Source organism: Plectropomus leopardus, chromosome 22 (genome assembly GCF_008729295.1).
Source record: "Plectropomus leopardus isolate mb chromosome 22, YSFRI_Pleo_2.0, whole genome shotgun sequence".
NCBI classification, from domain to species: domain Eukaryota; kingdom Metazoa; phylum Chordata; class Actinopteri; order Perciformes; family Serranidae; genus Plectropomus; species Plectropomus leopardus.
The window spans coordinates 16,375,390-16,663,747 of NC_056484.1; the positions used below are offsets into that span (position 1 = coordinate 16,375,390).

A 288,358-nucleotide genomic window follows, 5' to 3' on the forward strand; every position below is an offset into this window, starting at 1 on the left:
TATGCTATTATCCTTTAATATCTCAATGCACAGGTAAAGATGTTCAGACAAAGCCGTTATAAGCTTAATGGCATAATAGCCTTTTATCAGTTGCGATGGACTGTGATAGATGGACAAATTTAACAAATAGAATGCTGTAAAATGTTGACATCAGCTACAGGAAACAGTTATTCAGATGTCTTAAAACATCTATACAGAGTCAGTCATGTTGCTGTTGTTGTGCAGATCCATGTCAAGTCTGGTAATTATTTCCTTTCTCCAAAATGTGGGAGCTTTTTTCGACAAAAAGTTTGAAATTCTCCACAAAGAAGAATGTTTCTGTGAGATATCCACAGATGATCATACATGTATGTATATATATATATATATATATATATCATGTCATATTTTTCACCCTTAACTTATGTAACATTTCCTCAGTCTGAGCCAAATCTATACAGAAGGCTTCACAGCTCTGAGCCTGTTACATATACTGCACTGGGAATAACTATGAGCCAGTACATAAATGTTTACTTGCTGGGAATAAAAAATCCATAATACATTTTAAGTATCTGGCCATGTATAGAAAAGCATCTTGATTTGTACCCGTGTGTGTGAGTGTGTGTGTGTGTGTGTGTGTGTGTGAGAGAGAGAGAGAGAGAGAGTGTGTGTCACAGCGTGCAATATACCCCAAATAACTTGGCTGAGAATGTGGGGGCAGCGCCACTTGGATTTGTATGGTAATGCTTTTGGCCCCCAGCCAGAGTGGACCCTGCAGTTGAGTTATTCCACAAGAACACACACACACACACACACACACACACACACACACACACAGACACACACACACACACACACACACACACCACGCCTTCACAGTGGGAAAATAGGGATGCCCTTTACTCTTTTGGATGGAAAAAGAAATATGTTTCAATTAGCAGCTCAGTCCAAATACACCACTGTAAACAGTGTGTGTGTGTGTGTGTGTGTGTGTGTGTGTGTGTGTGTGCGTGTGTGTGTGTGCGTGTGTGCGTGTAGAAGGGGGTGGGGGGCGCTTGTGAATAGGCCCATAGAGTTGCTAACCACAGGCTGGCCATTACACCTAGTTACAGTCACCGCTGGATCGACAAGGAGACAGACAGTCTGCAACACTGACAGAACTCCACTGTGTGTGTGTGTATGTGTGTGCATGTATGTGTATGTGTGTGTGTCTTATATCAGGTAGGGGATCCCCTGAGTTGCCCCCGTCAGTACCACATGGTTAATAGAAAACGTAAACTCTCCCGAACAGAGAACAAGGCGTGGAGAGAGGGAAAGGCGAGCTTTTCTCTTCCAGCAGAAAGAGTCCTCTGTAACCTGGAGCTCAAGCCCGTCTCCCCGTCTGTCTCTCTCCCTGTCTGAGACGCTGTCAGTGATGAAAGAGGTATTCACATGATTTATGGAAGAAAAAGTACCAGTACAACACTTTAATAATGACAATACTTGGCCTGTATTTACAATGTTACTCAAATGGTAGTATAGAAAGTACTCATTATGCAGTTACAAGGGCCTCTGTCACTCTTATACAATTATATTTTACAAATTGCAAAGTGAAAACATTGAGTCTATTGGGTCATAACAGCATTTACAAGTAGGGCTGAGTATCAAATAAAACAATTACAATAACAGTACCAATAACAGTACACTTAAAGTGAAGCTGAAAGCTTTTTTTTCTGCTTAATCATCATGTCAATGAACAAAGTGTTTTCACACACTTTTCGTACATTTTCCTACAAAAAGCAATGAGTTAAACTTTGTACATGAACTGCCAACTCTGTCAAACTTCAATACAACACGGACTGTATAGGCTGGAGCCATAGTGGGCCAATCGCATGTCGTTTTAAATCAAAGTATGCTTGCAGTGATCGAATGATCGATCTGAGTACAAAAATGAGTGAATGCAGGTATGATTTGACTGGGGGGGGGTTTTGATACAACTCAGTTCTGGGTCATTTCAATTGATATCTCTAAGGTATTGTGTACTAATACCCAGCCTTATTAAAGAAATGATTAGACAGTAAATCCACCTTTTTTCATGCAGTTTGAGAATGCTGAAGTGGCTGTGGAGCACATCAGTGAATGAAAATACTCTGATTGGCTGTTCAGCTCGGCGCGTGAGAAGAGAAACTAAAGGGAGGAAGTAAACAAACAGCTAAAGTTAGGGTAGGCAGGTCAAAACAAACTTTTTATATAACGCAAGATTATTTTTCTTTCACCACTGAGCTCTTAACAAAACATTTCCTGTTTTGTGTCGTTCACTGGTGCACAGTAAATATGCTTTGTTCTTTAAATATTGTGTTGTGTTGTTAATGTGCTAACTGGCTAATAAGCGTCAGGGCGGCCTTTTGGTTTTCTGTTTTGAAAGACCGTTAGAGACAACTGCCATCTGCTGGTGTGGAGGGGTATCTCCTCTCACGCAGGCGCAGAACATACATGCCAATTGGCCGTTGGTTTGGTGTGTTCACATGCAAGATTTTGAAATAAAGAGATGTGAGGCGTCACAGCTCGGGGCTGTCTTCGCTGCTAGTTCTGTGATGTCAGTTTGGTGTGTCTGAGCCTTTAGCGTGGATGCAATGTCACATTAAAGTTGGAAACAGGTATCGACAGAGGCATCAGTTTGAGGATCTGGTGTCTTTTGTGTATTTTTGTTGACTTCAGACAATGAATCATGCCAAAAAGGGATCCATGGTTGTGAACATAGAAAGTGCAAAGTAGCTATAGGAAAAAAAAATGGGAAAAAGCTAAAATTAAACTAAATGTTTTAACCACGAGCACAAAGTATAATATGTGACTCAATGTAGAGATGTAGTAGCATAAAATCAAGTACTTACATGCAGTTCTTACATAAATGTACTGAATGATCTCTCCACCCTGTCTCTCTCTTTTCTTTCTCTGTAAGACTGGCTGTGTCTTTTCCTGTGTTTACACATTGTGCTATTATTCCATCTTAGCCTTCAGTCTGTCTCACTTTCTGTCTCCGTATCTGTTGATACACAATATTGCTATTCTCTCTCCCCTGTTTTTTACAGCTCTCTCTCTCTCTCTCTCTGTCTTTCCTCCTCTATTTATACACAGTGTTACTGTTCCCTCTCTTGGCTCTTTTAAGACTCTCTCACTCTTGGACACAGCCTTAAATGGAAAGTCTATACATGCTGCCTGTTTGTGAAGGCCAAAGAACTCCGTTCAACAGCTGAGCATTTATAATGGTTTGTTTATGTTTGAAAGGGCTTTCCACAGTAACCCACTGTCATGTGTGGAGCGGTTTGAACGGTAGGCAACAGTAGCAGAGGAGTAGGCACACGCACACACAGACGCACACTGCTGTGCTCGAGAGACTCGGCGATATGGATTTAATTAGTCTTATTATTCTAATCATAGGCTGTACATGACAGGCCGTGCCACCGGGAGGGGAGGAGGCAGCAGAGAAGGAGGAGGGAGAGCAATGAGGAGGGAAAAGGGAGGGCAAGGTGGAAAAGATTGTTTTTGCAAATGATTGCGAAGATAGTGGGGTTATTATTGGTTGTTTTGAAGCCTGGAAATTCTACTGAAGTGCTATCCTTCCAGGAAAACTGAATATATGTACTAAATTGATCACTTACTGACTGAAGTTCTGCATCAGGGATACTCAACTTGCTTTGCCTGAGGGCCACTTTTGCAAAATGACAGATGGCCAGGGGCCAGTCACAGCAGCACCGTAAACGTTTCTGGGTTGTTAGAACATTTCTAAGATTTTAGGTCATTTCTTGGATTTTAGGACATTTCTCAGATTTTAAGACATTTTTAAGATTTTAGGCTGTATCTACGATTTTAGGATATTTCTTGAATTTTAAGATCGTTCTCAGATTTTAGGACCATTCTCGGATTTTAGGACGTTTCTAGGATTTAAGGACTTTAGAGGCTTAGCTAGGACCTCTATCAGGGGATGCGGGGGATCCTCCATTGGCACTTTTTGATAAACAAGCTTTATTTTAATGTTGTCTTATTCACTTTGGCACCTTATGCATATGAAATGTACAAAAACTATTCACAATTTTTATTGTGAATTAGAAAATGGTTGTGGGGGGCTGTGCCGCACCCTATCGAGGGCCAGATTTTGCCCATGGGCCGTGAGTTAAGTATCCCCGCTCTACATCCTTTTTTTGTTTGATTATTGTTAAGAGAGTTATTGGTTGTGATTGGGTTTTCTGTTTGCATGCACGTGTGCATGAGTTTGTGTTCTGGCCACACATGCCTGCGTTCAAAACTCGAGATTTTTGATTGACAGGTGTCAAGCCTCTTTGCACCTGTCTTTGGCATCACTAATGGAGCTGTGAACACAGGAGGTGGAGTAAGTGCGTGTGCATGCACTTCAGCCCCCTCCCAAGGGGGGGGGGGGGGGGGGGGGGGGGGCAGCTTGATGAAGTAGTCCTCCCTACACACACACACACACACACACACACACACACTCACACATGGGTGGAGGTGGATGGTGTATGGGGGAGGTGGGGGCACCTCCTCCCTGCTTGTTAATTGCCCCTACTCCATAACCCGCTGAGCCGCCACGGGGGAGGAGGAGGGTGGGGAGAGAAAGAGTAGAGGGGGGGAAGGGCAGCAGCATGTCTGCCATCTGCTCTGACTCCTGACCCCCCCACCCCCAACACATGCACTCCACCCCTCTCTCCTCTGCTGTACATCCATCCTCTCCCGCCTTTTTTAGAGTCCACGGAGGATTGTTTCCTTTATTCCACTGTGAAAAGAGATCCTTAAGTGTGTGTGTGTGTGTGTGTGTGTCCGCTGCCACACCCTTCAGTGAACAAGTGCCCGCCCCCTAATTATACTGCACACACACTTTACAACCACAAAAGATGCACACGTGCCTGTATGGTTATCAGAAAAAAACACATACAAATGCACAAAAAAGTCACTTGCACAGTACTTAAAGCAACTCACATGTAGGGCTGAAACGATTCCTCAGTTATTCATCAATTCGATTACTAAAATGCGTCGAGGCAAAATTTTCTGACTCGATGCTTCGTTTAAGCCACTTCCGCTTTTGATGCCGACATCCGCGCAAATTGTGGAATGCAAAATGGAGACGGAGACCGACGGAGACGAGCGACAGGGAGAGCAAAGAAAACGACGTAAACTGTCGAAAGTGTGGGACCATTATAAACTAAATCGGGCGAAAAACACAGTACAATGCGTGCACTGCAAAACAGAATTAGCTTTCCATAATAGCACTTCTTCAATGCTACAGCACCTGAACCGAAAGCACCTGCCGTACGCATCAAGTTTGCCGAGCGGATCCAACAGGTAGGTCTAATGTTAATGTCACGTTCACAAAAGTATTTAATTTAGATCAGTGATTGCTAGTATAGATTACGGCACGTAAAGAACATACACGTAGCTAAATAATGGCTGATTAACTTAAATAATTGTAGTGGCCACATAGGGAGGCATTATGTGAAAAAGTGTATTAGTGAAGTGTTGTTAGAAGATTACACAGAAAATAAAATGCTAGTTACTTTACGCTTCATTCACGTTATTATTATGATTGTGCCACATAGCATACACTCTCTCTCTTTCTGTCTCACACACACACACACACCAGAGGTTGTCAGACCTGGTCATTGTCTGTTATTTATTTGTTTAGGTATATTATATTAACGACAATATATTGGGTTTATTAATGTTATTTGTATTGCAGAGAGTAGGGTCATCAGTTGTAGATCACACCATAATATGTACATTAACCATTAATTTAGGCCTAGTAATCAATGAATAAATAACAAAATTAATTATACTCTACTACTTTTTTTTTCCAGTAAATCGCAGAGTGGTACTTTGGACAGCTTCGTACAGAGGGCTCCATCATGTTCAACTGCGCAAGCTGCAGAGTTCACAGACAGCATTCTGAACATGATTGTCACAGACATGCGCCCACTGTCCATGGTGGAGGATGAAGGATTCCAGAAGATGATCTCCGCTTTCAATCCAAACTATGCGCTTCCTTCAAGAACCTATTTCATGAAAATGATGGAGAAAAAGTACGAGGACATTAAAGGCAAGTTAAAAAACATGCTAAAAGAGACTGACAGCATCGCTCTCACAGCCGACATCTGGACAAGCGTTGCTACAGAAGCATATCTGGGTGTGACGTGCCACTTTCTTGGGGAGGACTGGGGAATGGAGTCCCACAGCCTGACAACAATGCCCCTTGAAGAGAGACACACAGCGGCAAATATTGCAGAGTGGATTGAGGATGTGATTGCAAAATTTGACATTCCACCAGAGAAAATCAAAGCTGTTGTCCATGACAACGGTGCTAATGTTGTAGCAGCAGCTAAGATTTTGGCAGAAAAACATGGATGGGCATCAGTGCGATGTGCAGGACACACGCTGAACTTGGTGGTGCAGGGCGCTCTGAAGAAAAACCAGGCTATCTCTAAGTGTGTAGCTGCTGCAAGATGCCTTTGAAACACTTTAAGAAGAGCGAGCTAGCATGCAGCAAACTAAAGGATAAGCAGCAGCAAATGGGCACACCATTACACATGCTGGTGCAAGATGTAAGTACTCGCTGGAACAGTACTTTCCACATGTGATGAAGTAGTCCTCCCTGACACACACACACACACACACACACACACACACTCACACATGGGTGGAGGTGGATGGTGTATGGGGGAGGTGGGGGCACCTCCTCCCTGCTTGTTAATTGCCCCTACTCCATAACCCGCTGAGCCGCCACGGGGGAGGAGGAGGGTGGGGAGAGAAAGAGTAGAGGGGGGAAGGGCAGCAGCAATGTCTGCCATCTGCTCTGACTCCTGACCCCCCCACCCCCAACCACATGCACTCCACCCCTCTCTCTCTGCTGTACATCCATCTCTCCCGCCTTTTTTAGAGTCCACGGAGGATTGTTTCCTTTATTCCACTGTGAAAAGAGATCCTTATGTGTGTGTGTGTGTGTGTGTGTGTCCGCTGCCACCTTCAGTGAACAAGTGCCCCGCCCCCTAATTATACTCACACACTTTACAACCACAAAAGATGCACACGTGCCTGTATGGTTATCAGAAAAAAACACATACAATGCACAAAAAAGTCACTTGCACAGTACTTAAAGCACTCACATGCTACTTACACAGCTTGACTGTAGAGCCATATGTGTGTGTGTGTGTGTGTGTGTGTGTGTGTGTGCGTGTGCGTGTGTGTGGGGGGGTGACTCATGTACACAGACGCGCACGTGCAAACACACGCTCGTCCTTTGAATCAGGACATTCTGTGAATTAAAGGGTGGAAAAATCACCGTCACCGCAAAATACACAGTGGGAAAGGAGAGCAAGACAGAGAGAGAGAGAGAGCGAGAGAGAGGGGTGGACAAGACAGAGAGAGATGTAGGTGGAAAGAAAGAGAAAACAGTGAGGGAGAGAAAGAAAGCAGGAAAGATAAAGGGAGGGTGAGGCACGGAGGCACAGGATGCTCACAGAGAGTGCTAACAAGTGTCTGGCTCTTTGTGTTTTGATGTATTGTTCCGGTAGCAGAAGGAGACAGGCTGTCATGGCTCGTGACTGACAACTAGATGAATTGTGGGTAAGCCTTAAAATAGGTTGCACCAGCTGTGTGAGTGTGCATATAAGTGTGTGTGCACATGTATGTTCCATTACAGAGCAGCTATTCATCCATTATTGACATGCAGTTGTCACTATGGCTTGGCTGGAAAATGCTGAATTATATATCACATACAGAAGAGAGTGGAATTTATACAATCCTTTATAAACCATTAATAAAGAGAGATGAATATATGTCACAGGTTAATCCTAAAGGGACTCGGTTAATTTGAGGGTGAAATCTCTTACGGCTGTAGTCACTGTTAAAAGAAAATGACATGTCTTTGCTTATGATGTCCCCAAGAAGGACATGACAAGTCAGGGAAATTTATTGCTAGCATTACTCCACTATCACTGAGTTCCCGAAAAACATTTTTCAGGTGCAGTACATACTGCACCTGTCCTTACAGAGTTTGTACTGTTGCACATAGTGATTTAACCCTTTGCAAGCTAGGAAAATTGGCTTGATTTTTTTCAAAAACATGGGAAGAAGGTAATGTGCAACAAAAGGAGAAAAGGGAGAAATTAGCAAAAAAACAAACTTATAAAATCAACATCATTTTAAATACATAATTAAGATAATAATAATTATATAGTTTTTCCCTAGCTTTTCTCTTTTTTGGTGGAAAGAGACTCTCACCTCCATATTTGATGAACTGACCGGTTTAAAAATGTCGATGTTAGCTCTACAGGAAACAAAGATAAATGGAAACATTGTTTTCTCATTTGTGGAACATTTCCTACCAAGTTGCCCATTACCTTTTTCCCATGTTTTAGAAACAAACAGCAGTTACTTATTTAATTTTTAATGCTGTTACTTAAAATTGTAAAAATTGTTTTCTCTTGAAAACTCCATGTGGACAAATTTGGAACAATATTTGAGTGCTTTTTGAGCAGAGATAGAAGAATATTTGTGTCTGAGATGACTAGAGTAAAAGAAATTCTTACAGTCATGTCGGAAAAGGGGCAAAGAATAGCACGTCCATTGAGGTGTGCTGATGAATACCTGTGACTTCTGCAGAATCATTTGTCCCAGGAATAAATGCCAAGTGTAACTTTTCCCACTAAAGCCACATGGAAAGCTCTACATTTTCACTATGACCAAACACATACATACATTGTGAGGAGGGAAAATGTTTCCACTGAGTTAATCAAAAGCACCAAAATGGAAAACGATAGAAAGAAAACAGCAACGCGAGGCACAGCTGATGTACAACATGTTTAGCTTTACTGAAAATGCCACCTCAGCATCTCTGAAGGTGTTGGAGTGTGACCTCGGCTATCCCTCCTCCAAAACCTCCACCTCTCCAAAACGGCAATTACCAACAGTCCATCAGTGCTGTGGCATTAATAGGCTAGCCCCGTGCCCCCCCATGGGTATTGTCGTATAATTACAGGGCATTCACCCTCAGGGCCACTCTGATGTCCACGCCGAGAGCTTTCCCCAAGTGGGACATCACAAAATGCACTGAGAGGATTTCCACCATCTGAAATCAGGTTTGTTTCATCTGAACACAGCTGTCAGTTGCATCACATGTAGGCCAGGAGACTTCACAGTAACAGAGAATGACTCAAATGCAGGCAGAAATATCACAGGATTCACACATGCATACATCACGATGTACGGGTTGTAGCTGTTTGCTCCCTGAGGACATATGCCTTGGAAAGGTCTGAGGGCCAACGGGGCTGAATCTGGCCCCTAAGGTGACAATAATAATAAAGGTTAGAGGGGGAAGTGGTGGGGGGATCTAACCATCATGATTACAGCGGAACTGAATTCCCACAGGGGCCCTATATGTGAGGGGATGCAGGCTGGAATATAGGCCAACCATATGGATATGCTGTGATGATGAAAGACATCACTGTGGAGGTGCACAATGTGCATCCCTCAAGCTAAACAATGCTGTGGTTCTCCCCTTTTTTTTCATTATTCACTACATAAAGGCCAATGAGTTCATCTGCCATTCCACCACTGCTGCACTGTAACCGGAGAGCGCGGTGGCTTCCAGGGCGCTCTGCCAGTACCGTATTGTATATCTCCATATACTGCGAGGACTGGAATTTTGGACGCAGCCCAAGCTGAGTCACAGGCATCAGTTTCCTATAAGAGAGCATCTGCAGGAACATAAATGTTTAGAGAACCTTAAAGGAGAGGTTCAGTACTCACATGCTGACATGTGAAAGAGTTATTGGTCGCTGTAATCATTGCTCCTGCTTGTACTGGCTGTGGAGGAATTAAGCCATTACAAAGAAGAAATATTGTACAGAAAAAGATTTTGACTTGTCAGATAATTTATTTGTCTAATTCAGGCAGCCTTATATCAGCTTCCACTGAATTTCCAATTCTGTCAGAAATGGATTTTTACAGCAACCAAAACACATGAGAAAGACTGAAAATGTAAAGATAAGTATGTGGTTAAAAAACAAACAAAATAAACAGTTTTACTTTTTTTTTTTATCTAAAGAGTGCAAAAGAATCAAATACCTATTTATTTATGTGTGCTTAAAATATCAGATAACAATATGCCATTCTATGTCTGTTTTTCGCATTTTATGTATATCATAAATAAACATTTTTTGTTTTTTTTATAATTCTTTTTTATTTATTATTTTGTGGGAACAAGTTATTCTTTTGTGCCCACAATTTATCAACTTGTGAGAATAAGTTAAGAATAAGTTATTATTTTATGTGTTAGTTATTTTGTTTTGGTAATAAGTTATTGTCTTGTGGTAATAACTTATCATACTGTGAGAACAAGTTATCATCTTGTTTTGTCCAGGTGTGATACATTTCCTCGTTCCCTCAGCCACATTTTAAATGTAGGAGCCTTTTCAGATTTTCAGGATTGCAGCAGTTGCTCGCTGGTTTATGATGTTGACAAGGAGATAGCGTGAGCCTCATAACTAGTCTTCATGCTACTTGGCTCCAAAGTCTCAAACATAATAAACATTTTTTGATGAGGATGTCTTGAATTTTGAAGAATGTTGACTCAGGTATGTACTGAATTGATTCTTTTTTTAGTTGAAAAATAAACTTGTCAGTGCCCTTGCAATGTAATGGATACACAGTAATATCTTGTTACATCAGTCAGCTTATATGCTGATGCTGATAGATCTGTGATGAGCTCAAATCAGCCATTAATAGCGACAAGGCTGTTTATCAGTTGGGCTCTAATGGGAATGTATAGCATTAGTAGGGGAAAAAATCATTAAAAACATACTTTTGAAAATTTATTTTATTTGTCAATCTGTTTCCACAGAAATAAAAAACCAGCAGTCAATGGCTATATTAGGCTACGTGATACACATGAAAAAAAATCCCATATGGAGATTTAAGTGCATCTTTGGCATCGCCTGAGAGTTTGAGAGCAGCAGTATATCAGTGTGATATACTCAGTGGTTTAAAAGCCAGCCTCACATAGCTGGCCAGTATCTGAGCCATATGTGAATACCAGCACTGAATTCCTGCATGTGTTGCGATGTATAGTAGGCGGTGTGTGTGTGTGTGTGTGTGTGTTTTTTCCCGTCTCGCCCAAATTCTTCCCCATTGATTTCTTTTCCACAATGATCTCTTTTCTCTCAGTCTGATTCTTCTTTGCTTCTCACTTAATTTTTCTTCTTTCCTACCGTCATCTTTCTTTTTCTCCCTCCGGTAGTTAACCAATATCTCTTCCTCTCCCTTTTTTTTACCCTTCTTTGTCAATTACTCAGTATTATCCATTTCCCCACCCTCATCACACACACACACACACACACACACACACACACTCATCTTTCTTTGATGGTATCCTTGTATCTTGCGTAAAATATGACTGTAGTCTGGTGCAGTGGGCCTGTACCAACAAAAGCCATTGTGCATGGGGGGGCTGGCAGATCCCTCTGATGCCATGCCAGTTGCTGTGCCAAGTGTGCGTGCGCGCACACACATACACACACACACTCACACACACACCAGTGATTATCAAGCAAAGCCTGACAAGTGGGGAGCTTATAGAACTGCAGGAAAAGGTTTGGCACTCATCCACCCACAGGCCCCTTACCCCCACCCCCACCCTCTCTGCTTAGCACACAGTGGGGGGTCATCACACACACACACACACACACACACAGGCATACACTCCATCCACCCCCTGCAGAAAAAACAGCTTCTGTATTGTGTTTCCGTGTTATTCTTCTGTTTCAGCCAATCCCAGCTCTTGCAGCGAAGACAGACGCTCTGTGATTCGGCTGAGCTTTCACTCTAACAAAGACATCTCCATCAAAAGTGTTTGAGGGCTGACACACAAAAAGACACGCAACACGCTCCCATCATGTTGAATCACATGACTGTGTTCTTTGGTTCATTTCATAATCAAAACACAATGAGATATTTCATCTTGAAGCCACTGAGGATGGCAATTAAAGGGTTAATTACAAAAAACTTTTGCTTTTGTGGGGTTTTTTTTTCTTTTTTAAAATATGAGTAAACCAGCCCATGAAGCAATACTGTGACATCTTTTGAAATTCGGCCATTTGTGTTCTTGTAGAGAGTTAGATACCAACTTCATCTCAAAATGCTAAATATGGAGCTACAATCATTACAGCTGGATAGCTTAGCTTAGCATAAAGACTGGAAGCAGTTCTAAAACTCTTCACCAAATTATTTGTTTGTACCCAAACTTAAGTGAAAAATGACATGTTTGATTTTGTGTTGGAGTTCTGCTGATTGTTTGGCAAAAATTGTTATCTTCACTGAGCCAGGCTAGCTGTTTCTCCCACCTCAAGACTTTGTGTTAAGCTAAGCCAATCAACAACTAGCTGTAGCTTCATATTTAAAGTTAAAAAAATATATAAAATTGAAATAATGGATTTTCAAAGGTTAGAGCATATGAAAGAATAAAAAAAAAAAGAACAATGCAATTTGCAGTGCACCAAATATTGTTGTATTGTTAAATCTTCTGACATGACAATGGAGCCTAGGAGCTAAATTAACCCTATGTGTTCACAACCATGGGAATATGCCAAAATATTACATGGACATATATACCCACAACAGTCATGGAACTTGCAAGTTTTTATGAGCCTTTTCACCATTTCAAAGTACAACCGCCCACATCCTAAACTGTGGGGCTTAAAGTAATTTGATCATTACAGCATTCCTGATTCATTGGCCTGATGCATTCATCATCATCATCATCATCATCATCAACCTCCTAATCACAAAACGTTCATAAAGCCCACTGCACTAGCCCTGCTGTTACTAGCAAAGCTTTTACTACCTGTTCTGCAATTATCATTACCCTGTTGATCCACCAAAATGACTTTGGCCTGCTTATGATCCCACTGATCTCACATTACCGATTTGAATAAATTCAACAAATTTGATGTAATTTTGTCATTTTACCAGTTTCCTCCTTGTTGCCGAGAGTACACCAATTCAGACTGCAATGACATTAGCTCACGTGCACAAAACTTACACATCTCAGGCATGACTGCATCCCTTATCTCCATGTATTCAGAATCTGTTAGTAGTAGTATCTACCAATCACATTTGGACAGCAGGTAACCGGTCTGTGTGGAGAGGCGGAAAGCTTTGGCCAAAATGCATTCTTGGAACCACCTATGTCTGATTTATTCTTTTTATTAGGTTTCTAAAAATGTGTATGTATGCATATGTAGACATATAGAGACGAACCAAAATGAGCAGCCCACAGAAGAGGAGTCTCGGTTGAATCTGCTGGCTACACTGGATCATCATGAAACATTGGCCCTTGTCCCCAGAGGCTTTATCTGCGATTGCTGAGTGACCTGAGTGATTGATGTCTCTCTCTGTCTCTGTCTCTGTCTCTGTCTCTCTCTCTCTGTCTCTGTCTCTCTCTCTCTCTCTGTCTCTCTGTCTCTCTCTCTCTCTCTCTTCTTTTAAAATCTTATATAAAATGCATAAAAACAGGTCAATAGGAACGTCAATGGGAAATAAACACACGACTGGACATAAAACATTGAGTCATACACAGAATGTTTTTTATGATTTGAGAGGGACAAAGGAGGTACCGGATCTACACAAATAGGTACTGGAACAAAAGTACTAAAAAATCACGATGCTTTGGATCTTTTTCCCTGGTGGTATCAATCTTCTCATCAAGTAAAAAAAGTTACTAAAAACTCTCCATGGTCAAACTGTCAAACTATTCCTTTCAGGTGTTTCTTATGACTGCTAACCAAAATGACAGAATTTCTAGCACTGCTGAATAAACTTTTGAGTCCCTTGTCAGCCGTATTTTGCATTTGGCCTCTCTTCCTGCAACAATGTTTGTGCAGATTGTGCCTCACTTTATCATTGTTTTAGTGTCTTTATAGTACTGTGCACACCTGCCCATGTCTCACACACACAAACACACACACACACACACAGAGGAGTGTGGAATCGCCACAGCTGACCAACCAGCACGTGGCTTGACCCCAGTCATTGAAATGTCAAGGGTCACAGGTTGCCTTCCAACAGATGGACTCTCTGAGAGAGAGTGTGTGTGTGTGTGTGTGTGTGTGTGTGTGTGTGTGTGTGTGTGTGTGTGTGTGTGTGTGTGTGTGTGCGTGTGTGTGTGTGCGTGTGGGTGTGTGTCGGGGGTTGGTTAGGGCTGATTGTTGGTGTGTACTCGCATGGCTTTAATGTGGCAACAAACACAACCTAGAGGAGGGGCAGGAGTTGGGAGCAAGCCTGGCGTGTGCCGGGGTCACGACAGGTCAGAGGTCAACTTAGCTGACAAAGGCCAGTGAGTCCACTGAGGTCACTCGCCCAGGGCTTCTTTTGGCTTTTTGCAGCGTTTTATTGCTGCGCTACCAGTGACATGGCATTCACGGCTCGATCCCTGATGATTTGACCCGAGTCCCGTTGAAAATGAGCGAGGTGACTGCTAATTAAAAGGCAGGGAGTAAATCTAAAGGTTGGGTGATTATGTGGGGTGGGCTCGGGCAGCATCTATTCTTTCATACCTTCCTGGAATTTCAATGGGTTATACGGTATACGACAGTGTCAGTGTGCACAATACATTCAGGAGATGTCGACAAAAGGTAATATTTTCACATCCATTTTCCTTATTACACAGTGAACTACAACCATACACCTTCTGAATTCACGTTCTCTCTTTTACCAAAACTAAGACTTCTGCGTCGCATCAAGGGTTTTTATTCTCAGCACCAATGTTAACAGGTTAGAGCAGTCACACTGATAGTATGAGCAGCGCTACTCGGGTGCAGAACGGAGTCTGGACGATGTCTTTCTGCATGACGCGTGCGGTTTTCTGGTAAACAGTGAGAACGGTCTTTTGATCATTACATTGAGTCCACACCAGCTTTTACTACAATTCCAATGTCTTTATCTGACACAGACATGAGGAAATACAAATGTATCTTTTTTGCTCTATCTTTCCTGTTTCTGTTTCAAAATTAAAAGCCCTCTGACAACCTTTCTGGCGACAAAATCCCTTCAGTTGTTGGCACAATGCATTCTATTGTTAAATACTTTTAGGACCAAGTTGTTGACAATGCGGTACCTTACACAGCTTCATAAATGAGTTTAGTATGTGCTTTTAATTGTGGAAATACAATAGTTATTGACAGCAGGCAGCTCCGCAGCAGCACCGCAACAAAAAACGCTGTCAATGTAAACACACACTGCTCACACATGCAGTGTGGCCCAGGCGTAACCTCCAGGGCACCAGATTCGTACTGCATACAGCTTCATTATAGCCTCTCCACTATAAGTTAATAGAAAGATGAGGGTCCATATTTTTTTACGCCATTTAAAATGGGATTTCTTAATACCCTGGTATAACGTGATACTGCACGTGCCTAATGTGGGGATAGATATCCACTCACTTTAAATTTACAGGGAGTCAGGGGATGGAAAGAATCACCACCACTGCCGCAAAATATTTCCCTCCAGTGTAAACACTGAGCAGAGAGAGAGAGAGAGAGAAAGAAAGAGAGAGAGAGAGAGTTGCCAGTGTGAGAGAGAAAGGGAGGGATTTGGAGAGGGGTGACAGAGAGATAGGAGCCCATGGAAAAGGCCTTGTTTGCCAGCTGAGAGAGGCATGAGATCATTGCCCCGTGCTACTCTGCGCCATTATCCCCCTAAACCCTCCACTCCTCCTCTCTGCCTCCTATTACCCCCCCATCACCACACACACACACACACACTTACACACTCATCTGACTGTTCTGTTTATTGATGACTCAAGCTTGCCGTTTTCTTTCCGGATACACAGTCAACACTGGAGCTCTGGCACCTCGGGGCCTAATGGACTGATCTCGACTGTTTACAGCTGTGCCCTTTCTAGAATGACTCACAAAAGGAACAAAGAGGCCTCTGTGTGCGGGAGAGCTTTTCCTATTCTCGTCAACAGGACCTACCGACGCGCACTGCACCTTTTCTTCAAGAGTCTCCCCTCCTTTGACAAGCTTGTCGTCTTCTCGCCGCGCTCCCTGTCTGCTCGTCCTCTGAGTCTCACAGTCCCCGTCTTTCATGCTTTCATCTACGGGACAGTCTTTACTTTGTCATGTGTCACCATTCAGGCTCACCTCTTACCTTCTTCCTCCTCTCTTTAGAGCTATGCTTTCCTTCACTTTTTATACATCCTCTTGTGCTCTTCACCTGATGGTAATTCTTGCGTCACAATTCTCTTTGGCAAGTTCAAACGAGATGTATATAAATGTCCATTATATTTTCATTTAAAGACATATTTTCCATCTATTTAAGTGCTGGAGTGAAAAAAAAGAATGGAATATCAAAAACTACAGAATGAAACACAAACCTGAGTGAATGCCCTGGACGAACCCTGCTGACCCGCTTTGGAGTCCCCTGACAGTGACCCGGTTATGCTTTGCTGTGGACGAGCTGGACGTCACTCACCCTGATTTTATTATTATTGTTATTATTATTACTGTAGTAGTAGTAGTAGTAGTAGTAGTATGCTTCTCTTACCTCCCACTCCGCCCCTTTTTTAATTAATTTTATTTTTTTCCTTTCTCCCTTTTTTTTCTCTCCACCATACCAATGACTGGTTTCGAATGTGGGCACATGCTTATGTACTAACATACACACATATACACACATACACAACGCACATACACCAACACCAAATCAGTGTTCTGTCTTTTCACTTGGCTTAAATAATGAATTTTTTTGGAAGGAAAAACTAAATAAATAAATAAATTATGCCAGAGTGACAGTGATTTTTTTGTCCCATCCCCCTCATCCATTTTCTTTGATTCCACCCTTGAACCTTTCACCTTTGTCCCAGTTCCCGGGCTCTCCTCCCTATGTGTGCGTATGTGTTTCCGGATATGTGTCTTTCCATGCATACCTGAGGGCATGAGTGCCTCTGTATGTGAACACTTGCCTGTTTGACATCAGCTTTCCACTCTCCGCGGCTCTAAAGGCCCTGTGTTTGTTTGTTTAGCGCAAAGCCCCGGCGCGAGCGCTGCGTCGGCGCTCACCGATTAGCCCGCCCGGGGAACAACACCCCATCGGAATGTCTGGAATTATACACAACAAGGATTAGCTCATCCCTGTCTGTTGTCTCTGGCCTCCGTGTTTGTCATTCTTTCACCGCATGGGCTTAGAGACATGGATGGACGGACGGCTAGAGACAAAGAAAAAAGCTTGGTCGTGTTTACCTGAAGGCCTTCAGCTAATGCTAGTCTGAAAAGTGCTTCTGTTTTTTTGTTCTTATGTCAGTTCTTGTTTTGAGGGAAAAGTCCAGTAAAAACAGCTGCTGGCACCGTACCTGGCATTTTTATCCCTGTGGATAAGCGGCCATGCTTAGACAGCATGACATCATGTTCAGATCATTCCAGCAAATCACAACAGAGTTTGATTTTAAACAATGCAGCTTCAAGATTTAAAAGAGTTTCTATTCTTTAAATTTAATTCCCAGATTCATTCATATGACAGTAGACAGATCAGCTTCACCTTCTCTTTTTACAAAAAGAAACATGGCCAGTACTCCCTCACACATGGTAGCTGGATGGACTTGCATTTGTATGACGCCTGTTTTAGTCTTAAGACAACTCAAAGCACTTTTACACTACAAAGCCACATTCAGCCATTCACACACTGGTGGTCAAACAAGATGCCACCTGCTCACCTAAACATTCAAACGCACTCACAAGCACTTTGGGCTTCAGTATATCGTCCATTTCAACATGCTGACTGGAGGAGCCAGGGATCGAACTGCCAATGTTTTGATTAGTAGACAACGCGATATAGATAGATGGATGGATGGATGGATGGATAGATAGATACATTTGGATATATGAATAGATATAGATGAATACATATAGCTATATATATATTGATAGATATAGATCGAACCTTTATTAATCATTAGGGAAATTACTTCATAAGGCTGCTGCTCTCATTATCAAACACAACACAACAAAAGGAGACATCTAAACATAAAACATACACATCTACATCTCATTAAACATTAAAACTATACGTAATGTATAAAAATTTTTAAAAAAAACTGTCTTTCCCTGTCAACTTGGCTTCTATGTATGTAGGAGATTCGGCCCATGGACCGGATCGGGCACCAGGAGGGGCTGGAGCTCCGCATGGTCATAATGTATGTTATTATTTTGATATTGTTATTATTTATTTTATGCATAGATAAGTCTTCTTATCTATGCATTAATTGGATTGTTTTCCACTGATCTTCATGTTGTTATTTTTTTTTTTTTTGGCATTTTTCTGAACTATCGTTCTTTTTCCTTTTTTTTAAAATTTTTTTTGTGTTGTTGTTTATTTTCACCATAAGTTGAGTGGAGGTCCATTGTGGCTTCCTGACCTCTCCTAACACTGTTTTTATTTTTCCACTAACTGGGTTTTATACAGTTTTATGTATGTGCAAATTAAAAATGAAATAAATATAAAAACAATAGGTAAATGCATTTTGAATATAAGGATGAAATTTTCACTTGTTCCTTATAGGGAAAAGCCTCACTTTCCTCTGCATATTGTTGGAATCAGTATTCCCAATAGGCATAAAACCCACAACTTAACCTATTAAATCCCCAAGTTTATCCAAAGGCATTCTAGGAAATAGAGGAAACCACTAATTGAAGTAAAACCAGACCAAGAAAGATGAAGGAAAATGGGTTCATCAGATAAAAGTTAATGACAAAACAATAAAGCAACGTTAAACAACACAGGCTGGTGATACATCACAGGTTGAGTTTTATCTTCAGCATCATTGTTTGCTGCCTTTGAGCCTCTTTATCGTTCGGAGATTTCCTTTAAGGTTTGATGCTAAGGTGAACTTTAGATGTAACTATTCAGTAGAAGCTCAGCCTCAGTTAATTGCTGACATTTAAAGCTTCTTAACCACCTGTCAGACAATTCTTCTCTAGTGTCTTCAACTTTTCAAACTCTTAATTAGTCATTAGCATGACTATTTATGTCTCACTGATATGCACTATGAGCAGAAACCATCTCTGTCATGTGTTGCTGATTCCTCTCATGTCAAGTCTTGGTGAACATTGCCATCTTGTGGCCACAATAGAACAACATGCAGGGACTGATAGCCTTATGGGACTGAAAAATAAGTCTCTGTCCTTGGCTCACTATCTGTGAGCTCTCAAACAACTCACAGGCAGCACATTACAATATAATAACATCGAAAGTATATCATTTATTTGTCTTTCACATTATGAAAGGTCCTGGTTTAAAATATTTTGCAGCAACAACACATTTTTTTGATGTTTGTGAGTTAATGCCACACAGTGTATTTAAATTTCCTCCAACAAACTTCAAGGGTCGAGTTTCTAGTGTGCACAATATTTTTTTTTGATTTGGTAGTCTCTAATGAGTAATTGATTGGTTTAAGACACATCCATAGTATGTCTCCTATAAGCACATCTAAAAAACATCAACAAAATAATGCCAAGCTGAGTCTTTGTGAGGCAAACTATTTACACTTAGTTTTAGAAAACCTGCTTTCAGACAGTCAGTATTTTCAGTCAGAGCGGCAGATAAATAAATTTCAACCTATGTCAGAGAATGGCTCAAAAATATGGCTCAGGACAAACCAATCACGTGACCACTGATCTTAAACTTTGTATGGAACCAAATGTTTTCAGAGATATGCTTTTTTATTTTTTGCAAATTTCATATGTAATGTACTGTTTGTGAATTTGAAAAAAATAATTTTAACTCACTCTTGCTCAACAGTTGTGTAAATAAACGTATCAAGTACACTACACTAAACTAATTTTTTTAAAAAAACAGAACTGGAAATTAAGACTGCTAATGTTGATAGAAACATGATCAATATATATCTTTACAGCAGCCAGACTTTGATCCTACACAGTGGTGTAACAAAGTGGCATCGGGCCCCAAGGAATGATGGTCAACGCGGTCCGTCCCATTGCAATCAGACACAGCATAACATAAGAAGCAAATGAAAGAAGTGACAGCACACAGCTTTTTAACAACCAGAAACAGCGAATGCTGAATTTTCTGAATGGAATTAATCAGAAAACACACTGCCTTGCTGCAGAGTGGGAGTCACGGCAGCAAGACCAAGACAGTGACAGGCTAGCCTACAAAATCTGGTGTCAGAGCACTACAACAGATGAAGACATAATGGTGACGGCGCACCTCAACACAGATGAAGACATATTGGTGACGGCGCACCTTAACACAGATGAAAATATGGGTGACAGCACATCATAAAACAGGCGAAATTGGTGACAACGCACACCACAACACATATGAAATAGGCCTCATCAACAGAACACAAACATGTAGGTTAGGGATGCACCATATTCATCAGTATCAGCAGAATTTGGCTTTAAATTGAAATATCAGAATCACCCAACATGTTGAATTCTGCAAATACCACAAACCGATATTCTTGATGATCACTAAAATTAGGTGGGAAAAAAGTGGATGTATCGGTATCCATTATTGGACAAACAAATTTTTATATATCGGCATATAGGATATCAGCAAAAAATCCAACATCCTGCATCCCTAGTGTAGGCTGATTTAAGTAAATCAAATAATAAATAAGTTCAACTTACAACTTTGTCGCACTCTCCAGGCAAAGTTGTCTCTGAAACCCTTCAGATTTAGTTGGCAGGGACAAGCATTCTCAATCCATATCATGGCAAGTCCAGATAAAAAACGTTTGTCCCATTGAGGTCCTGCGGAAAGATTAATAAGCATAAGTTTGGAAAACAGTTGTTCGGTAGATACTTAAGTCACTGGAGTTATCATAAGCAGTACAATAGTACAGACTTCCCCATAGCTTGCAGATGCAGTTGTCTACAATCAATAACTTGATTAGACATAATATAACATTTGACAATAGAATCTACCTTCTCAAGAGGATGTCCTCTGTTCCTTGGATACTCATACAGACATGCAAGGTAGTTGTAGCAAATGTCCTCTTGCAGCTTCTTCTCACCACCTCCAGCAGTGTTGGATGAAACTGGTGCTACCTTTAGCAGGTGTCTTTATTGGCTTTTGTTCAATGGAACAACATGTACTATCTTGTCTTGCTTCTTTTTCAAAGAATTTACTAATTTTTTGGAAGCTTTGCTTTTTCCTGCATGCCTGTTGACTGTCACTCTCACTGCAACACCTGAAAAGAAAAGAGCCTTCATTACTGGTTTTTGGGACAGCTGTGCCTTTTCTACAACGGCAGGTTAAGCAGTCTGCAGCCACAAGAGGGCAGAGATCCACAGAGGTGTGCATTGTACTTGCCAAGTTTCAATGTGTGCAAGGGGACTCAGGCCAGGGATTATATATAGTGAAAAGTAAACAACAGCACAACGATGCAATAATATCACAGATGACCAACACATTCTCACTCCCAACTTATCATATTGTCACCTTAGAATTATAAGGCTCTATCTTACATTTTTGTCAAAATTGAGTTGTTCATATATTCCTATTCTGTGACAACTTGTTAACATTATATGAGTTTTATCAAAATATATGTGCTTTTTATGTGCTAACTTTCTATTTAGAAAAAAAATCATATTGTTTTTGCTATTTGGAATGGAAAAACTTTGAAGCTCAATATATCAAAAGAAGACAGAATCTTATCATTCAAATGTGGCAAAAATACTAAACCTTATTCAGTTGTCCTCAGCGTCAAACCATGAGGCTCTAATTACACAACTGCATCACTTTTGGACGTTCAGGGACAGCATGTTAATTTGTGCTTGTTATATGCATTGTACCTTTTCCAAATAAAGTTTAGTATTCACAGTTTCTAATCTGTAAATGCATAAAGTTTCTTTTCAAATTAAACTCAGAACATAGGTAAAAACTTACGTCCTTACGTTTAGGAAAAAAAAAACATGTGCTTAGTTTAAATATATAACTTGAAATAAGTAGGTTTGTTAGGCTACTAAACTAATGCAGGTTACACGTCACGACATACCTTACTAGCATAGCATGCTACACATGCTAGCACACTGCATTGTTATAAAAAAGTTAACTCCATTTCCATGGCGCGAGAATACTTTGCAGCTGAAATCAAACAGGATGTTGTTCCACCAGGAGGTGCACGCCATGTCTGCTTAAATGCTAAATGGTAACTAACTCACTTTTTCACTTTTTTTTCGGGGGGAGACTGTGGAGGAGGTGGAGGCCTACAAATATCTGGGTATGTTGATAAACAACAGACTGGACTGGAAATCTAACACTGACGCTCTGTACATGAAGGGGATGAGCAGACTCTACTTCCTCAGGAAGCTACGATCCTTCAACGTGTGCAGCAGGATGTTGGAGATCTTCTGTTGTCTCCAGAGCCGTCTTCTTCGCTGCTGTTTGTTGGGGTAGCAGCATCAGAGCCAGTGACACCAACAGACTTAATAAAATCATTAAGAAAGCTGGCTCTGTGGTGGGTTTCAGGCTGGAGATCGTGGAGACTGTGGTGGAGAGGAGGACACTTAAAAAAAACTGCTCGCCATCATGAACAATGCTGAGCAGCCCTCCACCGCGCACTGGACCGACAGCGGAGCACCTTCTCCAACAGACTGATTCAGCTTCGCTGTCGAAAGGACAGATACAGGAAATCTTTCCTGCCACAAGCCATTCATCTGTACAATAACTCACCTCTGTCTGCGCTTTAAACTCTGATCTTAGCTCCATGTCACTCTACACTGCTGACGTTATTTTTATTTATTCAGATACTGTTCCGCACTTTACACATGTTTATATGTATGTATAGTCTCATAGTTTTTTAGTTTTCTTAAGCGTATTCCTTTATATTCTATTAATAATGTGTGCTCTTTATTCTCTTGTTGTTACTGCATGGCGCTGCTACACCCCAAGTTTTGAGATCAATTAAGTATATCTATCTATCTGTCTATATTTTTCACACAGGTTTTACCTGTATTAAGGTGTGTGGAGCCTTTCTGTTTTTTGGCAGTAATTCCTGCTTTAATCTCACTATATTTGCCTTCATAATAAAAAGAAGTTATGCGCAGTTATTGCCAGAATATAATATCAAGGTCATATATTACAAATGTCACACTTAAGGGAGCATTCAGGCCTTATGTCCTATACACACACACCACAGCTGGTAATCCATTGTGTGTCCAGTAGTTAACCCAATGGCAAATAAAATTAGGGTTGCTGCTCCACAGTTTACCATAACAGAACCTCAGGTAAATGCTACAACTGTAGTCATTAATAAAAAATAAAATAAACGTTTGTAAAAAGGAAAAAAACAAAAACAAACTGGCCTACAGATGGCACTGTTTACCATGTCTTTAAAACAGCATACATCCTTTTACCATTTCTGAAAATTAATAATAATTCAACTTTTCTAGAATTATGAGAATAATATTCTGAGATAGTGTGTAGTATAAGGGAAATCATTACTTGAATTTTCATAAAAATTATGGCAAATAGCAAATTATGAAAAGTTCCACAATCAAACAACTTCACCTGTCTTCTCACGTATTTTGCACGAGAAGACAGGTGAAGTTTGTAATGTTTTTTTTATTCCAAATATTTTTTTTATTTTTTTTTTTACTTTGAAGTCTGATGTCACTTCAAGAGCCAGACAGGAGCAAGACAGGACTAGCACAGGACTGGAAGTCAACTGACTGATGTTATTGTGGTCATGTTACCTGATGCATGATGTTCATCATCATATGTAAGCACAGATAAGATATCAGATTAAAGGTTTCAGCAATCAGGTCTCTATTTAAAAACCATTTAGACCCGTAGTGAAGCTGAAGGAACCCACACACACACACACACACACACACACACACACAACACCAACATTGTTCTTTCCTGATAACCTATAAAGAAACAGTTTGTCTTTTATCAAAGGTTTCATCAAAGATCTCACACAGGTGTGGTCTCACTGATGCAGAACCACCCACCTTTGGTTTTGCCAAGAACACACAATCATGTCTTTTGACTGAACTGTCTGAAACAGTTCTTTTGGAATGTGTTTTCCCCATAATCTTTCATCGGTTGTGCCTATGCAAAATTTTGTCTTTGCTGATATTTCATGTGAAGCAGGAAGCACAATTCTAGCAATGTGATGGAAGAAAACATCCTGTAAAACATTCTAATGATGAATTAATATATATGATAAACTTTCCAAAAAAATACACTTAAAAATTTAGAATAATGACAAACTTTGTCATGTTTTTTATGGCTTTTTACAGCTTGTGGTTATGAAATACATACAGTTTTCTATTTAAAAATGTTTATGTGGTGCTTATTTGATCTATCTGATTCCATTTTTTTTACACTGAGTGGACTGTATTATAATTTGCCCACTTAAGTCAATAAAAAAGTAAAGGATTAGGGTTTCTCCACCAGTTTTTGCCTGAGAATGTGGGGAAAACAGCATTTAGACCTTCAACAAAAAGAATTACAATTTAGTGAAGATATATTAAATAAATAAATGTTTGAACATTTAGAGGTCTTGTCGTTGGTATCTAGTCAAACTTTTCTGATAGTGGTAAGGGAAGCATTTGGGAAAGATGACGTCAGTATTTCTTAATTCTTGGCAACACAAACCTTTTACTGAGATGGAGCCATACTCAGGTACATTCGATCTGAAACTATGAGGATAAAGTGCTGTTTCTGATACCAATACCAGTAGTACTTAAATTGATGTTTATAATGTGAACAAGTGGCTTGCAGTATAGCCATACTTTTCATACTGCTGCAGGAGTGTGAGCTCTATGCCAGGGACACATACACTCAGTGACAAGACTTAAGGCCTTTGCATACTGAGTCTGTGTTTCACATTCAAATCTGAAAATAAATACGACCTCATGTTTTGGCAATCATGTTTGCACAGTGACTTCGAATCTTTGATCTGTCATTAACTTTGTCTAAACAGATTGTATTTTCTGCATTCTTTGCATATATTAAAAGCCCCTCTAGAGTTGTTTCACCGAGAATCAGTGTAAATCAGGAAATATGCGTTTTGTTTTGTTTTTTGTCTCATATTGTGAATTTTCTGGGTTAAAGCACCACCTGATACCTGCTGTGGATTTTCTGCTTTGTCATCATGAATTATATACTGACAATAATTACCTGACCGTCAAACGGAATTATTTCTCAACATGACTGAATCATCATGAGTAGTGACACACCACTTTAAGGATAGGTGAAGGTCTGCCGTGTTTTCCCTGAACACACATGCACATGTTTTATGGTTTTAGAAGACTAAATTCTCTTCCACTATGAGGAAACCGTCATTGTGTACGCAGGTTATGGGAAAAGGCAAGACGAGCATACTTTGCTTTGTGTCTCTGTCCTGTGGTTAAGGGTAAAAATAGATACTGCCTCTCACTTTCTCTCTGTCGGAAATTGTGGTGATGAACGTTGTGTCATTTCAAAGAGGGCATTATCATCTTATGTTGTTTTATTGACTCACCTTGTTTTACATGTGTGATTACTCAAAACAATCTAACAAGGAAATGTTAGCAAGCATACCCGGACCAAATGACTGACCCATTTAGAGTTTTACAGTAACAAGTTCCTCATATGTGAAATCCTGATCACAGGCTGGATTGTGCACGCCTGCAGGCCTCCTGAGTAAGTGATTGCACAGAGAGGCCTCTGTTCTCTTCCTGGTAGAATATATTTGTCCTGTTTTGAGCAACTTCATTTGCCTATGTTAACCAAGTGGAAGTCATTCCGGTACAAAGAAATGTGTAGTACAGTAAATTGATAAGGGAAGAGACTGGGACAGGTGGGGAGAGATGTGAGTGTCTTTGTCTGGAGAGGAAGCTTTCTGTCATTCCAGGTAACCATGGGAAATCAAGCTAAGTAGCACTGGACTAGAATCATCAGGAGCAAATAATGACATAAAATGTCTGATCAGTACTCCTAATATAAGGCTGATTGAAAATTGACATTGAATTATACAAGGTATCGTGGCTCTATATGCTGCTCAGGACTCACTCTGTCAGTCCACCACTTTGGCTCACACTGAAATACCATTACATGAAACTGAGTAGATATTCAAAGTCCCAAGAGGATAAATCCTAATAACATTGGTGACTTATCTCTATTTTTTCATCCAAAGTTTTAAAGTTTAAGTCTGTCCATTACTTTAGTTAATGACCAAATAGCTGCAAAAGTAATGATGTTCACATGCTACTTTATAACTATATGACTATATACAATACAGATGCTAATTTTAATGCCTAGTGGGGTTCATACAGTGGGTTTACAAGAATTTTTTGGCTAACAGCAGCTGCAGCTGGAAACTAGGTTGATGACAGCATTGGGAGTGAATTAAAACCATTAAACTGCAGATTATAAAACCAGAGCAATGAGCGGAAAAAGGATAAAACACCCTAACACTGAGGGAAACTGCAGAAATGGGTAATAATCAAACTTGGGTTCATCAGTATGAGCTACTATGTTTACATTGACCATAATCATTTCACGCACTGGTACTGAAAAATATTGACAGCAGCCACTTGTATTACATGTTTGTAACTACAGTTCAATTTAATATGTCATGCTCATCTTTAATAAAGGTCAGTGTGGGGCTTATGAACTCCTTGCCAGCAGAATGTAAGAATGTACGAATTAAGGAAGCGGAGTGTCACTTAAGGGAAACACCACAAACAGCAACTGGCTTGTCTGAACAAGTATGCAAACAAAGTGATGTGGGAGTCTCAGTGAAAAGTCACTTCTTGGAAACGGTTATGTTTAAATACCAGTGGACACCTGCTGCTTAGTGGAGTCGGTGAGAGGTATGTGCGAGGCGCGGACAAAATGAAAGGAACGCCTTGCAATACAGTTTGACACAATAGCGATAAATACCAGTTTGGTAAAGTTTCAATTGCTATGTGTCAGAGGTGGTGAGTAAACGCTGTTCCATGTGATGTCTGTTATTGTAGCATTTCTCGTTGTCATATTATGTAATGTTGTGACTGATGTGCCACATTTAAGATTGTGAATACTGTTTGTTTCAAATAAATGTGACCAAAAGTTTGGTTCATGCTTAGCCAAAAATTCATTAGTTAAAAAAACATTATTGAAAAACTGTTATTATAAAATCAGCAGTTTTCTTTTTTATTTTGCTTTTTTTAAAAATAGAAAATATATATTTAAATTAGGACAGGAACGGACTGTTTAGCTGCAAGCTGAATTAATATTTCATGTTAAAAAATGACAATACAACAAATATGGTAACTTTTACCCAAACAGAATACATAAACAGCAGCCAATAACAAGCATACTAACCAACAATATACAGTAACATACATAACATTTGAAATATCCATCCCAACATTGTACCCTGCATTCAACAGAGAACTCACTAGGTATGTGTAACAACTTGACAGTTTTATAATGCACATTACAAATAATGCTTTTGACAGGATCACCGTCATTTTGTCAGTCGGAGATTAAGGTGACCCTCTCAGTGTTCCCACACTGAGGAGAATCCGGTATGAGGACCCCTCCGTGGAGAGCAGGTGGAGTTTGTAATACAGGAGCCACACAGTCAAAAGCAGGATCTGTCAGAACAAAGAATAAGGTTCAGCCTTCAGATACACGAAAATTCAAATGCTATCAAAAGGAATTTGATAATCTAACCTTTTTGCTTTTCGGAGATACAGCCTCCATTTCTTGTTTGTTTCCTCCTCTGATACACTAAAATAGAACACAAGGAGGGTTCCCATGAGGAAATAGATCATCATAATAACAAATTCAGTGGCTGGTTTTCATTCAAATGAGTTGTGCAATTTGCATTACCCAAAACATCCATGCTACGTGTAATTTTATGTTACGGTAAACCATCCATTCACACAGGAAGTCTTACTGTAAGTCCATAACAGCTGAGGCTGTGCACATTGCAAACAAAACTAGTTCAATGAAGTCTACTAAGAAATGTACTGCTACGAATGAAAACATAATCAGCTTGTTTGCAAGCATTCCATGCACAGCAGTCACGTGTGTTGCTATTTTAACAGGATGTGTGACAGCTTTTATTTATTATTAAAATTAGAACGCTATTAATTGTGGTTAATTCCCTCCAGCAAAGTCTGCAGCATTGACACCTTAAACAGGAGTGTGCAGACTCATCAGGATTGCACAACAAGAGAGTCGGAAGGTTGACACTGGAACCAAGCCTAAATCAATTTCAGTATAAGTGGATACAAAGGAAGATGTCAACACAGAAGACAATACTGCAGGCCTGAGCTTGTAATTTTTTACCTACCAGTTAACAGTACATGGAGCACCAGAGTGATTATTATGATGCCAGCGAGGCAAACACCAGCTGGTACAATGACCAAGGTCAAGTCAAACGAGGCTTGGCTGGAGATGACAGGTCTGACGGGCAATGATTGATCTGGGAAGAAAATGCACAGTATATACAGACTGTTAGGCACATGGTACTCAGTTTATACTGTATGTGGCTTTTTAAGGACCAGACTGACAGTTTGGGATTAAGCGTGTGTATTTTTTTGTAGAATATTAGAAAAAAAGATTGATAATACCACTACTGTGTCTGTCTATAAATATGGTTGAAAGTACACTGGTGATAAAATTTCCAGTCTTTGTGCCAAGCTACTGGTTCCAGCTTCATACTGAAGAGACAAACATTCAAGTGGTATTGATGTTCTTAGAAGTCTCCCACCATGAAAGCAATTACTTTCCATTTTTTTAAAGTACTCCTACAAATGAATGTCTCTTGAGGATAAGACTATGATTCTCTGTTTGTCAGACTTTTGAACAATGATACAAGCAGTACACTCCCTACAGTTAGTCAGTCTTTCAAAATTCCCAATTATGCAGAAAGAAATTCGATCTCAAATGCACCAAAGGCGTGTCCTCCACTCTCCTGAGAGCTATCATGTTTATACATCATGATTTTATCTATAACTACACACAGAATTAAAGAGGAGTACATGGTGCTGCTTACAAAGAGCCTTTTATTTTTCAAGATTGATGCCAAAAAAACGCTAAAAGCAATTTTCAGACACACATACGATTGTGATTAGCCTGTTTGAGATGGTGTAACAGTAAACATAAGGTCTATTACTGCTTCATACCATGATTGGGTTGTTTTTTAAGAGAGTAGTGGAAAACATTTGTACTTCAAACCGATGCCTCAGGTTATAAATATTTTAAGAGAAAGAAAGAGAAAAGAAATAGTTGGGGTAGATCACACAGGACTGGACCAAAAAACAACCAGAAGATAAGAAGGAATGAATCTCTAGTTCTTAAGTAGAAATGAAACTATACTCACGGCATTGTTCAAAACAGTGAATGACTGTGACAGCATATTTCACATCGAGCCTCTTCACCTATCCAAATACAAAACGTATTCAAAGTCAACGTCTACATGTGATGGAACATGCCGTTTACCTCAAAGGACCTATAATCTGCACAAACATACCTGGACACAAGAGTTGCATAGTTCCCCTGTCAGGTTTAAACCAGCAGCTTTATGTTTTTCCTGAGAAAGAGAAAAAGGAGACAAACAAAATTACAACCTTTAGGAGCATACCTGAGCAGGTGTTATGATAGTTGTCATGGTTTCTGTTTTGCTTGTGTTGTTGCTTTTATGTGGCATCACTCTTGCTGCCGTTGAGTCGTAATACAGGAGAAAGATGATTGCTTGATGAAGCATGAGAGTTTAAAGTCAGAGTGCAAGCAAGCATAAAAGAGCGGTTTGCTGGAATTACTGCATGTTGGCCATTGATTGAAGGTGTAATTACATTTAATTGCTTTGTTGCTTACAAATAGTGGCCTGATGCTTCAACACATCAAAGAAGGTGTTTTGCTTTCAGGCATTCAAAAAAGAGATAGTGGGGCGTCAGTGGCTGAGTGGATAAAGCAGATGCCCCATGAATAAAGGCAGTGTCCTTGCTGCAGCAGCCTTGGGTTCAACTCCTGCTCAAGGGCTGTTGCTGTATGTTGTCCCCATTTTCTCTCCCTCTTTCATGCTACTTATCTGTCCTATCTAATAAAGGCTAAAATGCCAAAAAAATAACCTTTAGAAAAAAAAGAGAGATCGCAAAACAGAGATTCACAAGAAGCTGTGGAGGCATGTTGGGACTTCTTCAATTTACCGACGCAGATGCTATCTTTAAGCGCACAATGGGTCACTGCAAAGTTTGATAAGAAAATGTGTTGAATCATGTGCTTTGTCTAATACCTACCACATGCATGGTGTGTGTTTCGTTGATCTGGCACATGGTAGACCGGTCAGACTTCACACAAAGCTCCACAGAAAACGTTGCAGTGATCTGGGACAACATCTTCACATCATCTTGACCTTGTTGTCTCGTCACAGCCAGCTCCCACACTGGAAGTTGTTGCACAGCTATCATTATAACAACCAGTTCTACGCCAAATTACATCTCTTATCTTGATTATAATCAAAATGTGGTTGTAAGGTAGATTTATTGCCACTGACACGCTGATGTGACAAAAAGTGGTACCTTGGAATCTGTAATCAGCAAAAGGACACCTGGTCCAGGATTGGAAACCTGCAGTGAACTAAAGAAGATAATACAATTACATTTTGTAGTGCTTTTTACCCAACTGTTTTATAAAGCTCATAAACAAAACCCCTTAAATCTAAGAAATGAATGTAATGAATTTGCATCAGAAAACAAACAATTCCATGTCCAGATAAAGTAGCTCCAATGAAGTGTTTGACCACTGCTGTAAAACAATGCACAAAGCATTAAGGAAATGCAGATAACAATCGCAGCAGTACTTCTGCTTTGAGGTTAGGTTACCACTTAACTTTCACTGCTGCATTGACCTAGAAAGGACAGGTTTATTTTTTTTTTATCGTAGTTACCACTGAACAGTAAAAGCATGACAATGCCCTATGGTATGTCCTTTTATAGAAATGAAATGGTGAAGCAGAAAAAATGATTACCAGTAACCTAAGCTAACTGGATCCTGGCGATAGCTTCCTATTGACACCACAGTCAATTGTCTTAGCTAACCACAAAGACTGGAAACCAGGGGAAACAGCTAGCCACACTGTCCAAAGGTAGTAAAATCTAACTAACAGCACCTCTTTAGCTGAAACTCAAGGGAGTTGTTGTCCAGCCGAGAAATAGTCTGGCACCAAAACCTCTGTAAAATAGCAACGTGTTGTTTTACACTCGTTTTTGTTTGATTAAAACAAGTTCATTTGTGACCTTTAGAGGTGCAGGTAGTTGGATTTTGTTAATCTGTTGGCCTATGTTCTTTTAAATGTCCAAGACAAATTTCTCCATCCAATATTTGACAGGCCTCCAGAAATGGCACCAGGCTATGAAGCCAATTTAACATAGTGGCCAAAAATAACGTGATGCCATGGAGTCCAAAATGTATTAAAATTACTTTTACCCGTCGTAAAGTTGCATTGTGAAGGAGACATCTGTAAATTAGTGGATGCATTTTCCTGAGTGTCACAAACCCTGCAAAAGAACTTGTTTCAATTTCAGGATTTAAGTTAGCGGAGGGCTAAACTGGAAGGCCGCCGAAAGTCTCTAGTGTACTTGCCCTATGGGTCACAAGGTTCCAACACTGTATCCAGTTTTCTTTATACATCCATGCTATTTGAGCTGAGCTAAGCCAACCAGTTGCTAGCTGTAGCTTCACATTTAACGTACAGACATAAGAGTGGTATCAATCTCCTCATCTAACACTCAGCAAGACTGTAAATAAGTGTATCTCCCAACATGATGAACTATTCTTTAAACACAGTTCTAGTATGCTAGCCTTCATAAAAACAGTTGTACACTTGCCACAGCTGATGGTAAGGAAATTTTGGACAAGATGACAGCACAGTCAAAGAGCACTGTAGGCTATTGTACCAAAAATAACATGACTGATGTCGGGCCTGTTGTTTCTCTACAGTGAAACTACCAAAGAACTAACGGGGAAAGGTGATCCTTACCTTCATGCACAGTTGAGGTTGTGGATCCACTCTGGTAAATGTTATCTGAAAAACAAAGATTGATGAAATACTTATGTATAAAATTGCAATCTTCATATACAGAGCAGTGTTGAAACTACTAAAGTGGATACTGTAAGTATTTAGTTTAAATCAGGCTGACTAAAAGGCTACTCATGTTTTGTTTAGGTTTAGACTTAACATTTTTTTTAAGGTCAGCTGGATCCAGCTGTCAGAGGAAAGACACTCTGCGTCACTGGCTATTTTTACACTAACAGAGAATTTCCTTCTCAAGTGACATGGCCGCAGGTTTTATCCAATGATATTCATTGATGAAAATAAAACCTCAGTTTCAATCAAGGACTCATAGGTGTGCAGCTTCTTCCTTTATTCTGGTACTGGCACTGTTTGCATTAAGTGTTTGGATAAGGTTTTTACAGGTTTAAGTCAGTATTTATATCAGCTTAAAATGTGAGGTTTGCATAAATGCAAGCATGCATTTATGCAAACCTCCCTTTTTAGCTTCTTACTCTAAGCCATTTCCAAAGAAACTGCTTTAAGATGCCTGACTAAGTACATTATTACTCAGTTTACTGTAATTTGTAAACACTTCTCTGACATCATGTGCATAATAAGGTCAAGTGTTACTGGCAAAAAAAAAAAAACAACAACCTGCTGTTGTTATTTCCTTTCCGTACAAAGTGTGCAGTGACGTCAGCAGAATGATTTTATACTTTGCTTATAACATGCACACCAACTTCAAGTGATTAGTGCCAATAACAAGCAGCCACAAACCTCAAAAGGTAAACACAACTGGGATTTCAACATGTTGTAGACTTGTACCTTTTCTCTGCTCACGTTTTGTGAGGCATGAGGCAGATCCACACAGGCGCCGTCCTCTCTTTTCTGACACAACGCAACCACAGCAGTCACCGGACAGTCGGGCTCCCATGAAAGTGTCTCCTCCAGAGGGTCAAAGTTAATTCCAAACCACAGCTCCTCCAGACCTGTAGGCAGGAGGGTAGATAAGGTATCAGTTCTATGGTGCTACAGCACACACTTGAGTTTACTATGGAATTTTGTGACTAAAATTAATTGAGTGACTCACGATCTTTGAAGGGGCAGGTTTGGACTCTGCGGGCATCCATCACAGCTGACCACCCCTGTAAGGAGTTCATTGGCAAAGGGTCAATCCATTTCCCTGGAAGTCATTATTCATTGAAACAAATTATCAGTGCTTTAAGGAATGTTGGTTGAAACCTTACCTCGATGCAGAGGCAGGGCAAAGGTCGCGAGTACGAGAAAGTAACACTCTTTACGGGTTCCGCCTTCTTTATCTGGAAGATAAACAAAGATTTATGAAATTCATTATCTTTCTTGGAAATGTGTGCGAGTTTGGGTTTGGGTTTGAAAGTTCCTTGGGGATTCCTGTGTTAATTTGCCACATTTTTCTCCATGCCGAGCCTGACACAAGCAGGTTTCCAACTGAGCTTTCCACTAAGACTGTACTTTCATGAAGTGGTGAATTGTATCAGTTATGCATCAGAGGACAGCATTGCATTATGCCACATTTCCACCACATGGTACGGCTCAGTTCTACTCAACTTGACTCGCAACAGATATATAGTATACTTGGTTTACTGAAGCTGCTACAAAAAGTTGTGGATGGTTTGGTTCTGGTTGGTTTAGTTGAGGTTTCAATCAAGCTGAGCTTATCTGTCTATCATTTTTTTTAGTAGTTGCAACTTAAAAATAACGAGTTTAATTAAATTATTCTCTTTAAGATTTAGCAGCTTCAGTAAACCAAGTATACTATATATCTGTTGCGAGTCAATCATATTTGTATATTCTGAAACATGTTAAAAAAACAGAACATGCAGATCTCCTAACTTCATCCTCTTTGTCATGATCAAGTTAAGTTACACAGACTTGGTTTACTGAAGTTGCTAACACTTAGAAAGAACAAGGTAACATCACTTGTCATTTTGAAGTTGCAAAACTTCACAAAATTAAGTAAATACAGCAAAATTCTTTCTTTCTTTAAAAGGCAAGTAGAAAATGTCCTGTTACAGGTCAAAATAATCTGAAAAATTTGTTCTCAATCATATTATATGGATCACATGATCAGTTTTCTTTTATCTTCGTTATCAACGTGTTGTTAAAGCAGAATAAACTACAACACATCTTCTTTGTAATGTCCATGTTGTTTCCAAATTATCTATTTCATGAACAGAGCAAAGTTAGGAGAATGACCATCCGAGGAGCAGATGAATGTGATATTGGCCTTAACTGGCAGAGATCTCGACTCAAGCCTGATTAATTCGTGCCACTTTCATTAATTCAGTGCCATTGCTGCACTTCGTTCTGACACATTTGGGATTCATAGACACTTGTACGTTCGACAGACTGACCTGGTACATACCGGGCAATAATAAGAGTTGTTCAAAAGACTTATTCATTCCTTTTCGCCCATCACTAAATAGGACCTGGCACCAAAATTGATGCCAGTCAAGCAGAACCATGCAGAGGAAATAACACATTAGTCACATTCACCTTTGCTATTAAAAATCTGCAGATTATTAAAGTAGGTGAGTCAATAAGTGAGTAGATTTAACTTTACTGACTCACTCACTAGTAAGCAGGAAAAATGTGATAGTTGACAAAGGGCACACTGACAACCCAAAATTATTTGTAGCATTGGTAACAGGACTTATGTTTAAAAAAGATGCATCATTTCAAAGAAATCAGCCTACTTTAAGATAATGATGAAAAGTTGATATTCATTATTTGGCAACACACATGGTGATTATGATTTTCAGTAGCTAATACATAGACGGACTAACCAGAGTATAGGCTCCAGTGCCAACGCAGATGAAATCCTTACGGCATAGACGGAGGTGGTAGTCATGATCTTCCAGCATTTCTGACACACTAACATTCAGCTCCTTCCTCTCTGGGTGTACATCATATGATAGCCTCCCCGCTGAACAAGACAAAGGTCAGTGTTAGTGAGAGATTCATCTAAATCATAGGGGGCCTACATTATGTTTTTGAATGTTGAGGGCACGAGAGCAGCTGCAAGATAAATCTGAGGGAGATCATACCAGAAAATTTTGTTTATGTTTCTGGCTTTTCTCAAATCTGTGGTTTTTTTCCTTATTTAACACCGATTGTGGTCCTCCTTTGGCTTCTAAAATGTCTTCAAATAAAACAATCCCAGAGGAGAAAGTGACTTTTTGATAAATAGTTTCAAGCTTACTGACAACCTCCAAGAGTTAAAGACATAACTAGTTTTTGCTTGTTTAAAGGCTAAAAGAGCAAATATGTTGGAGACCACTAGTTTATAATACTGTGTTAGATACAAAAATGCATGGCCTAATTCAGTTTTAAAAAGAGGTACTTACTGATGCATTCTGGGACATGTCTTCGCAGATCTTCACTAATGCACGCTGTGGAGAAATGTTACTATGTTAAAACTACATAGCCAGGGGGGAAATATCAGCACAACAAATATGACGTTATCCCTGTGTGTGTAGTTATTACATAATATCCAACTGCTTCTCCAAATAAATCATTTACCTCCATCTTGACTAAACTGTGAAGCAAATTCACCTTATGTAACCTGTTCCTGTCAAAAACAAGGAAATACTTGGGAGGCTTAATTATGTAAACAGCACGTGTCCTCACCTGGAGCGTCATAGGTGCCTGTCCAAGTGACGCCGCAGTAGCTTGGCACGGTTTTCACTGTCACTTGCACATGTTGGCTCAGAGAAATGTCAGTGCAATCATTCTCAACTTCCACCTTAAGGAAAAGGGCAAATAAACACACATAATGTCACGGTACAAAAAAAACATCACCTGGTGTTCTTGTTTAGACCCATATCAGCTTACAAAAAAGTGGATTATGTGCTTTGTAAACTCTCTGTGTCAAATGAGCAACTGTTCTAATCCGGGTGATTTGAGAATTTGTAATCCGTCTTTTTTTTTTAACCCAAATACCTGAATAAATGTTGGCATTGTAGCATCCTGCAAACCATGTTACATTTGTAGGTTTCACATGTGTTAAATTTTCTGTTTTTACTTTTATTTTTATGTTGTGTTACTGTTTGGTTGGGTTACGGCATGAAAAACATTTGGTTATGATGAGGACAAGATCATATTTTGGCTTAAAATACTCAGTTAACGTCTCACAATCACTTTGGGGATGTATCAGCATCCATTTGTTAGTGCCACATAAACCTTTGGAAATGTCATGACGTGTTCTTTCAAAACATGGCTCATCTCAGGCAGCGATCATGTTTTTGTACAATCAGGGAAAGCAAGGATGTGTCTGTGAAAAACACCAAGGTTCGATGGCTTAAACACAGCTGGAGACTGCTGCAAAGAGTCAGTAAAAACACCTACAATCGGTGGCTCAAACACTGATGGGAACCTGCAGGTAATGTGTATTTTTTGAGAAATGGGATTTCAGATCATTGGCAATTGGAGTTTTGGGCTGTTGGAACAATGGCATGGCACCAAGCTCACACCATCCACTATTACCACCTCTTTCTGATGAGAAACTCTGATACATGTCCACAGAAAGGTTACATTTTGTACATTTTTGTACACATCATGTTATCATTTTCTTCTGGCGACTTGCCTGCATTATTTTTTTGTTTGTCTTCACTTGGAAAAAAATCTTTCATGGGCACTTAAAAATTTTAATTATGAAATCAAACTTGCAGAGGAAATATCTTGATGAATCTGCTGTTTTGGCAACACAATTTCATGCCTTAAACTTTCCTATATGCCTGCTAACAATACTAACAAGACATGAAAATGTACTCGAAGAGAAAAGTTACTCTTGTATCACATAAATTATACCACATAGCCCAAAACACTTAACTGATGCCCGTGGTGCTGTGAACAGTACCTGCAGTCCAGACATTCTTTCTCTCGATGCTCTTGAGAAGCTGAAGATTTGGCAGTTGGACATCATCCCTGCGGAGGCGGTGCAGATGGACACACCATGGATGGACTCTGGGGAGAAAAATTAATCAGAGTCACAGCTGTCAAACAGTAACAGTTAGCCAGCCAGTTAACCATTTAGAAGAGGCATTTCACAGTGCGTCAGTATGACCTCAGCAGTTATACAGGAAGAACAGTATGTACGTATCATGTTGTTTTGGCAGAGTAGACTAAAGACTCAGGATAAGAGGGATTTCCCCGCTCCTGCTCGGGCGGTGAGGAAATCCAGATAGGTGATATCAGTGTGCTGGGCAAGTGTACTTGCATCTACCAGCATGTGAGTTTTAACCTTATCAAATCAAGTCTGGGCAAAATCAGGAAGAGAAAACGTCAACTGGCTTACCCATGATGCAAAAGCAGAAGTTTGATAATGGAAAGCAGCTATAAATGAGACTTCCTTCACTGTTAATCTGCACTTTCATCAACACGTTTAAATGTGTCATCCATAATCACCACCTCTAACCACGACTAGTCCCACGTTGGCTTGACTACACGCAAAGAATAGCATTTTAAACTTCCTCATTAAGACAATGTTCAATGGGATGAACCACAACTTCTGTAGGTCTGAAGGTCAGCTCTAGGGAATACACACTAATCTTAAAAAAACAATGACTGTAAGGACAGCAGGCAGCATGTTACCAGAACCCAGGTCTGGTAACCTACAAACTACACCAACCGGCTGCTCCAAACATAAGACCTCCCATATAAATAACAATTGCCCCAGTACAGCCATGAAGAATCATGAGTCGCTTGTTCTGTTTTAGACATCACCATAAAGATAAAACTGCTGCACAGAACAGCGACCAGTGAAGGACTGTTAGATTATATATCTGCCCATGAAGTCCGCCTGGTGATATTTTTTCCCACGATGGCCAAAGCATGACCTTAATCTACCTCTAATCATAGCCTATTTTCGAGCAACGGGCTTTTGGCATTTGCAATGGTGTTTGGTGTTGCTATACTGTGCTGTTGGACAAATTTCCTTTGGAAGCATTTTGGGACCATTGCAGTTTGAGAACAATGAGTCATACAATGAGTGTAAAATTGGGCTGTGCGGAAGTTTCTTCAATTTCTTTGCTTGCTTTTAACATATTTTAAGATATGCTGATTACTAATGACTGAATATAAGAATGGACGGCACATCTGTACTTCTTCCCATTGTTCAAAAATGAAGCAAAAATATCCCGCATACAGCCGCCAACATCTTGCTCTGGTGACGTACTTTGGAGCCAGAGTCTGCACAGTAGTGATCTCTACGGTACCAAATCCCCGCACATATATTCGTCCAACCAATTTTGAGCGGCACCATTACTCACAAGCACACCCATTGGTGCACAAAGCTGTCAATCATGACCGCCTTTATCAAATAACTACTTAAACCAAACTTATTAGAAAAACAAACACTTGAACAAACAGCAGCATGATAACAACTACTTAAAATGACAGACACCAACTTTTGTAAAAATGTATTTGTTCTGTAAATTGAGTCTTTATATTGGCCCATGTCCCAGCCACTAAAATGACGGGGACAGGGTTTCTGACCTAAACCCACAGTCAGCCAACAAGGGCCAAGCCAACAAAATGTTTTGGCTCCACTTTTGGGGAGCTGTTGTGTCATCCATCGTTTGGTCCTGGTCAAGCGGGGGGCTGTTCTAAGTTTAAGAGTTAAACAAAAGTGTTTAGTGAATGTTGTGTGCATTTCAAGTCGTTTCAAGTCGTCAACAATTGTTATTTACGACATCTATTGCGAGTCGGTTTGTCCTGGAAGAGGGATCCCTCCTCAGTCCCTCTTCCTGAGGTTTCTACCATTTTTTCCTTGTTACAATTTTTTGGGGGGGGGGTTTCCTGAGGCGATGTGAGGGTCTAAGGGCAGAGGGATGCCATATGCTGTAAAGCCCTCTGAGGCAAACTGTGTTTTGTGATAATGGGCTTTATAAATAAAATTGACTTGACATGTATACATACCAGTTAGCTGTAATGCAGCTTTGATTCTGAGGTGCAGCGAGCACTTCTGCCTCCCCTCGCAGCTCATGACTGTGGAGAGGCTGATGTTGCGGAACACGGAGGAGGGTTTGAGATCTTCAGCGGGGCTCTGACACGGAAGAGGAAACCAATCTACACAGGACAGGCCAAGAGAAAAATCAGATCTTTCAGGGCACATACTGACACACATACTTGAGAGAAAAACACTGATGCAATCACCTTGTTTTGTCACATAGCAGTTGCACCATAGTCATACCAAAATGACACTGGGTGTGTAGGCCTTAATGGAAAAATGATTGCATGTCATGTGCTTTTTCTTCCGCTATTGTTTATTGAGGAACAACACTCCAGTATTTTCTCCATCACTATCATCCATCACCATCCTGCACAGTCCTGTGATTCCTCTTTAGCACTTTTTCAAACCACAAGTTGTTTAATTTAACGCCCAGACACCTGTCAGAGGTGCACTGTATGAAAAGGTTAGAATATATCAGACATTTATTTTCATCATTCATTTAAAAGTTCCCCATATGTTATGATCGATGAGCTACTTCGCTTTCAGATCTTCCAAATAGGTGTGTGTTTATTTAAACTTTGGAACCTTGAGCAAATGGGTAAGAAAAAATGCAATGAGCAACTTTGTAAGAAATGTTCAACAAATTGAGAGAAATTAGTATATTTCAAAAATAACTCAACTAAAAGTTAAGGGATAAAAAGAAAAAAGGGGAACACTATGTTTATAATCATCATAGCATAATGTAATTGGTATAATTATATTATGATAAATACAATTTTTAAGTATTTTTTCCAGATAATTTCTTTGTTCTTTTGTTTTCCTGTCTTTTATTTGTTTACTTACACCAATTTTCAGGTAAATTTCTTCTACTTTTTTCTACTGATTTCTTGATCATTTTTGGGTAATTTCTTCTGTTGCTCATTGCCTTTATCCCATGTTTTAGAATGAAATCGAGCCAATTTGCTCAGGTTTCAAAGGGTTAACACGACAGGAGGTTTAAGTACCAACTCTTAACTCCACAGTTAATAAGATATTAAATGCTGCTTAATTGTGTCGTGCAAGTCCATACTCACTGTCTGGCTTGGTCTTGCATTTAAGGCCCTGCAAGGAGAGAGAGAAAAAAGAGAAAATGACTCTTAACAAAGAGAGTAAAGGTAGATGTTCTGCAGAAAAGGGGGATTCCCAAGCTTTTTACATCCTTATTGCTCATTCAGGTAAAACTCAACTCAACTAATCAGTTATTGCACTGTCTTGTTGTAGCTTTAATTTTGCAATTTGCAACCAAAGTCTGTGAAATTGTATATTGATTTAACTTGCAGGCAACATTCACACAATGATGTAAACATGAAACAGTGTGCATCATAAAGGTCATAAATTACAATTTGCCTGGGCTCACTACCAAAATTTTGCAAAGAAATACATCCTGGTTCATTCATCACCCAAGAGATATTCCCCATAGAAACTATTCCATCTCAAATTCATACTTTCTCTACCTGCAGCCAGCGATGACTGACCGTATATGACACATCACTTATCACTAAATGCTCCTGAGTTTTTCTAAATATGGTAAAAAAAAAATCCTCAATTGTTCTTTACTTCAAATGATGTCTTTGGGAGCTATCGCTCTGAGCTCTCTGTCATTCTGTTATTAGACCAACAGTATCTCATTCCAAGATATGAGGTCATTTACATGATCTCATAGACAATGACGATGTTTTGAAAGTCAACACGACTTGACATCAGATGTTTTTGCTTCCAGGTTTTTCCAAATATGGTAAAAAAAATTTAAAAAAAACTCCTCCCTTCTGGGCTTTAACTGATACATCTTTAGGGGGTATCAGTCTGAACAATTTATAATTGTGATATACAACCAGTACCCCATGACAGTAAATGAGGTCATGACTTCTTAGGTAATGATGATGTTTTGCAGGGCAACATGACTCAAATTTGAGTCAGATCTTGAAGAAAGTGTTAAGTTTTTTTGGGGCAGTGTTGTGGGGGGGGGGGGAAAATTCTTTTTTTTTTTTTTTTTTTTGTGTCTCGAAAATAAAGTCTTAATGTCTAGAGTAGAACCTTAGTAGTCTATTAGTGCCGCACAGATGAAGAAAATACACCAGATCAATGATCAACCACTATATGACAACTTATTTATCATTGAATGCTCCTAGTTTTTTTCTAAATATGATGAAAAAAATCATTTTCTTTATTTTAAGTGATATGTCTTTAGAAAGTATCGCTCTGAGCTCTCTGTAATTACATTTTTAGACCAGACATCACCTCATTCACCATTCATTCAAAGATATGAGATCTTTAACATGACCTCATAGACAATGACAATGTTTAGAAAGTCACACAGCTCATATTGAAGTCATTACTTGAAGAAAATTCTGGGATATTGGGGGGCGTTGACAGCTGCTACATTAAGAGCTTAGTTATATATAGTTATATAATATACCTGTAGAAACTTGCAGGAAAGGAACTTAATTGTATGGAAGACCTTTAAGAAAAAATAGTAGGAACATTTTTTTTTCTCTATGAGAAAAAAGTTATAATGTCAAGTATATGAAGTAGAACTTTCAGTATTAGTGTCAGGCAGAAGAAATGAATTAATAGAGGAAGATGTTTTTCTATATTTCAAGAAAAAAAGCAGAAATAATTGAGACTAAAATCAAAATGTTGAGAATAAATTTCAAACACCATTTTGAGAATAAAGTCAAAATGTCAAAACTAAACTGGACAATTCAAGTTGTAAGTCTAACTTCTGAGAATACATCAAATTTCTAGCATTAGCGCATTTGACTGCCTCAACAAAATGTCCTGAGCAGATGAATTTGTCAACTTGTACTTCAGAATCAGCTATGTAACACAAAAATTATTTCTCTTTTAGCGCATAAACATAGCATGGTAAAAAGTATTTGAACTTTGAAGACAGTGTGCCGAAAATTGCAGGAGGAGAAACAACACAAACTGTAATAGTAGGTAACAGACAGATGTAATGGTATCGACTGTGACCTCTACATGCAATAGGAAGATATGTTGTTAACACAAGACACAATTTGGTGGACCAGAGGAGTTAACTTTATTCTTGACACTTCAATTTTATTCTCAAAAAGAGAATTAATTAAGTAATTAACTAAGTCACAAATACTGTCTGGGAAAACAATACTACAGCCTTCAACTACTAGATACCAGCCTCCTTATCATGCATGCTTGCAATAAAATATGCACTCTCACTATTGCATGAGGGATCCTTATTAAAATGTTTCACTGAGTCACACGGGTGAGTCACACTGGAAGTTTTGTTTGTCAGGAACTGGCTTTTAAGGCAGCGCACAGAGAGCTGCCATTCTAATTAAACTGATCATGATTAGAGAGCCTTCTAGGAAATCTATACTCAGGGTTTATTTTTAAAGCCCTGACACCTGAAACTGTTTAGAAAGGCTATTAATAGGAGTGGTAGTGGTACTAACTACAGTCTACGGTCGATATAGGTGCTTTCACCAGCTGGGAACAATACAACAAGCAGTAGTAAAAAGCTGTTAATATTAGGAGACATCTATATGTAGTAGCTCAGAGGAAATCTGTTAGCAAGTTGGTATCTCTTTTGGTGTTAATGTTTCCTGAAGGTTACCTGAGAACACCTGGTGCCGCATTTTTCTATCCTCTCCAGTCCTGTGCTTTCTCCTGCAGCTCCACTCAGACCTGACCAGCAAGGAAACATCAGCAAGGGGACCCACAGGATCATTTTCACCAGCCAGCACTGAGACTTCTTCTACTGCTCTGCTTCTGCTGTAATCTGTTACTTCTTATCTGTTTCTTCCTTGTATTCCTCCTTTTCTTCTTTTTTTTTTTTCCAGCCCGGAGCTGAGTGGTGGTGGGGTCAGATGAGTCTTGGCCTGGTATGCATGTATTTGGATGTTGAGCAGGCTTTCCCGTTTACGATGATATACTGTGCTGGGTGTGCTGGGGCAGATCCAAGCACACTGAGTGAAATGCACAACTGGTGGAAACAGTGATTTAAATATTCCTGGGGGGAGGCGGGGCCTATTAGTGGTGAGACACAAATATCAGAGCCCTTTTCCTCTTCAGTAACATTTCCAATAAAGTTTTAAGTGTCACACTGCACATCCTTATACTGTCCTTATTTCATGCTTAGAACTGGCATTGATGGCACATTTTAAAAATTCCTATTTTACTGAATGAGTGGATGAAATTTTCTTATTGTGTCATTATGCCCAGCTTGCATGGGCTTAGGACACCATAAAATCGAACAAGGTATGACCAGACTCTATCATACATAATTTCAAACAACCCAGAAAATAGAGAAAAGTAATCAAGTATCCTTTTCAATCCATTTATCATTTTGTGAACAGAATTCATCAATTACGCACAGACATTTACTGAAAAATCTCCTGATTAAATAATCTGTCCTAACCCTTTTTACATAAAACTGCCAAACTAAAAGTCATCAAAATTCAACAGCCATTCCAGTTTTTGCTCATCTGAGCACATGTCAGAATTTAGTCAAGCTATTTCATCGGACATTAAAGGGATAGTTCAGATATTTTGAGGTGAGGTTGTATGGAGTGCTTATCCATAGTCACTGTGTTATTGTTATTATATATATTGTATTGTTTTGAAGATAGCGATATAACGGCTTTATTTTCCTGTTAGAACGGGCAGTCTGACAGCAAGATAAAGCAGTGAAAATAAGTATAATATAGTGTACCCTTAAATTGATATTGGTTGTTTTGGGTCAAACTTTTTTTAGGTGGTTAAAAAAATATTTTGTTGCTGACCACTCCAAAGCAGTAAACTGCTGAGCTTTCATGTCGGACTTAAACCTGCTTCTCCAAACTTGGAGCGTGCCAACCAACATTTAGTAAAAGTAAAAGTAAGTTCCCATACAACAACACTTCAAAAAAATCTGAGCTATCCCTTTAACTCTCTTAAGTAGCAGTTTGTCATGTATAGAAGAAATGTCCACTTCAAACCCATCACACAGCTCACACAATCTGTTTTACTGAATATTTTTAATTTGTCCAACGGCCAAAAGAAGAAAAACAGCTCTCAGCTGTGCAACAAAAAATCTTTAAACGAAATGATTAAGAGCCAAACTTCTGTTTGATAAGCCCTTAATCTTGTTTTTTTACAAAAATGTTTTTAGAATTTTTTTCTTCAAATTTCAGTGACAGCCTATTTTACAACACATATTATTCCCTGTAAATATAGAGCATATCCACCTAATTAAAGCTCTTTTGCCCATGGGGAACTGTGCAACTTACTCTACATAACCTTCTCATTCATTTTGCCCTCTGACATTTTGATTGGTCACTTCTATAATCGCATCATTTCACATTTTGCATTGCACTTCGTTCTGTTTGACTGACATAGTAATGAACCGTAATTAAGTGGAAACAGTACTGAATGCCTGCAATTATCACTCCCACACACACACACACACACACACATGCACGCAGCAGGTAGTTTACTGGAAATGAGCAAAATTTTCCTTTTGTTTCCATTTCTACTGTAAAATCCTATTTCAGATCACACCTGTGCATCTTACCTCTGACAGAAAACATTTTACATTTACTGTAAATTACTGTGAAAACTGGTCAATCAGTCCCGTCAAAGAGGATGACCACTGAGATGTGTGCACTGAACCTCGATACAAACTTGTGTTGTGTTCACCTCGAACAACCAAGGTTCTGAGTGTTATGTGCAAAATCATGGTTGAATTTTGAGACTAAGAATAAAATTTGGAAAAGTGTTTTGGGTATTTAATGGTTCATGTGACAGTCATGTTTCTGAAGAACAAAAACACTTTCACCAAAAGCATCAGTTATCCATGATAGTGTCGACTGACATTTAACTCCCTCACAAAGACTTCCTCTTGGCATGCTGCAACTTCGATTTTAGGCTGAATTTCTCATTGGGAAGAGGAGGAGGGGATGGTGGATGATGTGACACCTAGGCAAGACGACTGCCAAGCAGCAGACAAAAGCAAACCACTTTCTGAGATCAACAAAAGCTGGTATTTAATAACAACGCTTCAGGACATGTTAAGCCACGTAGTAGCCACAGAAGGTCTTTCATGTTTTTTTTTGGGTTTTTTTTACAACCGTTCAGGACACGTCCAGCCGTATGTGTAGCGTCAAATGCCATGTTTTTAACGATAGTTAAGAAGATAGTTCAGAAGACACCGAGCCGAGTTTATCGACAAAAGCTTGTTCAGGACATGTCAAGCCATGTTTGTAGTGACAAAATCAACAGCTCTGGATGCATCATGCCATTTTGTAGCAACAAAAGCGGCTGCTTTTAGTGACTGTTCAGGACATGTAAAGCCATGTTTGTAGCAACAAAAGCAGGTGTTTTTAGTGATAATTCAGGACATGTTAGGCTGTGGTTTTTTTCTTCCCAACAACAGTTAAGGATAAAACCAGCCATATGCGGAGCGGCAAAAGCAGGTGCTATGTCTATTAAGAGTACATGTCTAACCCTGTTTGTAGCGACCTAAATGATCATCTTAAGCCAAAACATGATCTTTTCCCAACCACACGTCGACTACAGCATCGTCACATCGTAAGAATTAAAATTGAAAGATAAAGAAACATAAACTTTTAACATATCCAGGTCATATTAAACAAACAAATAACATATCTGTGGTGTGTGGAAATGTAAAATGCTGCATTTAATATGGTAATTGGTTTGGGGAGGACTGTTATAGACCGTAGAATTTGTTGTAAGTTATATGCAATTTTTAAAAAAGCATCATCATTTCTTTAACTCGAAATAACTGATTTTCAGGCTACTAGGGAGCAAGCTCTTATGACCTTTTGATTCAATATGATGAACTTGTTAGCAAACATTTCCTTATTTATACATCCAGCAAATACAGATTAGCAACATTAGCTAATCTGGAATGGAAAAGTCGAATATTTACACAAGCTTCCTACCGATTTCTAAGGGAAATATCTGGCTTTTTAGTTGGTAAATGCTCCACTCTGTTCATCAGACAGTCGCTACCTGTGTCTGTCTGTTGTTTACTGAAGAACAAGTAGCTTACAGTGGATTTTCAAAGCTTTTATGCTAAAAACGGACTCTGATTTTGGCCAAAATCAACATGATTAAAGCATTCCCATTTATAGAAATTTGTAATTGCAAAAGAAATAATTATAGCAGCTTTAAATTATCCAGCATCTTCATTATAGAAACATAAATTAATATTAATCTTTTTATACAGCACATTCAACTATTTCTTCTTCACTCTTCGTATTATAATTGTAGTATTTTCCTCTAGTACCAAGTTACAGAAACAGACAGCACAGAGTGCAGAAACAGCACTAAAGCACAAACAAATTTTGCACCACGACAGTTTCCATTACTTACAGTCATTCATAAGAACAGCTTGTACCAGGGGCAGAATATGCTGTTATGGAGAGGAGTTGCCACAAAGCGACTAAAAGGAATGTCTTGAGGCAACATGTGAACTCCCAGCCACTCTACTGCCGGGAATGACACAGACAAGAAATTACCCAAACGTAGTTTCTAAGCACTTCCAAGGTAATCTCGGGTAATTTGATGGCAGATAACCACTGGTGCACATAATTTGCGTCAACTCAGATAGAAAGAGGCACAATAAATAAAAGTCTGGTGTAACGTGTCAACAGCGTCCCTGCAGTACAGCAGCAAGAGAAACAGCTTCACTTGTGTTTTACCGTCAGCCTGTGCAATTCTTTTAAGTGCAGTGTTGTGCAACAACATCAAAGCAAGACCATAAAAGAGTTCAGGCAAGGGGAGCTGATAATTGCCAGGCTCAGCTTCAGTACAAACAAAGGCAAAGTGATTGTCTGGTGTTCATGGCCTTCAAAACAGAGTTTTACCTTTTCACAACTTTTCATTTTAAGTATACACTGTCTAAAAAAAAAAACAACACAGAGACTTGTTGTATCACACTTATAATTATACCAATATCAGGGGTTAAATTAGGCTGGGGCTCAACCTCTGCACTCGCCTATGTTTTCACAGAGTCACCTTATTTTCTGTCAGTGGGTGTCCTTAAAAGCTAGCAGTTATGCACCTTAACACTGGTTGCCAGCTGCCGTCAAACAGAAAAAAAGAGGTACAGTTGTCATGAATGTTGAAATTAGATATAGAGACCAAAACTGTTTTTTGTGCCAGGCTATGAATATGTTTATTTCCGCTGTAAAGTCTGGCATTTTAACATGGGGGTCAAATGGGAATGACTCACTTTTGGAGACAGCCTCAAGTGGAATTTCAGGAACTGAAGTTTTGGGCATTTCCATGTAGGCTTAATTTTTTTAGCACCAAAGATTACTGCTTGCACCCAACATGTGTCTGGCCAGAATCAAATCAATTATAATATATAGATAAAAATACACACACACTATCAGGCATGGGTCAATAAAGAAGCAAACAATAGCATATTTACTAGTTTGCATCTGGCTATTAGTCTAGCTGGAGGCTCATTTGAGTTTCCTAATGACGTAAATATAGAGTTCCAGTTTGAGAATACGTCAGAAACAAAAAAATACATACTTGTTGTACCTAACAATAGCAGTGATTATCCAGCTATGTTATCATTGCCATGCCAAACCCATAGAGGAGACAAACACTTAACACCTGTCTGTCTACTCTAAAACCAATTACAGAGCTATAAATAGACACAAACAACCGGTGCAAATAAAGAAGCGAACAATCAGTTATTAACTGGTTTGCACCTGGCCCTCAGCCCAGCTCGGCATCCTCAGTCAAATCGCTGGTGAGGTCAAATAATATTGATATGAGGAAGACCTGAAGCATGGATAAATTAAAAAACTACTGATTGATGAAATACTAATTTACTGTAGTATATATTTTTGCTATTTGACAGACAAACACTTTAATATAGTTTTTAGAATTTTCAGAATAAACACTGTAAAAAAAATCCTGTGGTACCCTGCACAGATGTTGGGTTATTATCAGTAGGTTAAACATGTTGTATTGTGTAATGGCTCTATCTACTGGGATTCAGTGTGTATTACAATACAGTTTCCTCACAGTCATGTACACTGACTGTGTGTCCATGGGTAATAATTAAATTATAAATATAAGTCATTCATCAGCTATTAAGAATTGTTTTCTATTTATAGTGAGCCATCAGTCTGCAGTCTTAACTTTTGGTAATTCATTCATTAAAAGGAGTTATTGTTTTATGGCCTGGTAAGTCATTAAGGCTGCTGGGTTTTCCACTGGAATAATCTATGATGTTTGCAGCTGTAAATGTTAATAACTTGTTCATAAATAGATTAAGTAATATAAATATTATTAAATAGATTAGTAATATTAATAGCAATAACAACAACAAAACATATACTACATCCAAGACTACTACTAACAATAAATATTATTACTACTATTTTGTATTGTTATTATTTTTATGTATATAGAAGAAGAAGAAGAAGAAGATTTTTTAATTACTTATTTCCGTCGTACCAACTACAAATTAAAATGTTTCATTGTACCAAAAATATCCCTCTTGGCTGCTTGTTTATGAATTAAACCCTTTCTTTCGATTGGTTATATACTTATAGTCCTCAAACAGGATGTGCTGCGCGTAATTACGCGCGGGTCAAGTAACGTACTGTATATCTTCAATTACAGAACGTCCTTGCAGTACCACAAAATATTCACACTGGTGAGTTTTCTAGACTGGTGAGATATTCAACAGATTTACAGAGTATAGGCAACAAGATACGCCATCTGGTCTCTCCCTTAACTCCACCAAAAGGAACTTTTTCAAGGGAAAAAACTCCTTTTCCATTTGATCATCCTGTCATAGCAGCCTATGCAATCGTCTTGTAAACGTTCATTCATTGTGATTACTTAATCATTTGAGTTTAGGATAATGCACAATACAAAGGCAGGGTATCTATAGCCTGTATAAGGGCTATGGGCCTGATTTACCCTTAACCTGCTGTCAGCCGCTGTAAGCTGCTCACCCCACACTGTAAGAATTATCAATCTTTGCTCACCCTGCACTGCAAAAAATATCAGTCACCAAGCTGTTCAGCCCACTCAGTACTGATGTTTGTTTTTGACTGGATTGAAATTTGCTATTTCAAAAATACATATATACACTTGTTTCCAGTGACGTGGTTCACAGTCCTCAAAATAGAGCTATCTTACAATAATGACTTATAGCTCCTCCTATTACAGTTGAAAAATTGTTAAAAATCAAAATTGAGCCTGCCAAAAGCACTTTCTTCTGTAACTGTATGACAGAAACTCTATATAAAATACTCTACAGATCCTACATAATACCTATTATTCTTAGTAAAAATGAACAACCATCTCCTCTCTTTGTATTAAATGTAAGACAAATATTGCGACATAACTTCACAATTTTTGGAAATGCCCCAAGATCTTTAAGTTCTGGAGCAATAGGCTATTGCACAGGAATTGAGCACATTTTTTACACTGAAAATAACCAAAGATGCAGGTCTCTTCATACTGTGCCATCTAAAACACTGTCCCTGAGTAAATGTAGCTTCACACTATGTGACAAATTCCTACTCCTTGCTAGGAGATGTATTTTAAAGCAGTGGATAAACAACAAACCTCCCTCAATCACACAGTGGCACCATGAAACTTGCACAACGTCTTAACCCTTAGAGAGACTAATAGCATGAGTGAAGGGGGATGAAGGTCTGTTTGAGAGAATACCTTTCTTATTGTATCCCTATTTTTCTATATAGATGTCGGGGGGATTTGTTTTCCCTTTTCCCTATTTTAATTATTGTCAAATTTTATTATCATCATTATTATTATTATTATCAATATCAGAATCAGAAAGTCGTGAAAGTCATGACAGAAAATTGTCTTGGATGTCGCTCGTACAACAAACAACACCATAAAAGACTAAAAAAAAAAAAAAAAAAAAAAAAAAACGCACAATACCTAAAAGTGAGATAAAGATCCTTTGCAAATAATTTAAACAGGATTAAACATCTAAATGTGCAAAGTGATAAAGTGCATAGGATAGAGTTCATTTTGAATCATTGTTTGTTTAAAATGTTTATGGCAGTGGGGATAAAAGAGTTGGCGACCTGATGGTAAAAGCTAAATAATAAATAATAATAATTGTTATTATAATGTTATTATAATGTTGTATAATATTACAGTGTTGTAAAATTGTTTTTAATCTTAGATATATTTGAGGATGTGGAAAGCACTGTGCTGTAAAAATAAAATTGCCATGGGGTTGCAAAACATGATTTATGGCACAACATAGGGTATTTTCTGTTATTTTACGCTTTTAAAATGTATTTTATATGTGGCTGTGAACCTGACGACCATGCACGGGCTTAGCATTTTTTGCAGTGTGCATCCACGGTTACATCACATGACCCGTTAATCTTCAGTGTATTTCCGCGTTCACGACGGCCGAGCTGTTATCAATGACTCTCCATGGGTGTGCAGGCTCTTACCTTAATGCATCATAGCTGTTTTCATCCTCCTCTCCTCCGGCTACGGCTGTTGTCTCCGCTCTGAATGAATGAAGCTGTAACCATCTGAGGTCCTCCTCTTCCTCTTCCTCTTCCTCCTCCGCCTCTCGTTCTCCATCGAGCCTGTCGTCGACCAGCGCGGCCGAGCTGGGGGGGAATCCGGGGAAAGGGAGCCGCGGTGCCGCGCACCGGCCGACGGACGCCCCGCCGCGACGCGCCACCAACATGCTCACCCGGGTCAAGTCCGCAGTGGCCGGGTTCATGGGTGGAATTATGGCCGGGGGCAGCTCCGGCGGAGGAGGCAACACTGGCTCCGAGCTGCCGCTGAAATTCCCATATATGAGACCCGAGTTCCTCGGACTGTCCCCGGATGAGATCGAGTGCTCCGCGGACCACATAGCCCGGCCCATCCTCATCCTGAAGGAAACAAGGAGATTACCGTGGGCCACCGGATACGCTGAGTAAGTAAACCGACGGCAGCTGCACTTGAAGCAGCTCCTGATGTCCCTCAGGTATCATTTAATCTAAATTATCCGCCTTAAGCCTTATGGAGGCCCAGATGCTTGCAGGTGTCCATCACAACACTTAACACATTTAAACAGGCAGACTTGCACAGCTATAGATCCCAGACTGACTGGGGGCAAACCTGCACCTGTTGTGACCCACATCCACACCCAGCATGCTTGTGCAGCATCCTTTTGCCCTTTGTGTCAAACTCAAATTGCATGCTGTTAGAAATGGATGACAGCATTCAGAGAGTCCAAGCTGGTTTTCACGTGCAAGAGGATGATGCACCCTCTACTGTACCAGCAGCATCTGGGTATTAAGTCTATAACTGTGCTCTATTTATGGCTTACTGTATGTCATGGTGTGATTGCATGTTGATAACCTCTAAGTGCACTGTAGCAAACCGTTTCAAAAAGATGCACCCTCATATTCTGGCTTGGCTTTCCTGAGAATGCTGATTGCTGTCTAATACACTCGAGTGAAGAGTTCCTGTCATTGCTGCCTCTGTCAGCATCCACATAGTACAGCAGAGAACCAGTGCTCTTGTAATTATGTCACAATTTACAGTGGCTAAATAATAGCTAACCAGATGGGTGTGTTATTACTACACATGTTAACTGGACATTCGTAAGTATCTCTGTTGACTTAATGAATTGGCAGGTAGGTGGATGTAGCCGGGGATGCCAGCATAAAAGATGGGAGCTCCTGGTTTGCGCCTGACAAATGACGTGAAGGGGAGACCGGGTATGGTTGTACCAACAGGAGGGTTGTAACAGGGATGACCTATGAGTCACATAATACATATAATGTAGAATCAACTCCCTTCTGAACTTGCATGTGAAATTTCACAGCTGTGTGAAGAAGTATGCATATTTTATAGCCAGCAAGTTTTTTTTGTTTTTTTTTTGCTGATGCTGTTGTTTGTTTCTTTGGTAAAATAAAGCATTTAAAGCATTTAATTTTTGCTCATTTCAAACTACCGTGCTGCTTCAGATAGCTAAATAATGGGTGACTGCGGTGGGGATGGTTGCCAAGCAAAAAAACATAAAATTAAAGTGAAATATTGCAATTTTAAAAAAGTGAAAATCCTATAGATTTACAGAAATTTTCATGAGAGGTTTTGGTGCAAAACTGTAATTTTAGCAATTTTTTTTCTTTTTTTGTCCAGAATTATTACAATCAAACATATTTAATAAACTGAAAAAGCAGTGGCTGCTGAATAAAAAACATAAAATTAAATTTAAATATTTTAATTCCAATAAAATGCAAAACTATACATTTACAGTCATTAACATTATAAGTTTTGCAGCTAAACACTGTTATTTTACAGATTTTCTATTCCTTCTAAAAGGGTGATGTCATTTAAAGTTTTAAAGAGAAATACAAGGTACAGGTAGGTAGATTTATTTGTAATTTTTCTTAAATGTGGTTTGAGAAATGAAATTAAAGCTGACCCTAAATCCTGCTACAATACTGTCATTTTAAAGATTTTTTTCCTGAATTATTACAATCTAACATCTTCAATTGAAAAACAGTCAGGTGAAGGTGGCAACAGTGGCTGCAAAATAAAACTGTAAAATTACAGTGATATATTGTAATTCAAATAAAATGCATAAACAATAAATTTACAGACATTTTCATTATAGATTTTGTGGAAAGACACTGTAATTTTACAGACTTTTCCTGCAATATTATGATTAAATTCCTTAACTGATTCCTTTTTTTTTTTCAGCCATGAGAGATGCTGAGAAAAACGTCAAGATGCACTTGTACATGTCCTTGTAGTGGGCGATACAGCCTTATACAGCCTTAACCTTGAGTGACCAGATCTTCTAGCATATAGCCACAGTGTTCTCATTAAGCATGTGTGCAAGGTAATCTTGATGCTTATCAGCAAGGGCAGTACTCTGTGCATCAAAGATGCAGCTGCAGACTGTCGGCTTTGTTTGACGCACTGTTGTCACAAGTGACCTCACCACAACTGTATTTAGGTGCCACTCGGGGAAGTACAAGTTATAGTTAGTACAACTTATAAAGACACTGAGACTGTGAGCCTTCATCACAGGAATTTCCACAACAGTCCTAAACTCTGCAGCAGATGAGGTGAGGCAGGGAAAGAGAGTAAGGTCTGTACCCAAAATATGCTCTATCTTCTGTGTGACATTGTGCAGAATTGTGCAAATTCAGTCGTATTGTCATGACTTACCCCAGTAGTGTGCCAGGTTATAACAATTGAATTCCTCCTATTCCACGTTAATAAATTAATTCAGTGATACAGTTGGTGGAAAAACTGCTTTTTGTATTAGTCAAATAAGGTTGCTATATGTCAAAATTTGCTCTAGCAAAAAATTCAAGCCTTAAATTCAAGAGTTAAAGGAGCTAAGACAAAAAGTATTACAGCCTTACCCGGTCTGCCCTGTTAATCATGGTAACTTGAGGAAGCTCAGATCCGCAGCATCACAGGCAGCTGACACAGTGACAAAAAATACTCATATGTAGTGTCAGGGCAGTGCACAAGACATACGATGTAACTACTGCAATATACAGCATGCTTAGATTGTAAATGTTGTTGCATTTGTTTATTACTGAGGAGAAAGATTTCTCTTTCACTAGAGTACATATTATTTGATTAACTGTTCCCTGCTGTGTCTGTTCCCACCTTTGGTTAATATATCACAATAAAGTCCTAGATGAAAATCTGTCTCTCCACCCTGATAATAGTAATGTGCGTGGTTTTCACAATAAATTACACAGACTCTTGAGTAATTATCAGTGAATAAACAAGGAACTAAGCACTAATTAATCAATAGTTATCACATAGCTCCCAAATGACACAAAGGAGATAAAGTTAACAGCAGGGTGCCACTAGATACTAGAAGTGAAGCATTGTCTGAGAGTTTTCTCTAGATATAAGTGAATCTACTGCTTTCCTGAAGAAGAACAGATTACACTTGAAGCTATTACTAAAATATTAAAATATCCATTCCCTCCATCTCTATGCTCCCACTATGTTATAGTGAAATAATACTCAAACTGTTTGTCAATCTGTTCCTTTGCCAAATCTTCCTTTCGTTTCCTTTCTTAATCTCTTTTTAGCACACACACACACACACACACACACAAGCACGCACTGATACTCAGCAGGCATGAAGTGTCTCTTTGGGACCGGTGTGTTTAATGAGTTCAGCTCGTACCAGCATTTATCTGTAATTAAAGCCTCCTGTGTTGTCATTACAGCAGCCATTTTGGCTCTCACCTCTCCTACCTCTCGTACTCTACTCCTTTCTGCTAACAACAACAACACCACCAACAACAACAAAAACAAAAAACAGAACAGAACAGAAATCAAATTACTCTACCAAGTTTCTTTTCTTCTTTGGAATAAAGGTAATTCCAAGACAGCTTTAATTTATTTAGTCAAATCTTTTCTTTTAGGGCTCATAATTGACCATTCACTAATCTCCATCTAGAAATGCAACTGTCCAGTCATAACTTAGCTCCCTTTGTTGAATTGTTGTGCATGGTAAGAGCAATAGTTGGTATTGAGAATGTGAGGGTACATCACGCCATAGGGGACATGTGAGGTGCACGCTCTGTTATCTCAGTAACCAAAGTAGATGCACTCAGTCCAAAAACAATTAAGATCATAATGTCCTAATACATAAGTGGAAGCAGTGCCTCAGGGTCTGTAATCTTTGGGCTGCCAAGTCACATGAATGTTGTTTATTGTGATTTGTTAGTACTGATACCGTTGCTTGACCACAGTAGCAGGCGCAGATAATTCCACACAAGACAGAGCTCTCATCCAAAAACACTGCATGACTAGCAGCTAGCTAACTGGCTCACAACCTTTTAGCACGATATCATGTATGTAGCCATCATGTGCTTAATTGTCTCCTTTAAAAAGGGTTCTTGTTCCAAAATTAGTCAAGAGGGGTCATTATAATTCAGTACAAAATTGCGTTTCCAGCAAAGTCACAGAGCGAACGTTAGGTTAATTACCCAGCCACAGCTGATAACATCTACTAGTAAACTTAACAGTAATTTTACAAGGTTTAGACACGGTGGTAAAATACACTCAAGATGTCAAGAAAGGTATCCCTTATAAGAGTACACCTAAATTGAAGTTTCTCTCTTTTACTGAACAAAGACTAGCTTAATTGTCTTGTTAACTCATTGGGAATCACACTTCTTTCAAACTCGACAGAAACAAAATAAAACTCACCAAAACCGTGACTGGTTAGTCTTTTAAGTCATTTAGTTAGTTAGTCCACTGTTCCAATAATTACAAAATCTGGTTTCGCAGAAATAAACCCATAATTCACAGTTAGATTTGATGTGTTGTTTTGCACTGCTGTTTACAGTCCTTTAATGTTATCCCCACCACTGACAGTCACCATGTTTCTCAGCTCGGCTGCATGTTACACCAGACTGACCACTGGTGGCGCGTGAAGCTCCACACACTATACATCCTCAATTCAGCCTCTTCTTCAGTATGAGCTTAATTGAGAGATAAGCATCTGTATTTTTTTTGACAGTAATGAAAATCATGCTGTTAGGATTTCTAAATATCCCAGTATACCGTAATACCACCCAAGCCTATCTGCCAGCAGTATTTAGTTCTGTTAGCAAAATGAATGGTCGGGGGTTAGAAATGAGTAGGTGTTTTTGTCAATCTCTTGTCTAAAATTAAGGACTAATTATTATTTAAAAAGATGTATTTTGAGTGGTTATCTATGTGTGCTGTTACCCACTGTCTCTTAAGAACCACATAGTGAAGACGAACCCGTCCATTCATTCAAACACCCATTGTGCTGTTGTATTTTCTTATCTCTGATATTCAGGTGTTAGTGCATCCTGACCAAAACCCTCCAGGAAAAGTACTAAATTTGGACTTTTTAAGACTGTTTTAAGTTTTTAACTCGTAGCTCTTTTGCTGTTTTTGTTCCTTTGATGTTCCAAGTTAAACAGAGGCAAAGCTGTGAACCATTGTGCTTCAGCAAATAATTATCCCATCCTTGGGGCCAATGTCTGGCCCAGAATCTGTTGCCGAGGGTAGAGAAACAAAGAGGGCATTAGATGTCTGACAAAGGAGGGGAAAATTAGGTTTTGTTTCTAATGGGAGGAAAGCTAATTGTTCCGAATGGAACAAAAATTTGATTGGCAGGGAACTGAAATGACTGTCATTCATTCTGCAAATAGTGAAACGAGGACAAATTAGATGCAAGGGCACTTTCAATCACACACACAATGGCACCAGCTGCACCTACCATGACAGAGTAACAGACAATCCATTATTGATTTGACCCATTAAATGCATTGGGCTACAATGCATTTAATGAATCCAATCAATAGTAAAGGACAAAGACTTCGTTTTTTAGGTTAGAAAGTTCATATAAACAGGTATTTTTTTCATGAAAATAATGTAAAACCAGCAGGACATGATCACACACACAGGTCATCACATTACTGCGTTTGTTGACAGCAGATTCGATGAAGCAGACAAAGACTTTCCGGACTTTTGTGTATCATGTGCTCAATAGTAGTCAATGCGTCTGAGTGTTTTATGACTGTAATAACTCAGAGGGCATTTTCTACTGTAATTATGGGTGCAGCAGTAATATATCAGGTTTGAAAGCAGAGCTGTGTAATCACACTGAAGAAAACCCCTCTGGACATGATGGCTTTTGTGCCATGCATGCATGGTGAATGACACAATATAACCAAAGCAGCACCAGTTTTAGCTCAGGCACACCCTCGATACCGCAAAGCTTACATGGCAACCAGTTCCATTTATAACACATTACGCTTTATGGAAGTTGTAAGCACAGTTATAACAAATACTGCCTCAAACATGGTAGTGTTGGGTGCAGTTTCTTGCCTGTTTCTGTCATATCCAAAGGAGATATTAAATGTAGGGTACTATAGTATTTCCACTGTTCCTACAACCCCAGCAGAAGCTAATGAGCCTTGTTCAAGCAAAACATTTAATTGTCTGAATGTAGTTTAAAAAGACTCAGAATCTGCATCTGATAAGACGATGATGCTCTATACATTTTAAAGAAAGCTCCTTGGTTATTGGGTTTACACTAAAGCAAAATGAGGAGGAGTCTATTCATTGGGTATCCTCCCATTTAACCAGTGCATACGCCACAGTGGAAATAGACAGCTGCACAAGGCTTTCAAGACAGTAGGTCTCTTTGTCTCTCTCTGAAATTTGAAAATAATTGATTTGCTTTAATGGGCACTAGCAAGGCAAATATATCGAATGTTGAAAAAAAAAATGGACCAGCAAAAGTCAAACATTAATTGTACATATGCTTATGTACATAAATATTCACATATCTACTCATATCAATATATGCACAAGCTGTCACTTGTGCTAAATATCCCTGGGCGTGTTTTGCTGTTTCTCTGTGAGCCTGTCTTTATCGTTCTCCTTCTATCTAAGGTTAACAAGCATTTGAGGCAGAGAACCAGACATTGATGCCGCCTCGCAGAAAACATCCAGTCTGTGTCTATAAATAGGCATGCCAATTTCTCAACTCTCACACACATTCACAACACCCTCCACAGATGTCTGTCAGACTTGCCAGTCTCATTGGAGCTGTCTCCACAATCTTTATTTTTTCGCCATTTATTGGTGGCCCACTTACATTTCATCATTACCTATTATTCAGCAGGTTCAGTGACCTTTGAGGTGGCCAATAAAGAAATTGGTGCTGTGATCCAAGTGTTTATGTTAACTCGGAAGAAGCTATATGCAAAAATTTTCATACTGAGTTGCTGCAAGTTAAAACTGGATCATATGCTTTAAAATGTAAATAAATAAATCAAGTGTTAAGACCAAATTAACCTCTCATTGTTTATTAATTTAATTAATAATAATTTAGTAATATAATAAAATTATTTTAATGATAAATAAAAGTCACTAAAATGGAACATGAAATAAGAGCCTGTGAAAAACCCAAATGTTAAATAACAGCATGTTGAGAAAAAAAAAGATGGGAGCTATGTGTTTGTGGCACAAGCAGCTTTCCATGTAAAAAATACGTGAATTGGTTTCAGCTTCACTTATCTTATCTACACCACACAACCAACAAAAATCGGTTACTCAAAAACCCAAACTCGTAACGACCGCAAAACTGCTAACTTTATGCATTATAGTTGCACAGTTGTTTGGACTAAGGGCAGAAACAAGGACTGAAAGCCACAGTGTGTTTGTTGGAAATAGGTAGAGAGTGACTGAGAGAGGGGGAGATAAGGTGGAAGGTTGACAATTGCACCCAATGTTTCTGTAAGTCATTAGTAATTATTAACCCATGACATTTTCTCATAATGATACCGGAGCCTGCCCCACAGGCTATGGGTATATAATAGGCTGATAATAAGATGAACGATAGATTTATGCACATAATTGGGGTTGGTAAATCATTCCTAATTAGATTCTTTTTGGCCACAGTGTGTTTTTGGGGGGGGGGTTCTTTCCCTTTTTTTTTGGATATCATATATACTGGGATGCATGTTGGCCTCCACAAATTTTCTGAATGAATTAATATTCTGCGGGCTGGAAAGCATTGGCGGGCTGTATGCTAGCGGCTCTGATGTTTAGCAGGCATAATGGTAACAAGCTCAGCATCTTATCTGTTCTGTTGTGTGTTAGCATGCTAACATTTGATTATTAGCATTGAACACAAAGTCCAGGTTTTACTTTGAACCAACCAGAAAATATAACAGATTCAGTATTTGTCAGTCAGAACTCTTTTAATGGCAGTTTAGAGAAGACTGTGTATTGATCCATTTTTGAAAGAATGAAAGAAAATGGCAGTTAACCAAATAGATAACGTATGATAAATCTAAATAATTCATATGAAAATGTTGGGTATTTGACAAGGGTGTGGGTTATGTTTTTGGAGGGACTAAGAATCATGACTTCAGTATATTTAAAATCTTGGCACGGCCCTGCTTATATACACTATGTATTTCACCTAGCTTCTTGTACTGTTTGTGACAACTACACAAAAGAGAAGCAAACAAAAAAGTAATTTTAAAAATTGTTGTCAAATGCAGAAGGTTGCAAAAGTAGGAAGTAAGACATATTACTTTTATGCAAACCACACAGTGATTGTGTGGCTGTCCTTAATGATTACTGGGTTACATCTGTCTTTGGTACCGTCTCTCTCTGTGGTCTGCCTGGTTACATAAGGGACAAATACAGATGAATTAGGTAACACATGCTACTCTGAGCATGAATGTATAGTCGCACACAAACAAAGACCTCTAACTCTCCCAGAGGCGACTGTCCTGATGCATCAGGACACTCCTGGCAGAGCAGGACCACAAACAAGCTCTCCTGTTTGATCTTCATCAGGAACATGTCACACACAAAGCCAGCTGCTTCATTCGGTGTGCGGAGAGAAACCTCCGGCTGTGTCTCTGACTAATTGTTGTGATCCTGCAGTGAGCCATAATAACCATGAAAGACTACAGGACCGTTTCATCCAACAAAAAGCATCTGATGTCTGCTTTCATTCAACCGCTTGTTCCAGACCACAGCTGTCAGACTGCAAAATCACAGCAAGTGGTGCATCTGTTGCTTTTAGCAAAATTTATCTGGAAAAAAAAATGAATGAAGAAATATGTTGGCAAATGGATTTTTATGTAATAGGACCTACCTGAACGGCTGCGGGCAAGCTAACAGTCGGAAATATGAGTCAGCCTGTATGTTTCATCTTTCTGTTTCAGGGTGATTAATGCTGGTAAAAGTGCACTGAATGAGGACCAGGCCTGCTGCGAAGTGGTCGTAGCAAGAAGGAGGCCAATGAGCTACTGCCCTCCGTCCACGCCCAGCAAGACCCCCACAGCCAAGAGACGCAACTCCCTGCCAAACGGAGAGGGCCTGGGGCTCCGTATGGAGCACAGTAAGCTGGGAGAGGTAAGAAAACACAAATACACTCCCCATTTCATAGTTAGGCTATACTGTGTTCATACATGATGCATTTATGAACAGTTTTGCTCATGACTAAACCAAGTAAACTAGTGTAAAGTTAGTTAACTCAGCCATAGCTGACAATGTAACTGTAAAAGCAACATTTATCCACCGTGCAACCATCCATCATTTAAAAAAAACCATCAAATTTAAAGGGTAATTTCAATATTATTTAACCTGGACCCTATCCTCTTATGCTGCAGCTGCAATGGCAAAACAGGCAGAAATGTAAATCCTATGCGCAATTGTGCAACATCAATTTACATCCATTAAATGTGGTCATTTTTTTCCACTGACAATCACAACATTACAGAAAGGATCCTACAAAGATATGAAATGTTTTTTCCTCATCTTTAGCTGATCTTTTTGTTATTGTGACCAATGCTCGCTCAAGGTCTCATTTTGAAATCTCACAGACTTTTTTGCCACATTGTCAAAATCAGCTTAATAGTCAGCCTTGACACTGAAAATCTTTTAGATCACACTGTCTATACTCCAACACAGCAAACTCTTCCTGGCACTCCTCTCTCCAACACTCACTACTGTTTCCACCGTTGTTTTTCCTGTCCGTGTCTTTTCTGTAATGCTGTCAAAGCCCTCCAATAACAATCTGATCCTGTCAGTGTCAAAAACAGGCACTCTGAAAAAATGTAACTTGACTTTGCACAATTGCCTGTAGGGATTACACTGCAGCTTGTTTTGCTGCTGCCATATGCAGTGTTTCTCTCAGTACTGGACCAGCTTCAAAATATGTTGTCTCCATTAGTCACTTAGACACAAAAAATATGGGAAAATAGGGTCCAGATTGAAAAAGCACCAAAGCTTCTCTTGAAGTAGAAAAAAATGTTTCAAGACAAAATCATCTTGGGTGAGAGCGGGTTTTGATTAAATCTCAGGGCTGGGTGTGTAGGATATAAAAACGAAGTTAATTGCCATTTCAGTCATAAAAGTGATGAAATTAATTGTTTTTACTTAAATTTATATTTGATTTCTACACTTTTTTCATGTAAATCATTATTCATCGACACCTCCGCAAATTGGCCAGTAGTCACAAAAACTTTAAGAACTGTTATCTTTAAAGGAGGGAATTAAGGGAATTATCATTCATTTCACTAGGGAGTTTGTTCAAAAATCCCCAAAGTTTGCTTTGCAGAGTCATTTGTTTCCAGGGTTACACTCTGTGCAACCCGTGGGAAAGCTTGCAAAGCAGAATAATTTGCTAACTTAAAATGTCCTGAATCATAACTGTGAATATATTAAAACAAGTCCTGGAACAGTTTTTAGTGGGCAGAATATCCAACTGACAAAAACCCATTTGACAAAAAACCGCATACTCAGGGTCATGTAATCCCAGCAGAGTTTGAGATGGCACAGACATGACAGAGTTGTGTTTCTGCCTACAGAGAGGAATGAAGAGAAAGGGATGTTTGACCTCCCAAACACCATTAAACAGGATGAGTCATGATGTTTTCTCCTGGGTCTCTCTGCCCACAGATAATTCACACACATTACAGTGCTGCATCCGCAGCATTAGACACTTTATGTTTGATTTTTTTTTTATCAACTATCAAATGATTTTAAAAAAAACATACATGATTTTAGCTTAAGTATGTTATAATGAGCTGGTGGAGGATTTTTACATACTTAGATTATTTAGATAATTTGTAGTATTCAAATACTTTCATCCTTGCTTATGCTACTTTACAAACAGATTATACTTAAAATTGAAAAAGGCTCTCGGATCATTTTTGATATGGATTCCCATCAGTTTGATCTTTAATCCTATGTTTTTTCCAAGGTGACTGTAGGAGCCAAATTCCTCATTTTTGAAGGGTAAATGTTGTATCTTTATTGCCCCCTTAGACATTCAGTTCATTAACTTCTTTGTACCTTTGGCTCAGTAAATTAAAATATCTCATTTCTGAATCCAATGTGTAGCCTTGCTCTGGGCTTTTTTTCTCATTTTTCCCCTTTTCCACTCCTATATGAGTGCAGAGCACACATCGGCCCCAGGGAGAGCAATAACATTCTGTTTTTGGCCGCACCTCATTGTTAGTTAATCAGTTAATCACATCAAACTAATAGCTAGCTGTGTTTCCCATCAATGCCCTGTTTTAATTGGAAAACAGTGCATCATGGCCAAGGACTTCTTTTTTTTTTAGTTACAGTAACTGTGGGAGAAATGTTACAATATTGAGTCATTTTTTGCATCACACTGCTGGTCTTGCCTGAATGATAAAGTTATTCTACTGAAAACCAATTCTGACATCTAATAGAATGACTCCTTCTCCTTGTAAATACAGTGAAATTTGGCCCCAACAGGTCACAGGAACCAAATTCGTCATTATAGCAACATTTCTTTAGTTATTATGGAATTTTTTTTTTGGAAATTATTTTGAAAAATAAGTCACATCTGAGTGCAGTTTAAGTTTAGACAGATGTTTCTGGATAGCCACATTTTCCTGTAGAATGTTAAAAAGTCTGGAGTTAATTGCCATATAAATGGCATACTCATATAGACTTCATATGTAAAGCAGTGATGCATATTAAAAGTCACTGTTTAACTGAAAACCCACCGGTGAAACTCTGAACTGAGATTAGAGAAAGACAGACAGTGGGTGGGACACTCATTAGTGGGTGTGAAGATGTGCATTTTTGAGCTAAAAAAACCAACTACAATCCCTTTCTTATTTTTATCATGATTGTGTGGTTGAATATAATGGTTAAATTCAGCTGTTAATTCGCTGTGTCACTGTATGCTGTTGCCACTTGATATGAAATCAATATGATACTAGAAAAGTGCACTCAGAGTGCAGAGCTCCGCCCGGCGGCCGGCTACTCAAGCTGATTGCGGCCACTCAGGACAAGACACGGCCACAGATGTTTGATCCATGTCGTTCGTAACTGGACTTTTAACAGTATTAGCTTTGTCTGTACTCTACAGGACAACATGGTGGGAAATAACAACAGCAAACAACTAAAATCATCCAAGATGGAAACAATTTAACTATGTTGCTTTCTTATTTACTTCCGGTGAAAGCACTAATATCAAGGAAAAATGAACAGGTCAACAAAATTTCTGAGTCTACAAAATCAAGCGGGCAAAACACTCTGCTTCTGAAACGCACCCAGTGTGGTATGATACCGTGTAGAGGACGGACTGGCCGAAACGCAAAAGCAGCGGCACAACTTCAGTGGAATACAACTTATCAGGTATGGAATTAATCTGCAGATGCTTTGGTTCAAAATGAGACCAAACTTTACATTAATGTGGCCTGCAACAGACAGTTTTTTCCACCACTGTGAATCATCGAAACCGCCAGAGGTCGTCCTAAATGTGCACACTAAATATTAGTCTGATTGGTCCAGTAGTTTGTGCGATGAGCCGCAGGCAGACACACTTACATGCGACCGCTGATCCCCTCTAGGCGGAGATAATAAATGACATTTATGTTTGTGTCTGCAGGACAGTGAAGGGCTGGTGTTTCACTACTGGGCCTTGTTTGATGGCCACGCTGGTTCAGGTGCGGCAGTCGTCGCCTCCCGCCTACTGCAGCACCACATTGCCTGCCAGCTTCAGGCCGTCATTGAGATTCTACGCAACCTATCCTCCTTACCCCCAACTGTCATGGGTGAGGAGCCAGACAACAACCCCTACCTCCAGGGAAACACCCCAGGCCCTCACCGAGCCCTGACCCGAGCCGCTTCTCTGCGCGGGGCCGCGGGTGCGCCAGGTTCCCCATGCAACACCCCGCCTCCACCACGCTTCTTCACTGAGAAGAAGATCCAGCATGAGAGCCTGGTGATAGGAGCCATAGAGAACGCCTTCAAAGAGATGGTGAGAGGAGGGTGCAAGGTCACGATAAACCACTTCACTCATCCTGATCAGTCCTGAAAGTGTTCACGCACATCAGAAGCAACTCTGCCATGACTGATGACATTTTAGGAATTTGGCTGAGAGTTTTATGTAGAGAAATATATGATGAGGTTGCACAAAAAGTGTTCCATTATCTTCTTGCAAGCATCAGTAATCTGTCCTCTCTGTTACAGACCTGCCTACTGGCAATCATCCCATTATCAGCATCTTCAGCACCTTCACTACTTTCACCTCCGTTCCAAGTTCAACACTTTAAAAATACAATGTTCAAAGTTATTCTGGCTCCTTTGACATTTTTACATTATAGCAGGGAAAGCACAGATGCAATAACTAACTCAGGCTGCATTCTTATTACATGAACAAGTTTCAGGGTCCTCATATTGCACATTTTGACTCACTGAAACGGCTTAAAGTTAATGTAACTGCACCATTAATGTCATTATCAGTTATACCAGTGCTTTGCCTACACTGACAAGTCGGCATGTCTGCAGTGAAAAAAGTCCATTGTCTTAGCAGCAAAACAGCCTGCAGTGTAATGTTAATGGGTAAAAGCGTTTGTTTTTAACCACTTTAAGACTCAGATTTTTAATTGTCTGACAACACAATGTAAAGGATCCCTATAGAGATAGGCTTTTTATTAAAGTAAGATTCTTTTTGTTTAACCAGAAACAGCCCCAAAATCGCTATCGCCAAACACAGCACACTGCATTTAAATAAACAGGAATGTTATCATCAGAAAACACACTTCATTAAAGGTTGACAGGAGAAAAAATCCCCAAAACCTATTTGCTTCATCTGTCCATTGTTTCAACAATCACCAGTTCTGACTTAATTGAAATAAACCCTCATTTCACCCTGTTATATGTGAAAATATGCTGGCTCTATACAAGCTAAAATCACTGTTTATGTAAATGCAGTCTGGTGGGTTTGGCGATAGTGATTTTGGGGCTTTTACTGATTAAACAAAAGGATCTCACTCTGAGTGAACCCTTTGAACCCTAAGCAAATTGTCTTGATTTGTTTCGAAACTATTGGGAAAAAAGAAAGATGGCAAGAAATTGATAGATTCTGAAAATTATTTTTACAAATGCTAGAAAAAAAAATGTCCAAAAATACATTTATAATTATCATAATTATATATTTAAAATTAAAGTATAACTTTTTAGGTAGTTCCCTTGTTCTTTTTCTTTTAATACTTTATTTTTATTTTTTGTTTAGGTTATTTCTTGTACTTTTTGCACATTTTTTGGTCGTCTCTTCTAAAGTTGCCTTTTAACCTTGTTTTTGAAAGAAATCAAGCCAATTTGCTCAGGTTTCAAAAGGTTAAAAAGGTCTATCTCTGCAGGGTATCACATTTCACAGTTAGCAGAGGACTAAAATGCTGAACACTGTGTCGGCAGGTTTAACAAAAAAAAAAAAAGCAAGGTTAAATGAAATACAGCTGATACAAGAAGACACAAAAAACTGTACAGTGGGAGCAGCCTGAGGTAAAACGAAGTGCATTTTTCAAATGACTGCCTGTAATGATTTAGCAAATGCTTTGTGATTTACCAGTCTGTAGTTGGAATATTCATTTACACTAATTTAGAGGTGAAGTAATTGCAATTTCTAAAATTATTAGGACAAAGTCATTTATGTCAACTCCATTACTCCTCTATGTCATGCTTATTTAGCGTTTTTGAGTTACCAGTCTGTGCGTCCATCCGTCCCATTCTCATGAACACAAATTCTTCAAATTTGGCAAAAACATCCACTTGGACTCAGTAAGGAACTAATCTGATTTTGGTGGACAAATGTCAAGGTCGTTTTGACCTAGTATCTGTCATTCTCGTGCATGCAAGTAAAGCAGGCCTTGAGGAAATTTTCCTAAAATTTGGCATAAACATCCAACTCAATTTTGCTTTTCAAGTTTGAAAACAAAAATGGGTTAGGCACATACACACTTGGTAAAGATTGGGATTAAGGAAGAAGTTGTTGTTAGGTTTGTCATTCATAACAAAATGGACAGTTGACTCATGAAATAAATTCATGAGCATAAATGTGTTTCACTGTAGCTGACAGTCAATAGATGGTTAATTTGGAGATTATCTGTTGAGTTGGCCTTTGTAGTTTTTTAAGTGGTTAGTTCAGGATATTTACACATTGAGATACATCTTGTCATACTCGATCATTTGCTATGTTAGAGTATTAGACATTGTTTTTTTCATCTATTTAGTTTAGTTAATATGTTTACGTATTTAAAAAACAACTAAATTGTACATGAGCAACAGAAATGTGACGGAAAGATGCAAAAAAAAAACCTTGTGAACTTGATCAAGGCACTCTCCAGTATATACCGTCATTGATTAGTTAATAAATAAAATATTACAAAGATGGGAGGGACTAAAAGACAAAGATAAGGTGCACACAATAGCAGACATCCATATATACAAGTACTCAATGTGAAAAACAAGTAAAACCTCAGTTATTCGTTGGTATTTTACACAGGTAATCCTTAAGTATGACTGTGGGGAGAACACTTCGATATCCTGAAGCCAACCCACAATATTTTCACTGCACTCATAATTCCTCAAATGTATTTAATTTTAATTAATTACCTTGCTATTTACATGGGAAACAAGTGGAATCACCTTATCGTGTTTCCCTTTTTTTTCCTAATTTAAAAGAAAATATTAACACTGGAGTGCATGACCTGTCAAACTGTAGATTTTTTCATTAGCAGCAAGCACACTGCCAGTGTGTATGCAGTAAATATTTGCATGAATACTAAGCAGATATGGAAATGAAGTCACTGAAGGGGCCAACTCATGCAAATAAGGACAGATAAACAAAAGCTGGTATCAACAGCTTAATTTGTTTTTGCCGTCATAATGTGGTGTATGCTGTTGACACTGTCCTGAGGGCAAAAAGGCACATACTCACCAGCACATACACTTTACAAAGATGCTGACGAAGATTATATTGCGACCACAACCTTTAGCGTCTCTGTTTACTGTTTATTTAGACATCTGGCTGACTCAGAGAGCTGCTTATGAAATGATGGCTCCTGGCTAAATGCCATTCAACTGCACAGATTTGACTGTGAATTTCTGTTGCTCTAGATCAAAAGCATCTGACTAATATGTCTCAAGTAATTTGCTTTTAATTAAAGCTATTCAGCTTCAGCTTTTTATTATCGAAGAAAGAGGTATAAGGCAATCTGTTGTTTTTTTTTTATTTTACCAAATGTGTCCTAGACGTTTTAGTTCATAAGGAGTTCTGCTGCCAGAGAAAAGATTATTTTATGTTGTGAAACTTTAATTTCTTTGAAATTGTTTTGTGAGGAGATATCTGTAGAAGCCAAGGTCTACACAGTATTACCACTAGATGGCAATGGATTACAGTCTACACTGCTTAAGCTGGACCCTGCAGTGGTGAGATTAAAAAGATCAGTGAAAACTCCTCTCAGATCAACCCCCCACCGCCCTTTCCCTGAGTGGAAAAAAAAGAAGCTCTCTTACTCTTGATTTGACTTTCTTTTCAGGAGATTATCGCTGCATCAGTTAAAGCTGTGGCCTTTGTAGAAAGGAGTCCACCTGTGGGAGAAAAAAAACGGCTCATTAGAGTGCTCTGTCTGCTGGGTTTCTGCAAAACGGGAATGCAGAAAAATGATTATATTCCTGCTGTCAAAGGGGGGTCAAAAGGTAACATAATAAGCATTATGAAATTGCAGGGGAAAATAACACTCAATCTTGACATGTTAAGGCAAAACACAACCCCTCTCACTGATCAGTCTACATTAGTTATGCATGACAAGTTGTTTGCTGACGCACGGTCAGCAGTCAGGTTAAACCGATCGATAGTCTGCAAAGTTGCCCACACATCATCTGTTGCTCTAAAAGGTTGATCAGACTTTCTCGCCACTTGCTCTCTTTCTGATTGTTTCTCTCCATCTCACTCTCTCTTACAGTCATATTTGTGAATATTATTAAATAAAATAAGGCAGAGGTTGTGTAATTAAACTTTCCTCCTGCATGTGTAGGCTGTTTGCAGCGTGGACTCTTACCGTCTCATGTGGGTGGATGTGGGAGGTTTTTATTTTTTCTATTGTGCTATTTAAGTGTTGTTTCATTAAAGATTGACAACTGTCTCCTGCTTTCCCAGGATGCCCAGATTGAGAGGGAGAAGCAAGTCTACAACATCACAGGAGGGTGCACGGCTCTCACTGTGGTTTACCTGCTAGGAAAACTTTACGTGGGGAATGCAGGTGACAGCAGGTGCGTATGCTTATCTTCTAGAATAATAATAGATTTTATTTGTCATGCAATTTACATTTGGAACAAATCTCAAAGTGCTACAAGGTGAAGGCAGCAGCATATAAAAAAAACATCAAAACAACCAGCATAAAAGCATTTTTAAAAGTCATTTTGAAAAATATATGAGCTTAAAACAAATACAGCAACCAGCAAGAAGTTACTTAAAGTCATAAGTTCTGCTAAATTAAAGACTGTAAAGCAAGCAATGGTAATTACATCACAGTACCCCCAAAAGACATATGATGTCAGTGCATTGCAAGGCTATTCTTGCCGTTTTGGAAGCCGTCCTGGCCAACCTCAGCAGGAAGTTGGCTGACAGAGGTATGTAGTCACCTGATCACCTGGGCCTGCCATGCTATGGAAACTGGTCCCCGTACACGCTGTCTCTCACTTCTTACAGCTCACTTTCTTCAGCACCTCCACATATTGCTGCCATGGCTAACATTGCTGTACACCCCATTTGTGTTAGTATGAATAAATTATGTTTCACTTAAAGGTATATTATGCATAAATTGTTGGCTATGGTTTGTAAACACATCATTTGAACTTGGTCCCTCCTCCCTACGCTGCTTGTGTTAGAAATGCTACATGCTGAAATGAAAAAGGCAATAGTTTAGCAAGCTGAGGTCATCGCTGACAGAGACAGAGCATGTATATAACTATTCCAAATTTGTGTGCATCTACAGGGCTATCATTATCAGAAACAATGAGATCATTCCCATGTCGACAGAGTTTACACCAGAATCTGAACGACAGCGACTCCAGTTCCTGGTAAGACAACGCTGGTCTTTTTTTTGTTAACATAGAAACAGTGTTTATGTATCTTTTCTTGAAAGGATTGTGATGTATGACACTTTTTGGTGTAGTCTTTATTCTCAAGTTTGATCTGAATTTTCCTCCTAACAAACATATGTAATAGGGTTAGTCACACAAAGCCATGTCAGTTTATATGTGGTCAAACAGAGCGCTTATTGCTAGCCACAATTTCTCACTGTGTTCACACAATAAGCAACACAATCAACAAGGCATCCATCAAGTCAATCACTTTTCTATGAAGCTGTGCAAAATCAACCAATGCGAGGACACTCAACAAGCTCGTCAGCTGAGAATAGCTGGCTGTGACTGACCTTTTTGTAGTCAGCGGCGAATCAAGCAGAGACGCTTCCATGTTTCCTTTTGATTTCATGAATAAATCTCAATGTTCGTATAAACTCCTTTAGTGCCTCTTTAGTTGGAAGCAAAGGAAAGTTCACTGCAAAATACTTCTTGTATATATAAATATATAAACAGATATATGGACACCCATTTCTGCAATTAAAAGACAAAAAAAGATGACAATGTGGCCTTGTGGTGAAAAAAGGTCCTGTGGAAATTCTCAAAATAATATTCTAACTCACAATAATGACTTAGTATCACAAAATAATAAAAAACTCCCTCTTTCTTTTAAGACGCTCAGTATTTAGAGATGCTAAATCATTGTTTTGAGATACTCAGTCGTTATTTTGAGTAACTACGTCATTATTTAGAGATACTTAGTATTTCAAAATACTGATTTGGTTTCTCGAAATAATGAGCCAATAACTCAAAGTACTCACGTAATACCTTAAAATAATGACTAAGTCATTATTTTGAAATACTAAGTCATTCTTTTAAGTTACTAAGTCATAACTTAGAGATATTAAGTCATTTTGAGATACCATGCCATTATGTCCTAGTGACTAACTAATCTCAAGATACTTAGTCATTATTTTGAGATACTGAGTCAATATTTCAAGAAAACTAAGCAACTAATTTAAAATACTAAGTCATTATTTTGGATACTCATAATTTTAAGAACTTAAGTCATTATTTTGACTTACAAAATCATTATTTCGAGATTTGAAGTCACTCTGAGGAGCTAAGTCATCATTTCAAAAATGTTTCTCATTATAATGACTGACGAGTTCTTTTTTTTGTCATCAAATTGACAGAAATGGGTTTCCAAACTGATATCTATGTACATTATCATCTATTAACAAAGAAGAGGGCACAAAGAACAAAAGAGCAGAGCCTGACCAGACCGTTGTCACAGCAAGCCTATATTTACTGTTTTATCAGCATATACTGTAATAACAAGAGACAGCAGCACAGAAATACCAGGTGGATGTGAGTCTGTTTACAAATTGTGTTTTCTTTACAGTTTGACAACTTTTTTTTCAACTGTAGAATGTCCTGCTCAAAAGGGTTCTTTAATAACCAAACTTACAAGTTGCAATTATTTTTAATATGGCATAAAACAAAGGAAGGGATGGGCTCTACCTCTCAATCATCAATTCAAGCCTTCAACACTTTTCTGCACCTGTCAATCACAACAGCCTCGGCCAGTATGCCATTATCATATTATCAGCCTCAAAACTCCAGCGTGCGCCAGGCGCCAGAGCGAAGTGACAAAAAAACCCTTAGTGATGGAAGATGACTTTCATTTGATCTGCCACATATTTAGCTGCTTGACTGACTTGAAGACCATCATTGTGTCCTCCAGGGTTTTATGCAGCCTCACCTGTTAGGAAATGAGTTCACGCACCTGGAATTTCCCCGGAGAGTTCAGAGGAAGGAGGTGGGCAAAAGGATGCTCTACAGAGATTTCACCATGAATGGATGGTGAGTCTTTCTCTCTGTTCTTTATTATCTCTTTTGCACACTATTTTCACTGAGCAGACAAAGCACTGAGGGATGGCAGGTCCTGGCATGCGCATAATGTGTGCTTCAGATAAATGACCTGTCTTATCGTGAATGTCAAATTATGATGTGGAATGAAAATGTTGCGGGATGGCGGCCGGCCCTCTCCAGCTGCATCCACCTTAAAAGGAACAATAATCTGAAAAAGAATTCCTCAGTTGCTGTTGTGCTGCAGTCTATGTCTGTTACTCCCTCTCCTTCCTTTACCACTGGCTTCACTCTTCTATGCAGCGAGAGCTGAAGAGACCAGCAGAGAGCTAATGAGGGAGCAGGCTAACTTGATATGATATAATGATATAGCAGAGATGGCCCTGTATGTGCAGTGTTCTGCGGGCTAGCGAGGCACCATGCTGTTTGACTCTGGCTTCAGTGGAAGCCGGTAATGAGATGTGCTTTTACTGCTACTCCCGCTCTCACTCACACTCACTCACTGATGCATGGAGCCACATACAGTACTGTGTGTGTTATGATGTATATTTCACCATAACACCAACCCTCAGGAGCAGAAATGTGCCAGCCAGGATGTGCTTCTGTGTGTGGGTTACTGTTATGTTTTTCTTCACATCCAAGCAAGGAAGTAGTTTGGAGTCCCTTTTTTTTTTTGTCCATACTGTATCTCGGAAGGACTGGGTATTGTTATGCCTCTGCGCCTAAGATAGGCCAGAGGCATTATGTTTACTGGTTGTCAGTTCATCCATCCGTCTGTCCGTCTGTGCCATTGTCATGAACATGATATCTCCAGAACACCTTGAAGGAATTTCTTTAAAATCGGCACGAACGTCCACTTCCATTCAACGATGAATTGATTAGATTTTGTTGGTCAAAGGTCATGGTCATTGTGACCTCGCAGCCCTCTCATTCATGTAAATATGATATCTCACTAACACCTTGAAGGAGTTTCTTAAAATTTGGCACAAACGTCCACTTGGAATCAACAATAAACTGATTAAATGTTGGTGGTCAATGGCCAGTGTGACCTCATCTGTCTCATTCTGGTGACTTCAATATCTCAAGAAGACCTTGAGGGATTTGCCTAAAATTTGACACCAATGTCCACTTCAACATAATGATGAACTAACTTGATTGTGGCGGTCAAAGGTCAAGGTCACAATGACCTTGCACCTGTCTCATTCTGATTAGAATTTCTGGTCAAAGTTTATACACTAACTATGACAAAACTTCACAAAAATGTCTAATAGGATAAAATTATGAACTGATGATATGTTATATCCAAAAGATCAAAGCTCAGCTTCAGTGTGATATCATTATGTTGGCAAAAACTTTTCTGACCATTATTCAACGTCATAACTCTGAATTGGTGACACTAAACTTGGGTGTCCACCTTGAAGCTGGTTGTATAGATGTTCTGTGCTGCCAGGGGGAAGTTGTGTCTGAAGCATCCATGTTTTCACAGACAAGGATGTAAACTGTAAGTGCAACTTGGCTGGTGCGCGGAGGCATACAATCGTGAGGCAGTAATTCTAGTCGGAAATGTTTTAATCAGCCTGGGTCACAAACCAAGGCAGCTGGAGGAAAAATTTGAAGGATTTGAGAAATCCAGGAGATGTATAATGACTCTGCTTTTGGCTACTGTGGCTTGTTACAGCAAGCAGCCTCTCAAAACGGCCAAACTGCTCATCAAAATTCCTCAGAGCCCAAGGTGATGTCTTTAAATTGCTTGTTTTGTTTAGCAAACACAAAAGATTTTTTAGATACAAAACAGAAAACCTCAGATTCGAGGAGCAGGAAACAGTGAATGGATGGCATTTATGCTGAAGCACTAAATGTGTGTGGCTCTAAATTGCAAAGGCAATACTGAAAATGAGCATTCTCATTTGGCAGCCTTTGATAAAACAGTGGGAGGAGAAATTAGTGCAGTGTGTGACTCACTGTTGACGAGCAGCGATCCAACACAAAGGCACAAAGGCCAGAGTTGTTGCATTTGGGCTGGGAAATCTCGCTTTCGAGATAGACAAATGGGCAGAAAGAGAGACGGACTGACAGACGGAGCAAACCCTGGTCAGACGTGAAGCCGTTTGAAGTTGTTGATATTCTCCACTGACTGGCGACGCCAAGTCTAATCTAGCTAGTTTAAGTACATTCGCGTCAGCTGCGGAGTCTTTCAGTCTGACATCAAAGCTCCGATTCTAAGTGTGTTTTCAGATCTCCTGCTTCCATTTGTGCACTTCTGAACTCATTTCTGTGTTGTTTGCTCGTGTGTTCTCAGATCCCCTCCCCCTCGCTTGCTCCCGCTAAATTTTTCAGCAGTGAAAAAACACTTGTTATTGCACTCTGGAGAGACGCTGCAATGAGACACTGAGTCAAAACCTACGAGAAGGATGGCGGTGGCTCTGTTTCCCACCTACAGTGTGTTCATTAACAAGGGCTGAGCGAGGGCAAGAACAAATGGTGGGGAGAAGGAATATTTCTTTGATGCAAAACTGACAGAAAAAAAAGGCCTTAAAGGATCATAGGCTTCTAACATTAAAGGAATATTACACCATGTTTCCACATCAAGATCAGTTTGTTCATAATGGATAGTACCACTGAGCCTGTGGAAATAGTTTTAAAATGTCTAAAATAAATGTAAACCCTAATGATGTAATTAGGAATATTTTAGCTTGGGGACAACAGAAAACCTGCATCACCCAGTGAGGTGTGGAGTTTGGCTGAATCCAAATGTCTGGACGCCATTGTTCTAGCAGACTCACAGACTTTACGTCCGCATTCCCGAAAAGCCTGCGAGTCTGCAAGAACGATGGAGTGCTGAGGGCTGCTCAAATCCACAATTCATTCAGTCTACAAAGGGCCTCATGCGGACTTTCTGCAGACTTCCTGGGAGTCTGCTCGGGGTGCAGACTTCAAAAGATTTCACTGATTTAATTACCCACAATTCAATGACATGTGACTAAAAAACAAAAAAAACCTGTTATGAAAGTGTAAGACAGTTATGTATTAAAACATTACTTCAATCATTTATGCCAAAAATAATATTGAATCACATAATAATACAGAAATATGCAGAAGTATAGGCTATAGGGGTAATCAAAATGCATTTTATTATTACAGCCTACACTATAAAAGCTGGGCAGTGTACGCCAAATATATAGCTAAGAAAAATGGCCAAAAAACAACAAAATTCCAATTTATTTAGTCATAGTCAGTCCTTATTTACAAACATCTCTGTATTTGTATGAGTTTAACCTATATGTTGTATAGAAATGTATGAAGATACTTTTGCTCAGTGACAAAAGAAAAAATCCATATGCATAGAATTTATTTTCTATCATGTTGTCTGTTGGGACAGATAAGTTTACACTATTCATCATCCTCGCTATGCATGAGGAACACGACAGCTGTGATAACTGTGTACTGTCGCTCAAACGTTATAACAGCAAAAAGTGAAACACACACTTGGCCTGTCTATCAGCAGCTTGCAGTCTTGCATCACAGTACGTACGGCGAAGGCCAAGAGGGCTCAGGCCACAGGTCCAGAGGGTGGACATTTGAATTCAGCCTTTGAAAGATGTGGGCAGTGACCTCACAGAAAGAGCCAGAGAAAGAGATGCTATAAAGCTGCATTACTGTAGCTGTATTTGTTGAAAGTTGTCCCATGCTAGGGACTATTGCTCCTTTCTAGACAACTCAGATCACAAAAATTTCCAACCTCCCACTAGTAAGAGTAAAAAGGAAAGCCACTTAAAGTCAGAGTCCTTACCTGTAAACTCGGGGCACATCCATCTCCCCCGACTTCACGAAGAAGCAGGTGTCTGACATCACACTACAATGGCAGCACCCATCTACATGTGTATTCAGTATCTGTAGGCAAGGGGACGAGATTTCAGTATCAGAGGTTTTAGTAGCATTTATCGCTAATGTTTGAACAGCAGGCAAACAGTCCATGTGAAGAGTAAAACGCATTAGCCAAAAAGCAATCTCAAAACCCACTGGCTATCGTTTGATGACGAGTTTTATTCGTGTTCATTCTTATTTTATTTTTCCTTTTCCTTTCCTCAAATGTCGGATGGCTGCACCGGATCAGCCCTAAAATGTAAGCCCTCGCATCTAGAGGCTTTATCATCATCAGATCAATAGCCAGTCGGTTCAGAAAGTGGTAAACCCCGAACTAAAATACATTTTTTCATATAGTCAACTCAAATCTGTTCTGCATGTAAAGTGATGTTAAAAGTTGTGTTTGCAATGTTATTACGTAGCTGATTACGGTAATCAGTCTCCATAAGTTATCCGCTCAGCACAAAAGTTATTTGTTAAAAAGCTTTCTTTCTTCCTCAAACACAGGGCGTACAAGACCATTGAGGATGAAGATCTCAAGTTTCCACTCATATATGGGGAAGGGAAAAAGGTAAGAGTGTGTGTGTGCGCACGTGTAGTCCAAATTCTGTGCATCTGCTCAGGAATTCAGAATCGCAAAGAAAATCACTCTAACATTGTCAATCTGACACACACACACACACACACACACACACACACACACACACACACACACACACACACACACACACACACACACACACTGCCTGCCTGCCACCCGGAGAGTGGGTGAGCACTTGGTCTCTGATGTGCGAGTACCACACTGTGCGTATGTGTGTGCAGCGTACACCCTCACTAGAAGAGAGAGGAGACGGTCCATCTGTTTCACTCCAGCAGCTACATCTAACACACACACCGACACACACACACACACACACACACACACACACGGACATTCAGACAGACACACAGCAGTCTGGAGATGACAGTCGTCTCTCTGAGAAGTGAAGTTAATCCCCACTGGGACGGCAGGGGAGGAGATGAGAAGAAGAAAAGCAAAAATGAAAACACTCCACCAAATAAATTGCACAAAACGCTTCAAATTTTCAGTCGTGTCAGTTTGTTTTATATTATTTTGGGTTTGATGCAAAGAGGGACGTAACGAGAGTCTCCATCAGAAAGGAAAACAGCATCTGGTGACTACACAGCGTTGTCTGATGAATCGCTTTTGAATTCAAAGAACAGGCAAAATGGGTTTTCACACAGAGATAAAAGAGAGGAAAAATATTGAAAAAGATTTAGATAATTAAAAGAATAGAAACAGAAAGGAATAGAAAACTTTTTTCAGCGCACTTAATGTCATTTTACTGACTTCTGACCACTTTCACATGTTGAGATATTTGTTTGTTTAATGCAGCTCTGAATATATTTACATTTATACACCAAAATGCAAAACTGTATTGCAACAGACTGCACAGTGAGCAATTATCAGCTCCACCGCCCACATATGTTGTAAATTCAGACTGGGAAGAGGTGACAGGGTGAAACACTGCCGTCGTGGGAACTGTCAGTCAATATGGGAACATCCATATGTTCGTTAACAGCTGACTGACAAACACCAGAATTCTGACAGAATGATTTGTAAAATAAATAAATAGATACATAAAAACAGGTAAGAAACAAAAGCTAAACCAGTGTGTGTTTTACAGGCACGAGTGTTGGCCACCATCGGAGTGACCGAGGGCTTGGCGACCATGACCTCAAAGTTCACGACTCCAACATTTACATCAAACCATTCCTTTCCTGTTGCCCAGAGGTAAGAGCCAAAACTGCATACAGCCTGCTGGACACAAATTCAGTCACCAATGACTTAAAAGTGAAGTCCAACCATACTTTTTTTTCTGTGCTACATCATAAATATCTTCTGTGTTTAGAAACTTTTTTTGTTTTAATTTTTTTGTGTTACATCTATATATCCATACCACACACACACGCACGCACACACACAAAACAAAATGTTCTTGCTCTTTTTATTTATGCATCTATTTTTTTATCCAATGGATTTCTGTTGATTTGAATATCATTATTGATTTTTTTTTTCTTTCTTGTATTTATTTATTTATTTATATCGTCATTTAATTGTATCTTAGGCTTTAGAAATATTGTTTTACAAACATTCATGCCAATAAGGCAAATTGAATTGAAATTGAAAAGTGAAAGGGAAGAAATAATATATATATATATATATATATATATATATATTATTTCACAGTCATCCAGTGGTTTTACATTACATTTCTATGTAGAAAAAGTAAAGTTTATTTTCGTACAGCAAATGAAATTTTGCATAAAGCAGTAACAGGAGCTGCAACTATTAGTCAACTAATCAATTAGTCAATCTACAGGAAAATAATGGGCAATTATTTTGATAAGAATTAATTGGTTAATTTTTTCTGCAAAACTGTCAGAAAAATGCAGTTTTCAGCCTCTCAAACATGGGGATTTCCTGCTTTTCTCTGTTTTGCATATTCTATTAAACTAAATATATTTGGGGTTGCACTGAAAAGAAACCATTTATCACCATGGTCTCTGAGAATCTGGTTGGACTGTTTTTTTTTAACGATTTTCTGACATTTTATAGATACAACTATCAATCAATGAATCTAGAAAATAACTGGGGGCTCGGTGGATAATGAAAAACAGGTTACTTGCAGCCTTAGCGGTTGCACGCAGCAGACTGAGTCACACAACAGCCTGCTACACAACACAAGACACACACTGCAAACAACAAACCGCAATGATGTTAATGTCTCCTTAACTAGAACACAAATATGAACACACGTTTCGTCCACCGCCTTATCTTACTAAACAAAGCAACAAACAAAGCAACAAACAAAGCGCACTGCTAACGCCGGTTTGGAGCTAAATGGCTAATTAGCTCAGCTTCATGTCGTAAAACAGCATGTAAACATACCTGCTGGTGTCACTTTGGTCCGCTGAGATGCTGGGATGGTATTTACTGGTGTAAACCACTAAAACAGTCACGCTGTCTGCACATATATGTAGCTACAACGCGACTTTGTTTACTTTTGTCTTTAGGACTTGCGGCGTAACACTCCGCGAGCCTGACAGCTGCTGTCAATCAAACTGACACCGACCCGCCTCCGCTGCCAGCTGAGGAGAAAAGGAGCATGACACATATTTTTTTCAGTTAAAGGTTCAGTGTTGTGTTAAGTCAGTTTTATTTATAAAGCCCATTATCACAAAACACAGTTTGCCTCAGATGTTGTATGCTGTAAAGCCTTTTAAGAGCGGCAGAGGAAGATGAGGGATTCCTTTTCCAGGATTGTTAGATGTTCAGTGGATGTCATAAATAATAATTGGATTACAATTATGACAAAAAGGAAAGACAAAGAGAGGGGGGGAGCTTGGAAATGTTGAGTACCCCAAAGTTTTCTGTTATTAATGTATAGTATGGGTCCCAAACATTAAGAATCCTCTAACCAGGGGATTTTGCAATCTGCAGTCGTCACTGCTCAACACCACTACGTTCCCCTACATTTTACACATTGAATAATAAACACTGTAAACAGTACACTTCATGATGGAATTTTTCACTACAAAATGCAGTTTTGGGTTTTTTTCTGTCTAGTGCACACACACAAGTACATGGGTGCACAGGTGACTTGTTTCAGCCCTGCCAATGGCTTCACACTACACCAGCGATCTTCGGGTGGTTGTAACACACCAAGAAACATAGAAGTGTGCCAACAAAAGCTGCAAAGAAGACCATTGTGGCAGCAGGTTAAAAGTGCAAAAACATGTGATTCCAGTCCTTGTAACTTTGGCAGAACATAATGAACTTGTCCTTTCTCTGGTGCTCGTGCCAGCCTAGAGCACATAAAGAAACGCAGTAAATACCAGCTTATGTCTGTGGTTAGCTTGTGTTTCATTTGGTCAGGCAAGACTTTCCAAACATGAGGATTTGTGGGCCAACATGTCAGCATCTATCTTCCTGAACCCATTAACCCTCAGACTGGGTTTGTTTCCTGTGGCTGGTACAGTTACAATCTCAGCGAACAAACAATCAGATCAGATGTTTTCCTTCCTCTTTTCCTGCATTCGTTCTAGTTCCTTACCTTCTTTTGTCTCAAGAAAGTCACATGACATATCCTGCGTCTTTCCCCATCATGTCTGAGCTGCAGTCACAGTTGCATGTCTGATCGAGGTCCTCTGCTGCAGGAGAACTCGGGCTCACCTGTCTGACTGTCTGACTCTGGTTTCAAAGCTCTTTCATCTCCTGATGTAGTTTGTCTTACAGAGTTTTGCATTTCCCCTCCCAGAGCTCTCTGCTTGATCTTTAATTCATTAATAACCGAGTTCACACCAGGTTCACATCGAAGGCTGAACTACTCTCAGCACTCTGTGTCTCTGTCTGTGTCTCAGTCTTTTTTTTTTTTGCTCACAAACACGACTCTCGCCCCTCACCAGCGTCTCTCAAGTACTTTCTCAAGATGCTCTCATTGAATGAAAACTGCATTGAATTCATTAAGAGGTGAGGCTGTGAGGGCAAGGTCAGTATGGATTTCAATAGGGTTGAGGAACTCAAGCTGCTAAGTGCGCCTGATCTTGCCAGCCTCATAAAGGAATCTTTCATCTTGAGTATAATGTCTGGTGTAAGCTCTGATTTCATTGTCTCTGACCTGACAACCAACTATATTTGATGCTACCAGTGCAGTTGTTGTCAGGAGAGAAAATCAAGAGCCTTTTCATAGCAGATACGAGGTACCATTGTTGCTCTGTGCTGTAGTGCACTTATGTCTTCATCTGTGTGACATTTCTTCATGTAAATTAAAAATAAATGCACCAATTGCAAGATCCCAAGCCAACACATCAGAGTCAAGCTTTGCTTTATGTCTACTTTTGCTTCTATTTTGAAGACAATGGGCCAAATTTTGTGTTTAAACCATGCCAATAGTGCAAAGGTTTAACGCACAAATCCAGTATTCATAAAGACTATAATTTGTTCATACTCTGTGAACAAATTTAAAACTGCCTGAGACTGTAAGTGAGCACAAATGATGAAAGCTTGCCTAGTTTTGAAAATATTTAAATGTATACCTTTTAACTCATTGCATAGCATTTTAAAACCAAATTCACTGAAAAAGGCTTTAATAGAGAATATATCTAATTGTTAATTTACTAAAACATTGGCCAAATGTATAAATAACTATGAAATGGATGCTCTTTCACTCTCATCATTTATGGCCATGATTAAAATATTCAACTGTAAAAACTGAGTGTCCCAGTCAAAGCTTACAGTGGAGTATATGAGAATGTAAGTATAACTGTTTTTCTACGTCGGGCCGCCACTCCCATCAATTTTAAGTGCCGTGAATTGCACATATCAGTATGTAGTCAGTGTTATTTGGTAGCCTATTAACTGGCATCCAGGGAATAGAAGATTCTGATTGATCTCTAAGCAGGTGTTGAAAGATATAGCAGCCTGGGCCTTCAGTAGAGAGACCAAAATCACATTGACGAGAATAACGAACAGCTTATCAGCATGTCAGCGTAGAAACAACTTCACCGCTTCCTCCATGATGCATCTTTAGGCAAAAGTGTTTCCTTATTCGAAGAAATGGGGGCTTGGCAGTATGCTGATTGCAAAAGCGGGCACATGCCTGCCAGTTTAGAGTGCTTCTGATTTATTGACATATGGTGGTTAGGGTTAGGGTTATGGGAACATGGTGGTGGGAACAAAATTGGCTGTTGCGCAAGTGTCATGAATCTGACAGTAATTTTGCACGTGCACTTATTTTGCGTGCAAACACTTATATGCATGTCTCTTGCCTGTGGACCCCTCTATGTGTGTAGATTTAGTCAAAGACCAGCAGCGTTGGCAAATTCCTTTTCAACTTTACTTGATGACTGCTACACGCCTTAAATAGCAGTTCACTTCTGTGTTTTTCACACCTGAAGTGAACTGGAATTGTGAGCCAAACTTGAGACCTAGGCATAAATCTGTGTACTGTGCCGGGGTACGGTACGCAGAGTTCACACTGATCAAACCAGCTGGACTTTGTGGTCAAGTGTGCCCAGATCCAGGCTTATTTCCTTCATGTGAAAAGCTTGTTAAGTCTTTACATCTAATTTTGTGGCTGCTTCAGTTTTTGAGTGTTTTAAATAAAACCCCTTATGTTTTGTGTTTTGGCCTGCAGGTAAAAGTATATAACCTGGCACAGTATGAGCATGGGGCCGATGATGTTCTTGTTATGGGAACCGACGGCCTCTGGGACGTCCTCTCCAACCAGGAAGTAGCCGAAGCCGTCACCACATTCCTAGCCAACTGTGACCCTGATGACCTACACAGGTTTGTTGCTTGTTTTTTCTTTTTCAATATGAATTTCTTTTTCTTTAACCCCAGGTTTGTTGCTTTAATTTTATAAACCTGAAGATGGCTCTCTCCAGTTCTCCTGCAAATGTCACATATTGTCATCTCTATAATTAAACTTTTTAAGAAGCATTGTTTTCCTCTCAAAAATAAATTACGCCCTCAGCCAAGTACCAGTTCCTCTTATGATTTTCACACTTTTTAATGTAATGATAAATCTGCGAATAAAGTCAAAAATAGAAATTCTCACCAGTGCAGAGGAGGTCTAATATCTTTTTATCTTGTAAAGTGTATAGATGTTATTTTGAGGCAAAATGGAGAATGATTCAGTTTTTCACACCCAAAAATGAATAGGTGGCTTCATGTTGCACCCAGCAAAAAATCACTGTATAAGAGTTCAGTGAAAGCGACATACACACCATGATTTCCACTGTTGTCCAGGTACACGATGGCAGCACAAGACCTGGTGATGCGAGCGCGTGGCGTGCTAAGGGACAGAGGCTGGAGGATCACCAACGAGCGTCTTGGCTCCGGAGATGACATCTCAGCCTTCATCATACCGCTGATGTACGGCAACCGTCAGCCCTGAGGACAGAGAAGCTGCAGTTCAAGGACCTGAAGGGCTCGTAGGCTCTTAATCCAACAGGACTGATTTGAACTAAGAATCCCCGTTCAGTTTTCCTCTGTGCCGTTTGCACAATTTTTTTCTTTCTTTTTTTCTTTCTTTCTTTCTTTTTTCTAGACCAAGGATATACTAACGTTTGGATATATATATAGTTTTGTTGGTGTTTCACATCTCTGCAGGAGTTCAGAATTGGCCACATTTGGCTGCTCGGGGAGAAAAAGACAGTCATGTGTCTCCCGAATCAAAATTGCCAAAAATTTATTTGATCTGTTTCAAGTAAAAGTGATGGAGGAAAAATTGTGGCTGCACCTGAACTTCTGCAGAGATGGGAAAACTGAAAAAGACGAATGCTCTTCCAAAGCGAAGAAAAGACCTCTTTTCTTTCTGTTCTTACCTCTCTTGCAGTGCTGTACATGGCCCCTCTTCTTCCTTCTCTTTTAGTCCTTCCCTTTTCTCCAAAACTGTACAGTCAACTTGTTTATAAAGAAAAAAAAACTCCTTTGTTTCGTGACCATGGACCGAGCTGAGGGGTCAACTGCGCTTTTCCGTTTTGCCACAGTGTGGCTTCAAAGGAATCACTTGCTGAAGAACCGCTTCCAGATTGAGACTGATTGCAGCAATGAGATTTTGGGCTCGCAGCCGTGTTGCTGTTCCCATTCTAAGCATCTTGTTGTCATTTCGTAAGAGCCCATGAAGCCAGAAATGTTTTGTCACGTAGAAAGTTGGGTGATTGTTGGTTATCATGTTTCTGAGAATGTGGACGCAGAGGAAAAGAGACAAAGGACCTGACGTTGAGCACCTCAAAGTAGCAAGGCAAATCAGCAATCACTTTTAATGCAGAAGACATTTTGACGTGTCACAGTGGGAAAGGCACAGGTGTGAATAATGAATTCAATAATGGCTGAATTCACTCACTGGAACACTTGAATAGAACATCTTAAATGTATTAATGCTGTAATCCACTGCAAGTCTGAAGTTGATAATTCAGAGTCAGTATTCCCACCTTCCCAATATAATTGCGTCTTAGCGCATCTGCTCGGGAAAACACAGACAACCGCAGCAAACTGGTGTTTGAATGGCGAGTCTCGTAGTTTCACAGGCATCAACGAAATACCTACAATTACAGAATTTCACGGAGAGAAAGGGCTTAAAAAATAAGTTGACTGTTGCTGAGCGTTATAGTGTGAACCACCACAGCCATCAGCATAAAGACGCATATCAACTAAATAGAAATGGAAATGGCAGCTACAACATTGTTTCACAAAACAAACACTACATAAAACACTACATAAAGTAAAATGACTGATGAAAAGGTCATTCTGCTCGCTTCTTTGTGTGCGACACCATGTTGCTGTGACACCAGGTGTGTTTATGTCGGCAAACTCGGCTGTTCCATTGGACTTTGCAGCGTTAGTAACACCCGTGCTTTTCCTACTATGACAAGCCTTAATGTCTGCTTTGAGAAAGCCCCATTAGAGGTAATGAATATGGTGTATTGACTTGCCTGGATGTTGCATGAAATGACATAGGTCAACCTATTTCAGTTCATAAAACATCCATGCTTCAACATTTAGGGAAATGCTTTTTTGCATTTTGGTTGGGACTTAGATGAGAAGGTCGATATCACGCTCATATCAGTATTAGGAAATAAAATTAACAAAACAATATAATTGTAATCAGTTACCTGTTACTGAGAAAAGAAGTATATTAAAATATTTAAATTACAGTTAATACTCAAAATGTTGGTGATTAAGAAGGGGTTACAGCCGGATATATTCTATTCGGTAAAATTGCTTTTCATCTTTTGAACATACCGGGGTTTTTTTATGTCCACTTTAGAAGCTTTGTTAGAAAAGTACTTACAAAATAAGTCAATTAAATCAGTTGCACCTAAGTAATTAAAATAGATACATTACTTGTTCATTTTTGAACATGTAACTAGTTATCTGTAATCTATTACAATTCAAAAGTAACCGTCCCAACACTGAGCATCCGGGGGCCTTTAACGTAGCTTAGCTTAGCCTAGCTAACAGCTAAAAGCAGGGGGAAATGGCTAGCATGGCTCTCTCCAAGGTAAGTTCTCAAAAACCTCAAAATTAACAACTTTCAGGGCTGGAAATATACCAAACATTGTTTATGTTTATATGAATTAAACATGTTTGCTTGTTAGCTTTACAGGTGCTATTTTGGACAGAGCCAGGCTAGCTGTTTCCTGCTGCTTCCTGTGTTTACGCTAAACTTATGGTTTTCTAGCTGTAGCTTTGAATTTAAGGTATTGTTACAAAAGTGAGAGTGGTATAAATGACTGTGCTAAGCTGTTTGCATGACCACCGAAATGAAATGAATATTTCAGTAGGCCTATTCGCTCTGTCTCACACAAATTGTCCTGTTTAAACAGTCTTACCTAAGAAATTATTCTCCCACAGATTTGCACTGATTTTCAAAAATGCAGTACAAAGCATGTCCTGTTTAAAAATTACTGGAAAATTTCAGCAACCCTTTAATATTCTTGTCTAACTCTCGGCAAGAAAGCCAGTAAGCTTGTTTTCCCGAAATGTCAATCAATTCCTTTGAAGTAAATATTTTATACAAGCTGAACTGCACACTGAGAAACTTGGGATTTGTGGAAATTAGGTTTTTCAAGAAACCTCTTTCACACTTAACTAAATGCTTCAGCTTTTAAAAAAGTGATAACCTCATAACGCTCGCACTTTAAGCTGACCTGCATCATTTACCACGCAGCCATGATACATGAAATGATGAGGACGTAAATATTCCCTGCAACAGGGAGGATTGAATTAAATTCATGCTTGTAATTTAAAAAGAAACCATGAAATACAATCAAAGTCAATCTGAAGAAACTGAAAGTTTTTCTTTAACATGTTTTGCATGTTTCATGAGCTTTAGATGCTTGATACGGATCATTTTTGTCTTCAGAGGGACAATGTACTGAGTTTGGATGTAGTGATTTACTGTGTGTAGGTGCATGCAGTGACATATTGTAGGCCTGGGAATATGAGCGACGGTGCAATGGTTTATACTGCTGTTTGTTTTTATATGGACTGAATTTGTATTTCTGTAACGTATCAGCGCGTTAGTGATAATGTTATTTGTTTGTAAATGTGCATAGATTATGCATAGGCCATATTTCTGGGTTTGTTCCTTTAAAGTTATTAGCATCCCATATATTTAGCATAAAGGCTAAGGGTTTATAATTCATTGTGAAGGAAAGGAAACTAGTTTTTGAAAAGTTTCATTCCAATCTGGGAAAGCTGACTGCAAAACTTAAAACAAACTGCATGTTTCAACGGTTAAGTCCCTGATGGACAAAATAAACACTGATAGAGTAAGTTTTATGATTTTATTTCCTCAATAGTGGATATGTAGAGTTTTGAAGTAGCGCTGGTTTTTTTAGGCTTGACTGCAAACTGAGAATATTTCTCCTTATTTCACAAAAACGGTGCGTACAGGTGATTGACTGAATCCAAAGAGGTTTAAAAAGAAACTGAGCAGTGCCAGGATGAGGAAGCCATCATTGAAGGAATAGTTCAACATTTTGGGACAAGCACTTCCTCTGGTGAAGTGTATTTCCCCAAAAATGTCAAACTTTGTTTTATGTTGCATGATATGTGCCATTGTGTAGCATGGTCTATTTATCATCGTAGCTTTGACTTTTTTGCAGTTGACAATTATTGACATTCCTCCGAGCAGCAGTAATTTACATTTGCCTGAAGTTCATATGGTGCATTTTCCCTCTTGTACATTCCATGCAAAAAAACATTTAAATATTTAAATTACATATTCTGCATTGCAATCTGTCATAATTACTTGTTGTTGCATCTGTGATTCAATCAAATAAGTATTTTGCCAGTTACCAAGTTCTTTTAAAACCTCTGTTTCATTTACTGAATGTCTGTTTTTATTTTATTTTACTCTCATAAGACAAATTTTCCTGCCACCACTGAAGCATTGTCTTAGCATGTGCCTCAGTTCAACATTGAGGTTTCAATGAACCATCTGACAGAGAGAGTGAATGTTTTGAATTGCAAACATGTTAAGACAATGTATGATTGGGGCGTTGTGTTGAATGTTCATCCTTATACCTGTCATTAAGCCTTTTTGTCATAGATGAATGTCAAAAAAAATGAATATATGATTTATTTTTCTCATCCTACTGTGCCACCCAACTGCTGCACATCAACTCAGGTTCAATTACCATGTGTAGTTAAGGTGGACAAGCTGTTAAGAGTGGTTTCTAAAGGCGGGGAGTCCCCCAGGGCAGTTTATTAGTTCCACTACATTTGTAAATACGTTTGAGAGGAAGCTCAAAGACTTGAAAGTTTATGGAGTCCCTTCTGCCCGACTGTAGGTTTCCTGTTTTTGAAGTTGCTGTATTGTGAAAGTAGTCACTGCTGTTGTTTTTTTCTGCCTTCAAACTATGGGGTTCATGATGGGAAAAATGAGAGCTGGGAGGGTTTTTTTCCTGTAGCAAAAAGGAAGTTTGAAGGCCAGTGGGGGAATACTTTTTAAGTGACTATTGTGCTACCCTCAACCTCTCCATTTGTGAATGTGAAATGTACATTTTGTATAACTAAAAGATAACTTATGAAGTCAAAAAGAAATATTTTTAATGTTTTCTTGTGCAACTCTGAATTCGGGGGGGCTATGTTTACCTTCAGTGTTCCTTTTCCAGAAATGAAAAAAGGAAAATAAATGTTAAAAATAAATGTGAAAAATGTGTCATTAAAACAGGAAAAATTGAATGTAATGTAAAGCACCCCCTTTCTGCTTGCGGTCCAAATCAGTTCACCAGATCAAATCTATCTGAAGCAGCCACAAACAAAACAGAAGTGCAGAAGAGCTAATCAATGTTGTTGCTGTTTCTGTTCCCTGGGTTCTCATTGTGGGAAAGCGAAAACTAACAAACAGGGTCAACGGGCCTCCAAAAGACTAGTTGGACTTTGTGAGCGGACAGCAGAGGGATTCATTAGTGGAACTACAGAGTGCTCACTGAAACTCAAAACATTTCACAGGACACACACTGACAGAACAGGGTCAATTCATACAGTATAATGTGGACTCACTGAATGCGCACAATACTACAGACGCAATTCTTAATGATGATGATGAGGTTAACCCGGGTAAAAGGCATTATTCCTCAATTTGATTTCCTGTATTGTATCTGCATTAATAACAGGAGAAATGCAGAGAGAAAGAGATGAATGTCCCCACTAGTTTGTATGGTACTAACTGGTGAAACCTAAATCATTTGGTATATTTACTACTAAAGTTTGAACACATTTGTTCAGAGCCTTTTCCCAAAACCATGTGTCTCCAAAGGAACCGCACAAAAGTGACTGTAGTGAAACAATAAAGGTCCTCCCCAATTTATTTTCTTTAGAAAAAATTGCTACATCTTCCTCACATTATATCACAGTAATATAACAGTACGGATTAGCATAAATCAGTTTGCCATAATAAGTTAAAGTGCACAAGTAATTTAAGATAGTGCACAGTGATTAAATAATTTTCTCATAGCCCTCAAATATAGTTATAGCAGTTGGATTAACAAAAATCCTTTCTAACAAAATTATCACATGATTTCATTTTGGACTAAGAGCTGTCAGTTTCACTTTATTGGATACACTTGTTTGTTTTTGTTATTTGTTATTATCATTTTTCTACTTCCTGTTAACATGCAAGTGAAGGTGTAAGCTCTCTTGAGGGGTCACTTTCAATCACTAAAGAGACTCTTTTATTTTCCTAACCAATACTATCCCTTCAGAAAAGAAATATTTAATTTTTATTTTTTTTTAAGTATTCCTTATAGTAGCCAGATAGTACAATAGTGGTGGGATTAGCCAAAATCACAACACACATAACAAAATCATGCATCCTTTTACAGAATACTCACATCATTTATTTTATTTTCTACCAGAACTTACTACTGTCAAGTTATTAGTCACTTGTTTTTGTTTTGTTTTTTGCATTTGTTTGTTGCTACTTCCTGTTAAGATGTGTAACAAAGTAAAGGTTCTAACTCTCTTGAGAAGTAACTTTCAATCTCTAAAGAACCTCCATTACTCTCCCAAATCAATCCCCTTGCTTCAGAAAGAATTTTATATCTACACTCCCTACCACTAATAATTTTCATACAGTCCCTAAATGTGTCCTCATGGTCCTCAATTAACACAACAGTGGGATTAGCAAAATTTAAGACACAAAATAATGCACATTTTTTTCACTGAATAACCACACCATTATTTTACAAACAGTAACTGCCTTTGTCAATTTATTTTTGTTTTTACTGATTATGTAACTTCCAGTTAAGACACGTAACATCCAGTCTCTGAAATATCTACTTTACTCTCCCAAATAAATTACATTACCCTCCCTTTATAAAATGAATAAATAAAATTAACCAAAATACACTTTTCCCCCCTAATAAGTTTTGTACAGTCCCTAAAGTTGTCCTAAGTCCCATCACCTATGTTATGTAGGCCCAAAAAATAAATTCAAAGGCATATTATTGTAGTTAAATAGGACGTTAACTATCTAAATTTCAAAAAAAGAGTGTCTAGATTTTTTAAAAATGTTTCTTGACTTCTGGATACATCTGATGAATCGACGTTTAATAAATTAGGTAGAGTTGAAGCAAATAAACACACACGCATGTGATACATACCATCAAAATCACTTTATTTCAAAATGTAACAATTTAATCACTTTATTGTATGTGACACCAGAGTTTATCGTTACACCAACTTCATTTTAACACATCTGTTCGTATCTACTGACAATTTACAACAGCTTAACAGGGTATGTGAATATGTTCAGATCACGATCCTCTCAGTTGATTCTGTTTACAAACAACACGGTGAGCTCCGTCAGTCACGTTGATCCGGTTCTCTCCGTCGTTAAGTCACCAGCGCCGGCAAGGCAGTAGATTGCGCAGTCATCTCCACAAGGGGTAATATGACAACCCGACCAACAGCACAAACTACTACCTCAACCAGCGCGTGGCCTCTTTGCCTTTTCTTTTGTCCTCTTCGCTCCACTCTGAATCGGGAGTCTCCTCTCGCTCGGTGTCGCTGTGCGTAAAAGCGCACGGGGAAAAAATGGCGTGCGCGCAAAACGTGGCCGCAATGAAGCGACACAAAAACCCCACCCAAAGAAAGAAGGGGAGAAAAAACACACACCTCCTGCACCTTTTCCCGTATCTACTGCACCCGCTGCTCTCCTTAGATGACCTCGGTGAAAATAACACGCGGCAGGTGAGGGCGGCGGGGCTCTCCGTGGATTCCCTGAGCGGCACAGACGACATGCATCGCATCGTCAGACCACAAAAACATATCGTGGTGTAATAAATGTTTTGAAATAATGACATTAATGTTTAGTCGGCATAACATGCGTGAGCTAAACGAAAAAAATATGATCGGTATAATTCATCAAATCGTAACATTACGCGCGTAAAAACCACCATATACCCTACACACTACAAATGATAAATTTGGACTGGGAAAATAATCCCTTTTAAAACATTATTATTAAAGGTCTTTTGTCTGCATAACGAAGCACACAATATTGCACGTAGACACTCAAAAAGTCACAATTAACTCTCTTTTCAGTAGGTATAAATGTTACCGTGGTTTCGCTGGATGTGAGAAAACGCAGGATTCCCACACCGTCTGTCTCCACACACAGTCCCTCACCTTGCAGCTGAACTGCAGCAGACTGTTTTATAATCTATTGTTGTCTGTTTCTGCCTCTGCGTCGTCAAAGTTGACCCGCTCTCAAACTCCGCTCCGTACAAAACACAAAAACGTGCACAAATCCACACCGGCGCCGACTCACGATTTCCCTTTTTGCCATTTTTTTCTCCCCGCAAATGCCGCATGTCAGGTAGGTGTGGAAAATGAGTGGATTTGGCGGAGCGGCGTGGATAAAATTCGCGGGGAACGTCAGGACGGGTGTAGGCACGACCGGAGATCAGAGAAAGCGAAGAGGTCTCACTCTGATGAGTTTTCTGAACACCGACAGATAAGTGAGAAAGTGTCAGAGTGCGCCATCAGCTGGTTGCATTCCAGAAAAGCAGCTTCGTTTCTACACAGGGAGGTTTTTAGGAGCCAGCTGTTAGATGTTTTGCAGTTGCAGCATCAGACGAGATCTCCATGTGATACAAATCGATGAAGCAGCAAATCAATGCAAGCGATGCATTAAACCCCTCCCACATATCCATTTAAAGGGAAACACTACCTAAATTAAAAAAAAATCAATATTTTATTTTAATGGAAAATTCAGCTAATAACTGTGAACATGAGCTACTCTTTCTCAATGCCAGAAACCAGAGAAGTGAGTTTCAAACTTGTGATGTCATAAAGTATAAAGTCTGGAGCTGCCCATAGACAACAAATAGGAAAATATTGTAGTGCTGTCCATTTTGAAACATAAAATGTACCCATAAACCTAAGAACATTATCTAAGATGCTCTCAGTGTCATCTAAAACATCTTCAAACATTCACTGTCTATAGAGCTGCTCCAGGGATTTGGTAGAGAGTTGTTTATGTTTCTAATATTATTGGACTGTATTCTATCATTGGAATAACATATATGCTTTTTTAAAGTAGTTTCCTTGAAATATCATCAGTAATTTATACTTTATAAGTTTAGACTTATATCTAGACTCTTTTTCACACATGTAAATTGAATGGAATTTCTTATGTCTTTCTTTTTCTTTTTTGTTATTCATATGTTTTTAATTACTGTTGTATTTTTCAAACGTGTGAAATAAAGACATCAGTCAGTCAATAGTGATCATTAGCTTTTGATGTCAAACCAGAGAAAACTTTATTTTAACACAATGGCACTGATGTTTTTCTGAAACAGAGGACGGGACGATAGCTGGTGAACGTTTAGGCTACTGTATGTGTCATTCAAAACAGAAAATAAAGAAAGTGTGTGTGTGTGTGTGTGTGTGTATTTAAACACAGCATTAATATCATTATCATTAACATGTGTCTTTTGTATTGCAAGTGCTGCCACACAATTCCCTCCAACAACAAATACTTCAGCAGAACCCTTTTTTCTCTTTCTCACAATTTCCAAAGGTTTTAGTTAAAGATCTGAGACTTTTCCGTGCACTCAATAGATATAACATTTCTCTCACCTTTTAGTCACAGCGTTATTGAAATCCATGTTAGTGAGCCCTTTTCCAAGATAATCCATCCACCTGACAGATGTGGCAAATGAAGATTATGTTTTAACAGACTGCACATTTTGGAGTGACCTTTGATTCTGACCATGTCACACATGTGTCGTAATGATGGTGTTCAATCAGCATCTTGATACGTCACACCTGTCAGGTGGATGGATCATCTTGGAAGACAAGAAGTGCTCACTAACAAAAATTTTAGTTTGTGCACAAAATTGTCAAAACTATTATGTGCATAAAATGTTTTAACGTAAACTTGTTAAAAACAGTGTTGCATTTAAATTTGTGCTCAGAGAAAATTGTGTTGCAGCTCTTGAAACACAAACAATGTTAACAAATGATGACGCTAAATATAATAGTATCACAGGCTGACGACATAAACATGTATAGTAATTGATCACTTTCTCTGACGGACAGTGAGCTGGTTTCGTGTTTCTGGTCGAGAGTGATCCGCTGTTGTGCACACAGGCGGTCCCTCTCCTCCTCCCTCTGATTGGCTGTCAGGCTGAGCCGCTTCTCCGGGGAACCTCCCAGCTGTGAGCGTGCAGAGAACCCGTCGGAACCCGGAGAGAACACCGTGTTCCTCTGCTCGCTGATCCGCCTGCAGCTGCAGCACACACACCGGAGGAGCAGAGAGTGGAAAATAAAATGGAAGGGTGATATTTTAGATCAAAAACTTAAGTTATGATTCAGATTATTTTTTATAGGGAAATTTACAGCAATAATTCTTATTGCTGTGATCAAGATCTGTAGCCTGTGTGTTTTTGATGATGAATTAAGAAGAAACAGACTGAAAAAGAAAGAAAGTGTTTACAGCATTGTTACTGTGAAAAAATTTTTTTTTTTTAAATACTGATCAGGGACTGTACTTTATTTATCAGAGATGATATGTAGCTGGGATGTGCCTTTTTTTTTTTTTCTTTTTTGGTGTTTTTGTTGTTTTGCTGTTTGGGGTTTTTTACATTTATTTTTTTGACCCTCCTCAAAGTTACAAATATTTTACCCTGACAGCCCTAAACTGACTGGGGGAAAATGCATAGCCCTCCCTTTACCATAATTAAACTTTTTTTAAAAAATAATCACACCAAATGTAGGTAGGCTATTAGAGCAATGCAAGCAAATAGCATACAAAAATAGTTTTTTTAAGCAAAAGGCAAATCCTTCTTAAAATGACGTGTGTCGGAAATTTGAAAATTCATTAATTCTATTTAAATGGTGTAATTTTCACAATTTTTTAAAAGAAAACAGCTTTTCGTGGGATTTTGGGTTCAGAGGGTGTTTGAATACAAAATACAGCAATTTGCAGGTCCTACAGCTTATGCCAAATCAAATGTAATAGCTTTTAAGACTTTTTTAATGCCACGGGATAAAGTCCAATTTTACAATAACAAAAAAAACAACATTTTTTGCATGGAGTTGAAAACAAATTTCCAAAATATTAACTGTAACATGAAACATTACATTTCTGGTCCAGCAAAAAAGTTGGCTCTGATTAGATTTGGGAAATACCTAACATTTATCGGTATTTTATTACTGATTTTGTGTGTCTCATTCTGTATGTGGGATTATTTCACTGTTTTAATACCCATTGTGAGGAGTTAAAGAAGATGGATTCGATAAATTTAAAAAAATAAAAAAATAGATGTTACCAATTATTTTGAGATTTTACAATGCAACAAAGTCCATCCAATCCGATTTTCTCCTGAAAACAAACAAGTGCACTGTTGATTATTTATGATATACACAGTACAACACATCAGGCACAGCGGTGGAAGTCCAGCAACGACACGAGACACACACACCACATCACAGACCGCGGCAAGAAAACCAGAGCAGGACTCGCAGGAAGCTTTACACAACTTTATTGAAGATTGTGTATAAATACACATGCACATTTCAAATGTAAACCCAAGTGAACTCAAGTGCAGCCAAACCTGGAAACCCCCGTTATGTTGTCATGCAAGGATGTCTGGATTATTTTTACAAAAAAAGTCCCAAAACAACAGAACCATCCTTTCTTAAAAATATTCCCTCCCTGACAAGAGCACAGGCAAGACTTTTGCAAACTAGTGTGTACGTGTGGACTGGAGCCACATTTCCCCCCCGACATTTCACGTCTTGCCGAGGTTTTAAATATATTGTCTGTTTATTATTAAATGCTTACATATAAATAAATAAACTTTATCAAATGTGCACTCACAGAGTGAACTCTTATGTACAGTATTGTATAAGCCTATAGTAGCAATCACATCTCACTCAGTCAGGATTTTGGGGGGGTGAGTCGCCCGAAAAGCAAGGCAGCGCCGGGGCGGTGAAGCCCGCTGAAGTCAAAGCACAGAGACGCTCATAAAGGCATGGTACACATCTAATATTCTGAGGCAACAACAGGTACGCTAATGCTGTTTACAATGGAAGAACAGGTAGAAAAAGAAAACACTCCACCATGGAGAATAGTTTTTATCATGAGTTACGTCGATGGAGGAATATCCTGCAACAATCTGCCACAAAATATTTTCACTGTATCATGATCCCAAAAGCTGATTGGCCTTTTAGGCAGACTCACCCCGCAGTTTTCACCTCCCGCCCCATCCTCAAAGCTCAGGACCACAAAGAAGCATTATTTCCCCTCTCTGGAAAGGACGCATTCAGCAGTACCCAAGAATTCATACAGCTAATATCAAAGGCGCATAACCCATTATGATCACATTCAACCAAACCAAGAAAGGGAGAAAAGAAAAGAGGGATCTGGCCCGAGAAAGAATCAAAAAGGCATCAGCCACATACATCTGGTCAGTTCCATGTAACGTACATTCTGGCCCTCTTGTGGGGTTAAAAAAAACATTTTAAATGACGTGGCTTGGGATGTAACGAGCAGACAGACATTTGTGGTGTATGAAAGTGTGGGGGGGAGGGGGTTGCGAGAGTGGCGATGTGCAAAGAAAAGGCAACCAGTTTGAGATTAAGAGTTAAGGCCGAGGTGATCCGAACAAGAGATGATCCATCTGATGTCAGCCAAAATCACCGATGTTCTTAATCTCGCAGCGCCTCGAATGTGAAGAGGAGAGAGAGAGCAGAGCCGTGGTAAAGCTTTAAACACCGTCTATGAATAACTTAAAGGGATAGTTTTGAGTTTTTGAAGTGTAGTTGTATGAGGTATTTTTCCATAGTCAGTGTATTACAAACAGTAGGTGTCAGCTGGAACGCCCATAGTTTGGAGAAGCAGGCCGGAAATCGACATGACAGCTAAGCAATGCACTGCTGTGAATGGAGGCCAGCAAAAAAAAAGGTGTTTTAGCCAAGTAAGAGAAAAATCAAGATAAGTTTAGGCGATATTTCGAGTATTTTCACTGCTTTACCTTTACGTCAAACGGCCTGTTTCAATGTGAAAGCAGTTAACAGCTTCAGTCCCCCATCTACACTCTCGTCAAAGTCAACCAGACTCCACTGACAAAACCAGTCATTTTAGTTTTCTGAACACGGGAGCTGCTGTTCTACAGCTGTTTCGATCAGTTAGTTTGTGTCATTGTGTGACTTTAGTGAACCCGAATTTACCTTTTCGAAAGTCACGCAATAACACATACAAACGATCTGACCAGCAGCTCCTGCGTTCAGCAATGTTAAATTACTGAGCGATATTACGGCTTCAATTTCCCATTTCAAATCACTGTCAGACAAAAATGTGAAGCAGTGAAAATACTCTCAGTATAGTGCACACTTAAACTGACACTGATTTCTTTCTGTGGGGCTGTTTTTGGGTGGCCAGTAGAGATTTCCCTGGTATGTTATCTATCTTAGAATTATTGCAGTTTTACATAATTGTTATTCAGTCAGAAAGACCCTTAAAAGAATGAAAACAGAACGGTTAGTAATGGTTAGTGTCAACTCTCATATCACAGTATACCTTAAAATCAGTATATCGCTACAAACCTAATGGCTAAAGTACATTTTATTGCTGAGCCCTCCACAGCAGAACATTACTCAACTTCCAGGTCAAACTCCAGCCTGCTTCTCCAAACTGAGGGCGTTTCGACTGACATCTGTTTGTAATATACTAATTAACCCCTAAAAACCCACTTAAAAAATCTGAACTATCCCTTTAAAGAGGGAGAGCTGAAGAAGAGATTGGTGGTGCAGGATCGGAGTCCAGCTTACTTTTAAACACATATTTGCTGCACATTATGTTAAGACAAAGTGAAACACCTTTTACTGATTCATTTTTGCAGAGAAAATGTGCAAACTTACAAGTTAGCTTGATAACGTCTCAATCCGCCTTTATTTTAGGGTTTAAGAAATATAAACGAGACCAGAGATAGACAGCAAAAGCAGGACCTTTAAGGTTCATGCTAATACACTGATTCTTTGCCTAAAAATGCAAGATTGCAGCAGCAGCAGCAAAGCGAAGACAGTTAGGCTGTTTGACACTTTATAATAACTATGAGCGTCGCTCTCTGCGTTAGACTGTACACGCGTCTGACCACTGGCGTACTAAAGGCAGCTTCCTAAGCTTTTTATGAGAGAAAACCTTCTGAGACGTCATTATTCAACAATTGCAGTATGTCTGGCAATAACACATAAAAAAAGTGGATGGTTGGTGATTGTGCAAGTTCAAAAATGTTTCAGCGCATCATGAAAACCCGATATAATTCAGTGTTTAAAATATTTACATGGTTTAAATGATAATAAAACGATATGCCAACTTGCTCTCAAAAATATATAAAAAAAACAACAAAGGAACACGAAAAGCAAGAGGGCGGTTAAGAGCGCGACACCGATGTACTGTGAAGCGTCTGAATCCGTCCCCAGTGTCGTTCAGTGAGCAAATCCTAAACGGATGGACGTGGCGACACACACTTTACACACACACACACGCACACACACACACACAGTGATCCAACCACAGAGGAGGGCCCTGATTTCCTAGAGTTGCGTACCCCGGCAGCTCCCTGGCTGAACAGTCGTCACCCCCCGCAGTGGCTCAGCCTGTCACAGGGCCGAGTCCGAGCCGCTGGGTGATACCGGTGGCGCCCGCTGCCATGCTGTTTGTCCATATGGCTTTGGATGGAAAGATCCTAGTCTCTCTCTCCATTTATTTCTGTCTGCCTCAGTTGGTTTTCATGGTGACGTCCCGATTGGGCGCCTGCTCCTCCTCCTCCTCCTCCTCCTCTTCATCCTCTTCTTCCTCCTCCTCCTCCTCTTCCTGCTCATTGTCGTTCTTCCTGCGCCGGTTCTCGTTCAGGTCCTCCTCGTCGCTCTGAGCGGCGGCGGAGGCAGAGGCACCTGCGGCAGATGAGGCGCCCTGAGCCGAGGAAGCGGGCTTTCTCTCCTGCCTCTCCTCGCCTTCGTTCTCCTCGTCTTCTCCTTCCTCCTCCTCCTCTTCATCGTCCTCCTCTTCCTCACGGTCGAGAGCGAAGTAGCCGGTGCCTTTCACCGTGTCCTGGCGCTGGTAGAAGAGCACGTAGCCGGCTTTAGACTGAAAGAAAGACGACAGTGAACAAAGTTACTCAGCGGCAGGGAACATCTCTCTGCTGTGGCTTTGTTTTCATGTTGAATTTCCTTTTTAACTTGCGTCAACACTTTTTAACATTAGAACTTCTAATAACATGACTATGCAATTTTTAAATCCTTTGATAATGAGGCAACAGGATGCTGCGTTAATTACAGCCTACTCCAAGGACTTTGTGCTTGTGGACATTTTTTTTTTCTCAAGACAAACCTACTGTAGGAGCAACTCCTGGGTTAAATTTGTTAAACAAAAGGTAACAAAACTGTCTGTCCAGGAGAAGGTTAAAGGATTAGTCTGGTGGTGATGCTCTATATTCCAATAAAAGATCATACAGAAGTGTATTACTGTGTCGTAAAGCTCCATTACTGTCAGTGCGCCACACTGTTGCCCTGTGTAACATCCTCCTTCATTAACACGAACACACACTGTAGTTTATTCCGAGTCTATCACACATACACCGTCATGTTGCTGTGCAGCAGCAAATGTGTATTATTGCATCACTGGAAAAAGTCATCAATATGTGCATTATTGCCTCCTGATCAAGGACTAAAAACTACATTTTCCATGTGTTTATGGGGGAAAAAATTAATGAAAGAATATATTCATCAATTGTTTTAGAAGATTTCCATCTTTAAGCGACAGACAGGCTGGGGAGGTCAGAAAGTATTAAGAGACAAACATACACATTGCTTGCTTTGGTATTTTCATTCCAAGGTTATTATAGTTAAATAAAACTACACTAAAACATTTTAGCTAGCTAAAACACTGTGTATGACAGAAAAACACCATACCTACTACTGTAATTAAAGGTGAACTAAAACTAAACATTTTGAAATAATAAAAATTAAACTGAAACAAAAAAAAACACTCTAGGAAATAACTGACACTAAACTGAATTGAAACAAAAAAAATAAAAATTAAATAAAAACACGAGAAAAACACAAAACTAAATAACTTTTTTTTATAAGGACAAAAAATATATGATCTGTCTTACACTTTAAATTCCCCTAAACTTTTTATTTGGCAAAATGGCACTATGACTGACAAACTACTATTAGTCATTTCCAGAAAACAGACACCTCCTTGTGGAAATGACCTAATTATTAACACACACTTTTTCATGCCAACAACACTACCATGATTCATGTACAGTAGTGTTACACCAGCACCTTAATCAGCCAGTGGAAATTAATGATCAGACTATTTACAATTATCTAAATGATAAACAACTGAACATAAATTACACAAATGTGAGCATCACTTATATTTATTCATACACACATTCTGCAGGTTTTATTCAAAATCATTTTCCTCAATTGTTTTATGGACTCTTAACACATTTTCCAAACAGCAGAAGGTGTCTGTTACTAACAAGTGGGCCTGCAGACAAATTTGTTTCTTTTTAGTTACCATATCTGGTGTTGTTTTTGTTTAGGCTGTTGTGTTTTTAATGTCATGGTGCAAAAAATGTTTTTGTTGTAAGTGTGGAGACATTATCTGTGCAGCATTGAGTCCAAGACAAATTTCCCCTGCAGGGAAAATAAAGTGTATCGTGTAGTATCGCATCGCATCGCATCGTATCGTACCGTACCGTACCGTACCGTACCATATCGTATTGTATGTCAATGTCAACTTGGCAATTAACACATTGGAAAAGAAGATTGCACCAAAGAATTTTCCAAGTAAGTTAAGAGAGAATATCAGTAGAAAACTGCTCTTTCAAATGAAACAAACTGTTTTGGTGCATTTTGTGTTCAGTTCAATGTTAAATTTGTTCAGTAAAATGATGTTGTAAATATTTTTTTTCTTTAATTCAACAAACAATGTGTTATTTTGGCATTACACTGAAAGCAGCTGAAAGGCAGAACTGAGTGCACTTTATTATCTGTTTGTTGCAAGTAATCCTGTCATTGTGCTGCAAGATGCCATTGGATATTTTTGTCATCTTGTGCAGCCCCACGTAAAAGTCATTAAGAGTATCGGCTATGTGAACCTGACAAACTAATCTACTGAGCTATACATCTCTTGATACTGCCAGCAGGTAGTGATGTATAAAAGCCTTTACAAACAGTCTTCCCACTGTCAACAAATTATAATGAGACTTCATATTATTTGAGTGTGGCCTCTCTTGTTTGAATCACTGAGTTGTTTATATGCGCCAATTACTGTATATCAAGAACTGACCGAGAGCAGTAACAGCAACAAAATACACAAAAAAAGAGTCCTCAGGTCCTTGTTAGTGCTCTTTTGGGAGCATCAGCACAGTTGGCTGTCTTTGAGAAATCAGTGATATAATATTTAATCCCAATTAGTAAGTAAAACAGCCTGCGATGACTGTACAGCAGGACTGTTGGCCTGGCGTTTCCAAACGGGGACACTCACCACTATTTGATCTTCGTTGGCAGGAGACACACTGCTGTCATCAAAGTTGTACCACTTCCCGTCGTCTTTGTTCTTGGCGTAAGCCGTATCTGAGCGAGACGAGATAAAAGGACAAGGATATAGTATTATACAGGTTTACACGTGTTTCACTCTGTACTCACTATGTGTTGTATTATGTAACACTTCGATGAGTGTACAGTGTCTGTCATGTCCTTAAGAGTTCCTGCATTTTCGATTCCAAAATTCATTTTAGTAAAGTTTGGCCACTATGTCTTAATACGTTTCTTGGCATGTTGTTACAGTGAGCTTTAGACTTAAGGGCCTTCCACACCAACACCATAACTTTAATAATAACTATGAAGGTAATGATGAGAGCATCTGCAATGATGAACGATAATGCTTTGTAAACTGCGCTCTGTGTCAGCAGCTCAGGAAAATGGATATCGGTGACCTGTTACTGCCGTGATGAAGAGAAACGAATCTAAAAGGATATGGATTAGTGAAATTCTTCCTCGGCGAGAGGAGTTAGGAGAATGTAACACTCGGTAACAAGAGTTGTTGTCTTTTGAAGACAAATTTTATCTATAATTTTATATGATTCCACATTAACTTGATGGTATCTTGGTGATCGCCCAAAAGGACATCACTAAGAACAAAAACTTCAGAGATCCCGTGGCAGCAGCAAGTCACTGATAAAATAGCATTTTATAATGCAGCCTAATAATAAGTTATAAGAGCGCTTAATTAGTTGTATTATATACCAAAATAGGCATGTGATTAGAGCAGACCATCTAAAAAGTGTTGATAAATGCTACTGATTAGCTTTCAGGTTGGCTACAGTTAGATAATAAAGATATTCTTTCAACATTATTTTGTAGAAAAAAATCCCTGAAATTAAGCTGATTTATGGCAAAATGTCACCTGCCATGTTGAATGTGACGTGCCTGTAAATACTGATGGATTCTGGTTGGCTGTTTCTATCATCAAATCGCTCTGACAGTGATCGCAACGACATTTTTCTCACTGTTGTTGTGGTGATAGCTGTGACGTGGACTCTACCATCCACTTGACTTTGAAGAACAATATTCAGAACATCATTATAGTAACTGTAATTGTTCTGCGTACGGCTTTTTACATAAAGCAGTCGTGACTGACGATTACATCAATCTCGTTAGGTTTCAGGCATATGAAATACTATATTTGCACAGTATGTTTCTTTGTTATTTTGTAAAGTGCTGGTGCATAAAAGAACAATTTGCTATCATAAAAAGGACGACGGTGAACTCTTCTTAGTGGCATGTGCGATGAATCTTACAGTGGCCTCCACCCATCCCGCCATAGTGGTTGGACACAGCAATGAGGTCATAGCGACAGGGCCCAGCGTTGGGGTTGATCAGGAACTCCGACATGTCCAGGTCTCTGCAGGAAACACATCACATAGTGGACTGTAAGCCGTCATGTGTTACTCCAAAATATACACAGGCAGAAATCCTTTAAATGGAGCTTATTTTAGTAAAGAGAAACCATGAGATGTGTTTGTAATTACACCCTTAATGTGCAGGAGTGTATATTCACCCATATGTTTATGCTGTGGTTCTGTATATAATATATGAGGATGAAGTAAAAACAATAGAGAAATCGCTGAAAATGCAGTGCTCTGCTGCAGTGATTTATTGCCTTTTCTCTCCCTCTCTGGTTGTGTGTGTGTGGTGTGTGTACCTGAGTGGAAAATCAACAAGCGAGTCCAGTTTATCCCTCATGTAACGGCTGTAAGAGAAGCGTTTCAGATGGACCACCAGCACCGGTGGCAGAGACCACAGGTCCAGCTTCTTAGTGGCCTGTTGGTGCTGCTTGCAGTTTGGACAGTACCTGCGAGACAGGACTTTATGTTAGCGAATGAAGTCGACCTTGCACATTTCAGCATTCGGCTGAAAGGTGGTTTCACCTGCTGTTCGTAACTTGTGAATATGCGGCGTTTCTCACCATGGGTCCTCTGCTCCCAGTTTTTCCTTTGTGGTAAAAAGTTCGATGCAATCCTTCAGCTTGAAGAAAGCTTTCTTCTGAGGCTTGTACTCCATGCTCTCATGCTTGTCAAAGTCCTGTTCTCGGTCACACAAACACACACACACACACACACACACACACACACACACACACACATACAGCTGTTAGAAAAACACGTCTCATTGCACTGTTGTGTCTCACTGGACATGGATTACATCAGTCCCAAAATAGAACAAAAAAAACAGAATACTTCAAAGTGGCCTTAAAGTAAGTTTTTTTGCGCTCGCAATACCTTTCCACAAGTTAAAAAAATGAACTAATAAAGGCCACAGTAATACAGTCTCTTAATTTATTCAAATTAAAACCACTTTTACAGGACAGGTTTGTTACATGGATAGAGAGCAAATATTTAGTTACAAAAAAGATGTGATCAAAATCTAAGAAACATCATCATCTTAGCAACAAACAGCTTGTTTATTGCATCTTGTGAGGAGCAACATGGAGGTTTAACACATTTTTTTCCAGAATGCAGTGGCTGCTGCAGCCGTCAAATCTGTAACCTTTTGATTACAAAACAGTCGTGCTTGTTACCAGGACTTCCTGCTGCTCCTGTCTGGGTCACATTGCCATATTTTGTAACAGGATGGCAGACCGCATTTGTTCTCGACCGCATGGTAGGCATACTAAAAGGTGCACCAGCTGCTCCGGCTGCATTAAAATTGTTAAAGTTGGATGTCTTTATTAGAGAGCATCTTTACCTCCACGACGGTCTCGTCAAAGTACTTCTTCTTCACCTCTGGTTCCCAGTCCAAAGAAAGATAAGAGCGGTCTGTCAAAACAACAACAAAAAAAAATGGACAGAATTTAGGTACAAAAATCAAATGAGTCACCTTAAAACTTACTATCACCATCAGTCAGTCTGTTATTTCATCCATGCATCAACAGGTTCATTTATCTTTCCTCCCAAACAGGATTCTCCATTCATTCCCGGCTTCACCCGGCTTCCTACCGCTGAGTCGGAGGTGTCCCTCGTCAAAGCGGATCTGCCTGGTGTCCTCCTTGATGAGCGAGAAGTCCGTTTTTCCCATGTTATTGAACTGGAATGTAAAAAGTCTCTTTCTGTTGTGCCCGGCCGTCTGCTGGCCTTTAGTGGAGTTCTGTGGACCGACAACACCGTTCTCCAGCTCGTTGTCGCCGCCCACAGAGTCCTCCGACTGGCTGTTGTCGTTCTCAGAGGGCAACTCCTGATCCTGACTGGACTCGTCGTCCTGCTCGTCAGTCTCCATCTCGCCTGCGGAAGGATGGAAATGGTTTTAAAGCACCTTGGCTGCTTCTACAGAATAATGACTTGAACTAGCAAATGGTATTAGGGACGTCATGATCTGGATCAATGTATCAAATGGTAAAGGTCAATGGACTCACATTTGTATAGCACCTTTCTAGTCTTCCAACCACTTAAAGTGCTTTTATTCTACATGCCACACTCCATTCACATACAAATAAATGCACTGGTGGCCGAAGCTACCCGAGAAGATGTACTTTGTCATCCAATATCCACTTCAGCATGCAGACTGGAGGAGCCAAGGAGCGAACCGCCAATCTTTGGATTAATGGACGACCTGCTTTACCTGCTGAGCCACAGCGGTCTTTAATCAAAGATCCAATTTCATCTAAACAAATTGCGACCACTGGTCCATGCCGCTGTCTTTGAGATACACCTTTATTTGGAAATCCCCACGGCATGCCTGAGCCACCATCAAACAGCAATACTTCCAGTCAAACAAAAGCAAGCAGCCAAGAGAGAGACGTTCAGTATATTTAGAGGAAATATTTCACATTTCAGAGAAAAGGCTGGTCAACAGACAAAGCACATCCCATATGCAACATGAGATTAAATAAACACAACAAACCAGGTCGGTCAGCTTACTCTGCTAATTTGTTGCTCTCCCTATGGTAACGTTTACTGCTATGTTTGAACAATGTTAGGCTGAAAAAAACCTGCATGCATGCTGAAATTTAACTGTGACGTTCTGTCGGGGGATGCAGTGACTTTAACCCGTGTTGAGTGAGGCAAAGTCGAAATGATTCATGTGATTTGTTAAGCTATGAGAAGAGAAAAAGTTGGCTAGCCACCAATTCATGATAATGAGCGAAAACACAACGGTTTTGTCTGTGAACCTTGACCGGTATTATTGAGCTGAATTTGACACTTTTGTTAATTTCACAGTTCAGCTGTGTTTTGTGGCTGGTGGTCGAGTCAATTTAAAGTCAACTTTACTGTACATTATCTATATTTAAACCTCAATAAAAAATATTTTATTATTATTAAAATAAACTTTACTGTACTTAAGTGTTTATGAATGAAGTCTTAAAAAGGGATCCTCAGAGTAATGGCAGGAGGGCCGCCAAACTACTGCTTGATAAGGTTTTTTTTTTCTCCAAAATTCAAAAAAGTCTGAAAATACACATGACCATGATTTGAATTTATTTTGTCTTTTGCAATAACTTATCTTAGTGAAAGTTGAGTTTCCTCAATCACCTATCTGAAAAGCAAATACAGGTCAAGACTGCAGCCTGACGCTGATATGGCCCTCTGCCTGACAAACTCCACCGGCCTGTTTTAATATGCAATATAATTTTATATAATATATGTAATAAGGGGTCCCAGCGCTGTCGCTCTTTCAGCTAAGGGGTCCCCTGGTTTGCAACTATCAACAATTTATCAAAATATAAAACAGAAAGGGGTGGCAGCTTCATCTGTAATCTACTGTGTTAAATGGGTATGAAATTGTCTTATATCAACTGCAGCCCCTGAATTAAATCAAATTAAAACAGACATTGTGATATCGACAAATATCATACCATTGTCCGAAGAATCAATATCTAATATTGTGATGAAAGAAGTGATTTACAGCCCTAAATGCTATGTGTAAAAGGTCAAAACTACTACAGATTAAGTCTCTGCTTGTCACGTGTCTTGAGTGTGTGGGCGTGTGTGCACTCACTTGGCGACCCCTCCTCCAGCAGTCCATTAGTGGCGTTACCATTGACAGTGTGTTGTTTGGATGGCTGTGTCTCCTCACAGTCCTCTTCATCCTCCTCTACTGATGATCGCACAAACCGGCTGCAAACACAATAAAAATTACAGCGACTTTTGATTTTTAAAAATGACTAGACTTTCTTTTGCTTTTTTTTAACAAGTCAAATGACTTCTACAGTTCTTTTAATTGGTCGTCTTGGTTGTCGGCCAAAGTGGCTTGTAGATAAGGCAGATTTATCAGCTGCCGCCAAAGGTGACAAGCATCGGGCTAGAATCAATCATCAACAATGGCTGTTTGATCAAACACAGAGACAAATGAGCGTACCACAGGCGCAGGAGCAGCATGTTGTAGAGTTTGTCTTCACTGAGGGTTCTGGGGACGGCGAGGAGGAAGGGCTGTCCGAACAGCGGCGTGCTGGTGTGGTTGTAGCCTGACTGTTTGTACTTCTCCCTCAGGTGCACTGGGATCACTACATGGTCTGTGTCCTCCACCCTGTTCACCGCCAGCTCAAATCTGCAGAGGGACGTGAGGTTAGTTTTGAAGTTACACTGAATGTGCCACTGTTAGCAGCTAAAGAGATAAAAGTGAAATCCTCCGCCCTGCGTATTTATGCCTTTGGCAGATAATGTGATTTAGATTGGTGGACAGCCAACGATTCTATGCTTTAAATCTCTAAAGTCACAAACACTGCCAGTAATCAAGTCAAAACAGGCAATAAATTTGACCTTGAAGGTTTTCCATTGCCAATCAGAAATGAAGCTGTTTGATAAGACACACTAAAAGCTAAATTTGTGAAACTGCATCATGTGTTGGGCTGAACTCCATATTGTTATGTGGTAAACACAGGCCAGAAACTTGAAGGAAAACTCATTTTTCAACCTAGACCCTATTTTCCGATAACATTTAAAAATATATATATATATATATATTCATTTATTTTTTTGTCTAAGTGGCTTGAAATTGCTCCAGTATTGAGGTGCTACAATGCAGCCAGCAGCAGTGAAACAGCCTGCAATGTATCAACACGGGGCAGGTGTGCCCCGTCAATAGACGTCCAATAAAAGTGCTTGATTTTGCCACTAACAGGCTCAGATTACTATTATGACTGTCTTGCAACATTACACAAAATCAATCATTTTTGGATACCTTTTGCTTGTGTGGGTCTGTTTTACGTCCAAGTCCTGTAAACTGGAAGTCTCTTTCTGAAATCTCAAAGGAGGCGACGAGTAAGAGTCGCAGAGGAGTTTCAGTAATAGTTTGTTGTGTTAGAGTACATAAAGCATATTATTACTCTTACCTCAAATATATTTAATGTCATGGCGGAATATTGAGTTTTGTTTCGGGGTTTTTTAAAGATAATTTTTTTGGCCATTTTTATCTTGATTGATAGGAGAGCTGTGATACAATGGAAAGGTGTGAGAGAAAGGAGGGATGACACACAGCAAAGGGCTGCAGGTTGGAATCTAACGCAAGCTTTCAGAACAAGATTTCGTTTTTTCATTTTCTATTCTCCCTTTTATATGTTTTTAGCGAGACTTGGACACAAAGTACACCTTAACAGACAAAAGGTAAGGAGAAATGTTGAAATAAACCCTTAATTAACCCAGCTCTGAACATATACTGATTCTATAAACACTAAAATGACTGTTTATTTAAATGAAGACTGGTGGAATTGGCAATGGCGATTTTGGGGCTGTTACTGATTAAACAAAATGGATGTTACTCTTCCACAAAAACTAAGATCTCTGTCGGATCCATTCCATGATGTTGACACTTAAAATAATAATCTGAGGGGTCAAAAACAAGCACTTTTAATAGATGTATATTGATGGGGGCTGTTTGCTCTCTCTTAATACCGGACCTTTTTCAAAAACTGTTGTTCCCATGAGTCACTAAGACACACACACAAAAAAAACATGTAAACAGGGTCCAGGTTGAAAAATACTGCCGTATTGAAAATTTTACCATTAAATTTAATGAGAATTTAGTTGATTCCATTTCAAACTTTAGGTAACAAAGTTTGGCTGTCAGCCAAGTTCAACACTCACACATAGATATCATCTCTCTCCATGATGCTGCTGAGGTTCTCGTTAGTGGCGAAGATCCGATGGAAACGGTGGTTATAGATGTCAGTTACAATCATCTGGGGGAAACAAAAAAGCAGTCAGAAGATTCTTGGAAACGTAAGCTGATTAAACTTACGCATGAACCAAATCCTAATGGTATTTATTGCGCCGGTATCGCAGATGTTTGGACAGATGAAGAGGAAAAGGTTACAGCATTTTTCTCCACTAGATGCCTCAGCTGGGTGGTCAGGGACAATTTCAAAGGGAGCAGACTATTTTGGTCTGTGCTGTCTGAGGAGATGTCAGCATCGTTACTGGCCAGAGCGGAGCTGACTGTGATGTTTATACCTTCTCAGCAGGCACCCCAGACAGGTTGGAGAGGGAGGTACACAGGTCGGAGATGTAGCCAACCTTTGGCACCGTCAGCTTGTACTGAAATGGAAACACACGGCATGAAATCATAAAGTCAGGGTACTACACATGGTGCGTTCTGGTGCTTTCCCGGCCTTGGCGAGTTACCTGCGTGGGTTTGGCCAGAGGGTCCAGTCTGACCAGATAGACCTCCAGTGTCCGCTCCTTCTTCATGGGCAGGGGCAGGGTCAAGTAGCAGAAAGGATCGAAGGTCACAGAGACCTTGGAGCACACGGGACACACCAGGGTGGACTTAAAAAGTCCATGGAAGATGTCGACAATGATGGAGTCGTTTCTCTTAATGTGGTTCTCCCACGCCTCCTCCGCCACCACCTGAGATAAACAGCACAACATAAACTAGCTGTAACAAGTCTGTGAAATTTGCATCTAATTTCTTGGATTAAGCATCTTAACTATCTTTCCTTTGGTGTTCTCCTCCCATGTTTTTAATCTTTATTTTTTTTAATTGTTATTATTTATTTATTGTTTGCTATTTTTTGCTTTAATTACTTTTTGGGGTTTGAGGTGTGTGGGTGTGACATTAATATAAGGTGGTGTTTTGTTTTTCTGTTCTACTACACCACAAAGAGGGTTGGAAGGGGGAAAAAACAAAAAAAACACTTTAATTGTACTTTGTATTTGATATTTGGACAATACTGTCTGTAAAATCTAAAAATGTGCAACATAAATCTCAATAACCATGATTGCTTATTCTCCGCCCATGAATAACTGCTACACACATTGTTTTTAACACGTTTGGTCAGCTACATGCATATTAAGATCTGGAGACTATTTAACACATTTCAGAGCCATCGTTATCTCACCTTATCAGGTCTGCCGTTCGCGTCCTTTAGCTGAATATAGGGCTTCTTCCTGATGCGGTTCAAGTCTTCGTGAAGGCCGTCCAAGAGAAAGGCCAGCAGCTCATGGGAGTCCTGCTGTTGGTAGCCGGAGAACTGTGGAGCAAAGCGGCCCACCTGGGTCTGGAGGACGGGAAAAACATGGAGAAAAAAATGACATGAAGAAAGGCACAAAAAAAATAGAAAAATAAGGATATTTTTTGTCCAATATCAAAAATAGATCAAAAGAAATGAGATTAAAAAAAATGATTTTAAACTTTCCTGTCCATTGATTTTAGTGACTTTTTAATGGTGACTCATTATGTTTTTCTTTGTTTCCTTACTGTGAGTGACACAATGATGTTATTTTAATGAACCTTCATTCCCCCCCCCAAAAAAGTGTGAATATTGTTCTGTTTTGGTAGTAAACCAAAATGCAAACTGCTTTGAGAATGTTAATATATTTTCTACTGTAGTTTTCCCAGGTATTCACCTTGAAAGGCCTTGGGGTGACGTAGCTGTATTTGCCCGACCACAGCTGCTTGATAAGCTCGGCGTAGGCTCTGGCAATCTCCCCCTTCATGCCCAGCGGGTTGTCCTCGTTTAGCTCGTCTGTGTACTTGTCTTTGAGGAAGTACTCCGTCAGTGGAGGAATATTGCTTAAACACTGAGGGGGCGCAAAAGCAGGAGAGGACAAGAAACAGCAGAGGAGGGATTTAAGCTCTTCACAAGATCTGCATTTTAAACTTCCATGCTGAAAAATAGTCATAATATACACAAACCCAGATTGGTAACAAATTAAAAGTGTCATCGTTTGGGCCACTGCAAGCCTTAAGAATAGCTTAAATACTTCTTGACGTATATAAGTTAACAGTGATTCTTCAAGACTCTATGAATAAACTTTTATGTAGACTTGAAAAGAATTAGATTAACTTTCCGAGACTGTGTGGAGTCCCCTGAAGGCATGCCCTTACCTGCACAGCAGAGTTCATGAAGCAGGTGTTGCCCAGGTTGGAGAGTCCACAGAGGCCCGAGCGCTCGCTCTGCCTGCTCTGGTCTGAGTAGTCATAGCTGTTGCTGTAGGGGTGGTAGGACGATAGACTATAGCTTGAATTCTTCACACTGTGCAATAAACACACAAAAGCACAAACAGGCAGGTTATATATGGTTGGACAGCATTTGCCAAACTGCTGGAAGCACAGAAAAGGTCACAGACATCCTATTGTACACATTGAAGTAATACTGCTACATCAGGTATATGCCATTTTTTTTATCAAGATAAAGCTGTTCATACATTCAAAAAAACATTCAAAATACCTGTAGGCAAACATAAAGCTTCACTTTCCACTATTTCCTGTTCAACCAAAGACCAAACTACAATCCAAACCTATGACCCCAACAAAAACGCTCTAAGCCTTCCTAGACAATCAGAGAGAGCTTAAAGCTAGGTCTCCCGATTGCAGCAATCAGCAGACCTCTGGGAGGGCTGCAGGGCATTGTCGGTCGTTTCTGGCTCCCACTGGTCAAGAGAAACAGCTGTGATGGCGGTGGAGGCACTGGCCTCGCAGTTCAGCACACGGTGGTCCACCCTCCTGCTGTCCAGCTCCACCGCCTCAGGCCTCAGGCACCACCAGCAACACAGGAGCATGACATCTCAGCCCCGCCCCGGCCCATGCCGGCCCGCATGTCCGCCCGAAACTGAACCACCGGCAGCCTGGATGGGGTTCCGATGGGGTTCGGTTCGGATCCGGCTCATGCAAAGCCTGGATTTTAGAGGCCCCGAAAGGAAAGTCCAGCTCCAGTCTCCACTTCCTAGTCCTGATGTTATCTCAGCTCAACCCAGTGCAGCTCCAGTAGCTGTTTGGATATCGTCCGAGCCAAGTTTAGGCCTAAATTTGACTTCTGAGTCCAGCAGAGGCCACAGAATGCATGAACACACAAAAACAAACACTCTTCCTCTTTCTTTGAGCTAACTATGCAGCTCCCCTCCTCTCTTCTCCCCCCTTCTTCTTTTTCGAGCTCGACCGCCTGTCATCTTGTTATCCTCTCTGCCTCAGATACCTTCCCCGTCCTGTGCTGTCCTGTCCTGTCCTCTGGTCTTCTGCTCCTCCCTCTGGCCTGCCTGCTGCTCTCTGCCGCTCTACGGCTACCAGCAGATATTTATAGCAGCATCAGCAGCAGCAAGGATGCTCAAGACTACTGCTACCGAAGCTAGAGGTGCACAGAGAGAGAGAGAGAGAGAGGGAGAGCGCAAGAGTGAGAGAGAGAGAGAGAGAGAGAGGGAGAGGGAGAGAGAGAAGGAGGGGGAGGGGCAGGGGGAGGGGGGTTGACAGAAGAGAAATGAGATGGGGATGGAGGGAGCAGCTGATCCACTGCATCCAGCTGAGGCTGCAGTATTCACAGGCCTGACTCTCTTAGCATCTCTCTACCCCTCTCTCTCCAATGCACATAAACACACATTACCACACTGATGCCGACACACCATTTATCCCCTTTTCTTACACTCTTGCACACATTATATCTCGTCTCGGCACACTAACACACAAACAGTGCTCTCATTCCCTCCCCTCTAGCTGTTAAATAACACCCCATGACATTGTTAGCACCCTTCAAACACACACTTTGACACTCCCTCTTTCCTCCTCTTCAAAATGCCATGGCTGTCTGTATGAGAGCTTTTAAAAGGGGAAGGGTCTAAATAAATGAACTGAGAAAAAAACTGGCTGGTTTCATCACAGGGGCTGGTGTGTGTGTGTGTGTGTGTGTGTGTGTGTGCGTGTGTGTGTGTGTGTGTGTGCGCGTGTGCGCGCGCGTGTGTGTGTGTGTGTGTGTGCGGGCGATGAGGGGAACAGGAGCAGTTGAAATGTATTCTGAAGGTCACTTAGACTGCAGAACGTGTGCATCGCAATGAGCTCAGGGGAGAGAAGAGGTAAAGAGACCCAGAGACTCGGAGGAGAGAGGGGGAGAGAAAGTGGCTGCCATAATCAGGGGACACCGCCTCGTAAGACGGTGACACTCACTGCTGTTACAGAGCGTTGCTACTAAGGCTAAACCCGACCAGGGCCAAAACCGCAAAATCAAAAAGACAAGTGTTACATAATGCTGGAACACTTCATATGAAAAAAAAATAAGAGGACCCATGCATAATTCAGAGGAAACGACAGCTTTGGCACTACAGTGAATCAGGGACAGGAGAGCTGCTGGGACTGAAGATCCAATTTCCCCGAGTCACCCACTCTGTGCATTTCCACAATTCAACAGCAGAAAGATGCTATCAAACAATATGATGCATAGCTGTGAAATGAAAATGTGTAACTATGCTACCAAATCAAAATACAAATATAATGAACTTTACAATACTTCTTTTCACCTAGTGAGCAGCAGAAGGACAGACTAGTCTCACTTCAACGCCCTCCTTCTTATCAATATCGATTTTCCAGAGTGGCCAAACTTGTGGCAATTTTTTCTGCATTCCAACAGTATCAAATAGAATAAAATGCAGTGTTTTTATCTAAGACGCACGCGCACACACGCGCGCGCACACACACACACACACAGACACACTCCAGCATGCAGTAAATCACACACAGAAGGTGGAAGGAGGGGACAGTAAAGTCTACTAAAAGACAGCAGAGGCGAAAGCTCCGCCCACAGTCGAGCAGTGCTCTCTAGCAGAGGGCTGACGGAGCCTCTGGGTCCCAGCGCTTTAGCGACAAACCTTTATCTAGGCTACAGTGATGTTTTCCAGAAATGGGAATTAAAGCAAAGTACTTGAGCTGCATGATTAAGCATACTGTGATTTTTTTCTAAATTATTAATAATATCTTTGTTTTCTTGGTATTGTATATAAACCTCTATGGCACTGAGTTAGATACCTATGGAAGCCCATTTACGCCAGTGTGAGGAAAAAAAAATCTTTTTAGTCATTATAATGAGAAACTTTCTCAAAATAATGACTTAGGATCTCTAAATGATGAGAAACTTAACAAGATAGTCAGTATCTAAAAATGGCAAGAAACTTTTTCAAAGTGATGAGTTAATATCTCTAATATAGTTACTACTTTTTTTTTCACCACACTGGCAGAAACTGTCTGCCATACATACCAAAATGATTAAGGGAGCCCAAAATTGAAAAGTGAGCATTAATGACTGATAAATATGCATCATTCACACAGAGACAAGCATGAAGATGGAGATAAGGGCAATAAAATCTTATGGAGGTCATCTTTGAAAATGATCAAAACAGGAAATGATCTAAAGACATTAAGGATTTACGAACAAAAGATATATTGGTTTTAAAGATTACAAACAGTTGTAGAGACTCTGTGTCCATCGCAGGCTTGCAGATATTTTAGCATTAAAAAATTGTAGTAACATACACACTAAGAGTTAGGGCTGCACAATCTATCATGTTTTTACTAGTCATTGCAATGTCAAGCTGCGTGATAAACACATTGCGTAAGACTTCAATATTGCACTTTGAAAATAGTAATGTATTAAATTACTGCCTATAGGTGATATTTTGTCTGATATGCACCAAACTATTGGGCAATGTCTGATGGCCAGAATCTGCACGTATGCTAGTAAGGTTTATTTGACTAGTGCTGCCACACTGCTCTGCATGGTCTAAGAACAAAAGCATGACAAAGATGAGCAAAAGAAAGCCATCTGGCCATGTTTTGGATTCAGGGGAGATGACGTGCCACTAGCACAGGTATGGCAGTTGTCTCAGTAAAGCACTGAGTACCTTTTATTATCTGTTTATTTAGCAAATGTGATGTCCTTATCCTGATATTCAGCTACGTTATCGCATATTTTCCTCATATTGTGTGGTTCTAATAAATGTAAGGCCGCGTTAAGACCAACAACTGCACAGGACAGGACACTGACAGGAAGCGCTGCATAATCAAACCCAGATCAAAAAAGTGTGTCGAGCGATTTTGGGAAAATCAGGATAAGCTGGAAGGCAATCCGAAATATAAGAAAAAATATGAGGAAGAAGTAATTATAAAGCCTTTTTGACAGCAACTAAATCATTAAAAGAGCCGACGTGTTTTGACCACTGTAGCTCTTTGTCAGAAACATGTTGGCTTTTTTAACTTTTTAAATATTTCCTTCATTGTTGATATATTTTTCTTATATTTTGGATTGCCTTCTTATTTGTAATGCAAGATACAGGACTGTTTTGATCCAATTTAAGTAATACATCTGTGAGTCTGAGGGCTTATCAAATGCCAGCTGAGGTGCACAAAACAGGTATTACAACTTTAAAATGTTATCATGGCAGCAGTTATTTTATCATTGCAGCAGGCGTTAGGTAAACGGTAGAAATACATCATTCTGGCAACATGGTTATCTACCAGGAATGTACACTTGCACATATGTGATTTGCCACTATGACACCCTACAGAAAAATATTGTGTTGAACCAGGTCAAGTTTATTTTTGGACCCTGCATTTCTTTTGCCAGTGGCCTCTGCGTTAGCAAATGAGGGGGGACGGCGTCTTTATCTCCCACAGCTTAAGTCTGTCTGAATGCTGCCAGAGAAGAAGACAGCTGGGAAATCTCACAGAGACCAAATTTTAAAAATATAGCCATAAGGAAAGTAGAAAAAAGGGATCAAACTTAGGAAAATTATTCTAAATTTGAATTTGAAAACAATTTAGTTTGTTAAAAATAGATCATATTATCTAGATATACCTTGGTGTTAAATCAAATCATAATTATTAAGTACTGAGCATGTCTCTAGCGGCTTCAGCCCAAATGCATTGCTAATCTTTCATTATTTGAATATTATTTTTATGTTGTACAAGACAGGAAGGGTGAAATCAAGAGCACTTAATGGGTATAATAACGATCACATTAACTATAATCATGCAGCTCTAGCCAAAGCTATCAATCAGTAAGGTAGGAAAATCAGATGCAAAACCTCAACTGGCATAATTAAATGCTGAGTAAGGCAGCCAGAGGCACCAGCGGGCCATTTCTAGAAAGCACTGCTGTCACTGTAGAAAATTCTTTAAAAAGATCAATCCCTCGTAAGCCCACTCCCTGCTATCAGCTTTTACAGCTGAATCTGCATCATCAAGAGATAGCTTTAAGCACCAAACCACAGCCAGAGATAGACCTGTACAAAACTTCATACTGGGATACAGTTAACTGATCCTTCATTGAGTGACTTAGGAGAGCAGAGCTGAGGAAAAAGTCCAAATAGGTCAAAGTTATGTCAAGTCATATAATTTCTGGAGAAATTTCTGCAAGAAGCCAATTTAATCCGAAATTTTCCAGAGAAGGTAAATGTGAAGGTTTGTGCTGAGCAACGCTCCAGACTCCATCTCTGTCTGCTGGCATCCAAACCCATCCCTCAACTATTCAACCCCACTACTAAGCCTTACTTCCTGCTGTTGAAGCTGCTGTTATGATTGTTTGTGAGAGATGAAGGCGAGATCTTTGGCAAAGCAGAGAGATTGGAAGCACCAGATGACCTTCAAAAGATAAAGAATAGATCATGAGTTAGAGGAGAGGAAAAATAAAGGGCTGTTCCAGAAAGGTGTGTGAGTGTCAATAAAATAAAAACTGAAATGATTTTTTTTTTTAAAGACAGGAGGGGTATGTGAGCAACAAAAGGTCAAGCAAAAGAGGGATAGGGAGAAATTTTTGAAGATGATGAGGTGTTGTCGTGACATAGCAGGGGAAACTTAAAAAAATAAAAAGGGTTACACAACTAAATTTTGCAATTTCCAAAGACGAAGCAATTGAAAGGTGCTTCAGACAGTTTCCCAGACAACAAAGTCTCTGGTGTTTTGTCACATTATATTACTTTTTGCCTTCAACTTACCAAGTAAAAAAAAAGTACTCAGCACTTCAATAACACACCGCCTATGTGTGTAATCTTTTGGTAAAGTGTTTGGATACAGTGTGAAAAATTGCATTCTACCTCTGTGGTGACATTTTCTTTCAGTCAACAAAGAAATATAAGCCAGGTGAAGTGCCGTTCACTCACTTGGGTGCCGTGGAGCCTCGGGGCCAAGTGCCATCCTCATTCTTCTGCTCTATTACGAGAACCTGTAGGAGACGACAGACCAAAATAGGGCTCCGTCTGTTTCCACTTGTTTTAAGACAACAAACATTTCAGTATTTGCATCCTATACTGAAACTAAAGATATCTTCTGTACGCTAAGCAGTAAAAAAAAATAGTGTTCAGTTGCATTTATCTTGAGATGTATATTAGAGCTGCAGCAATTAATCAATTTGTTGCCAAACGTTAAATAGGTCGACAACTCACTTTTTAAAGAAAAATGTGAATATTTTCTGGTCTCTTAACTCCTCCATGACAGTAAACTGAGTGTCTTTTGGTTATGAACAGAACAAGACATTCGAAGATGTCATCTTCAGCTGAGCTGGAAAAAACTGAAGATTATTTTACAATTTTCTTTCACTTAATAGACAACAACTAATGAATAATTGAGAAAGTAATTGACAGATTAATAAACAATTAAAATAATAGCTACAGCCCTAATGTATATTACTGCGTTCCCACACATTTTCAGACACAAAATAGTAAAACTTTCCCATTACTTTTCAAGAATGTTAAATTAAAAATAAAAAAATGTCTTGCCTCACTTCCCTGCGTTTTTCATACATATTTTAACATATTGTATGTAAGCTTCATTCAAACGTAATTTCAGATAATGACATAATACGAAGGGAAGATGGAATAAATCTTGGTTGTTTATAACTATGTGTTTTAGCTGGATGAAGGATCTTAAGTTATCAGAGAAACAAACTGAGTAAAAGTTAGCAGTAGCTTGGTGACACCCCATGATGCGCCGAACAGCATTGAAGAAACATTGACTTTTAACATGAAGCTGCTTTATTCAGTGTTTTTACCAATATAAATGAACGAGGTCCATTTGATTTGGAGAGGAGGAGACCTCTGAGGATAATCTGGCCCCCTGGTGAAAACCTCCTCTATGTCTGGAGCTTAAGTTAACGGAGAAAAAAGGTGAGCACACTTTAGCAGGAGCTGGGCTCGCAGTCCCTCTGCGACGAGCCAAACGGCGTCAGAGCAACACTGATGTGTAGCTGCTTTATTCAGTATTCTCAAGAGTATAATCACCTGGTCCATTCATTTTGGACAGGAGGAGGTCTCTGCGGATAATTCAGCTCCCAGTAAAAACCTCCTAAACAATGACAACTGGATTCCTAACTGGGAGAAATTATTGCAGTGAGGGTATTTCTCTGTCTATTGTCATTGATTTGAGTGAGAGAAAAAGTACCTATTGTACATTTAACTAAAATAAATGAGTTTAGATTTCACCAAATTGTCAGTATCAACACTGTATTTTCCAAGATTAAAAAAGACATTATGACACAACATCATGACTTTTAAGTACAAAAGCAGTACACATTTTTAATAATCAGACTCAATGGAACAGATCTGTCACTAAATCAACAACCCATTGCTGCCTTTTTCTAAATGGGAAAGACAGGGAGCCGGATGGAACTCATCCACTGTTTCACATAGTGGGATTTGTCCAAGGCTCGACAATCCTCTGGAACAGCTGCTAGTGAACGGATGGCCCCACGATCCGAAGCCTGCTGGCTCATTGCAGCCAGGTGTCTAAATTAATCTTGGCTTGTATAAAGACTGTGGCGGCTCCAGTTGAATGGCAGGTGGATGCCAGGACGTGCGTGCACAGTTTAAGAGGCTTACAAAGAAAGGTTGAGCGCTTTGCGTGGCAGGCGCCAAACAGATGTTGTGGGTTTCGGGGGCTGTAACCATCTCATTATAAGATGGTCTTCCTACATTGTGTTAACATAACTTCAGCTTAGTCAGGCAATGATATCAATAACATTTGCTCTTCCTTATCACCGTAGATTTTATTGCATATGTTGCTTTAAGCACCTTGTGTCAAGGTTTTTCACTGCCTGAAATACTTGTTTATGTTAAGTGTTTACCCAGAGGAGAAACTGTGACACAGTGGGAGCGGTGACGAAAAGGAACAAACAAGAGCGCCATGTAAAGAGACACTTGTCACAGTCCCACCTAAAGCGTTTAAATTGTGTCATTAAGAAAATGGAACCTACTGAGCACAAAAAAGAAAGTTAATCAGAAAGGTGGCACTGACATCAGTTAAGCCTCTTTCACAAACATTTCAGAGTAAATTACTGCAGGGTTACTACAGCTTCAGACAAGTGAGATTTAAGACTTTTCGCAATTTTTTAATGCCGCTCAGAATGAAATCTAAGCCAATTCTTACTTTTTTTTTGGCTGAATTAAAAAGTTATACAGTTTACTAAAACTTTCTAGAGTGTAATGCTTGTTAAAAAGCTTGTTAATTCATCCTTTAACTGGATATGAGTCATGTATGAGTTTTGTTGGTTCCTCTGCATAACGTTTATGTGAGCAGTAATCTGTAAATTATTTGAGCGGGAGATATTACCAATTATTTTGAGTTTTACACTGTATTGTCAAAAAAAATACTTATATTATCCCTCTTCCTATTTCTTAGCAATATCAAGACTTTTGAAAGATTGATTTAAGACATTTTATTTCCAATTAAGGCTTTATTTTTAGATTGATGAACTAAATTCCTTTTCAGACTTTTTAAAGATCCCCAGGAACCCTGTATTGGGAAAACCTTCACATGCCATTGTGATTGTCACCATTCACGCATGCAATACCTTCAGGAACAGTTCTGTCTAGCGCCTTTTCACACGCGATTACAGCGGCTAAAAAAGATGTGGTAAGGGACAGTCCAGCAGATGGCAGTAATGCAACACTAATTAATGGCAAACATCATAAAACTAAACAGAAAAAATAGACGATGGAGCAACTGGATAATATTTTATCTTAGAAACTGCTTATACTAACAACCTGCACTTTAAGTATGAAAGGGGCTTAAGATCGCCCTCTGCAGGTGACGATAACCTGCTGAATAGAGATTCAACCAAAGCAGAAAAATAAGGGTTTTCTGACGGTGCACCTTGCTGTAAGCTATCTAAAACGGGGGACTGAAACTAGAGTGCATTTCACTGTGCCCAGGAATAATACCTATCTAAATTGCAGGCCACATTTGGACAGCTTTATTGTCATGTACAATTTCTTTTCTTTCCTTTTTTTTGGCCAACTCCAAGAAAAGAACCCTGCAGAGCCTTTCAAACTGTTTTCACATTGTGACATTTTCAGATACAAGTAGAAAAGTCCCTACCTGTCCTTGGTAGAGGCCGGCATCTTGAATGGTGCTGTCGGGTTTGTTGAGAGGCTCAAAGGTGTTGCTCATGTACCTGTTCCACAGCCTGGTCTCCTTCTCATCAGGGATGCTGAACAGCTTCCTCATCTCCTTCTCAATCATATCTGCAACAAAGCAAGAATATGATCAAAAAAGGAAAACAAAAAGACTGTTTACCTGCACTGAATTGCAGAATGGAAAGAGAAAAAACTCTGTTGCTACTGTTTAACAACAAAAGGAGGAACTCTTTTTTTCATTTCTTTTTAGTCTAATAATATGGTTATTAGTGGTGAAAAGTGATGTGACAATTCTCCTAATCCAAGGTTGAGACCTTGAGCTACACATTTCTGACCAGCTGATAACCAAAATGTTCCTACCAGGGTTTTTAATACCTGCACCCACCTGACCCATTATAAGAGCTAACCTGCACCACCCAACCTGCATCAACCACCTGAAGCTGACCCGACTCACAAACCACCAACTTTACACATTATATTAGTACAAATTTTAGGAGCCAACGACTGAGTGCTAGTGCACTGTTAGTGTCGCTGAGTGTGGCAGAGAGAGGAGAAGAGAAGGTGAAAGGTGGACTACTGCACGCATTGTTAATAATTATATATTAATAATTTAATTGGAACGTGGCTTTGTCACTTCGTGACTAGCCTGCCCAAACGTCTGTTATTTTCTGATAAGCCTTCCCAAGTCCACTTGACCCGCAGGCCCAGTGGAACCAGCAACTTATGATTCGACTCGCATCGGGAGATCTGCAATGTTAGATTTATTAACAGCAGTCCTGAGAGCTCCCCCTCGTAACAAAATGAGAGGCAGGTCACCCCGGTAGCAAGTTATACAAGTGGAGGCCAAGGCACCAAGATGGAAAGGTGACAAAGAGACCATGAATGTTTGTGTGGTTTTTGTCCTGGTTTCAGAGCCATTACACTACAAAACACAATAAGCAAAACGGCAGCTCGCCACATTAATTACATTTTTGTCTGTGGGTAGGTGTGATCATTTGATTCAGGCGGGAAGAAATTTTTAATAATGTACGTCAACATGTCAGAAAAGTCACAGGACCCTATTTCGATATGAACAAATGCATGTATTTGTGACAGACCGCCACAATTTAAACATCTGCCGCCACGTACTGCTTTTACATTTTTTGATCTAAACTGTTCATTAGGAACACTGCTGAAAAATATATCCCATTTGGTTATTCACTGCACCACACTCTTGGAGTGCACACCTTTCTCTAGACACAGACAGAGCAGCAGAAAATTACGTGAGTGAAAGTGAAACTTCACTTTTCATTGTGCTCGACCTTAGTCTAAGTCTGCACTCACTCGCAGCAGCTGCTCCTCTCATCCATCGATCTGATCAGCTCTGATCAGACTGACGCATCAATTATCCACCTCACAACTCAAACTCCTCAAACTGCCCAGTGTGCCTGAGCATGGCTAAGTTCAGACCTTCTCTGCACTTCGTAAACAAAATCACGATAGTTGCTAATTCATGTTTAGAAAGTAGGCTAAAAAAATTAACACGGATGAAGGCAAAGCAGTGGAAATCCAACTTCAAAATGAGATCTGACTGAATGCCAAGTCAACTTATGTCTGAGCAGCAATGTAAGTAGACAGTTACTCCAGAGGGACTTGGGCCTACCTATGGTGTCAGCTTTACTGAAGCGTCTGGTGATCACATTGTCCATGTTGCTGTCTTCACAGAGCTTCAGCTCCGTCAGGTACACCTCCACCTTGCAGTGCTTCACAAACATACCCTGCTCCACCACCTGAAAAATAAACACAGTGAAATTAATGACTGTCCAAACAACGTGAAAGAAAGCAGGACTCGACATATCCATTACTTATGTGCAGAAGTCAACATTAAATGCTACGTACTGGGGGTGGGAATCACCAGAGGCCCCATGACACATTATCACGTTACTTAAGCCATACTACAATAATACTGCGATTTTAAAAGTGCTGCGCATATGCTGAGCATTGCAATAATATTTATTGAGATAGATATTTATTAGGATTATTACCCATTTTCAACTACTAATTATGCCCCAGCATCTGTTTTAACTAATAAGATAATGTTTTCATTCTGTTTGTCTCACTTGAGTCATTTTTACTGCAGTAAATTGTATCTAGTGCACGGAAAAAAGCCATTGATTTACTATTCTAGTAGGCTACCAAAATTTTAATTTGTATTTTTTTCATAAATAATTAATATATTTTAAAAAATCAATACTAAGCATCTATGCATCGAAATGATATTATATATATCATAATACTATGCTGTATCAATTTTTCCCTCCACCACTACTACATATTGGTATAAAGAATTTGAAGAAATTTAACACATGCATTGACATTGACACTATAAAAAGTGGCTCTAATGAGAAAGATGTATTATAAACTAGTACTCCACAGGATAGTTCCAAGTATTTTCAACTGTTTAAATATTGTGTGCTGTATCTGGACTACATTAGCTGACTGCAGCAAGCAAAAGTGTGGGTCTTGAAAACGGTATGAGCCAACAGGACACAGAACAGATCTCTGCTGTCACTATATCAGATGAAAATACAGCCTCCTGCTAATCCTGATACAACATGAGCAACATAAGTCAATACAACATGGAACACCGGACATGAGCTGGTTATCTTTTCATTGGAATTAGTAAGCTTGCCATCATATCAGCTCATGCGCACCAAAAGTACACCTCTTATGTTACCGCTCTCTAGTTATTTGCTATCCTAAACTGTGAAAAGTGTCCGGTAAATTTGAGGCTGTACTAGCTTCCGCTTCTCATGGTTAAAGTAGAGTCTGCTGGCCTGGTTGTCACTCATCTGATAGGAGCAGAGTCAGAGTGCCTAAATTAGCAGCACCTCGTGGAAACAGCTGAGGGGTCCCAGCCTATTTATTTCACCACTGAGCCCCTTTTAACGCACGCGCGCACACACACACACACACACAGAAACCAACTTCATAAATGTCCCTGAGAACTGCAGCCGCTGCACGCGCACACACACACACACACACACACACCCCCACACACACACACACACACACACACACACACACGGCTCACATTCTGCCTCTACCCCTCCCCTAATCATACCCGGATACCCAGGTAGGCCCATCCTACCCCCCAGCACAACACCCATGTGTTTGTAAACTCGGCGCAAAAGCCCAACTCATCGCCAAACTCTGGCAGAATGTCTCAAATCAGAGCTGAGCCAAAACCATTTACCCCACCCACCCCCCCCCTCCCATACTGGTTATGCCTCTCACACTCCTCTCAGAAGCTGCTTCTCTCAGTGTGACCTCAGCCGGCATTCCTCCACTTCAAAAAGCAAGGACACGCAGGAACACTCCGCTGGTGTTGGCATGTCACACCAGAATGGGGACAACGGAAGGAAACGTAGCGCCAAACCTGTGACTACAATCCTCCTAAATCCTTTTTTAAACGCTCGTGTTCCCCCAGCGCCTCAGCATGACAACCCCAGAAAAAAAGCAAAAAGAAGAGGAAAACTGATAATGAACCTCCTGCATGTTGTGTCTCGCAGATCGCTCCATGTTGCTTTTCACTCATCCAGAACGTTGCCTGAAAATAGAAACCTCACAGCTACCCGATACGTCCCACGACATACATGGCAAAATGGGAGGGTCGATGAAAGGGGGGGAGAACGGGAGAGAGAATGATAGAGATGAAGGGGGGAGAGGAACCTCTTGTAGCAGCCATGATGCCATGACTAGCGAGATTTGAAGCTGGGATTCGATACTGTGGGTCCTGTTATGTTGTAGCCGTTGTAGCCGCCATCATCAAGTATTTCACTGACTAATCAACTGTAACCATACATACAGCCACTCAGTGGTTTGTGTTACTCTATTTAAATGTGTGTGAAGGCACTTATTTACTGTAAAACAAACTGCAGTTTGCAACAGAAATGAATGAAAAGCTCAAGTAAATGAATGAAAAACACCATTAGTGTTGCTTCCTTTTCATAATATCCAGACGATCAGTGTGATCTTAACTTGTTTTCAGATCATGTGCACAGTTTTTGTACAGTCATTAAAGTCAACAAATGAATACAAAATACAGCATTTCGTATTGTCCCATACAAGCCACAATATTTCAGTCCAAAGAAAATTTTGTGACTGTTTTTTTTACTATTCATTTTTGTTAAAAATGTATCATGTGCAGCAATGATGCACATCAATAATATCATAAAGTTCTCCAGTATCATTTGGCTATGTCTTTTACTATTCTATGCTGTCTATAAAACTCAAACTCAATAAAACTCACTTCTATAGCACCTGTGCTGCACTCCTAATATCTTGATCTCAAATAATCATCATAGCTCAGTTTCAGCGCAACAAAAGACAAACTTTACACTGTAGCTTCTAACCATGACAATTAAATTGCAACACCGACACCACCTTTGCTGTTATTTTCCTCTACTGGTCCTGTTTTTAATGCAGTGAGCAGAACATTTTCAAACCATGAAATCCATTCTTAATCTTATACGCTTAAAACCCTTACCTTGCGTGCAATTGGCTCCTGACTCTCTGTCAATCCATACCAACTGACAAGCTTATTCCAGCCCTCTGTGGGGACCAGGATGTAGTCAAGCTCATCGATGAGGTGCTCCTTGATGGCCAGCACATCCCCATCTAGAGGTGAGGAGGGAGTGAGAGAAAGGTTGAGAAACAAAGCAAGCAGACAGAGGGGGGGAAATCACATTGTTGGACAGTTACTCTACACTGACTGACTGTCTCACACAACATAAAACACACAAAGAAAAAAGGTATGTCGGAGAGCTTTCTATGAACCCCCTCAAAAAGGCTACTCTATGGTGTCTGTCAACAATGTTGCTTTTGTTACCTTTTCCTCTGGACTCTTTGTTAGTACTTCCAGAACGATAAAGCTATGTTGAGCAGGGGACTGCTGTGTACAACACAGTATTTGCAAAATATTTTTAACTGTGATTCAATGTCTACGGAGGTGAAGCATCATCATGTGTCTTACCTCTGAGAAGACCAGAGTTATCAACTGGTCCTGGGTAGACATTCTGGTCTCCCATCTGGTATTTGTCCCAACTGTCAAATCCCACATATTTCTTCCACTGTTTAAACCAGTGACTGTCCACAAGGTACCTGCAAAAAGGGGAAGCAGCATTGTAAGTGCAGCAATGTAAAGTGTTTAAGGGTTACGCAAGAAGCTACACGCTTTAGTGATTTACTTTACACGTTACGTAGTGACAATAGAAAACTGACAGGTGAGGGCTACCTTGCTCTCAACTAACCAGACTTTGGGAGGCTAACTTAACACAGATTGATAGTTGTAACAGTAGCACTGTTGACGCCGACTTGAGTTCAGGTTGCTGCATGCCTGGCCAGCTGGCTCTGTGATTTTTGACAGGTGCTTCTTTTCCGACTCCGCCCTGCCGAAGCCGACGGATGAACCCACTGACTGGCAAACCACTCAGTACTCCGGTGGATTAGCCAATTAGCTATTAGCCTGCTAACCAGATCAGATAAACGACATACAGCCTCACTGGGATGATGTCATTGGAAAAATAGCGAGACGGTGAATTGGAAGCAGCGAATAGCACCACCAGAATACGATTTTTATTGTTAAAATATATGTCTGGTCTGTCGCTCTTCATTGGCAGTCTGGTAGCTAGCGTTAGCTCGAGCACCGTTAGCCTAAAACACATGAAGCTGACAGGCTCCCGTTAGCTAGCTCGAAGCTAACTGTCAACACGGCCCGTCACCGCGGCTTTCTTATCCTTCATGGCGTTGACAGCCTCGGCAGAGCCGGCCGACGGCCACGCGGTATCTTTGAAAAGGTTTCAGCTCAAGTCTTACCAAGTGTCTCCCTTTCTTAGCTGTGTTTTCAGCAGTGCCGCGACCTCTCCTCTCTGGGTATCCAGATCAGCCGCTCCTCCTTCCGCCATCTTTCCTCAGACATCACCCGCTGCATGGTGGGAAAGTGCGGGGCGTCACCGAGGCACGTGGAGAGTGACGCTGCGGTCTCAGCCAATCAGCAGCTCGCCGACAGTACAGCAGAAGCATGACACCCAGTGGTAAAATTATTCTAGAAAAATTGTCCAAAACTGCTCCATCATTGTGGCTTCATCATGTTCAAGAAGCTGTGTCACTCTAAAAAGCAGTCTTCATCAACTGAACTCTTCTTTTACCAGCCAGAGGCATTTTTTTTATCATTTGATATCGTTAACCCTTTGAAACCTGAGCAACGTGGCTTGATTACTTAAAAAACTTAACAAGAAAAATTATCGAGAAAATAATGAAAAGTTTTAAGAAAATAACCTAAAATTCGCATTAAAAAGTAAAAGAACAAAAGCAGGAAATTAACATTTAAAAATACTTATATATATATTTGTATCTGTAGCCTAATTTTAAACATACAATCATACATATAGATTTCTTGATATTTTTTCTTATTGTTATTTGACCATCTTCCATTGCTCCTCTCTCTCCCTCTCTCTTTCTCTCCCTCTCACTCTCTGTCTCTCTTTTAAAAAGGCTTGGTCATATTTTTGTCACCTTTTGTAGATTTTTTTTTCAGTTTGCAGGACATTTCATGCTAAGATCCTGGTTGTCTTTTTCACCATGTTTTAAAAAGAAATCAAACCAATTCGCTCACATTTTTAAGGCTTAAATACTTGTGACTGAATAAAGCACAAGAAAACTGATGATGATCCAAGTTTCAAAGGGTTAACATACTGTGGGAGTTCAGTTTATAATGCAGAGGGTGAAACAACTCTAGGCAGAGTCTATTATAAATATCTTTCGTCAGTGGGCCCACTTGGAGTTTATTTATATATGTCTAATTATTAAATTATATTATATTATATTCAATAATAAATGGTGAAAAATAAAACTTTAAATCCTGAATCTTGTCCTATCCCAATACCCTGACATCATCAGGGTTTTCCCCTCAGACTTTAATACAGCATTACACCGGCAAAACTTGAAATTTTGCATGTTTATTTAAAAACATACTTACAAGATTTACGTTTCTTTGTACAGTCATATTATGTTACAGTACAAAATATGAAACTACTTTGCCTATGTCATGTTAGTCCTACTGCTACTCCCACTGCTAGAGTATTATAATTCTGACTGACATTATGTCCTTTCATTGCAGTCTATTCATGCGAAACACAACATTTTATTTCAACTCTTGTAAAAACAAAAGGGAAGCTTTTCCCAATCAGTTATGATAATACAATATATGATACAAATATGGCTATGTAGCCATGACGTGATGTCAGATCCACAAAAACGCTTCAAAGAAATTTACATATAGCACTAACAAACCTGATCCAGTTCTAATTTTGCTGTCTTAGTCTCACATTTTGACAAACTTTATCCTTAGTATGCAAACTAAATCATTTATTTTTAAACTTTTGGTGGAACAGCCTGGATGAGCTGAACATGCCTCGAACAACAAGGCGGGCTCGTAAATTTCATCTGACCTTGAATCGTTTCATTTACATCATCTGTGAAATGCAGAGCCGGACAATATATGCCGATGTATTAATAGATTTCCGTTTGAGTAAATAACTTTTGTCCCTGAAAAAAATGCCCCTGCCCCCTCTAAAACTTCTAAGTAATCCAATAACTGACTTTCAATTTTCTTCTTCTTTTATCACATTACTAGAATTTACAGGCGCTGCCAAAACCAACACACTGCAGGCCCATTATCTCCTGAGTCCTCCATATCTGTTATGCATTAAAGTAGATGATGGTGTGACACTTTATTGTGACTTTTCCCTGCAGTGATCTTTGAGATGGAGGCAAAGGTGCAGCAAGTGAAGGATGGAACCAAAACCCACACGTCTTTCCCACACACATCACCACTGGGGCCTCATAAGTTGGAGTCAGTCTCTGAGACGGGATAGTAGCCATTCCTAGCCATGGTGGCCTCTCCCTCTGGAGAAAAGATGGCCAGTAACTTCTCCTGCTCCCTCTTTGTTTTGGGTAAAGTGTCACATGGTGTGATGAGCAACTGAATGCGCTGTAGAAAGATAAACCAGTGTTAGTAGCGTCCAGTCTTGACCATCTTTATGAAAAGAATTCCACAGTGGGATATATACAAACAAAAAACATATTCCAAGATTTCTAGATTTAATAAATCTGATTACAGCACCTACCTTATTTTTATTTAGGACTTCAAGGGACAGTTCGCCCCAAATTAAAAATACATATTTTTCCTCCTTTAGCTGTAGCGCTTTTTATCAATCCAGATTGTTTCAGTGTGAGTTGCCAAGAGTCTGCCTTCTCCCCAATATAATGGAATTAGATGATACTTGGCCTGTGGTGCTCGAAGTGTCAAAAAAACAAAAAAAAAAACATTCGAAAAACTCATCAGTAATGTCTCTTTCCAGAAATCATGAGCCTATTACTCAAGATAATGCACAGACCTTGTTATGAGCAGTTTCACGTAGGAACTATTTTCTTGTTGAACTACAGCCACCATCTGTATCACTGCGCAGAGGGATTCTACTCGTTGTGCTCGTGACAGCGTGAGATGTAAACATTAATGTCGTCCTCCTCACCTGAGCTCTAACATTAATTAGCTCAGTGGTGCTACGTGAGCTGGCAGTAGATGCACACTTCCTTCTGTGCTGTGATACGATGGGTGTAATTTGATAAAAAAAAGACAATAGTTCCTACATGAAACTGGAAACTGGAAAGAGACATTGTCACTGAGTTTTTCAAACGTAAATTTTTTGGTGCAGCACCACAAGCCGAGTGCCATCTAGTTCCATTATGTTGGAGAGAAGGAAGACATCCTTACAGCCGAGATCTTCAACACTCTGCAACTCACACCAAAACAATTTAGACAGATAAACACGTAACAGGTAAGAGAAAAAGTATGCATTTCTGATTTGGGGGTGATTTGTCCCTTTAAAACAGCTCTATACTCTACAGGGATCAAACGTACCTCTCTGAGCGTCCCTTGGGTGGTGCTGATCTTGTACACCATCCAAAGCGGGATACAGACCATGGAGGAGAGAGCGAGCAGCCAGCCAATGACATATCCCCACCACGGGTACACGTACTCATTGTTATACTTTAAAGGAGTATATTTGATGAGAGAGAAGGCAAAGGTACCCTGAGGAGACAATTAGACAAGGATTACTGTTGGTGAGGAACGAACAGCTGATTTGATTTCTGTGAGAGGAGAGGAGGCCTCAGTTGCCGTCAGCCTTTGTCGTTTTTGGAAAGTCTTGATACTACTTAATTAGTTTGTTGATACTCACAATACATGTGGCTGGGGTGAGGAACAACCAACAGTACTTGATGTAAGGTCCTGGGCGGTAGCCAATCATGTCTTCAATGTTATCATAAAAGCGATCCGCACCTGCAAAAACACAGTAAAGACATTTCTATCCATGTTGTGCCTTTAAACTTTAACCTGAATGCCTGCAGATAATTAGGATAAATACTTCAGAGTATGTTCATCTTTAAAAAAAAAATCACAGAAAAACTCTTATGACACACATATCTCCATATTTCATGTTTGAAGTAAGCTTACCATAGACCCATGCGATGCAGACAGTCTCAAAAATGGACATGAAGAGAAGGCACATGCCACTGGCTGCATAGTAATCAAAGAGCTGGAAAACATACATGCCTCCCTACAAAAAGAGAGAAATATAAAGCAAAATAACACACCTGCTATAGTACAATCAACTTGTTTGAAGACAAAACATTTAGGAAATCAATTAAAGGGTAACTTTGGTATATTTTCAACCTGGACCCTATTTTCCAAACTTTTTGTGTCCAAGGGCACAAAAATCTTTTGAAACTGACCCAGCACTGCACTGTAGCAAGTAGAATATTAATGGGGACATTGTGCACCGTCAATTTACGCCAAATAAAAGTGCTTGTTTTTATCACTGACAGGCTCAGACAGACAACTTATGGTGGGCATTCCTGCAGAGATAGACCTTTCTGTGTAACGTTCTTTTTGTTTTACCAGAAACAGTAATCATTTTATCATCATAAAACACACTTCTTTCAAAGTCAACAGACGCAAACTAAAACTCACAAAAAAACATCTTGGTTCATCTTTCCACTGTTTCAACAATTACCGACTCTGGTGTGGTCGAAACAAACCCTTTAATTACTCAGTTAGATGTGCAAATATGTCAGTGATAGCAATTTTGAGCCTGTTTCTGGCTTAACAATTAGGATTTTGCTCTTTAACAAAAAGGTCTATCTCTGTAGAGGTCCTTTATAAACTGCCAGACACTTAGAAGAACAATCTGATCAGTGCAAAAAGTGGTGATCGGTGATTTAGACACAAAGACATTGGGAAAAGTGTCCAGGTTGGAAGACACCAAACTTAGCCTTTATCCCCTTGAAACCTGAGCAAATTGTTAAAATCTCTTTCAAAGACATAGCAGGAAAGTAATGAGCAACGTCACAAGAAATGACCCAAAATTGACAAGGAACTGGTAAAAAGGTACAAAGAAAATTAATAAAAATATGGTTTAAAAGAATAAGGAAATGGCTTGAAATGTGCTAAAATTGCAAATGTAATTAATATTTATTTTCTTTTCCAAATTTCCTACAAATTTCTTACAATTTGCAGGACATCTCTCGACAAGGTGCTTGTTGCCTTTTTACCCATGTTTTCAAATGAAATCAAACCGGTTCTAGCTCAGGTTTCAAAGCTTTAATTGCTTGTGAAGGGTGTATGAACATAACACAAAAAACTGATGTGGATCCAGGTTAAGCACTGAAAAGATTTCAGACATTGAAAGTACCCATATTATACCAAAACTGTTATTACCCTTAAACAACTTATGTTTGCGGATGTTTGTGTGCATGCATCTCTGTGTGTGGTCCCAGTATGTGACCCCCTACCTCCATCAGCATGATGAGGCCCATCAAGAAGGAGATTAAGACCACAGCCAACAGGAAGAGCTCCCTGCGGTTTTTACGTCTGAACACAGTGGGGTACATGTCGACTATCGCCGTCACAAGGCTCTCGACACACACAAACTGATAGGGAGGAGGGCAGAGGAGTGAGGAAAAGATGGGGAGAGAGGTGAGCACAGAATAATAAATGAAACTCTTTTTGTTTGTCAGCTATAATAAAGCCCTACTGGCTCTTTAAAACAAACTTGATGAGATTTTTGACACTTCCGAGCCACCAGTGGTGGAGAAGGCATTCGGATCGTAACTTAATGGATCTTTTCTTAAGGGGACAAAGAAAACAGAAACTTGAGGTTCCTACCTGGCTGTCAAGCCCCAGAAACACAATCATGATGAAGAAGAGGGCGGCCCACAGAGGAGAGAAAGGCATCATGCTCACAGCTCGGGGGTAAGCTATGAAGGCCAGCCCAGGACCTACAGGTACAAGTAAAACAACGTAAACCTAACCAATAAAATGGATGTATATTTCCTTTTTTTTTTTTTTTTTCAAGCTGTAAATATTGTTGATGAAAGCCTCACCAGATTCTGCCACTTCTGAGATGGGAACATTCTGTTCGAAGGACATGAAACCCAGGATGGAGAAGATCGCAAAGCCCGCCACAAAACTGGTGCCACTGTTCAGAAAGCACAATGCCAGGCAATCTCTGCAACAGACAGACACAGAAATGGAGCACATGCACTGTAAGAGATTCATTTTACCATAATTTCTCTGTATCATTGAGCTTCCGATTCACAGAATCACATTATTTATGCCAAATCGTGAGGTACATGTGAGGGACGGGTCGTTATTTATGAGAGGAGGTGGTGCAAAACGGGGGATGTGCTTCAAATATTATTTTTAAGAACTAGTGAGGGAGTTATGTTTTTGGATTTGGCTTCATTAAACTTTAAATGGTTGTATTTTTAAATATCCTCAGAACCTCACAACCTGCATGTGGCCCCAGTCACTCAGGGAGGCTCAAGGAAAGTATTTTAGCTCTGGAAAGGGTCATGATATCTTAAAAAAAAAATAAAAAATAAAAAAAACAACTACAAAGTTAGACCCCAGCAACCCCTTCCTCTGACAAGTTAAGTGCAGTCCTTAAATGATGACATCATGTCATAGTCCAATTAGGATTTTAGTTTCAAAATGAGACATTTTCCAGATTGCACCATGTAAACATGTATTCCCAAAGTAGCTCCTGTATATTTAAGCATGTAATTAAGAATGCATATACATTGTTTACATACCTGTAACAGTTATTGTTGTATTTGTTGTAACTCCCCAGAGCAGTCAGCGACCCTAAACAGATGGCGTAGGAGAAAAAGATCTGGGTTCCTGCGTCCATCCACACCTTGCACAGAGGACACATTTAAAGAATTAAAAATAATAAACCACTTAATCTAAAATAAAACATAATTACCAATAGCCACACACATAGGCCACATAGCCAGTACTTAGGTTGATGTATATACACAAACGTGACATGCTGTGCTTAGATAACCCACTGGAATTCACGTGCTGAGTGTTAGCATCATAATCATTGACACATGTCACAGCACAATAGTAAACTGTCTGTTGCTGACCTTGTTAGTGTCAACACTGATTAACAAACCAAGCTTCCATAAATACATGAGTCATAGCTGTTGATTTCTTTGAAGGGGTGCAGGGGGATTGTCCCTCTCAATATTTAGAACACCTGCATTTGTGCCTCCCAGTGAAAACACAGAGGAGTCACAGAGGACTTTTATGTCCATGGATTGCCAGAAAGCCACTCATAGTCGCAACAATGCTTTTTGGTAAAGTAGGTGGTGGTATGCAACCTCTGAAGCAATGGTTACAATCTGCCGTTAAACTGAAACATAGCGCCTTCAGTTATAATGCCTTTTATAGCAGATGTGTACCTAAAACATTTTTAGACTTTTAAAAACTTGTGGCCATTCTAGGAAAGAAGGTGAAGGAACTATGCACGGGCAAAACAGTAAATGCCATGACATGTCCATCATAAATTCATGCAGAAAAGTCACCAGAATGCATGTATTTGTATTTTTTGCGAAAATTTCAGCCCTGAAACTGCCATCATCAAATCCACGAGACTCCATTTAAATGAGCAGTGATTTTATCATTGTAAAACACACTTCATTCAAAGTCGACAGAAACAAAACAAAACTCACAAGAACCATCTTGGTTCATCTTGCCACTATTCAATTATGACTTACTCTGGTTTGGTTGAAATAAACCCCAATTTTACCTGGTTAGATGTGAAAATATGCTAACTTTATACACCCTAAAACTATTGTTTATTTAAATGGAGTCTGGTGTGTCTGGCAAAGGCAATATCGTGGCTATTTAAACAAAAAGGATTTTGCTATTAAAAAAGGTCTATCTCTGTAGGGATCTTTTCTGTACTATTGTCAGACACTTATAATAACAATACGAGCCTGTCGGTGGCAAAAACAAGCACTTTCAGCGGGTGTTGATTGGTGGTGTTCAGTTGCCCGCTGGTATTACATTTCAGCTCGCCTTGCTGAACACTGGACCAATTCCAAAAAATGTCACTTAGAACCCTTAGAACTTAAAACAATGGAAAATAGGATCCAGGCTGGAAAAAGGCCAAAGATACCAGTTAAATCTGAATTATGCAACTTTTAGTTAATTGTTGATTGAGTCACACCAAGTTGTTAAGTACTGATGTTTTGGGTTGGTGCTACGGTCTGACCATCGACCAAACCTGTCAGTATTTGACGACATGGGAAAGAGACTCAACAATCAACTAAAAGTTCCAATATGTTGCTTTAACAACAGGTTAGACACATGAAATGTTTTAAATCAAGTAAGGGACTTTGCAGAGCTCTTGCTCTTGTGCCTTGGTTTGTTTGAGTCAAGCAGAGTCTGTTAAAACTCTCTGGTCCTCTCAGTGAGGTGGAGAGCCTGGTTAGCTGACTATCCGTGGCTCAGTCCTGGTAGAGCTCGTGTTTATGGTCCCAGTGGTGTCCTGACCCTGCATTTAGTCCCTGCGGGGCCTGCCTCTTTCATGGAGAGCAGATGGACCCAGCAGAAACTGGCTTTCCCAGCAGAGAACCATGGGATACCTGCACCTGGTCCGCCCCTCGCCCACAGGGATCACTTTTGTATAATGGTGATGGATGTGGATCGGTTTTGTGTGACATGGTTGTACCTGTGGGTCTGCAAGTCGTCCCAGGTCTGGATAAAGGTAGAACTGGATGCCAATCCCGGCTCCGGGCAGGGTGAGCCCCCTGATCAACAGCACGATCAGCATCACATAGGGGAAGGTCGCCGTGAAGTAGACCACCTATATGGACACACACATATACAGCGATATTACATAAACAAACAAACAAGAGAAACATGCCCAACAGAGAAAATAAACACCAGATGTCATCTTTAAACTGCCCCAGAACTGTCTTTGGTAGAACAAAAAAATACATAAATAAAAAAGGTCAGCGGGTCACCCACCTTTCCTGTGGATTTCACCCCCTTCCAGATGCAGAAGTAGCACATGACCCAGGCGATGAATAGACACAGGGCCAGGTCCCAGTTCAGTGAGCCCATGTGGTCAAGGCCTGGGGAAATCCTCAGCGCTCTCCTCCTGCAGAGACGGGGAGAAAAACACAGAGACAATACGTCCTTGTCATTAACACAACAGTAATATATCAGCAAGAAGAGGTTAGACGGTGTGAAAACTCACTCCCAGAACTCTATGACAGGAGAGGTGGCGTTTAGGTTGAGCGTTTGGTCGATTGAGGTGTTTCTCCTCTGAAACTCCACGCAGTTTTCTGGAGGAGAAAAGAAAGACAAATGTAGAAATTCTTATACATATCAGAGGAACTACGGATGTATTTTGAGGTGTATTTGTTACCTGTGTTCCATGTGTTGTTGCAGGACGACCACGGCAGGTCCCAGGAGAAAGAGAAGGAGAGGTAGAAAATCCCCCAGGCCAGAACAATGATGTAGTAGAAGTTCAACAGAGTCACTATCACCTGGGTGCCATAACCAAGACCTGCAGAATAATCAATAAAAAAAAAAAATTAGTTATACTTAGAATTAAGATAATTTTTAAATATAAGCAGCGCTGGACCTAGCAAATTTGACACCCCAGTCCCCAGGCGAGCCCCCACCCACCAAAAATATTGTATTATTATTAGTAGTAGTATCTTTTATATAATTCATATACTTGTATTCATGACTAAGAAGAATAAGCGCTTATGAGAAATCAACAATAATAATAAAATAGCAATAAAAAATATGCACCAAATGTGGAAATTTGCAGATTTCGTCTTTTTCCCCTTTTTTGTACAGCAGCCTGGATGGCTTTTGCTTTTTCATTTCTCTTACTCTCCACAGACACTCCACTACACTGAACCCGTCTGTACTTTGGACTTAACCCTTTGAAACCAGTGAGTTTTGACCATCAGTTTTCTTGTGCTGCGTTCAGATGCTTTTTCAGGAGCTATTTGACAATTTGACACCTGAGCAAATAGGTTGGATTTCTTTTTTCGAAAAAACATGGGGGAAAGAAAGTGAACAACTGGGCAAAAACTGTCCCACACATTGAAATAAATGAGTAAAAGGTGACAAGAAAAAGCCCTGAAAAATATTTTTAAAGGACGTCAAAAAAAAAAGAAAAAAGAAAAATTGTCCAGAATCTATAGTCTCTTATATGTTTATTTTCTTGTTCTCCATTTTGAGGCAATTTCTTGTAACTTTTTACTCATTCCTTTCTTTTTGGGCCATGTCTTGTTATGCTGCTCACTGCCTTTTTCACGTTTTTGCAATAAATCAAACCATTTGACATTTGATCTTCATATCACGTTTCCCCTTAGTTTGACTTTTTCTTTTAATGGCACCCTACATTGCATGTAGACATGTATGTACATTGTCTGAATATCCAAAAAATATGCGAAAATCAGTTAATTTTCTTCCTCCCCTACCAATTTCCATCTTTACTGCCAACTTTCAACTTTTGCCAGATGCCATATGTCTTTCCAGGATCCCACAAGGCAGACTTCCTACCTACCTTCAAACAACGGACTGATTTTTCTCCAGCAGGTAATGCCTCCCTCGCTGGTGTACTGGCCCAGGGCCGTCTCCAGGAAGAAGACGGGGACGCCACAGGTGAACAGGAAGATCAGGTAGGGGATGAGAAACGCACCTGAGTTGAGAAAGAGCAAAGGATTCAGCGGAGTAAGAACTTTTTGTTGGTGTTATTGTAGTTTAGAAGCCGTGTTATAATGCAGAAAAATACCAAAAATGGTTGTCCAAGCATAGTTTCTGTCACTGGTGTTAAGTAGCATTCATCTTTTTATTGTTTTGAAGAGAGCAGGAAGGCAAACACCATGTCTTCAATCTATTGTAAGGCCAATGAATAGGCAGAGATGCATTCATTCTTTTTGGTGGAAATCAGAACATCTAGAGGACATGGGAGCTAAAATCTTAACATAAACCAGAGCCTTCTAGCACCGCTGTGCCCAAATACAGGCTGCAGCCCCAACAGTTACAGTCAATCTGCTAAAATATGGACTCCAAATCCCGCAGAAAGACACATATTAAACCGTGCATGTAAGATTACATAATAATGATGCAAGTCACTCCCTCTCTCCTCTCCTTTTAAGCATCTCTTACGTTCTTGGATAACCTATTACATTACCTTTGACATGCTTGTCTGCCTTCAGTTTAAAATACTGCTACTGTTGGCACCAAATCACCTTCAAATAATTTGGATTTCAGCCAGATTAACCTGGTTTAAACACATTTTGACTAAGTCAGAGACGTGTAGATGATGTAATATTTCATGGACAAGAATTAGTAATTCAACTGTCACACCTGTACATATTCTGAACGGATCTAAAGTTTAATAACGAGCACCAGAAAGGGTGAAATACAGCAAGACATGGAAAAAAGTTACGAAAAATGTATTTTATGCTCTTCGAGCCGAGCAACTGCCGCTCTCTTTCGGCATTTTGTGTTGACGTCCCGTCGGGTGGCCGAGGATGTTTGGCGTGCTCAGATTTCCGCCTCTCCGCAGGGACAGCTGCTGTGAGCGAGGAGCAACAACAGCTGCCTGACCCCGCGCGGCCCTGAACCCTGACCCCGCCACCCCATGGAGGGAGAAAGAGGAGCGTCCAATTTAGCACCTACACAAGCATGCCCAAAAGGAAATAGGGCTAAAATATAATCTGTGGTTTGATTTCATTAATTGTTCATCCTGGTTTTTACTTCTTTTCACCTGAGCTTAAGTGAGTCTCAGGTTGAATTTTGCTTCTGAGACAAAGACTCAGGTGTTCTGTGATGTGTGGATTTTTCATGTGATTTTAACATCAGGTTAATTGTTAAAGCCTGAGCCTGACACACCAGTAATCTGTGTCTACTGCTGTTACAAATCTTAATCTTAGGGTTAGGGTTAGGTTTTCGGTGTACCTTCTGTCATTGTGAGAAGGTTGACCCTCAAACAGGAGAGCAAAGGAACAGACCTCCATCCCTCTGAGCTAATCATCCACTCACCTCCTCCGTTCTTGTAGCAGAGGTACGGGAAGCGCCACATGTTCCCCAGGCCGATGATGGAGCCGGCGACAGACAGAATAAACTCCATCTTGTTGCTCCACTGGCCCCGCTCCTCCATCTTCTCCTCTGAGGGAGGCATCAGATCCTTGGCTTGGCCAGCACCATTGGGAAGGCCCACTTTGTCTCCTATGAAACAGAACAGAGAAAAGAGGAGGATTGCAGAAGGTTATAGTGTTGTCTGAACTGGAGATGTTTACCCTGCCCCCAATAAGGGTAAATATGCCCTGAAGCAAGGCAGCAAAGACATCAATCATCTCCAGCTGCAGAGCGGGCGATAATGTGGTTTTGGAATGCACCTTTAAGATCTGAATGTGTGTGTCTAAAGGTATCGGACACTTAAATTTTACAGATTTTAAGACCTTTTTAAAGATACATTTTAACCAAATTTAAGACTGATTGTTTGACAAAAAATATTCTTCTTATTCAAGCATTTTAGGTAACTAAAAACAATACGGCACCGTGCAGAGGTAGGTTTTATTCTGAAATACGGTTATGAGAGTGAATGAAATAAATCTACATTTGGGCAAAAAAGGTGAAGTGGAAGTATAAAGTAAAGTGGAAAAAGGTTCCAGTATTAGGTTCAGTTATATGTTTAAAGGTTTGTAACTGGAGAAATTTGGACTTACACATAGAAGAGCTTGAGTCATTTGAAAATAATAATAAATTCAAAGATGGACTTCTGAAATTAGATAAAATGTTTGTGGTAAGTAAGATCTTACAAATTCAAATTAAAGACTATATTAGGATTTTTTTATTTTTTTTTATTTTTTATTTTTTTATTAATTTAAGAGTTATATTAATCAAAGAAAAGAAGAATGAAGAAGAAAGAACTTTACTTGAAAACACACCTTAATTAACCCTAAACTAACCCTAGCCCCAGAAAAAGATCATTTTGAGCTTTGGATACATTATAAGTGAAGTGTTTAATGTTATTTATTTTTTATTTTGCATCTTAGATCCTTGAGAAACGCTCTTTCAATCTGCTCTTAACACAAATATATTGCGAATTTACCATAAGGCTGAATTAAACTGAAATGAACTGAACGCATTTCTTATACCTACCAGAATGACCTTAAATCAATGTAAATTGCATTGAAAATCTCCAGATAACCAATTTTCAAAATGACAAACATTCATAGCTCACCTTTCATCGCAGCGTGACTTGATCTTCTTTGTGTCTTGAGGCTGCAGCAGTCTCTGGAGGTTTATCTGTAAATGCTCAGGTTTTAGGATTTTAACAGGACAGGACAGGAAAGAAGGGGGCGGGGGGTTAGTAATGTTAAACTTAGGCCAGCCTCTCTTTCTTTCTTTTCCTCCGTCTCGCCCCTCTCAGAGCAAAGTGCATCACCTGCCTTGACTCCACGCTTAAAATAAGGTGCAACAGAAGAGTCCAAAAGAGATGACACCTGAGCTGTCAGCGTCTGCTGCGGAGGACCACCTCTGCTGGAGAAACTGCAAAATAAACATATTTAAATTAGGAATTAAAATAATATACATTGTTGTCCCACTGTACACTTTCAGGAAAAAAGAGCACATGAATCATGAAAAAAAATTACATTTGCATTATGCTGATTTTACACAGCAGTGTGGCTTCCCGGCTGATGGATAAAAGGAGAGAAGCTATAAAAAGAGAAAAAACAAACACTATATAAGCAGCGCTACAGGATGCTCAAGAGTGATGCTTATATGGTGACCATTCAAGTGGTAAATAATAAATAATGTTAGGCTAAATACGTTTTTATGCATTACATTAACGCACACTGGACCGTATTTCTTTACATGCACACTGTTAATGACCTTATTTATTTAGACTGTATAACTTCACGGACACCTTTTGTACATACATTTTGTGTTCTTTGTATTCTGTTTTTTCATTTTATATTTCTGAATTGCGTCTATATTTTTATCTCTTATACCATTTAAATTCCATATTTTTTTATTCTTCCTTTATGTTAATTGTTTTGCGCCAAAACGCCAAGTCAAATTCCTTGTAAATGTAAATGTACTTGGCAATAAAACCAGATTCTGATTCTGATTCTCAAACAATGAGCAATGGAGATGTAATTGCATGAGGAGGCAGGGCAGATGTTATGCAATCAATTATGTACCAGTGCAGTTAATTTGGTTGATGGTCTCGCAGACCCTCGTGATCACATACCTTACTAACCCTTCCAGTCAGCACAGTGACAGAGGTGAGTGACTCAGATGGAGGCAAAAGCAGCCGAGGTCAGTTTGCACCGGATTTGACTCGGCTGAGTTAGAAATGACGGCACCCAAAAGCCCCCCCACCCACAATCCCTCTCCTCCTCTATTTCTATACAAACGTGTTTCTACGTATTTTAAATGTTAATTTGTAAATCCTACAAAATTGTAACTTTTTCCCCCCACATGGAAAATCAGAGTGCATGTTGAAAAATCAGGCATCAAAATGATAAATCTGAAAATCAGGGGGGGGGGGGGAGGATAAGATAATCTCTAAATCAATTTGTTTTACACAAAGTACATGTTTTACAGTGCTTATAACTAAAGGGAAAACAACAAACGTAACACAGAATTCTACATGCAAATCTTCATACCACAGCTTCACGACATGCCAACACATCTCAACTCTAATTGAGCTTAATGAGTAACACAGGAAATCCAATGAAGATTAACTCACAGCTTGACATCGACCTGTCAATGCTTGAAGTTGCTGTTGAGCCCTCAGAATCTGACCCACCAATTATCCTGAAATTTTAGCTTTTGTGTTGTTCTCCGAGTAAACGACAAACAAGCTCTGGTAACATACCCCCAGAAAAAAGAATTTTAAAAAGTATTCAGACAACAAAAATTAAATAAACTTAAATTAAAAAAATATATTTAAAAAAATCAAATTAAATGTTGCAGAAAAATGTCATATAGCCAAGGTAGTTGTTAAAATGTGTAAAAAAAATAAAAATAATTTTATATATATATATATATATATATATATATATATAATAAAAAAAGATGAAAAAAATAAATAAATAAAAAAGAATCAGTTCACAAAAAAATAATCCTTAAAAAAAATGTCTTGATCTGTTTCACAGATGGGTTTTTTTCTTTCATAAAATCACCACATAAAAACAATACTCGCTTGCGTCTTAGGGCTTCCGTACAAAACAGACCACTTAAAAAACAACAGCAACAAAAACATTTGTGAACACCAATTAAAAAAAACAACAAAAAACATTACAATTATTAATCATTTGACTAGGAATAGTTTATTAAAGGTGAGAAAACAAAACAAAAAAAGCCACAATCCATTTGTTTAATTGCTTAAAAGTATGTACATTATAAATAATTCCACTACATTACAACCATTTGTGTTTCCTAGTCTGGAGTCCTACATATTGAGATGTTACTGACGGGCCAGACGGAGGGCAGAGGGCAGAGGTTCAGGACGTCCAGTTTAACACGACTGGGGATACATTTGTTTATTTGCCTGTTTGCACTGAACACAACAGCTGGAGTAAGTTTGGTGTTTGACCTGTAAGTAAGTGTACCAATGACGTGTTATTGTTCAGAGGAGGACCAGGAAGTAGCTGGTGGATGTTTCTAGACCTAAAACTGCTGTAGGAGGACTAAGTCTTGTGTGTGTACTAACAACCCTTTTAACAGCCACACTATGACGGGAGGACTCTTTCCTGCTCTGTCTTCTGGGTGAAGTTCTCTCCTTCTTGTGCTCTATAATCCAGGCAGTTACAGAAATGCCCCTGGTTCGTCCCTCTTCTTCCGCGCTCGTTCATAAAGGGCTGCTCTTTCCCTCTGATACAGTCTTACAGGTTGAGAGGTGGAAACGCTAACCTGGACACTAGCTTTTGTGTTATTCAAACTCAGTCCTAGACTGTGTTTAAGCGCTAACTGCCCTGCTGAGGCTCTTGCTGCTGCTGCTGCTGCTGCTGGTGTGAAGCTGCTGGGTTTAGATGAGAGGCAGAGGACGTGTGAGACCACGATGCCACAACGGATGCTGCAGGCAGACTCTGCACGCTGCACATCGACGTCGACAGCACTACCACGCTCTCCTCTGCCACCTCCTCCACGGTCATCCCTGCTCCGTCGCCGCCGCCGCTTCCACCGCTCATCCCGGCAGCCTTCCGGGAGCAGTCCACGCAGATGTAGTCCTCATTCTCGGCCATTTCGCACGAAACGCCCACACACACCTGGTGGAACCACTCATCGCAGCCGCCATCACACTGCACCCAGTCCACCTGGAAATAAGCACAGGCACACACAGGCAAACAAATGGTGACATGTGACAAAAGATAAAGGACAACACCAGGAAACATCGTGCCAATAATTGAAAAAAAAAAAAAAAACACGTGGCAGTTACAAAACAAAATTCAAGAAAAACATGATTTGTGTGTAATTTTTAACAGCACACGTTAAAGATACAAGTCAGTCATTGTTTGATTGATGTAATGTACTAGAGCAAAGAGCCAAAACATGATGTGTTTGTTTTTCACAGCACTAAGGAGTCAGCCAATTTCCTGTAGAATAAAAAAAAAAAATGGGCCGCTCGTGCACAATCAATGACAAAAATCCTTCTCCAACACCCTTTGCTTCTCTTCATCCTCATTTCCTCCTCTGATTGTTGTTACAGATTTAATAAAGCAAAACAAAGACTCTAAATCAAAGCAACTTATTTAAGCATCAATGCCCATTTTGTGAGAAGAGACAGCTGAAAAAATACACAATCTCCATCTTAATAACACCAGATGGCTTTTAATTAAGCCAACTTCAGGTGCAACTTTAGAGCAGCACCTTCATAATTTCATCACATCACAGAAGAGCGAGCCTACCATTTCCTCGGCTCTGATTGGCTGCCCTGTGGACACACAGGTGAAGGAAACTGGCAACTGGTTAACTCTGCGGACAGTCTTGGTCTGCAGTGCTGTCTCCGAAAATGACCGCTGCGGTGTTAATACGTTATGTGTAACTCTCTTTAAGGTGTTCCAGTGCTGTTATCAGCTGTTGATATTCAATAAAGTTCCATGATGTTCATTTCAAAAAGTGTTTGTTATTAACTTGGCAAAAAAACCCAAAATATCCTGTGTCATCCACAGAGAGAGAGACACCTGGCTGTTTAAACTTTGCATGAAAAATATCTATTGACCAGAATTCAGTGCCTCTTTCAGCGCAGTGCGGCGGGGACGTTACTAAAGAGGGTTGAGAAGAATCTAACTGACAAGGTCAACATCGTGGTCGGCGAACAGCACGGCGAGGTCCAAGAAAAAGCTTCAGTTTAACACGGCATCATGTCTGTTTCCATTAGGTCAGTCCGCACTGGAGGGGATTTTAAAATGCAGAATGAATTTGGCTTTTAAATTCTACATTTGCTCTATTTTATGGTGTAATTTTTATTCTTGCGGCGCCCTGGAAGAGCTGCTGCTACTCTGATAGCGGCTAATGAGGATCCAAATAAATAAAGGAAGAAATACGTTATTATTGAGCCTTGATAAAATCCTCATTACGCCAAAGGATCATTGATAATGGCACTGCTAGCAGGACCGATATTCACAACTTCACAGACATTTTTATGACAGAAAAGATACAGAACGTGGAAACAGGAGTGGGAAACACATCAGTTATACACGATGTATTGTGGCTTGTTCCATGAGGGATTTATCAAATAACCGTATCTCATACATCGACATAAAAGTTTCACCTATATTTAAGCCACCGCCGTGAGATCTGCTTAGGTGTTTCAGCTTTCTCCCTCTCGCAGACACAAAAAGCTCACAGTGAATAAGTCCTAAATTTGAATGGCTCTGCTTTAAATGGTTTCACTTTCAGCTAACTGCCAACCGCCTCGAGATCATGTCAAAAACATCAACACTTCCAGCGCAAGAAGAGCAAGGTGCTTCCGAATAAAAGCACAGTATTTTATTTTACTTAGTTACAACAGTACTTTGTTTGATGTTATTGTAACAGTACTTAAACATTATTTTAATAGTACTTTAACCTTATCATAACAGTACTTTATTGAACTTTATTATAACAGTAAACTGTTTAATGTTATTATATAAGTACTAGTAATTTATTTAACGTTATTGTAACAGTACTTAGTTTAAAGATATTCTAACAGTATTTATTTCACTTTATTATTATTATTATTATTTATTATTTTACATGCAAAAAGTAGAAAAATTGTCTTTGGTTTGCATGTGCAAATTCTGGTTTCCGCGTCTCAAAGGTAAAGAATTTTGTTCGGGCAAGTAAAGAAATTATTTATTTCTTACCCTGTTATATATTACTGTACTAAACGCAGGTAATATCCCTTCTGGTATTTACATCTTATTATTACAATAAAAGCTGTGTATGAACACCTGATCTTTTTTCAGCGTGCACACAGAACCTACAGCTAGCAGACCACAGGGGCAAATTTAGTGAATTTGACAGAAAAACAATGGCTGAGTGCACCTTTAATCAAGGAAATAATTGGAGAATTATTCAAAAAATGTAAATAATCAACTGCAGTTCTTGACTAAATGAGACATAAGGGAGTGCAACATTTTACAATGTGATTTTAATAATGTGGCAAAAATGTTAATATTAGATGTGCTGAGATAATTATCATATGAATTTTGGCAAATACCTGGCGTATAATGTTCAAAAAAAATTGAAAACATACAGAACTTTGAGTTTTTAAAAGGTGCACAGTCACATGGTTGCCTTTGACCTCTGTTAAATGCTAATCTGTAGCTGTGTTTATCATTCATCTACGATATCCCCCTTGTGCCTCTTTGACTGCAACACCACCTCCTGACAACACAATCTCAGTCTACTGCAGTGAAACCCATATTTACGGGAAAAGACATATTTCATAATCAAATCACAATATTCAGGAAAAAATATTTTTGACAGGTACTGAAAGAGGCCAAAGACAATGTCCTCACCTTATCTTTACAGGGTCTCTGGCAGTTCTTGGCTGCACACACAGCATTCTCGTCGTTGGAGTCCTCAGCCCCGGACCAGTCGTACTTGGAGGGAATGTCGAGGATCTTCTTCTCCTTCCTCTTCTCCAGTCCCTCCCTGATGGCCTCTGCCTTGGCCGCTGCCTTCTCCTTCCTCTTCCTCTCCTTCTCCTCCTTGGCTAACCGTTTGGCGAGCTGCTTCATCTCCCGGTTCTTTTCCAGGTTGAGTTTGAGTTTCTTCTTCTTGGGTTTGCCCCCAAGACCCAGCTCCAGTCCCACCCTTTTCAGCTCTTTGGACTTGGCTGGTCGCATTTCGCCCATTGTCGAAGCTCCTCCTGCGGCGGCGGCAGCGGCCATCAGCATGTGGTGGTGCTCGGCTCTTTCTAACTTCCGTTTCCTCTTCTTCTCCGAATCCTTCAGCTTGAGCTTCAGAGGCTTCTCCATCAGCGAGTCGTCAGGCTGTGGAAAAGGAAGGTGAAAAGAGAAATTCAATTTGTGCTTCTGCACTTATTTGACCTGCATCTATGCATCAATTAACAAAACTCAGAACCAACACAAGCCATTGATTCAAACCCAATTTTTGGTCTTTGCCACGGGTTCCAGCTGCGCAATCCGGTTGCATAATGGACGACCTCCCTACCTCCATGACCTGCAGGAATCTCTCCTCAGAGGGGGGATGCGTGGCCTGCAGGATCCTCCAGATGTGCTGGGTCTCATCCAGGGACACCTCCAGCAAGTCTCCCAGCATCATCAGCTCCTCCAGCTGGGCCTTAGCCTGCGGGGACAACTCGAGCACTGGCGGCTCCAGGCTGCGAGGGACTAGCGGGGTCTTCCTGGGCTGCTTTCTGGGCGTGCCCAGGTCTGAAAGGTAAACATCTTGACTATAAGATGATGAAGGCACACATACATCACTGGAATCTCTCAGTCCACAAAGTCCTCAAAATAATAGCTGTCCTTGAATCAGGGTTCCCATACATTTTAACCAAAGGATTTTCAAGACTTTTTTACAACTTTTTCAAAATATTTTACACCATTTCCATGACTTTGTTTAAGTAGTTTAAAGATCCTGTAAATGAGTTGTCAGTGCATTTATATTTATGTTTGGATTATAATTTGACAGGTTTGTATGCATTTGTTTGTGGTTAAAACAACCGTTTGTTTTATAGACATGTCTACTAATTTTTTTGTGACCTTGCCTGAAGCTGAGCATTGAGGTTACCGTAATAAATAAGTGTTGATTGCTGTCACTTTCCTGTTTCTCTCCAAAAGTTTGTAATTTTCATTCTATTTTTTAGGGCATATTTGGTTACAATGACATACAGAATATTTGTATGTTTATGTATATATATATACAGTATACATGCATATTTGTGTGAATGTGTGTGCATATGCATTTCATTTCTATTTATTTTTGTATTCAAGAGTTAACTTTTTTAAGTAAGGAAGCATATGTAGATTTATTAGTAATGAAAAATGGAGAGGGGGTGGGATCAGATAACATTTACATTTCTTCCTACTCCTTTTCGAACATTGGATTTGACTGTTTCTTTTTTTTCAGTTTCATTCTTTTTTTTATGCACTATTCTTTGCTGGTTTGTACATTTATGGTCTTAGGGAAAAAAAGAGGAAAAGAAAAACTTGTCTGAAATAAATATTTCAATAAAAACCAATCAATCAAAAATGTGACATCACATTTCTTAAGCTTGGTAATGACTGTCTGTTCTGTATGATAGCGCAGTGTTAGATTTCAAAAAAGTCAAACAAAGAACGGATTTTGTGTAGCGTGTTTTGGGATTTTTATGAGGATATTTTAAAAAAAAGGAGAAGATAAGTAAATTCATAACTTTTCCTAATATTTCTGTTAATTCCAAATCATTTCCAGGGCTGGAAAACACTTTTTTAAATGTTATAACTTTACTAGGAATTTCATGACCGTGTTAACCCTGTTGAATCATCTGTGCAAAAAAAACAAAAACAGGGGATGATGGTTTGGCAGAGTCAAGTAATCTTAAATGTGGCCTCACTTTGCACACAGGACTTGGAGGCTGAGGAGTAGGCATGTTCGGCGCAGAAAGAGGGCGTAGCAGTCGGCCACATGTGACTGACCACCTCCTCTGACTTCACAGGAATCTCCTCGTCACAGAACAGGTACGGCTTCACCTCGCCTGGATCCTGCAACGAAGCAGACACCAACAGGGAAGAAATTTAAAAAATAAATCCTGCTTGCTTACAGGCAGCTTGAACAGCATCATTTGCCTCTCGTACCTTCATGTCATAACCATAAGTCTCCCTGATGTCCTCGTCTGAGTCGGTCTCCTCGTCATCGTAGTCCACGGACTGGCGAGGTGAGGCGGCTCTGCTGAAACCGGACTGCTGAAAAGTCTGGATGTGGCCCTGATGAAGAACAGAAACATGCAAGGTTGCATTTATTTGTCATTTTACAACACACTGAAATATAAGCTGTAGTCCCTTCATGCTACACACACATAAACATGTCAGCAAACACAGCGGAAACAGCGATATAGTGTTTAGTATAGTGATCACAGATGTCCAAATCAAATTCATCACTTTAAGCGGATGACTATTTAGAAAGTTCTTTTTTTTCTTAATTGCTCATGCAGATCTAATTCACTTTTGTATAATTTAACATGAATACAAAGTTACAAAACTGACAGCTTTGCTATTTATAGAATTTCACAGCGTTTCAAAATAATATTGTTTAATTTTGGTAGTATTTTCCACCTGTGCATTTGTTTTCCGTCTCCATCACTAGCAGCCGTGACTGTTTCTAATTGTTCAAATAGACTACACAAAGTATGGTGAGGATTTCACTGACTTTTGATTTTTGTCAGTTTGTCAAAAGATTTGATGAAATTACATTTTTCATAGTGAGAAAGTGACCTTCTTTGTTCCCGTCACGTTTCAATGCGCATGCAACACCAGCCTCAAGTAGGCAGTTTGAAGAGGATGGGTTACCGTGAGGCAAAGAAAGCGTGAAAAAAGAAACAAATTACTGTAGTTTTACATTTTTTCCAGATATTATATATATAAGACCTAAGATAAACACTGTAAGCAGACTATTAAGCAGCTAATCAATGTAAGCGTGATCATTCTAAACACTTTCCACTGTCTTGAAATTATGATAAAATAAAATAAAAACTATAATTTTGTGAGGTCATGGTGACACCACACCAAATTTTAATCAGTATGTTGTTCAACCTTTTTGCACATTTGTGCCAAATTGAGAAAATTCCCTGAAGGCGTTCTTGAGATATTGCTTTCACAAGAATAAGACTGATAAGGCCACGGTGACCCTGATCTTTGACTGCCAAAATCAAACCAGCTCTTTCTGGATACAAAGTGAATGTTTGTGCCAAATTTGATGCAAATTTCTCAAGGCGCTCTTGAGATACTGCAAGAACAGGATGAATGGACGGACATATAGACTGAAAACATGATGCCTTTTGGCCAAGGCTGTTTGCCAGCATGGAGGCATAAAAATTTGCATTCAGTGTCACTAATGTTTCTCATATTTACTGGGATCCAAAATATTTTCATAATCTGAGCATATAGTCCTTTTAAAATTTAACTTCTTCACTGAATTAAACAAAACATAAGTTTTTCTAGTCCCACAATGCCTCACATTCAGTTTGAGGTTAACCAAAACCATATATGCATCTTCTCTTTAAAAGAAAAAAATTTAAACAGCTTGATGCTAAATAAAATAGCGAAATGCTTAGCCTCACACATTAAAAAAGCAGAATTAAATAAAATAAGATAAAAGTAAGATAAAATGCTTTATTAGATCTATGAGAAATTTGACTGGCATCTTTCATCTGTAATTACCCCCATTTCTTCACATTTTAGCCTCACAGTCTTTGGGTGTATTTCATGTTTGCACATTAGTGCCCACTGCTGGTGCATTCCATACTTACATCCAAAACCCCTAAAGAAACCACCACAACAGCTACAACCTGCACCTCCAAACAGGATTCCTAGAGTCTCTCTTTTTGCATTGTGATTACAATAATGTAAAATCAATTAAAATGAAATTCTACAGTACCTGCAGGTCAGGGTTGGCAGCAGCTTTTTGCAGCTCAGCGTTGATGATCTTCTCAGTTTTCTCCCGAGCAGCCTGCTCCACCATGCGCTGGCTCAGCACAGACAGCTTTGCCAGAGCTGAGGACAGCTCCTCCGTGGCCAGAGCTTGACGCGCTCTGTCCTGGTGTGACAGTTAAGACCAGCGTAAGAATGCGTGTTTGGTTGAGATCAAAAGCAAATTGTGGAAATGAAGTGTTCAAAATAGAGTAAAGTATTAGTTGTACATGAGAAGTTAAAAGCAGTGTTGTCATTTTTATGCATACCTGCCAGCTCATTGCCCTCTCTGTCAAACACTGGAGGGCTTCTCCTTCTGGAAGGCGCACCGGCAGCTTCTGCAGTGACACCAACAGCGACAGGATGGTCTCTAACCTCGGCCTCCTCGACCGCTGACACAGAGGACACAGGAATTTGGAGTCTTTGCTATTGCTCTGCCAACCCACTCCCAGCTTCTTCTGAGATCCCGTCTTAGGCAGAGGCACACACGCTCCGTGGAACCAGTCCTTACAAAGCTCGCACTGCAACATGAAGCCGCTGGCCGTCTTTCGACACAGGCAGAATTTGACCTCCTCGATGCGGTCGGCCATGGCCATCTTGGCTAAATTGGCAGCGCGGAGTGAGTGGATGGCCTCTACTTCTTTCTGCTCTTTGGCTTTGAAGGCTGCTACAACGATGGAAGGGTCTCGTACTTCTTCGAGGCCCTCCTCAAGGTCGCTCAGGGCGTCTGGGTCAAAGCCTCCTCGCTCCTTCTCCATGAGCTCCTTGACGCGTTTCCTCTTGCTTTTGCTGTTGCCGTAGACCCCGATGTCCACACGAGGACTGAGGACCTGACAAAATATGCACACAGGAAAATAAGAGCTCACCAAACCTTGACGTTACAGAAGAAAATGTGATCTTGAGACACCTCAGCGCCTGCACTTCATTCATTTGCCTTTAAGTCAAGCAAACGCACAATATACGCTGTTTCAACTGAATATTTTAAATTATACATCAACTTTTCTCACGGTGACCCACCTGGAGCAGTGTGTACGTGGAGTTCTTCTTGAGGAAGGTGCGAGCGGTCCTCTCCCTCCAGGCTCGAGCTGCAGCCACCTGAGACTCCACCTGGGCCAGCGGATCAAGCCGAACAGGAATGGAGCGACCCCTGGCAAGCAGGCTCTCCAGCTGCTCCAGGTAAGCATAGCTACTGCCACTCTGTGTGAGGTGGACACACAGGAGGAGAGAGGTTAGTGACATTTTAAATGGTGCCCTCATTCAGAGCAAGAAGACCCCGACTAAAGCTGCATTTACACTGCCTGTTCAAGGCGGTAATATCATGCCATCATGCCATTCTGTATATAATGTCCGACTGCGGAAAGGGGGGACAGGGTGGTAGTAACAGCCCTGAAATGAGGTCTGTGTCAAGCGCAAAGCCGGAAAGACGTGACCATGAGTGTGACATTTTGACGTGTTTACGCATGTGACCCCAACAGCAGATTTAAAAAGCAGCAGTTAGCACAATGGTTAATTCAAAGGACGAGATCAGCTGCCGTACTCAGAGAAGGTAAATGATCGTGATTGACGTGTTATGCCTTTGTTATTGTTAAGAAAGTGTTGCCAATGCATATGTTTTATGTGACACACGTGTGTCACACGTCATGCCCAACATGCCTCATTTGATCGTGATACTGTTGTTGGTTGGTTCTGTGTAAAAGTGCAGGGGCGGTATAAAGGGGGGACTTCGTTGCAGCCCTGTAGTGTGATCTCTGTGTAAAAGCAGCTTATGGCTCAATAAAAGACCCACACGAGGACACATGGCTTTAGATATGGATAAATAAACTTCTAAATGACACAGTGTACACATAGACAGTACCTGAATGGCTTCCACCTTGGACGTCCACTCCTTGGCCTTCTGTAGGGCCTCTCGGAGGGCCAGGATATTAGGAAGGTACGCTGGGATGTTCCTAGCTTCCAGCACGATGCTCTCCAAGGTCACCATACTGTGTCGAGGCCTGGGGTTTTTAAATGACAGACCGATGTGACATGATCCAGCATGACTAAAGGCTTTTTAAACATTTTTTCAAAGTAGCAGCAGTTGAGGTGCAAACATCCACATGAAATATTTGCAAATGTGTATGATTTGCAGCTTTACCTGGCCTGCAGGCAGGCGCGGGCCTTATCCTCCCATCTCTCTGAGACTGTCAGGATCTCTTGCAGCTCGGCCATGGCCTTCTCCACGGCATGGTGGGGAGCCAGGCCCACCCCTGAGTCTATCAACCTCTTCATCAGCTCCAGGGTTACGCGGTGAGGCTCGGCCAAGGTGACACGCACCTGAGATAAGGACGGCACAAGTTACATGAGGACACAATTACAACAACTCCTGACAAATTTCACATACAGGTCGTGGGTGAGAGCCCCACCTCATCAAGCCAGCGGGCCTGCTGGAGCTCCTGTTTCAGTCGAGGCAGCTCTGGCAGCTCCACATCCAGACCGCTGCCCAGGTCCAGTAGTGCCTGAAGCTTGGAGGAATCTGGCATCTCGTCCGACAGTGCCACCTGAGCTCGCTCGTGGAAGTCCTCCACATTCTCCAGTAACTCCTAGAGACACGGGAGGTGACAGGCACATTGGGAGTCAAGGAACCGCAAACAAGTCAAGTTGCACTTAAAATTTACGTCCATGTTTGACAAACGCGGATACTTCACACTCGTCTTCAACTCAGCAGCACTGAAGATCTATAAAATCAGCACAGTTTCAAAGCGGACACCCAAGATGAGTGTCACCACTTCAGTGTCTGACAAAATGTCTCCAGTAGACATGAAAATATGTAAAATATCATCACTTCATTATCTTATTCTGTAAGACATTTGTGTAAAATTTTGCGAATGAATTATGGCCCAGAACATGTTTTGAGAGGTCACAGTGACTTTTGACCACCAAAATCTAATAATTCTATCCTTGAGTCCAAGTGGTCCTTCGTGCCAAAATTGAAAAAAATCATACGGTGTTCTTGAGATACCACTGTCACAAGAATAAGTCAGATGAGGTCACAGTGACCTTGACCTTTGACCACCAAAATCTAATAAATTCATTATTGAATCCAAGAGGATGTTTGTGCCAAATTCAAATATATCCATTCAGGGTGTTTTTTATTTTTGAGAATGGGGCGGAAGGATGAAAAGATGGACTGACAGGCAACCCAAAATCATATTGCCTCTAGCCATGGCTGTCTCCGGTGTGGGGGCATGAAGAATACGGTGTGAACTGTATCTCATGGGTAAGCAGATATAGCAGGAACTCACTTTGACTTGCCGGGCCTGGCTGATGATGCATGGCAGCCTATAAAGCTGATCTACGAAGGCCTTGAGCTCATCCACTGTCAGTTTGGTGCGATTACGACTGCTCTCAGAGCGCAGACGGCTGCTGCAGACACACATGGGAAAAAGTGTGACAGTTAAATTTGACTTTGAACCTGAGCAGATACAGCGCTGATTTAAAAAGAAAAAAAAAAAAGTTAGCTTGTCAGTAAAATGCTTTTTTGTGGGGTTACATTAAAGCTTATTCTATTCATGTCCACTGACCTGTGCCTCTGTTTGCGGCTGAGCAGCAGCTGAGCAACAGAGGAGCAGGTCTCCGCCTCTTTAACCATCTCCCTCAGGCGACGGAACAAAGCTTTCTCAGGATACTTCCTGTCCTCTGCATCCTCCAGCAAAACCTTGAGCTCAATCAGATCTGTGAGACACACAAAACAATCATGCAATGGCCCAAAGAGATGAACAACATGTGCATATCTTATAGTATTTAAGAACAAAAACCTTTCTTGTTCTTCTGGTCAGCAGCCAAGGCTTCTGTGACCCTCTTTGCCCACGTGTCATAAGACTGAGCTCGTGTCTTCACCCCGTACAACATGGCTGGAAACTCTTCCAGATCATAGCGATACCTGAAACGTATCATGCAGATATCTACTTCAGAATATGGTGCAAGTGTACAAGTAAATGTTGAGACTGTGACAAATTAGATTTCTTGCCCATGAGTTTTACATATTTGTTTTGTTAGACTTTATTTGTTTTGTCCATAAAACAAATTTTCTCTAACCGGAGACACTTGTTGCCGAGAGGACAGTCGCAGAGATCTGCTGCATGGTTGAGACAAACCAGTCGTTCAGGGCTGCAGGGACAAGTCAGTGCGGACAGGAAACAAGTGGTCTTGCACTTGTGACACTGGCGCTCATCGTCAGGTAGAAGTTCAAAGACCTCTTGCTCTGAGGACAGCACCCCCTGCGGATGAGGAGAGAGAACTGATGATGCAATCTCTTAACACACTGTGAAACACAAAGCTTTCAATTTGAGGCTGTTGTATTAAACAGGGTTCCCACACCTTCTTAAACGTCTAACTGAGGGACTTTTCAGGCCAAATTCCCCTAAATTCAAGAACCCAATAAGGCATAGTTTAAGACATTTTTTTGTTATTTTTGTTATTTATTGTTAATTTGCAAGGTGATATCCTGTGTGCATCAATCCATACTGATTTCCTGCTATCTTAAACAGGCCAATCTTAGTGAATGTATTTAGTGAACCACAAGTCCTGGAATCCCCATTTTCCATGCGTAGCTGAGGTTTCGCTTTTCGTTTGTTTATGACCATTTAACCAGCATCATTCGACTTCAATCATTCATGCATGCATGTGACAATCACACTTTTAAGCAGCAGATTACACATGAAACAATAAGGCAACTGCGGAAGACACATATGAAGACAGCGAAAGGTAGCCTATTGACCTCTGTTACATAAACCTCAATTTGCTGAAAGTCCAAGTGGACATTTGTGCCAAATTTGAAAAAAATACTTCAAGGTTTTTTCTAAATATCATGTTCACAAGAACTAGATAGACAAGGTCAGTGGCCTTGACTTTTGACCTATAGCCACTAAAATCTACTCAGTCAACCTTTGAGTGTAAGAGGACGTTTGTGCCAAATATGAAGAAATTCCTGCACTGCTTTCTAAAGATATCACATTCACGAGAATGGGACAGACGGACAACCCAAAAACATAATGCCTCCTTCCACAGTTATCTCCGGCGCTGAGGCATAAAAACACAGAATAGAAGTAAAAAGGATTTCAATTTCCATTCTCACACAAAAATACACCAATTCAAGGCCATTCAATGACCTAGTCTATTTATGTCTTTTTTCCAAAACTTCTAAGGCCAGATTTTTTTCCCTAAAATTCACAAACTTTCCAGGACTTCAAGGACCCATGAGAATCCTGACTGACCTACAGATAAGGCAAAGGTTCTAAGACAGATGACCCTTAACCTCCCCCACTTTCAACATGCATAAAAAAAGACATTACTTTTTCTTGGACAGCCTGTCTGAGTTTTGTCTCCTCCTCCATCATTTCTCCCATTTCCTTAAAGACAGCAGCAGCCAGCTCCACGTCCAGACTCTCTGGATCAGCAGCCATCTTGCACAACAGCTCCTCATGGGAGAAGACGCAGTAGCGGTGGAGGCGGCGGTAATGGGCCACACACTGACGCCCCATAGGTAACTATGGAACGAAATGTGTGAAAGATAAATATGCACATTCGAAGGTAAAAACCTTTTTTTTCAAAAGGAAGAAGTATGTGCTTTGCCCTCACCCAGTCAGCGGTGCAGAAGTTTACGGCCTCTGCAAAGTTGTAGCCCTGGTTGAAGCCGCTGTGATAGGCTCTGGGGAAGGTCACCACAAACTCCCCCGCACACTGATTTGTCCTGTACACCTGAGGACGGGATATGTGCACAATTTTTTATGTGATTAAAAGCCAACACGGACCACATGATCAATATCTAATCAGATCTGACATCAACTAAACGGAACATCGAGGAACAGACTACATACAGGGACACCGTGCTCCATGAGGACGTTGGGATTCATGATGGTGACCAGTTGATGGAGGAGGTCGGGTTGGGAGTCAAACAGTTCCGGAGCCAACTTCTTCATCACGGCCTCCAGCTGCTCTGCTGCGGAGGCCGGCACTCCATACCAAGTCTTCGGTTCACCCCTGAAGAACAGAGAATAAATTAACATTAAAGATACCAATGCTCTTTTACAGGGCGGCACACAGGTTTAACAGAATAAGGCTAGTTTTTCTGTGAGCATGAATAATTCAATCTTGTTACTTTTTCCAGTATTTACTTTTAATAACGTCATTTATGTTTCCAACAACGTGCAAATGTCAGAATTGTAGTTAAGTCTCACCAGTGCAGGAAGTTGATGGAGTAACTCCAGTGGTCCTCGATGTGCCAGCAGAATGAGGAGAAACACATGCCCACATAAAGCCAGGGCACCTTCATACCCGAGATGTCCACGTTGATGTGGGTGAGCACTGACTGCTCCAGCACTGGCATGTTATTCAGGTTCCAGCCCGAGTTGGCATATTCCTAACAGGAGAGGAAACAAAGTGCTTTCTTTCACTTAAGGGCAGTTGGTATGTTTTTACTTAATGTGGCACCACAAAATAAGAGAAAAGCATTTAAGCGATCTATTAGATGGAAGTCTGATGAACAAAATGATTTAAGGAATGTCTCTGAGACACACGGGAGTCTCCATCAGAAGTTGGCACAGATAGGACATTTTATAAACTATCATCATCAGCAGAACTGAGCTCAGATGTTGATCAATGTCTGCGTAGCCTCTACCTGTAACATGGGGACGTACATCACCGACCAGAGCTGGCGAGGGGAGGGTTGTGTTAAACGCTGAACGCAGCATAAAACTCTATTTTATCAAAGCAAGTGCTCAAGTACTACTTGCCTAATTAGCCTATAAAACAAAATATGTCATCCTTATGCAAAATAAAGAGCCTCACATCTGAGCTTCACATATTCATATATATCAGTTTTCGGATGACTTAGCCTCAGATGGTCTCCTCCACATGATTAAATGGTCCAATAATATTCATTGTCAATTTTTTTTCCCAGCAAATTCATATCACACAATAAAGTAATTTTCCTCAAAATTTAGAAGGACTTCTTAATTTGTAAGGGACGCAGTCATCGTGTTTTATTCTTTCTGTGCAAACAGTCCAAATGATCTTTCTCCTGATGTGTATTTACACAGTTTTGACACCTTCTTCTGAAAAACGGATGTGTATTCTGGGCCGTTTAATTGCATTTACAGGTCAGAGTATGGGGCCGCTCCAACTTTAACAGCACCTAGTTTGATCACGGAGTTGCGGGTGACGGTTAGCTTTAGGCAAAAACATCAGCACTGCCTCTTGATGACCTAAAGAGCACAGGATGATTTGACCCTGCTTGGCTGATCATGCTTCACTGCAGTAAAGTTAGCCTTCAGCCGCACCTCTGTGGCTGCTGTATAATAAAGTCACAGTAGGTAAAACGTGTTGTTAAGACATGTTAAAAACTTTGCCCATAAAGTAACGTCTGAAAGGTTATTTAAATGCCCTTGCATGGTCAGCTGGCTGAGAGTAACTTTACTGGCCCTGGTGTACGTGCTGGTGTGTGTGGAGGAGCTGAGCCCCACCCTCAGTGAAACACCAACACAAAAATATTGAGCATGAAAATGATACCAAATGAATAATGAAGAAATAATGGCAGGTAAAACCTTGATTTTTGTGAATTGCACGCACATTTTTGGCAATTTCCACTATATTTTGCAGGTTAAAACTGATTCCATGTTTATTATCAAATCCTGCAACTCCATCTGTGTTTTTCGCTTTGTCAGAATTATAGAGCAATAATACAGCTCTGCTAGAAAATATAAGTACATATTTAGGGATGCGAAATAATATTGGGACGACAGCGGTGTAGGTCGATATTGGCTTTAAAATGAAATACTGGAATCAGCCAACATGCTGATTTCTGCCGATGTCACCAACCACTTTTTTTTTTTTTTTTTTGACAAAGTGAACATGTAAAAAACATCAAACCTAACTTGAAGTATTTTCTTGTTTTGCACAATGAAAGAAAATTACATATATTAAAAAGCATTGCATTTTATGCATTCATCTTCTAGTGTGCCATCATGATAAGAGTTTGCGTAAGATGATGTTAATTCCAGTACAGAAGGCGGGGAAAAAGTGGATATATCAAAAAATCGGCCGAATGAGTAGCATATCGGATATTGTGCATCCTTTATCATATTCTGAGAAAAGATGTGAAAAAATAAACATGAGATGAAATGTACACAATTTGTCTCACCTCCTCATCTCCCAGTAGCCTCCTTTTACCGTCCCTTACAGGAAAGCCACTGCCCACATCCTTGGAGCTGATGTCGGCGCCGTACTCCACGATGACATCCTCCTCGATGCTGCTGACCAGGCGCCAGAACTCTTTCTCCACCAGCTCTGTGGGGACCATCTGTGGGCACAAGGTGGAGATAATTCAATCGCCCTGCCTTCTCTTAACAAGGAAAAAAGCCTGTGAGTTAACACATTTAACATTGAACTGTTGAAGCAGAAAGTGAGACAGCCAGATAACAGAAGGACACCCGTGTAACAATACACAGAATTCACTGAGTGGATTTTACATACGTGAACGGGCATGTTGAAATAGTCAGACTTGAAGTGGTCGGCCATTTCTCCAAAGCTCTGGAGGCTGTACTCCCTCACGGCCTGCTCGAACCCAAAGGCCTCTCTGGGCTTACTGCACTCCTGTGAGGAAACACATTTACATCATATGCATTATGCATGAGAGGATAAAATTTGTAATGTACAGATGAGAACATTAATCACTTCGGTTATTTGTTAGGTGAACATAATCCTTTAGCGGTACAACATCATTCATTTTGGACTGAATGTTTGTTTTTGCATATGCGTTTGCACACGTGAGGATCTGAAAGTGATGGATGTAATATATTTAACGCTTTGAAACCTGGACATCACTTTTTTTGTGCTGCTTTCAGATGACTTTCAGAAGTATTTTGACCTTTGAACCCAGAGCAAATTGGTTCGGGCTCTTTCAAAAACATGCAAAAAAGGCAAAAAGGAAATTTGTGAAAAAAATGTTCCACAAATTGCAAGAAATTAGATTTAGAAACAATATATACATATTTGAAAAAAGGGGGGAAAGGTCTAGGGAAAAAGATTTTTAAAAAATAAATAAATAAAAACATGGGAAAATTATTCTGGCTATATCTATTACTCTTATTACATATTTTAAATTATGTTACACAAAATTATTATAATTTTTTGAAACCTTTTTCTCTTTTCCCACTAACTTAAAGTTAAGTAATCTAAACTAATTTTAATGTACTTTTTTTTTTTTTTTTTTTTTTTTTACTAAATTCTTGTTAACTTTTGGGGTAATTTCAGTTTCTCACTGCCTTCTTCTCATGTTTTTGAAAGGAATAGGTTTCAAAAGTTTTGTCTTTTTTTAAGGATTGTAATTGGACAGACGGCAGCATTCAAGCCTTACCTCGGCAACACACTTAGGGCAGCGCCAGTCCCCCTTGGGCACGTCCTGCAGAGGCGGGATCAGGCAGAAGGTGTGGTAGCTGTCGTCACAGCCATCACACAGCAGGAGTCGGTCCTCCTCATCGCCCCGTCCACACACCAGGCAGAGGTAGAGGTCAATCTGAGGGATCAGTGCCACAGAACAAGCAGGGATGGTCACGCCAATAGTTTCCCGAGACAGAACAAACAGTTGAACTAGTACTCACAAAGTTGACCTCCAGGGTCTCCTTGCGTGGTCTCATTTTGATGGCGAAGGCCTGAGCTTTGAGGTGACGCTGCTTCTTGTTGAATGCATCATCTGAAAGGACAAAGGCAGCAGTGTGAAAATAGAAACACTCACAGCAATGCTGCAAATTTATTGCTCAATGTCTGCTACAAAAACAAAAAAAAAAACAAAAAAAAAAACACGTCAACTGAAAATAATCCTTACCAGCTGAAACAATCTCCAAACCGACCATCTTGGGACTTGTACCAAAGATCTTAAGGCCTTTTGGCTCCTTGTTTTCCCTCTAGAGAAAAACAACAACAGCAGCCTATGAAACAGAGCGATCCTGCTAAAAAGCCAAATGTTAGACGGCCTCTGGGGAGTATTTCCTTCACAGATGAGAAAAGGGGAGGGAGATGGATCCTCAAAGTAAAGGAGTGAATGTTAAAGGAATAAAAAAAAAACTGTTTAAAAATTACTCAAATCAAACACGTGACATAAAAAGGACACATTTATGGTCTCACAGTAATGTTTTAAAAATGTTCATTCAACAAATGTTGAAAAATGAACCCTCTAGCACCTGGATCGACATCACTTTTTTTTGATGCATTCAGGCACCTTTCACAAGCATTTCACCTCTGAAACCTGAGAAAATTTGTTTGATTTCTTTTGAAAACGTCAGGGGAAAGGCAATGGGCAACTTCACAGTAAAAGTCCTGCAAATTGGAAAAAAAAAAAAAAGAAGGAAAAGTTGGCCTGAAAATTAGCTGGAGATGGGGGTTATTACACGTTATAAAAAACTGGGGACATTTGTCAAGAAAACTATGTTTATAAGTCTATGTTAATTTATTTTTACAAAACTATATTATTATTATTTTTTGTAGTAGTAGAAGAGGTGATTGTAGTAGTAATAATATAGTACTAGTAGTATTTTTTCTTTTTTCTGTCTTTATTTATTTATTTACTTTTTTTTTTATTTTTAGCTCATTTTCAGGCGATTTTCTAGGAATTTTTTTTCGGGATTATTCTGGGACCATTTCCAAGTTGCTTATTGCCTTGTCACATACTTTTGAAAGGATTCAAGCCAATTTGCCCATATTTCAAATAATTAAAAAATGCTTATTACACTTTTGAGATAAACTTGGCCCAAAAATAAAATCCTAGTCAGTCTCACAACTACAAATGACACATTTTTTCACAATACGTCATTGTAGTTGTAATTTATTCCATTTACCTCAGACTTCAGGCGCCTGGAGCGTCTCTCAGGCAGAATCCGCTCTTTGGTCTGCAGCGCATCGCCCTCCCCATCTTTCTCCTTCTCCTCCTCCTCATCTTGCTCCTCTTCTTCCACTGCCTCCTCACCAACTCCCTCGTCCACCTCTTCCCCGTCATCTCCCTCTTCGTATAGCCGCTGAATGCCCTGACAGGACAAAACAAGTGAAGTGAACACAAATTAGGCAGTGCTTCCCACAGACTCAGAGTCTATGTGTGACAATAGCTGATGACGGATTGGTCAGAAAACTTTTTTAGTTTTTTTTTGTGTGTGTGTGAGTGTGTGTGTCCCCTCTCTGAATGTAGATGTTGTTGTGTGGCTATGAGCGCGGCGTAAAAGATACTCTTCATGAGATGTTTTTCCTCGGCAGCACCTTGTGTAGTTTGAGTCGCACAATGGAGAATTGATCTGTCCATCACTCAGCTCAATCAGAGATAATCAGATCAGATTGATAGATCAAATCAGAGGAGCAACTGCAGAGGAGGAGTGTGAAAGCACACTTTTAGACCATTGCCTTGGACCCCAAGGTTGCATAAATTTCTAAAAGAATTTAGCAAGTTTCATCTAATGTAGGACGGAAAAACGGACTCTGAAATGAGAGCCCTGTTGTTCTAAGAAACAGGATGTTGTATTTCTGTAAGCATTATTCAACAGTTAAGTTTCACTTTCACTGTGCCTGATGTTCTGCTGCTCCTTTTGTGCCAAGAGTATGCTTTGTGCTCCAAGAGTGTGGTGCTCTAAATAACCAAATATACATATGTTCCAACAGCTCTCCTAATCCACGGTCCAACTTTAAAAATAGAACATCAATATGTAGTGGAAAATGCTGATATTGAGGCGGGCCGCCATAAATAAATAAATGTGTGAGAAATCCTGGTTTGGGAAGATTTAAAATCTGCCTGTTCCAAGCTTTGAAGGAACAGGGGTATTATTAATGTGACATACAGCCCACAGTTGTTGCCAACATGTCTGATTTTGTCAGACCAGCTTTGGTTGTTGAGCCACAGTATGAAGCGATCCAACACTGACATTTGGGAGACACTGGGAACAGCCAAGAAACATTTTCCCCAGTGTGGAATAAAAAGTAAAGTAACAAATTAATAACAACATCCACTCACAAGATGTCCACTTACTCCAACTTAGACAGTTGCTGTACAATATATCTAAAACAATGTATTTTATATATTTCATGTGCCGTGGTGCAAAATGGATAAATTCCTAACAAATTCAGGTTAACAACAACAGTGTGTTTACATGTTGATTCGTGTCAGGGGCTTGGTTTTCTCATTTGTGCGGCTGCTTGGTCAAACTGCGTTATCTATGTTAAATGAGTCGCACTCACTGTCAGCGTGGCCCCAGACTGGAAGAGTTCGTATGGATAAAGGATCCTCTCGTAGTGGGAGCGCAGCAGTGAGCCGGTGCCTTTCCCAGGTGGAAAGCCCATCCGACTGGCCACTTTGGACCACCTCTTCTCTTTACACACCATCTCAAAGCCGCCCTCTGACGACACAATCTGAAGCACAAAGGAATCCAACATGAGCATTTTTACCCGCAGGAAAGGACAAAATCAACACTAAACTGCCAAATGCAAATTAAGAAATTTAAGTAATCTTGCTAAAAATCAATGTTATATAATCAATAATAAAAACAACAGCGCATAAAAGAATATTCAAACTGATGTAGTTTTACCTTGCTTAGCTGATAGAGGTCCAAAACTTTTCTCTCCACATGAGGGAATCGGGTCTTGGATCCCTGTAGCTCCCAGAACTTTGCAATTTGATCCAGAAAGTTGAGCCTAACCCGAGTGAGGGCCTGCACAGACAGGAGAGAGGATGCTAAATGAAGGGGTCCCATTTTCTGCTGTTATAAACACCTCAGGCAAAATTATGTTTAAATGGCTGCACTCTGATACACAACCATACAGTGAAACTGTATAACTCCCATATTAGAGCTGTCCTGATTTACATATGTTAAACGATACAAAAAGGAGAAGAGGGCTTAAAAAAAACCCACAAACATCCAAATCTCAACAGGTAGAAAACAGAAAACATATTGCAGGTGGAGACAGTCTGAATAGTCTGCTGCTATCTAAGGAGTATATCGTAGGGGTCAACAATAATTGTCCTGGCCAATTATTGGGGCCGATATTTGGCATTTTGCCAGTTATCTGGATTGGCATTTTATGTTATTGATTGCAGATAAAATAAATTAATGCAAAAGTGGGGAAAAAGTGTCATCGTGGGAGGAACTTTTACTTTGTGAAGCCTCAGGGAGCTATTTTATTTAATCATTTTATTATTTAATTTTAACTTGACTTTATAAAAAGTTACCGGGAACTTGCTGATTATGATGATGAATATTTCAGTTGTAATTAAACATTTGTTATTTGTGGTGGAGTTTGTTATATTCCAAATTCTAAATACTGACAGAAAGATTTTCATTTTTATTGTAAATTCATATTGGTTCCAAATATCGGTTATCGGTCTCATTAAAGATTAATAATCGGTATTGGCCCTGAAAAACCAACATCGGTCGACCCCTAGTATGTAGCATTGATGAGTTCATTAATGACAATCTTCAAAAGGAATAATTCACCCAAAAAATGGCTTATTTGTATATTGATTAATCATGTTGCATTACCTTGAACATGTGAAGTAAACTTCACACATCGTCAAACATATGGATTTATTGATTGGGGACAACATTTAACAAAGCAAAACTGTTTAAAACATCTGTTTACAAACTCTCGCACAACTCGTGCAGTATAATCCAAGTCTCATTTATCCAGTTGTGTGCTCAATACTTCTCAAACACAAGAAGACAACTTAGTATTGGAGCCTGGCTTTACAGAGAACATAAATAAGTTTCACTGAATACTTTCAGTTCAGTTTTAAATAATAAAGTTTTAGTGAAAATGTATGTGCTTAAGAAAAAATGAGCATTAAAAGTGGATTTATGAGACTTGAATTATGCTGCATGAGTTGTGTAAGAGTTTGTGAACAGATATATTTTTGCTCTTGTTAAGCGTGGAGTTTTCTTCAAAAATTGAAGGTAATACGGCATGACTAACTGGTTTGCAATAGGTCATATTGCAGGTGGAGTCTTCCTTTAAACAGAGAAATGTTTATGGACAGTATCTTTGTTTCTCCCAGGTGTGGCGATATACATTTACAATGAGAATAATTTCCAGAGGACATACATGCAAAGTAATGCCTGAGACACACCTTCACTCAGGATTACTGCTTTGATCGCTGATGCATCTCCTTGGCAAACTCACCTCAAGCTCATTCAGCCTTTGTACGCGAGGAGTGAAGCGGAAGTTGCGTACATCGCAGGCAAACGGAGGTTGCCAGTCCTGATAGACAAGAAAAGAATACCTTGTCACAAAACATCAACAATGAGGAAATGTATAGCAGCAATACTATAACTTTAAATAAATTAGTGTTTTTCAAGAAAAAAAAACCAAAAAAACAAAAGCAGTTTTTTTAAGTTATGACTGTTCACAATATTACCACAGTCTTTACATCTCAGTTTTGACTATTTTTTACAGGAATGCCATTGTTAAGCTATCATAATAAGTATATAATTCTTCCAATTTTGAGAAGGTATTGAGCATAACTTGCCACAAAGACACAACCCAACATTTAATAGTCCTATTAAAAAATTAAACGCACTGGAATGGTTATTTGTGTAACTATGTATAATAACATAACTGTGTGTTTACGATCTGACAGGAGGGCCAGGCCTGCATGTGGCCCAATGTCGCATCTTTGCAGCTAACAATCACTGGACTGAACTTCTTGTAACCGGAACTGTTGAATTTATTTTGTCTTTCCAAAACTTTTCTGAACAGTAAATAAAACCCAGTGTCAAAGAAGTGCAAAATATGTGCGGTGGAAAGCAAAGAAATTAAGCCTTATTTGACCTCTATTAGAGTAATGGCAACTAGTAATGTCGTTGCCTATCGCAAAATTTACGCAGGCCTTAGTAAACCACTACCACCTCCGTAGGAGCATAAGCAAATCATTGCAAACATCAATACAATATTTTTGCAGTGTTTAGTATTATAAGTTAGTTTACCTCGGGGGGTCGGATCTTGCAGATGCCCGTTTTCTCTGCAATGGGTCGGATCTTGTTGATAAATCCTAAAGGATCCGAGAAATCCTCCCAACTCGGCTCAAAAACAGGACACTCAGGAGGGGGGACGAACTCAGCAAATGCAGACATGTTGGTGCCAGTGAAACAGTCTTTAAAAATTATTTTTTATTTTAAAAATGCACCGAATTGAGCTCAACAGTCCATGGTTATTTCCAATAATTCTCGTCTTGGGGAACTTCCTCCGTGTCCATCATGATCCTTCAAATCTCCTAAATCACGAATACCTCCAGTGACAGGGCATCCCAGCCGCGATGGCGAATCATAATCTGGTTTGCACAAATACAACAACCGCTGATGATCAATGTTTTCCCATCGTCCGTAAACAGAGGGCCAGGCCAGGCCGGGGAGTCTCCACCACCACTCCCCTACCTGGGACGGAGGGCAGGGTTAGTCCGAAACGCCATCATTCCTACAACTTCACAAAATAAACTCTACAGGCAAGACTTTGGATTATCGCAGAATTTGAAAAGAAGTTTGTAAATACAAAACACCCCGGCCTGAACGATATGATGTTGACTGCAATGTTATGTTACGCAAGCTAACGTTGCTATCTATGTACCTGGGTAATGCATGATTTCTTCGTGATGATGCATTTCCAACAAAGTTATCCACGGTTGGCTAGCTCCTGCGGCTAGCTGGTAATGTTCATTAGCTAACGTAATCGCGCTCGCTCGCCGGGCTTCATTCAATACATTCTCGACTTTACGTCCACTTCTTCGAGCACCTGATAGCTAAGTACCAGGACCACAACAAGGAGGCGGCTAGTGGTAGCAAGTGTACATTGTTTACTGGTGTCGAGCAACCCCCATTCATTGAGGCATTTGAGGCTATGGTAAACTAGCATACGGCTAATTTGGTTGGCTAAAATCAGCTTAGCTACCGCTGCTCATTGCGCAGCTAACATTAGCTGAGAAAGTCGGTTGACAAACACAGTCCGCCATGGCTCCACTAGGTTCATTGGAATCACGTAGAAAATGCGCTATAAAACTTTTGCTTTGTTTTACCGGGTGTCCTTTCCGTATGATTTAACGTCGTCCGTATGTTTTGTGTCCGCATTAGCCAATGTGCTAGCTACAGCTAGCTAGGTTGGGATAGCTGTTGTGATACCTTCAAGAACACTCGTTTTTTTTATTACTTCCGAGTTCGCAGCAAGAAAACTCTTAAGTTTCTTCTGCTCGTACGATATGGTAGGAATATTAGCATACTTTTTTTTCAATGGTGTGACTAGACAACTCAAGGCACCCATTCAACCATGGAAAATTACCTTCCTTTTACATTTCTAGAGACAGTTTTTAAAACATATTTGACAACAACTTAAAAATTGAAAACTGCAATTTCAAATTGGCAAAAACGATTAGATTCTTTACACATTTCAGTTTAATTTATTTTTATTTAGATTTTGTTTATCTACTCTACATTTTATTTATCATGTAATTTAACTTATGTATTGACTAACTGATTAATCAATGGATTGGTTATGTCAATAAAGTTTGAGGAATTTGAAAAAACAAACAAACAAAAATCATTAATTCATGCAAATCATATAGCTTTATCATATAACTAATTAAGGAAACCCCCTGTGTGTGTTCATAATTGTGTCTATTTTCTTTTATTTCGTTGTTGTCTCTCTAATCTCTCCCTACCAGTGTCATTGTTTCCATTGGTACATTTTTGTATTACTACACAATGTACCGTTGTTGTTTTCTTTAAAAAGGACCATCCATTACTCCCTGCTGTTATGTGCTGTTATGTCACTTATAATAGTCGTAGTTGTAATATTTCCTATGGCACCTAAAGGCAGCATTATTTCTACAGGGGTTTGCTGCAACGACAAAAAAATGGCAAAAATCTGCAAAATGCGTTTATGTTGCGTTTATTGCTCAAATTAAAATGTATTCATAAAAACCATTTTTGAAACAATAATGGGCGATTTAGCCATTGCTAATGTTTAAAAAAAACCGTTTCAATCATACAATACCATTCACCCACTCTCTCCACATCCGCCCCTGACGAAAAGCCGTCGATATTGCAGCAGGGCCGTTTCAAGGATTTAAAGACACCGGGGGGGGGGGGGACACCTCCCCTGCTGGTTTTTACAGCCTCTTTTAAAATGTACTTTTGCAGATTAATTATGTTTTGTAATTGATAGTTGTTAGGGAAATTGTAAAAAGGCCCCAGGGATGACAGATTTCTGTTGGTCAGCCAATTGGATTTTGGATCATTGCAGAAAATAACCTCTGTGGTAAACAACCATGTATGATACTAACTCTTTTTGTTCAGATAATCTTCACAAATAAACACAACTTAAAGGCTTTTTGAGGCCTAAATATAGTCACCAGAAGTAAAAAGCTAATGTTAGGCTATAAACTAAATTTCCCTCCGGGGATCAATAAAGTCGTCTAAGTCTAAGTCTAAGTCTAAACGAACTACACTATAGTCCCATGGCTACTGCTACGAGGCTGTAAAGCCATCTTCGGCGCAGTTCAACTTGATGATATACTGTAGTTTTATTTAGCCACTTGTTAGCAACCGTCTTTTTTAAGAATCATAAAAGCTTCAAAGTTTGCAAGTGGGGTATTCACTGACGTATTTTATGTTGTAAAACAAAACATGAAAATCTATTTTGCTTGTGTTAATCACAGACCTTATTTCAGACATCTAACCAAAAACCCATTAAAAAAACCCACTGACTTTGAGATGAGGGAACCAGAGCTGCTGAAATGCTAATTAATTTCCAGGTTTTAGGACTCATTACTGGGGTTCTCTGCTGAGTACAGAGTCCTTTACAAATGCTATTATTAAAAATGTATTAACTAGAGCTGGAAAAATAGTTAAATGTCTGTTAACAGTGGTTGAATGTAACATAGTACAAATATGAATGGAGTGACATATTATTAGATCTGGAGCTTTTTTTTTTAATTATTAGGCCTGTACTTATTTTGTAAAAAAATATACATAGCCTATATATTCAGACCTGAGGCTATTAATAAAACATTCGGGGCTGAAGCCTTGGATGCCCTGTCCCTAAAAATCCCACTGAATTGCAGTTTGTCCAAAAAAAGTGAGGCTGAGAACAGTGTTTTCCATTTGTCTTTAAGTCAGATTCATAAAGAAAATTTGTTCTGCTCATTGAATTGAATTGAATCATTGAAGTCACTTCAATCAGTAAAGTAAAGCATATATCAGAAATCCTTCATGAAATGCAGAGTAAATGTAAAAAAAATTATTTCCGGTATAAGGCACAAAATATTGCAAAAGCAGCATAGTGAACAAAGCAGCTTTAGTAAAATGTGACGTCTTGACTTCTGTTGCAACTAGTAGTCATCGTGGAACGGGTATTCTGGGTGATCAGCCCACCTGTTGAGTCAACAACGATAAATAGTAATTATTCATTTATGACAACAACAGAGCATCACACACACACACTTTGCTCTATACTCACATGAGAAGCTCCACGAAACGAATATTCTTGTTCAGTCCTTCAATCGCCTTCATCTCAGCCTCGGAGAGAGAGAAGTCGAATATCTGCAGTGTTAAAAACAGATCAGTTTCAGCACATTTCATAGTATATTTCCTTTTTTTCAAGATGACCTTTTGCAGGCTCTACCCTGCATGATGAATGATGCCTGTCATAACTGATGCAACACCAGCAAACCTGAAAGTTCTCCTTTATGCGAACAGGGTTGAAGCTTTTCGGGATGACCACCACTCCTCTCTGCACGTTGAACCTCAAGGCCACCTGTGCCGTGGTCTTATTGTACTTTTTAGCAGCTGATGCCAGGAGCTCGTCTTCCAACAGTGGAGGGCACTTTAGGTTGACCCTGTTGAAATGATTGATATTTATTATGACACAGCAAATTGCTTTGTCACAGTTAAATGCCAACTTTTAGTTTAGTAAATTCAGCAAATATCTCCTCATGGTCCACTAGCTTTAGGTTCTGTGTGCGCGCTGAAGAAAATCTGGTGTTCATACACAGCCCAGGCTACCCCATGTACAAAGGCTATGTCATCGCTGTGGCTGCCGCAGGTTCGATTCCACCACCACAGTTTTTGCTGCATGTCATCCCCTTTGACACTACAGCTGTCCTGTCCAATAAAGGCCAAAAAGCCCCCCCCCCAAAAAAATAATCTTAGGAAATATCAACAAGACCCTGTTGAAGACCGTAGGTAGGTGAAGAGGAGTGCATGTGGAGAGCATTAGAGTTAGAGAAAATGAAAAGGCAAAAGCCATCAGGGACACGGGAACAGATTGTCTAAGGTCCAGGTCTGGCCACCTTCTCTCCCATACCAGGATGCATCTCTAGATGTCCCGAGAGGGCTGTACCCCACGATGACAATGTCCTTCTGCCGGCAGTACTCGATCAGCTTTGGCTGAGTGAAATAAGGGTGGCATTCAACCTGTTCAAAAAAAAAAAAAAAAAAAAACCACTAAAAGTGTTGCTGAAGAAAGACTGAATTCTCCCCTGTGAGTCTTGTCTGATGTATTTCGTCAGTATTTGTGTGCCAAGCCAAATCACTGACTTGGGGCATTTTCCTTTTTTTTTTTTTTTTACAGCCGTTTTTATCTCTGAAACATTTTTGTCCGGTGTTTACCTGATTTGACACTGGCTTGTGTTTGAGCCCAGGTTTGTTCAGTATCAACTCCAGCTGCCTCTTGTTGAAGTTGGATACTCCGAGAGACTTTATCAGCCCAGCATCTTTGCAAGCCTCCAAAGCCTGTCCAGAGTATAAAGAGCACAGCGAGAAAGCAGCACGTTAGACTTTGAATAGATCTGCTCTGTAAACACCAAGAGAGGAAACACCTATGAGTCAAGTTCCTGTCTGACCTTCAGCACATATCTACTGTGTGCTGCCGGCACCATTATCTCGCACTGCATGTGTCAGTGACCTATAGGCAGTAAGTCTGGAAGGAATATAGATTTTGCAGACTTTCTGAACGGAAAGGAACAGTTGATTTTCAATCTTCATTCAGGTGGTGTTCTCCATAAATGAGTTACCAAATCAGTAAAACTGCAGGTCAATGTGTCTCACCTCCCAGGTTGCACAGAGGTCTGTCTCATGATAAATGTGTTTCCCATTCTCATCTTTGGGGTAGAATGTGTCTCCCGGCTTCAGAAAACAACAAAATCCAATGAGGGCATTGATTTTGGCATCAACAATCCACAGCTTTGAGTATTGATAAAATCGAACACATAAAAACACTTCAACAAGATTTTTTTTTAATATGACATGAAATACATCTATACCTTGAAGGCTGTGGGCATCTCTACTATATAGAGGTCGACATAATCCAGCTGCAATGTCTTCAAAGTTTTCTCCACCGCAGGTCGAACCAGCTCTGGGGGGTGGAATGTGTTCCACAGCTGCATAATCAGCAGACGAAAAAGTGTTAGTTGTTGCAAAATTTTGCATTCACTTTGTAGCAATGAAGTCGGTCGTCAGGAAAAGTTGAGACCAAAATGTTTTTGACAGAAACAAGTGAACTTTGCAAACCTTTCCACAATAGAAGATGTCCTCTCTCTTCACTGTTCCATCTGCAATTTTCTCCCTGATAGCTTGTCCCACCTCGTGTTCATTGAAATAGACCAAAGCCCCATCGATGTGTCTGTATCCGGTTTCAATGGCCAATTTGACCGATTCATATGCAGTTCCTTTTGGGGTCTATCCAAAAAAACAATCAATCAATCAATCAATCAATCAGGAACCTCACACATACTTCCTTGGTGAAAATTATATTTAAAGAGCATCAAAGTGAGATTGTTTGTGTGACTTGCAGGTTAAGTCAATACTTTAAGCCCTATAAGCAATCTGGTTTAGGGACTTTATTTTTCAGAGTAGGGGTGTCTGCTATGTGACTTCATTTATATATATATATATATATACGACCCTCCCTTCACTATAAATAACCATATTTCACAAAAACTATGACTAAACCATTACCCTATCTGGAGTTACAAATACTCCTCCTTAATGCCCCCTTAGTGACTCAGGGACATGGCATGACCCTCCCTGCACCATAAATAACCATATTTCACAGTTTCTGGCTGTGATAAATGGGGTGATTTCATAGATTTTTTAAAAGGAAACCTTAAAAACCCACTTGAGAGTTTTGGGGTTCAATGAGTATTAAAATACATACAAAATGCAACTATTTCAATTTGAATGTCCCTCTCCTAAGCCAAATTAAAAAAAAAAACAAAAAAAACCCTCCTTAATGCAGGGTTCCCACAGATTTTAACAGACAAAATTACAAAACTTTTTGGTGTTTTTCAACATATCAGACTCAAACTGTATTGAAACATAATTTCAGCTAGTTGGCATGTATGGAGAAAGAGAAGGAACGCAGGGATAATATCGAGATACGTACGTGATGGGTAACAAAACGTTACACATTAACACATGCTGGGTAAGTAACATACACTACATTACGCTGACAGCGACAGAAAACAAATTTGCCTTTATGTTCCATTATGTGAAAGATTATGCCATGGATAATAAACATAACAGAAAATTTCATGATTTTTCCAAAACTTACAATGATTTTCACTAATTTCATGGCTTTTCCAAAATTCTGATGATTTTTTTCAAATTCCATGACATTTCCAGGCCTGGAAAACATGATTGTAATAATCCATGACTTTTCGAAGTTTTCCATGATATTTTTAAAGCCAGTGCTTTAAAAAAATATCTGAAGTGCCTTCTCTATTTTGCACCACCCCTCCCCTCTCATAAATAACAAACAGTCCCTTAATAATATGCCTCACCTGGTGGGGATCCCCATACGTTCCCAGTCCAATCAAAGGTATGCTGTTTCCATCACTCAAAGGGATGGAGTGACTCTCAGCCGTCAGGTCCATGCTCATCATGATGTGAGTTGATAAGGTCAAACTGTCCCAGTGTGTCCTAACTCAAACACCCAGGGAAATGTGTCTAATGGTACAAGTAAACACTGTTATAGAGGTTTGTCCTACTGCTCTTTGACCACAACAGAGGCTCCTCCCAGGCAGAGACAGAGCCCTCCCACATAACTTGGCAAATGCATGTTGTGCCTCAGGAGGCTAAGCATTCATGCACCAATCAGAATCTTGGTTTGATCCCTGAACCCTGCAGATATGTCATAGTCACCTAGGTCAGAGTAAATGAGGGCTGTTACCTAGTGGTGGATGTGGCAGAAAGCCGTACTTGAGTGAAACCACAGATATCTTACCAGAAAATGACTCTAGTCATTTAAAGTTAAAGTCACCTGTTAGAACATTACTTGAGCAAAAGTCTTAAAGTATCTAAAATTTACTGTATTTAAGTGCCAGAAGTATTTTTATGATATTAAATGTACTTAAGTATTGAAAGTATAAGAACAAGTTGCAATGCTGATAATAAAAAAAATAGCAGTCAGAATTTTGCACAGGCTGCATTCTCTCCCATCGAGGTTAAATATTATAACATGTTATCACCTGCTTGGAGGTAGATCAGAATCTTATACCCTGTATGCCTGTTAATGGGTTACCAATTAACCAGTTGGCTATGAATGGACATTTAGTATGCTCAGTTTCTATCAAATAAAAACCGGGACACTCAATTTTCAGTTAATTTTTTAAAATTATTAGTTGATGAGGATGAAAGGGTGTCAGTTTCAACTCCTCAATCTGGGGAGAACCTAACACCAGTGGTGTAATGTAATGAAGTATTATTACTTTGTTATTGTACTTCAGTCTTTTAGGGAGTATATGTACTTTGCTTGAATTTTTATGTTTCTGTGAACTTTCACTTCTATTCCACTACATTTCCCCTTAGCATTTTAGTTACTCAATACAGGAAAGGAAGTTAAGAGTGCACTGACAGACAACTAAAAGACTGGGAGAGGAAGGAGAACTAAAATTTGTTCATCAAATCCCTTTACTAGGGGAAAACACCCTGTTTTTCTTCAAGAGTAATATATGCTCCAACATAACAGAACATAATTTGCAACGCTCAATGACCAAGTCTTGGCTTTTTGCACCTCCTACTTGGGTGAAAGTCTGTTGTTTAGTCTGTTATGTTTTAAGTAAAGCCTCTGCATTGTCTGAAACCCATTTTCAACTTTGTGGAACCTTTATTCTATTTGTAAAAACTCAAAAAAAAGGAGATTTTACTGCATTTTTCACACATAGACAACAAGGTCAAGGTCAAGATAAAAAAAAACCCACTACACTTCAACGGGCCAGACCTGAATGAGAGTGTCCCAGAGAGGCCGACGAGTATTTATGGCACAATTTCAGATTTGTGAAACCTTAATTCTATTTGTAAAAATGTAAGAAAAAAAAAAGGGAGACTTGATGGGGTTTTGTGATCTTGTCCTTTTTTGCATTTTCACGAATAGTATATAAGTTTCACAAATCTGAAACTGAAATTGTAATGTGGCCTACAAAATGAAGCAAAATCTCCCTTTTTTGCAGTTTCACAAACAGAATAAAACTTTCACAAATCTGAAACTGTGTTTTAAAAAATACTTGGCCTCTGTGGGATAATCTAGTCAAGGTTTGACCTGTCTGAGTATAGTGGTTTTAGATCTGGACGTGGTCTAACACGGTCTACGGTGTGAAAAATCAAAAGTAAAAAATCAAAAGTAAAATCTAACTTTTTTGCATTTCCACATGTGAAATAAAAGTTTTACAAATGTTAAAATAAGTTTCAGACAGCGCCGCGGCTTTAATGAATATGTTTAACATGCTATAATAACAGTAAAAAGTGCACAAGGCAGAGACTAGACAATGTAAGTTACTTTTCCTTCACTCCACCCTTAACTGTTGAAAATGTAATTGCGCTTGATGGATTAGCTAATGAGTGGCACCTTGCCAACGATACATTAATAAGTGTGAATAGTGCCTGTAGCGCTTGAGTGGTCGCTCAAACAAGAATAGCGCGACATAAATGTACTAATAACTGACTTACTATTTTAATGTCTTACAGACAACACAACCGTAAAAAAAAGCATTTACAAGATAACAACGACATTTAACAAATCGCATTTTATCTTTGAGGCTCCAGTGTGTAAAATAAGTTACTCACCATTACTTAAAAATGCCGAATAATCGGGTTTCCCTTCGAGAGGACACAGTTCCTCGATCTTCAAGTTCCTCTTTTTGCAAGAAAAATAAATAGGCCACTTTCAATAACGCGATACTCTGAAGTTTGGCCTCAACCGGGCACTGTAGCTGATAGATACCGCAGTGTAGTCTGGGTAATATATTGTATGTGTTTTGGGGGAAGAAAGCACAGATGGTCGCCTCTCCTCCGGACATATATGAGCTTCAGATGAATTTGTATGTAGCGTTATTTTAATTATTAAGTGATTGCGCGTTGTTATATTTCGTCTGTTTCAACAAGAACGCCACAAACGGAGGAGTTAATTATTGATTGGCTGTAGCATATGTGCAGCCACAGTAAGCTACGTTGCTAACGTAGCTTCAAAAACGGGAAACGGCTACACCTAAAACAGTTTAATGAAACAACTTGCAGGACAAAATGCTTTTAATGTTGTAATGCATACTAGTAGTTTTAATATCCCATATTTGGCTTGTTAAGTCAGTAAAATTACAAGCTTTCCTTTGTTTCCAATCGCTGTATTGATTGGTTAAACGATCGGGAAGCAGGAGGTAGGAAAAAATGGATGAAAGTGCCGAAAATGTTGACAATGACGACATTGTCATTATCGTGGAAAACGAGGCAGAAAGTTTGCCAGCCGAGGAAGAGAGGGTGAAACAGCAAGGCACCTTCGGGCTCATGGACACTTGTCCAATCTGCAAGTTGAGCTTCCACAACAGAGAGCCCAAACTTCTCCCGTGTCTCCACTCTTTCTGCAAGAGGTGTCTTCCTGCCCCCTTCAGGAGTGCCGACCCGAGGCGTGACTCGCAAGGTCAAGTCGAAAACAACAAATCATGTGAGGATAGTGACTTGTAGCAACTGTGATACAGCTGGGATTATTGTAACTGTGGCAGACTGTGATAAGAAAAACCTGTTTGTATCCAGCTGGAGCTGAAACAGGTTGGGCCAGCCAGCAGATGTGGCTACTGGCTGGCCCAACCTGCCAACAGTTACTTCATTGTTAGTTTGGATTTTTTTTGAAGTGGGTTTGTACGGAGTTTTTATTCATAGTCAGTATTTTACAATCAGTGGATGTCTGTTGGCACGCCTGCAGTTTGGAGCGATAGGCTGGAGTCTAACATGGAACTTAGTCAGTCCTCTGCTATGGATGGGGGCCAGCAACAAAATGTGTTTTAGTCACCTAAAAAGTCTCAACTTAAAAAAATAAAAATCAATATCAGATTTAGTGTGCACCATACAGCATTTAGAGTATTTTCACTGCCTTACCTTTCCATCACACATCCCCGTCCACTGAGAAAGCGGATTTAGTTCCCCATCAAAGCCTACAGACTCCATTGACGAAGTCAGTTATTTTTGCTGAACACAGGAGCTGCTGGTCTGCTGCTTTTATCAGTTAGTTATACAATATTGTGTTATCATGTGACTTTGTTGAATCTGAGCTATTCGTTTTAAACATCAAAGTCACACAATGAAACAAACAAAATTACTAATTGAGGCAGCGGTAGACCAGCAGCTCTTGTGTTGTTCAGCGATGTTAAATCACTGTTTTTCTCAATGGAGTTTGGTTTTGAAGAGAGCAATATAATAAAGCATTCTACACCTAAACTGATATTGATTTTTATTTTTATTTTTAAATTGATTTTAGGCAAGACCTTTTTAAGATGGCTAAGATACATTTTGTTGCTGACTGAGTACATTACTTAGCCTACATGTCGGACTCTAACCTGCTTCTCCAAACTGGGGGCGTTCTGACTGACATCTACTGTATGTGCTCACCTGTCTATGGATAAGTACCTCATACAACTGCTCTTCAAAAAATCTGAACTATCCCTTTAAGCTTTGCGTCAAGTTTTTAAATGAGCAACCCATATTTGGGGTTTGTTGATGCAGGAGACTCAAAATCTCCAGATCTCGTTCATATTGATATAATTGACAGTAATGTGTATTTTCACACAAACACGCAGTTAAACGCACAATAGTGATTTATTTAAGACCAAAACTGTACTTATTATGTAACAAACACCCTACTCTCAAATCTCTAAGATCATACTATATACACATATATATATATATATATATATATATATATATATTATATATATGCCTCTTGTTACCCAGCTCTGTACGTTTTTTTGAAACAATAAAGTCATGTACCAAGTTGTGAGCTGACACCTTCAACATTGCATCTGGTCTCTCGCTCCAGTGGGTGCTATCCGGTGTCCGGTATGCAGACAGGAATGCTGGGAGATGGACATGTTGGATAATTTCTTTGTCAAGGACTCGGCAGAGGTGCCGAGCAGCACCGTGGAGAAAACCAGCCAGGTTGCTTTCCTATCATGAGCCATTCATCTCACAACAGTTTGTTTCTGTAACACCACTCTCTCTCAAGACTTAAAAAAAATTGCTGTGATTCTTGTCTTCGATAGGTGTGTATGAGCTGCGATGACAACACAGAGGCAACAGGTTACTGCGTGGAGTGTGTGGAGTTTCTGTGTGTGACGTGCATTGAGGCGCACCAACGGGTCAAGTTCACCAGGGATCACACCATACGCCAGAAAGAGGAGATGTCTCCAGGTAGTGTGTTGTGCACAGAAGAAAAATTAACCTAAATCAACTTAAAAGTCGTATGCTGTACCATAGTAATTATGCATGGTACATACTGTAGGCTACTTGATAACACCATTGAATATTTACATAAGACAATCATGCAAACAACCCTGTGGTGCTCCAGGCTGCACAGTGCACTTCCTTAATGCCTTATAGCTCGTTATAGAGAAGAGGATGCATCATAAAAATGCACAGTGCAGTTAGCTGTTAGGTTGTTTAATAATAGAAGAGAGGGTTGGGCTTACTTCTTGGCACCTGTTCAGATGAGAACAGTTGTGACAGTTGTCTTCGTGCTAGATAAGTTTTAAGATGCGTAGATAAACAGTTTTGGTAAGATGTGAGTTGTGATAATAATGGCAAAGCTGTTTTAAGAAGCTGAGCAAACATCTCTTTCAGCACAAGCTGACTTGACATTTATCTGTGCTCTTAATTCCCCCCTCATCTGTATCCCAGAAGCACTCGGTATCTCCACACAGAAGCCCGTGTTTTGTGACATTCACAAGCAAGAGCCGCTGAAGCTGTTTTGTGAGACGTGTGACAGACTCACCTGTCGGGACTGTCAGCTGCTTAAGCACAAGGATCACAAGTAGGCTGATTTTTTTTGTCTATAATTTTGTTCTGTTTATCTTAACCATAAACACAGGTTCTTTATAACAGGCAGTAGTGATGCAGGTTGTTTTAATGTTGTTAATAATTAAGCAGACCTGCACCTGATCTTAAACAAATGGGTTTTCAGTGATGTAATGTTCAATGAGAACAGTTGCATGGTTTGTTGAGGTCATTTAAAAAATATTTTCTTATCAGAAAATAATTCAAAGATATTTCAGTCATGTTATGAAAAAAAACAAGAATACCCAATTGTTAAGGATGGTAATCAAGAGCCACCGCCAGTTTAGAACCAAATCCAAATTGTCTGATCCATCAGTACCACACGCCTTCAAGCTCTCCGTTCCTTTTATTGATGCCGGCATGTTTTTCTGACAGTTGCAAAATGTTTTCAAGGTCTGCTGGACTCTTAGAACAAAAAAAGAGTATTGTCAGAGAGGAAGAAGAGTTGCTGCATTTTACAAAGTAAAGATAACATCAGTGCTGCTTGTCATGTCTGTAAAATGATACTTTTGTTTAAGAGAGGAAACACCAGCAATATGCTGAAACATCTCTTCAGGATTTTCATATATTTGAAACTCTGTGCATGAGCTTCACTGCTTCCCGACGGAGCAGCATGTCAGTTACCGAGCATAAATACCAACACCACAAAGGCAGGCTTAGCACACTATTTTATTTATTCATTTATTTTGACTAAGAAAACCAAAATGAAAACCAATGCTGTGCAATTATTCTCTCATTTCAGCTATTTTAGATTAAGAAAGACGGTGGAACTTTTGCACAGCGTATCCACATCGTGCCGTTTTTACACTGCACGTGTTCAGACAGACAAAGAGAATTGATAGTGGCATTAACATTAATGAAATCCCACGCTAATTAATCATCAGTTTAGGAGGCAGACTAAATTACACAGCTGTTGTAAAGGTAAATGAACACCAGCTTTCAATCATTAATGAACAGGTTAAAAAACTGCTAGCTGTGTCTCGCCTTTTCAGCGAATCTTTTTTTAGAATTACTTGTTGATGATTTCATGTTTATGACATTTTAAATAATTGTATTCTGTGCTGATGTGCTTAGTTTTTAATTTGTTCTACTCTGTTTTAAATGTTATGTTTTATTGTAAAGCAGAAAGATTGTATTTTATTTATTATTATTATTATATTCTTTGTGGTCAGTTACCAGTTTTTGGAGGATGCGTACAGGAACCACAGGCAGTATCTGGAGAACATGACACAGCAGTTGCAAGAGAAAAGAAAGGCGATCGAGGAAGTGTCTGGCTGTATCAGCACTGGGTAAAGTCCTCCTCTGCAGCTGGAACTTTATCAAATATTCTGGGGTTTTTTTCAGATATGAGGATACTTGTTTGCATCATAACATATTTAATTGCATTCAAAATCACCTGTATATTGAAACTGATAATGGGTCAATGTGAGGCATTATATTAAAATTCATTTTCACAGACTCCAACAAGTTGAGGAAAACCGGAAGGCCGTAACAAATGAAATAAAGAAGTCTATCTGCAACTTGATTATGGAGATCAACAGGAAGGGAAAGATTTTGGTCAACCAGCTCGAGGTTTGTTTCATCTGTTTCATTTAACAACCTTTCAAAGGCAATTGTGATAGTCATATATTTTTTCTTTTTAATTTTTAATTCATGATAATTATTCACATTAGAAGGACAGCAGGCAAAAGAAAATAAGAAGCAAAAAGGGAAAATAAATATGAGGTCATGGGATGATCAGAAAATCGAGGCAAATTTGCCTTATGTAGAATAAAATATTGCACAGCACATACCATGATTATGAAAGAGCTGTCTCACTGGCTGAATAACTGCCCCATTTTTGGAGTCGTATGGAGAAAATCATTTTCTCTCGAAGATAACTGTAATAGTATAACAATACTGACAAACAGGCCAGCAGCAGGACAGTTGAAGCAAGTATTTTGTAATGGCCTTTTAAACACGATGCCAGAAAGATCTTAACATTTTATTTATTTGTATTTGACAATTCATGCACACATCTCTTTGTAGGCTCTGACTAAAGACCACGAGCTGGGTTTAAAAAAGCAGCAAGAGGACGTCAACTCTCTGAGCAGGCACCTTGACCACGTCATCAGCTTTACCAAATGGGCCACAGCGAGCCACAGTGGAACGGCTCTGTTATACTGCAAGAGACTGGTGAGCGGCTTAAACAGCAGTTTGACATGTCACATGTACTTTATGTTGTTGCAGCAAATAAATACATGTTTACAGTAGTAATTCAACCAAATCCTACAATACTTAAATAATGATGACGGCTTTGTCTTTTCGTCTTCTAGATCCTTTTCCAGATCCATTACCTGATGAGAGCAAGCTGTAATCCCTCCATCGTCCCTCAGAGTTCTGTTCGCTTTCAGTGTCGCTCTGGTTTCTGGGCCACAAATGTCGACCTTGGTAAGACTATCACTTATTTAGACTGTTACATCATAAGTCAACAGCAACAAATATTTGAGTGCTATCCCATTGTAGAACAACGTGTTTCCCACTGATTTGTAGAAGGCTGATAGCTACAGTTGGTAACTTTTATAAATTTAACTTTTGTCATGTTTGCTGTGTATTTCACTATGTGCACACGGGGTTACATAATGCAGATTCTTTGTGACCCAAACAAGAACGGCACCAAACATCACCCACTGACCAGAGCAAACGTTCTCACTTTACAGCTCATCTGTACATTAAAATATGGTTCTGAAAATGTTTGAGGTGGGATTTTAGACAATACCGTAACAGAATCTTGATTCATATTTGACCTGCGCTGCCTAGTTTGACTTAGTGTGAGGTCTCGAGCCGCGATTGACACGATTGGCACGCTATGTAAGAGACTCCTGGGCTCTGATTGGCTGTTTTTGTTTGCTATGATAACCTTTTTTTTCTGGTGTGTTTGTGACATTGACAGTGAAAAATCAGAAAACAAACACAGATAGGCATACTCCTCTACTGGCAGTGGGAAAGAAGTGGGTGGCATTTTTTTTGCAAGTTTCCCACATTCCCAGTGTGTATGGCTTTTGGGGTATATATCGGCAGAGATGGATTGTAATATTCAAAACTATGTTTTCATCAGTTTATAATCACTTTCACCAAGAATCATTGTGATTATGTTACCTTAGAAATGAGCCATTTATATTTACATTCGGAGCGGAGGGAGGGCCTTTCATTCTGTCATTCAAAACTTTTGTGGAGACGTCATCCGATATTTTTATCTGCATTTGTCAGCTTGTTCTTGAATGTAGTAAACAAGATAGATTTTGAAGTTTTTGCATCTCTGTTTCCCATTGTTTTAATCTCATTTGTCCTTAATAACTACTCTCTTTATCTTGTGTTTTCAGTTTACATAGTCCTCTCCATTATCTTTTTTTTATTCATTTTCACATGTGTATTTACATCTATTTCTATGATATCAGGTTGCCCACAGTCATCTTAACATTAAGAACATTAAGTTTAGGAGAAGCTGAAAACACCTGCATGCATTTTAATGCTGATATAAAGAAAATATAAAGAAAAAAAAGAAAAATCTGCTTAAATAGTTTTAAATTTGTGCTTTGTTTGTAGGCCATTTAAATAAAAGTCAAGGCAAAAAGTTTGAAGTTTGCTTGAAGTTAGGGTTTAAAGGTCCAAACAGAGTCAGACTGTCTGATATCAATAGAGGGATTATTTCAGAGGAAACAGGCACTGTTTGAAAAAAACGTGTTTACTTCATTTTTACTCTGGGACAGACAGGAGCTGTGTAACCTGAGTTTACCTTTGGCAGGAATACTGTGTTTTTGACCGTTAGCAAATAGTCACAAAGTTCCTGTTATTCACCTTAAACATTAACCAAAATCTGTGAACTTTTCCATGGACGACAGACCACATACATGTTTGTCATTTCTAAATATAAGAGCAGAAAATGTTAAATAAATCTAGATTTAAAAAAAAAAGTTATACATAATGAAGATCGGCTTATCTTTTTTCACTCGATATGCACAAAATGCTGTTTCATCTGGACTTCGAGGCGAACTCCACCAATTTACACATTAAAGTCTGTGTTAAGTCTATTTTGGTTATGTTGGTTGGGATTGTTGCATTGTGGGAAATGTAGGCACACAGATATGACATGGAAAAAGAATGTGGAATCAAGGCTTGAAATCATAATAAAGTTTTTGATTGTTTGCTTATTTTCTCCAGGTTCTCTGGTTGTTGAAAGGGGCCCGGGAAGGCAGCCTATCACCAACCACCAGGCAGGTCCCAGAGCGGAGGCCCCCAGTGGAGCGCTCTCGGCCTCAGCTCAGCAGCGGCAGAGCACGCTGGCTCAGCTCCAGATGCAGGTAAGATATTCATCACACTAGCAGTTTTGGTTCCGTAACAAGGAAATTTGTTTTGACGCAGAGAAGCACGAAAACACAAAAACACAAAGCCACTGTTCTTTTCAAGTTTTATTACATTTTTTGCTCACCATGTTAACCATACTAAATACTGTGTGTTTATTTTCCATTTATTTCATTGATAGACATCTGTTATTCCTCTGTCCAAGGTGGACAAGCTCTCCCAACAGCCCCACAGGCAGCCCCCGCCTAACCACTGGTCCTGGTACCAAAATGTCAGGCTCCCGGGACCCCCCGGCCCCCCCCCCCCCCCCAGACCCATCCACGGAGGGTCCTCCCCCTCCCAAGGCCCCCCCAGCATGGGACAGCCGGGACGCAGATACGGAAGCTCCCACTCCAACCCCAGAAGCCCGACATCATCCATGCTTCACAACACAGCATTCCCACCTGCTCAGGTGAGTTAGTGCAGGTAGTCCTGGATGTTCTGAATGCCAGACGTGGGCTAGGCTCTTCATGTGGAAAGTAGACGTTGCTTATCAAAGTGTCAAATACCAGAAAGGCTGCCCGCCTTCAGACAAATGATGGCTTTCCGTTTTCCTCAGAGCCTAGTAACTACTAAAGTTTCGACAGTTACTTCATTTGTTTCTCCGTCTCCTCTACTGGGGACCATAACAGCAAAGAACCTACACTGATACAGTAACCGAGGGTTATGAGTTCCACCTGTACTTGATGTAATAAAATGATCACGTGGAGGCTGTTGTCTGAACCAAGACAACTTTATTGCTTCCTACATTATCAAAGGCAGTGTAGTGAACCCCAGGCCAGACAAAAGTAAAGCGTACTGGTTTTTAAAAGGGTCTTTATTTTGTTTAGCCGTCACTGTATATGTAATATATATAATAAATTACATTGCTTTTTACATACATGTATATGAAACAAGCAAGTCAGTATCGCAGCGATGTAACAATGTCAAAGTGTGCTGCAGTTTAAGCACCACTACTGCCACAGTGACACAGTGACAGTGTGATGCTGGACACATTTTCCCCATAAATCCAATATGCTAATGTTGTCAGCACAAGCCTGTGGCATTTTACATGGTCTAAACTAGCCTACTTACAAGGTTCACCAGCAAAATAATAGTCATACTGGACATATATTCCCCCAAAATGCAACATGCTAGTGACTATATTTGGTTTTTAATACACATCATCAGTAACAAAGTAATCACCATATTCGTGCTTGCAAAAAGAGAAAAATTAAACTAAAACAAGTAAATAATAATTGAAAAAAACTACAAAAGACAATAATAACCACAAGACTATAAGATAGATAACACTAACATAACAAAGATACATTTTGCACTGATTTAAGATAAATACATTAACAACAGGTTAACCAAGCACGTGATAAAAGACTGTCATACTTTGAAGAATCTGTCGTTAGACTTTTGAATAGCAGATCTCTAAGTGTAAGAACCTCAAAATATCCTTGATCCAATGTTTAAATAATGAGAGGAGGTTCCCATCCATTTTAACAGAATTAATATTTACAAACTTGCCTTTTTAAAACCTGAACCATTCTTTTTCTTATCCTACATCTAGTCTCTGAGAGAACTGATCCAAACCTCCAACTTCCCTCCTAAACCCATGGATTTGTTGCAGGGTACGTCACGTTACCCACAGCCTCTGTCTGCCGGAGCTGCTGCACAGACGTCACTTCATCAGGTCGGTAGGAGAGAGAAAGGAAAGAGACCTACAAGGTCTCCAGTCTCGCATGACTCCATAGAGATAAAGTGCTATTTGGGCTTATTCTGTGTAACTTGTATGAAGCAGTTAATTACACCTTCTGTTTTGTTTTTTGTTCCCTAAAGCGGGGCCTGACGGAGTCCTCTTACCTGAAGAGGAGTGAGGCTGGTGCGTCTGTCCCCTCCATCACCATCTCTATTCCCAAACCCACCTTTGCTCCAAGTCTAGCCTCAGCAACTACAGACAAAACAAGCACAGTTAATCACATAGCAGGTCAGTATCTCTGCTCTGATATGCCCTAAAGGACCTACCCTGTGTAAGAACTAGTGTTAGATAAAGTTCTTCATCATGACTTGTAAACGATAAAAATGATCTTTTTTTCTCTTTTTTTCCAAGTTCAAGCAAGGCAGAACTCACCGATGGCCAAACCATCTTCTTCAGACAGAAGCACAGGGTAAGAAAAGACAAAATCTGTCTTCCCATGGTTATTTTTCCTGATTGTTTAAATATTTAGCCTCTGTTTTGTCTCTGGACAAATTCTTGCAAACTGATACCGACTCTTCTCCCTATTTTCGTCCGGCACTTTCAGTTTCATTTCTCCCCTCCGGTCCGACCATCTTGTTGGCGTATGTCGTCAGTGGAGACCCTTTTGCGGTCCACTGCATTCAGTCCAAGCCCCACACAACTGTCTCAATGCTGATAAGTGCCACTCTATCATAGAAATGTCGTGCTTCAGCAGAAGGAGCAATGGTGTTGAAAAAACATTGCTTAATGAGCCTTAATCGCATCTCATCCACTTTTTTCTCCCACGAGCGGACATTAGACAGAAGAAAGCTTGGAAGAGAAACAGCTCTCAGTCCAAGTCAGGTCAGCCTTGCCCTGATACCGGCCTTCCTCCCACTCCTCACCTGGTGCCTTCAGTCTCGTTTCTCCCCTCTGGTCTGACTCGCCGTTTGGCACAGGCCACCGGTAGAGATCCTCTCGCGGTCTGCTACATTCAGACCAAACCCTACACAACTGCTCCGGGTGTTGATAAGTGCCACTCTATCGTAGAAAAGTCCTGCTTCAGCAGAAGGGGCCATGGTATCAAAATAATAGACAAATATAACAAAAAAGTAGCAAGGATGTGCGGAGTTACCAGCTGCTGCATCTACATGTGCTTCCGTCGTCTTAACAACACTGACTTTTAACATGAAACTGCTTTGTTCAGTGTTTTTAGTGTGTACTGGGCTAGCGGCCTGTCTGCGGTGAGCTGAATAGCGCAGGAGAAAAACTGATTTCTAAGTTGAAATGGCTTCATTCATCATTGTTTTCAATAATTTTAATCCCCTAGTCTGTTTGTTTTGGAAAGTTAGAGACTTGTGCTGATAATTGAGCTCCGGGGTTATTAATCTCTTGAACAATGAACACTGAAGGAATTGTAACTGGAAGAAGATACAACTGGTTGCAATTGGTAAACTTTACCACTAGATGTCACTAAAGTCTACACACTGCTCCTTTAAATAACACTGATATTCCAAACCAGTAAGTGTAAGTGAGGCCAGAGTCTTTTTCCTTTTTTTAACGATATCATGGTCTTAATTATTCCTTCTCCTCTCTTTGGCAATCTTTTTGTTAAAGGACGGCTTCCTGGAGGCAAAATTCTGAGCCTCCATCCGCCCCCTCAGCTAAGAGGCGAAGACGGTCGTCCCCGGGGCCCGTCATCGTCATCAAGGACGAACCAGAGGATGAGGACGAAGTTCGATTTGTAAGAGAAACACTGTGGTTACATAAATCCAAAATGTCTTTTTAAACTTATTTTCAAAATGTTGCATGAAGTGAAATACTCATATTCCCACTGTCTGGGTTTTGTTTTTCATTGTCTCTCAGTCATTGTATCAAACTGCACATATTTTCCTTTGCATCCAGGTGCAGTCCAGCCTGCCGGACAGCAGCACCGGGGCTCACTCGAAGCCTCGGCAGCAGCAAAAGGTGTCTGTTCCAGTCCCCGTCCCTGGACCAGAGTCTGGGAAAGAGCAGTGTCCGCAGCCCGCAGCACAGCCAGAGTCTGAGAAGAGAGCGGAGCCAGAGGAGGATCCAAATGAGGACTGGTGCGCCGTCTGTCAGAACGGAGGGGAGCTGCTCTGCTGCGACAAGTGTCCCAAAGTTTTTCATCTGGCCTGCCACATTCCTGCTCTCAATGAGTCCCCTAGGTGAGAGACATGTTGTCTCTCACTGCTATTGTTGCAAAATGAGATGATCACAGTGCATTAATAAATTTAGAGCTATTATTGCTGCTGTTAAGACTGTGTATATTTTATGTTTTTTTACATTTGATATATTTATGTGTTTTACATACCAACCATAGAGTATGGCCTAATCCAATACAAAATGTTTCATAGTTATCAATAAGCCAGTTCTGTTGACCAAAAATAGGGATTATATGGTGAGCACTTGGGTTCACTCTTACTTTGCCTTAAACTTTTTTATCCTTAGCTTGAAAGCATAACCTTTGGCTTTATTGCTAATGATATCCATGTCTTGTCTACTCTAAGAAGTGTGTTCAGTCTTGAAAAAAAAGTTCTAAAAAGTGTTTAGATTTCTTGCTTCCAGTTTATTATGGAGGTCTTTATTGTTTTATGATAGTATAAAGAAAATTAATCGGATGATATTTTAATGCAGCTTTGATATGAGTTTGTGATATAGAAAGTTTTATTGTGGAGGGGTGACATATATGAAACTCATGGCAAACAAAATAAGAAAAAAATTTACCCCCAAAAAAGTTTATGGGAATGTTAATGAAATTGTACTGCAATTCTTGTATTTCTTGTTATCAAACAACAGTACAACATCAATTTATGATGTGTCAGAAATGTTGGACATATATATATACACATATATGATAATATGACAGTATGCAGTCTGTACTAATTTAACACTGCCATTAAAGAAGCTGTAAACAACATTCAATGCCTTAATATAGCTGCAAACAATTATTTGTATGGTAAAGATATATTGGGGTAATGGCATCTGGAGCAGAGAAGCACTCTTAACAATCTTAGCGGCTAGCCACCTCCATGTTTAGAGCCATTTACAGACAATCCCAGCCCCAACTTTTTTTTTTAATGTGAAATTGTTCTTACCTCCACTTTCAGAAATGTACACTGATGATTAAATGACATGTTCTCAATCATAATTTTGATGACTAACTTTGGCAAGGGACAGTCATTATACATTTAATCATATTCAGCAATAGCTGGCCAAGCCATGCATCTGTCCTAACAGCCTCCCCTCTACTTCTGTCTCTGCAGTGGGGAGTGGTTCTGTTCGCTCTGCCGAGACCTGGCGTCCCCTGAGATGGAGTACGACTGTGACAGCAAGGATGGTCCCGTCTCTGAAGGATGTCCACCTGTTGAAAGAAGGGTATGCTCACTCGGGTGTTATTTATGTTTCTGAGCATGATGTTCACTAATATTTACGTCTTGCTGTTGTTTTTTGTAGTCATGGGGCCTCATTAACTAATATCTTGCTATGTTTTCTCTTAAATTTGTTCTTAAAAAGTGTCTTAAGAAAATTCTCCGCGAGATTTATGACATATTTTTAATCGCAGAATTGATTGCACCTGTGTTCCTATAATGATAATTCCCCTTGTCATTGTAAATGGAAAGCATGGCCATTTGAGCATAACTAGCACAGGTAAAGGCCCACTAGTCAATTTATAAGGGCATGACACTGCAAGGCTATGTGCACACAAAAACTGAAAAGAAACGTTGAGAGGATTAAATCAAGAATAATGACGTCTAATGCTTCCTTTTTTTTTAACATGCAGAAGTGTGAGAGGCTGCTCCTTCGTCTCTTCTGCAATGACTTCAGTACTGACTTTCAGCAGCCTGCTACTCCATCAGTAAGTTACTCTATTAAGTATTTTGTCAATAAAGAAAAAGCTGTGCTGTTTCTTGCAATGCTTTTTGGTAATCATTTTAATAAAATATCACAATAGCATGCACATCCAGACAACAAAAACGTATTATTCTCCTATAAATAGTGAATTCAAAGTCAACCACTTTGCATCATATCTCTGTCTAATTGTAAGCTGCATTCCACGCCAAGAGTCTTAAGGCCTTTTTACACCTGAAAGTTTGAACTAAGGTTAAAAGTTTTGTTACATTGTTTACATGTTATTTTTAGTTTCATGTTGCAATTATACAAGCACACAAAATAACTATACATGACACCCCTAAATCCTGTCATCATCCCCTATGTGGGTTGCGTCTACACATACTTGACATTGATTTGTTTGTGATAGGGAACTCCCGTCCTCTCGTGTCCCCTCCATCTCTCATGCTCTCAGAAAATAATTGAAAAGTTACCACGTTTTTCTCAGCTGACCGCAAAGTCTTTGAACAAAATTTTGGTCTCCCTCTTTCCTCACGTGCTATTTATTTATTATTTTGTTTTGTTGCGTCGTGTTTGCCAACACCTGTCCGCTCTGAAGGCATCCACTATCACTGCTCTCGTTCACTCACTACGATTAGAGTCGTTCCTTAAAGTAGCTAGCTACACTCCTCGTCTTACATGACAATAGCCCACCAGAACTTCGGAAATTGTTCCGAAAGTCCAAACCATCCAAAAAAAATGTTTTCACACTAGCAAAAATGGACCATGGTTCAGTTTGATTCAGACCGAGATCACCTCTTTTTGTTGGATCAACGTTTTGCTGCTGTAATTTTGGTTTGGATCAAAATAAAAATTCCAAAAGTCTGGACCAAAGGAGGTAGTTGGGAAAGGGCCTTAAAGCTGGCCCCATGTATTTTGACCAGAGTCCACTCCATAGAGAAAATTTGGTGAATTGAGTTGGCCCTCTGCCAAGTGAAGGAATGCAGCTTTTGCTTTTGAGACCAGCCCACAAAGAGCGTCCCTGCTGAAAAGACAAGTCTAAAGAGGAGTCGTCAATAAGTTGGAGACGGTCCTAATGTCAAACATGTCTCTTACAGTGAGAGGTGTTTGCCTCCAGAATCTAACCACACTTTTTCCCATGTAGGAGACAAGAAAGTACAAAGAGCTGATCAAGACCCCGATGGATTTGTCAATAGTCAAGAAGAAGCTGGAGTCAAAGTCGAAGGAGGGTGAATATTATAGCAGTCCGGAGGAGTTTGTTGCAGACATCCGGCTCATATTCTCCAACTGTTCGAAGTACTACAAGGTAAACATCAGTTTATATGAAATATCTCGTTTGGCAAATTAAACAGTTTTCTTCCAAATCGTGGTAATATAGTAATGTCTAATGCCAGTACATACTTTTTAAGATAAATGAATGGAGACTGGCATACTTAGTATGTCGAGTTAATAGCGGTAAAACAAGGTGCTCTGTGGAAGGATAAATGTTTGAAAAAAAAACTGTGCCAAAAGGAACCAGCTTTCCACCAGTGGTGGAGCGGTCATAGGCACTCTTGTGTCGGAAAGAAATCAAAATTAAGTAGGAAAGAGTTGGAAAGTAGGAAAGAACACAAACATGTTTCAGCACAATGGGCTACTTAGTCCGCTGTGCTGAAACAGTGGTTTCTACTTTCCCACTCTTTCCTTCTTCCTTTTTTTTCTCTCTGATACAAGAGTGCCTGTGACCGCTCCACCACTGGTGGAAAGCTGGTTCCTTTTGGCTCCGTTTTTTTTTCATATGTACTTTTTAATTCTTCTTCTTTGTGTCATTTTACAGGCGACCTCAGAGGTGGGTAGTGCAGGCTTGTACTTGGAGGACTACTTTGAGGAACAGTTGAAACTAGTCTACCCAAATAGGGTCTTCCCCGGAGGGAGGGAAGAACAGATGATCCCTCCTTTGGAGGACGAGATCGATGAGGAGGAAGAGATTATGGAGGAAGGCATGGCTCCCATCGAAGACGATAAACCGCAAAGTCCTGCAGGAGAAGGAATCCCCCCTGTGGAGGAGGACTTGCCTCCTCTGGAAGAAGCGACAGCCTCAGAGGAGGAAAGAAAGTCAGAGATGAAGGCGATCGATGCGAGTGAAAATGGGACAGATGAAAAGGTAGCAGCTACAGAGGAAAACGTGCCTCCTGCAGAGGAGGCAAAGCAGGGTGAGGAGGCCTCTGTGAAGGAGGCAGAGAGCTCTCCAGCTGCTGGTAGCAAAACAAGAGAAGAAGTAGCTCCCAGCTCCCCAAAAGAGGAGAGCCTTAAGCTCCCTACAGACTCGACTGTGGATCCGCCTGAAGCCCAGGAAAAAGGCTCGGCTCCTGCAGACACAGCCAAAGAGAAAGAGGGATAGAAAACAAAAAGATACTGTCGAAGAGATGGATGATATCAGTCTTCCACAGAAGTGGCCCCAGTGGGGACCAACATTTGCTGCAATGAGACAATTTTTTCTAACATGTTATATTTGCAATAGGAAAAAATGATCTGCTCTACTAAACAGATGTATTTAGTAGCAGTCCTGCTGTAGATGCACAATGAAGGGAGTAAATAAGCTTTTTGTGTGTTTTTGCTGGACAGAGGTTACAATTTTACTGTAACATGAAATGTTATTTTCCGTGACGACAACACTGAAAAGCACACAAACGATATTTTATGTCGATAGGATCATGTGTAAGTTATCAAAATAAGAAAAAAAAAAAAATAGATTAATGCATGCAATAGTGTTTTAATATAGGTAGTAATGCCTCCATTTTTGTGTTTATAGACTTAAGCTTTATTGCAATAGTATAATTTTTTATTGTATTAATGCTGTGTATGCAACATATAAGGCTGCTGTATGTAAAATGGCAAAAATAGTAATGCTTGGCTGTTAGAGAACAAAATGAGCTGCCACTGGTGTGGTTTCATTTCTGTGTTGCCAGTTTGTGGCCTCTTATCCTTCAAATCCCAACAATGCTTTATCATACAGCAGCCTTGTTGGTTTCTATCAGGAGAACAGTTCCTCCAACTTTACTTTTATCACTCGTAGATAACTCGGAGACATGATTATCACTTTCTCATCATCAGCCTCTGACAACAATGCGTTCTCCAAATTGTGTCCTTGCCCTTCTGCAGCATGATTAATTTGACTAAAGATTAGGCCTGAGCCTTTTTGTTTCACAAGAGTAAAAAATCTCATTGCTGACAGAGACTTTAGTTCACTAAACCTTCCTGTATGACCATTTATTCATTTAAAGAGAGAAGTGTGGGTCAAAAGCTACAAACTTCAATTTCAATATTGATAATTTTGTACAATATCATTGCTTTTATTATTTATTGAGGATATACAGGACCTGTAAATGAACTCTACAAACAATGTCAAGAATTAAAAAATACCTGAATTTACAATATTTGTAATAAACAGGGTTAGATGTAGATCTGACTTATGCTTTGCTCCCGATATTGTCATCTGTATTTTTTTTTTTCTTCTTGAGATTTCGTAAGATGCTGAACACTGAAAAAATTAAGTGGTTCTCAAACTGAGGTCTGAACCCCTATTAGGGACTGCAAGATTTCTTTGAGGTGGTGTAAACGGACACTTTCCAAGTAGTAATGCTGGCGCCACTGTCGCAAAAACAGCTGTATTGCTGCTATTGTGTTGAGGTGATGTGCCAGGACCATGGGAACAGTGCCAATGAAAAGTCAATTTGGGTGCTTTGTCTTGGTAGATACACAGATTCCCTTGTTTAACATCATGGGGGCGGTGGTTGACATTACGACCCCATTGGTGAAATAAAGAGGTCAGGGTGGTGGATGGGTCAAACAAACACATGACTTTCACACAGGAGACAACTTGACTTCTTTTATCTTCATCTACTTGCCTTTCTCATATAGTTACATCACATTATGTACTTACATTACTTCACAAAGCACATATGTCCCGAATGTAACAAACTTTTTTTCCTAAAGCTAACAAAGTAGTTTATCCAACCACTACCACCTATGGCAGTGTTAAGAGATTGTGGTAATTTCATGTATTTCTGTGAAATCACGTTGGTTCACCATTTCCACTACTGGGGATAATAACTGCAAAGACACAAAAAGACACACAAGATACTCTTAGATTAGATTTTTTGTAATTGTTTTTTTTTGTTTGCGCAATGGTTGACACACTTCCTTCGTGCTGTAAGTCAAGCCTCTGTTTTCCTGCATGATTGTACCCGGTGGCACAGTGAAAGCAAAGCTCACAGGGAACCAAACTAAACACAGCTGGTGTCATTATTCTATCTCCATTACACTGTGCAATTGACTTCTATGTTACAATGATATTTTAAGCAAAAAGAGGGGGGAAAACACCTAAACTACACAAAATTATGAAAATTTGTCATACTTCCCTCCAACTTTGTGTTTTTATCATGGATTACCTTATAACTTAATATCTCAGGGGTCCTGAAACCAACCTCTTTCAAAAACTGAAGCATTTTGAAACAAAATAAGTTAAAAGTAACTACTTATTTTAGTTGTTATCTACTTTTGCTTGTTTTTTTCCCTGTCTGAAGAGTTTTGGCATTTTTTAAAAAAAACTAACTCTTCCTAAAATTCTCCTGCGTTGTTTATGTCCTACCCCCATTTGGACTCGTTTAGTGTTGTCACGTCGGCGCATCAAATAAATCCAATTATCGGCGGTGTTTGAATTATTCAGCAGCCCAGACTGACAGTTAAACACAGCTCCCTGCACCCCGCCCTCACCGCCCTCTAATCTCAAACCTCTCAAGGCGAGATCTGTGTCGCCTCTCCGGTCGCTCTGACTGAAATGTTCTCCTACGTGACGGAGCGTTAATACAGGAGACAAACTCACCGTCCACTGCTGCAGTTCAGCCGCCGATTAAACAGAAATTAATTTAAAAGGACGATCGGAGAGGGAAACGTTTAGAGGTAATTCCGATGGCACAGTGGACAATACTTTTGTTTTCTTTATACGGAGTTCTGCATGGACAAGGTAAGAAGAAAGCAAAAGTTTGGAATTTAGATGTAGAATTTGAATATATTTTCAGACCATGTTAGTGATATGAAAACTTTAATGCACTTCTTTATTTTAGGGGGTTATTATAGCCTAATGTGATGTCCTGTGGGCTTCTTTTTCAACGTACTGTCTGGGTGTGAGCTCATTTTAATTAAATCTGACTCAGTCACTGGCACTCAGGGGGCAGCTGTGCCATTTTTTCCATCACGTCTCTGCTGTCTATTTCTAATCCTTGTGCCATCTTCCCAAATCTGCAGAGATTCAGCCTCCTACTGTGCAAGAGTGCTGCCTAGATGGGAGGGAGCGAGCCCTGGGAGGACAAGACTGTACAATCCTCCCCCTCATCTCCTCCTCCCAGACCTGCAGGTAAGGAACACCTGGTTTCCTCAAGATGGTCTTAAAATATGGTACAGGGACCAAAGAAGGGTCAACACAGAAGGAACACATGAAGTTTATTTTTTATTTTTCTTCTGTCGAAATGTTTCTTTAGGGTATATAGTGGTTCAGTTGGGGCCCAAAAAAATCTTCAAATTATGAATTTTGCTGGGAGAAATAATCTGTAAGCCAGTAGCTTTTGCGATGGTATGTTAAAAAGCAGGAAATACCCCAGGGGTTACAAACCCTAAATCATCTCCCCAACCCTCAAACATCCATCCTGCTACAAGGGAGTAACTAAACAGTAAGTACAGGTGTTAAGTGGCCCCCTGGAGCATTTTTATCACTAAAGGGCCCCATTTGACTGTAAGAACATGGAGGTGGCGATTGATGAAATAGAGTAACACCTGGTCAACACATGGAGGTCAGTGAAGGGAACACTTGGAGAGGAAAAACAGAGAGTTTCTTCTTATAAAGAGCAAAATGGAGCAATTTTGATATAGACTCAAAAGCAGCTTCTGACATTTGCAATGTCTTTTAACCCTTTGAAACCTAAGCAAATTGGCTTGATGTCTTACAAAAACAAAGAAAGAAAAGCAATGAGCAACAAATGAAAAAATGACCCTGAAATTAGCAAGAAATTAGTAAAGAGTACAAGAAAATTACCTAAAAATTAGTTAAAAATAAACACAAAAATAAATTAATATATATTAATAAAAAAAAATTCTTATTAAGAAAAAATAAAGTAAAGATCATAAAATAAGATTTAAAAAACAATGAAATTACCTGGAAAATGTGCTTAAAAATTCTAATAAATTTGTAACATAATTTTTAATATGCAATTATCATTACGAATACAGTATAATTGTCATCTGCCTTTTTGTTTTTTGCCCAGACATTTTCCCTAGCTTTTTAAAAATAGTTTTCTACATCCACTAATTTCTTGCAATTTGTGGAACATTTCTTGACAAGTTACTTCCTGCTGAGAGAAATCGTAACAATTTGCTTAATGTTCACGAGTTAAATACTTGTGAAAGGCATATGAAAGCACTAGAAAAGTGATGTCACTCCAGGTTTCGAAGGGTTAAATTAAGGTAGGTCACTCATTGTTGCAAGAAAATATTCAACATATTGCATCATAAATCCTCTTGGGTTTCTTGGGTTCAGCAGATTGTATCTAACGTAAATATCTAACGTTTCTTCACATGCCTCTTATCCTCACGGAGCAAACATGCAGTTTCCGTTCTGACTAAGGTAAAGTTCTGTTTATTTCCAGAATCGCTCAGGAGCAATGCTGTGCAGCCACAGTAGAAGATAAACTCTGTGACAATGGCATCAAGATGGCCAAGGGGCAGGGGGCCTGTGAGAGGCCCTTCTTCCAAGGAGACCCCTGGGAGACTAAAATCTCTAAGGTTGTCCTCCTTTTCCCAACATCAATATCTGCAACCTTTACACGTCTGCTTATTCTCACAGACGATACACTTAGCTGTTTCTAAATCAATAAAGAGTGAACTTTTTTCCTCCTGTTTCACCCTCTCCTGTCTCCTGCTCAGATATGTTGTGACTGCTGCACGCTCGGCCTGATGACAGCGAGCCAGGGTTCGAGCTGTGAGCTCCGGGGTTTGTTGCTGGGGCGACAGTGTGCACACACAGCTAAAACCTGCTGTGGCAAAAATACAACCGAGGAAATCAAACCAACTGTCGAAGGTAAAACACTTTAATAGTCTTGTGTTTTTGGTCTTTTGTGTCTTGATTAGCTTCACTGTGTTATCATGAGAGAATGACTGCTGGCTGTCTGCAACACTTAAAACAATCAATATACTCTGCCATTTGCACACATTAGGTGCTAAATGGTTTGAGCACAATATGATTAGGTGCCACATTTTAAAAAGCCCACTTTCTTTGGTGCCACTCTCCAAAAAGGCCTTTATAAAGATTGTTATTATTAGATTATTAGATCTTTTATTTCTAGACAATAGCTGTAAATGATCTGGACCAAACACTGCATACTTGGTTTCATTCCAGTAAAATAGAAAGGATGACCACCAGCTTAATGTATTTTTCACATCTTGTGACTCCACATTTTATTTGTACTAAAATAGTACTCCACTGCGTTCCTGGAACAGTGGCTGACTCACGATGGACAGTTTAAAAAAGGATCAAATTTGATGCAGCAGAACCAACATGTTAGGACTCATTACTGGGGCACTCTATTTGGATGTGCGAATTTCCTTTTTTTTGTTTTTGTTTTTTCATTTCCAAACTTTATTCTTCTTCCCTTATCCTTATCCTTCAGCCCCAACAGACACTGACTCATGTGACATCACTGCTTGTCATGTGTGAATCATGTTGCATGTTAAATGCTTTTTAACATTTATATTGTTGTTTGCATCTTTTTGCCTTGCCCTTATGCATTCTTTTGGCATATTTTCAGACAACACAGGTCTGCAAAGCCATTTGGGCAAATTTGAGAGCAACACTTATGCACTTATAGTTTTAGAACTTTTCAACTATATTGCCCAATTTAAAACATTTGTTAGAAAAGTAATCAAATGTAACAAGTAACATTACTATTTTATCATAGTTACTTTTTAACAGGGTAAAAACGGTACAGTAATATGTTATTACATTTCAGTGGTAACCCTCCTAACACTGTATATAAAGTGCTACTCACAACTTTTAAATATGCTTACTCTCTTATGTTGAGTTTTATTTGGGCTAAAAGAGCCGGTTTTCAAAAGGGGTGCGTCTCATCAAAACAGGCAGCGTTACCTGGAGCAGAGACAGCAGCTCTGTTTTCATAAACTGGCTAAATGGCCTTGATGTGGCAGCTGTGGAGCACATTTCTGCCAGACAGAGAGACAGACACACTGGGTCACTGGTATTCACCAGGCTAATCTGTAGACACCTGCCAAATGGTAACTTAGGGCCAACTGGTGTTTGTAGGTTTTGTCGCCTAGCTGCATTCAGGTGAAATACACAAATGGGTGGGAAGGACAGAGCTACAAAAACACTTGATTTGAGTTATTTGTGCAGAAAAGAAAACCAACATCTCGCTGATGTAGAGTGAAGGCCAGAGTGATGACAGTGAATCACTAAAAAGGGGTTAATGCTTGACTGGATCGTGCGGAGGGAGGGGGGCAGAAGCTACGCTGCGTGTCATGCGTGTAGTTTCTGGGAGATTTTTCAGTTTGTCAGTCTTATAGACTATAGCTGTGTTCGAAACTGCCCCCTATCACGGATATATTGCGCTATATAGTGTAATATAGTATATAGTGTATATAGTGTAGTGTGTATAGTGCGTTTGCCACTTTGTGTTCGAATTCTCAGCAGTTAATTTAATCCATTATAGAGTGGTGAAGTAATGAGTCCTAAAACGCGGAAGTCCGTTAGCCTTTTAGCACTTCCGGTTCCCTTGTCTTAAAGTCTATGGGTTTTTTGAATGGGTTTTCAGTAAAATGCCTTATATAAAGTCTCTGGTTAACACAGGCTAAAGACATTGAGATGTTTTGTTCTGCAACATAAAAAACAGTCGCTTAACACGGATTTTTGAACTTTTGAAAAAGGCAGTTGCTAACAAGTGGCTAAATGGGACTACAGTGTTTGTTGGGGACGTTAGACGTCATCAAACTGGACAAAGAAACTCATTAAACTCACTTGTCCGCCTTTACAGCTTTACAGAGTAGCTCTCAAACTTTACCACTCTATATAGTGCGCTATAAGGCCGTATCAGCAGCTGTTAAACAGCACCGTCTAGCCTTCGGAGGATTTCGTGGTTTCGTCACCGGATGTTCCTACCCGAGCCCCACCTGACAATTGCTTGACAATTTCTGCTGTCAATGCTCGCCAGACAGAGAGAGACAGAGACAGAGAGACTACACAGATTTCAGACACTACACTGAATTGTCCAAATTCAGTGTAGTGTCTGAAATCTTGTTCATTATTCCCTATAGTGTACTATATAATACACAGCTTGTATATAATATCTGTGTCTTTAATATAGTCTATGATAAGTCTGCGTCATTCCCATTCATAAGTGTGATGACTCCACAGAGAAAGAGTTTATTACTCACAGTGTGGAGCAGCATTACAATGACAAAGGTGTAGAAATTAACAGTGGACAATTGATTTCTTGCTAGCTAATGTTAGATAAACTGGGTAACGTCACATTAGCTAGTGCTGTTGTTTAACTTTGGGTTATCTGACTTGCTCTCCCTTTCAGAAATTTGATAACTGTCGTGTTAAATCTCCATGAAAAGTGGCTAAATTAATGTCAAATAAATCTATTGTAGTAGTCCAATGAAATTACCCAAGTAAAGCGACCTCAAATTGTAACTAACTAGCTACAATATCTGAGTAAATGTCAACTAGGAGCCTATCATTAAGTCACGAGTAGGGCTGTGGGAAGACGTTTCTAGTTGGGGGTGCTGTGATAAGCGCTCATTTTGTGTGTAAATATAATCAACAGGATAATCCCCTTAAGTATGAATCGATTTTAATTAGTTTTTTCTAAAGGCGTATATTGTAAAAAATCCCTCTATATTGTAACATTCTATTATAACATGTGCTACTGCAATATGGATCAAACATGTCACCACACTCAGATTACTCATAGTTTTACAGGTTAAGTCAATCAGAGCACTGCACACATATCCAAAACACACAGTATTTTAACCTCAAAAATACATCACAGTATTTAAACCTTCGACCGCGCACACACAGTCACACACAAACACGCATGCACGTGTAAAACTGCACGGCGGCAGAACAGACGCTGTACCTTGGCTGGGTTTGTGCTTCACAAAAGTGGGTTGGCACTCAAGGGTTTACGAGAAAAAGTCACTTATGAGTGTATTAATGTCCAAACTGTTCGAAATGTCTGTGTGCACATTCATCAGGGACAGGCACGTGAGTCTACAGCAAGCTGACCCACGTAACGTCCGTTGACCGTGATGCTTAGTGTTATTTAAATAACTAGTAATTATTCAGTGTTTCTAGCAACATTTTAAAACTTACTTAAGCCTTCATTTTTTGGTAAATACCAACAGAAAAAAATATTAAATTTTTTTTTTTTCATTTCGAAGAGTGTTGTGATGTTGGCCTTTTCTAACAGGGGGTGCACCCCTACTTCCCATGGCCATCCTTACATGGCAGCGACACTCATCATTATGCCATGAGTAACTCCTCATACATCACATTCATTCAACTCTAAATATCATTGCTCGTTCAGCTTCAACTGAACAAATTACTGAGGTGGTTAAACACATGTATGTTTTGTGAAACGTTGCTGTTGTAACTGCAGTTGAGCTGATTTATAAAAAGGTCTGTATATATAGGCTGAATATTTAAACATTTGATTTGTGCAAGTGCAGTCAGATAAAGCTCCATGTTAAAAAAAATCTGCCAGAAACTACACGCTGCTGTGACTTGATGACTCCACTGTGAGCATCTGATGACGCGCTGCGGAGTTCCCACCCCTTTCCTTCCAGATGATCCATTCTCGCATAAACCTTAAAATGGCCTCAGAGTCATGGAGTTGTTCTCGCTGATGAGTCTGACCCTGTGCTCTTCAGTTATTCAGGGAATTTTGCTGTTTTTAAAAAGTCATGTTTGGGTTTAATGAGACATTTTTTTTCCCAATAGAACCGATGACAGAAAAGCCTAAGACCAACGATACCACCAAGCCTCCAGAGGGATCAGACCCCTGTAAAGGTTTGGCATCTTCATTTCTCAACGTGATCTCCTTTGTTTTAATCAGAGCTGTAAGAGGCTTAAGCTCCAGCCTCTTGGCGGCTTTTTCTTCCGTCGGCCAGTGACATAGTTCCTGTGAAGTAGGACAAACACTGTACCTTACACTGTAAAATCAGTTAAGTTGATTTTACTTTTTTTAATCTAACCTTTTCTAAGTCTAGAAAACCGATTGCCTTGAAAAATGTAAGCCAATATAACTATTAGTCTTAATCTATATTTACTTAATATCTAATTGTTATGTTCATTTTAAATGTAGTTATATTTACTTGATTTTTGCAACTTAAAATTGACAAGTTTAATTAAATCAGTCTTTCTAAGTTTTAGCAGCTTCAGTAAACCGAGTATACTGTGCTATAAATCTGTATGGTTGCAAACTAGCTAATCATATTTATCTTGTCAAGAAACATATTGAACATGTTAATAAAACAGAACTCGCAGAGCTCCTAACTTCATCATTGCCAAAATCCTCTTTCTCGAATTGAGTCAGACTAACTTGATTTACTGAAGTTACCGACACTTAAAAAAAGTAATTTCACTTGACATTTTTTAGTTGCAACAAATTCACAAAATTAAGTAAATATGGCTAAATTTCAAGTACATTTAACACGTAGATATAAAGTAAACAAATTAAGATTTAAAGTTATATTCATTTTACTTTTTCAAGGCAATTGGTTTCCAAGGTTAATCAAAGATCAACTTGTCAGATTTTACAGTGTATGATGACTACTGCTCTATGTGTCTCTCTGCTGTTTTCAGACTCCATTTGCTCCCAGTTGTGTGACGTTAATGGTACATGTGCATGCCTGGGTGGTTATCAGCTGCAAAAGGATGGAATTAATTGTCAGGGTAAGTATTGTAAATGGAAGTATGACTGTAATTACCTACTTTTAATTAGTGATTTCTAGCCTGTCCAAGCTGCATGGCTCTCAGGATGGAAGTGACAGTTTGTCTGTTCACACTGAAATATCTTAACAACAATTAGATGGATTGTAAGGAAGTTCACTGTCAACATATCAACATGGAACCATTTCCATTCCAGTTTATTGCACCTAATTTTAAATCGCTTTGAGCAATTCAGCCAAAAGTAAATTGGTTCGGGCCTGTGTTTGTCCCACATGATGTGTTCAAGCACTGTTGGAAATTTAAAAATCCAACAGTAGTTTCTGTTTTTAAAGTTTTTGACTGTAATATATACTGTAGTTTGGCTGTTTTTCATTTTGGCAGGTTTGCGATTGGAAGGCATGTTTTCTTTAAGAATTACCAAACATTTTTAAAGAAAAAAAAATCACCCAAAATAGTTTAGAGAACAAAATTGCCACAAAAAAAGAAAACAAAAAAGAAAACAAAAGTTTTTAAAAAAAATTATCAAAATATTTAAAAGAAAATTTCAGGCTAAGCCTTAAGTCAGTAAATCCTACAGATGCCCCTGGTTTTAACTGATTGCACTTAAATTTTGCAATATTTTTTTATTTGTTGCATTTTAAGCCCATGTATTATTTACATTTTGCCACATTAAATTGAATTTCTCCAATGTGTGGACCTTGAACTAATGACTCAGGACAAATCTGAACTCAGTGGCTGGACACGTTGGGACCTATTGCTTTAATACACGGATTGACTGGTTTCTCTTATTATTGAGTGGATGTCTCTCTCCTCAGATGTCAATGAGTGTCTGACTGGCAGTCACAACTGCGTCCTTGGCCAAGTTTGCATCAACACAGAGGGTTCTTTTCGCTGTCAGAGGGAAACCAGCTGTGGCACTGGATATGAACTCAAAGAAGACAACAGTTGCCAAGGTAACGAGCCAGGAAAAAAAATTACAATTTTAGTTACTTAATACCAAGTAGTAAAAATAACCAAAACATGTCCTATAATTTACAGTATTCCAAGTAAAAAAGTATTGCACTGCATATTTATGCTTTGATGACATTTTCCTCCTTGCCCTTTCCAGACATAGATGAGTGTACTTTGGGGACCCATAACTGTGGACCTGACTTTTTGTGCACCAACACAGCAGGCTCGTTCCGCTGCCGCCCAAAAGAGAGATGTTCAGATGGTTTCATTCAGGATGCAATCGGCAGCTGTATTGGTGAGTTTAGTAGGAAAGGAAGCATGCACCTACTCATGGTACCACAGTGATGCTAGGTGAGCTAGCGGTAGATGCACACTTCCTTCTGTGCATTGATTCAGTTGGCCAGTGTAGTTCTGAAAATAGGTCCCACGTGAAACTGCTCACAATAAGATTTGTGGATTATCTTTAGTAACTAGGTCATGATTTCTGCAAAGAAACATTGCTGTTGAGTTTTACAAGCATATTTTTTTAGTGCTTTGAGCACCAAAAGCCGAGTGCCATCTATTTCCATTATATTAGAGACCAGGCAGACATCTCCAACACTCGGCAACTTACACCAAAACAATCTAGACTGATAAACAGCACTACAGGTAAGAGGAAATACGTATGTGTAGTTTTTAATTTGGAGTGAACTGTCCTTGTTACTGTTCTCTCATTAGATGTAAATGAGTGTTTGGCCCACACCAGTCCATGCCTGCCTGGCCAAACTTGTATCAACACAGTGGGCTCCTACACTTGTCGCAAGAACACGGTCACCTGTGGACGCGGCTATCATCTAACTGAGGATGGCACACGTTGTGAAGGTAGGTCACAATGAATTATTTTCCTTTGTTTGTAAAATCTTTAATATTGGGGGCTATTCACAAGTATTTAAGTCTTTGAACCCTGAGCAAATTGGTGCAATTTCTTTTAAAAAAGATGGGGAAAAAAACAATAACCAACTTGGTAAGAAATGTTCCACAAACTGCAAGAATCAATTCGATATAGAAGGTTATTTTTTTTTAAAAATGTAGGGGAAAATGTCTAGGGAAAAAAGAAAAAGGCTATGGAAAAACTATATGTATGACTAACTGTCATAATTACACATTTAAACTTATGTTACAGAATTAATAGAACTTTAAAACACTTTTCCACGCCATTCCCTTTTTTCTTTACGAACATTTTGCTGATTTTATTATTTGTATTTTTATTTGTTTATTTTACAAATTCTCAGGTAATTTTCTTGTACTGACTAATCTCAAATTGCAAATTTAAGGCTAATTATTTTTCTTTTATTGCCCATTGCCTTCTTCCCATGTTTTTGAAAAAAAATCATACCAATTTGCTAAGATTTCATAAGGTTAATTTTCCATTTTTCAAACTAAACTGTAATATTTTCCCTTCATGTTACAGATGTGGATGAGTGCCGTACAGGGAATGTGTGTGGCGGCCATGGTTGCATCAACCTGCTGGGCTCGTACCGCTGTGAATGCAGAATTGGCTTCATCTTCAACAGCATCACCAAACTGTGTGAAGGTGCAGTGCAAATCCATCACTATACTTATGCTTCAACTATCATATTCTGTGCATGTCAGTTTTGAAAGAACGTATTTTTGGTAGAGTAGAAAGAAGTGGTACAAGACAAGTGGAGAATGGAACTGGTCAGTTCTGAGTCTCAGATTCATCGCCTGACCCCTGTGTTCCTTAGATATCAATGAATGCAGGCATTATCCCGGACGACTCTGCGCCCACAAGTGTGAGAACACAGAGGGGTCCTACCAGTGCAGCTGCACCACTGGCTTCAAGCTGTCGCATGATGGCAGAAACTGTGAAGGTAAAATCACTCCTCATTTTTCATTAAGACTTACGTTATAGAAATATATAGAAACCCCTTTCTGCCAGTGTGATTGAAAGAAAAAGAAATAAATAAATGTAAAGCCCATTCCCTCCAATTTGATGACAAAAAAATACTTAAAGTATTTATAATGAGAAACCTTATCAAAATAATAACACTATCTCAAAATAATGACGTAGTATCTTAATATAATGACTTAATATCTCCAAATACTGAATTAATATCTCAAAATAAAGACTTACTATTCTTAAAATAATTATGTTCTTAATTAACAGTATAAAGAAGCCAGTTTCCGCCAATGTGATGAAAAAAAAACAACCTGTAAATCATTATAATGAGAAATGTTATCTAAGTAATTACAAAATCTCAAAATAATGATATTGTATCTTAAAATAATGTATTAATATTCCATAATGATTTAGCAGCTAAAAATAATGGCTTAGTACAGTTTCTCATCATTGAGATAAGTTACATTGGCAGAAATGAGCTTCCATAGCTACAAAATCTTTCAGCTGTATGTTCGAACCCAATTGTTTCATAGACGTAGTCTTTATGAAGTCATATCTGACACATTTTAAGGTATGTATCTGTGCCTTTATGCTGACAGATGTCAATGAGTGTGAAGCCAACCCTTGCAGCCAGGAGTGTGCAAACGTCTACGGCTCCTACCAGTGCTACTGTCGCCGTGGTTACCAGCTGAGTGACATTGATGGGATAACATGTGAAGGTAGTGTCAGCCTTCATGGTGTTTGGTGATGAAGCAAATTAACTTGAAAGTGATCACATGCTGACTAGCCTTTACTATCTCTTACTCTCAGATATTGATGAGTGTGCCCTGCCGAGTGGAGGTCATGTGTGTTCCTACCGCTGCTCCAACGCCCCAGGAAGCTTTTACTGTACCTGCCCACCGACAGGCTACACACTCGCACATAACGGACGCACATGCCAAGGTCAGTCGACAAACCTTTGCTGCTTTTGTTAATAAAGATAGAGTGGAAACATATATTAAATGTTGAACCTTTGCTTCCCCTGTTGTTTGCAGATATTGATGAATGTGCAGCAGGGAGCCATACCTGCTCTGTCTCTGAAAGCTGCTTCAACGTCCAGGGAGGATTTCGCTGTCTGTCCTTTGCCTGTCCTCCGAACTTCCGGCAAGCAGCACATGGGTAAGAGCTGGTTATAAAGAGCTGGTTGAAACAAAAGGGTGGATTGTCCCCAGCTGAGCATGATCTGGGCATGCATCTTACTTGTTCATTGTATAAAGACTCTGTCCTCATTTTACATCTTTTTTCTTGTTTCACTCATTTTCTCGGATGTGTTCATTCGGTTTTGGCCTGCTATTGACCTTTTTGGTCATACCCTCTTTACTCACTCTTCAGCTTCCGTCATTTTTTCGTCTTTCCCTGACCTTTTCCTCTTTTTCTACCCATACACGCAGCCTTTTCTGCCCTCCATCCAATGAGCATTCCATTTTGTCCCTTTCAGCCGTTGCGAGCGCGTAACTTGCGAGTTCACGCAGGATCCCGCGTCGTGTTTCTCGCTACCGCTGAGAATCTCCTTCTACAACATCAGCTTCCCAACCAATACTCCTGTACCTGCTGTTGTTTTCCGAATGGGGCCCTCGAATTCCGTGCCGGGAGACAAAATGCTGTTCGAGATAGTCTCTGGAGACGAGGAGGGATACTTCGGCATAGAGCAGCATGCTCATGGAGGAGAGATCTCACTGCACCGTACCTTATCCCAGCCCCGAGACTTCTTCCTGACCGTGGAGATGAGGCTAATTCGCTATGGAAAGGCACATTTGTACATGGCCAAGATCGCGGTATTTGTCACTGATGAGCAGCCCACTCGGCCCACAACGACATTTCCTTATTAGAAACTTAAAGGAATTCTTTGGAGTGTTTTAAGTTCATTCTTATTTTGAACTTATAACCCCTGTATTACATAGGTGGTTTGGGGTGTCATCTAGCCTATCTATCTTTTTTTTTTTAAATATAGAAATCACAAATTCAGCCTGCCATCTACTCTTTAATAAACTGCTGGCTTGAGACAGGGACTAGTTCCCGTAGCACTCACAGTTAATATGTGGCAATAAAAAAACAACTTACCCAAAACTAAAATGATGCTACAGTCTATTATGGTGAATTTGAGTAGTTATCCTTTTAAAAAATATATATTTAACGTTATATTTATAGCCAAGTTCTTCTCAGCATACATCTGAGAGGACTGATACCACTCTCATGTCTGTATGCTAAATATGAAGCTACAGCTGGTAGCCGCTTAGCTTAATTTAGCACATAGATAGGAAACAGGGAAACAGCTTACCTGGCTTTGTCTCCAAATCTAGCAAAGAAATAGTCAGACACATAACCCCAACAAAGGAGATAAAAAGTTAGGGACCTTTAGAGCTTTATTACTTAAGGGCAGAGCCAAGCTAGCTGTTTGCTATAGCAATTTGTTTAGGCAGAGCTAAGCTAGCTGTTTTCTGTTTCAATGCTAAGCTAAGGTAACTGGGTGCTGTAGCCATATATTTAACAAATAGACATGAGTGTGGTGTTTATCCTCTCATCTCACCCTCAGCAAGAAAGTCAATAAAGGTATTTTCCACCAAAATAACAAACAAACTATTCATTCAATGTTGTGTATTTTTTTTTACAGTGATTGACAGGTTGGTTATAAAAGCAGCAAGTCAACATTGCAAATGGATTGCATTTGTGCATATAATGCAGTCCTGGGGATGCATTATTTCAAAGCAATCCCATGTTTTTCAACTGTTTTAACACTTTGCATTTTTATTGTTATTTATTCTAGCATATAAAACAATAGTAGATGTTAGGAATATTGCTGTACCACTAGATGGGGCACATTAGCTGTTGAGGATCTCCATGACAGGATTGGTCATGTGCATCCACATGCATTGGTGGCAGCTAACTCTACCTCGTGTCTGTGTGGCAGCTTCCCTTTATGTGTACTTTCTATGTGCTTTGAATTAAAAAGTGACAGATAAAGAATGGCTCTTTTAATTTTTAAGCACACACACACTTACACATACACACCAGCAATGCTTTTCTTCCTTTTCTCTCGTGCTTCCTCCACTGTGGTCATTTGTTATGTTGAGAGCAATTTTTCCTATGATGTGTTCCAAGCAGCCTCACCGTAGGATCAAACAGGCCTTGCCGTAGCGGACTGCAAGAAAAATAAGCGTGGCGCTTATTTATGGGCACCTGGGGCTCAGCCAGCATGGGGGCTCAATTAGTGGTGGAGCAGCATTACAGCTCATATGATGGATGGTGCTTTTAGTGTTGGTATTGGGTGGTTATCAGTTGATTTGCTGTAAATGATACCAAAAGGCCAGTAGCTGTGCTGGTCAGCTGGATAAATGAAGCCAGACAAATTTTCCACTGTTCCACTTTCCTCCTGGTGGTTTTTGGGGTTTAATGCATAGAGCTGATTGAAAATGCAAAGATATAAAATATATGAGGTATTTATCCTCTTAAATCTTTGGATCATATAACCACCTTCTGTCCAAAATGCTAACTTAATTATTTCAAATATGTAAAAATAGTGAAATACTGTATGTTATAATAATAGTATCTGTATTTTTGGACTGGACAGTTGTTTGGAAATGCTGATTCTGCTGCTGATCCTGTCAAAAATTTTTTCCCGTTAACCACATGAATATGATGTCATTGATCACATCAAATGACATTCATTCTTACATATCCTCCCCTGGTTTTCTGCCATCCAGTTTTTCCTTCGTGCAGCGTTTTCTTGCTGTGGAACACCACACAATCATCTCTGTGGCTTTGGCCTCATGCTCAGTGAACAACTTGGACTCACCTGCTTGTTGCTAATTACACGGCTCTGCTCCCTTTGCAAGTTTTTGAGGTCGTATTTGAAAGCACTACTGTCTTCACGTCAGGGAACCCCACGAATATGATTTTGGGTTGTGGAATCAGGGTTTGGCTTCTTTTTAAGGCACCCGTTCCTTGGTTAACCGTGGAGGTCTATGGGGCTATTCAGGTGTTGCCAGGTTCTTCTCGCTCAACTCATCTGTGCAGCTGTGGTCAAAGCTTTTTCTTATGAATACTGTTATGTACTGTATAGGTTAAAAATGTAAGAAATTCACACTTCTTCTTGTGTGTTTTCTGATGTCCTTGGCATGTATAAGCGTCTCTTTTCTCCAAATTTCCTTCAATACTTCCTTCTTGCCTCCTTTCTATAATTGCTGTTTGTCCTTTTCAGGTCCAGAAGAGATGCTTCAGTCAATGTGCGCTGTGTCAAGGCCTGCCAACCTAACGACATCGGCTGCAATCTCGATCCCATCCACCTCATCACCCACACCTCCCTCTCTCTGCCGACCTTCAGAGACTTCAGTGAACCAGAGGGTAAGACAAGATGGAATTACAACAAGCTCTTAATATGTTTTTAGCCTTGATAAACTTGTTAACCAGGTGCACTCTAAATTACATGTTATTGTGTGCATGTGTTTCTGTAATGCAGGTGTGAATAAGTGGTAGTAGTCTGCATCATATATATAACCATGTTAGTTCCAGTGGGTTTTGGATGAGCTTTTTATGCCTCTACACCCTTGAAAGTCGGAGGCATTATGTTTCTGAGTTGTCCGTTCCACTCTCATGAATGTGATATCTCAAGAATGCCTTGAGGAAATTTCTTCAAATTTGGCACAAAAGCCCACATGGATGACAGATGAACTGTTTAGATTTTGGTGGTCAAAGGTCCTTAATGTGTGACCTTACATTTGTCTCATTTTCCTGAGCCCAATATCTCAGAAAGGCCTTTGTGGAGTTTCCTCAAATTTGTCTCTAAATTTCAATTAAACTCAACAATAAACGTATTAGAATTTGGTTGTCAAAGGTCAAGGTCATCAGGACCTTGTCCATCTTTATATCTCAAGAGGGCCATGAGGAAATTTCCTCAAATTTGGAACAAATGTTCATTTGGACTAAAAGATGAACTGATTAGAATTATGTGGTCAAAGGTCACTTTGACCTCACAAAACACGTTTTTGGCTAAAACTCCCGAATTAATACGCTAATTATGACAAAATTTCACACAAATGTCAAATAGGATGAAATTATTAAGTGATGTCATTTTATATCCCAAAAGATCAAAGGTCAACTTCACTGTGACATCATAATGTTCAGCAAAACACTTTTCTGGCAATTACTCAACGTTATAACTCAGGAACTAAAATGGAGATGTTTGATCAGACAATGAACTGGTGACATTAATCTTGGGTGTACAGCTTGAAACTTTGCTGATTGTATTGATCTTCTGTGAAGGTAGGTTGAAGATGTGTGTGAAGCATCCATGTTTTAGAATATGTGGCTTCTGGGCAGCAACATCCATATGTCTACTGTAATGGCTACATATGACTCCGGACAGACATTTATGTAAACTGTAAGTGTAGCTTGACTGGTTTGCGGAGGCATACAACCGTGAGAAGGTAATTCTGGTCACAGATTATAATAGTCAAGTAAAAGTTACCTTGAGCAAATGTACAGCACTTCTTTTACCGGTAACTTGGATTATGTTTCTGTAATGAGCTATCATATTTTACCAATTCACAATTCTGTTAGTCATTTAGTGTCAAGATTTCCAGGCGAACCTTGATTCAAATCCTAAATGCAATAACTTAGTTACATAAAAATATTATTGACTATCAAATAGTCCTGATTGTTCTGAAAAGGAAAATGTGCAATGCATCCATATTTGAAGCTGATAAGAGATTTTGAGAGGCTGCTTAATACAAGTAGGATCTGGTCCTGGGCTGACAGAGTTAACTCGCTAGCTTGTAATAGCACATTCTAGAATTATTTGCAGCCTCATTGAAATACAACTTTCCACCCACCAACCTGCCACAGCGCATAAGATTCAATTACTTGTTTCAACCCACAGAACAATTGTTTAATCATATCTTAAATATCTGATTTGGACAACCAGGCACACTTAGTGGTTTGCTTCCATCAGACTAATACAAACTTTGAAACAATTCTTCCAACAGAAATAGTCTTCCTGCGGACAGTTGCGGCAGCTAACCCTGCTCCTCTACCTGGTGCCACCGATGTTTTCTTTGACATCCTGTCTGCAGATGACCAGTTCTCTTTTGACGTGGAGAAACGCTCGCACCAGGGCATGATTATGGGTAAGAAGAGAGAACATCACTTGGAAGCAGGCATTTCTTTATCAAATCCATCAATGAAATGTTTAAACTAGGGCTGCATAATATGAGGAAAATATCTTTCCCAAAACAAACTTTAAGTCACTAATCCTAATATGTGTCATCTGTGTAGGTGTTGTTCGGCAGGTGAAACCTATCATTGGCCCCAAGGACCTTGTGTTGGAGGTGGCTATGAACTATGTCAAGTCAGGGGTCATTTCCCATCGCAATGTTGTCATCATCCATGTCTTCATCTCTGAGTTCTGGTTCTGAGCAGAGCTAAGGTGTGAATGATCCTGCAATACAACAGCAATACAACGCAGTACAATACCTAATTTCTAACTTCCATATACAGTTTTGAATGTCTGGAGGCGCCACACTTATCATTTTAAAACACCTCAAATGTTAATGCTGTTGCATGCAAGATAAGATAAATCATTGGATTGGGGTCATATGCAAGGGCTTTATATGCACTAAAAACAGCTACAAATGGGAAGGATTGGAGTACTTTCATACTGTGGAAATCAAGCTTTTTTCATGTGGCACTTAACAGCTCTCATAGGAATGAATGAGGTCCCACCTCCATGGCTGTATCCAGGTTTTCTTGATACATCCATGACAGAATGCATTGCACAGCTGCTTACATAGGCAATGAATGGTGAAGAGTGGAAATGAAGGATCCTGTGGACACATACTATAAGAGTCTAGAACAATGTTAGCAGCTCTGTGAGACTGTATTTATAGCCACAGTGGTGCTTTGAGCTAATTTCAGCATTGCTAACATGTTTGCAGTGACAATGCTAGCAAGCTAATGTCTAGCAGGTATATATTAACCCTCTCAGTTTAATCTGTTAACATGCTAACATTTGCTAATTAGATAAGCCCTTCTAGCCCTCTCTCACAAAAATAATCGAAAACAATTGGAGGCTGTCATTTAGTGCCCCAGGGATAACGTTTTCCTGTAGGTCATCCCAGAAAGCTGATGTGACCCTGGTTCCCTCGTCCAAAAGCCTGTGGGATTTTTCCATTGGATTTTGGATTATTGCAGAAAATAAGCTCTATAGTAAACAAACGTTTGTGAAACTTACAGGATTTGGTCTGCAAAATAATTTTCACAAATGAACACCACTTTCTGGATTTTTAAAGCCTAAATGTAATCGCCAGAAGTAAAAAGCTATTGCTAGGCTAAAATGAACTACACTACAGCCATGTTGCCACCACTGCAAGGCTGTAAAGTTTGATGTGATTTATGTTCTGTCTCATTAGGCTACTTAGCAACTGTCTTTTTTAAGACACATAAAAGCTAAAAGGTTTGCGAGTGGGTTATTTACTGACATATTTTATGTTGAACAAAATGTCTCCTAAGCTTGTGGTAACCACTGACCTTATGTAAGGCTTCTAACTAAAACAGCATTCAAAAAAAACATTGATTTTGAGACAAGAGAACGGGAGGTGCTGAAATGCAAATGGATTTCTGGGTTTTAGGGCTCATTCCTGGGGTTCTCTATAACTGTTTGTAAGAGGTGGTGGCATGCTCATTTTACCCTTATTCTAAAGATAGTGTTATCTTATGAAACTAAACAACCTCGCTTGTTGGGAATGAGGCTAAATAACACTCCAAATTTGTGCTAAATTTTTCCAAATTTGGCCATTTTTAAGGGCTATTTACAGTTATGGCTTTTGATTTTGCTGTGTCACCCCAAGATTTTCCTTAGCCCCATCTGGCTATCCCCTCAGTTTTTGGGGGTGCTACTTCATCCATCCAACCAACCAACCAACCAACCAACAAACACTGTGTAAAACAGTTCTCACATTAAAAAGTAACTTACTTCTAACTTGATACCTCTATCCAGATGTAACGGAAAATTACATTCCATTTACAGGATTGTAATAAAATACTGCTATAGATTAATAGAATACCTTCATCTCCGCAACCACTGTTTGTTGTGTTTAACTTAAGTTCAGACTTTGTTGTCATGAGTGCCACTATGATAGACAGTTGGTCGCCTTGTGGAGCGGTTTGATATTTGCTCCATTTCATCTGTTTTGACAGTCCCGATTCGACACACTTCATTTGATATTAAAAAACATCATCAATGGACTTGCTTTCAACACTGATTGTGTTTTGTACCATCAGACTGTGCCACCATCTGTGAATAATAAAGACTGAGCGGTAAATTGTGTTCATGTTTTTTACTGAAAATAGCTCGCTCCTCTACCACTGCAGACTAAACCAGCCGTCCTCTAGTTAGCATAACTGAGGTTTCTAGAATAACTAAAATCTGATAGGATGTCCTGTTTTTCCTGGAACTCAACCCCTCAGAATCCCCATCAAACTGTACTGCTTCCACTTAGTGAGGATATTTCCAGCTATTCCACTCAGAAGAATGAATAATGGGAATCCGTTACTGGGAATGTTTGGATCTTTGGATATCCCATCTTAAAGTGGACAAATTGCTTGAGGTGGATACTTCTCACCATCCATAATCAACTCTCTTCCTCATTGATCCGCCTCTCACCACTGCTGTGCTGTGCCTGGCCAGTGAAAACACAGGGGACAACTATATGGAAGAAAATCCTGTAATCTAAAGTTCGCCACTCTTCATGGATATCCCAAAGGCTTGTCCTGTGGCTTTGTTGTTGCAGCTGTCCCACAGCTTGTCCGAGCTCAATCAATGGATCTTGTGACATGTAAACATTGCTTTAGGTGAATGGACATCAGATGTGAGTGCAGCTGCACCTTACAGCCGATCTAAAACTTCTATCGCAGCAATTATTGGAGTTTATATCGTGGGTATGTCTAAGAATAGGTACACAGTACACTTATTTAATAAAATCAAATAAAATAAAATATGAAATGAGAGCTACCCATTTGCCCAAATAACACTCTCAAACACCTAACATGTCAAAACAAGACAGAAAAAAAGAAACCACAAATATTAATTAGCATAATCTAAACAAAATCTCCCATTAATTATGAAAAATTAATATTTTTCTATTAAAAAACAAAGTTCTTATGTGTTCTTGGGCGCCTGTCAGTCATGGGCCCTTGAATTGTCCTAACTTTTCTCCCCCATATGGCGCCCCTGCAAACAATTACTGTAATGCAACATCTAAAACCCTTTTTGTTTTACCCTTATTATTTTAACTGCAGTGTATATATATATATATATATATATATATATATATATATATATATATATATATATATTGAACATAAGAAAAAGGAACATGTTATATGGCTTTTCTTGAAAGTTCTGTGACCAGTGAATTTTTTTAATTTTTGTGTTTTTGCACATACTATTTATCTCAGACCAATAAAAATGATTGATAGATGATTGTTTCATTCGGAGCAAGAAAATGTTTGGTGACTGGTTGCTAAAATTTAAAGAGCCGAGGATGTTAAACCTTATTTGTCTCATTGTACCTGATGACTTCACCGTGCATTTAGGTCACCACAGAGCAGTGACTTGACATCTTGTATGAAAACAGCAGCACATGCTCTGACTCCGCCTTCATCCTGAATTGAACCAATAGCGTGTCAGAAACGTCTCCGGACGTCCCGCCCGCACGCATGAAGCAGACAAACATGGCAGCTATCACCGACAGCAACATGAACATCTCAACGTCCGTCGCTGGCCTTTTGAATGAGAAACACTGCCCTGAACACTTGCAGGTTTTAAAAACGTTCACGACCGCGTTACGGGACAAGGAATACAGGTGTGGACAAATTCGTGTACTGTCTTTTTGAACGGATACTAACGGTGTTAGCTTACAAGCTAAGCTAGCCTCAGGTCCAACTGTCCGCTAACGTTACCGTCAAATGACGTCCGGTGTGTAAGTTTGCGGGGGTCCAATGGCCCCTATTGTCTTTTATCGTTCTCTGTGTGTAACAAACGGTAAGGTTTGGCTAAATTCAGCCACCGAACCGCACTATTATTCGTATATGTACTTGACTGTACCGTACCCATGAATGTGTTGCTTACAATGACGACTGTCGAGGATTTTGAGTTGTCATTGCGCATTGTAACACATTACCGCTACCGATGATGGCGCAGTTATTACAGTGCAAACCAGCAATTGACAATACTACTTACTTAATGAATCATCTTTTGGAGGGTAGGAATAATCCAGTCAAACTGCAGTTACTGGAATCCTTTAAAAAAAAGGTTTACGCTGGATTTGCTGCTTGTTAAAACACTGTGTTTTGAGGTAGTTAGCTACATTTAATTAATTTAATGGCTTTTTGGCGTTTTCAGTATGTCAGTACATTGGGGCTGTGTTGCATCAACAAGGATTAATTTAATATAATAATAGCTTTTATCAGAGTTTAGAAAAAACAGGTTTGAAATGAGTAAATCCAGATTTTAAATTGAGCAGAGCTCTGTTGAACCATTAAGAATGAATCATATTTGTCAAGAAAGTTTATTTATTAAACAGAATTTAAATTGAGTTTAATCAACAAGGACAATTAAAATAATAAATACTAAAGTGAATAAATACAGATGTAGTCAGCAAGCTGCCAGCACCTAGTACACTTAAAAGAGACAAAATTTTTCATCATTGAATTCAAGCAACCTTAGTCTGTCAAGGAACTTGATTATTTTGCTCAATCCGTCTCCAAAAGGCAGCCATTGTAAAAGTTAAACCATCTCAACTGTAGGTTTCAAGTTAATCACAGTTAAAATTGAAACTTAAAGTCTCTGTGCAACAGAATTAAATCGAAACTAGGTTTAGAGTAAAAGCTAAAATGTGATTTAAATTTAATCTTTCTTAATTTTAAGAGTGTTAAAGTTTGGTACAACAGAATTTAAACTTAATTAATCAGATTTAAAGATTAATCATTGATGGTGTAATTCAACCTGGGTTATGTGATTTATGTAGTAAATTCTGAACTACATATTCATAGTTTTCTCATGGCATTTTCAATATTCATATATTCAATATATTTCAATATTTCACATATTTGGGCTGCCTAGGTTGGGATTTGCCTGCCCTAGTACCGAAAACAAACCTACTTTACGTGTGGTCAGTTCAGTTGTACCTGTGTGTAACAATTAGATCTGATACTACATAGATGATTACGTAGTTTAACTACTTTTAGAAAATTGTATCACTTTGACAAGATAAACATTTTTGAGAGTAGTTAAGATGTAACTTAGCTATTTCATTGTGAAGTAGTAGTACTACTACCACTAGTACTTTGGTAGACTATAGTTTCAATGTAGTTTTCTCAACACAGCTTACCCCTGCCAATTAAAATGCAGACAAAATATCTTTATCCATCTTAAGTTTCATTCTTATATCTCCCTGTTGCCTCCCATGCTCGAGTACCACTGCCATATAATAACCATCCTTCCTTTTTTTTCTGTTGGTCAACTTTGTGCTCTCAGAGATGCTGTGGATGAGGAGGTGTTTTCCAGTCTTCTGAAAGTCTTGTCCCGACTGTGTGACGAGCTTCAGGCTGCCAGCTGTGACAATCAGGATCTGCAGTCTGTCGCCCTGCAGTTGCAGCTGACAGCTGAGTGCTTCAGGACTCAGAGGAACGCCTGTGTCCAGAGCACCCGCAACCAGAGTCTGCTCAGGTAGTAGGATCATTAGATGGTAGAATATGAGACGGATGTTAGAATAACTATATAGTTTAATCAATACATCCTTTACACTGTCTCAATGGGAATTCAGCTTCTAATTTGCAAAATTGTAGGTGTTGTGACAATGCTTTTTTCTTAGATAGCATTTTACAGTATGTGTTCATGTTATTATTTTCTCATTCTTTGTCAAAAGAAAGGAAACTACTTAACATATAGCACGCAAATAAATATTTCTTTCTTTTCTTTAGGGATCTTGGTTTTATTGATATATCCATTAAACTCCTGAGTGTCCTTCAGATCGCAAATTTGGAGAGTAGAGATATTTCCATATTTGAACGTAAGTCTAAAAATTAGATAATTGGTTCTTGAAAACATGATCCATTTTTTAGGAGACCTTTTTGAATACTGACCTATGTTTTATATTATCCTCAATGGCCCAGCTCTTCGTTGTGGGATCCAGTTCCTCGGTAACTTATCAGTTGGAAACCAGCTGTGTAAAGATGACATTTGGAGGCTCAGCTTCCCAAACCTTCTTCTGTAAGTTTTGTGTGCAATAGTTATGTTTTTTTGAACACGGTAAAAAAACCTGTTACATAACAAAAAAAATACAATTTCCATTATGTGTATTGACCAAAAGGTTTCAGTAAACTTTTTGTGTGGGCACTTTGGCGACTCACTGGGCTGAGGTTCATGTTATGTTAAGAACTCTGTGTTTGGAAAATTGGCCCAAGACTTAATGTATATCATCCACATTTCTTTGTGTCTTCCACTCTAAAATAGGGTTGCAGTGGTACAAGACTTTCACGGTATGATAACAGTCTCAGAAAATATTGTGGTTTCACGGTATTGCGGTATCACAGTATTACAGAATTATTATTCTCATTAGTCAGAATGACTCCTAAAGGAATGAAAACGGATTAGCTTTGGTTTAACAAATGTTTTATCACTATCATCAGTGATCATTAAGATAAAACACTGATACAGATAATCAGCAAAATGCCAAATATCGTCTCCAATAATCAGCTAGGCCGATAATCTGTCGACCCAAATGTACATGGTATGATGATCGTCAACTTTCATACAATATACCTTAAAAACGGGGTATTGCTGCAACCCTACTCTAAAACAGTATTGATTTGAAAAACCTGCTGCTTTCTGCAGTATAATACGTATTCAGTTTCATTAATGTAATTTGTGAAAGCTTTATCACAGGCCCTTGTGTACGCAAGCATTTGTCTTCACATTAAGTCAAACATGTGTGAACAGGCAGCTGCTCAGTGTTGATGATGAGAAGGCGGTGAACTACACCTCTATGGTGCTTCACACATGTCTGGATGAAGCCAAGGTAGAAGAACTGTCTGATCCGCAGAACATCCAAGTGGCACTCAGGGTGATGGAGCTCTGCAGGACCCAGCCTGACCTGGACTGGACGTAAGAGTGTGTTTGTGTGCAAAGCAATTTTTGTTTTATATGTTAAAACAGTTAACAGTGTGTGTGTGTGTGTGTGTGTGTGTGTGTGTGTGTCATAACAAGGGATTACCAACTATTATATTCTAATTGTTGGTTAAGTTTTGATTTGGTATTGATTCATTTACAGGGTTCTCATTGCTACCCAGCATTTCCTCAAGTCTTCAGCTCTGGTGGAGAGCATGTACTCTGGGATGTCTCATCAGGAAAGGTACTTTACTTTTCATTTAGTGTCAAAAACTGTCCATAGTTGTATTACTGAAATGGTATACCAGGCAGAGACCCAGGAGGCTCAAAGTGTCAGGGTTCCTCCAGACCATCACTTGCAAAATGTCACTCAAAGAAACATGCATCAACTAGAAAGAGACTCAAAATAACAACAAAGAGATGCAAAACGCCTGCAAAGACATACAAAGTGACTCATAGCAACTACGAAAACGGGAAAAAAAACACAAAATGACCACAAGGATACACATAGCGACTTTAAAGAGATGCATAATGACCACAGACACAAAACAACTATAAATGGATGCAATAAGACTAAAAAATGGACAAAACAATCACAGACACAACAATGACAAAAGGACATGTAATGTCCTTATAATAGGTTCATAGAGGTTCATATAATGACATTATATGCGAGAAAGGAATTAGTAACAGGCAAAAACCAGAATACATGTCATCATTTAGGGCTAAAGCAGAGAGACGGGAACTGATCAAACTCTCATCTTTGGCTACTATGAAACAAGATTGTCTTATCTTATGATGTAACTGCAGCATACAAAACTGCACATTCTCCCAAGCAGTCATAAAAGTGATCTTGAAGACTGAAGTCAGGTGTGGACAAATTAACCAGACACTCTGTTTTTTTGTTGACGTTCTCTATAATTATTCTGTGATCTCAAGGATAAAAGCAATAAGCAATAAGCAATAAATGATCATGTTATCTCAAGAATAGACCTTCTTCTCTTTCACAGAAAATGAGCTTATAATAAACGCCATCCCATCAGACCTCTAAAGACTTTTCTGATACTACAAAACAACCAGTTGTATGCAAGTTGATGAAACGCTAACAAAGCCAACACTATCTCTCAATAAGTACTACCTAGTACATATTAAGAATAATATCTAACACTAAAAGATATTATTGCTGTGTCGTGTGTGTGTGTGTGTGTGTTTCAGATTAACTCTGTTAGAGCTGCTCATTGCCCAGCTACAAGAGGAGCACTCGAAGGACTGCGGCATCCCTCCCAGTGTGGCCCGCTTCCTGGCTAGTTCCTTCCAGACAGGGTGTGGGGCTGTGCTGACACTCGCCACTGGCTCCGCTTCTAGTGATGAGGTACAGATAGTAAACTTAAGCAGTGTGTTTTGCAGGCCTATGGAACAAGTGTTGGTATTATGTTGTTGCCCTTATGAAGGATGTAAACTATGTGTAACATTTGAAGGACTTTTTAGAGAATTTTAGACCCATCCCTAAATATGATCTCGCATCCAACATCCTTTTTATGTGTGACCAACACCTTGGTTGCATTCCCCTGCAGGTCCTGCAGGAGGCGCTGACAGTGATCAGCCTGCTGGATGTGCTGTGTGAGATGACCTCAGACCACAGGCAGTTTATGTTTCTCCAGGACCATCCTGACCTTTTAGAGACCACTGTCGGTAAATGAAAATATACACCAAAACAACCTCTCTGACCTAGTCCACAGCTGGAGTTTGTGGGTACTTTTTGGCCGTCTAATGGTAAATATGTCATCTGTACGCTGTAGACACTCCCTGAAATGGTGAAGGATCCAGATCCTCATCAAATCGCCAAAAAGAAAACAAATCGGGATTTGTGCACACAGCACACAGGGTTCCTGCAGATCCTTAAAAAGTCTTAAAAGGCATTGAATTAATTAATCTAAAAATTAAGACCTTAATTGTTATTAATTTGACTTAAATTAATCTTTCATAACTCCTAAATATGCTCAGACATGGGAAGTGAGATATTATGAATATTTTTTTCTGATGTTGCATTGTACAATCTCAAAATAATTGGTAACATCTATTTTTTGTTAAATGATTTAATAATTTTTTTCTCATCATAATAAGAATCCAAGCAGTAGAGTCTTACACGCAGATTGAGAAACACAGAACTGCCCAGAAATCCAGCCAGAAATACGAGAGATTTTCCCACTTCTGTTGGTTGAACTAAATAAAACCTTTTATGACTATATAATATATTAATTGTCTTCCATGTGTTCTACTCTACTTTTTTCAATATTTGACTTAGATAATCTAACGTTTCTTTCACTGGACAAGCTAAGTCATGTTTTGTATTACAATAAACATTTGGGCGGAATAATATTGTCCTTGTTCAGCTTTGGTTATGAGAAAATTGTTCTTAAGATGAAATCTGAGTGGCATAAAAAAAGTCTTAGATCTGTCTTACCCTAAGCTGCAGGAACCCTGGCTGTTGATAACAATAAAAATACAAAAGACTACAAATAAGTTTTGCACAAATGGCTTTATCCATCCATTTTTTGAGAAATTGAAACCTATAATTCTGAGTTCATCATTTGAATAATAAATCGTCATGGCTTCTACATCTCCTTACTCTGTGTGGTCTCTCACTTTTCCCTCTTTCCATTTTCTCTGCAGCGCTCCTGAATCAGGTGCATGCTATAGGGAAGGCCAGTAAGAATGTTTTCAGTGCTGCTCAGAACTTCTCCTCCCTCAGTGATGACGGAGACCCGTCTCTCCACTCTCCTGTCATCAGCTTCAAGGCCCACCTCATCAGGCTGATAGGAAACCTCTGTTACGGCAACACCAACAACCAGAACCAGGTATGGAATGGATGAAAGAACAGAAAAAGGGTGCTTTTACAACTGATTTTTGGTTCAGTTTGTCTGGACCAAGGAAAAAATATACATTAATGCCTTTTAGTTCCTGTCACACTAACTTGTTTCAATTAAACCCAGACCTGTAAACACAAATTCATGTCAGCTAACAGACAACCCATTCATTAGATAGTTGCGATTATGTTGTCCTTGTAAAAAGGCTGCAATTTAACAGCAGATGGGTGGAAAATAATAAACGAATGTTTGTGAATTTATATGCTTAATGTTAAACACACAAGACATATACTGTATAGCCTAAATTAATATGGTTAAAAATGCACGAACAACAGCAGATTTCCTTTGCAGGTCAGGAAATACGAAAAAAATACCTGCCATTTAATAAATGTGGGAAAAATGTGATGAAAATCGGCTTTACAGAATTACTACCACTGTAATATTTAACCAAATCATGCTGCTCAAGATGTTGAAGTCTGGAGAAAGTTAGGGATTTGGAAAAGGTTAATGGCTGGTATTAGGGGTGGATGATATGGCTGTAAAATAATATCACAATATTTCAGGTTATGTTTGACGATATTTTTGACAATATGACAGAAACAATAAGAATATGTTATTATTAATTTCAAGAAAATACAGCTACAACAAAAATAAGTCTTATACTTGTACAGTGCTGTGCAAAAGTCCACCACAGATTTGTCGTTTTAGCAAAGTTGCAATGAGGAAATATGATTATCTAATCTCAGTCTCTTTCTTAAGATACAAACAAAGAATACAGAGAACATGTACAATGCATTAAAACACCAAAAAGTCAACATTTAGTGTGAACTTCCTTTACACGTAGCACCTCTTGAACTCTCTTGGTAAATAATCTTTTGGTATACCCGAAGATTAATAATGTAAATCTCAATTCTCTCAATTCTGTCTTGAACTCTCTCGAGTTCAAGACATGCTAAGTAGAAAGGGAGCTCACACTAAATACTTGCAACTCACGCATGTTTAAGTTGTTTTTTCTCCTGACATATTTGAGATTTCCTGCATGTTGTGGTTATATTTTAGTGAAGAGACTACTAAAAAAACAAACATTTATGATCATTATAACTGCTAAAATAACAAAGTTTAAGGTGGCGTAAGACTGTATATGTCAACATTGATGTAGTTCGCCTTCAAATATTCAGTAAAAACTGAACAAAAATGATCTCTCAGTTATTTAGTTTGTAAACAACAGTAACTCATAGTGAGATTCAGGTTCTGTGTAAAATATAAATATTACAACAAAGGTCACAGGTCAAGAATGAGGTAAGAGGTCTTTAAAGCCCAACTGGTCTCACTTTGACAGACTAATTTCTACACTAAATTAGCATGTTTAGAGTGCAGGTTGTTGTGGTGGGTTGTTGTGTCAAACCACATAAACTCCTGAAGAACGAGGACAGATGAAGACCACAAATGAGTGTCAAATGAGGCACAAGGCCGTGTGTTTCTGTGACTGCAAGGTTACGAGTTCTTTCAACACAACAACTTGGTTTTGCACTGAAATGTGAAACATTCCCTCCCTCGCCTCTGTGATTTTATCAGTTCCCCTCCATCGCCATCTGTCAGCATCTCACTATTAACATAAAGCACAGATAGATAACAAAGCGAGCGGAGAGGAGTTGGCCTCTATCTGTAGCTCATTATAGACTCAGTCCTACTTAATAGAAACAGATTTGTGGAATGCTTGTGGGATGGCCACCCTCAGTTGGCCTCTCTATAATATTTATGGATGCTGATCTGTGGTCTGTCAGTGGTTTGAAATCACCCCATATCTGTTTTCACTAAGATCTCTTCCAGTAAACCAAATGTCATTCTGTTCACCTTTGGGAGAGATTGTAATTTAAGATGCATGCAAAGCGCTGAACTGCGTGCACCGGACTGAAGTCAGGGTCCAGTCGCTTGTTATTCATCTCTTTATGGGTCTGGACATAATGTAAGCAACTGCAGATAATCGTTTTGAAAGTGGAAAATCAGACCTCGGTGCTTGTGCTAGTCAGCGACTTTGTTTCTTTGACAGTTTCAATGACATTTCCATTTTCTGAAACTCAGCACTTGGTCTCGTTCTGGAGCTCCCACATGTATGTTTGGAGGATAACCACAACGGCAAAAGAGAAGGCAACAGCAGGCAAAGACAATAATTAAGCCTATAGAATCAGACACATGATACAGAGCAGATCACCCTGTTGTGACGGCCTTAGACTAACCCACAACCACACTGCTGCTTTTGCATCGATGTGAGGCTCTGCTAAGGACAGGGACACTTAGGCTGAATGCGTTTTATGCCTTTAAATCATTTTGTACTTGTTTTCTCTTTAAAAAGTGGTTACTGGCTAGACTGCACTGTTTCACCAAACCAAGCAGTTCACTGTAATGTTTCTATGTAAGATTTAGTGTTGATGAGAGCTCTGTCAGCTTTTTTTCCCCAGTAAAAATGGGCATTCTGTGCTTGTATATTTGTGTTTTTCATACCATAGAAAGCAGGGATGGCAGAGTTGTGTGCTGAAAAGCAAAATGGTCCCATTAAAGAAATGTTTCACTGCTGGAAAGAGGATTACTTGATTAAACTAGCCTGTCTATGCAGAAAAAAGATGCAAATATTTTTTAAATTGGTGCTACGTGACCAGAGAGAATGGAGAAACAAGAGAGTGACGTTTGCTTTGCTCAAGAGGTAGAATACCTACAACTACCAGAATGCACTGTGATGCACTGGAACAATCAACGCTGCCACTGGTGGGTTTCCTGTCAGAAAACAATATGGCAGCGGGCTGGTAACAAATGATCTCAAATTACAGTTAAACAGTAAGATAAAAAGTGTTTCTGACAACATTTGAGGTGAGGAATAGGCATCGCATTATCAGAATCTTGGTTCATATTTGATCAGCGCTGCTTTGTTTTACTGTTTGATCTTAGTTTTATCAGCATCTGTTTCCTCAATATGGGAACCAGTTTGGCACCCACTTCTTGTTCACAAATTCTCATCCTACAGCAACCCAACATTACACTAAATTTTTTTACTGAAGCCATTTTACCTGAGAAGTAGAGTAGTTTACAGCAGTAAACACTGACGCCTCCCAGCAAAAGGGTTCCTGATTCGAACCCTCCGGGTGGCTGGGGCCCTTCTGTGTGGAGTTTGGATGTTCTGTCTGTGTAAGTACAGGTTTTCTCTGGGTTATCTGGCGTCCTCCCACAGGTTAGGTTAATTGCTGACTCTAAGTTGGCCAAATGTGAAAATGTGAGCTTGAATGGTTGTCTGTCTCTATGTGTCAGCCCTGTGATAGTCTGACGACCTGTCCAGGTTGCACCCTGCCTCTAGCCCAGTGTCAAGTAGGATAGGTTCCAGCCCCCCAGCGACCCTTAGAGAGGCTCTCACAATTTGTTTTTGTAATTTCAAGTTTTCTGTTGACCTAAAGATGGTTCATCTAGACAACCAATACAAAATGTCCTGACACATGGTGTAATATAATCACAGAGAAAAAAGAATATCCAGATTAAACCCATAAACTAGCATTTATTGAGCAAAGGGGGCTGTCAACGAAAGAACTGTTCCAGAACTGATATAAAATTGTGATAACTATTGGGATAAAGTCCAGTGATGCCAAACATGGAGAATGAAAGCAGACATGTTTACCAGTCCATTCTTGTTTCCTCAGGTGAGAGAACTGGAAGGCATCCCGCTCATCTTGGACAACTGCAACATCGACAGCAACAACCCATGTATCCTTTTGTTAACATAACTTGATGGTCTGGAAATACAAACCCATCTGTGTTTATGTACATATATTTCAAGTTTATCTAAATCATTGTTCATATTTATGCCCAGAAGTCATTTTAGGCCTTGTGTATCTTATCCTGGCACTTTCAGAATTGAATTTGGCATGTTTGCTGGTGGGTTTGCAACCAAACACAAATGTTGCATCAAGCTCTGATTGCCTCAGTGTGTGCAGGCTGGCTAACAAAACCTGTTGAAATCTTCACACAGTCTTCGCCACCTCTGAATAGATCTTTGTGCACAGCTGGTCAGCAGTGACTAATTGGCTGTATTAGTTGCTGCAGTCTGTTGGGCTGCTTGCAAATGCTACTCATTGGTTTGAGATGTGTTCAAGTCACCTCACTGTCAGAGTTAAGTCCTAATCATTATTTAGACCACAGTGGTGCTTTTGTATTCAATTGCATTTTAATATTTGTTTCTTCTTTTTCTTTCTTTCTTTTTTTTTTTTTTTGATCAGGCCCCGTCTACATACATATGAGAAGCAGAATATTCTAAACAACCGTCAATTTGATACAATGCAACATTACTAATGCTCTGACACATTGATGCCAAGGGAGTTAAAAATATGTCACTGCGTCATATTGCATTACATCTTAAGGGTACAACATGCGCAGTTAAGTCTGGTCTGCACTTGCAGAAAGGCTCAAAAGCTGGCGTACTATTGTAGGACAAGGGGATACATCCGCAGTCAAACTTGGGTCTGAATATGTTTTGTACAAAAAAATAAGGATATGGGTGACAGTTACAGTAACACAACTATTAAAACATATGCAAAAAATGTAAGAAATGCTTTCTAACTGAAACTGTTTTATTGTACGCATCCATTGGAGCGTTCCCACATAATTCTGTCGGGCTGAGTGCACTCAAAGAGCACCTGAGAGGACACCATCCCTTTTATTTGTAGCAGTCATTTGCAGTCGCCCTGCTTCATTGTGCAACTGTCATACCCCATAGTGCAAGTGGAGTCAAAGACCGCGTCACAGCCTTCATTTAATAGCTTTGGTTCTGAATAGCCTTGATTCACACAGAGCTTATCTCACCTTAAGTGCCATCCCAAACCAATTAGCGAGAAGTGGACATGGGTTCTTAAACTCTCCAACAGTGAGCCTGCATCGATGCTGACTTACTTAAAACTTATATAGACATTTAGTCTTAAGTTAAAGGCTGCATAGTCTTCAGGATCAAATATACCCTTCTCTTTGTTTGATTATGAAGTGTTGCGTATTCACAGGGACTACTGCAAAAATCTTAACTTCAGAGTGAAAAATGAGAAGACAGAAATCCTGCCAAAGCATCATGGTAGTAAGTTTTATTTTTATTTCTGTATTTAAATGACAAACTGAAAATATACAAAAGTTCAGGTAAACATTAGCAGCACGTAAAAAATGAAGTAAAAGTGTCTCAAATACCTATGAACATAAAGTGGGTGTAAGTTTTATTTTTCTTCACGGTAAGAAAAGTTACAACAGTTTGTTTTTAGAGGAATATTTGTCCCAGAGCTTGCTGATGTATTAATACCCTGCATCCTAAAGATGGGTGCTGCATTGGGCTGTGAAGATAACTGCGACAGTCACATTTTGTAACAGAATGGTAGTAGGACGGTCTGGTTTGGGAAAGGCCTGTGGTCAGCTGGAGAGGCATGATAAAAACAGGTGTGAACAGAGCTCTCTCTCAGCAGTCCATTTTGTTTGGGTCATATTAAAACCAAGAATAAACAGGGTCGTTGTCACTTCTTTTTTGAAGAAGTATTGGTTCACATAGATTTACTGGTTTATCTAATGCAGTGATTACTTTAAGTTGAAGGTCCACCTTGAAGTGAACATGTACATGTGATGTGCTTTTAGTGCCTTTTTCACAACTGTTTGCCAGGCTTTGAGAATACGCCAATTTCTGTTTAATTTGGAGCCCACTGTTGGTCACTGAGCTCTGACCCCTGAGTCGTTCTCATCTCCAGCCCCTGCTGGGCATCCTGCTGCCAGCTGCTATTAGCTGGTTGAATTGAGGGCATTATGCCAGGCTGTCTTTTAACCAGGTCAGTCGTCTGAGAAGAGCCTTTGTCCTTGTGCTTCTCTCCCATACATGCTCATACACATACAGGCACATACACTCCACTGCATCTACCTTTTTCACATAGGTGTCAGCATTTGTTTCTGTCAGAAAAAGACTGTCAAAGAAAAGAAAACGTTTGTTGATTTATGCGGGAAACTCGAGAGGGCTGAGTTGAGAATGTTTTGTATCACAAAACATAACTTGTCTGCAAAACTCGTTTGTTTGTTTGGCTGTCTGCATACTCAGCGACCTAAGGCGAATACCAGGCACTCAGATGTTTGACATCCTGAGTTCGACATAAAAATGTTTGGCCTGTGTTGCATGTACAGCTGTTAACGTCTCTACCAGTCTGCCTTTGACAGCTCAAGCCTGTTTTTTCATGAGGTTGTAAATGCGTCTTTTTTTTCAGCTTTTTGTATATGCTTATGTGAAGTGTGAATTCATTTGTTCAGGTGGTATAAAACTGGTGCAAAGTGTTGTTTTTGTATTCATCTAAACTATGACTGGGATATGAATTTGAGCAATTAGTAACGAGCTATTTTTGTGTTTTAAAATGACAAAACTTGTATATATCGTTTAAAAAATGGGCTAAACCAAGGCACTCTTCTTCTGATAAAAAGCTTTATTATCAATGCTAGTTCATAGTGGAACAGATCAAATTAAGCCAACATGTTTCGGGCACACGCGGCCTTCATCAAACCCCAGATAGATCTATAGAGTGATTCATTCCCTACAATTGAAATTCTTATGTTACTGTCCTTAACCAGATACCTCCAGTTATCAGCCAGTGGGCCATCTTTGCCATCAGGAACCTCCTAGAACACAACAAGCAGAACCAGGAGCAGGTTGCCGCCTTGGAACGCCGTGGCACCGCAGACTACTCGGCGCTCAGGGAGCTGGGTTTCCTGGTGGAGGAACGAGATGGAAGCTTGCTGCTCAAAACTGTGAGGAAAGACTCTTGAGCACCTCAGAGGAGCAGCCAGGAGAGAGGAGGCCCTCAACCCGCACGCAGGTTCATGTTTAGAAAGGAATAAGGTACATGTGCACACGCATACACCTGTGTGAACATGTACATCAATGTTACTTAATGCTTAAGCTTCATCTGCAAGTGAATTACAACTCCACCACTAAACACATACATTTTGTGCTTGTCCAGATTAACTGACAGCCGCAATGCTGATAGGCTAAAAAATGCTTTAGAATGAGATAATTCCATGAGAGAAGTACGTATAAATTACTTTTCTACCTCAGTAATGCTTGCACTCATGCCCAAATGGGTGTTAGATGTTCTCGATACACAAAAGGCCCATGGGGTCCCCCTGGTATAAAAGAGGTCAAGACATCAGGAGCTCTTGTTTTGTCTTGACCTGAGTGTGGGAAATGAAGAGTTTGGGAGAGGCGAGCACACGCTGGTACCTTTGGCAGAGCTGATGCTTTGTGGTTTAATCCAAAGACAAAGAGCACCACAGTGTCCGCGCTTTTCACTTTGCACAGACACTGATGCTACCAGCAGGGGTTGGGGTTTAATCCCAGGCCCATAGTGACTTCTGCAGTAACCGCGAAACAGAGAATGACCAAAACATCATGTAATCAACCCCCTCACCGCCTTACCTATTTAGACGGTGGTGTCGTTGCCAGAGGGACAATCAAGCACTTAAAATCATTCATCTAAACAGGCATGATATTATAATTATAATGTTAGGACCTCCAAGTGCAAAATGCAACACTAATAACTGACGATATGCATGTTTTGTCTCAGAAATGCTCAGTATACAGCATGAGCTTCTCATTTTATCTCTGCTTCTTCTATTACTGTTATAATAGGCACGAGTTCCATACTCAACATAGTCTCATCACTTTCATCTTTTTTCTTATCATCTCAAGGCCAAAATACGTGGGGCATAGACGCAGAATGCCTGCAGCAGAGCACGTCCGTTATAATCAATTGAAGCTGCTACACTGACCACAGAAATCGCACTCACTGGTCAATGCTCTTTTTACGCAGTATTTTTTCTTCACACGAGACTCTGCAGGCTCCAGCAGGTAAAAACTACACAGCGGTGTGTGAAAAATGAGTACAGTTTGTTTAAATTGATTATGTACCAGAGTCAATGTGATGCAGCAAATCAACCCTGTGGGTGTTTATTTCACATTCAGATAAATCTATCAAATCAGCGCATCCTGCAGTTAAAGCAATCCAGTTAATTAATTTATTACCAATTAATGTAGCATACCGTATGCTTCCAAACCCTGTAAAACCAACTGCATTATTTCTTGGCAAAACTAAATACACGCACACAGTAAGCTGGCAGCAACCACACGCATCAAAGACCCTGCACCGCATCCGTGCTCTATGTATTTTGGCTGTTATTCTTAAAGGAATTCGCCTGCAAAATGACCACTTGTATGTCCATTACTCAGCCTGTGTTATGTTGAATTCATAGAGAAAACTTTCTTTTCCCAGCATGCCTTCACAGTGAACAAAGGATCCCAAAAAGGCGAACTTTCTTAATGAGTTCAAGTAAAAGGGGGACTACGATTAACAACAGAAAAACTATATCAAAACATCCGTTTACAAACTCTATGGTCGATTCGAGCACGCCTGGACATGTGTGTAAGTTTGAGCTCGAGTTCAAACACACACACATGCACAAATGTACCTATAGGCACACTACTTGTCCGTGCATGAGACTGATACTGTTTAATTATTTGAAAGGTTTTCACATAAATGTTTGTGTTTGGGAAGTACTGAGCATACGACTGGATAAATGAGACTTGGATTATAGTGCACAAGTTGTTGGAAAGTTTGTAAAGGGATGTTTTCATAAAATTTTGCTGTTGCTAAATGTGGTTATACAAATGGTCATTTTGCAGTATTTCTTTAATCTTTTTTCATTCCTGTTGCATAGTACTATAGATAGATAAGGTATTAGGACTCCTGGCATGCTTTATAGATCATTAACCATCTTGCTTTGAGCGGTAGACTGCTTCTCTTCACTCTTCTCTATATTTGTACCAGACTGCATAGACTTTCTTAGAAATTAAGTTAATACCGTACTTCCTATATGGCTGTGGCTGTTTGTATGCATGTGCTTGTGCTTCTTTCGATAAGAGATAGTGATTCCGGATCAGTAGATGACGGATTAGAGCATCCTGAAATTGTACATCCTAAGAGTGAGCGAGTGAATGAATTAATGAATGAGTGAGTGAGTGAATCAGACCATAATCATTAGTTTGCAGAATGACATCCCTCCCTGTTCCTCCCGTTGCTGGATAAGCTGAACAGTCCTGACACCTCAACAATGCAGCGCTTTACAGGCCTGCCCACACCCTGCTCCACCCTGTTTGCTCTGCCTCTGATTTTTAATGACAAAATGTATTGAAACAATCGGCTGGACTCTCCCCTCAATCCGCCGGCATAGTGAAGGGAGCTTATGCGGTTCCGGTCCCCAGGATTTCAGACAGCTAACAAAACAGCTGTTACTTGCGCTTGACTGGCTGGCTGCAATGCTTTTCAGCCCCACAGGAAAGAGGCTGTGCGAGTCAGCCGGGCTGAATGAGGTGGCATGGCCGCAGCCGTCTGTTCACCTCCTAACACATTAGTACCACATCAGTCAAGGCCAGAAGTTCTTGTGTTTCCCATATCAGCGTTTTATTCCATCGGCCTCTTCTATATTGTATTTGTGCCTTCTGGTTTGATATTTACCTTCAGCATAAAAACACGTTATCAGGGTGTAAATTATTTGCTATATGTTTGGGTCAAATAATGTTTATATAATGCTTAATAAAGTATTATGCGTGACAAACAGTTTTTTTTGTAATGGTTTTCATAAGGCCAGTAGACTGAATCACAATTTTTGTTTACAATAACTTCCTGATAGAAAGCCCCAACGTCCAGTACATAAAATGTAACAGCGCACAGCAAATGCTTTCTCAGTTGGTTAGTTTTTAACCACCTAAAAAAAAAGCTCACTTAAGAAAAAATCAATATTAGTCTAAGTGTACGCTAAATTTCGAATATTTTCACCACCATGTGGTCAGACGGCAATTTCAGACGTGGAATTTAAGCGGTTATATCAAAGCCACTAGACTCAGTTGGCAAAACCAGTCATTTTACTTTGCAGAACACTAGAGCTGCTGGTCTTTCGCCGCCTCCAGTTGGCGTATAAAGTGGTGAAAATAGGGGTGAGAGCTAGCTCACCTTGTAAAAGCCATGACACACCAAACCGACATTAGAGGACCAAACTGACAGCCAACCAGCATGTACGATCTGTGCATGCATGAGAGAAAACAACCCTCTCTTACAGCAGACGGCGGCTAACTGCCAGCTTGATGTGCTACGGCCTTAAGAGTGTGTGCTCCCGATAGGCTGAAGCCTTTGCAGCGGTCCGGTTTGATTCCGACCTGTGACCCTTTGCTAAGTGTCATTCCCTCTCTCTCTCTCGATAAAAGGCAGAAACACCCAAAACATAATCTAAAAAAAAGTGGTTTAAAATGCTCAAAATATAGCATACACTTAAACTAGAACAGGTTTTTGTAGATGGCTTAAATATGTTTTTCTGTGGCCCCATTCACAGCAGTACATTTCTTAACTTCCACGCTGACAGATTTGGTTTATTAAAGACATTAGCAAAGTAACATAGAGCATAATATAGTCACAGCAGAAATGTCAGATAAGTCCGACCATCGTGTTTAACTCGATATCTTTAAACATTACAGGTACAGCTGAAAATGACAACAAAAATTAACAAATTTGCCGATTTCAAATTGGCTCTGCAGTTCAGATCAATTGCCAGTTGTCTACCCAGAAATGATAGTTTTTGTTAATGCAACATCACTGTGATTCAGTCTATGAGGGCCAGATGTGACATAACACACGAGGCATTAAAAGGATGCTCAAATTTTATTGGTAAAAAAAGAAAAAACACAACTGTCCATGTTTGTAAGTGATGCAGACTTTGATTTTGCCACAGAACAAATAAACTTAAATTAGCTGTATTTAAAACTACAACTATGTTTTTAGAAGCAGCGATGAGTTGATCCTAGTTACCAAAAGGGCCATGAAGACAACTGGAAACACAGAAATCTCTTCAATCTAATGCTGCACAACTAGTTGGTCGCTGATGCTTCCAATGTGTTATTTAATCGCAATTCGATGTGTTTACTCAAATACTTAACAGCGGTTTGCACAAAATTTCCTGGACTTTTCCAACACTTGATGAATCACTCGGCTTTCATGAGCTACGTTGAATTCTGAAGGATTGTATTGAGATGGACAATCTGGGCTACTTTGATAAAAAAAACATGTGGAGTATTTACAATTTAGGATCAAAAAAACATAAATTCCAAATAATTTATAGCTCTCAAATCTGAATACAATGACATTAGAAAACACTTGTAAATAGTGACTTTCTTTTCCATCTATAAATGACATAAAGTGCCATGTTCCTCATATAAAAATATACTCTTCAAATCGTTTTGTAAGTTATATAAAGCCTAAATAAACATTTCTGAATACATTAAGGGTGCTGTCCAAAAATAGCTTTGAGGCCTTTGATCCTCTCATACCCCCTTCTGTGTGGTTAGGGCGCATGCCATCCACCCAGGCAGGCCTAAACCGCGTTGGAAGGCCTTGTGTAAGCAGAGGCCATCATGTGGAATTCCACGTCTCTGCCGTTCATGGGAATGTTGGATGTATCTGAACCTGATTGCACCTCTATGGAGTTCCAATGAGGCTTCCATGCTGTTCTCTGAAGTCAAGAGCCCCTCCGCAAACACAACAATGAACACGGTCGGGATAGAAAGTGCCGTTCAAACTGACAAGTTGGATGCTTAAAATAGCTTGGGAGTATTTTCTGCCTCTTTGGCTCTCGGTGGAACAAAGGGTCTGGGTTCTGGGGGGGGGATTTGTCCATGAGAGAGATTTCAGCACAGCACTCAACAGCACAACTAAGTGATGTCCCGCGAAAAAGAAAAAAGAAATGTGACTATGTGAGTGCAAAGAAAAACAGCTAATTTATAGCGAAAAACGCCACTGACGACCGATAAAAATAATTAAAAAAAAGAGAACTTTGCTGTTTAGTGGTTGTAAATGCGACTCCATATGAGTAAAAATTGGTTACTCTCAGCTTAAAATGTATCAGTAGCAATTGAAGATCATAAGAGAGGAAAAATGTTAGCTATCCATCCTATAAGGTTTGAAAGATATGTTTACATAAATAACTTTGTTTTATTTTCAGTGTTCAAACAGAATACAGTGTGAGCGTACAGTTAAAAGTATTCCACTGCCATTTTAGTCTTCATCAGGAGTCTTCTGCAATGGCAGCGTGAGGCGCTTTTCCAGTTAGTGTGTTGCAAAATTCTTCTCAAGATCCAACAATAGTCTGTGTCGTTTTCTTCTCTCGCGCATGACATCTGTAAGCATCTTTGCAAGATGTTGTCCTCCAAATATTGCTTTGCTGGAGGCAAACGAGAACGTGACCTACAAATTGTTTGCATCATGTCAGTTTTGTACCAGCGCGCAAAAAAAGAATGTCTCTTTTTATCAATACTCTCCAAACCTCATGTCTGTTTTTTTTCTTTCTTTAAAGAATTCCAAAATAGGATGTAAAAATGTGCAAATTGTTGAATAAATATTTCCAAGTCCTTCACTTCAAATACTTCCAAGTCCTTCACTTTGTCATTACCTTCAACCACTGTCAGTTTTTTCCCACCTTCCACTTCCTCACTTCCTCATTCCCTACTTGCAGGTGAAAACTTCTGATTTCTCACTGCATGTGTTGCATTTGACAAAACAGCACCAGTGGAACTTGCAGTTGCACTGCCAGATGCGCGTGTAGTGGTGCGTGTTATAACCCCGGCCGCAGCACATCAGATTACAATTGTCTGTTTGGGTCGAGGTGCCGTTGCACAGTCTCCCCCTTGTTCCCGTGCTTCCCGTGGCCGTGTCCTCCTCGCAGTAGTTGGGTGAGCGCTCCAGGTACACCAGGTCTGTGTCTGTGGGCTTCTGGTAGCCCCTAGCCTCTTTGAGTCGTAGGAAGGAGGGTTGGCGGAGGCGTGAGGCTCGGACCGGCTCTACTTGAACTGCTCCACTGTAGCGCTCCTTCAGCAGGTAACCGATCTCTCTGAACTTTGGCAGCGTGATCCAGCAGGTCTTAGTGGTGCAGGAACCAGACACGCCATGACATTTACACTCCAGCTTCATCCTCTCCTCCAGGATCTGATCACATAGAGAGTAGAAATTAGGTCTGTATGAATTAAAAATAATAATAGTTAAAAGCTGAAAATAAATTCTGTGTGGTTAATACATAGACATATAAACACCTTCATAGCTTGAATTTGAAACAGTTAATACACTGTAAAGTCTGACAAGTTGATATAAAATCTGGGAGACTGATTGCCTTTAAAAATGTAACTAAATGTAACTATTAACCTTAATTTATGTTTACGTTATATCTAATTAAGTTTACTTAAAATTTAGTTATATTTACTTAAGTCTTTGAAATTGTTGCAACTTAAAAATGAGACTATGAGACAAGTTTAATTAAATCAATCTTTCTAAGTTTTACCATCTGCAGTAAACAAAGTATTCTGTGCTGTATATATATGTATTTTTCTGGTTGCAAACTAGTCAGTTCTATTTGTATATTTTAGACATGTTAAGAAAACACAACTCGCAGATCTCCTAACTTCAACATTGGCAAGATCCTCTTTCATGAACAAGTTAAGTCAGACTAACTTTGTTATCTGTAGTTGTGTAACACTTAGGAAGAACAAGGTCATTTCACATCATTTTTAAGTTGCAACAACTTTACAAAATGCGGTGATATTAAAATTAAACTTAGATATAAAATTAACACAAATTAATATTTAAAGTTAAATTTAATTTCCTTTTTCAAGGCAATCAGTTCCCAATATTATTGTGAGCAAGATCAACTTGTACCAAATATTTAGAAGCTCCATTTTTAACATTCACATTCATATTCCAAATCAACATGTATTAATTTTTTTTCTCTTCTATTCTTCTATTATTTTCTAATTTCTATTCATTCTGTTTAAACAGGTATTTCTGCACAGTTGCACATAAAGATTAGGCAACACTAATATTATTAGTGATGAACCATTTTTAGAATTAGATTCAAGTAGAGGCTGCCTAGGATTGTTTCTGACTTGTTTGATCTAAACATTTCCAATAACTCCAGAGCAGGAGTTCTTTAAGTGCGGTCTTGGAGCCAATGGCCAGCACAGAAACATGACATGAAATGCATGCATTATATTTTAATAATTTGTGGTCAGTTTCAGTACTTTAACTTCAGTAGCTACTTTGAAAGCTACTGGTTGCATACAACTATTGACACTCATGTTTGAATAATGAGGCATTGGGTCCCCTGAGCACAGATATGCACATGGCCAGGTACCTTTCCCACATAGTAGAAAGACACAGATTTTGTGGTCGTTTTGTGTCTCTTTGTGGTTGTTTTTGCCCCTTTTTATGGTCATTTTGTGTTTCTTTGTGGTCATTTCGAATTCTTCAGTAAACATAACATTTAGTGACATTTTGTAGGGGAAAGGAAAAGGGAGCCCTGCCCTGTAGGCCCATTAGTAATACATCAGAGGTTGCATCATACGAGTCTCAAAAAAACTGCGTTCTGTTGTCAATTCTAGTGCTGTTAGCTTAAGTTAGCATTTTTAAAGGAAAACTTAAAACTGCACTTTTCCTGTGTGGCGCTTAATCATATGCTGGCTCCCTAAAATGGCTCTCATTCATCAAAACTTTGAGCACTCCTGCTCCAGTGCATTGAAAAGACCAAAAGTCTAAATTCATTCGGAAAAAAAGAAAAGATAAATGTAAGAATTTCCAAAAGTTACCTTTTTATTTAACAATACATTCTGCCTCAATCCATACTTGATGGCGTTAAGCTTATTCCAAAAACAACTTCAATGCGGTTAAAAAAAAAGTTTTCTTTGCTGCTCGCTTCACACAAAGGGAAGCATCCCAATGATGGCAATCTTGGCAGCCAGTTCATTTTCCCTGTTACTGGGGCATCATTCATCCCTAGTTTAAGCCAAGTCAGGCAACCGGATGCAGTCCAGCCTATTTCTTCCGGCATGCCGAGTTTGGGCAAATGCTGGGCCAGTCATTTTTGATAATGGCCCAGCGATAGCAGTGTCGGCAGGTGGAATTGGGCCAGTTTATTTGGCGGATTCTGGGGTGTCATTCATCCCAAATCTCAGCTGGGTTGGGCAACTAGATGCAGCCCAACTTGTGTCTTCCAGCATGCCGAGTTTGGGCCAATGCTGGGCCAGGTGATTTTTGATAAGGGAACAGTGTTGGTAGCTGGAATCAGGTCAGTTTATATGTCCTGATTCTGGGGCTTCATTTATCCCGAGTCTCAGCCAAGTTAGGCAGCTGGATGCAGCTTGACTTATTTCTTCTGGCATGCCAAGTTTTGGACGATACTGGGCTAGGTGATAATGACCTAATGATGGCAGTATTGGCAGCTGGAATCAGGCCATTATTCTGGAGCGTCACTGATCCTGGATCTCAGCCAAGTCGGGCAACCAAATGCACCCTGACTTATATCTTACAGAATGCCGAGTTCAGATTAATGCTGGGCAGGGTTATTTTTTGCTACCTGGGATGTACCTGTATTGACGGTGCGGTCCAGCAGCAATCTATAAGCACTATAAATTACAATATTTGCTAAAAAAAAAGTTGATTTAATAAAGAAGACTTCTTTTAATTTCATGAATCACCTCAATTGTGGATTTTTAAGGGTGTTGACATCATGACGGCAGACCTTCAAAGCTTTATTTGAAAACCTCAATAGAAGCTTTGTATTTAAAAATTTAAAAAAAAGATATTTGGTACAGCCCTGGTTAATAGCAGTTGCATGGCCTTCAAAACTTTCTCTTTTGGTAAGCTGGGTTTTCTGCGGACACTTCAACTTTCAGCACTCCAACCAGTATGCCAACTTTATGTCAAGAACCTGGGGAAAATAACTCGTACCCCAAGACCGTAGTCTCTAATTAACTTTACCTTTCTTCAGACCACATAATGGTGTGACAGCCCGAGAAAACTGACCAGAACTGTTGTGCAATCATATACATATAGAATTACATTGTGGTTTGAGTCAGATTCATATTGTAATGCCATACAAATATTTTCAGATGACAAAAATGACAGGTGACTGTTTGCCCTCGTGGCTGAGCTAATGTGAAAAAGATTTCCTAAACATTTTCATTAAAAAAATGATTTTTGAGCAACTAAGCACATCATCAGTGCATCTAGTAACTTGTGTGTCTTCCCCATGACATTCTGGGGGAGTTTGCTCCTGACTTTGGTTGCTTCAGTGTGTGTGGTGGTGCGGAAGCGCGGTCTTTGGTCCTGCCACTGAGAAAGGAAGAGAGAGAGACTTGCAATAATATCCTCTATCCTCATTTAATGCGTAGTAATTCAGTGAATGGACAGTAGGGCTATGGCACAGCTCCATTTTGGCAGCTGCATCTGCCAAGTTTTGCATTTCTTTCACACACATACACACTCCCACTCCAGTGTACAGGAGCTTTTTTAAATCATTTCTGCACTTGTACAGTTTAAGGCTGATAGAGCTATCATAACTTAAAGTCATGTTTCATAATCATGAACAATCTATTGAAATTTAGATGTGTCCCTCTTCCTACATATCTTCTGCATGTTTATACTGGAGTATGCTGTATGATGTGTCTATCAGTGAACCCCAAACAAATCAGTTTGGATGGTCTGTTTTGTCTTATTGCTTGCATTACCTTTCGCCCTGCCTCATTGTTGTGCAGGTTCATCAGCCGGCGGGCGTTTTTCTTGATCTCTCGGGCATCCACAAAGCGCCTCGAGAACTCCACGCCGTACTTAACGTCGGCCGAGCAGCCTCCCCACTTCCAGCCCTCCTCTTGGTCGTGGTAGCCCTGTTTTTCGCGATCACAACCACACTGGCTGAGGTTGCCCTGGCTACAAGCTGTGGTCACTGCGTGGGCAACTCCAGCTGCGGTGATGGCGTAAGTGAATGCTGCCTCCCTGCTGCCTGGAGATAAAAGAGCAGAATCTGAGTATATTTGATAAATTGATTGCCTTGAAAAAGTAAAGTACATTACAATAATTAATCTTAATTAATCTTTATTTTTAAATGTTAGGTTTACATAAAATTTACCTTTATTTACTTAAATTTGTGAGCTTGTTGCAACTCAGAAATGACAAGTGAAGTTACCATGTTATTTGTAAGTGTTAGAAACTTCAGTAAACTAGGTTATTGCAACTCAACTTGAGAATGACAAAGAGAATTTTGCCAATGATGAAGTCAGGAGATCTGTGAGTTCTGTTTTGTTAACGTTTCAGAAAAAAAAACTATGACTGACTAGTTTACACCCGGAACAATGAAGATATATAGCACAGTAAACTTGGTTAACTGAAGTTGTAATAACTTTTTCAACTAACTTAAAAGATTGATTTAATTAAACTTGTCTTTTTTCAGTTGCAACAACTTCATAAAATCAAGTAAATGTGATTAAATTTTAAGTAAACTTCACAATTGGATATAATTAAACATAAATTAAGACCACTAGTTATATTTACCTACATTTTTCAAGGCAATCGGTGTCCTAGATTATTTTTTTTTTAAAGTCACTTTTTACAGGCATTCTAAATTCACTACTTTCAGTGCTTTTCTCAGAAAGGCAAGTGTTGCATGCCCATCATGCAGTTACGCCATTATGGCTCAAGCAGGAGGATTTGAAAAAGAATTAAAGGAACACTGCACCATTTTTTACACATGAATTACAGCTCACTTGTCATGTAAGCACTACTCAGTCCATGAAAACAGTTGCTGCGACTACATGAGGTCACCAAACTTCATGACCCAAACACGTGCACCAAAACTAACAGGAGATATAGAGAGATGTCCAATAAGCACAAGCTGTACACCCACGCAGTCCTAAGAAGATGTCTGTAATGTTGTGCAGTGATTGGCATAGTTGACAGCTGCATTAGAGACTCCTCAGCTCTGATAGACTGCTTTTCTTCTGCACTGAAATGCCATTAGAATCACTACGAGGCAGAGAAGGAACATGATTTTTTTTTTTTTTTTTTTTTTTTTTACCAATTATCTGTGTAATGTACTCCTGTGCGGATACTGTGACAATTTCAACTATGCCAAAAAGTTATTTTTGTAAAAGTTAGAAACTGCATCTTCAAGGGGAGATAGCGACTCTGAAGAGCATCACTGATTTGGAGACAGTTTGTAGAGTATGGTAATGCTGACAGGATGCCACAGTCACTTTAAGCCAATCACTTTTAAGTTTTGGAAAAGTCACGGGATTTTATGTACCCTCCGGGGGTAACTTTCCACACAATAATACATAATAGCTAATTTATTTTGTTTAGGTTAGCTGTTGACTTAACGGAGCTCTAATATGCATCGACTCATGGCTTCATGATTTATAGTTTTGTTCACTGAGGGACGTACAACGTCAAGTGAAGCTAACTAACTCAAAAAACTCATTTTCTCATTGTTACAAATGAAAAAATTGCACAGTTATCATTTTCCATGACTAACAGCTGCCAAGCCTTCAACTTTAACCCTTTGAAACCTGAGCAAATTGGCTTGATTTCTGTCAAACACATGGGAAGAAGCAATGAACAACTTGAAAAGAAATAATCCAAAAATTAGCGAGAAACAAATACAAATACAAGAAATTTACCTGAAAATAAGCAGAAAAACAAAGTAAAAAGAAAGTAAAAAACAAAAACAAACAAACAAGGAAATGACTTTTAAGAAAGGGCTTAAAATGATAATAATTGTGTACATCTAGCAATTTTTTTGCAATTTGTGGGACAGTTTTTGCCAAGTTGCTCATTGCTGTTATCAAAACAAGAAATTAAACCAGTTTCTTTCAAGTTTCAATGGTTTAACTACTTGAAAAAAACAACATAAGAAAAGAGATGTCAATCCAGGTTTCAAAGGGTTAAGACAGGTTTCATTTAGTGGCATAGTGTGGCAGCATTTGCTATAAGCAGCGAGACACTCATGCACGTGTGTGTGTGTGTGAGTACTTTAACCAGGCCGGGATGTGCCGCAGATGCAGTCAAACATGGAAATTTTATTATGGGTTTTTGAAAAGTCATGGAAAAGTTTTTAGATTTCGTCCATAAAAATGCGTGGGAACCAATAATAACTGATTTTTTTCTTTCTGCCTCGTTACATGTCACTACTGCACTGTTAGAACAATAATCGGTTTAGTGAAGACAACACAAGTGACATCTACTGGCTGGCTAGAAGAGCTTTTTTCTGGATCGGCACTCATAGAGCTGCTGCTTAATGTTTTTCATCAATGGAATTTCTCACGCGGCTTAAGTGTCATTGTGTGTCTGTCTTAGGCGGTCCACATTATTCTAGCAAATGATACCGCTGTGTTGCATGTTGAAATAATCTGCGGCCAGGCTTGACTGAGATGTGCCCATTTCCAAGCTTTTGTATGTCACCATTTGAACTTCAGAATAAACACATTTAATATTTATGGTGTGGAGGAGGGAAATGAATTTATTGGCACTACAATTGGTAATAAGATCCTCCCGCGCCAATCAGGATAATGCTGGGCCTCCGTTCTTCCCAACAGCCCAGAGTATTAATGCATGGCGTCTCTGGTAGAGGCGATTCTAATGGCTCCCTTCCAACCTGACAAACTCACTCGCAGAAACCATCGGGCCCTGCGGTTCCACCCGCTCCATAACTCATAACAAACTCTGAAGTCTTCTCTCATCAGACTAAATCCGCGACCCATTCAGATATATTGTATGGGGAGCATTTCTCAAGGCATCAGGCGCATGCAATAGCCAAACAGCCATCTCCTCGCACTGTGATTTGTTTTGATTGTACGGCAGTGCATGCAGGGCTCCATTGTTGCCATCCAGCTGCTGGAGCTGACTTCAATTAGTGGTTAGCATGAATCTCTCTGGTCTTTCTCAATGCTTAATGAGTTCACAGGCTCGGCAGGTCAATCAAATGAAGTGGTGGATGGTACATTAGCGACACGCGAGGGGGGTATAGCTTGGGATTACAGTTCTATTTTTAAAAATAGCAAAAATGGATGCAGAGATGGCAAACCAATCTTACAGAGAATCCATGAACAAGAGGAAATCTGACATGCTCAGTGCTCATGTTTTTACAATAATTTACAGCAATTAGTTTTTATACAGATGTTGTGAGATTTAGTCTTTCAGAAAGTACTTATTTGGTCAAAGTGTCTGCGTGGTGAGGACATGAGCAGGGTCCAAAGTGTCTCTCCGAGCTCGTTTACACACCACAAGAGAAAAGAGACATTTCCTCTGACAAAAGAAATAAAGGGATCCAGACGTCTGTCTGCCTGTCTCCCGTGTAGAAGAAAGTGATTGCTCCCAGAGCTGCTAGATTAAACATGGATCCAAAGCCACAGCAAGACCGCAACAAAACATTTCGGACTGAAACACAATTTATATAAGAGGTTCACATTAGGAGCTTCTGTGAGAAATAAAACTGAGAAGAATGTTGACTAAAAGCAGGGAGATGTGTTAGTTTGTGTTGACAGATCGTGTATATTTGATGTATGAATGCTTCCAGAAAATGGCACACCCAGATATACACTGTAAAATCTGAAAAGTTACTCTCACTTTAAATAATCTTGGAAACTGATTACCCCGATAAAGGAAAGTAAATATTACTATTAATTACTTCAGTTATGTTTATCAAATTGTTTGTTTGTTAGCAGCTTTATGTTTATCAATTGATTACTCAAAATGTGGCTGTGTGTACTTAATTGTGTGAGGTTGCTGCAACTTAAAAATGACAAGTGCAATTACCTTGTTCTTACTAAGTGTTAGCAAATTCAGTAAACCAAGTTAGTCTGACTTAACTTGATCGTGACAGAGTGCCAGTAATAAAGTTAAGAGATCTGCAATTTCTGTTTAAACAAGTTTAAGAATATACAAATATAAATGACTAGTTTGCGACCAGCAGTATACAAAAATATAGCACAGTAAACTTGGTTTACTGAAGTCGCTAGTAAGTAAGATTGATTTAATTCACCTTGTCATTTTTAAGTTGTAACAGTTTCACAAAATCAAGTAAATAAGACAAAATTTTAAGTAAACTTAACAATCAGGGAAAAAAAAGTCAGCATAAATTAGGACAACTAGTCACACATACTTACATTTTTTAAGGCAAACGGCAGATTTTTTAAAAGTAAAATCTTCTTATTAGATTTTATAGTGTGAGGAAGTCTTCACACTGACTGCTCTGCTGTGACAATGTGTGTTGTAAGCGCGGTGATGTCACACACATAAACTGCAGATTGAATCTCCGTTGGGGACATTAGCAAAGCCTTTGAGTTTTTTTGTTTCAGCGACTAAATGAGGCAGAAGATTTACTGTGGTTGTCGTTGCATGTGGTAGTCCAACCCAGAAATGCTTTTATGAAAGTTTCGCCAACTGTCTTTATGTCTCTTTCGTGCCGACTCAGTCGAGCAGCTTTTTTTAATGCCACTGACAACACATGCGGAAGGCTTGAGGACAATACAAAAAGGATGTCAAACCGCAAAGCTGAGCTGTGCTCATTAAAATATACAGCACAGTTCTTGGGGTTAGGGTTAGGTTTGCTTAGGCCAGTAAAGATACCTCTTGACACATCTGTGGACCGATTGTGCTTCTCAAACTTTTTCCTTAAAGGACCCCATTTTTATCATTGAGTAAACAGAAAAGGCATGACTAAGTGACATTTTATTAGTGACAATATAGGATATTTCATTTTAAACTTTATAGGGGTGCAACTAAAAATGATTTTTATTGTCAGCTAATTTTCCAGTCATTTTCATGATATCAATTAATCCTTTAGTCTATAAAATGTCAAAAAATGGTCACCACAAATCCTACTGAATTTGCACCAAAAAAAGCAGCAGATACTTATGTTTAAGAAGTGCAAATCTGCAAATGTTTGACATTTTTGCTTGAAAAATGACTGATCTGCTGATTTGTATCTATTAACTGATTAATTGTGGCAGCTCTAACATTCAGTGCATAACAATAACAGTACAGACCAGCCTCTGAACTTTTCAGTTGACTCAAATAGTGAATGCGATAACTGAGTGAGTTTGTGTAAAACAAGTGATTTGGATGAATTTTGAGCATATTATTTTTGGGGAATATTACATCAAAGATACATTTTCCAGATATTTTTAACAGTTGTCAATGTTGTAGGCTTCTTTCTGGTTGAATTGAGTATTTTCCTCTTCATGACGCTGGCCATTGTTCTTTTAGTTTTTTGGTTGTTTGAATTGCATCCTTTTCAAGGCTGTTTAGTAGGGAGTGAAGGCTTTAGCAGTATAGCTTAGGCTTCAATGTAATTCTGTGAATTTTTTACCCTGTGGGACTCTAGCAATGACAATATCATTTAATTTTTTTTCAAGGAAATGAGGGGATGGCTGAGATATAGTCGTGCTGTTTCGTTTCTTAAAAAGTGATCTTACACCCCTTTAAAGCTTTGACAACCCCTAATTGGGAATCAACACCACCAAAAGCAGAGTTGTGTTGCCTAGGTTACACCTCAGTCCACATTCGTGCCTCAAAACTAAGATTTCCACTTGTCTAACTGACTAATGTGAAAACGTCCATAGTGTATTTAAGACCCTGTCCTCTGAGCAACTTTCCCTCCCTTTGCTGGTTTTCTTTTGTCTATACTGAGATAAACAACCTGAAGAGTTTCAAACAGACTGACCTACTCTCAGCTCTTGTCCAAAGACAGTCCTCTCTCCCAGGGCCGAGCAGTTCCAGCGGCCGTAGCGGAATTGGTACTGACACTCATTGATGCCCAGCTGGGCGCCCTCGCCGATGACGATGATGGCGTCGGGGCGACTCTGACAGAGGGCTCTCTGACGGGGGGCCAGTCCTGGTATCTTATTGCAGATTATGTTTGCACCGAGAGCTACCACAGAGGACAGCGCCCTGGGGGGAGAGAGACAGGGGTTAGTAAGAAGGACTTTTAAGACAGACAGATGAGATAAAATAGAGGAGGAAAAATATACCTGACAACATATACTGTATGGTCGAATCTGACAAGTTGATTTTACTTTAAAAAAAGTAATCAAGGAAACTGATTGCCTTGAAAAATGTAAGTATAACTTGTAATCTGAAATTATGTTACTTGTTAAAATTACTTAAAATGTGGTTATATGTACTTAATTTTGTTAAGTTGTTGCAACTTAAAAATGACAAGTTTAATTAAATCAGTCTTTCTAAATTTTAACAACTTTAGTAAACTAAGTATGCTGTGCTATATAGGTCTATTTGTATTTTTCCAGTTGTACACTCGTCAGTCATATTTGTATATCCCAAAACAGAACTCACAAATCTCCTACTTTCATCATTGGCAAAACTTTCTTTGTCATGTTCAAGTTAAGTCAGACTAACTTGATGTGCTCAAGTTGCCAACACTTAAAAAGAACAAGGTGATTTCTTTTCTCATTTTTAAGTCACAACAGCTTCACAAAATTAAGTAAATGCAGCTACATTTCAAATGAACTTAACACTTTACTAATGTAAACATAAATTACGATTTATTGTCATATTTACTTTCCTTTTTCAAGGCAATTGGCTTTCAGTATTATTTTAAGTGAGATCAACTTTTCAGATGTTACAGTGTTCTTAACATACGGTTTGGATCAGCTGAATCATATCTGGTTAGACTTGGAAAAAAAGTGCTTGTTTCCAGTTTTTTTCTAAACTTTTTCAGTCTCTAAATTGTAAAAAAACAATCAAAACCAAATGAGAAAATAAGAGAAGACTACAACATCCAGATCCCATCATGTGTTATCTAACGTACAGCCATGAGAGAGAACAATAGTTAATTGTAGGAATGGCTCCAAATCCACTTCATTTCTCTCTTTCTCTGTGTTACAGAAAACATGAACCACCACAGCTATTTTTAAGTCTCAGGACCTGCCCTTGTAATGAATGAGAGGCATGTATGGCGCAGCAATCATTCACTTTGTGAGGGCCTGGGTCTTTTAATGCCATAAGAAAGAACTCATTACACGGCTCCGCTCCACACAGGCAGAGCATGAAGTAGTCCGATATGTCTCTTTTCCATATGCTGCTTTCCAGTTACGGCTCTTGTCTGATGAGGTGCTCCTATGACAGAGTGGCTCTGGGGTAATGTGTAAATCCATGAGAGCAGGTTATCTCATCAGATGAAAAGTCAGGTAGATTAAACACTGCCTTCATTCACTCAAGTCTAATAAGGTTTCGATTTATGACAGAATATTGAATGAAAATGACATAACTGCTCCTTTTATGAGAAGAACAAATCCGTGGAGGTCTGCGATTCCATTGTGGAATAATATGAAAATGATTAAACAGCACAAGCATTTCCTGCCAATGTTTTCTAAATTTTGGTTGACTGGATATTCCAAGTTTCCATTTCTAAAATAAACTCTTCCACACCAGAACTAAATATAGCTATTTAGTTGATTTAGCAGCATTGAAAGGAGACTTTTTAGGTGTGGAAAAACATGTTGTAAAACACCTGCAACAGCCAGCATGTGCTCTCAAGGTGCGATCTTACTTGACGATCAGATTTCTCCGTGCGTAATTGGCCAATTTGCGCGTAAGGCACATTTACAAATCAAATTGTTTTTAAATTAAGCATGGATAAGAAACCTACAGGTAGCTACCGCTGGTGAGGATGAGGAAGATCTGTGGGTAGTAGACGGACAGCAGCGCACTGCGGGACGAGATGATGAGCATGGTTGCGCATTGAACACAACTTGTTCTGCTCTCTTGCGGTTTGAAAAGATAAGAAGGAAAAAAAGCAAGAATTGGAGAGAAGTATATCCTTTGTATCTGACGTCCAAGAGTTAACCGCGTCTTTTCTTCCCTGCTGGTGAGAGGTGCTGTCTTCAGCTAGTGGAGCCGTGGCGCGCTGCGGCAGCTCCAAGCTCCGCTGTCCATGTGTTGGAGATGAGAGGCTGCATCCCACGGCCGAAGTGCGCTCTGCCACCTGGACTGATAGAGGACTGGGTGGGAAAAAAAAGAGGGAGGGAGGATGGGGGCGGAGGGGTTTCCGGATGTCCGATACGCGCCGCGCACTTCTCCAAAAGCGATGTGGCATTGGAAGGGTGGGAGACAGTGGCCTCTCCCGGTGCACCAGCCCCCGGGATGAGTCTGCAGCACCCTGCATCCCACCTTATCCCCACCCCCAACACACCTCCTACACCCCCATCCAACTCTCTCTCTCTCTCTCTCTCTCTCTCTCTCTCTCTCTCTCTCTCTCTATATATATATATATATATATATATATATATGCCCATAGTTGTAAAGTTACATCTGTATCTTCAATATTTGCATATATTTTTTTATGCTTATGGCTGAAGGGGGAGGCCAATAGAGTACTTCAGGAATGACTTTTTTCTGGAGGTCAACCTGGAAGCCAACTTTGTCCTGGTATGGTTCCCTTGTCAAAAGGCCAGTGGGATTTGTCCATCAGATTTTGTATCATTGCAGAAAATATACTCTGTGATGAACAAATGTTTATGATGCTTTCATGTTTTGTTCAGCCAGATAATCTTCACAAATGAAAACCACTTTCAGGATTTTTGGAGCATAAATGTAATTATCTGGAGTAAAATGCTATTATTAGGGCTAAAACGAACTACACTATGGTTGCCACCGCTACAGGGCTGTAATGCCGTGTTCAGCGTGGTTTGGTGTGATGATGTCCTATAGTTTCATTTAGCAGCTTGTTAGCAACCATCTTTTTAAAGACACATACAGGCTTTAAAGGTTGTGAGTGGGGTATTTACTGACGTATTTTATGTTGTGGAACAAAGTGTAAAAGTCTCTTAAACTACTCTTAACCACAGACCTTATTTAAGGCTTCTAACAAAAAAAACATTGATTTTGAGACAAGGGAATCAGAGTTGCTAAAATGCTAAGTCATTTTCAGGTTTTCCAGGCCGCCATAAGTCTAGTGCGTCTGTAGATCCAGGTATTATCCAGGTATTTGATATATATAATATATGGTTGTTTTTTATTGTTGGTTTTTTTTTTGCTTACTGGCCAATAAGCAGCTCTTATAGGAATGAATGGGGCCCCACCTCCATGGCTGTATCCACACTTATTTATACATCCATGCTTGCAATAATCGAGTATTTTGAATTTTGCTAATTGATACTCCAAAACATTTCAGAGGGAAAAAGGATTTTTTTTACTTTTTACTACATTTATCTGACAGCTTTAGTTATTAGTTACCATGTAGAAGTTATTTCTAACTTTATAACGCAGGACTTTTATCCGTAGTATTATTTAGAATAGATACATTTAATGCAATATATTCATGGCACAAGATATGGGGCACTTGTTAGCACATCCAAATGTCAGCATGACAGGATCGTGAAAATTAAAAGTTGTAACCTACATGAAAAGTCATGTAATTTACCCATCATCACGAGACAGTCATGAGCGTGCACTTAAAGCATGAGCTACGCAGAGCTGGAGAGGGTCACGGAGCTCGCCGTCGCGTGCACTGTTACGTTCTGCAAAACCACACCCATCCGGTAAAACCAAAACCCCACTTTAGTAGAGAGTCCGGTGGAAGTTAGACGACTGCTGCGAAACATAATGGCTCCATATAAGGTAAAAAAAAAAAAACATAAACATTTTTAGTTTCAGGTGACCGCACACTAATGAAAACATCGTTATTAATAGCATGTACCACATCTGACACTATAAGCCGCAGTAGAATTGTACACTTTGACACATTTCACCTCAAGGCTAAAGACCTAAACTTACAGTTTCGAGTCCTCGTGGTCGAATGTAATGCCATTTTAAATACAGTGATGTTGAATTTACAACACTCACGAGTGCTTTCAAAAGTTGTACTTGTTTGTTAATTTATTTGTTAAATTTAGTTAAAAAGTTACTCAGCTGTTAAGCTAACGCTAGCTAAGGATTAGCTTGCTAACTTTGCTCCGTGGAGCTTCAAATGTCAAAGTAGTTGGAGGTCGTTGTTATTTCCCACCCGTATGTTTTTTTTTCACTGCTTAGTTTTGTACAAAACGAAATATATTTTTTACTTTTTTTTACTACTGGTGCTCACTAATGTAATGTTAGTTTTTCATGGTTCTCTCCTGTAACTTGATTGGATGCTGATAGGTTGAAAGCAGATTTGGGGAATTAAGTGTCAGTTTGCTATGAATGAATGGCATTAATGTTTGCTGATTAAGAAAATTAAATGTATTTATATGTGGTAAGCTTCTTAAAAAACATACTTTTTAACCAAGGTATCAATTATTTTTAAATCAAAAGGCTCAAGTCCAAGAATTTTATTTAGTTTTTTTGTCAAGTTGAGTGTGAAATAATAAAATTTGCGACTTGAGTCTGACTCAAGTCCAAGTCCTGTGACTCTAATCCACACCTCTGCTACACATGACTTATTTTATCAGGTCATACACAGCTCCCCTATCTTATTGTGGCAGATTTTTATATAGTATAAAAGTATTAGTATTAAAGTATGAAACAGTGTTTACCTTTATCATAAAGTTACCAAATCATGTCTTGGTTTATGTGGTCCAAAGAGGGTGGAAAATGTAGTTTCCTAAACTGGTACTTAGCAGTAAAGATGAAACAAATGCTTATCAATAAAAAGTGATTCAGCTTTCAACTTAATTGTCCCCAAGGGGAAATTTGTTTTGCAAACAGGAAAAACAAAACACAGAATAAACAATCACACCAGCCATAAGGAACAGTGACATACTTAAATGCAGAAACTACCTTAAAGGACACTGAAAGGAAAACCGTCCCTAAAAACCATTGTCAGATGTCCAAAGTAAAAAATGGAATGCTTCATAATGGATCATTTCTGAGATTAAGTTGTATAATGGCTTGAGTGATAAAATAATTTTTCATCCTGTAGGATCTGGCCTTTGGTAGTCTAAATCTCCATCCAGAGGGTAGGAGCTCAAACTCAGCGTGCACAGGATGCTCAGGGCACTGAACGATCTCTTGAGCCTTAGATGCTACTCTCAAAGACAAACCAGGTAATTTGATGCCAGTGATTTTACTGGCAACCTTAACAATGTGTTCTTACCGCTGTTTTTCCTCTTACTGAAAGAGTACTAAACCAGGTGATGAAGGCTATTTGAAATATTTCTGTCATTCTAAAAAAGTGCCTGAAAATTAATTGGTGCCAACTTCTCAAACCTGATCATTTGATGTTGTCTTTGCCTTATATGGACTGTTAAATAAGTCACATTGGGCTACTGGAAATTGAGTGTATTTTTAACGCTTTCTGATAGTATAGTCAAAACAATGAATCAATAAAATAATAATAATAATAAGTTCCAACTCTACAATGGAAGACTAAGATGAATATGTGAAAGGATGAACCTTTAATGTTTGCAAGATCTTTGACATGTATCCTCTGATGGTGTGAGCCTTTAATCCCTGTAGGGAATTTCTCATTTTCTTTGCAGTTCACAGAGTTTGAGTTTACTACTGTATGCTGGAGTTTCAGTTTTTTTTCATTCTTGCTGAAATGCCTCAGACAGTTGATGAGACTCTGTGGTCTTCTAGCTCATGTGTTCTGGTGCGTCACCAACAATACGCCCTCATGTGGCAGCACGAAGGAAATGTAATCATCCTAAAACATCCAACAAAAAATTGATGCTGGAGTACACACTATCGATTTTAATGCAGGAAGCCAAATTGTTAAAAGAATTTGAAAGAAGACTATTTTCCTTTTTTGAAAAGCAAGACAAGTAGCTTTTTTAATGGAATTGTTAGATTAGATATCCTATTTTCCCACATGGTGTGTTTTCTTGTTAAACCCATCCCCTCTTTGAAGTAAAGTGTTAAAGTGTAATCAGATGGAAAGGCCAACAAGGATGACAAACAGCGCCCTGTTTGCTGTTGAACTTAAAAGAGAGAAGGGAAAAAAAAGGGAGGCGACCATCATGTTCAACTCCACAGCACCTTCAAAGGATGAGAAGTTTTATAGATAGCTTCACAGAGTGGACAAAGGACAAAGTACGTCTTCTTGGCTTGCTTACATTTTGTAGAACAAAAAAACTGAGACACCGAGCTTTGCTTGAGCAGAACAAATAACCACGAAAAGATAATACTAATAAGATTTGTTCCAAAATGAGATATCAATCATCCGAACAAAAGTGAGACCTTCTCGTAGAAAATGTTTGAGGGCAGTTTTGTGGAAATGAACCTTTTAATTTAAATTCCCAAAAGCTGCCAACAAAGCATTTTGAGAGATTACAGTGATTTGGAGTGTAAAAGAATAAAATACTTTTCATTCTTTGGCTGTTATAAGATGGGCTTGATCCTGATGCCCACTCAGACTGCGTGTAACTATAGCTGCAGTCAGAGATACCCCAATTTTTCAAAGAATGAGAAGCAGCTTTGCCACTAAATGGGACCATCTTGGCTGCTGAGGGCTCGTCACAGGAGCTCAATCTACAGCTATTTCAGTGGACAACTCACAGATAATGTCTCTGGCTTACTGGTGTGTGTGTGTGTGTGTTTTGTATTCCTCTGTCTCTTTCTCACTCCCTCTCCCTTTCTGTCCAAATAATCCTCCTAAACCACAATTTCCAAAGCCAAGATAGCACTTAAGTAGCGTGCACTCACTGTCCTGGCGCTCGCACTGCGATATCTGTTTCTTTTCATATTTTTGCGTAGAAGAGGATGAGGAGACTTTTGGGGCTGCGCAGGAATTCTTTGTGCAGAGCAAGACGTCAGATCAGTGACGAAAATGGCTGTAGTACTTAACAAGACTATATTGGGACAGCTGTCAGAGTTTGTTTTTTTTTACAGAAAAAGTTTTGATAGCATCATCCACATAATGATGATGAGTGACAGGGCTAGAGACAGGCAGGGAGAAACTGGAGCAGTGACGCAGAGAGGCCTCGAGCTGGAATCAGGCTTAAAAAGTCCCCATTAATAATGCTGTCTTATGACTCCACGGGCTTTTGGGCCTATCTTTGTCCTTGAGCCCAGAGTCTGTTAGCTGGGTCTGTGAGTGGTTGTCAAGGAAACAGTATTGTTGATCTTAATAGTAAACATCTGATTATTCATCCGTGTGACATTTCTTTTGCAGAATAGCAGGGCTCAGAGGTGAACATGTTAGACATAACAATCCATCCACAGGCAGCTGAAAGTGGGAAGGAAGGTACAAGCTCATCAATAGTTCTTAAATTTGGGATGGGGGGAAAAAACAGCCCATAGCAGATATTTAAAGGAATACTTAACCCCCTAAATGACCATCTGTATGTCAGTTTCTCACCCTGTGATATGCTGAATTTGAAGGAAAAAAACCAAACAGTTTTTCTCTCGCATGCTTCAACAGTGAACAAGGAATCCAAAAAAACGGTGACCATTTAACAAAAAATTCATCCGTATAAAAGGATTCTCTGATCACTGTGGAGGAATGTAAGAAAAATTAAATTTTCTAACACATGGAGAGTAATTGGGGGGGCATTCCTTTAATGTCACCAAAGCCAATTTACTTTTCAAACAGTGGTCAAAAATGAATAAAAAATTATACAATACCCACCGCACTGTAATGTCAGCATCACTATTATAAAGACCATGTGAGATAAATCGCAGCAGCCAGCCGTGCTGCTGACAGTTACAGCATATGACGGGCAAAATTACACCACAGTTTAAAAGGCAATAGCTGGCAAAAGCGGATCAACAGAATATGGTGAATGGTACAACTGAGCGTGAAAGAGGAGTTTTAAATTTTTAAAACACATTGTCATCCTTATGTTTTCACAGATAGATCATCCAACATTGACAGTGATTTTAAACTAAGGGCGCCGCTTTGGATGGAGATAAAAGGCCGATGGATTGGGCAGCAGCAGCGACAGGTATTTCTCCAACAAAGCAATGGGACATATATCAGGGTGTCTTCAGGTCCTTAAAAAATCTTAAAATGTCTTAGATTAAATTTTATAAATATTAGGCCTTAAAAGTCATTAAATCATCTTCAAATTGAATTTGCGAGGTTGTAATTGCCACTAAAATGTATGTAATTTCCTTTACTCGTCTTTTAATTTCTTATCGTCAAAATGATACAAGGTACTCTGTTTTTGATGTTCCTAATCTTTAAACCGACCACTGATCCTAATGCTGTGTTTTTACTTTATACTTGCGTTTGCATATTGGCAGATTAATAACACTCTCTAATAATAAACATATTCTTATAAAGCTTACATCTACACATGACTAATTATATAGTACTTACCTTTATACTTGCACTACTTGAATAAGAAAAAGATGGCTTGTCCAAAAATCAGTCTTAAAGTCTTATGTCTCAAAAACATGGGAAGAAGGCAACAAGCCGCTTAAGAATTGACCAAATATTGGAAAGAATTTTTTTTAAAAAGTAGAAGAAAGTAACACCAAGAAAGTTAACACAACAAAAGGAACAAATGTGGGAAGAAAAAACAAAAAGAAGGAAATTACTTGAAAACCTGCTTAAAAATAACAATAATTCTCTAACATAATTTTGAATATATGATTATAAGAATAGTTTTCTGACATTATTTAAGTTTTTTTTATAATCTTCTAAATCTACTTTTCTTTGTAATTTTTCTTGCCAAGTTGCTCATTGCCTTTTTCCCATGTTTTTGAAAGAAACGGCACCTATTTGCCCAGGGTGCAAAAGTTTAAAAACCCATAAAAGGCATCTTAATGCAGCACAAAAAAGGGTTGTTGATCCAGGTTTCAAAGGGTTAAACACTAATTAGAAAGGGTCCCAAAAAGCGTTAATTTTAAGTGTCTGATACCCGTAGACACCCTGGATATATGTAAACTTTTTTAAAAATCGACAGAAACAGACTGGCGTGACATTTGAGTGCCACAGACAGTACTGAGACTGTTGACAGCGAGCAAAATATAAAACAACACCAGCCTTATTCTGTAAGTATGGCATTTGAGTTTTAATTAGATGGGAAAAGGCGTGGATCAAAGGCCTCGCTCCTATATATCGCGTGTGTTTCTGATCCACTCAGACACCCTGATGGGTTTAATTTGTTTAGATCAGACAAGTGCATATATATGGGCAATTCTGGCACGCAGCCACATGCAACTCAAGTGGCTTTCAAGCTTCACCGCAATGTCAGAGGCATTGTCAAGACTGTAATGTGGCAAGACAAACACATGGTGCTTATATGTGTAATGGGGGAAAACGCATGCTGGAATGCACGAGAAAAATGCTGAGTGTGGTTGGGGAAATGAATATCGCCCCCTGCACTGCGAGGGGGATTGCGGCGTGTCACAGATAAAAAACAAAAACTACCCGGGGGATGATCAGGCGACAGAGTATTTATGACACAACTAGAAGAAACTACTTTGTAATCAAATCTAATTTACACACTGTAGAGCGTTCATGGAACCCGACAAAGCTGACAGCGGGAAATTGTTTCCATGTTGAGGAACAACAATTCCACTTTTGAGCAATTATTGTCTTTGAAGCATCTTGAACCTTTTTGAGTGCAGATGAAGCGGGGGGCCAGTTCCAACAATGCCATGAGGCACATAAATGTCTTTAAAAATGACTTCTTTTATGTAAACAGGATTTATGTTTTTGGTGTGGATACAGATTTGTAGCCGTAAACACGTTGCAGATGTTGAGAAAACGGCTACACGACATCACAAGAGATGGTTTTGAAGTTGACACCATAAGCAACCAATAAAACCGAAAAGGGAATACTGCAAGACCTGCTTTCCACACACACGCCTTTAGACAAGCAGGTTGAAACTGATGCTTATCTGTATGTTATCTGCATATTATTTAATCATTATCAAAAGGGACTTTTGAATGCACAACCTGTTCTAAAGCATTTTCCAACTGTGCAATCCAAGCCCAACAATATATAGATTTTGCAGTGCACGCTCCCAACAAGTGAAATTATCACCTGTTGTTATTAATAAGAATGAAAACCAGTTTGTTTTTCATTCATTTGCAAGCAGTGCTTTACTATTTTTCCAGTTTTTCTGAGGATTTTCAGCCTTTTGTTTCCTCACTGTGTTCATCCTTGTTGTCTTTACGCAGCTGTGACTGTAGAGGGAGACAAAGCACCAGAGAAAGACTCAGTTCAGTTCAGACGTCTCTATTTTGTGCAAAGCATGTCCCCCTTCAAACCAGCAGTTTGTCATTCATAGCTCGAGTACAACAGCCAATACGCACTTTATCACACTGGCATTACATAAACAATGCGCTAATTAAGGATTCATTATCAGATTGCATTTTTATCATGTAGTGGTAAATTAATAATGCATATTCAGTGAGACGTGCGTCAAACCAGGGAATACCTCTCTTCCTGATTTCTGTCTTTCCATTTCTACTCATTTCAGGTTCTGCACAATTATTGAATGTTGATCTGGAGGTGACTTTGACATTGTCGTGTCCCCACAGTTTGGAGGAACAAGTGCATGAAGTGAGTAATGTTGAGATCCTCAAGGGGGCTCTTTGCTCCCATGTTTCAAAGTACAGCAGGCGAAGCTGTACAGCAGCCTGCAGTTCCCACCACACATCAGAGGTTCCACCATCTTGGTTCCTACTATCGAAATTTCAAAATTTAACCGTCACGTTTGTTCCATAACATTTTTTCTCGAAGAATCTCGATGATTTTTGTAAATCAAAAATAATAATTGTGTTCACTATTGCTTTTCATGGATCCGTAATCCTAGGGTTTAAAGTACAGAAATTCAAAAGATATTTCCACACTTTGTCCACCATCAGCAGCTGCTATGAAGCAGTTTGTGCACTTTGATCACTCATGAGTAAAAAGGGCTACGTGTGTAGCTCCCCACTGACAAAATTGAAAGAACTGTAAGTGTCTTTATTTACAGACAGACACTAAAGCCGGATGTTCGTATTTGACAAAGAGATTCAAAAGCCCTCTGATCTTATTCAGTGTCCTCATGAACACTTCTTTTGGAGCACTGAATCCTGTCACAATTAAGTGCCACCTTCGTCTTTTTTCAACGTGCCGTTTCCTAAAAAATAATGCATATTAGTAAGAATTACTTAAGTGAGAATACATGCAAAAAATAATTCATACTTTGCATAATTTAAGGTTTTGGTTGTACAGTGTGTGGTGGTCATCGGGGCCATGATCCCCCTGTGTAATCCTCGGTTAAGATCCCATCTGCTGCATTCTGTGCTGGTATCTGAGCTGCTTCAGGTCACAAAACAAAAGTAATGTCATCCCACTAAAGGCATAGGCTTCAGTTTAATATTTGCATGGAGGTGTATATATAAAATGAAGTGTCTGGGGTCATCTGACATAAAATTCTGAGCATCACACACTTCATTTTTTGCATTCTTGTGAGTTTTTATGTACAATTTTTTACCTTTTCTGCATTAATTAATTCATTACTTTATTTATTTCTTTTTTGTCAAAATGAAAGTCCTCGGCTACTTTATTGTTTTTATTTGGGGAGGACAAATGCACATGTTCAAAATTTTAAGGAGGACATGTCCCCTTTGTCCCCCGCCCCCCCAGAATCTAAACATATGCACTCCACATCAATTGCAGCAGGTTATTTCAATATTCTTCGATGTGGTAATATTTTAAGTTAATGTGCTTTTATTTTTTGCAGACTTGGAATCATGCATTTTGGGTTGCAACGGAATGAGACTTTCATGCTACAATAATGTGTCTCAGAAAATATTATGGTTTCACAGTATTGCAGTATTACAGAATTGTTATTATTGATATTATTATCAGTTATGATGGCCCTGAAATTATTTTAAACAGATTTTTTTTAGTTGAACATACATTTTATTATATTCGATAAAAAACTTGAAACCATTTCAAAAAATGAAAGTGTGTAAAAAGTCTCCATTTTGAGAATAACTAAAACAAAGGTGAGAATCTCCACGTGGTCGCATTTCTTTTTCTTTTTTTTCCAGGATTGTAGAAAAGTAAAAGTACACAGTATGATAACTGTCAATTTTCATACTAGGGTATAACATGAAACTGGTGCACATTATATAAAGAAAAAATGTGTTGGAAACAGATTAGGACCTGCTGTTTAACCCCTTTTTAACCTTTCTAGATAAAGTCAATATATAAAAAGAAATATCTATTTTTTTCTTGAGGAAACTTGGCTAATTGTAGAATTAATTGTATTCCTTCATGTACATCACCAAGGATTGTTCGTCCACTGCAGCTGGTTTGTTCCAGTACGACTTGATTTGATCTGTTAGTAATTTGTATGTGAAGAATTATTGCACCGGAGCTTTGGGGAATCAAACATGTGTTACACTTCTGTAAGTTTCTATTCCCTTGGAAATACTTGGCCCTTAATGGGCTGAGCCTATTACTGTCGAAACACACTAAAAAATCGCTCCCACTCTCTTTCTCTTCCTTTCACACACACACACAAACACACAAATTGATATAACCGCAGCCTCTTAACCGGTTTTAGCAGGCTCTAATAGCTCAAATCAGAGAAAGTTGAGAAAAGAAACTTTTTTTTTGGCGAGAGGCACGTCGTGTTAGTGCTGACCTTGCTGATTGAGTTTGCTCACAATCACATGGGTCAAGGCGGGGGTCAGGCCCATGGATCATTTAGTTTAATGGCTGTTTCCTGCCTGCTCAAATGTACATGCCACATTATAGGAAGCACTCGGATGCAGCCATATTATTATAGGACATAATGCAGCAGGGGAAAGGGGAGAAAGAAGGTGTGAAGTGAAATAAATAAATAAATAAATAAATTATAACACCTATAGAGAGAGGGAAGAGCGAAGAATGAGAGACAGAGGATGAGAAACTGAGAGCCAGGAGGAAAGACAGAGATGGTGACAAAGGCAGAGGGGGAGAGCTCTACTAATTTTTGTGGCCTGTCTGTGTCACCAGCACCCTGTTGGGACGACAGATGTGCAGATGATGTCATGTAGAAAGGGGATAGGGCGGGAGGGTGGAGCGAGCGGAGCGCGGGAGGACAGTGGACAGGCGGAGCCTCGATGTGAGAGAGGGAAGGGGGGAGAGAGGGACTGTGGCAATCCTGCATTGCCCTGCAGTCACGCAATTATTCAGTTTTCCTTAGATGTGACTCAGTACAGTTCAGAAAGTGTGCCCAAAAACTTCTTCTTCTTCTTCTTAACAGTTGAAAGTGTTTGCACGGACTGATCAAGAGAGAAATAAAAAAAGTCTGCATTTGCTTTGCCGTTGTCATTTTTGCACTGCAGAGGCAACAAATGTGCTGAACTGGTGGTTTTAGTTGCAGGACCTCTCACAAAGCGCAGCCTCTCCAAACCACACAGGCCATCGGAGCTATAATTTACTTAGTGCAGTCATTGCTGAAGTTTACCCTCCCATCCCCTGACCGGCCACAGCATAAGAACCCAATTGTTCTCGTGGTCGGCTGTGACAATGGCTGTTTGTGGTCATCTGGAGAAAAAGAAAGTGAGAAAGAGAACGGGATCGAAGAGGGGGAGAAAGTCGAGCCATACGATCCAGTAATTTGTACCGTTCACTGCTAAAGATATAGTCAGGGTCGGGCTCAGAGTTGGGGGTCAGGGTGACCGCAGAGTCCAGCCGGGGATCGCCTCGAGGACACGGTTTTCCCAACAGTCTGTCCTGTGTCCTGTGCTTTAACCCATCCGGCCCTGTGGCAGTTACAACTTTGCTTGCATTTCAAGCTTCCCAGCCTCCTCTGCCCCCCACCTGCGCCCTTTCAGGCCAATTGTGCTGGCATGGCAGAGGGAGAAATTGAATGAATTAGGCAGTCGGATGTTGCCTAATGGTCGTACTGCACAAATGCAGCCATTCCTGGCATTGTTATGTGTTCGAGTGAGACTGAGAGGGATTGTGCTCTTCGGTCCAGTGCAGGAAAGCAGCTAATAAGTGAGACAACCTGTGGGAATCGGCCCAAACTAAAAGAGGCAGTTTTTGCCTTCCTCTGTTAGCTTTACTTTTGAGGGTTTTTTTTAAAAGCATTATTGATGTGTAAAGAAAGAGACTGAGCACGTGGCAGCTTTAAACCAAAGAGATTATGTGAAAAATGTAGCACCCCCACTAGCTAAAAAAGGATCATGTCATCACTTCGTAAAACACAGCATAAACTCCTGGAGCGTGGCCCTGCCCATATCACACACAATGCGAACACAATGCAGCTTTTCAAGCAGATAAGACACCGATAACCGCACAGGCCTAGAGTTACAGATGGCAGCTGCAGCCCACTGTTGTCCTCCTCTCTCATGGCAAAGCGGCGCTGACCCGAGCTTGAGGACACCCTCGGTCCTCTGAGTAATCATTGACCTGTTACCTGTGGCAACCAAGCCACAACACACTGCACAGCCACAGGACTGCTGATAATAAAATGATAACGCAGGTGCGTGGACACATTCGGGCGCGCACATGTGCTCATACTTTGAATTGATTTCTAAAAGATGAAATTAGAAGTTACACTGAAGCACTTGGGACATCTGCTCTTCTCTGTAAGCCCCAGGAGAAGCTATTACCCTGTACTCATTTTCATTATTTCCCTAAGCTAGGCGGCACTGTTAAAACATGCATGCTCAGCCGGCCTTCACTATGTAAACAAAACTTTAATAAAAAAAAATATTTAGGGCGCACCCATCACAAAGGAGGAGACACACGAAAGAAGCTTTTAGAGAAGCACCTGTCTGACTTTTTTTCTCCTGATGTTTTAACTTAAGATGAGGGTCTTCAACGTTTTTCAGGATCCCAAAGCTCAAAGACAGATGGAGCAGGGGCCCCTACATATGACACTGAGCTTCACTTAATATAATTTTCTGATTATTTTCAGGTCTTCTCTCGTTTGCCTGTAGCTGCACAGTCAGCAGCAGTTGTAGCGTTGCTAGTTGCATCAGCCTTACACTCTGCACTTTAGCAGGTGGTCTCTGAGGTGGAGCATTAGTCCGAGGCTCTTGCTAGAAAAATTAAAACGATACGTAATGGCTCACAAAAATATCCATATACTCTGAATAATAATAAAATTATTTTTGGACCATATGTTTCAATTGTACGTAAAAATTACCTAACTAGTTCACCTCTTTATGGATAAGTGTGCACAGTGATTTAGAGAGCTCTCATGATTGCAAGTATTTTTGAGTAACCTTATTGTTGTGTACTAAATTATTTTTTTTATGAATAGGCAGATTTATCTGTGCTAATAATATATTAGATATTGTGTACTTTCAGACATATTTAGATTTTTTAAAAAAAAACTTAAATTATCAAACATCATTTTGTAGGCCCCCTGCACTAACTCTGAGGACCTCCCTCGGGGTCACAGATGCCCAAGACTTAAAGGTCCCATATTGTAAAAAGTTTGATTTCCATGTCTATTTGAAAATAAAGTAGGTACAGGCACTATACAAATTCTGTGAAATTATCATAACACTCAATCAAAAAGGAAATGCACAAAATTTGTATTCAGAAACTGTGACTTTAAACGAGCCTTCAAGAGTTTTGTGAAGTTGTGATGTCACAACTATACTATAAAAAGGTCATTCCCTGGTTGCTATGACAGTGCAGGGTTGTAGAAGACCTGGAAGCACTAAATAATCGGGGAGACTGGATTTTGATTTTGATTTTTTAAGTAGAGGGGCTTTAAGAGACAGGCGCTAAAACAGAGCGTTTCAGAAAGAGGGTGAATACAGGTATATTCAGGCAGACTGTATGAGAAAAAAAATAGAGTATTTTTTTAACATTAAAGCACATAAACACGTTTTTTTAACTTATTTTGTTTTATTTTTTCTATTCTGTTCGATTTCCTCTTTATTTATTTTTCTGTTTGTTTTTTTTTTTTGAAGAATTTTCTGCATTCGGTACGTCTACTTTTCATACTATATATACATTTTCCTAATTATACTCATTTACTTTAACTGAGGAAGCGTTTTCAATGCAGGGCTTTAACTTGTAACAGAATATTTTCACAGGGTGGTATTAGTACTTATACTTTGACTGGTTGGGTGTTTAGGGTCCATTTCATATGTCTCTCCCTTAATGTTTGAAGGATACCTTTGCCCTTGTGGTCATGTCTTTGCCAATGCTTAATAATGTCAGGATCGGACACAATGACAACAGATCACTGCATAATAATATAATAATAATATAGCCTATAGTCTATTGTCTGTTTGGGGCACATGTGGCTGCCGACTTAAGATGCTCAAAAGTTTATTGAACTTCATACACTCGCAATCTAGAGTCAGATTTTGCTTAGAGTGGCGAAGAAGTAACTTTAGATGTTTGAAGGGTAAAAGGTCAGCTCTGCGGGTCTAAGCAGCGTGATCGATCAAACCTCAAATCTTTTTGTGGTGCTAGGTGGGGCGTGGCACTGCACTGCAGCACGGTAGAGGGGAACAGGCCAGGGTACCATCCAAGGAGAGGAAGGAGCGGCGAAGAGGAGGGTAGGCGGCGAAGGCGAGAGGGGTAGAGACAGCAGTTTGGCCCTTGACAAAGTCTCCTCCCACTATTTTTCCCCCTCCTCGCCCTCTCCTCCTCTCCGTCCTCCAAACTTGCTCCTTCCTCCTCTCCTGTCTCTAGCTGCCGTACTTTGGGCGCACCATGCAGAATGGTCTGTGTCTGAGAGCAGTGGCCTGAAATAAAACTAAGAGGGGCCTTGGTCGGCGGAGAATGCTAGCTTTGTCTCAGCTGCCATCCACACTGTCTGGAGACGTGGTAGGGAAAGAGCTCAAAGAGAGTGTCTGATTGCAAATTAGCAGAGCCAAATGGAGCACCCTGGCCACCTCCACACGATTCAACCCCCTTTTCTCCTCTCCTCTCCTCTTCTCAACTCTCCTCTTCTCTCTTCCGTGTAGCTGATTCAAATTATGGAAAAAAGTGTCGTTAAAGAAGGTTAATGGCAGAGTCAGTACTTTTCCTTTGTCAATACTCTTTTCTTAATTGGTGTAACTGAATGTACAAATTGTCTAAAATGAAAGATTGATGAGTCTTGAGTGCTGAAGTCCATTTAGGTGCAAGGTTTTGAATGATAAGTGCTTAATATGATATCTGCAGTGTATCCATTAGCAGTGCAAACATCTCTTAATATCATACTTGAAGTGATGTACATGTTGATTTTTCCAGCGCATTATGAGTTTGACAGCTAAACGTCTCATTGGGGATTTTAATTTTGTAAAGACCACTTTGAGTAACTGGAACTATGCAGAAATATTTCTTCCTCGTTATCTCTACGTCAGCATATTAATTTACACCTGAAAAAAGAGTAGATATCTTCAATGCAGAAGCCATTAAACAGTTAAAGAAAATCATTTAAACTCAATTAGCTTTATTAACAGTACATTTTATGTAAAAAAAAATTAAAAAGATATCTATATATATTTTAAAATGAGTAAAATATAGAATGAGTTGCCAAAACTGCAAGCTTCATATCTGCAAATATCTGTATATTCCATAATGTGTGATATCATGTATAATTAGAACATGTACACCATTAAAAGCGTCAGTAACCGGCTTGTTTGCATGTGCGTAAAAAATAACTTTGTTTAAAGATGTAACAAAAAAGAAGTAGTAAAAGGTTTATTAACTATAATGTAGTAGAGAAAAATGGGTTTACACTGTAAGCTTTTTTTCAATATAAAACTTTTGACTAACAATGTAAATTAATTATATGCTGATAATTTCCCTTTTATTTTGAAGCATTTGTTTAAAATCGGCTGAAAGGAATAAACGGTAAATTAGACAGTTATGATAAAAGTCTACACACAAGTGGACAACCCAGTTTCTTTAATACTTAGCTTTGTTTCAATTTTAAACGCTGAAAAAAAAAAAAAAAGTTTGTGTGTGTTTGTCTGTCTTGAGTCACATCAGGTGAACATGCATCACTATGAACTTGTATCACCTTCTAATCCCTGTAAGCTATAGCCAGCATGCTCAGCCCATACATAATAGAACTGTAGGAACACACACACACACACACACACACACACACACACACACACACACACTCCTAATCCTATACTATCTTTCTGTGCTGATAGATATAGGCATACTGTACCCAGAGCACAGTCACAGAGTGCAACTGTAATATCACCTGTCAATACAGATTTATCACCACTCAATACACTCGCCTGTGTTGTGCAGGTTCACAGTGGGACTGCTGCTTCAACTCGTGTGCACAGAGGTAAAAAATATCAAACAATGTACAAACAGTTATTTGAGCATGAACAACGGCATAAAAAGTGTTCTTTTTTTAATACATTTTGAGTTGAGTACTATGGTTTCTTTCACAGAATGTAATAGAAAATCACATCATGTTATTTTTTAAGTAAAACGTTGTCTTAGAACCAATCTAATTTTAAAGGATGATACACTTCTTCATTAGATTAAACTACAAATCACCATATGTTTTTCTTTTTAATTAATTCATTTTTAAAATTTTGTTAAAATGTGTTTAATCATTTACTTTTAAGTACTTATTTACCAATTTACAGCATTATATTTCTTTGTGAAGGAGTGTGTTATTTATCAATTGCAGGGAGTCCATATTCAGAGATAATGTTTAATCCATACATTTAAAATGTATTTAAAAACTGATGCACTTTTTTGAAAAATGCAATTTAATTTTTGTCCATGCATTTTTAAATATCAGCTCTGCAGGATCCACAGCATTCATGGAGTGTTACATGTTCATTTTCTCTTTATGTTGTCAGTTGTTATATGATGTCTGTATCAGCTGGAGAACTGATTTTATAAAGTGGATCATATCTATCTATTTTTCCATATGTGTAGATTTCAGTGGGACACTGGAGACACATCCCCCTCAATATTTAAAGTATCTAGAACATGTGCATGTGTCGTACCAATAAAAGCATAAAAATAGCAGAGGATTTCTACTTTGAAAGAAAAGCCCCAGAAAATACATTTATTCCATAAGTTGATGCAGAAAAGGCACAAATTGGTGCCTTAAAAATCACCATAATGCAGGAAATTAAGTGTATGATGCACAAAATTTTCTGATGGAGGAACCTTAAACTGCCCCATTCGAATGTTGAAATGAACCCTACAACCTTGTGTCTATTTGTGTGTGTGTTTTCAAAAGAAAAAATATTTTACAAGGGAAACACTCACACAGAAATGGGAAAAAAAACCAAACTTCCCTATTTTTCAACAGTTACCAAAGAAATAAAAGATGGCCAATTTCAAGTCTACATTGTTGATTAAACTTGGTGTATTTCTATCTACTTAAATTAATACTCATATAAAACAGCACAAGATATTAAAATAGCTCTTGCTGGCTTTTTATATCAGAGATAATTTTTTATGAACTTTTTGAATGACAGACTGGTCCTTTAACAGCTCCGCCTCGCCTCATCTCCACAGTTTATTAATCAATAAAGTGACTGTGAGGCAAATCGGCTAACAAGCCTGGACTTGTCTTCAAGTCACCTGTGGTGTCTGACTGTATACCCAGACCTTCATTAACATGCAGAGGGGACGAAACTGAATCAGGCTTATTAAGGCGGGCAAACAGGTGTGAGAAATTCAGCTTTAAGTCAGGTGTGTGTTTTGTTAGCAGGCATAAAAAGAAAATAATTAGCTGTGGAGCTAAGGTAGCAAGAGAGTTGTTTTAATGTGTTTTTGCTGCTAGCAGAGCTGCTTTAGCATTGTTGTAATTTAAGGCATTAAGTATTGTTAAGTTTCTCTAAAACTTGCTTGTTTAATTTTTTTTCATATGAATGAGACTTTGTAGTTGAAGCATCTTTTTAAACGAAAAAAACAACAACAATATTTTGTTTCTAAAATAATCCAAGATGGAGTTTGCACACGACGCTAAAATGTGACTTTATAGTGACCTTGTGGCACTTTATTGAATTTTTAATGACATAAAACAGCAGTTTATTACGCCTTTAACAGTCCCATGTGATCATAACGAGTGTTTTTAAATTCGCGGCGGTATTTTTGGCCACTTTTAGTTCAAAGTAAAGCGAACGACACAATGAAAATGTCTTTTTCATGACATCAGGTAAAAGCAAATGGTGCTTTTAGGTCCGGGGGGGGGGGCGGGGGGGGGGGGGGGGGGAGTGAGGCAGCCCTTAATAATCATCTCAACACAGCCTGTTTTTGCAGACATTTCAATGTGATATGCCTTTTCTTTTTTTCTCCCCCTCTTTAGGAGACATTAAATAAGCAGGCTGGCGGTTGTATAACGGGGCTTCACCTCAGCTGAACTTGACGCATCTGGTTCATCGGCGGAGAAGGACGCGCGGGCGGCGCAGTCTGCAGGCTGTGTCCCCACTGAACCGAGCAGGATGGCTGCAGCGGAGAGACACGCAGAGAGGAGGGGGAAACAACTCTTTCGTGGCCCGGTAGGCGCTCGCGGAGACCTTCTCTCAGCACATTCAACATGACGACTTTTTTTTTTTTTTTTTTTTAACTTCTCAGCATACAAATATCGCTTTGTGCTTTTTTGTTTTCTGCCATTTTGGGCCACAATACAAGACGGGAAGAATATATAAAGCCCGCGGACTTGGAGTTGGACACCTCGGAGGGAGAAAGACAGCCAACTTGAACTCGAGACCTGTCGGTGCGTACTCTTACATTCACCCGTTTCTCTTTCTTTTTTTAGAGGTTTGTCTCTGCGTAGAGTGCGTAGAAATGACAACGACTTTTTGAGCGTAAGCATGTAGCGATATATTTCCCCCAGACTGGATATTGACACTGTTATGACTGAACACGGTCCACAGTCCTCAGGGGGAAGTTTCCAGGGTGCTAAAAACAAGCGCTTTCATAATATCAGCTCAACATAATCGGCTGTAAATTTGGGAACAAGTGCCAAACGTCCTCCAGTCTTTACGTGAAGATCACCAGTGTAATTTCTCCTTCGCAATACAAGAAAAAGAGGTCGCCTTTTCGTGCCCTAGTTTTCCTTCGCAGAGAGGCATAATCTTCCCCTTTGTTGTCCCCGATGCAAATACAGATAGGCAGCCGGGCAGATCACGTCAATCCAGCAGAAAAAAACATCACCGCTCTCCAAAGTGAGCAATTTACAGGATTTCAGCGAAATGTGCATTTAATTAGAAAAGCGGCGTCTCCTGAGCTGTTCACCCTGACATAATCAGTGTATGTAAGACACGAGAACATATGGTAGAGCTGTGCGGTTTCCCCTGATGTGTCACTGTGGTTTCCCTCAGAGAAGTTTTTGATGAAATTAATTCATTGAAATCTGAGAGGACTCAGCTCAGCAGTAGCTGAATGTATTTTTAATGGTTAAAAGGCCTGTGTGGGCTCCCGGACTTGTCTCTCAGGTGTACCAAGAGCTTCTTTAAAAGACTAAAAATGTGTTTTAAAAAAATGATAGAAACTTCAAAAACCCTTAAAGGAATTAAAGCGAGCACGTATGTCATCATTTTTATTCAGCGTACATGTGAAAATGTGCTTGGAACAGTCAGAACAGGAGCTGCACATTCATCAGGTAGATTTTCGCATTAGAGAACACAACAAATAAGTAGTTTTCAGGTTCACGTAGAGTTCATTCTGTAGCCTGAATCTTTTCTTCCTGTGGTTATAGATTATTTGTTGATAAAACAGAGCATTTTCCTGAAAAATGATCAATGTTGGCCATCATCTGTCTCAGAGCAAAAATGCAGCAGTGCGTTTTGAGATGATAGATGGATTATTACTTTGCAAAAGGATCCAGTTATTGTTTACACTGTGTGAAAATGCAGGATTTAATTTGCGGAGCGTCCTGCACATGATCCAGTGTTATTTAGGGTATTCAGACATGGTCTCTTTTTTAGTTTTGCTGTCTCAGATCATGCCAACTTTTACCTACAGCATTTAGAGCAAAGTCAAAAGTTAAAATGTGGCAGACACACCACACTTGATCAGTTTATCTTAAGGGGTTGTTTGTCCTTTGAAATCATCTTTGGCATCGTGCACATCTGCCCATGTATTTTTGCTTGATCTGTGTGCATGTGTGTGTGTGTGTGTGTGTGCTCTCAAAGCTTCGTCTGCAGGCTGGCCGGCGGGCTGCGTAAGATTCTGCTCATACTGGAGTGTCAGTCGAAATTGCAACGCAGCAGTGTTTCCTAAGAAAAGATCTGTGTTGGCTGACAGAAACATGGTGTGTTGTGATGCTACCATATTCTCTCCCCTTCCATGTTTCTTTCACTGGAACAAGAGCTGCCAGAAGCCGAAATATAAATAGGGTCCGTTTGACCTTTTGGCCGCAGCCGTCGGTCGCAAACGCAGTCTTTTATCGAATGTATTTATACCCTGATATTGCATGTTTATAGAGCACAGTCGCCGCCATAAACAGGAAAATGCCATTGTGCCTTCGAGAAAATGGAGCAGAAACACAGGTGGACCTCAGACAATGGACCGGGGCTCATTTCTCCACTGTGAGTCAGTGGGACAGGAGAAAGCACATGGCTGCAGAGTGAAAATTGGCGTGATTATCGTTTGATTTACCCTGCCACCCTGCAGCTCAGAGCCCCGTTGTGGGCCATACTGGTAGTTGCCAATATGGAGAGAAGAGGCTTGGATTCACCCAAAATTTTCTCTCATTTGCTTTCAGAACAGCTTCATCCTGCCTCCCACTCTCCCTCCCGCTCTCTCATATCTCACGCAATTGATTGAAACCCTAAACGGCGAGATCAGGCCGAGCGCAATCCCAGCCTTTCTGTGAATAGTTGATTGGATGCGATGGTGATGTGGTGTGTTGTTTCTTTAAGGGCATTTCAGGTCAGAGGGCGGGAGGGGGTGGGGTTGGCGGGGCGGGCGGGGGGGGATTTTCGGTGTGCACGGCTGATACTGCAAAGTGTTGTGCTGTCCCATCCTGTCCTGAGCCGCGTTATACAGAGACTCATGTCACTCCCTAATCAGGTCATCTGGCGTTTTGAAAATGCGTGCACGTAGTGCTTTAGTGTCTGCCTGTGAGGGGACTTAAAAGGTGTCTTTCTGAGCCTTTTTTAAAATACACATCATTTATTTTATTGTGTGTGTCTGAGACACCTTGTCATGTTCTAAGCTGCACAGATGGATGGTGTATTAACAGTAGGAGCAGTGGGCGTCTGTCACCGATTATTTCTTTCTCTCTTTTTTTGGTATTAATAATGTGGCAAGCCATGAGCTGACAGTATAATGTGCAGCTACTAGTGTGCATTTCCAAGTGCAACAAGCGTTTTGAGTGCATGCATGTTTGTTGCTCCGGTATGCTTTTGCTGTCCCCACCAAACACATCACGTTTTAAATCACTGCGCATCTCAGTGCAGGGCATTTAAGTGCTTGACCTAATTTCTCTGGCAGCGAAGAATCCACTAGTGAAGGCCTTCCTCTGTATGTGTTTGTGTGTGTATGTGCGCACGCGCGTGTTGCTCTGGGTGTTTCCTCCTTGCTTTTCTAACAGGAAGCTGATGTGGAGTTCAACTGAGGACAAGGAAAAGGCCCTTTCTTTCCACTGTGAATCATTTGAGAGCGAGAGAGAGAAAAAAAATGAAAAAAAAGGGGAGAAAAAAAGAGACCAGGCCGCTGCATTGATTCAACCCTCTGCAATCCGGCCTGCTTCTCTCTCTCTCTCTCTCTCTCTCTCTCTTATTCCCTCCCTCTGTCTCTCTTCATTCTCTATACCTTATTGTCTGTTTCAGCAGGGTTTTTTTTTTTTTCTCGCTCTTTTGTTTTATTTCTAGTTCTACTGATGTCGGATAGACAGCGGCGTTCTTGGGGGAATCGGCGGGTTTATGGAGAGTTCACGAGTCCTGTGAGAAGATGGGGAGGGGGGAGAGGAAAGGAGACGAAAAGCAAATGAAGCAGAGCTCTGTGGGGAGCAGTGCAGGTTCTTCCGGTTCAGTTTTAACACAGCGAAAAGAGGCCGTGTACATCGGAGGCAAAAAGAAAACACCTACACAAACTGTACTACTGGCTTCATTAAAGCGCTGCGAAGGATCCTGAATCCTTTTGTATTCCTTAAAGCTGTGATAATATGGAAAGAACAAAAGCTAAAAATAAATGATAAATCCTTCTAGGTGGGAGATAAATGGCTAAAATATTTAAGTAGATTTCCTGTCGTAGCTACACTGCCAAAGAAGGATGATTGAGAGCTGATATACCAAACTGTGATCATTTTTTTTGGACGTAAATTCGACATGGATTTATGTGGTTTGAAGGTCAGTGAGTTTTAGTTTGTTCCATTTCATGTTAAATGATCCAAAAGATCCAATACAGGCCAAGGCAAATGCTAGCATGACCTAAACCTTAATTGTTGATAATCTCATTTTCAAGGTTTCGTGTACATATCGCAGTAAAAGGGGATTTTTAGGAATTAAATAAGAGCAGACATGCTAACTGAAACCACCTACTCAGCCTCTTTCATGTGTTTGCAAAATATTTAACTGTTTGCGTTATATGTCTGCAAGATTAGAAGGTAGTAGCACACACTGCTGCTGCAGCAAGACAGAAATAAGAACAATGGAGATGCACTCTGGTTTTTAATGACGTGTACTGTTCGTGGGATAATGTATTGGCCTTTGTATTCCTTTATTTGTTGTATATATGGAATAGTTTGTATCAATATATCAGGAGGGCTGTTTTTTCCAGAGAAAATGTTGCCCAGGTGCCCTTGAGCCTGACGCAGACCTCCAGCCAGCGGCATCAGGGCCGAGGCTGTAACTGACTTAGTGCTTTGACCTTCCTGAAGGGCAGACAATGAATTTGTTTTATTATCGTACATTCTTAAAGGAGACATTTTAATGTCGATTGGCTGCTCCCATTTGCACATTCTCCTTGTCATTTGTCTCAAAGCCAAGAATTATTCTTGTCTGTTTCTTTTTAAAATACAGCGTTAGTGCATTAGTGTACTTCCTGACGTTAAAAAAGTGTCTTTAATATTTTGCACATGAAAAAATGATAATCATTATATAAATGAGATGAATGATTAATGAATGATTATGTAATTTCAAATGAAACTTATGGTCGAAAAGAATAAATCCCAGCTGGTGCTCTGCCCGACAACACTGACATGTAACAGCAGAAATGTTCCAGTGAGAATGTCCTGTGCTCAGCTTGTACTGGCACAGTGTGGAGGAACAACACGCAAGCACCACACGTCTTAATCAATCACCGATCTCGATCACTTCTCACAGCGATGTTGCAACAAAAGAGTGACGCCTCACACTTTTGAATTTGAGTCATTTGAGTCTTTTTCTGTGTCTTGTGTTTGTGGTGCAGGGCAAGTGAGGACACAAATGGAACCACAAGAGCTCAGATGCTGCAATGCAGGTGAGCACATGGTCACACACACACACACACACACACACACACACACACACACACACAAACGACTTGTGTACAAAAATAGGGGCTATAAAAATATGGGCAAACGCGAAAAATACTGTGTTGCTTAAGTTGCTGTGGTCGCAATCTTACTGAGTATGATAAAATTAATTTTAGGACTCATGCTTAAGAGGCAAAATGGTCAAAGCCACTGTATTATGCTGCCTTATAACCTTATGCCTCCTAAATGTTGCAACATATATTTTTTTTTCTGTGTTAAAAACAAATCATGTATTACATATGTGTATTTGCATTAATTTAACCCATTTGGCTTCATGCTTCTATCTCAGCTGGGCATCTCTAAAATATAAATTGAAGTTTGATCTAGAAAACTCTAATTTCTTAATAGTATCTCTGGAGTTTCGAGGCAGACTGCACTCAAAAATCGAACGCACACTCTGGGCATCGTTCCCTAGCTCTTGTGAAACTGTGAGCGATAACAAGACAGAAAATGAGATGATTAACACTCAAACTGACAATCTCTGTGTAATGTTTCAATACAGCCGAGTATATTTTTAACAGACTAACAGTAATAAGCAGAATCATATTTGAGCGATGAGCTGCAGTTAGTCCAGCGACACCGTCAGCACTCTGATTTTCCCAGTGAAGGAGAATGACGCCTGGCTTTAGTTTCGGAGTGTCATAATTATGTAGGGGAGTTAGGGGGACATGACCAAAGTGGATTTTATGTAAGAAGACTCTCTGGGAAGACATAAGATAGTTGTGTGATATTTTTTTTTCCTTTATGAAGCTGATCCCAATAATGTTACATCTTCAACTCCTCATAAATCAGAACATTATGATGTTGCTACAGAGTTTGTGCTGTTTGAAAATGTGGTTTTGAGCAAATTGTGCCGTGAATAAGAAACTTTAAACTAAATAAGGACGGCTTTTGGTCATCTCCAGGCTTGAAAATGGGGAATTAAGAATTGAAGGAAAGATTTATGACTTGTTGTTCAGAACGTAACAGTGTCAGATTAATGTGTATGGACTCTGAAGGTGACTGATGAATAGAGAGACAGACAAAAAGACTCGGACGTGGTATAAGTGTCCCCAGCCCGGGTGAAATCCTGGTTGCAAGTAGTTTATCATGTTTGTTTTAACTCGCATTGACGACCACATGGGAGGAGTTCACTGGTGCAGTATAATTCCAGCAGTGTAACGTCAATATCAGGCTCAGAGTTCACTTAAATTATTCGAAACCTGATGTTCTCTTTACCCTTAAGTATTTCCTGGGTGGGAAAAAACACCCCTCCTCCACACATATGACAGTGTGACATGCAGTATTCTGTATGTAAGGCTTCACTGAAGCCACAGTATTTAATGCTTGTATTGAATGAAATCTTCATCCTCAAGATGCTGTCTGTTGATGTTGTTGTTGCTGTTGTGGTCATTTTCCTGTGATGTTTGGGGCTCACTACCCCCTGTCTTGTCCAGTAGAAAAAAGTGTTAACGAAACATTTTTTAAAGATTAGGTACTTATTCCAAACAATACTCCACCTCATCTTAAATCTATAGTTAGAGCAGCATTTTTGAATGTAAGTCCTCAAGTATCAACATGAAAAAATGCTTCTTAGTGCCGTGAAGTAAAAAGTCTTTTATAAAAATTGCTTCAGTAGTGGTACAAAATAACTCAATGTACTCTCAACTGTTTTGTACTTTCATTGTATTGTTTTATAAAACATGACACTCAGGCTCACAAAACAAGCTCTAACAATACATAAAAAAACATTCCTAAATGTTAATAGAAGTCTGGTATGTCATCTCTGCGACGCTCTGTCTCTGGTGTTTCTCGTCCCTCTCCATTTCCTCGGCCCTTCTCCCTGCAGAGTTTTAGCTCATGTGTGACCTCTGCAGGTGTCACTCCACATACAGCATGGCCGGCAGATCCACTGCAGGATGTGGGATCAGCTTAATTTTCTTGAAAAGCCTACCACCAAAAATGAAAAGAAAAAATAAGTCCAAAGTTATTTCAAAGTTTTTACTCAAAAAAAAGCAAAATTATTTTAAAAAAATAGCTTTATCGGTATGAAAGCAGCTCTTTGTGTTGTGTTATGAAAATTCAGTAGCATGACACATTTATTTAGAAAAACAGTTAAATTTAAGTGTTGTTTTTCATGGATGTTTATTATAATAATAATAATAATAAACTTCATTTGTAGAGTTCTTTTCATACAAGGCATGCAGCTCAAAGTGCTTCACAATAAATGAATGTGACACAAAAAAAAATTAGACAATCAAAGGACAGGTAGTGATAAACAAGATATAAAAGTCAAAGTAAAAGGTGCAGAGACCATTAAAAATAAGAGAATTTATATGAAATAATAAATACAAGAATGAAGTTAGGTCAGTGAAATTTACTAGAGGTAAAAAACTGGCAAATGTCAAAAAAAGGCAGGTGGGGAGCTTGAGGAAAACTTATCAATGGGGGGTCAGGCTGAAGAGCAGTAGTTTAGTACGCATACAGGGGGTCAAAACAGGCAAAACTCAGGCAGGCAGAGAAAATGGCAGGAACGCAAAGGCAAAAGCCCAAATGACGATCTGGCAGAGAATGAATGGAAGTGGGCCAGGATATACGTATGCTACTGCAGCATCTGAAATGACAGTAGTGAAGCAAACAAGGAAAACGTGAGACTCGCATTTGACTGACATTTTGACAGAACCCACCTCCCCCTTAATGGATGTCTCCTGATGTCCCTCGTGGCTTTGCCAGGTGACTTATGTGACACGCTTTAAGTCTGTTTAAGGCGACACTCTTTAAGTCGACAATGCCACTGGCTGGAACCCAAGAAAGCTCCTTAAGACCGTACATCTCCCAATTGACCTGGTGCTGGAGACCTCACCCAAGCCGGTGAGCCAGGAGGAGGGCTGAAGTGGGCTCTCCTTCACATGCAGGACAGTCAAAGAGTTTGATGACCTTGAAGATGGTCCACAATGTGAGGTGCCAATATCCTGGACTCCACACTCAGAGTTAGGTCCCAGCTAGACCCTGCCTCAGGATGTAGCAAGGACCTGGAGTGTGGCACTAGTTGGCGCTCTGGTGATAGCATCGAGGTTTGGCAATAGGGACAAACAAAAGCCTGGACCGAGTGGACGCTAGCGTCCCTCTCTTGTTCAGGGAACCAACAGGGAATGTTGGTTGACAACAAAGTGAGCACTGGATTGGAGAAAGGTCGGCGGCACAGCTGGGAGGGGTGTTCTGTGCGTACACACAGCAACTGTTTGGACTCGGAGGCAGGGTTTCAGGAGGAGGTGCACCGCAAAGCCGTCTCCATCTTCTGGTTCATGTGCTGCGTCTGTCCATTGGACTGCAGGTGGAACCACGAGGAAAGGCTGATGGTGGCACCAAGAAGCTGCAGTAGTCTCTCTAAAAAAAGAGCTGAATTTATTATACAGGCAAAATACACGTGGTAACAGTGGGGAGGATCTCCACCGGCTAAGCTGACGTGTCCTCATGTTGGGACTGTGGGGACAGAGCATCTGCAGCCTGGAAGGAAGGAAAGTGGGAAGTTGAATTAGTTGAAAACACACCCCACCTGGCCTGGTGGGCATTCAGACATGTAGCTGTGTGGATGTATTTCAGGTTCTTGTGGTCAGTCCAAACTAGGGATGGGACGATATACAATTTTACCACGTACCATGATAAAAAAACAAAAAACCACCAACAATAAGTACAGGGTTCCCACGGATCCTTAAAAAGTCTTAAAAGGCATTGAATTAATTAATCTAAAAATAAGGGCTTAATTGGTATTGAATTGACTTAGATTAATTTTTTAAAATGCTCAGACATGGGAGGTACGTTTTTATTAGTCTTTTTTCCTCACTTTGCATCGTAAAATCTTCCATCTCACATACAGATTGAGAAACACAAAATCCTCTAGAAAACAGGCCAGAAATACCAGAAATTTCCCACTTCTGTTGGTAAACCAAATAGATACCTTTATGGCAAAATGATGTGTTCAGTGTCTTCCATGTGTTCCGCTCTAAAAAGGGAATATTCGATGTAGATAATCTAACCATTTCACTGGACAAAAAAAGTCAGGTTTTATGTTACAATAAACAAAGTAAAATTCTCCTTCTTCTATTTTGGTTATTAGAAAATTGGTCTTAAACTTAATTCTCATTGGCATTAAAGAAGTTTAAAAAAGAATTAAATCTAGCTTGCCTGAGGCTGCAGGAACCCTGTAAGTAGACCGCGGTGAATTTCCATTATCAGGATAGATGTGAATATCATGTGCAGCAGCACCTTAAACAACTGCTGTGCAAACCAACAATAAAAGAGACTACCAAAACAGGCTACACATGCACCAGTTTCAAAAAAGGCAAAAGGTCTTAATCAATCATTGGTATTTTTCCCTTTATTTTTTTTAGTGTTTTACTACAAAGGGCTTTCACCAAAAAAGATATGTGTCCTATCTGTAATGCCATAAAACTGTGTTTTCTTAAGAAAATGTAAAGTCTGGCATATTTTAGTGGCATTTTAAGACTTGTAAGCATATTTTGATTATTATCAGGATAAAATGCAGTTATTTTAGTCAGCATAAGTGTGATATAAAATTTTCATGTTGTCCCATACCTTGTCCAAACCATGCTCCACCCCGTCCGACCGGTGTCTCCACTCTGTGACAGCTACCATTGCCAATGTTGTAGTTCCTCTCTGCTGGAAGTAATTTTGTGAGAGGAGAACATGCAAGGTTGGGGCTTCTGGTACTGGATGGATTACTGGGAGAAAACAGCACTCGCTCCTGTGTCAGAGGCATAACATAAACATAAACTGGTGTGAGGTCTCAGTGTAAAGATGGGAGCTGCGGTGAAATTATGCTTTAACTCCCTGAAGGCCTGAGATCCTGGTGGTTAGTGCATGGACTGACACTTTCTGGTCGGTTGGTTCATCGTTCCGCTCTTTTCCAAACAAATTCATCTGTTAAACCAAAATTTGCATGGATCAGAAAGTTGCTGGTGCTACTTTCATAAGGCCGTGTGTCCACAAAAGTGTTTTGGATTTTTTTTCACGCTGGGAGTATGAGAGCACTTTGGAGGCATAGTGTTTTTCATCTGAGACGCTTGGTAGATGTGATACAGAATATCCACAAAAGTAAAAATGTTGGCACAAGGTAGGGTACCGGCTCTGGCCCTCACTGTGGATGACGGAAGGGCTGAAGCACGTAGGGAGAGAGGACAGACCTGTAGGTCCATGTGGCCAGCAGTATTCATCCCCCTCTATTAATCTTCTCCGCCCGCCCCTCCTCTGCTATGATTGGACGGCTGGGTGAAAAGGTGACAAGAGCAATGTTTTAACCCACAGTTGGGAAACCCCTCCTTTTCACGCCAAAACTGTAACAGAAAGTTAAAACAGAAAAGAGTGCAAAAAAAATGACACTGAACGAATAGTGGCATGAGGAAAAAAAATAGTGTCATGGAAAAACACATCACAACACAAAAAATATCAAAATAAAACACATTTTAATGCCTGTGTTTTAATTTTCAGCAGAACTTTTTTTTTTTTAGTTCCAATGTTTCCTTTTCCAATGCCAAATTTTATTTTCAATGCCAAAATTTACTGTCACGGTAGCTCCATTGGAGTGGTAGTATCTCAAAATGACAGGAGAGTTAGAACATGGCAGGCGAAAAAGGCAGACAAAGAAAATATTGGATTGGGATTTGGCTAAGACTGATGTTAGTGCTTTAGGCAGTTTCATACTAAGTATCTACCATATTAAACTAATTGTCCAAAGTATGAATGTCTTTTTCATAAAATATATTTAGATGAATCCAGACAAAAGCCATCATAATTAAAAGACAAAACAGTTTCAATTCAAGGAAAAAAATATTTTTTTAAAAACTTGAAACAGTCGAGGCGTTAATTATGCAAGGGAGCTGCAACTAATTATCAGACAAATTAAATTAAGTATTTGTTAATCAAATTAGTACCATAAAATTCTACGCAATTATAGCGTATGGGATCAAAAAGATGGATACAGTGACTTTGGGTGGTTGGTTTACCTCCCACCATGTCCCTGCTTTGCATAAAACCCTTCATTTGATAGAACCAGTATAGTGGAGGTCCAGTAGGCAGCAGGCCACATATCAGGTGTTGTCCAGATGTGCTGGTGAGAGCCATCCTCAGGCTCCTGCTAATCTCTTATTTGGAGCGAGGAGATGGAACAAGAAAGCCCTCCATGATCTCCAAGGGCCCAATGTTGCTGTATACTGTTTTAAAAATGCGTATTTATCGGAGGAGATTTGTCTTTTACAGAAACAGCAGCCTCGTGTCACATTTACAATCAAGTGAGCAACAGAACTGAGTCCCAGACATATGTGTCATATTTCAGTCAAAGGTGGTTTGGCGTTTTGATTGATATTTTCATCCCAGAGCCTCCCGCAGTGCATTCATTTTTAGCATCAGTGACAACGTTTACATGCATAAGAATTTTGTTTTTATAACCCAGTTAACCCAGTTGTGGGTTGACTCATATGAATCCCATATCTCAGTTTGAATAGCTCACACTCTGATTATGGAAAACCTCAGTTGGCTTGTCTGGCTGTCTTCCATTTCCCTGGCATGTAAACACCTTACTCACATTTTTGACACTGATATATAATCATACTCCAATATTTTGGGTTAACTGCTCATCATTACAGTTACTAAGGGGATTATTTGTTTCCCCCATGTCAGGCTTATTTGAATGACTACATTTACATGCACAATAATATTCCAGTGTTATTCAGAATATTCGTAATATTTAATGCAGGTCATGTAAACAGCATATTATGTTTGGATACTCTAATATAGGCCCTTTTCCAAATTAACATTTTTTCGATCAAGGCATTTGGGATATGCTCTGTGCGTTGTTGTGAATGTGTTGTACACAGCCAACTAGCCGATAGTTTGTAAGGCTGTAGGGAAGAGATGCATGGCCAGAAGAAAAGCCCGCAGTTCTGGAAAGAAGAAACACCTACTTTTAGACGTTATGAAAGACTTTGATAACAGCAGGTTTTTGGATATGCACAAATATTATAACGCAAACCTTTTCTGGAGGGTATTTGAAGAAATGAAAAAGGGATGCTGTGTTTAAATGGTTGAACAAGAAAATTTTGCAAAAAATCTTATTTTCATGCTTAAAAAGCAAAATGGCATAACAGTGTTTCCCACGGAATTACAATATATGTGTGGTGGTAGCTGGCGTCCTGGGAGTGTGTCTAAATTTGGTCATTTTTGCTGTCCAGAAATGCACCACTGGTGGAAGCAGCAGTTTCAGTTGCAGGGTGGAAAATTGATCTGTTGATCTAGTCACAGCTAATCGGATCAGATTGATGAATAGAGGGAGCAGCTGCTGTAGAAGGCAAACTTTGAGACCCAGCGCCATGAAAGGCAAAGTTTCACTTTCACTGCGCCTACCGTTCTACTGCTCCATCTGTGCCCAGAGTGCGCTCCGGGAAATATCGCTTTCTATGAATGATCCAGCTCCAAATCAGTCAGTCATCAGTAGGTGGCGGTAGATTTTTTCATTGTGGCAAGACGCCACAAATAAATACATGTGTGGGGAACCCTGCTTAAGCACCTCCAGACATTAAATTCTGCCATATTTTGACTTGATCAGCGATATGTTTGGGCACGTTAATCAGTGTATGCACAGCTGCATGTACACAGGAATATTAATTTACATTAAACAGCACAGCAGGAATTATGGGTGGGGAAAAAAATCAATACAACGTAGTATTGCAATATTTTTGCCTGGTAATACCGTATTGTTAAACAGATGCCAAGAATACATTTTTTATTACACAAATTATTCACACTACAAATACAGTTAAACTTTTGCAGCCCACAAGAATAATATAATCAATTGCTTTTTAAGTCCAGATCCATTTCGCTGGCATAAAAGTGACTGAAGGGATTATGATTATATAATACAGATTTTCCTATGGGAAAGTTTTCCATTGGGGACAAAATTTGCAGTTGAAAAAGGTAATAAGTGGCAGTATATTTTATTACAGTACTCAGTAAATTGCAACAGATTTAAAATCGTAATAATATTGTTTCATGACTTATTATTGTGATAATATCCTATTGTGGGGCCTCTGGTGGTAGGAATATTGTTGTTTTTTCAATAAGGCCCAAAACATTTTGTGTATGTAAATACAGTCAGTGATTACTCCATGCTGCTCTCTCTCATAGTTTTTTATTCTCTCTCTTTGAGATTATATCTATCTCTCTGCTACTCTCCCCCTCTCTCGCTTCTCTTTTTCCCACTTGGTCCCTCTCTTCATTTCCTATTCTATACCCCATGGACAGAATTAAAAAGTAGGATATGATATTAGCCACAGGGACACACACAGTATCCTTGCAAAAGCCAAGGTGGATTAAGCAGCGTCTGATTATCAGGCACGACTGGTGTCATGCTTGATATCAGGAGCAGTTCAGGTCCACTGGCATCCAATTACAAAGTATTTCATACAAAGTAATTATGGGGTAAAGTTCAGAGCAGTGTAACAGTGTTAGTAATTTAGCGAGGGCTGAATTACTACAGAGGTGTAAGGTAACTTTATCTTGTGTGTGTGTGTGTGTGTGTGTGCATTCATGAAGGAGAAGTAATGAGAGTGGATTGTTGCTCTGCACCAGACAACCAGAATGAACTGTGCAAAAGAATCTCTCCCTCTCTCTCTCTCTCTCAGACTGGGGGCTGCCCTGCCTCCACAGAGCGCTCGGCCACTGCTGCATTGTGGCCCGGGGCCTCATTTGAATGGGCCTTTAGTATTTTGTGTGAACAAGTCAGCGCCATTTGCATTTGTTCCAGTCACAAAGGTTTAACAGGTCAATAGGGACTCCCTGGCAGAAAACTAACACGCTAGGGTACCTTTTTTTTTTTTCCCTCCCTCCCTCACGTCTCCTCCATCGCTGTGGTTGTCAGGCACCCGGTCGGCTTGTCCTGGTAGTATGTAACTCAAGCATGTGGTGTATGTACATGTGTGTATAAGTGTGTGTGTTTTAGGACATGATTGGTAACAGCAGGGTGTAGGGTCAGAAAATAGGAGCTATACTCTCCAGGCCGTACTGACAAAGGTTTAATTAACATACAACTTACAGCAGTTTCAGTGACAGAGAGGGCTTGTTTTGTGTATGTGTGCGTGTGTCTGTGTGTCTGTGTGTCTGTGTGTGTGTGTAAAAGAAAGACAAAGCAGAGACTTTCTTTTGCACACACACACACACACACACACACACACACACACACCTGCACGTTTGTGTCTGCAGGCCTGCAGTTTAATTTCCTGATCCTAGAGTATTTACACTCCTAATAAAATTTGTAACATGGTGTTAAACAATACATGAAGATATGTGGGAGCTAATTGCACCTCAGCAGCTTCACCGCAAGTGTGATGGCAGGATAAAATGACCATTGTGCCATTTATAAAGAGATAAAGTAACACCTTGCTTCAAGGGCTTATATTTTGTTATTTCTCTTCTCTTGGACACATTAAAGGAAAAAAGTCTTGTGTTCACAAGGAAACAAAAAACTTTGTTGCGTGTAGATGAAACAGCATGAAAATGTCAAAATCCTGATCATAGTGACCCAAATATCACGGTTATCAGTATGAATATGGCATTGTTGAAATGTGCTGAACATGTTGAAAAAGTATTAACATACAATGAAATCATTTCACAAACCTAATTTTAAAACCACTCATTTAATAAGCAGCACCTTTTGTTCTAATAAGCATCGACCCTTTGAATTCTGGAGCAATATCACTTTTTTTGTGCCGCTTTTAGATGTCTTTTATACACTTTTAACCTTCGAACTCTGAGAATATTGATGGGATTTCTTTCAAAACCATAGGAAAAAGGGCACTGAGCAACTGAAATGTTCCAGAGAATAAAAGAAATGAGTAGCTTTAGATAACTAATTTGTTTTAAAAAGCTAGGGGAAAATGTCAAGGGAAAAAAGGATAAAAGCTAGGAAAAAACTATATTTATAATTTTTATTATTCCATATTTAAAATTATGTAGTAAAATTATTATATTTTTCAGCAGTTTTTCAGGCAATTTCCTTGTTGTTTTTTTTTAAAAAAACTTTCTTTCCTTCTTTCTCTTTCTTTTTACTAATATTCAGTATTTTTTCTTGCACTTTTGAGTCATTTCTTACTAATTTGGGGGTAGTTCCTCCTTCATTGCTCACTGCCCTCTTCCCATGTTTGTGAAAGAAATCAAGCCTAAATTGGCTCAGGTTTCAAAGGGTTAAATAAATAAAGGCAAATAAAGTAATCTATTCATATGAAAAAAATTGAAATGTGTGCATTGACGTTAAAGATTGCTGACTTTGAAACGCTTGCTTGAGTGTCTTTGTCACTGTAAATTGAGACAAGGGACCATTGGCATTACTGGGTTTGGCGACTGCACAACCTCTCTGTAAACAAGATACTACCAAAACAAGCCCACATCGCTGCACCTGCGTCTAGGAGACTGCCGCTAGCTTTGGTTGATGCTGGACAGAATTTACAGCAAGTTTTTCAAACAAGGTTCCCGCGGACCCTTAAATTCAGTGCCTTTTAAGGCACTGAATTCGAATTCATTAATCTAAAAATAATCCCTTAATTGTTATTAAAATATCCTCAACCAATCTGGGAAGTGGGATTGTATTCTTTTTTTTCTGACCTTGCTTTTTGAAATTCCCCAAATAAGTGGTAACTCATTTCTTAAAAATACTTAATACTCTTAATACTCATTAATGTCACAAACATCAGAATAGCAGAGACAGCAACACATATATTCTGTTTCTGCTTCTTCTGGTTGGGTGCTCAGAGCAGAGGATCCGCTGTCTGCTGGCTAGCTGTAGCTGTACCCTCGACATCACGGGGAAGTGCAAATTCAATGAAAATTTGGCCGTTGCCATTTAACCAAGAATTTGCGGCATGGCTGAAACTGACAAGGCTATGAATTTGAGGCTCAGTGTACTTAATGCAAAAAGTTTTTCTGAATTCGGCACAATGGAAATCCAAGCAGTGATATCCCACATGCAGAGTGAGAAACCTGCCAATAAATGTCAAGTATTTCCCAAAAACTCATGTTTTATGTTACAATAAATATTCAAACAAAACTGTCCCTCTGAGTAAGCTAACTGATGTTGGGTCATGGTTGTTTTTTTTCTTTTTCCAGTTTTGGTTATTGTAAATTTGATCTTAAAGGTCCCATAATGTAGAACACCAGATGTCCATGTCAGATTTATTATAAAGCAGGAATAGGTGCTGTGTATATATATACTGCCAAAGTGTCAAAACGCTCAGTCCACAGAGAAATGCACAGAGTACATATTGAGAAAATGTGCCTTTAAACGAGCCATCAGAATTTTTGTGAATTTGTGATGTCACAACTATAGGACACTATATAAACAATTTCAAACTTTGTATTTCCTGTTGGAATATTTTACAGTGTTAAAAAACAGAGCATTTCAGAAAGAGGGTAAATACAGGTATAGTTAGGAAGACAGTTTGAGAAAAATATTGTGTTTTTTGATAAGCATGAAAGCATGTAAACATGTTCTAGTAGAAACCCAAAATACAAGTATGAACCTGAAAATGAGCATAGTGTGAGACCTGTAAATTTAATTGAGTGTCATTACAAAAGTCATAAAAAGTTGGATATCAAACACGCCTCAAGTTGTAGGAGCCCTGTCGAATGTGCAGCAATCAAACGCGATTTTAATTATTAAAACATTTTGAAACAGTAATACTACCCGCTGGGAATTTCACTGCAGTTTTTTGTGAAAATGGTAGTCATTTCATCCCTGTTATAAGTATTCCTATTGAAAATTAATGGAAGCTGTTTGCTTAAATACATCAAACAAGCTCAGGGTTAACAGTGCACATAACTTTTAAAAGATGTGCTAACTTTGCAAACATGCTGTTTTTCAATGCGTGACTGCCAAAACAGAAAGCCAATCAATTCTGCTTCTAATATATGTTATATATAAAGCATATAAAAGCTTCTATGGGGTCACATTAAAATCATTTCATATGTCTAATTACTGTCTTGCTAATTTGTGCAGTATTGCTTTTATGAAAACCATTACACCCAGTATTGGTCCTAACGTTGTAAATGTTCATGCCAGCAGTTCTGTTTGAGGAGAATATCTGGAGAGAACAGAATATCGTCTCATTAAAGATTTATTGTGATTTTTGGAAGGATAGCAGAAATGACTTTTTATGGTTCTATTTTCTCTCCGACTGTGGTCTCTCTCATGGTGCAGGCTCGGGGCTTTCACAATTCAAAACTAACGGCACGGCGACAAGTATTGTCTAAATACTTACACAATACACGTAATTATATTTTTAAAAACTTAGCGCAAGCAGCGGGCTTTGCACTTGAAATGATAGAATAACGCTGGTCCACAGCATTTCCATCCACATTATGTGGGTTTGAAGTGCAGTTAGGGCAGCAGGGTGCCCCAGTGCTCAGAGAGATTGTCCTGCGTTTAAAATGTTAAAGGCTGCATCCTCACAAGAGCCAGGTGTGCTGCTGAAGGGTCCTCTGGCAAGAACGAGAACCCCCCCCACATGCTCACTCACTCAGGGTAAGAGCGTCCACCTGAGTGCCTCATGAGTGAATATACTGTTAAATTGTAGTGTCAGACTTTACGTGTCGTTGACGGCTGTCTATTGTATATGTCTATATGTATAATTGAGAGCAACACAATAACATCACACAATCACCTTCGGCCTCTTTTATCAGTTTTTCTATTTACGTTGTGGCTTTTTCAGAATGTGATCTTAAGCAATCAGAATTGGTAGTTACCTTAGTGGCATTGCCCTGAAGAAATATTTATATATAGTGCTGAATGAAACTTAATGCTCTGTTCAAGGTCAAATATTTTCACAGTTTATATGCAGGCATTAGAGTGTGGATTTTCTGTTGCAGCACTTCATTTGTGCTGTTTGCGTCTGGATTTGTTTCCATGGCATTCTTGTGTAATCCTCCACATATAAACTTGCATTATATGTGATTGAAAATGTTAAATTGACCTTGTAAAGCTTAAGAAAAAGTATTCAATGTGCAGTTGGCGCCTGCACATAGGTAGGAAGTGCATCTTTTGTGAATGTCCTGCATGCAAAATGTGTTTTAAAAAAAGACATTTTTTGCAGCATAGATGGATCATTTTTTGTGGTGAAAAACTGGGGAAAAAAAAACTTGCTTGTGAAGGTTTGCACTCCCATATTACAGCTTGTTCCAGGCATTAGCTGGTTTAATCACTGTGTACACTAACATGTACACTATAAGGGACTTGCCTTAGAGACTTGGCGCACGTAGCATAAATATAGCAGAATATACAGACACAGTGTATACAGTAGGATACAAAACTATGTATACATCATGCACAATGGTACACATGATTAAAACTCGCACCGGTTGTATTTATACCAGCACGTTGCAATCATCTTGAAGAACATTTCACAGAGGTATTTGACAGACAGCAGAGGAGGGAAAAATCAAATATTTTGTGGCAGACCTGTGTGGGAGGCATGCTTACAATTGCTCCTGTCATGCTGATCTGAGCTCACCCGGTTACAGTGCCGTGCTCTGCTCGGCTGTTTGTGTTGAGCTGCGTGACCCACTATTTGGACTTCTGTTCCATTATCTTTCAAAAAAACTTGCTGCACCCGGGTCCCAAGCAAAGAAAAAGCAAAGGGAGAGCCCAGCGTCAGGTGCTACAAGCTGCTAGCTAGGCCTGCAGCCAGGCCCAGAGAGCCAGACCTGGCAGCTCCGAGGCTGCGACGTGTGAAACGCTGCACACAAAGGAGCTCCCTCCATCTGTATGCACCCTACATAGGCAGGCTTTTGTTGCAGCCGACAGGCACATGACTGCTAGCATCTTAACCCCTGAGAGCCAGCGTCTCTTTTCCCCTCTCTGTAGACTGCTCACTGCAGTAGACACCACCGTGAGTTCATACTTTGAGGAAAGAAACACTTGATTAAAGTGAGAGCTATCAGTGATTTACATGTTTGGTATTACCGTGGGCTTTTTTGTTTTTTGTAAAAACTCCCCAGAAGTAATATTTAAAATGTAGCATACAGATAAAAAAGTGTAGTTTGAATGTTTGAAGACTAATATTTGAAATTGTCTGTGAGCTCAGCAAAATGAATGCTGTACATTGTTTGAAGAATTGGATCAGGCCTTCATTTTTAACAATGATTTGGGGTTAATATTGAGGTCAGTCATGAATAGGGGAAGACCAGAGAACAAAAAAAAGTTCAATGATTTCACATGAAATGTATGTAAAAATATGCAGAGGAATATTTTCTTTGCTGCTGTATAGATTTACAAAACAATAATTATGCATGTCAGATGTAGTTTAATTTTCACATTTCAGCTTTAATTGCATTTTCTGTTTACTGCCAGGGCCAACTTTGCTTATTTGTCTGTACATTTTTGCACAAAGTTGTAGGGACAGTTCAGAAATGAGACGGCAGACTCCCACTGGGAGACCCCTCTGTAAAATCCAATTAAAGATAAATCACTAGCATCAAGACTCGACGGCTGCAGCAGTTAGGAGATGCTGCGACCTATTAGCACTCCTCATTTTTCAATTTTAGCATGCTACGTGGACGTCCTTGAGTAGATCATTAAGTCCCCAACCCCACCCCCCACTCCACACACACACACACACACACACACACACACACACACACACACAAAACACACTCTTTTTCTGTCTGGGAATGTTTTTTCTTATTAAACCAAAACAAACCAGCAATTAAAAAAAATGACAAAAATGATCTTCTAAATTCATAACCTTAACTTGTGAATTTCCAGCTCACATAAATGCTGGTTTCATGTAGACATGTGCCTCGTGTTACCCTGCGTAACCCAGACAACTCCAGACGTGTGTGTGCATGTGTGTGTTTGTGTGCGGAGCATGTGTGTGCACACTCGATATGAAATCAAACAAACACTCTGTTTGGAGTGTTCCTGAACCTTAGTCAGCCGAATTGGATACGGCCGACAGAAACGAACATGCTGTCACTCACTCAGATAAAGTGCCTGATTTTTTTTTTGATTTTTTTTTTTTTTTTGGAAATCAGAAGAGAACAGAGGGAAATAATAGGAAGGACAGAGAGGTTGCAGTTAAAATAAAACACGGCTTCACGTCCCCCCCTCCACCACATCCGTCCTGGTATGAAATGTGGGTGTACGGTCCCGACGGGGGCTGGGGCGCGGAGGGCTCCTATCTGGGCCGAGATAGGTCACGCAGGCCCATCTACGCTGCACTGGCTCTGTGACGTGGCATTGAACTAGAACCAACAGCAGGTCCGAACCCTTTAAGAGGTGGTACCACTCCCTGAGAGTACCAGAGACCTGCAATGTTAGCTGATATATGATTAGAGCAAAAAAATGACCATTTATTAATGTAGGATGGACCGTGAAATGTGTGCTGGGAATCAGAAGGTGTGTGTGTGTGTTTGTGTTGGGAGGAGGGGTAAGTTTCAAATATATAAAATCTGAAAATACATTTTTAATGTGTCTTTTTAAGCCTGTCTGCAGTTTATAATTTGTTTATTTGCATTATTTATAAAGAGTGTGATCAAAAATGACAACAAATGTTAAAGCCGAAATGTTGCAGCCTTGGGAGCACTTGACTTTGCATTCAGAGCATTTTTTCCTGTGTCATCGAGCGTTGAGGAATATCTTAAAGGCTCACAACAAAAAAAATGTTTTTAATGCACGCTTGAATAAAGTAACAAAGGCTACAGCATTAGGTTTGGTTTAAATTGAATTTAGCCACACTGTTTCTTAAAAATCACAGGATTAAAAAAGCCCCTTTTTGCGAAGGATCAGAGTCTTTGCTCCCTGGATAAATATCCTTGTGATTACATTTTTTTTATGTCCTCGAGATGGGCCGTGTATTCTGTTAGCTAAATTAGAAACCAAACTTTTCTAATAAACCTGGCTGTTACAAAATGACCCAGAGAGGGGAGTCTCATGGTTAACTAAAAGTAGGACGATGATTCTCCCAAAGCGCTGCCTTTACTTTAATGAGAGAAGAGCTGCAGAGCTGGACCTGCTCGTGAAGCTGTCAAAGTGCTGCTTGTTTGGGATTTATTGTGTGTTTGGCTGTTTTTAAAAGCTGTTTAGGACACTTGTCTGTAGCGAGCGCAGGTCCGTCTCGTCTCTCTCCTCTTTTTCCAACCTTTGCTCTGCTCTGCTCTGCTGCAGAAAAGCTCCCTCCACACACAGAAGCTCAGTTTTCAGAGGTGAGTGGCTTAATGATTATCAAGAAATACATTCGAATCAAAGTGCTCCGTCAGTGGCCTTGATAAGTGTGAACTGTGATCGGAAAATACTCGAGGGCGTTTTTGTGACCTTGCAGGCTTTCACCACTGTGTTTCTTTGAAGTCTCAGTCAGCTGCTTTACCCTTCTGTGCATTTGTGATGTAAAAGTTTTCAAAATCATCTTTATAGAAGAATAAAAATGTATAATGGATTTAATTCTTATGTTTAAAATGTTTAATATATATGTATTTAAAAAAAAAAACGGAAAAGATCCAAGCAATTTGCAGTAATGATAGCTGCATTTGAAAAGGATCCTCTTAAAATTACACATTCAGAATGTCTGAAACTCAAATAATTTTGCACACGCAGATGGACGCTTATTTTCTTTACAGTTATATATTTATTATATTTTATTATTCCACCTTTCTAAAGAGATTTAGAATTTCATAAGAATATAACATCCTGAAGAAAAGTCGACTTAAAATACTTTTAATTGCACAAACAGAGAGAAAGAGAAAAGAAGTTCAGTAGTTTATAAAATTGCCACATCCAAATTTTTAAGCAATAATTATAAATGTTTGTTTTAAAAGAAATATATTTATCATTAAGTTGTGATGAAACTTTGATTGAAAAGAAGCACACTCCATTTGCAACTTTGCCATATTACTCTCCAGAGTTCAGTTTATGAAAAGAGGTCAAAGTTAAATTTATTATGAAATGTTGTGCAACAGAAAGCAGGAAAAACTAAATTATCATGGTTTTGTTGTTAAAATATGCAGAATCTTTTCAGAATAAACGCTTAGTCTTTTTTTTTTAATCAAACTTTCTTTTCCTTCTATCTTATTAGGTTACATTAAAATTTAGATTAGAATTTTTACACTTTTCTTTTTGAACCAAGTCCTGTATTCTGTCAAGTCACTTTTTAAATGAATTCATAAATTCACTCAGGGTTTTGAAAAATTTATTTGAAGCAGAAAAAAAACACATTTTGATTCCAGACTAAAAAATTTACCTCCTTCTTTACTCCACAGAATGCTGGCTCCCATTACTTTACCAATTATTTTGACCTTGATATATATATAATCAAGATAAATATTTTTGTGTATATAGTATGTGTATGTATATATATAGAGAGAGAGAGAGAGAGAAAGAAGGAGAGAGATACTGTAGATTTGTATGTATTCAGTTTCTCCTCCTGTTTTTCAAATAAATGTATTAGATTGTTTTCATTTTGTGTCAATTATATTAAGAAAGAAAGAAATGCTGTAATAGTTCAGACTTTTTCTTCTTTCATTCGGGCACGAAATCATTATTTTTTATACTTGTTATGAACTTTGAAACAATTAAAATACTTTGTTTTTCCCTGACAGTTTTTTTTTTTTTAAAAGAAGAAATCAATAAATTTGATGTGAACGAATCAAATTGGAAAACAAAAAAAAAGCCTTCAGTTTATCTGCACACTGTGTCCCTCATGCTGACAGACTGCAGAGGGTTAACCTTTGGATCTGTTTGGTCCCAAAGTGACTGAAGGAATTTGTTTCTGTATCTCCTGCAGTCCACTCATTGTAGATTTCTGTGTTGGCATTTGTTAAAAAAAAATAACTTTGTTTTACATGTGGACATACGTTGCACAATGTATAACGTTTTTGTAGCGAATTTGGCAGATCATGAGCAGTGTGTGAGTGAGTGCATCACTCGGGCGCCATGTTGTCTCCTCCTGTCCTCCATTTTGTGATTCTGCCTCTCGATTCCTGTTCACCTGCTTTTATCGAAGTTTTGCTGAACTCTCTCTGGCTCTTTATCAAATCGAAAAAAAAAAATATTTCTGTTGCTTTCACGTGATTTTAAGATGGATATTTCATTTTTAAAACGACTCATTGGGCTTTTATTTTATCACTGAGACAAAAAACTTGATGTTTGATCACTTTTTGCCTGTGATTTTCTTCATAAAAAAACTCAAATCTAGCAACTGCTGCAACAAGATGAAAGCCGCCTGTCTCGTCAGAAGGAGGCCTGCGTCCTGTGTGACAAAGCGTTTACCCCTTAAAACAATTTGTCCATGTAATAAACAGCAGCCATGTTCAGGACTGCATGCGACGTTAGGTTTTTACAGCTTTGACGCGTGAGCGGCTGTGACCCGTAGCCCCATAATGGCCGCCGGGGGTCACGGAGGTTAATAGAGACTGATGTATGAGGCCCCAGAGTGACATCCCAAAGGGGATGGCCCCTTAATCCTTATTAGGCCTCTGTGTTAGTGATCCTTACCTTTCAAAGCAAACAGCACGCTCCCTTTGCCGTGGGGCCCCGGCCTGCCCCCGGCGTTACACTTCTGACCCCAGGGTCGTGGCCTTTGTTCAGAACCCTTCAGAGAATGACCTTAGGGGTCACGGCTGTAATAGAGAAGTTGTCGAGGCGCGTGCTGCTGAGGGGCCCCTCAGCAGACCACCTCGTAGAGGGAGCGGGCGCGCCGCACTGGTCACCGAGCAGAGGAGGAAGCGTGTGTGTGTGTGTGTTCGCCGGAGTGTGAATGTATAGATGGCTGTAACTTATAAGGTGAAAATACAAGTGGGGTTATACGTGTGAGTTATTACCATTCAGGAGGACGTCTTAAGCTTGTAAAAAAACACCCGAACTTTGGCTTTTTACATGCAATAAGTCATGTATTCAGTGAAGTGGCTGCCGCAGAGAGGGCCACATCTCTCTTTACTGGCATTCCCAGGTGGTTCTACTTATTTAACTGCATTTTATTAACTGCTCACTAAAAGCTACAACTAATACATGAATGAAATAGCATTTTTGTTGCAAAAAGGAATTATAAATTTGTGATTTTGTTGGTTTTTTTTGCTGTTTCTAATGAAACATTTCCTGTAAGAGAGACAGCTGTTTTGAGCTAATCTGCTCCTACAAAAACAAATGTTTGCATTACAATTTAAGTTGTGATTTGTCAATATTAATATAGTATGTTTTTTGCCACTGAGTGTTAAAAATATTGTGACTCATATTATTCTTAATTGCTGTCAGTCCCGGGGCAGCACAGCATTGAGCTGTGTGTGTGTGTGCGCGAGCGCTATAAATTGTGTATGTTGATCGGTGGTGTTTGTCGCAGTTGATCCGTGGGATGATTCATAAGAATGTGGAGGCGCCGGGGATCTGATAAGACCACTGAATCAACAACTCCGTTGTTTCAGCTCATGAACTATAACTCATTTTGACTGTGAGACATTCACTGCCATGTTGCCACCATGCAACATGAGTTGCGCATCATTGACACGTTCACTGCGGTCGTTTTATTTGATAGTGTTTTTTATTTCATTTCCCCTCCCCTCAGCATCTTTTAAAGATCATGCGGTAAATCCTAATCACTTGACTGCAGCTTGTCTTTACCTACTGTGTTTTGAGCTTTAAAACATGACTTGCATGCATGTGAAAGAATGTGTTTTTTTTAATAACCTGACAATACATGTAAAGAGCACAGCTTGGATTTAACCTGGAGGTGAAGGAGCTGAAAAAATTGCGGTTGTGGACTCTTGGAGGTGTCATAAATGAGGTTGTTAATATTGGAGTTTCATCAATGGCAGCATTACGCAGGCCGCTCCTGCAGGGGCGAGGCCGCGCAGAGGGCTACAGTGTCAGAAGTTGGCAGCTGAGCCAAAACCAGAGTCGTATCCTCAAGTGAACTCTGAATTCTTGCCACATGTTAGATGGTAAACAACCGACTCGCAGAAACAGTGTCTTAGATAGACGAGGTAGGGCTAAAGGACTCTTAAAATTGCTGATGAAACATGCGCTTGTTTACACTATTGTGTGATTTATACGCAGCATGCTGTTGTAGTGGCGTTTTATGCTTGCAGCGATTGCGATTGGTTCAAAGACGTGGCGAGATGCGACGTCACAGGGTCCAATCCGATGACTGTTTGGTGCTCGGTCCGTTTTTCTCATCAAGTGACACGAGCAAGTTTATATCTTGATAAAGTGCAGTGAAATCATGTGTTGAAGCCCTGATAGTAACCTGATTTCTGTCTCGCTCGCAATCGTTTTTCTGGAAGTTTTTGTGATCGTGCGTTGTGTGTTTTTGATATGCGAACGTTGCAGCGAGACACAGAACACAGAAGTTTCATTTGAGACTTTGGAAAGCTGAGGAGAGTTAGGCAAGACAAGTGCATTCACTCTGTGTGTGTGTCTCTCTCTCTCTGGGTCCGTCCTCTGAGGTAGAAACACACACAGCAGCGTAACGCCTTTTCTTTCACCCTCCAGGACTGAGAGTGAGGAGGTAGGAGAGACTGCAACTAACCAAGCGGCCATATTAGTTTGCTGTTCAATCGCTCACGTTCGCTCTGCACAGTCAAAAACATACAAATGAGAAAACGTTTGAATGAATATAAGGAGGTTTGTTTGTTCGCAATGTGCGCATTCCTCTAGAATCAAGCAATAAAGACAGATTGAAATCAAGAGCAGCTAGCTGTGCTCCATGATGTGAGATCCGTCGTTTTTTTGGACACTTTTCCCTTTTTCCCCTCTCTTTTGTGCGGCTGCTACTTTGGGGAGAGAGGAGGGGAAAAAATTTGCCTGTGCTGAGTTTCTTTTGGGAAAGAGAAGACTGGAGGGGAGGGGAATGGCGTCCAAAAGAGAGGAAGTTGTTTTTCTGCCATGAGGGAATCTGTTGCAAACAGCTAAGGGACATTACAAGCATTTTGGCCGCAGAGAAGTTTTTTTCGGGGAGGGAAGTCGGACGGGTGTGAATAACCTTCAGCAGGCTGATGCAGAGGTTGGTAGGTGTGCATGGGGGGGGGGGGGGGGGGGGGGGGTGCTCCAGATTGAGATCCGTCGAAATGGGGTTTTTTGGGCTTCAAATTTTGGCTAACAGGATGGAAGGGCATGTTGGGGGGGGAGGGGGGGGGGGGGAGGGGGGGGGGTGTGGGGGTGAGGGTGGGGGCAGCAGGGGTGGCAGAGAGGAGGGATTAAATTGGCTGGGGTTGGCACAAGGTGCTACTGAGGACAAGAAATGCACTGGGAGGGGAGGGAATCACCAATGTGAGAGGAAGTTGGTCTTTTGGTGGGGAGCGCGAAGTGAGGAATCCGTCCTCAAAACAGGCTTAAATTAACACTTTTGTTCGAGGGAGGGATAGGGTCGGGACGTGTGTAAGAGGTTATTGTAACACGAAGGGGACCCCGCCCCTGCTGGAATGGGTGGTCGGTGCGGGTGGGGGACGGGGGGAGGGAGGGTAGGGGGGGGGGGGGGGGGGGCAGCAGGGGTGGTATCTGGCACAAAAACACATAAAAAGGATCCTCCTCATGCAGGCTTAAATTAACACTAGCTGTTCAGAGCAGGGCTGTTTATTACTGTAGGCTATAAGAGTGCTACTGAAAGGACAAGAAAGGGTGGGAGACAGAATAGGCTGGACACTGAGGTGGGGGGAGGCGGAAGGGGGGAGAAGGAGGGTGCAGGACACGAGCCGAGTCATCAGCAGAGTCCATTTTATCGTTCGGTTCCTGCCCGACATTTCTCCTCTCCTTATTCGCACGCAGGACCGCTGCTGCAGATCGCAGCAAGGCGAGGGTGGCCTAGTAATGGCACATGGCGGGCGCACTGCGGTAAATATTACAGGATTTTACAGCACTGTTGCAATCATGGCAGGGCAGTCGCACCCAGGTGCTTATCTGTCTTTGATTGCGTGCCAAAGCAGTCAGTATAGCTTTTCAACTCATTAACGTGTCTGTGGCCGAGATATAGGAGCAGCAATCACGACGATATTCATAAGCGATCGTGCCAGAATTTCGGCCTTTATTAGGGGACCGCCATCGCCTCTGTTGCCCCCGGAAGTTTTGTGATAAAGAGCATGTAGGTCAAAGACTATTGTCTGATATTAAACTTTGAAATGAATCGTTAATCTTTCCCACAAAGTTAGGTGTTGTCCCAGAATCCTTTAATCATTTGTGAGTGTTTGCTGTGACTCTCCTCCTCAGGAGAAGTGCACTGCCCCCCCTCCTCCTCCTCCTCTTGCTCCCCACCTCGCCTCATGCACGCGCACGCAGCGCCGACCTGGTGATGAAAATGCGTAGTGCGCACGCACTCCCACACGTCCCTGTTTCATCATCAGCTGAGCCCTTTCTCCTCCACTCACAGCTCTTCTCCCCTCCCTCTCTCGCCCCCTCCCCTCCCGGCTCTCGCTTCTTTTTCTATCCATCGCTCTCCTCCTCCTCTCTCCCTGGGTCCCGGCCACATGCAAGAGGGTAGACTAGGACGCTGCAGCTCTGAAAAAAAAAGAGGGGAAAAACGCTCTGCTGCTATTTCTACAGGCGGGCCCTCCCCTTTAGCTAGTCTGTGCCAAAAGAGGGAGGGATTTTTTACTACTCCCAGTCCCAGGATTTTAACCCTGTGCCTGCTCTCGCTTCTCTTTGCAAGATCTGCTCCTCAATATCATGCAACAAGTGGCTTCGCTTTACTCCCACTTCGACGCCGCTGCTCCATTTGCGAAGACATTTTTCAGGACCCCCAGTTTTTCTTCACTCTGCGGGCACTGATCACACGCATTTGCTCAGTTTTTGCTGCTTCTGGGTTGTCGTCGGTAGAGTTAAACTGGACAGGGTTGAATCAGTGGTTTTTGGGGTTTGAGCTCCACCGTGATGCGAAGGCTCTTTTTTTTTTTTTTTTTTTGCGAGCACGTGCTTCTCGATTGCTTGCCATGCTTCCTTTTCGCGTGAGTCCTCCCAGAAGCCGAGGACGAAGACTGTAGTTTGTTTTTAGCGTGTTGTTTCGAGCGGCTGCTCGATGTTGTGTTACCTGTGCATGTATCTGGATTTCAGCAGATGATTTCTCATGTATTTTGCTGTGCTCTTATCTCCTCTGACCTCCTCCTTCCTCACCCTTTCCATCTCTAAACCTCTCCCTCTTTTGGGTTTTCTGCCCCACCCTCTCTTCCTCACGCTCTCTCCCTGTCTCTCTCCTTCTCTCTCTCTCTCTCTCTCTCTCTCTCCCTCCCTCTCTCTCTCTCTCTCTCTCTCTCTCTCTCTCGTGGGCAGTCTCCAGTGAAAGGGGAGCAGGAGGGCGGAGCAGGGACGGGGCTTTTTCTGGGACAGGTGCCAATTCCTAACAAAAGACACAAAAAGCCAAAAAAGAGTGAGATAGTTCCCAACGACAGGCAAAAAGTGGCATGTTTCAAGAAGTGATTTGCAGTAATAACGCGTGTACATGTGTAACTCTTCTCCGCTTGCAGGACTTTTTATTTTTTTTATGTATTGCATGAGTGAGTAGCAGCAGCAGAGATCTTGAATCCCCCCCCCTCCCCACCTCCTCCCTCCCCAACCTCTCTGCTCTCTTGCTCCCGTGAAGGCATTTGAGTTTCAAGCGGGGAAAAGAAGGAGGGGCGGGTGGAGTTTGGAAGGGGCAGTGGGAGGCGGAGCCATGCCTCCTCTCCTCCCTGTCGAGTCTTCTGCATTATTCATATGCCCGGGCCAGTGCTGCGATCTGACTGGCTGCCTGGCTTAGCATTCACCCGACATTCAGCGGCTCTGTTTGCTAACATTCCTCATTCAAAGCCTTGTTAACTGCCAGACGGGAGGAACACGCGACTCCATGGGAAACCCACATGGCCTCCTTATTGTGGCGGGCCCTGACAGTCTCAGACTAGGAGGTGGCAGACAGGGGAGAGCGAGGGGAGCCGGTTTGTAAATATTAGAAGGCAGTTAGCTGAGGTTAGGCAGGTTCCCCGAGGCTCAGAGACAGGTTTGGGGGTTAAGGCGGCCAGATTGACAGGGTAAAACCCAGACAGAGGGGCAGACAGATGGGCAGACAGACACACAGGCAAGGCGTTGAGGCAGACAGGGAGGCTGGCACTTTCTGGGACTCTGAATGGGTCTCTCGTTGGCGTGCCCGCCTACTCCTTGCAGGGAGTGCAGAGCTGTGTGACTGAATTCGAGCTCCTTCTCTGCCCTTCTCTACAGAGAGGATATGTGGACATACTGCGTGCAGCTACAGAGGGATCCGGCACAATGAACGGCGGAGATTTCGGCGCTTCTTTTCCAGATTGCCGATGACTGTGGTGCGGGTGCCAGTTGCCTACAAAGTCCAACCGGGTAAGTCCGAGTGTGTGTGTGTGGGTGTGGAGGTAAGTGTGCACGTATGTCTGTGTGAAGCATGCACACATGCAGAGGTTTTTCTCTGGACAAAATGATGACACACAAAGACGAAACAAACGCGACGGCGCGACTTCGGTCAAGTCGGATTTGCGAAGTGGTATGTTTAAAGTCGGGGTGTTGTTTCCTTCAGGGCTCCATGACTATCCAGAGAGGGGAGGCTTAACTAAATATAGGCAAACCAAGGGGGGAAACGTGGCATGGGCTTTGGATTTCAGACGAAACCGAGCTAATCCCTGCTCTGGTGCTTTCCTACCTGCAGTTCTGCACTCCAGGTCGGCCTTTTGTGTGTGTGAAAGAGAGACGGTTTTGGAGGGAGCAGAGGGGGACTAGTGCTGTAATGTTGGGCCGAGGGCCAGACAGGGCCTGCTACACAAGGCCGAGCCCCACCATAACGCTCTCTCTCTCTCCTTCTCTCAGTCTGTCTCTGTGTCTCTCTCCCCTTTTCTCTCCTGGTCAGCTATCAGAAAACTATTAGCGGCGATTGTAATGTTGAGTTTTCTCATTAAAACCTCGTATTAGTGAATGCGTGCATGGTTTCTGGTTCGTAATGGAAGGTTAAACATCAGAAAATGGGTCATTGCTGACACGTGGCCACACGTAGCTTTGATACAGCTCGATTAGGCCTTTTGGACATACCTGCCATTATGCTTTATCGCTAATGTGGCTCTAGTATGAAGCGTTCATCATTTTTTAAAAAAATTTATTTTACGTAAACGAGCAAAATGCTTCAAGGCATAAAGCTGTAGACATTTATCTTCAGTTCGATTATACGGTTTGAAGACTCAATTAAATCCGAAGCGATGTAACCTACATACACAGCGTTTTGGTTGTGTAATTGAGCCGGAATAGAGCGGTATGCTTTATGAAGAATTAATAAAAGTTGTATTGTCATTAATATTAGTATCACACCTGCTTCATCCCCCAGGAAGAATATCAGCTCTAATTTTGTCTGTGTTATTTCATATTTTCCACATAATTAAAAAAACTCAATTTGCCACACCCCTCATGCCTTCTAGTGTGGCATCTTTTAATTATTGCGCATTAATCAATTTTTTCGATCGAACGCTAATTGAAAATTCTTACTTTTTTTTTCCTGTCGACATGGCTTCATGTTGAACACCTCAGCACATCAGAGTCTACCATGACCAATAGGTAGGAGTGGAGGCAGCGTGACTCATCACAGATAGCTCTAGTCATCCCACCTACGTCCTACGTTTGACAGGCCTATTCATCTGCCACTCTTCGCACCGCAGGGCCTGGCGCGAGCGCCGCCATCACCATCACGTCGGCAGGATACCCCGATTTCGCTTGCCGCAATCGGCGCGTCTAAGCCCCTCTTCTGAGACCCTCAGCCCGGTGAAATTACGAGTTAATACGTCAGCGTTTGGAGAAGGGACACGTCATTGCTGAGCACCAATCAGCTCACAAGGTCCAGCAGTAAAAACTGCAGTAGAGGCAAATCACGGATGTGATTGGTTTTTGTTTTTTCTCTGCTCGTTTTTTCTAGTTCTTTTCTTATTCCATCTAACTCTCTAACACACATGCTGTAGAAATAAAAAGGAA

General features: G+C 39.8%; 10 protein-coding genes across 14 annotated transcripts; 4 read left to right on the plus strand and 6 right to left on the minus strand.

Moving 5' to 3' along the window:
* Positions 1–27,274: 27,274 nt before the first annotated feature.
* Positions 27,275–50,544, minus strand: il17rel (interleukin 17 receptor E-like). The gene is made up of 19 exons (XM_042511169.1): positions 50,504–50,544; positions 42,643–43,055; positions 40,085–40,112; positions 38,978–39,127; positions 36,918–37,024; positions 35,690–35,804; positions 35,407–35,451; positions 34,846–34,985; positions 33,268–33,339; positions 33,111–33,165; positions 32,846–33,009; positions 32,006–32,050; positions 30,546–30,603; positions 30,264–30,409; positions 29,498–29,557; positions 29,348–29,405; positions 28,316–28,447; positions 27,691–27,747; positions 27,275–27,611 (listed from the first exon to the last, which is right to left on the minus strand). The coding sequence occupies exons 2-19, from the start codon at positions 42,754–42,756 to the stop codon at positions 27,490–27,492; spliced, it is 1,668 nt and encodes a 555-aa protein (XP_042367103.1). The 5' UTR covers positions 42,757–43,055; positions 50,504–50,544; the 3' UTR covers positions 27,275–27,489.
* Positions 50,545–50,685: 141 nt separating this feature from the next.
* Positions 50,686–86,313, plus strand: LOC121961258 (protein phosphatase 1H-like). The gene is given in 11 exon segments (XM_042511171.1): positions 50,686–50,982; positions 59,774–59,963; positions 63,484–63,855; positions 68,038–68,150; positions 68,876–68,960; positions 70,711–70,829; positions 75,207–75,270; positions 76,388–76,412; positions 76,415–76,494; positions 80,900–81,051; positions 81,514–86,313. Coding segments are annotated over 11 exon segments (1,584 nt in total). The 5' UTR covers positions 50,686–50,746; the 3' UTR covers positions 81,662–86,313.
* A 6,442-nt stretch (positions 86,314–92,755) lies between these two features.
* Positions 92,756–123,359, minus strand: LOC121961195 (ubiquitin carboxyl-terminal hydrolase 15-like). Of its 2 annotated transcripts, XM_042511084.1 has the most exons (22): positions 123,264–123,359; positions 122,422–122,549; positions 121,936–122,066; positions 119,050–119,176; positions 117,370–117,515; positions 114,159–114,220; positions 113,551–113,640; positions 108,130–108,277; positions 107,649–107,822; positions 107,141–107,299; positions 106,425–106,649; positions 106,254–106,337; positions 105,888–105,982; positions 104,164–104,352; positions 103,804–103,922; positions 101,808–102,089; positions 101,557–101,627; positions 100,778–100,893; positions 100,514–100,663; positions 100,110–100,213; positions 98,795–98,883; positions 92,756–96,379 (listed from the first exon to the last, which is right to left on the minus strand). In XM_042511084.1, exons 1-22 carry the CDS (start codon positions 123,350–123,352, stop codon positions 96,011–96,013), a joined length of 3,147 nt encoding a protein of 1,048 aa, XP_042367018.1. In that variant the 5' UTR covers positions 123,353–123,359; the 3' UTR covers positions 92,756–96,010. The 2 variants fall into 2 exon arrangements, with proteins under 2 accessions (XP_042367018.1, XP_042367019.1); XM_042511085.1 differs by lacking the exon at positions 113,551–113,640.
* A 1,131-nt stretch (positions 123,360–124,490) lies between these two features.
* Positions 124,491–136,122, minus strand: LOC121961264 (sodium- and chloride-dependent GABA transporter 2-like). Its single transcript, XM_042511178.1, has 15 exons — positions 136,079–136,122; positions 134,875–135,060; positions 133,391–133,525; positions 132,233–132,373; positions 132,062–132,149; positions 131,830–131,962; positions 131,531–131,665; positions 129,603–129,706; positions 128,892–129,016; positions 128,674–128,786; positions 128,301–128,438; positions 126,964–127,066; positions 126,689–126,789; positions 126,370–126,540; positions 124,491–125,439 (listed from the first exon to the last, which is right to left on the minus strand). The coding sequence occupies exons 1-15, from the start codon at positions 136,083–136,085 to the stop codon at positions 125,290–125,292; spliced, it is 1,830 nt and encodes a 609-aa protein (XP_042367112.1). The 5' UTR covers positions 136,086–136,122; the 3' UTR covers positions 124,491–125,289.
* Positions 136,123–138,153: 2,031 nt separating this feature from the next.
* On the minus strand, positions 138,154–162,135 carry kdm5a (lysine (K)-specific demethylase 5A). Its single transcript, XM_042511176.1, has 29 exons — positions 160,952–162,135; positions 160,149–160,226; positions 158,561–158,683; positions 158,214–158,384; positions 156,833–157,018; positions 155,824–155,902; positions 155,600–155,691; positions 155,356–155,514; positions 154,473–154,592; positions 154,141–154,299; positions 152,180–152,361; positions 151,820–151,982; positions 151,581–151,700; positions 151,295–151,489; positions 150,039–150,220; positions 149,759–149,883; positions 149,525–149,675; positions 149,246–149,366; positions 148,367–148,543; positions 148,099–148,277; positions 147,820–147,958; positions 146,982–147,161; positions 146,234–146,794; positions 145,933–146,091; positions 144,135–144,263; positions 143,894–144,041; positions 142,510–142,730; positions 141,852–142,328; positions 138,154–139,163 (listed from the first exon to the last, which is right to left on the minus strand). The coding sequence occupies exons 1-29, from the start codon at positions 161,096–161,098 to the stop codon at positions 138,813–138,815; spliced, it is 5,274 nt and encodes a 1,757-aa protein (XP_042367110.1). The 5' UTR covers positions 161,099–162,135; the 3' UTR covers positions 138,154–138,812.
* A 1,966-nt stretch (positions 162,136–164,101) lies between these two features.
* LOC121961182 (aldo-keto reductase family 1 member D1-like) lies at positions 164,102–170,165 on the minus strand. Its single transcript, XM_042511064.1, has 10 exons — positions 170,075–170,165; positions 167,794–167,959; positions 166,523–166,690; positions 166,276–166,392; positions 166,061–166,138; positions 165,623–165,745; positions 165,318–165,427; positions 164,685–164,850; positions 164,472–164,554; positions 164,102–164,386 (listed from the first exon to the last, which is right to left on the minus strand). Exons 2-10 carry the CDS (start codon positions 167,893–167,895, stop codon positions 164,344–164,346), a joined length of 990 nt encoding a protein of 329 aa, XP_042366998.1. The 5' UTR covers positions 167,896–167,959; positions 170,075–170,165; the 3' UTR covers positions 164,102–164,343.
* A 67-nt stretch (positions 170,166–170,232) lies between these two features.
* On the plus strand, positions 170,233–186,750 carry trim24 (tripartite motif containing 24). 4 transcript variants are annotated; one of them, XM_042511059.1, is made up of 19 exons: positions 170,233–170,945; positions 172,314–172,432; positions 172,537–172,684; positions 173,171–173,303; positions 174,499–174,615; positions 174,784–174,898; positions 175,355–175,501; positions 175,642–175,756; positions 177,527–177,666; positions 177,849–178,118; positions 179,265–179,387; positions 179,534–179,681; positions 179,805–179,862; positions 181,029–181,155; positions 181,317–181,600; positions 182,699–182,810; positions 183,217–183,291; positions 184,429–184,590; positions 185,101–186,750. In XM_042511059.1, the coding sequence occupies exons 1-19, from the start codon at positions 170,672–170,674 to the stop codon at positions 185,662–185,664; spliced, it is 3,231 nt and encodes a 1,076-aa protein (XP_042366993.1). In that variant the 5' UTR covers positions 170,233–170,671; the 3' UTR covers positions 185,665–186,750. The 4 variants fall into 4 exon arrangements, with proteins under 4 accessions (XP_042366993.1, XP_042366996.1, XP_042366994.1 ...); XM_042511062.1 differs by having other exon boundaries at positions 177,873–178,118; XM_042511060.1 differs by having other exon boundaries at positions 173,174–173,303.
* A 1,306-nt stretch (positions 186,751–188,056) lies between these two features.
* LOC121961323 (fibulin-1-like) lies at positions 188,057–205,724 on the plus strand. Its single transcript, XM_042511268.1, has 17 exons — positions 188,057–188,289; positions 188,571–188,679; positions 189,965–190,100; positions 190,242–190,395; positions 194,332–194,400; positions 195,196–195,285; positions 196,098–196,235; positions 196,391–196,528; positions 196,951–197,094; positions 197,684–197,806; positions 197,979–198,104; positions 198,733–198,852; positions 198,944–199,075; positions 199,168–199,291; positions 202,371–202,513; positions 204,154–204,294; positions 204,443–205,724. The coding sequence occupies exons 1-17, from the start codon at positions 188,235–188,237 to the stop codon at positions 204,580–204,582; spliced, it is 2,082 nt and encodes a 693-aa protein (XP_042367202.1). The 5' UTR covers positions 188,057–188,234; the 3' UTR covers positions 204,583–205,724.
* A 2,157-nt stretch (positions 205,725–207,881) lies between these two features.
* atxn10 (ataxin 10) lies at positions 207,882–223,858 on the plus strand. The gene is made up of 11 exons (XM_042511172.1): positions 207,882–208,029; positions 209,703–209,894; positions 210,149–210,237; positions 210,341–210,437; positions 211,167–211,331; positions 211,498–211,578; positions 212,550–212,706; positions 212,909–213,026; positions 214,008–214,192; positions 217,885–217,948; positions 220,830–223,858. The coding sequence occupies exons 1-11, from the start codon at positions 207,884–207,886 to the stop codon at positions 221,012–221,014; spliced, it is 1,479 nt and encodes a 492-aa protein (XP_042367106.1). The 5' UTR covers positions 207,882–207,883; the 3' UTR covers positions 221,015–223,858.
* A 2,933-nt stretch (positions 223,859–226,791) lies between these two features.
* Positions 226,792–238,987, minus strand: wnt7ba (wingless-type MMTV integration site family, member 7Ba). Its single transcript, XM_042511264.1, has 4 exons — positions 238,772–238,987; positions 236,828–237,054; positions 230,841–231,112; positions 226,792–227,271 (listed from the first exon to the last, which is right to left on the minus strand). The coding sequence occupies exons 1-4, from the start codon at positions 238,852–238,854 to the stop codon at positions 226,792–226,794; spliced, it is 1,062 nt and encodes a 353-aa protein (XP_042367198.1). The 5' UTR covers positions 238,855–238,987.
* Positions 238,988–288,358: the final 49,371 nt, after the last annotated feature.

Coding starts and splice junctions, on each gene's coding strand:
- kdm5a (XM_042511176.1), bottom strand. CDS start 161,098: ATGTCTGCATTTGCTGAGTTCGTCCCCCCTCCTGAGTGTCCTGTTTTT. Junction 152,362..154,140: donor GGCTACTGGGAGATGAGGAG/GTGAGACAAATT, acceptor CTCTCCTGTTAG/GAATATGCCAACTCGGGCTG. Junction 147,959..148,098: donor CGCGCCTGCCTGCAGGCCAG/GTAAAGCTGCAA, acceptor TAAAAACCCCAG/GCCTCGACACAGTATGGTGA.
- LOC121961182 (XM_042511064.1), bottom strand. CDS start 167,895: ATGATGAGCATGGACCTGACGGCTGAGAGTCACTCCATCCCTTTGAGT. Junction 165,746..166,060: donor ACCTCTGTGCAACCTGGGAG/GTGAGACACATT, acceptor TACTCTGGACAG/GCTTTGGAGGCTTGCAAAGA. Junction 164,851..165,317: donor ACATCTAGAGATGCATCCTG/GTATGGGAGAGA, acceptor TCATTTCAACAG/GGTCAACCTAAAGTGCCCTC.
- trim24 (XM_042511059.1), top strand. CDS start 170,672: ATGGATGAAAGTGCCGAAAATGTTGACAATGACGACATTGTCATTATC. Junction 170,946..172,313: donor AGTCGAAAACAACAAATCAT/GTGAGGATAGTG, acceptor CTCTCGCTCCAG/TGGGTGCTATCCGGTGTCCG. Junction 179,682..179,804: donor CACAGTTAATCACATAGCAG/GTCAGTATCTCT, acceptor TTTTTTTCCAAG/TTCAAGCAAGGCAGAACTCA.
- LOC121961195 (XM_042511084.1), bottom strand. CDS start 123,352: ATGGCGGAAGGAGGAGCGGCTGATCTGGATACCCAGAGAGGAGAGGTC. Junction 102,090..103,803: donor GCTGGAGGAGGGGTCGCCAA/GTGAGTGCACAC, acceptor ATCCTTCCGCAG/GCGAGATGGAGACTGACGAG. Junction 98,884..100,109: donor CGGGATGGGTGGAGGCCACT/GTAAGATTCATC, acceptor CGTCTCGCTCAG/ATACGGCTTACGCCAAGAAC.
- atxn10 (XM_042511172.1), top strand. CDS start 207,884: ATGAAGCAGACAAACATGGCAGCTATCACCGACAGCAACATGAACATC. Junction 208,030..209,702: donor TTACGGGACAAGGAATACAG/GTGTGGACAAAT, acceptor TTGTGCTCTCAG/AGATGCTGTGGATGAGGAGG. Junction 213,027..214,007: donor CCTTTTAGAGACCACTGTCG/GTAAATGAAAAT, acceptor TTTTCTCTGCAG/CGCTCCTGAATCAGGTGCAT.
- wnt7ba (XM_042511264.1), bottom strand. CDS start 238,854: ATGCTCATCATCTCGTCCCGCAGTGCGCTGCTGTCCGTCTACTACCCA. Junction 237,055..238,771: donor CTCACCAGCGGTAGCTACCT/GTAGGTTTCTTA, acceptor CTCTCCCCCCAG/GGCGCTGTCCTCTGTGGTAG. Junction 231,113..236,827: donor TGGACAAGAGCTGAGAGTAG/GTCAGTCTGTTT, acceptor TTTTATCTCCAG/GCAGCAGGGAGGCAGCATTC.
- LOC121961264 (XM_042511178.1), bottom strand. Junction 128,787..128,891: donor CTCAGAAGTGGCAGAATCTG/GTGAGGCTTTCA, acceptor TTGTACCTGTAG/GTCCTGGGCTGGCCTTCATA. Junction 128,439..128,673: donor TTCTGGGGCTTGACAGCCAG/GTAGGAACCTCA, acceptor CCTCCCTATCAG/TTTGTGTGTGTCGAGAGCCT.
- il17rel (XM_042511169.1), bottom strand. CDS start 42,756: ATGATCCTGTGGGTCCCCTTGCTGATGTTTCCTTGCTGGTCAGGTCTG. Junction 33,166..33,267: donor TGCCCTGCCTCTGCATCGAG/GTAAGGTTTCAA, acceptor AACTCCTTACAG/GGGTGGTCAGCTGTGATGGA. Junction 27,748..28,315: donor GCTCCATGTACTGTTAACTG/GTAGGTAAAAAA, acceptor GTTCTATTTTAG/TGTATCAGAGGAGGAAACAA.
- LOC121961323 (XM_042511268.1), top strand. CDS start 188,235: ATGGCACAGTGGACAATACTTTTGTTTTCTTTATACGGAGTTCTGCAT. Junction 190,101..190,241: donor GGGAGACTAAAATCTCTAAG/GTTGTCCTCCTT, acceptor TCTCCTGCTCAG/ATATGTTGTGACTGCTGCAC. Junction 195,286..196,097: donor GGATGGAATTAATTGTCAGG/GTAAGTATTGTA, acceptor CTCTCTCCTCAG/ATGTCAATGAGTGTCTGACT.